Below are 285,936 nucleotides of genomic sequence, written 5' to 3'. Positions count from 1 at the left end.
CCTAAAACCAACTAAATTTCTGTTGGTTTTAAAGTTATAGCAACTAAGAAAGAATTTATAAAATTCTTTTATAATGATAATTTTGAAAACATTTAACTGTTTCTAGGTACTATAAAATGTTTTTCTTAATTTATTAACTGCTGTACAGTTACTAGAAATTTGTTGCTATTTCCTTAGTTGACTTGTTTAATTTGTGTTTAGAAGCCACAGAAGAAGTTTCTTTGGACAGCCCAGAAAGGGAGCCTATCCTCTCCTCTGAGCCTTCTCCTGCAGTCACACCTGTCACGCCTACTGCACTCATTGCTCCTAGAATTGAATCAAAGAGTATGTCTGCTCCTGTGATCTTTGATAGATCCAGGGAGGAGGTATGGAAACGTGTCTATATTCTAAGTTAATAAATAAATAAGATAGTTTTTGTTCCCCAACCAATCTTACAATTTAGCAAGACTATTTTAAAAAAAGGCTTGGGTATAGAATGCCTTTGGGTTCAGTACCCTATACCAAAAAAAACCCCACCCATAATTAAGTAACAATTACACACAAAGATATGAGTAATCTCACAAACATAATGTTAAGGAAAATGAATATTTACTGCATGAGTCCATGATATAAACTTTAAAAACAGGTAAAACTAATGAAGCGTTCGAGGTTAGAGTCGTGGTTGTGTTGGCAGGGTGAAGGTTCAGTTTTGACTGAAGTGGAATAGGAGGGTCTTCTGGGCTGTACTTGTGTTTGTTTCTCATCTTGGTTTTGGTTATACATATGTGTTCACTTTGTGAAAGTTCACTGAGCTGTACACTTATAATTTATATGCCTTTATGTTACGATTCAAAAACAGGTTTACTTTAAAAATCTGTAAGAAGGGAACCTTTATAAAAATAATTATGGCTAGAAAAACCTTTTTATTGTCACTTGCCTTGAAATTTTGTAAAGTATAATTTGAGTATCAAAGTATAATCTTTGAGTTTTCTTCCTGAAAATAACAAAGCTTTTCTGCAGAACTGCTATTTGAATTGCTTGTTTTTTTGTTTTTGTTTTTTTGTGGGTCTGAGGATGGAACCCAAGGGTATTCAACCTCCAAGATATACCCCCTGTCCTATTTTTTATTATTTTGAAACAGGGTCTCACTAAGTTGCGGACAGTCTCGCTGGGTTACAAGTGTGTGCCACCACGCCCGTCTTGAATTGCTTGTTTTTAATGGCATTCAAAGGGCCTTTCTGTAATCTTCTAAGAATATTATTTTTCCCACATACTGCTCTTTTAAATTGAACTTTTTATAGTGTTTTTATTGGCTCCAAGAATATGTGTTTACTAGGTATTTAAAGAAATCATGATGCAAATGTTGCTTTTTTTTTTTTTTTTTTTTTTTTTTTGAGGGTCTGGGGATGGAACCCAGGGGCATTCAACCTCTGAGCTACACCCCCTGCCCTATTTTTTATTCTTTATTTTGAAACTGGGTCTCACTGAGTTGCAAAGGGCCTCACTAAGTAGCTGAGGCTGTCTGCGAACCGGGATCCTTCAGTCTCAGCCTCCCGAATGCTAGGATTACAAGCGTGCACCACCACGCCCGGCTTAATGTTGCTTTTTGGTATAATAATTTCTGTAAGTATGTAAGATTATACTGGTGAAAAGTAATGTCTACTTCCTGGTTATTCAAGAACATACACCCAACTTTTAAAAATGTTAATATTAAAAATAAAGAGATTCAGTATATAGAACAAAAAAAGTTCACAATATTCATACAGAAAGCTAAAACCTAAAACTTTTTTCTATATCCGAGAAATTGTGAGAATACACAATATTCTATCCTCCAAATAATCCTTATCCTATTAATTTTGTGTTTTGTTCACATGGTCAAGAAATGTGACCATTTTTTATTGTTTTTTAGAACTGTAGTGCCGAGTGGCTTTTTAAGTTTTTTTTTTTTTTTGTATGTGTGTGTGTGTGACAGCAACCTTAGTAGAGCATAGATGATAAAAATAGTTATTAGTTTTATAAGAATAATTTAAGTAGGAATCTTTTTAACATGAAAAATAATGCCATTCTAGATTGAAGAAGAAGCAAATGGAGATATTTTTGATATAGAAATTGGTGTATCAGATCCAGAGAAAGTTGGTGAGTAAATATTTATTATGTTTTAGACTTATTTTTTATTTGGTTGTCATGCCTCTTTTTCACTAAATACATCATTACAGTAATGGTACTTTTAGGCAAATGATTTTTAATATTTGACTTTTCTTGTAGGTGATGGCATGAATGCTTACATGGCATATAGAGTAACAACAAAGGTGAGCCTTTTGCCTTTAATAAAATTTTGACACTTCACTGTGTAGTAGAGGAGATTAAGATGATTAAGTCAAAAGTGAATCCTGTCTTTATAAAGATTACTATCTCATGAAGATTGCTATGAAGTTGTTACAGTGAGTTGTAAGTGACTTAATAGAGCATTCTGTGAGAGTACTCAGGGAGGGAATTAATCTGGATTTGCGGATCAGGGAAGGCTTCTGGGGAAAGTATTGTCTAACCCAAGACAAAGGTGAGGAAAGTGATGGGGAAGAAGGAAAAAACAAGAGGTTGTTTGTTGCAGGCAAAAGAGTTTGCTCCTGTAAAAGCCAAAAGTCAGTGAAGCATTGTGTGTTCTAGGATCTGTAATTCTAGGATGATGATTAAAATTGTTTGGCCATAAGCCTCCATGTATTATGCAAAGCCACATTAAGGAGATTAGACTTCATCTGAAGTATAATGGATAGCCATTAAAGTGGTTCAAACAAGGGTGTAACACTGTTAGATTTTGTTTGTTTTAGACATATCTCTCCAGCCGCAATGTGAATTTGGAGGGTCATGGTAGTGGAGAGGATTTCAAGAGGCCGCTTTTAGGCTGGGTGTGGTGGTGATGCCTGTATCCTACTACTGAGGAATATGAGACAGAAGGATTGAAGGTTCAAGGCCAGTGCCTGATAACAGCAAAAAGAGGGCTTGGAGTGTGGTTCAGCAGTAGAATGACCCTGGGTTCAATCCCCAGTACCAAAAATAAATTAAATAAATAAATAAATGAGGCCACTACAATTACTAAAAGATTGTAGGCCTTCAAATCTTTAAAAGAGAGAGTATTTTGTAGCAGTCCTAGCTATAAGAAGTAGTATTTGATCCTAAGGAATATGGTTTTAGAAGTAAAACAAATCACTGCTATTACTTACGTAGAAGGAAGAATTAATAAGAATTGGGTATAAGTGAGGAAGAAGCAGGATGCCTAAGTTGCTAAATAGAGGAACTTTGTAGTTGTGGACATGATCTCTGTAGAAGGACAAGATGTGTTATGGGCGTTGTGGTGGCATACCTTAATTCTAGTTCTTGGGAGGCTGAGATGGGAGGACTGTAGGTTCTAGAGCATCCTCACCAACTTACTGAGACCCTAAGCAACATAGTAAGGCCCTGTTTCAAAACAAAAATAAAATAGGGCTGGAAATGTAGCTGGATGCAGGTTGACTCTGGATTCAATCTATAGTAGCCCCCCCCCCCAAAAAAAAAAGGCAAGATGTGGAAGAACACAGTATGGAGTGAGATTTGTTAATTTATTAAACAGTATTCATTAAATACATACCTTGATGCCAGGCTTTCTCTTGCAAAGAATAGAGCATAGTAGTATGAACAGTAAAGACAAATTATTAAATTATGAATCTTAAATTCATTTGCATATAATTTAAGATACATTCATTTAAGGTACATAAAGATTCATTTAGGAAGATACATAAAAATTTAAGATTCATTAGTATAGCTGGGTGTGGTGACACATGCCTATAATCTCAGTACTTGGGAGGTAGATATGGAGAAGCTCCATTCCAGGCCTACCTCTGTCTACAATTTAGCAAAAGACCCTATTCCAAATTAAAAATAGGTTAGGGATATGAAGGTAGAATGCCCTTGGATTCAATCCCCAAAGTACCCCTTCCCTTTCAAAGAAAAAATTCATTAGTATAGGCATGGTACAAGAGAAAGATGGATTAGGGATAGAATAAAGCAAATATTTTCTCTAAAGTTTCTTTTTTTAAGAACTATCATTTAAGGTTTTAAAAAATTGTTAGAAACCTATGTGACATATTAGGTACTCTGTATTCTTTTGCAAAATTGAGCCATGTGTGTATATATTTACAATTATAGCAATAACTTCTAAATATTTACTATTAAAAACTTGTGACACCTCTTCTTCATCTGTAGACATCACTTTCCATGTTCAGCAAGAGTGAATTTTCAGTTAAAAGAAGATTCAGTGACTTTTTGGGTTTGCACAGCAAACTAGCGAGCAAGTATTTACATGTGGGATATATTGTGCCACCAGCTCCAGAAAAGAGTATAGTAGGTAAGCATGAATAAAAAAATGATAATAATTTTTGTTACTGTTGCAAGTTCAATTTCAGCCTATATATTTGTGGATTTCAGAGTCATTCACTATCAACATCTTAAAATGCCTGGAGGTACAGAATTTGTGGTAATCATGTATCTGTTGAAGAATGTATAGCTAATAATTTTATTTCTAACCCCTGAGGGTTTAGGTGTTGGATATCATATTAAAATTTACCAAGTTGAAAGCAGTTGGAAACCGTACCCTTTTTGGCTAATTAAAATAGAGTTTTCTGAGTCAAACCCGTAGGATACTTATTGGTATTAATGTATTAACACTTAGAGGTATTTAGCCCTTAGCTTAAAGTTATCCAAAAAGAAGATTTGATCTAACCTTGCTCATATAAGAACTACTTGAACTTAGTTTATTTTATACTTCAGTTTAAATGTTTAAAAACTTTTCTACTTACCACGCATGGTGGTGCACATGTATAATCCCAGTACTTGGGAGACTGAGACAGGAGTATTTTAGGTTCAAGGACAGTTTCAGCAACTTAGTGAGACCATAAGGTTAATGGTGTAACTCAGAGGTAGACTGCTTCTAGGTTCAATCTGAAGTACCACACAAAAACAAAGTTAATAAAAAGCATTCTACTTATGACAGCAATAAAGGCTTAGTTAAGAAAGTGCAGAAAATTACAAAAGAAGAAGTAAACCTCCAGTATCTAATCATTAAAAGACATACCATCTCTGCCTGGTGTGGTGGCGCACACTTGTAATCCCTGCGCTTGGGAGGAGGAGACAGGAGGATCGCGCAGGTTCAAAGCCAGCCGTGCTGGCTTAAGAGACCCTGTTTCCAAATAAAAATATAAAAAATAGGTGTCTGGGAGTGAGTGTAGACCGGAGGTAGAAGGGTTTCCAGGAACCCAGTACCACCACCAATAATAATAATAATAACAACAACAACAATAATAATAATAATAATAATAATAATGAATAAAAAACAGGACAAGGGATGTAGCTCAGAGGTCAAATGCCCCTGGGTTCCATTCCCAGACCCACAAAATAAAAGTTTGTGCAAAAAGTTTGTAAGACAAAAACATTTAATGATTTTTTTTTTACATACTCTTAGTTTCTGGCTTAATAGAAGATAGCTGTATTTGTATATCTCTTTCTGCATTCAATTCATTGTGATATATCAGTGCCAGGTGTAGTGGGGCACACCTTTAATCCAAACACTTTCAAGGTTGAGACAAGAGGATTATAGGTTTGAGGCCATTTAGTGGGATACTCGGCAACTTACTAAGAACTTGTTTCAAAGTAAAAAGGAAGCTGGGCCTGGTAGCGTACACTTGTAATTCGTACACTTGTAATCCTAGTACTCGCTTGTAATCCCAGTACTCCGGAGGCTGAGACAGGAGAATCACATGTTCTCAGCCAGCCTCAGCTATTATTTAGTGAGGCCTTCTGCAACTTAGGCCTTGTTTCAAAATAAAGAATAAAAATAGGACTAAGGTAAGCCTGGCATGGTGGCGCAGGCTTGTAATTCCAGCATCTGGGAGGCTGAGACAGGAGGATTGTGGTTCGTGGACAGCCTCAGCTACTTAGGACCTCCGCAACTTAGTGAGACCCATTTTCCAAATAAAGAATGAAAAATCGGGCCTAGGGGTCTAGCTCGGAGGTAGAATGCCCTAGGGTTCAATCCCCAGCACCACTCACACACACAAAAAAGGACTAAGGATGTAGCTCAGAAATAAAATGCCCCAAGGTTCAATCCCCAGTACTGCCAATAAGTAGATAAAAAATAAAAATGGCTTGGGATATAGCTCAGCAGTAGAATGACCCTGGGTCCATTCCCCCAGTACTAAAAAAAAAACTTAATACTGCTATTAAAAAGAGACTTTGTCATTTCCCTTAAAAGGGTATTTGAAATTCTTCAGATATTTTGAGCTATAATTTAAAAACTGCTAGTATACATAGTTATCTTACTTCTATCTTTAGTTATCATGTTTTCTGTGTAGGTTAAAATATTTTATCATAAATTATTTATTAGTAATATCTTTACTTTTTGCTTAAAGTCATGCAACTATACATGACAAAGAGGTAAACAGCACGTTGGTGGCTAGATGTGCTAGGCTAATCTTCACACATTAATTTAAAAACTTAGAAACTAAATTCGCATGCCTAAGTTTATTGTTTTTAACTAATTTTTTTTAATTTAATAACTTTAGCATTCCGTGAATTATTGCAATGTAATGAATAGCACTTGTAAATTCAAAAAGTACAAGTCTGAATCTTAAGATCCCTTTCTGTTACTGATTCTGACAGCTTTCAGACAGTAATCAAAGACATTGACATTGTTATGCTTATATTATCTATTTTGTGTTCCTATATACACGACTAGACTAGCCCATTAAACTGTGTCACTATCAATTCATAGGAATAACTAACATTTTCTGATAATTTTCTGGTATACTATGCTAAGTACTTTATATACCTTATCTCATTCAGTCCTCACAGCCGTGTTATTAGGTTGACTTATCATTGTCTTTATTTATTTTTTTGTGAATAGAACCCAGGGCCTTCTACTTCCAGGCTACCCCTCCAAACCTATTTTATATTTTATTTGGAAACAGAGTCTCACTAAGTTGCTGAGAGCCTCTCTAAGTGCTGAGGCTGGCTTCGAACCTGCAATCCTCCTATTTCATCCTCCCAAGTACTGGGATTACAAGTATGCATCACCATGCCTGGCTCTCATTGTCTTTATTTAATGGATAACTTTTTTTTTTTTTTTTTTTTTTGCCGTACTGGGGATGGAACCAAAGGGCATTCTACCTCTGAGCTACACCCCCAGCCCTATTTTTTATTCTTTATTTTGAAACAGGGTCTCACTGAGTTGCAAAGGGGCTCACTAAGTAGCTGAGGCTGTCCACAAACCACGATTCTCTGGTGTCTGCCTCCTGAATGCTGGGATTACAAGCATGTGCCACCATGCTGGCTAATGGACAACTTTTCATAAAGTTAAATTGAGGTTATGTGGTACATGCCCCAAGTTATCCTGCATGGCAGAGCACAGCTTTACACGTAAGCTCTGTTGTCCTACAGCTTGTGCTCTTAGCCACAGTTCTGTTGTGCCTCCTATTTTTTTTATTACTTTCATACCATCATGTTTTGCTTGTTTTCTGCTCTTTTTTTTTTTTTTTAATCTAAAGTAGAAAACTTTGTTTTGTTTTCAGCCCAGGGCCTAACACATACTAGAAATACACTGTACTACTGAACTATATCTCTAGCCCCAACTTTCTGTTTTTGAAAAAAATACTTAATATTGTAGAATTGTATAAAATACACTTAGAATTGATTAAATTGCTTAAAAATACACCTCATTCAAAAAGATTTGAGGGGAACTATATCAATAAAGAAATGAGCAGCAAAGAAAGTCACATAGTATAAGATGACTTCAAATAAAACAGTATCCTCCAAAAGTCTTGAGCAATTATTAAAATCGGTGACAAATGAATCTTTGGATTTTCTGGTAGCCAGCCAAGCAGTCATTTATAAATTTCATATTATTCAAAAACTTTTAAGTAAAGGAAATATTGTTTAATAAAAATTAAAAGCATGAAAGATTCTTTTAATTATATATCTGGTGGCTTTCAAGTAATGGACACCTAAAGTGGGCCAGTGGACTAAGAGTGGTGACTTTATGCTGAGAAGCTATAACTGCCACTGAAGGAAGAGTATTCTTTATTAGCACACAATTTTTACCACTCAGTAGAACCTCAGTCGACAGAAAAACACTTTTATGTAGAAACTGTTAGGAAAGAAAAATGAGTTGAAAAATTTGAGAGTTCACTGGTTAAGGTAAGTTGTTTTGTCTCCATCATAATGTACTATAATGATTACCTCTAGGAATTAGCATGAATCATGAGATTCCCCTCTCTCCAGGGAAATAAAATATGTACAATAACTAACATGCCACATCCAGTAAACAGGCTAGGTAATTTTAGGTGTCTAAATTTTCCTATTCAAACCTTTATGTTTTAATGGTATTTTGATAAAGTATTAATCATGATATATATAGTTATTATAAACAAGAACATGCTTTTATCTGTGCCAAGGAAAGCATATAGCAAATTTATCATATATGTGTGTGTGTGTGTGTGTGTAATATATATATATATGTATGTATGTATGTATGTATGTATGTATGTATGTATTTGTGTGTCTTTGTGTGTGTGGTACTGGGGATGGAACCCAGGGGCCTTCTACCTATAGGCTACACTCCCAGAAATATTTTTATGTTTTATTTGGAAACAGGGTCTCACTAAATTGCTGAGCGCCTCACTAAGTAGCTGAAGCTGGATTTAAACCTTTGCAGTCCTCCTATCTCAGCCTCCCAAGTACTGGGATTACAAGCGTGTGCCACCACGCCCGACTATGAATTATATGTATTTTTTTAAATTTATTTTTATTTTTTTTATTTTTGGTGGTACTGGGGTTCCTGGAAGCCTTTCTACCTCCGGGCTACACTCCCAGACCTATTTTATATTTTTGAAACAGGGTCTCTTACGCCAGCAAGGCTGGCTTCGAACCTGCGCGATCCTCCTGTCTCTGCCTCCCAAGTGCGGGGATTACAAGCGTGCGCCACCACGCCCGGCCATGAGTTATATATATATATATATATATATATATATATATATATATATATATATATATATATATATATATATATATTTAGTACTGGGGATTTAACCTAGAGGCATTCTACCTCAGAGCTAAACCCCTACCCCTTTTTATTTTTGTTTTGAAACAAGGTTTCACTAGGTTGCTAAGAGTCTTGCAGTGTTACTGAGGCTGTCCTTGAACCTGAAATCCTCATTGAACTGCAGGTTTCTCAAGTACTAGGATAAGGATGTGCCACCATGCCCAGCTCATTTATCTTTATTTTTTTCATCTGAGATGTAAAGAACCCTTAATAATTGTGTATAAGAAATGGTAATGTTAGCTGAGTTTCAGGTTTCTGATTTAAAATTTTATTATACATATTAAAATGTGAAAACATTTGAACTTACCAGGAGTATAAAATATTACAGATAAGGAAAAATTTTGACAAACCTTTATGTAAAAAGATAATTTGGGTCAAAAAACTATAGACACAACATCTGCTTTATCTGTTCTTTTATGTCTTATTTATTTCTCAAATAGAGATATTAATATATATGAGATTTAATTCCTCAAAATATTGAAATACTGTTCTTTAATTAAGATAGCAGTCAATCTTAGAAGCTTTTTTGTCAAGTTAAAATTTAAAGTATATTTTAAATAATGAAATGATTATAAAATATTGCTTCACAAAAATGTAAAATTATGAATCTCATTCAACTTTTTCAAAGGTATGACAAAGGTCAAAGTAGGTAAAGAAGATTCTTCATCCACCGAGTTTGTAGAAAAACGAAGAGCAGCTCTTGAAAGGTAATTTGGGATAGCAATACTTTATTACTCTCATATTTTTACCTCAGTAATATAAATATAATTGCATTAATGACAGAATTATGTTTTAATATATAATTTTTAAAGTACCATTTGATGGCTCTTAGAGTAAAATTTTTACTTATAAAACTTCTTTTAAGCTGGGCATGGTAGTGCACGCTTGCAATCCCAGTACTCGGGAGGCTGAGACAGGAGGATTGTAGGTTCAAAGCCAGTGAGGCTCTCAGAAACCTGGTGAGAGCCTGTTTTCAAGTAAAGAAATAAAATCAAGCTGGGGGTATAGCTTGGAGTTAGAAAGCTTCAGGGTTTAATCCCCAGTATCAAAAGTTAAATAAATAAACAACTACTTTTAGCAACATAATTACTATATTGTTTTTATTAATCATCATTAGTTGTGTGTGTGTGTGTGTGTGTGTGTGTGTGTGTGTGTGTGTGTGTGTGTGTTGCTGGGGATTGAGCCCAGTGGCATTCTACCTCCTGGCTATACCCCTAGCCCTATTTTTATTTTTATTTTTTTTCTAAACAGGGTGAACCTAAGTTGTGGAGGGCCTCACAAGTTCCTGAGGCTGGCCGGGAACCTGTGATCCTTCTGTCTCACCCACCCAAGTACTGGCATTACAAGCATGTGCCACCATGCCTGGCCTCGTTAGTAGTTTAATAAAATAATACCTGTTGTTTTTGTTCCATATGTTATACACAGAAATATAAAGTCACGAGTTAAGTAAAATATAGTATCATAGATATAGACACCAAGAGCACTAAGAAACTGTTAGGCTTGTAAAAGGAACACATGGAAGTTGTGATTGGGGGAAAAGGGTTGATAAAAGTGTTTGGAGAGGTCTGGAGATGTAGCTCAGTGGTAGAGCATTTGCCTAGCATGGTTGAGGCCCCAATTTTAGTTCCCAGCACCACACACAAAAAGGCTTGGATAAAAATAATCCCACTTTGGTGTCCTTTTAGGTTCTTATGAAATTATACTATTTTCATATACTGATTAAATAGTTTAACTTACTATAGTTTTTTCTAAATTAATCTTTATTATTTGGTAAAAAGATTACTAAAACCAGTGGAAAATGCAGTATGTTTTCTTCACTTTTGTGTACTTGATATTGACTTGAATGTGTCATCAATAGTATTTATTCTTGTTTGGGTTGACTGTATACTTAGAATCTTGCTTTAGAGCACATGATTGCACATTTCCTATAGCTTTGAAGACTTGTCTTCATTTTAGCAGACTAAAGGATGGGAGAAATCCCACTTCCAGAATCTTAACATATATTCCTTTCTTGCTATGCTGAAAATGTGAGAAAACAAATTTCGAAGTATTGTAAAGCCAAACTTTCATTACTTAGGCTTGAGGCATTTATTTATGGCCATAGGTATTTTGTTTCTTTCTTCTTATTAAATTTTCCCATTTGACTTGAAATAATTGGTTGAGGTAGGTAGGACAGGTTTTGGGAGTGGTGTGTATATATATATGTACACATACACACATTACGCACATATTCATATATACATATAAACACATAAATATATTGAGGGTACAGTTATTTTTCTTTTCTTTCTTTTTTTTTTTTTTTTTTTTGGTACCGGGGATGGAACCCAGGGGCATTCTACCTTCGAGCTATACCTCTAACCCTATTATTTTATTTATTATTTTAAAACAGGGTCTCACTGAGTTGCAAAGGGCCTCACTAAGTAGCTGAGGCTGGCTGCAAACCTGGATCTTCTTGTCTCAGCCTCCCAGTTGCTGGGATTACAAGTGTGTACCACCATGCCTGGCTCTACAAGTTATTTTTTAAAAATATTTTCAAGGCATTTTATATCTCGTGTTTAGTAGTAAATCATTGACATTTTAAGCAAGTGCTACAGGTAATGTCAAGTTGAAAAATATGTAAAAAGAAAGGCTAAAGAATGTTCAGTTTAAAAATTTTATGTTTGCGAAAACCAAAAGGGGAGATTATATTTTAGGATGATTAGCATTTACTCAGAAAAAGAGTTTCAGTTGAATCAAGAGAAGTTTAGATTAGACATTAGGGGCCGGGATGTAGCTCAGTGGCAAGGCGCCTGCTTTGCAGGTGTGGTGCTCTGGGTTCAATCCCCGGTTCCAAAAAAGACAAAAAAAAAAAAGAACCCCTTTAGATTAGACATTAGAATTGATGTTGTTGTGAGAATTATGGAATTGATTTTTTAGGAATAAAGGCACATGATGTTCTGCCTTGATTTTACTTCATCCTCCTCAAAAGGATGGCCACAATCCTGTTAAAAAGAAAAAAGAAAAAAAGCTGGGCATGCTGTTGCACTACTTTAATCCCTGTATTTGGGAGGCCATGTAGACAGGAAGATCACGGGTTCATGGAAGCCTCAACATGTGGTGAGACTCATCAACCTAGTGAGACCCTGTGTCCAAATAAGAAATAAAACTGGGCTGGGGATATAGCTCAAAGGTAGAATGCCTCTGGGTTTAATCCTCAGTACTACATACACACACAAAAGATTTAGAATCTTTTTTTATTTGAGGTCTGCGCTAATTGCACTGTGGGGCCTTAGGAACGTTACTTAAATTTAGCCTTACCTCTAACTTGTAAGTGAATCAGGATTGTGTTCATTTCAGACCCTAGGAACCCAATTGGGAGGGCCTACATAGTTAATATAAATTAATCTGGAATGCAACTATTTCCCATCAGTCCAGTTACTACTAGTCCAAAGACCTTCATTAACTGCAATGGTCTCCTCATTGGTCTCCCTTCTTTCATTCTTGGCATTTTCACCCTTTTTTAATTTGGCAGTTAGAGAAAAATCCTTTCAAAACATAAATTGGATTACAGTAATCTCTAATTTTACTCAGTAAAAGCCAAAGTCCTTATAATGGGGATTTCAAGTCTCCCCATGATTGCACTGCTCAGTCTGTTTTTGATCTCCTGTCCTCCTTGACCACTTACCCTACTCTGGGTCACACTGGCATTTTTGCACCCCAGGCATTCCATCTTAGTCTTTTATTATCATTTTCTAGAATATTGTTTTCTAAAACTGATTCCTCAGAAAACTAGTATGTGGAAGGATGGAAAAAGGAATCTATAGTCAACTGAGTTTTGTTAGCATAGAGTTTTACAAGTTAAATCAGCTTTATTTGCTATAGGAATTCTCAAAACACTAATATAATGGAATATGTATGTAATATATTTTATACTTTTTTGATTATGGAATCACTTTTCCATGGAGTACTGACACAGAACTAGTAATCTTTAAGAGCAACAGTGGAAACATACTTTACAATATAAGTAATAGTAGGTATTTTCATTTTTGTTTGAAATATTGCTATATTTCTTAAAGATTGAATTCTACATGCTTTGTCTTTTTTTTTTTTTTTTTGCTCGCTCATTTTACAAATATACGAGTGTATGCTATTTGCCAGTAACAAAATGAACAACTTATGCAAACTGCCTTTATTGGTAATTTATGTAGTACACAGCCTAAACAACTAAGTAACTTACCTAATAGTATTGGGGGAATTTTACTGTTAAAATTTTAAGTAAAAACAGGGCATGGTGGCATACCCTTGTAATCCTGGTACTTGGGAGGCTGAGACAGGAAGATCACAGGTTCATGGCCAGCCTCACCTATTTAATAGGCCCTCCGCAACTTAGGGGGACCCTGTTTCAAAATAAATAATAAAATGTAGGGCTGGGGGATGTGGCTTAGGCTCAGAGGTAGAATGTCCCTGAGTTCAGTCCCCATAAGAAAACACACACACACACACACACACACACACACACACACACACACACACACACACTAAAATTCCAGTTGGAAAATACCAACATTTCTTAAATTTACAGGATTAGTGTTCTTAGTGTATCTCTCTTTTGGCTCCATAATACAGACAGCATATATTTTTTTAGACCGCAGTGTACATTGTATTGGACAAATCTGTTAAATGTTCTGTTTCTATTATAACTTATGTGGACTACTAACGTAAAATGAAGCTTAATATGGTCTGTGCTTTTATTTAAATATATAAAAGTAGAAATTAACATTTAAACATCAGTAAAATGATCATTATAATTATGGTGTAGAATTTGTTCCTTCTAGAAGTATACCATTTTTTCAAAAACAATTTTAGGCATATTTTATTACCTTACTAAAATGTAGAAAATTGCTTAGTATATTCAGAATTTATAAATTATATACAGAATATTGACTTATAGAGAAACAATAAAGGTATCTTAACTGTGAGGTAATTATTTTACTTGAAATATTACTGCATGTGGTCATTGATCTAGGGAAAGAGCAGTCCTTGAAAAATGGGATTAGATGAGTTAATTGAGAATCATCGATAGTTGAACTGTTTCCTTTTTATGAAATCATGATTGCAAATTCATTTTCACTGGCAAGCAAATTTGAGTCTAGTAAAAAATGGCTGAAGTTGAGCTGATAGTGAATTCAACAGTAATATTTTTTTACTTTGCCTTTATGTAGACTATTTATAAAAATGTCAAAACTAAAAAAAAAAGTAGAGAAGGAAATTTAGTGCTTATCAAATAAGGACCAAGGCTAATTGCAATAATTTAAATCTGTTGACAAGCAAAAGACAAAAACTTGGTAGACATTTTCCATTTTGGTGGTAATAGCAATTATAGTTAGGTGGAATAGATAGATATTAGGACTTAAAATTATAATAGGTAACATAATATCTCTATCCAAAGATATAATTATTAATTCTAATACTTTATAGCAAAAAGTTTGGTAAATTGTTTAATCTCTCCGACTTTTATCCTCACCCCTGCCATTTCTCTATAAAAAATATGTCAATTTTCAAAAGATAAAAGCTTTTTAATTATTGAATTGCTGTAAGATTCTGAATTATAGTGAGAGTAGACTAACAGGCATACTGAAGACCTAGGGTTTTTTTTTAATCTTTATTCTTTTGTTAAAATATGATTTAAACTTAAAAGCTACTAATAGACCGGTATGGTGGCACCTGCCAGTAATACAGTACTTAGGAGGCAGAGCCAGCCTCAGCAACTTAGCAAGACCCTGTTAGCAAAATAAAAAGTAAAATAGGGCTGGTGTTAGAGCTTGAAATAAAATACCTTTAGTTTCAACCCCCAAGCATCATGAATGAGTCAATGAATGAATGAACGCACGCATACATGCATGCCAATAAAGGAGCAATTTTACCCTTAAATCTAGGTATCTTCAAAGAACAGTAAAACATCCGACTTTACTACAGGATCCTGATTTAAGGCAGTTCTTGGAGAGTTCAGAGGTATTATTTCTACTTTATTGTATGTAATAGTTCTCATTTACATTTGTCATTATAGTTTATATAAGAATATTCTGCAAATAATTAAGATGGAGAAAATAGTGGTTTTGTTATATATATATATATATTATTTTATTTTTTTTTTATTTTTATTTTTTTGTAGTATGGGGGGGTAGAACCCAGGGGCTTTCTGCCTTCAGGCTGTACTCCGAGACCTATTTTATATTTTATTTGGAAACAGGGTCTCACTAAGTTGCTGAGAGCCTCACTAAGTAGCTGAGGCTGGCTTTGAACCTATGTGATCCTCCTGTCTCAGACTACCAAGTGCGGGGATTACAAGCATGCACTACCACTCTCAGCTGGTTTTATTTTTTAATACATTAAGTACTTGACTAAATTACTAGCAGGATATCTCTTTAAATTGATAAGAGATATTCTTCTATTTTGTCCCTTATTTTGAAAATATAAAACCAGATTTTAAAGAATGATTTATAGTCTAACTCTTAATGTCCCAATTACTGTAGATATTATTATGGACCACAGTGTACATTGTACTATACAAATCTGTTAAATATTTGTTTCTATTATAATAACTTGTTGAAATGAGTTTATTTTGACTGAATTTTAGAGAGAGTTGACTGTCCAATTATGGGTCTACATTCTAATATCCTTATATTAGAATTCTAACTAATAATTCTTTTATGAGGTCTTGAAATGCCAAATCTGATTTGAAAATAGCCTAAATTATAGCCATGTTTCTTTTATATTCATATGATTTAAAAGACATTCTGGGCTTTTAAAAATAATTGAGAGTTCCAATTGTTACTGTTTAAGTTTTTTTTTAATTTACTCATCCTTTTTTTAAAACTAAAAAACACACAATTCTAACTGAGCAGAATGATCATTTTCTTAAGACTTTCCTTCTTTCGCCTTTTATAAACCTTGCATTTCTGTTAGCAAACAGGTGGCCAGTGTTTTGGTACTTGGCAATTTCTTAATCTGTTTTGACAAACGGTGTTTGTTTCATCTAAATGTAAACGTGCAGAAGAAAAGCAAATGGAAAGTCTATTTTTTACGTTTTCCTTTGAGAATGTACAAGTAGTGCATTTGAGAAATTAGATCTCACTGTTGAAATGTATGAGAGTGAAGAAAATGCAACCTTTTTTTTCTCTTTTCTTTTCTTTTCCTTTTTTTCTTTTGGGCAGGGGGGGTTCCCTTTTGTGCCCAGTTAAATCTCTAGGCTTTTAACCAGTTTGTTTGCCCTTATTTGTCATTCAATTCCAGCTGCCTAGAGCAGTTAATACACAGGCTCTGAGTGGAGCAGGAATATTGAGGATGGTGAACAAGGCTGCCGACGCTGTCAACAAAATGACAATCAAGATGAATGAATCGGATGCAGTAAGAGCTGATTTTTCGACTTGAATAATGAGATGAATTAATGAGCCCAACAATTGCATTTTAAAGCTGTACAAGTAGAAAATAGGATATTAATTTCCTTATTGAGTTTAGTTCTCAGCCACATCAGTTGACCACCATGGTTATACATGGTTAATTTGTTGCTTTAAAACAAGGAATGTAGCTTGCTATAGGTAACCTAATTTATAGTGGTTTGTTCTTCCTAAATTAGCCCATTTTTCATTTTTTTTCTTAGTGGTTTGAAGAAAAGCAGTTACAATTTGAGAATCTCGACCAGCAACTTAGGAAACTTCATGCTAGTGTTGAAGCCTTGGTCTGTCATAGGAAAGGTTTGTTTGCCTTGCTATTTGTGTTTAGCACCATAGAGCTAATTTAAATCTTTTATTTAAATTTTACTAATAAAGTGATTATTCTGAAATTATAGAAGAGGGAGAGTAATAATTTGAAAGGATATTCTATTTCAGTGTCATTATTAAATGTTTTATTCTATTTTAATCTAACTTCTAGTTTCAGAGTAGAAGCTTATAAAAGTATGTTTGAATTTTGGGTAAAAGTTATTCATTTGATTAGTTCTTTGTAGATGTATTTACTGTTTAACAGATGAAGATGTCTTACTCTAGTGACTTTAATTTTAATTTAAAAAACTCATGAGAGTAAAATACTAGAAAATTTTCTTGAAAGTATTTGTGCTTATTTACTGGGAAACCCTTTGAAGTGTTTTTAGCATTTTTAAATCACAGTATTTAAAATTCTAGGTTTTTAGCTGGTTTTGGTGGTACATGCTTATAATTTCAGTACTTAGAAGGCCGGGCATGGTGGCGCACGCTTGTAATCCCCGCGCTTGGGAGGCGGAGACAGGAGGATCGCGCAGGTTCAAAGCCAGGATCGCGCAGGTTCAAAGCCAGCCTCGCTGGCTTAAGAGACCATGTTTCCAAATAAAAAAAATATATAAAATAGGTCCGGGAGCGTAGCCCAGAGGTGGTAAAAGGGTTTCCAGGAACCCCAGTACCACACACAAAAAAAAATAATAATAATTTCAGTACTTAGAAGGATGAGACAGGAAGATCATAGGTTCATGACCAGCCACACAACCTAGTGAGGACTTCCTCAACTTAGTGAGATGCTGTGTCAAAATAAAAGAAAAATAGGGCTGAGGATGTAGCTTGGAGGTAGAGTGCCCTTGGGTTCCATCCCCAGTACCATAAAAAAATTTCTAGATTTTTTTCTTGTAAAAATTGATTGTAATTTTTTAATCCTAGTGAGATTTTTTTTTTTTTTTTTTTTTTTGGTGTTACTGGGGTTCCTGGAAGCCCTTCTACCTCCAGGCTACACTCCCAGACCTATTTTATACTTTTTTATTTTTGGAAACAGGGTCTCTTAAGCCAGCGCGGCTGGCTTCCTCCTGTCTCCACCTCCCAAGTGCGGGGATTACACCACGCCCGGCTTGTTTTATTTTTTAAAGAGTCCAAGGCTCTTAATATCAGTTTTCCCAAATATTTAATAAGTAATTTTACTTATGACATTGTCAGTTACACATTTCCTTTAGATAATTAGCAGAACCTACTTATACATTTATTATTGGAAGTAGTTTGTTACAGCTTTGCCATTTGTATTACATATCTCTGAGACTGGCCTCTATTTCTTTTGAGAATTTTGTACAGTGGAGAGTAGTTTACCAGCAATGCAATTGTTAAGTCATCCAACCTGTAAAATGTCAGTTTTTCTTTTTGAAATATCTGAAATGGTCATGTGAAAAGGTATTTTTAGAAATTCTAATTTCTACAGAACACTGTTTTACAGGAAAAACAAAAAGACTAAGACTGACATGAATTGTATATACAGCTTTACCTTGCTTCTCTTAGTGGCTAAATAATATTCTCATTAAAAATTACAGACTTTATTTTCAGTGAAAGTGTTTGAAGGCCAAAGAATGTAGTATAAACCAACTCTAATGCTTCTCATATTAAAAATGTATTGTGTACATGTTATCTACCAGTACCAATCTCAAAAGATATTTACTGGGTAGGGGATGAAGGGGGGATCCAGAGGAGAATGCTTCATGAATTGTATACATGTGTATATCCCTATCACTCTGTATATCATTTTATGTAAATTTAGAGTGTACCAATAAGAAGACATGGAAAGAGAAACCATGAGCACTCTTGGAAGGCAAATTATAATCAGTTTTAAGCATAGTTTATCCCTTGATTTCTCTTTCTTTCTCCTTTTTTTTTTTTTTTTTTTTTTTTTTTTTGGTGTGAGTGTGATGCTGAGGATCAAAACAAGCACCAGATGCATGCTGTAGGCAGTCACATTCTACCACTGAGCTACATCCCTGACCAGCAGTGATTCTTCTTAATTTTCAGTAGTCAGTGGGCACTTGACATTTATGACCAAGACATTTTAGTAACTAATTGTTTCATGTTAATTAATTTAAAATATTATTCAAGTAGTTCATCAATAGATAAAATTTAAAATGTAGAAAATCAGTGCAATAATTTAAAATTTTATAAGCAAACACTAAAAATGAATACTTCTTTATTTCAGAACTTTCAGCAAACACAGCTGCCTTTGCTAAAAGTGCTGCCATGTTAGGTAATTCTGAGGATCATACTGCTTTATCTAGAGCTTTGTCCCAACTTGCAGAGGTTGAGGAGAAGATAGACCAGTTACATCAGGAACAAGCTTTTGCTGACTTTTATATGTTTTCAGAACTACTTAGCGACTACATTCGTCTTATTGCTGCAGTGAAAGTAAGTCCTGTTCTGCAATCTTTTTTGCATTCTTTTCACTTCATTGTTTGCTTAAAAAAGGAGTTTAGTTTCCTAGTAGGCATGTATGTAAATTCCATATCATACTAGTACATCTAAAATGGCTTTAAGATGAGTATTTTATAATTTAATGTTTTTTTTTTTTCCCCGTTGGAGGGCTGGTGCTGGGAACAAATCCTGTGGATACCAAGGGACAGTTATAATTTGATTTCTAATACTATCACACATTTTAAAATATGAAGCCAGACGCAGTGGTGTACACCTGTAATCCCAGTACTTGGGAGACTGAGACAGGAGGCTCGCAGTTTCAAGGACAATCTCAACAGCTTAGCAAGACCCTTCTTCAAAATAAAAAAGGGCTGGGTGTGTAGCTAGGAGGTAGACTGCTCCTGGATTCAATCCCCATTATGTATGTGTGTTCCCTATATATTTTATAATTATGTGAAAGCTATCTAATTATGGGTTTTCTTATATTACCAAGTTAATAAATATCCTCTGTACTTATAGTAGAAATCTAGAGTTAATCAATTGAATTTGTATGCATGTTACTTAGAAATGTGACACCGTAGCCGGGCATGGTGGCGCACACTTGTAATCCCTGCGCTTGGGAGGCTGAGACAGCTACTTAGTGAGGCCCTGTTTCCAAATAAAATATAAAATATAAAATAGGTCTGGGAGTATAGCCCACAAGTAGAAAGCCGCTGGGTTCCACCCCCCAGTACCACCAAAAAATAAGAAAGAAATGTGACACTGTAGTATCTACTAATTTGGGGGAAGGGCACAGGGCATTATTGTACCTCCAGGCCACATCCTTAGCCATTTTATTATTATTATTATTTTATTTTTTTATTTTTATTTTTGGTGGTACTGGGGTTTCTGGAAGCCCTTCTATCTCCGGGCTATACTCCCAGACCTATTTTATATTTTTATTTGGAAACAGGGCCTCACTAAGTGGCTGAGGCTGGCTTCGAACCTGCGCGATCTTCCTGTCTCAGCCTCCCAAGCGCAGGGCTTACAAGCGTGCGCCACCACGCCTGGCTAGCCCTTTTTACTTTCAAACAGGGTCTTGTAAGTTGCTGAGGGTCTCCCTTAATTGTTGAGATTGGCTTTGAGCCTTTGATCCTCCCAAATACTGGGATTACCCGCCTGTGCCACCACTCCCAGCTATGCTGTATTTACTAATTATTATATAATCACTAGGTTAAGTAACTGGGCTGTGTATTTCTTTTATTTTTTAGTGTTTTGTGATACTGGAGATTGAACCCAGGGATATTCTGGCTTTAGGCTATATCCCCAGCCACCCCCCTCTTATTTTTTGAAATGGATTCTTGCTAATTTACTGTGTACGGGCCTTGAACCTGTGACCCTCTTTCCTATGGTAGGATTACAGGCATCTGCCACCTCACCTGGTTTCTCATGTTATTTTAAATTCACAAATATGAACATCATTTATCTTTTTTTAAGTTTTGGAAAACTATGAGTTGCAGACAAAATTTACTCAAGTTCATACATTGACATGACAAAAGTAATATTAGAACTGAAGTTGGTTTGTTTCAAAGTCTACTGTTCTGTGGTGCTGGGGATTCAACCCAGGACAGCATGCATTCTGGATAAACAGTACCCCTGAGCTATGCCCCCATACCTTAAGCCTACAGTTTTTTAATACACTGCATGTTTTTCTCTTGAGCAGGTCCCTATATGAACATGTATTTATTTATTGGTTCTTGATTCAAAAAGCTTTTTAATTGGGAGTAAAATAAAATAACTGGGTTCTTTTGTTCGTTCATTCGTTTGTTCTTTGCTATGCTAGGGATCAGACCCGGGCCTTGCATATGCTAGGCAAGGACTCTGCCACTGAGCTACCTCTGCAGCCTCTCCTTCAGTTTCTCACGAGGCTTGTGATTGCTGTTGTATTTCTCTTCTTGGTTGACTTGTTCTATTAGAGTTTCCTTGTGGATTCTTCTTTTAGTTCTGTGTACTAGGTGTATATGGATATTCTTTTGCCCTTTTTTCATAGGTCCCCCCATTGTGTTGAAAATATATTTTTAATTACATTGCCTCTTATTTGCATTTGTACAAGTTTCTTCTATCACAAGTTGAAGTTACTTCCCATTACCTGAGATTTTCTCATTTTTTCAATTTCTGAATTGTTTCCAACATTTAAATTTGTTTTTAATATTATTTAGTAGGAAAATGTCAGCTAAGAATAAGATACCAGCATTTTCCTATTAAAGACATATTTTCCTAAGTCACAAAACTCAGAATTACTATAAACCACATTTAAAACCCTAAAGGCACTGGGTGGGTTATTGCACACATATTGTAATACCAGTGCTTGGGAGGCCAAGATTGGAGAATCACAGGTTTGAGGCCAGCATATAGTAACTTAGTGAGTCCCTGTTTCTGAATGAAACATTAATGACTAGTGAAATGAATTTTGTGTTTTGCTTTTTATTTCTGAGTTCTTATTTTTCATCCAGTGACAGAATTTTTTTAAGTAAATAAATATGGGAGATTGATTATTTGATATCAACATGCTAGTTTTTGCTAAACCAATATATTAGGATAGCATTTAAGTATTTGGTTTTATTTTCATTTTATAGTACTTCTATTGTAATGAAAGTATTTTACAGTGTTACTTAATATGATTATGTCATTCCCTTTTAGGGTGTGTTTGACCATCGAATGAAGTGCTGGCAAAAATGGGAAGATGCTCAGATTACTTTGCTTAAAAAACGTGAAACTGAGGCAAAAATGATGGTCGCTAACAAACCAGATAAAATACAACAAGCAAAAAATGAAATAAGAGAGGTGATTGCTAAATGCTTTATTTTTTAACTGAGATTTTTCATGTCATTCATATATACATAATTTTTCATAAATTTTTTTCGGAACCATTCAACATTTAGCTATTTCTCCATATTTTTATGAACTATGTTAGAATTACTTTAACATTTTAATCATTATTAAAAACTTATAGTGCCCTTTTGTTATCCCATGTGATTATGGAATGAATAAAGCATACAAGAAACTAAAATTAATCTTTACATTAATAATTATATATTTCTTTTTAGATGATTAGTTTGATTTCAGATGATTATTTTGTATCTAAAAATGGTTTCAGAGATAGATCTAGCTCATATTTAGCCATCCAGGCAACATTATCCCCCATATATATGTATTATATATGGTATTTTAATAAATTTGTATAAGTTTATTATAATTTATACACTTTTTTTGCCATGCTTCAATAAGGAAATTGAAGAGGTAGGACAACCTTTATATTATTAAAAATAAATGTACCTGCTCTTTGAAGAGTATGTACCAGTGTTTTGGTTACATAGTGGGAAACTGATCATTTCATTGCTTAAATCTTTAGTTATTTTATTTCAGCTCTTCCATTGGTCACTAATCACAACATTCTATTGTTTATGTACTGAATTTAATGTTTAATGATGGGTGTTCAGTAGACCATAATTCCATTTTTTAATTTTAATCTGGTCATTGTACCATTACTAACTTTTTCAAGAGTTTGTCATGATTTTTAAAGTATTTCCATGGCATACAAACTGTGATAGATATACATTCTTGAAGTTAATATTTTCTATATATTGTGAAATACTTGATATAAGAAATGAGAAAATCATACTGTAACACTGCTAATTTATTTGGCAATTATTATTATTATTATTTTTTTTTTTTTTTTTTTTTTTGGTGGTACTGGGGGTGGAACCCAGGGGCTTTCTACCTCCAGGCTATACTCCCAGACCTATTTTATATTTTATTTGGAAACAGGGTCTCATTAAGTTGCTGAGAGCCTCACTAAGTAGCTGAGGCTGGCTTCGAACCTGTGCGATCCTTCTGTCTCAGCCTCCCAAGCACAGGGATTACAAGCGTGCGCCACCACGCCCGGCTTGGTAATTAATTTCTTACCAAAAAATTGTCCTCAAAGTCATATCTAAGTTGTAGACATTGTAGTTCATCAAGTATTATAATATTCTAGTATTAAGTAAATCTAGCAGTCAAATAGTAATGATAGTTAAGCAGACATACATTTCTACCTCTACAAATTGAGATACAAAAATTTTTTTTTTTTTTTTTTTTTTGGTGGTACTGGGGGTGGAACCCAGAGGCTTTCTACCTCCGGGCTATACTCCCAGACCTAATTTATATTTTATTTGGAAACAGGGTCTCACTAAGTTGCTGAGGCTGGCTTCGAACCTGTGCAATCCTCCTGTCTCAGCCTCCCACGCCTGGCTTATGAGATACAATTTTGAATGATGCTAAATTGGTTTTTTTTTTGCCAATATTAAGTTTTTTCATTCTTTTTAGTTATTATGTTTAAGTTAAAGTGAGTAATCATGACATCATAACATTTTTTCCCAGACAGAAATGAAATATTTGTTCTTTTATTTATTTTTATTAGTGGGAAGCAAAAGTACAGCAAGGAGAAAGAGATTTTGAGCAGATCTCTAAAACAATTCGAAAGGAAGTGGGAAGATTTGAGGTATGTATAATGGTTTTGTACTTTTTTAATGCAATTTTACCATAAAATTAAAGATCTTTTCCTACTGATGGGTTTTTTTTTTATATATGTTATACTTTAACAGAAAGAGCGAGTGAAGGATTTTAAAACTGTTATCATCAAGTACTTAGAGTCCTTAGTACAAACACAGCAACAGGTAAGCTAATAATAACTTAATTTCTAGAATTTGTTTTTGGTGTGCATTTTCATCTTTAAGAAAATTAATGAAATAAGCTTCTAAAATCTTAAGGAACAATAAGAAATAAAATAGAGAAAGCCAGTGATAATGAAGGAAAAATGATAAAGTAATGGAAACTATCTCAGGGCACTATTTGCTTCTACTGAACAAAAGGTACAAATATGCTTTTCTCAATATTAATAGGTCATATGAAACCTCAAGAACAACTTTTCTCTTTATAGTTTTATTTATTTATAAGACATGTTTTCAGTAAAGGCTCATAGCAAGTTATTCTCTTCTATAACAGAAACTCAAATACTAATTTAAGCTTTTTTTCAGTTTGTACTCGTTTGCTTTTTGTTTTGTTTGAGTTATTTGGTGGTTGAATGCTGCAAGTAACATTTGGCTATTTCACTGAAAAAGACGTTTTTTTTTTGTACTTTTATTGGTGCAATATTAGTCTCACATCATCATGTAAATCCTGCTGACAATGACATACATGCACAGGCTCTCTCTTGGTACCCAAGACTTAATGATATATTAATTAAAAGCTTATTAAAAGGTAATAAGACAATAGCAAAGGGTTTTTTTTATGTATTTTAATGTAAATTTGTGTAAATGAGCAAACAATTCAGTGTCTCCAATAGAAGAATTTCCTTGCCTGTAATCCTAGTACTGAAACAGAATAACCACAGGTTTGAAGACAGCCTTAGCAGTGTAGCAAGACTCTCAGCCACCAAGGGAGACCTTGTTTCAGAAACAATAAAAAGGACTGGGGGTATAACTTGGAGATAAAATACCCTAGGTTCAGTCCCCAGTACCATAAAAAAAAATATGTAGATCTAGAAATGTGTCCATATGAATAAAATATAATAAATTATGAGTTTTAATTCAGTAGTAGTATGCCTTCAAATTACCTGCAGTTTTTATTTAAATAGTTCATAAAGTCAGATATTTTGAGATATAAAAGTATCGTAGCTTGTTTTTAAGTAATTTTATTTTTTTTAATTTTTTATTATTTATTTATTTATTTATTTATTGGTGGTACTGGGGTTCCTGGAAACCCTTCTACATCTGGGCTACACTCCCAGACCTATTTTATATTTTTATTTGGGAACAGGGTCTCTTAAGCCAGTGCGGCTGGCTTGAACCTGCGCGATCCTCCTGTCTCCACCTCCCAAGTGTGGGAATTACAAGCGTGCGCCACCTCACCTGGCATTAAAGTAATTAGTTTAAACACAACCAATTTATACTTTAGTCTGATAACTGGATGATCCAGAAACTGGCAGCTATTTTTTTCTAGTTTTTTTTTTTTCTTCAGTATTTCTTCTTCCTTTTACCTAATTTCTCTTAGCTAGCAATAAAATTATATGTTAATATCCTATTAATTAGAAGATGTTACCACTTTATATCAGTAAAGATCATACTTGTATTATTTAAGGTAATTGTTTTAAATATTTGGTAACAATGTTTGTGTATATAATTTTGCATAAGTCAGAAAACTGTAAGGTTTTAGTTTAAAAAATTGTATTGTCTACATCAAAAATTGAAATTAATGAGAAGTTATTGCTTTAAATAATTTACGTATGAATTGTATTGGACTTCAGGCAAAGAAGTTTATTATGTCTTTTAAGAGCCAGGCATTTCTTTTTCCTTTTTTGTTTTTTTGTTTTGTTTTGTTTTGTTTTGTTTTCAGTTACTGGGAATTAAACCTAGGGCCTTGTGCATGCTAGGCAGATGCTCTAACACTGAATTTATACCACTCTTCCAAATATATGTGATTATTATGTTAATTAAAAATCATTCATTAGTACATATTAATAATTGTTAACTATACAGATTTGTTTTAATGTTATACATTTATATGCATAAAAGTAATATAAAACTAATGAGAATATATCTTATTTTTATTATCCACAGCTGATAAAATACTGGGAGGCATTCCTACCTGAAGCCAAAGCCATTGCCTAGCAATAAGATGATGTTTATTATGAAGATATTGGATATTTGTTCGAGTTATGCTGAATTCCACAGTGAAATCATTTAAAACCATCTAAATAAACCACTATATATTTTATGAATTACATGTGGTTTTTTACATGTATAGACATATATGTGTGTGAGGATATATGTGTATAACAGATATGCAGATATCTGCTATAACTGTATCCGTCCACACACACACATATATATCTACATACTCTGACATTTTATTAAAAGCTGCATGTCCTGACTCTCAATTACGTGGACTGTGGCATGACATTCTGCAGTACTTTGCTGAATTGAACACTATTGTGTCTTAAATACTTGCACTAAAAAGTGCACTGCAAGACCAGAAAATTTTACAGTACTTTTCTTTATATGTTCTGTAGTATATTTACCCTCTTTATGAATTTAATTATCAATGCATTGATTAATGTTCACTTATACATTCCTGTACAGAAATTATGATTTTGTGATTACAGTAATAAAATGATATTCCTTGTGAAATATTAGTAACATTCTTTGGTTACATAAACATGTTAGGGATATTTTGAGTAAGAAGAAACATTTTCTTCTGAATGAATATAGTTGATGCTGTGATTCTTTAAAATTTTAATTAACAGAAAAAAGCTGAACCCTAAATCATTAAATGATTTAATGAGGCTTATAAGCTTTCTTATGACATCATCATAAATCAAAGAATATTTGTCTCTTTTTAGTTATCTTAGGTAAAGAAATTACTTGTCTTTGATTATTTATATTCATCTATTTTAAATGTCAAGTTTAAGAATATGGAAAATATGCGTTTAGGTGCATTCTGTTTAAATCCCATGGATTTTGCTCATCTTCTGTTGTTAACTTCAAAATTCAAGACCTTGCATATATTTTATTTCTTGCCTTTTATTTATTTTTATTTTTCTTTGTGTTTGGCACTGGGTATTGAACCCAGGGGCATGCTACCTCTCAACTCTACCTCTGTCTCTGTTTTTCATATTTTATTTTGAAACAGGGTCTCACTAAATTGCAGAGGGCCTGACTGAGTAGCTCAGGCTGGTCATGAACCTACGATCCTCGTGTCTCAGCCTCCCAAGTACTGGGATTACAAGAGTGCACCAACATGCCAGGCCTTGGCCAATTTTTAACGCTGATGAAAATTTAAGTTATGAATCACTAGTTATTTTTGCTTTTTTTGCGGCACTTGGGATTTAAACCAGGGGAGTTCTATCTCTGAACTATACCCCCAGCCCTATTTTTTTCTTTATTTTGAAACAGGGTCTCTCTAAATCGCGAAGAGCCTCACTAAGTAGCTGAGTCCTCGAACCTGCGATCCTCCTTTCTCAGTCTCCCAAGTACTGGGATTACAAATGTGCCACCATGTCCAGCTTATTTTTGGTTTTTGAAAAGTATTTCTTTTCTTCAGCTCAGTGACCACATTTCCTTTCAAAGGAATAAGATACAGTTTTTGTGACTAAAAATTCTCTCTAGTAGTACTTGAAACAATGAATCTTGTGTTCTTGGTGTTTTAGTTGAAATAGTAAGACCGCAGTGTTATTCACATATGTACTTTTAGAACCTAGAAAAGTACCTGACACACAGTTCATTATAAAGCCTTGAACAGGAGGGAAAAATCCCAGAAGATGCAAAATAATGTTTCTCTTTAAGAAACTGAAGCAGAAATAGTACAATCTTCTATTGTTGGTTCTACTGGAAAAAACTTAGTTTTGAGAAATCAGTAATTCATAGAATACATAACAAGCTATCTTGTTGCTCCATCAATACCGAGTAGAAAACAGGTTTCCTAGGACTAGAACATGGCAGTATACACATGGTTATATTACTTTCAAAGGCTTATGTTACCCATGATAGAATAACTTAGTTATTCAAGCTTAAATCCTCCACTCAGTGGTGGTACATTCACTAGAGTATTCGCTACCTCCAAATAGAATAGGAAGTATTTTCAGTCTTAATGAAGCTGAAGAAAGTAAATGGTCCCAGACTCCATTCCTCTGACCCACATTTATTAAAAGATAAAGAGTGCTGGGGATTTTCAGTAAATTGTATGAGCCTCTGATACTAGCAACATTTTAACAATTTATCTTAACATTCTACCCATCACCCTTTTTAATTGTATAGATTTGGGGTTTTGTTTTATTTTTTTTCCAGGCATGGTGGCATACAGCTGTGATCCCCTCAGGAGCTTGCAGCAGGAAGTAGCAAGTTTGAGGCCAGCCCGTGCAATTTAGCAAGGCCCTATCTCAGCATAAAAAATGAAAAGGACTAGGGATGTAATCTGTGGCAAAGTATCCCCTGGGTTAAATCCCCAGTATCCAGAAATTTTTCTCTTTTCTTCCCTCTTCTCCTTCCCTCCCTTTTCCTCTCTCCCTCCCTCCTCCCTTCCTTTTTTTATATCAAGGAAAATTAAAAGACTACAGCAGCATAATAGAACAAACTGAAGAGGGGGTCAACATATACTCAGTCGTCTATCTTCTCTCAGTAGCTGTATGACTTGGCATATTTTTTTGTCGGGGCGGTACTAGAAATTGAGCCCAGGAACATTCTACCTCTGAGCTATACCAGCCCTATTTTTTATTCTTAATTTTGAAAGTGTCTCACTAAGTTGTGGAGGGCCTCTAGCTGTGGCTGGTGGTGCTGAGCCTGCAGTCCTCCTGTCCCAGCCTCCAAGTGCTGGGATTACAAATGTATACCACCATGCTCGGCTGTTGGCATAGCATTTAAGTCTATAAAACTCTTCATCTCTGAAGTCCCTTTCTATTCTAAGTATTTTGTTTAAAATATCAAAATATGGGCTGGGGATGTAGCTCAGAGATGTAGTGCTTGTCCACCGTGCACAATCCCCGTTACTACCAAAAATATAATAAAAATATAAAATTTCAATATAAATACTATTCCAGTAGAAAACAAAATTCTAACCAAAGACCACTTTCTATTAATAAGGTAAATCAAGACTATAGCAAAATAAATGTATGTGAAAATATGATTTTTTTTTAAAGTTTAAAAATTCTTATTGAGATGTAATCCACATACCATAACATTCATCATTTTCTTTCCTTCATTTATTCATTTTCAGGACCAAGGATTGAACCCAGCACCTTGCACATATGGGGCAAGTGCTCTGTTGTTAACTCTCCAACCTAAAGAGTATGTTAATTTTATTTTTTAAACTATTTTTAGCTATTCAGCTTTTTAAAATACGTATTTATATGAAAGTACTCTTGTTTCATTACCACCACTCCTTAAATATTTTTCCTTATTACCCAGACATAGTAAAGTTTTCCAAGTTTTGTGTATAAAGTGTTTCATAAGTGGTTTATAAATACAAAGTAAGACCTCTAATATAAGCCTTCTTTAAAGAAAGTCAGGTGAGTAGAGAAGAAAAATTATATTTCTTTAAAAACTTTTGAATCCTGAGATCTAAAGAAATTAGAAAGACTTTCATATCACTGTCTTGAATAAGGACTGTAGGACTGAGCCAAATGGCAGCTTCACTTTTTCTGCCTTGAATCCTATCGTAGACAGTCATGTAATAACAGGAGAGCAGACACTTGGTTATAATAACTATTATAAGGCTGAGCATTATTCTCTTTAAAGGAAGAGCAGGTTACTGGTGAGAACGGAAAGTAACACCTGAGAAAGGAAGAATACAGTCACTGGCTTAAAAACTTTGGAGAAGTTTTCACTTTCCACTCTTATGAAATATGTATGAAATGTATGTATATAACAGTCTTTGTTTCAAAGTATTGGGAACACACTGAATAGGATCACCATCCCTCTATCTAAAATTCCTAATAAAAATATGATATTCCCTTATGTGAAAGATGGTTTCAAGTAATGAAGATGGTGGGTAATTGGCCAGGCATGGAAAATATAAAAGGGAATTAACAAAGAGAAATGTGAGTAATTGTTAATAAACTTGCCTTTGTAATGGGGCCAGGAAAGGTCATGGTATGCTGTGGCTGAGGTCCTTTAGAACTTAGACCAGTAGGAATACAACATGAGCAACACATAATTTTTATATTTTCCATAGCCAGATTTTTAAAATAAAAGGGAATAGGTAAAATTTTAGTATTTAATCCTGTACTTTCTTAACATGTAATTCAGCACAGTAAGTTTTATTGAAATATTCTGTTCTAGTGTTGTACTAAGCGTTTGGTATATGGTGTATAGCTTATGCCATTATACCATGTCTCCATTCAGACTAGCCACATTTTGAGTGATAAATTATCAGATGTGTCTGTTGGCTTTAATATTGGACAGCATAAAGTTATACAGTGCCTGTAGAAATAAAACTGGAGAGAAAGTCCAACAGGTAGTTTATTTACCATCCTGAATCCAGTAAAGAAATTGAGCTGAAAAGGGATTCAGAGATACTGCTTTCAAATGAGGTACAACTTAGGTGCAAGATTTTAAAGCGTAGTTTTTGGCAAATAGTACCAGTATCTACTATGAATAAATTATAGCACTGTATTCACAGAAGGGAACTTACATATGGACAGCCTCCTTATTTTAATAAGCAAATAGATCTATGGTTTAAATCATGAATGAAATTATCTTTTTCCTTACAAGTCTGTGTTAACCATGTGTGAACATTCTTTCTTGATGTACGATAAGCTTTTTATATTCATATCCTAATCTTTAATATGTAGAATTTTAGGAAGTCCTTTGGGACACAGAGACTATTGCTTCAGAAGCTGCTAAGAATAGAAGAAAACAGGGAAGTTGTGGGTTGCTGTCTAATTTTTTAATGCATATGCACAAATTAAAAATGATAATTTTCTTCTCATCACATACTTTTAAAATATTCTAAAGACTGAATACTTTTTAATATTTTTTTAACTGGGTGAAATGGAAAGTATGTAAAAAGTTAAGCTACCCACTTGTTAATACACAGAATTTTTTTTTTTATTAAGGTCACCATTCTAAGGCAGTACTTTGAAGGGGGGAAAATTCTATTTTAAATTTATATATGTAATTGTTTAATAAAAATAAATTCAGACAAAATTTAACAACTATTTGAACAATAAATTGCCTTCTTGTTTCCTTAGTTAAGTCTCAAGTTATCTTGATTTTAACCTAAATCTTATTTTCTAGATCTTTATTTTGAATATTCTCACTGTAAAAACAGTGTATGTTCATGTGTGTACTTATGTTTGTCTGTACGACAGTAGGCTTTTTTATTTAAATGGAAGTGGGGATTGGACCCAGCAACTCTGCTTTACTTTTATTTAGGAACAGGGTCTCATTAAGTTGCTGAGGGTCTCACTAAGTTGCCATGCTGGCCTCCAGACTATAGTCCCCCTGTTATCAGTCTTCCAAGTACTGGGGTATTAGGCATGCCATGCCCAGTTTAGGAAATATTTTTAACTGAAATATAGAATTTAAGCTTGGTATAACAGCCTGTGTACCTCTGTCTACAACTTAGCAAGACCTTGTCTGAAATTAAACAAAACCCCCCATTTTTCTTTTTGTGTGTGCGGGTCTGGGGATGGAACCCAGGGGCATTCAACCTCGGAGCTACATCCCCTGCCCTATTTTTTTATTCTTTAATTTGAAACAGGGTCTCCCTAAATTGCAGAGGGCCTCACTGAGTAGCTGAGGCTGTGCACGAACTGTGATCCTCTGGTCTCAGCCTCCCGAATGCTGGGACTACAAGCGTGCATCACCACACCTGGTGACCCAATTTTTTTTTTTTTTTTTAAAGGCTGGATATGTAGGTTGGAGGAAGAATGTCTTGGGTTCAATTGCCAGTACTCCCCCCACAAAGTTTTCTAATCTTCCCATAACTGAGACATAAAGCCAAATGCTTGTGTTCTCTGAATTATGTGAGGACCCTGCTAAACCCATTCCTAGTTCACTGTTTTTTCCTGGAGTTATTAGGTACTGTGTCTTTAAAACAATTATTTAAGTTTTACCCATCCTTTAAACTTCAAAAGTTTACTTCTTAAATATGTCCTTTTAAGCCCCAAGAGGAGAGGAGGGAGAAAGGGAGAAGCTCTTCATCCCTAAATAGGACTATACTTCACTCCTTTTAGTTTGGGCTTATTGAAGTCTGTCTTGCATGTTGGTTGTGTGGCCCGACTTCCTTGACTACGCTGAATATTTTTTGAGGAATGATTCTGCCTTTATTTATTGTAGAACCAAGAGTGTTTGCAGCCAAGACAGTGTTATAGGGTGGTTAAGATTGCAGCCATACACCTAGAAATCATTTGGATTTTGGCTTATAAACCTACAAATACTGGCTTTAAGCAAATTTTCTGTAAAACTAATTTTCTTGTCTTATTTTCCTTTTATAGACAAGGAAATTAAGTTTTACATATTTTACACAGAAAGTGCTCCTTATCTGCTGGGCATGGTGGTGCGCACTTGTAATCCTCGTACTTGGGAGGCCAGGACAGGAGGATTGGGTGCAAAGCCAGCGTCAGCTGCTTAGTGAGGCGCTCAGCAACTTGGTGAAACCCTGTTTCCAGATAAAATATAAAAAATAGGTCTGGGAGCATAGCCCAGAGGTAGAAAGCTTCTGAGTTCCATCCCCAGTATCACACACACACACAAAAAGAAAGTACTCTTTATCTGATAGGAATTTCTTAGCAGTAGAAAGTTCTTAATATTACATATCCAGCAATTATGTATCTAATAACACAATTGTGTGTTACATATCTGATAATTAGCTATTGAGCACTAAAACATAGTCTGAATAATGCACACCTATATTTTGATTATTTCTCCAATCTTTGGGGTTTCTTAAAAAAAAAACAAAACAACAATCTGGTTAATGCTGGACTAGAATCTGAATGGGCTTACCAAAAAGGTACTTTCCAAGAACAGTCTGCTCTAGGAGATTGCTCTGGGACCCCTGGCACTGAGGACCCAGGGGTGCAGGGGAAGAATGCTTGGGGTCCAATCATTTTTATATTCAGACAACAAAAGTTTAGAACTATCCCTATTAGAGGGATAACCCTATGCTGGTTAAAGGAATGTTGTCTGCAAAGCTGATGACACAATTTAGCAATGTAACTGGATATAAAAGTAACGTAGAAAAATCAATATCCTTTCTGTGCACCAACCACGAATCTATTGAAAAAGAAAAATCTGGAAAATAATTCCATTTGCAATAGCCTAAAAAAAAACTTACGAGTAAATCTAACCAAGGAAGGAAAAGACCTCTGTAATAGAAATTATAGGACACTGAAGAAAGAAATTGAAAACCTTAGAAGACAGAAAGACCTCCCATGTTCTTGGATAGGCAGAATAAATATTGTTAAAATGGCCATACTAACAAGAGTGATCTACACATTTAATGCAATTTCTATCAAAATACCAATGCCATTCGTGAAGCTAGAAAAAAACCAGTCCTGAGATTCCAGTGAAAAAACAAAATGCCAAGAATAGCCAAAGCAATCGTGAGCAGTAAGAACCATCACAAATACCCGATTTCAAATTATACAGCAGAACTGTAGTGACAAAAGCAGCATGGTATTTGCATAAAAACACATAGACCAATAGAATAGAAGGTCCAGAGGCAAACCCTCACGCTTATTGCCAGTTGAGTTTTGTGACAAAACTAATAAAAACATGCTGGAGAAAAGCGCCTTTTCAACAAGTGTGGTGGGGAAACTGGTATATGCTGAAGAATGGAATCAGACCTTTGAAGAAGCATGGGGCAGGGATAGTGTGATGACTGTTCAGAGGAAGCAAAACTTCCACACAAGAATGAAAAAAACCGTGAACATATGACCAAGGAAAGTAGTTATGAAAGTAAATGACATTCTTCCAGCCACGTGATGGTGAAGGTCTGGACCACAGCATTAGAAGTAGGAGATTACGGAAATTGAAGTAAAAATGAGCAAGGTTCATTCACTCATTTAGTCATTTTGAGATTTGTGTGCTTGCTTGGTAAATTTAATGTATAAGGGAAGACCAGAGAAGTAGATAGAAAAAGCCTAAAAAAGAAATGGTTTGGCCAAATGTGGTGGCACATGCCTGTAATCCCAATACTAGTGAGGATTGCAGGTTCCAGGCCAGCTTCAGAAATTTAATGAGAACTTCAGAAACTTAAACCCTGTTTCCAAATAAAAAGGGGGTGAGGGTGTAGCTTGGAAGTAGAATATCCCTGGCTCTGATCCCCAGAACAAAAAAAAATAAGTGGTTTCTTTGAACAAAAGGATAGGGAAATAGAGATGAATATAAAGCTATAGAAAGTTAAGGCTGTTCATGTTGCTACTGGTGAGATAAGAAATTAAGTCATTTTAAGGGATGTCAGCAGGAAGGACAAAAAAATTGGAGATAAAAAAGAATGGCACAGCCGGGCGCGGTGGCGCACGCTTGTAATCCCCGCACTTGGGAGGCGGGGACAGGAGGATCGCGCAGGTTCAAAGCCAGCCAGGCTGGCTTAAGAGACCCTGTTTCCAAAAATAAAATAGGTCTGGGAGTGTAGCCCGAAGGTAGATGGGCTTCCAGGAACCCCAGTACCACCAAAAAAAAAAAAAAAAAAAAAGGCACATGTTTAGAAAAATGTAGACAACTACTGAAAATACTGATTTTCAAATGAGTTTAGAAATCATAAACTGACAATGAATCCAACTTAAGAATGTACCCTTTTTGTCTCCGCCACCAGAAAACAAAAGGGTGGGTTAAGTATTTAGGACTGTTGGTGGGTGTGAGAGAACTTCAAAGGGAAGAAACCTCAGCCACGCTTGGTTGTCCACACCTGTAACCCTAATACTTGGGAGGATAAGACAGGAGGGTCACAGGTTCAAAGCCAATCTCAACAACTTAGTGAGGCTTTCAGCAACTTACACCTTGTTTCCAAATAAAAAATAAAAAGAATGGGGGTGTGGCTTGAAGGTGGAAAACCCCTGGATTCAACCCCCAATACCTCCAAAAAGAAAATTGTTTTTCCTAGACCTCTGTCCTGAGATCTTCTCTCCTCTAGGTTGGTGCTGTCTGGGCCTGCTATAGTATTACTCTTGGACTAACCTTGCTCTCAAATTTGGAATTGTTTCCCCACACACACTCTTTCTCCTGGGATATTTCTCCTGTATCTTGGGTCTCATACCTCCCTCCTTGGTTTATTTTTATTATTTATTTATTTACATATTTTTGTGGTACTGGGGATGGAACCCAGGGGCATTCTTCCTCTGAGCTATATCCACAGCCCTATTTTTTAGACTATGGGGGGTGCCAGGTTGCACGTTCTCCTATGGTGTGATATCTCTGCCACCGTCACTCCCCCACTGGGTCAAGTCCCAGGGAGTACAGTACTGGGATTTCTCCTCTGTGGCCCGCAATTTGACTCACTGTTCTTGAGTACGCAGATGTAGCTGTACTGGACTCAGTGAATTCGCTGCTGCTGCCACCGGTGGCAATATGGCGCCGCTGCTACGCCCTCGGCCATGAGGCTGGCGTATTTTTTGTTGGTTTTGATTTCCACTCTGAATCCCTGCAGCGTGTGCTGAGCTCAGCCACTGGGAGCTTTAGATGCTCCCTGCGCCGAGAAATCCCGCCTGGCTGTTCCGCAGCGGCTCACCTCGGCTTGCTGTAGCCGTCCGGTGAATTTGCCGCTGCCGCCGGCAGTATGGCGCTGCTGCTGCGTCCTCGGGTGTGAGGCCGGTGTATCTCCTCTGTGGCTCTGAGCTCTGTTCTCAGTCTGCTTTCTCTCTGGAGCCTGGTGATTTTTTTGTTTCTCTGGTGATGGTGTTTTCTGGCTATGAAAGGCGCTGATTTTGTGGTAATGGAGATTGGTTGTTAGCGGGGCTCTTAAGCCCCGCTTTTCTGGGTCGCCATCTTCCTTTTTTATTCTTTATTTTGAAACACGGTCTCACTGAGTTGCAAAGGGCCTCACTAAGTAGCTAAGGCTGTCCATGAACCTGGATCCTCCTGTCTCAGCCTCCCAAATGCTGGGATTACAAGCTTGTGCCACCACACCTGGCTCTCTATTGGTTCTTTAACTTAAAGAGCAGGTGTAGTTGGGTGCAGTGCTACATGCCTGAAACCTTAGTACTTGGGAGACTTGAGACAGAAGGATTACAAATTCGAGGCCAGCCTCTGCAACTTAGACCCTGTTTTAAAATAATTAAAAGTGTCTGATGATGTAACTCAGAGATAGAATGCCCTTGGAGTCAATTTTAAGTACCACAAATAAAGCAGGTGTGGTATAAAGCATTGTGAAAACAGCCTTCAAAATGCCTGCCTCAAATCATGTTGCTCTAGTAGACTGATTAACCTTTTTATATCTTGCTATATAGTTAGTCATGATATTGAAGGTTCCCTGGATTGTATCTTTTGCTTTCTATGCCCCCACATGATTTGCTCTTTCTTGGTTTGTTTCCTCATTTTGGTGGCTATACAGAGTTTCTGAGAAAGGACAGGTATAAATAACTTTTTGTTTTGTTTTTGTTTTTTGAGATGGGGGGGGGGTTTCGAGCACTTCTCCTGCCTCAGCCTCCTAAGTAGCTGGGACTACATGTGTTTGCTACCATGCCTGGCTAAAAAGTATATATATTTTTAAGACATTGCTTCGTTGTCTTTTAGCTTCCAGTGTTGGTGCCGACAGTTCCAAAACCATTCTGATTCCTGTCTTGTCTTTTGTATACAAGCTGATTTTGCACTTTCTTTGAAGACGATTTTCTTTTATCTTCAGTGTTCAGAAATCTCATAGAGATTGTTACAGTGTGTCTGCTTTCACCCTATGTGAAGCCTTTCAATCTGGGAACATGACATTTATTTCTAGAAATTCTCTTGGCTTAGTTCACTAATGATTTCTTTATGTAATATTTGTCTTCTTTGGGGGAAGTTTTATTATTGGATACCGGGTGTCCTGGACTTACTTTTCGCCTCCATCAATTTACTCTACCTTCTGGGAGTTACTTTGCTGTTGTACTCTAATAGCCTCCTGTTCTTGTTTAGTAAATGCAGTGTCTTCCTATCTGAGAATACCTGTAATAGTTCACTTTTTAAGGTTTTTAGTTTTCTCTACTATGTTTCTGTTTCCTACAAACTATCTTTCTATTTTGCTGTTCTCTTCCATGTTAAATGCTTTCCTTAGACACCAGTGAGTCGTTGGATATGTCCTCATGATAAACAGTGAAACTTGAAAGCTGATGGGGAAACTCGAGTGCAGTAATGGGGCTGGCCAAATTTCAGCAGCACTGAAGAGTGATCTCATTGGACCATTTCTAGGAAACTCCCAATTTTGGTCGCTCAAGTTTTCTTGCTTTGGCCCTCCTGCTTAGGAGGTAAAGATGCTAATGCCCTTCCTTCCTTTGTTCCTTCCTTCCTCCCATTCTGGCTATTGAACTCAGGGCCTTCCACATGCTATATAAACATTCTACTACTGAGCTACATTTCCAGTCCTTTTAATTTTAAGATAAGAGTCTCGCTAAGTTGCTGATTGTAGCCTCGAACTTGCCACCCTCCTGTCTCAGCCTCCTGAGTGGCTGAGATTTCACACATGCACTTGCCTGTTGCTAGGCTTTATAAGAGTTTCTGTATTCATTATTCAGGATGGTAACTCACCCTAAGAGCCCAATTTTTTTTTTTTTTTTTTTTTGGTAAAAGTATTCTTACATGTTCTGGGATAGTCAACTTGTAATGAAAAGACTGTCTCTTTTTACCCTTTCTGCAGAAATCCTTCCCCAAATTCTCAAGTAGAGGAAGAATTACAGTGTCATTCTAATTCTCAGCTTTCATTCAGTACTCATTTAGCAACCTTCCTCCCATTCTAGGAGAAACTTATTTTCTGTTGAGAAGACTTTTGAGTATGGTGTGGTATATATGGAGTTGGTTTTCAGCTCTCCTTTTTCTGGTTTAAAATTTGGATTTTAGCTGGGAAGTGGTGCATACTTGTAATCCCAGTACTTGAAAGCCTGAGAGGATCGGATCACAGGTGCAAGGCCAGTGCACTGGCTAACTTAGGGAAACACTGTTTCAAAATTTAAAAAAAACATTTTAAAAATGGGCCAGGCTTGGTGGCACCCGCTTGTGAGGCTGAGACAGGAGGATCACACAGGTTCGAAGCCACCCTCAGCTACTTAGTGAGGCTGTCAGCAACTTAGTGAGATCCTGTTTCCAAATAAAGTATAAAATAGGTCTTGGAATATAGCCCAGAGGTAGAAAAGCCCCTGGGTTCCACCCCCAATACCATAAAAAGTTTTGTTTTTTTTTTTAAAGAAACTGGTTGGGGTACAGCTCAGAGATAGAATGCCCCTGAATCCAAACCCCAGTGTACGTACATGCATGTGCGTGCACTGGGATTTATAATGGTTTTATAAAATTCACTTGGGAGCCGGACCTGGTGGCGCACGCTTGTAATCCCTGCACTTGGGAGGCAGAGACAGGAGGATCGCGCAGGTTCAAAGCCACCCTCAGCTACTTAGTAAAGTTCTCAGCAACTTAGTGTGACCCTGTTTCCAAATAAAGTATAAAATAGGTCTGGGAGTGTAGCCCGGAGATAGAGGGATTCCAGGAACCCCAGTACCACACACACACAAAAAAATAAATAAAAATAAATAAAAATAAATTCACTTGGGAAACCATCTGGTTCTGGGCGTTTAAATTTTTTTATTTTTATATGTTTTTTTGATGGTAGGCTTTTTAATTGTTGCTTCAGTCTCTTTAATTGCTACTTGTTGGTTTAAATTTTCTATATCTTGACTCAGTTTAGGAAGCTTGTATGTATCTAGAAATTTGTCAATTTCTTCTAGACTTTCCATTTTGTTGGAGTATAGTTTTTCTAAGTAGTTTCTGGTAATCCCTCTGGATTTTCAGGCTGTTGGTAGTAATATCCTTTTGTTTCATACTTGTGTAATTTTAATTGATTCTCTCGTTCTTTTGGTTAGGTTGGCTAGTCGTTTATCTATCTTGTTTATTTTTTCAGGAAACCAGCTTTTGGTTTCATTGAATTTCTGTATTTTTTTTCTCCACTTCATTTGGTTTCTGCTCTGATTTTAATAATTTCCTGTCTCCTACTGGCTTTGTGGTTACACTGCTCCTGTTTCTCAAGGATTTTGAGGTATGTCATTAGGTTATTTGATTATTTTCTGTTCTTACTGAGCACTCAGTGCTATGAATTTTCCTCTGAATACTTCCTTCAAAGTGTCCCAAAGGTTTTGATATGTTGTGTCTCTGTTTTCATTTGTTTATAGGAATTTCTTAATTTCACCTCTTAACTTCTTTTATGACCCATTCTCCTTTGGTGGTGTGGTGTTCAGTTTTCATGTGCTTATGTGGTTACTCTAGATCCTCTTATTGTTGATTTCTAGTTTCATTTCGTTGTTGTCTGAAAAGACACAGGGGATAATGTCACATTTTTTGAATTTGCTAGTGTTCGCTTTGTGGCCCAGAATGTGGCCTATTTTTTAGAAGTTTCCAGGAGCAGCTGAGAAAAATGTTAATTCAGCTATAGTTGGGTGGATTATTCTGTATGTGTGTAATGGGTCCATTTGATTTACGGTGTTTAGGTCTGAGGCATCTTTACTAATCTTTTGTCTAGAAGATTGGTCTAGGTATGTGAGAGGAGTGTTGAAGTCTTCCAATATTATTGTATTGAGATCTATGTGTGACTTAATGTCACAAGAGTTTGTTTTATTAAAGTGGCTGCACCTATGTTTGAGGAATAAATGTTAATTATTGTTATTTCCTCTTGCTGTACTTTTTCTTTTACCAGTCAAAAAATAACCTACTTTTTCTCTTCTGATAGGCTTACGCTTGAAGTCTAATATGCCTGATATCATAGTTGCTTTTCCTGCCTGTCTTTGAGTTCATTGGCATGAATTACCTTGAGCTAGCCCTTCACCTTTAGTTTGTGGGCCCTTCATCTTTACTTATAAGATGTGTTTTTTTGCAGGCAGCATACAAATGGATTCTAGTTTTTAATCCACTTTGCCACTTATGTCTTTTTATTGGGGAATTCAGGACATGTCAAACTATTGGAAGGCTTTTGTAGAAGGCTAGTATAGGAAGCAATATGAAAAACTTAAGCTGGTGCAGTGGCAGAGTTTGTGGTTCTAGCGACTCGGGAGGGTGAAGAGGAGGGCTGCTTGAGCCCAGGAGTATGAAGTCAGCCTACATAATACTAAGAGACGCTGTGAAAACAGAAAAAGAAGAAAGTTTGATCAGTCCCTGTGGCTCTAGGATTTTATGACTACATAGTCCTGGATTATATTATCTGTTTTAATCAATCTTAAATTGTTTAGGAGGGGGATGTCTTATGTCAATGTCAGCTATTATTATTCTGAAGGAAAAAAGAAAAAACCAGAAACGCTGTTTCCTAGCCCTTGAAAGTCCTTTTGCATTCTATATAACATTTCCTCAGAATTAAAATATGTGATAGCAGTTAACATAGTACCTGCCACATTCCACTGGTTTTGTAAAGATAAACATTTAAATGTTTACATAGCCAGGCGTGGTGGCCGGCACGCTTGTAATCCCCGCGCTTGGGAAGCGAAGACAGGAGGATCACGCAGGTTCGAAGCCAGCCACGCTGGCGTAAGAGACCCTGTTTCCAAAAGATAAAATAGTTCTGGGAGTGTAACCCGGAGGTAGAAGGGTTTCCAGGAACCCCAGTACCACCACCAAAAAAAAAAAAAAAAAAAAAAAAAATGTTTACATAAAGCTTTTGAGAAAAATATGCTGGATTTACAAGTTTTGTTTTTGTTTTTGTTTTTTTGTTTTTTGTGGTACTGGGGTGGAACCCAGAGGCTTTCTACCTCTGGGCTATACTCCCAGCCCTATTTTCTATATTTTATTTGGAAGTGGGGTCTCATTAAGTTGCTGAGAGCCTCACTGAGTAGCTGAGGCTGGCTTTGAACCTGCACAATCCTCCTGTCTCAGTCTCCCAAGCATGGGGATTACAAGTGTGGGCCACCACGCCCAGCTTTTTTTTTTTTTTTTTTTTTTTTTTTTTAAGGCACTGGCCATACTGGGCATGGTGTTGCATGCCTGTAATCCTAGTACTTGGGAGGCTGAGTTTGGAGGGTCACAGGTTTGATGCCAGCCTCAGCAACTTAATGAAACTCTCAGTAACTTAGGAGATCCTGGTTCAAAAAAAAAAAAATAGAGAAAGGATGGCAGTGTAGCTTGGAGGTAGTTATCCCTGAGTTCAACCTCCAGTACTAATTAAATAAATAAGTAAATAAATAGATAAAGTATTTGTCCCCATATTAGTGGGTAAGGCAGATAAATCACACGATACAGCATGATAGTCACCAGGGTTTTCGGTGGTCTGCAACCTGGGCTCTGAACTGAAACCTCAAAGAGTCCACAAAGCTGGTCAGTTCCATTGGGTGGTGCTGGCCAATAGAAGAAAAGCAGAAAGGCAGCCTCGTCTCAATACATAGCTAAAGCATGCTTTTTGTTTGTTTTGCAGAACTGAGAATTTAACTTAAGGGCATTCATTCTACCTCCAAGCCTCACTCCCAGCTCTATTTTTTATAAATATATTTTTGTGTGTGTGGGTCTGGGGATGAAACCCAGGGGCATTCGACCTACGAGCTATACAACCTACCCTATTTTTTAATCTTTATTTTGATTCGGAGTTTCAATAAGTTGCAGAGGGCCTCACTAAGGAGCTAAGGCTGTCAGAGAACCTGGGTCCTCCTGTCTCAGCCTCCCAAATACCGGGATTACAAAGCGTGAGCTCCACGTCCGGCCAAGCGTGCAGTTTTCAGGGCAGGCCAGTCTTGAGTGGCAAGTGTGAAGATCTGGGCTAGGAAAATGGATCTTCAGGTGAAGCTAACCTGGGCTTTGCCAGGTTTACATCAGGCACGATCTTGGAAGCAAGAAGCCGAGTATCCTCTAGTCCATGACTTGGGATCCTGCCTTTAACTCAAAGCTTGCCCATTTGAAGCGAACTTGTCTTGAAGGTACACTAATTGAGTGTAGCTGTTTGCCTGAAGCTCATAAAGTTCAAGGGCCAGTCAGTTTGTCCAAACCCGCCCGAGGGGCTTTTTGAGACCCCTTCTTTGTAACTCACCATCCAACTCCAAGTTAATGTTTGGGGCAGCGCTTTAATCTAAGCATTTCCTAGAATAACTTGATAATAAAGGTTCTCGACTGGGCTCCTTGACCTCTTAGGTATTTACCTACTAGGCCTCGGTTGGAGCGAGGGCACCTCTGGTCCCTACCTTTCCTCTTTCCTCTTGTTCTCTCTCATGCTGGAAGCCCCTTGCGGTGGCTTCGAAGGCCAGCACTTTGGAGCTGGAGGTAGAGGCGGAGCGTCGTCAGTGACAGGCGAGGTCTGACTCCAGCAGACGTGGCGGGGGCCAGCTCGGGCCCCTGGGCGCGGGGCGGGTCGCAGGGGCGGGAACGGGGGGGGGGGGTCCTGGCCACCTCGGAAAGCTCGCTGCGGTGGACGCCAGCCCAGAGTGAAGACAAAACCCGGCCACCCCAGGCTACATTGAATCCTTTCTGTCATTTTCTCCCGGTCGCAGCCTTTCCCGGTGCCGGGGGCTGCGCGTTGCGAGCTGCAGGGCGCGATCCCGCCCCCGGACCCGCGGGTCCCGCGGACGCCGCAGCTCGGCTCGGCTCGGCCCGGCTCGGCTCGGCTCGGCTCCGGGGCGGGCGGCCGGGCGGGGCGTGGGCGCCGCGGCGCAGGCCCGCCCCTCGCCGGCGCGGCCATGGAGGTCTGCATCCCGTCCTTTCGCTACGAGGAGAGCGACCTGGAGCGGGGATACACGGTAGGCGCGGGCGCGGCCCCCCGCTTCCCGGCCCGGCCCCCCGCCCGGCGGCCCCCACCCGGCCTCCCCGGCCCCCGCCGCCCGCGGTGGCCGGAGCCTGCCCCTCCCGCCCCTCGCCGGAGCCGACCCCGGCCGCAGGCTCCTGCTGGCTTCCAAGTCCCGTCGGATTGGTGTGCTGGGGGGAAACATGCTACTTTTGAACAGGCACCATTTGTAGGTGTTGGTTAGCCAGAGTAAACACATGCTTTGATTTTAGATGGTTTCCAAAGTTTCTTTCTTTCTTTAGTTCTGCAGTGGGATGAAATAGCAAAATCAAGGGCTTACTGGGCACCTGTTTTATACTTAGGACCATGATCACTAAGAAGTCGAAACAGGGTGCCTGCTCCCAAGGAGTGGACAGCAGAGCAGAGGCCGGGCCTGGGCCCTTTCAGTAACAAGTTTAGTGAGTGAACTGCTGATTGGTTTCCAGTGAACTTAAACTGCTGTGACTAGACAGTCACTGCTAAGATTAGAGCGAGAACGCTTCAGGCTGGGTAGACCTTCGAAAAGTTTATTTCCAGTTCAAGAACAAGAAGCCCCGATTTGTCCCCGTCAACTATTAGTAAACTTAGTTTTTCTTTTCTTTCATATTTCTTTTATCTGTTCAACTGCATTGGCTAAGACCTTCTGCAAAATGTTAGACAAGACTTGTGATAAAATAGTAGACTTCTTCATATGATACTGAATAGGATATTTGTCGTGGGGTGATGGCTGTCTTTTTCAAATTAAAGACGTGTCTTGACATTTCTAGCTCAAGAATTAATAGAAATAAGTGTGTTGTTTTATAAGGTTCTTGTCAGGATTTGTTGAGATCTATTGGTGATATTTTGGCCTGGAGAAGGATTGCAGAGAGCAGCCTGAAAGGGTGATAGTTATGTCTACTCAGCGAATCCACACACTTGCTAAGCACGAGTTATATTAATTTTGTAAAATGTTTTAATCCTTCTTCCGTTCTCAAAATATTATTGGTATTTGGTGAATAAAAATATGGTCTATGGAAGCCCTTGCTTTTCATAGCAAAAACTGAATCACCCTCACAAAAGATGGTTTTAGAATTAAAAGCAGTGTTGGGGGGGGGGTCCAGATTATATGTGGTTTGTAAAATTAAGGAAACTTCTGGGTCCAAGTTTTCCAAAACATGTACTCATTCAAAGTGATTCCTTGGAGTTGAGGCTGCAGTGTGCAGAGCAGCGTTCCCAGTCATCCATTATGTTCAGAAATCCTGTCCAGTGTGTTCGCAGCCTTTGAACCGTCTGTATCTTCTAGAATGCATCAGAGCGTTTCCTTGAAGGTTTTGTCCAAGTTTCACTTAAGAGCAACACCTTGGTTGTCTTTCATTTGTTCAGATGTCTCACCTCTTCATCAACAGTGGTCTGCAGAGCTTACCATCTGGGGGATTTCTGTTAGGATTTGAAGATTAAGAGGCTACTGATCAGAAAAAGTTGGTTTTAGTAGTCCAAGTTAAAAGCTAATTACCAGCTAGGAGTGGTGGCACACGCTTGTAATCCCAGTACTTGGGAGCTGAGACAGGAGGATTGCAAGTTTGAGGCCTGCCTCAGCAACTTAGGCCTTCTGCAACTTAATAAGACACATTTTCAAAATAAAGAATAAATAGGACCCTGATGTAGCTCAGAGGTAGAATACTTCTGAATTCATTCTCTAGCTTCGAAACAAACAAACAATAAACAAGCAAATAAAATAGGGATGGGGTGTATCTCAAAGATAGAATGCCCCTTGTTTCTATCCCCAGTAACACAAACACACACACACACACACACACACACACACACACAAATTACCTGCAAAAACAAGCATTTTTTTTTTCTTTTTTGGTGGTACGGGGGATGGAATCCAGGGGCCTTCTACCTCCGGGCTACACGCCCAGACCTATTTTATATTTTATTTAGAAACAGGGTCTCTTAAGCCAGCTGAGGCTGGCTTCGAACCTGCATGATCCTCCTGTCTCAGCCTCCCAAGTGCGGGATTACAAGCGTGCGCCACCATGCCCAGCGCTAAAAAACAAGCATTTTTAAGTGAACAGAATCACGGCTCATTGCCCATTAATGATTTTTTCTTCATAGAGGATCTATGTCCACTCCCAAAAGTTATATATATTTATATATATAATTTTTTAACATAATGATTCTGGCTGTATTTTAACATTAAAATCATTGCATTAAGTTCTGACAAATTCAGTGATAGGAACTTTAGAGTAGAAGCCGAGTGCCACGCCCCCAGCAATAGCGTCTGAGGTACTCTTAGAGATCTTTTCCCAATATTATGAAAACATACTTCTATGTATAACCAGCTGTGTTCCAGACTCCAGTTTGTGAATTAAACTGATTTGGAAAAAGCCTCTTTTTGGGTAAACTTGGTAGAGTTTGAGATTGCTTAAAGGATGAGTTTTTTGTTGTTGTTGTTTTTGTTTTTTTGTTTTGGGGGTGTTACTGGGGTTCCTGGAAGCCCTTCTACCTCTGGGTTACACTCCCAGACCTATTTTTATACTTTTTAATTTGGAAACAGGGTTTCTTAAGCCAGCGCTGCTGGCTTCGAACCTGCACGATGCTCCTGTATCTGCCTCCCAAGCGCAGGGATTACAAGCGTGCACCACTACGTCTGGCAAAGGATGAGTTTTTATGTTATTTATTTATTATTTTGCTACAGGGGATTGAACTCAGGGGTACTGTACCTCCAAGCTATACTCAAAGCCCTGTTTTTTTTCTTTTAATTTGGAAACAGGGTCTCCCTAAATTGCTGAGGCTGAAAGGAACCTGTGATCCTCTTGTCTCAGTCCCCCAAATTCTGAGATAACAGGTAGGCACCACTATGTGTGGCTTGTGTGCTTTTTAAAAGTCTACTTAAAGATAAATTTAACTCATTTAGATTGTGAGCCAAAGTCTAAGGACATTTTTCATTACTTCTTTTCCTGTGTGACTATTACGGTTTTTGAGAGAAAATGTTACGGTTTGGGGGAAACTGTCCCCAGATCTTTGTTAGGCTCCTGGGAATAATTTCCTAATAAAACCACAAAAACAGAAAAAGATAAAAAGCGTGGGTTTTTGTCCTGTGCTAAGGATAAATAGGCAATAGCCCAGACTCTTGCTGAAGATTTAAAGAAGTTTATTAAAAAGATAGAAATACAGAAGGTAGTTACAGCCTCATGTAACCATGAGGGGGTGGTTTGAACAAATTCACCGAAATACAAAGTATGGGACAGACTTTTTATACACATGACCTCCATCTTGTTCACATAATTCTGACATAGTAAAAACCTTGTAAGGTTCCTCCCCCACCAAGGTGTCTCCTTTCAAGAAGGTTTAAAGTTGACCCCCTCCTCCCATCCTAGCTAGATTATCCAGTTATGTAAACCTGTCTTTAGAATGAGGATGAGGAAGTCCTAGTTCCTCTCTCCTATAGACTTGCTAATTACCTTTAGCTAGGTTAATTTACATTGGAATAGTTGCCTGCTTTTTTTTGGCAGAAACCAAGTCCTTTCACCAATTTTTGAAATACATTAATAATCAGAGCTTTCTCAAATCTTCCTAGGTCATTCCCAATCCTGGTACATGAGTTTGTGAAACAGCTGAACAACTGATAGTTCTTTGTTGGGTACTGGGGATTAAACCCAGGGCCGTTCTACCTCCAAACTACATCCCCAGCCCAAATTTATTTTTTATTTATTTATTTATTTATTTATTTATTTATTTATTTATTTATTTATTTATTGTGTGTACTGGTGATAGAACCCAGGGGCTTTCTACCTCCGGGCTATACTCCCAGACCTATTTTATACTTTATTTGGAAACAGGGTCTCACTAAGTTGCTGAGAACCTCACTAAGTAGCTGAGGCTGGCTTCAAACCTGCGCGATCCTCCTGTCTCAGCCTCCCAGTACTGGGATTACAAGTGTGTGCCACCACGCCTGGCTAACATTTCTTAAATTTTAGCAACTATATCTAGTGTTAAACTAAAACATCTTTATGTATGCTTTTTATGCCCACTACTAGAATTTCTGTAAAACATTAACCAAAAGTGGTACTTCCAGGCCCTTAAAGTTTTATAGCTCTTACTTAGTTGTTATTCACAAAGTGTATACAAGTTTGTGCTCCAAGTGCAAGGTAATTTACCTTTAAAGAATAAAATTTGCCGGGCATGGTGGCCCATGCTTGTAATCTCTGGGTTTAGGAGGCGGAGACAGGAGGATTGTGCAGGTTCAAAGCCAGCCACGCTGGCTTAAGATACCTTGTTTCTAAATAAAAAAGTATAAAATAGGTCTGGGAGTGTAGCCAGGAGGTAGAAGGGCTTCCAGGAACCCCAGTACCACCAAAAAAATAAAAAATAAAATTTGCCCTTACTTAAATATTTACTGTGTGCCTGCACAGTGCTGGGTGGGGAATTAAAAGCTGGAAGGGGATTGTTCCTGCCCTTGGTGTATCCTAGCAAACCTGAAGTGGCTGAGCGCTAGGGAGGGAAGGGATAGGGGACCAGGCTGTCTGTGGGTGCCCATAGCTGGGCCTGAGGGAGAGAGCCTGCAGCCTTGCTTTGCAGAGTGGAGTTGCTTGGGATGGGGGTAGGGTGCTTAGGAAGCTGACTTTGAAATGTGATTGTGTTTTGCTAGATCATGAATTTTAGAAAGAGGAAATGCAGGTCAAAAATCTTATTTTAGGAAAAGGCATTTTAAACTCCCAAATACGCCTAAGTAAATAAATATAATTTAAAATCCACTTCTAAATCAGTTTCTTTTACAAAGAAGTAGGAGAGGATACTGTAACAAAATGCAGATAAATGTTACTTTCCTTGGAGATAATCTCTCCTGCTTCCCCTCTACCTAGTAATTAGCTTGTTTACTGTCTGTTTCCTTGCTAGACTGTAAATGCCCTGACAGTCACTGGGACTGTGTCCTTTCCACTGCTGTACACAAGTACAGGGCCTGTCATGTAGTAAGGATTCAGTACATTCCTGGGGATTGAGTCCTCCAATAGGAGGAGGAAGTCAGAGGTGATCCTGAGGCTTGAAGCAGCTCAGTGGAGGAGGTCTGGGTCAGGTGCAGAATGGAATTTCAAGTAAGTAGCCTGGATTGTGTAATTCAGAATGCGGTTCCAAACTAGGTGGGGAGAGAGCTCTGGTTTAAGGGAGAATGGACTTTAACCTCAGGAGCGGTAGTCAGGAAGAGTTTTAAGGGAGGAAGCAACATGATTAGATTTCCTAGTCAGTTTGGGCTGCTGTGACAAAATAGCACACACTGGGTAGTTTATAAATATCAGAAACCTACTCCCCACAGTTCTGGAGGCTGGGGGCCCAGGATCAAGGTGCTGGCTGATGGGGTGTCTGCTGAGGATTCATTCTGTGCTTCATAGATGGTGCCTGCTTATCTGCATCCTCACATGCTGAAAGGTCAAAGAGCTCCCATGGGCCTACTTTAAAGGGGCACTAATTCCATTTATGAGGCCTCCGTCCACCCTCATGACAGTGAAACGGGGGTTTCTTGAGAGAAAACCCAGCGAGTTCTTGTCTACGGTGAGCGAAGAATGACACCCGCAGACCTCAGGAAGGGGAGTAAAAGGTTTATTGGAAGCAGCAGGGAATGGGGCAAGGGTGGTTGAACACCCCCAAAGGGGCTGGAACTCTGGGTCCAGCAGCTGCCTTCAGGACAATACTTGAGAGTAGCCCAAGCCGAATTGCCTTCAGGTGCAGGCTGCTTTCTTCCGGAGTCCACGGGATCTGCCAGAAGGGAATAGAGAAAAGTGGCCGAACACCCCATAGGGGCGGTCGGGACTCCGGGGTCCAGTAGCTGCCTTCAGGGTCACTACCTGAGTGTCGCCCGAGCCAAGTGCCCATCAGTTGCAAACTACTTTCTCCCAGAGTCCATGCAATCTGCCAGAAAAGAGGTGCAGGTCACCCCTAGGGGCCTGGCCAGCCATGATGTCCAGCGGAGGCCTTCAGGTCACTACTCGAGAGTCGCCCGAGCCATGTGCCCTCAGATGCACTCTGCCTTCTCTCAGGGCCAACATGACCTGAGAGAGAGAGAGAGAGAGAGAGAGAGAGAGAGAGAGAGAGAGAGAGAGAGAAGAACAGCTCCCCAAAAGGGGAGGCGGTCCCGAGCGGGAAAGCCCACCCCCCTTTGCCATCCAACTGGCCTTGCCTGACCCCTTGCAAGTTCGCTTTTGGTTAGGGTGACTTTTGGGATTCCAAGGAGAATTTGCATAGGGCATTTGCAAGTCCTTTGAAGGGTCTCCTTTCAGGAATGCCAGACTTGCTCTGGTGGGTTTGTTGATTAGGAAACTCAGGATGGCTTTGTGAAGCTCTGATCCTTCTTATCTCTGAGCCTTTGGAATTTCAGGCATTTGTCTCCCCTCAGGAAACTCAGGAAATTAACTTTTTTCTACCAAGGCCTTTTCCCTATCTGCCTATTTCCTTTCTATCTCCTCAACAGGACCACCAATCAAACTCCCTACCTTCTATTACTATCTCCTTGGAGTTAAGATTTCAGCATGGAAGTTGGGGGAGACACAAACATTCAGGCCATAATAATGACCCTGAAGCCCTTCTCATTTAAGAAACTCTTGCAGATAACCAGGAGGCAGAGGATGAAGAAGTAGATTTAAAACGTGGGAAGGAAGAGATGACCACAAGTCTCCAGTGCCTGGACCAGGCAGATGAGACAGCAGAGTGCCTCTGGTGGATCCGGATCCAATAACCAAATAAGAGCAGAAACAGGGGTATTTCACCTGCTGGGTCTTTGTTGCTAGGTGCCTTTTGGTTTAACAGTTCAGTGTAGATAAGGATGGGATTGGGCCGCAAGCTGGAGAAACACAGTCCTGAATGAAGTGGTACTTAATGGTGAAATCTTAAAGGATTAAAGGATTAAACCCCTGAAGTATAAAATAAATTCTGAAAAAATCAAATTTTGAAAATATGGTTCTGGAAAAAATGTCAATTTCTTTCTTTTTTTTTTTTTTGTGATACTGGGGTTCCTGGAAAGCCTTCTACCTCTGGGCTACACTCCCAGACTGATTTTATATATTTTTTGAAAACAGGGTCTCTTAAACCACTGAGGCTGGCTTCAAACCAGCTGGATCCTCCTGTCTCCGCCTCCCAAGCACAGGAATTACAAACCTGCACCACCACTGCACCACCACACCCAGCTTCAATTTCTTTTAAAGGCATTTATTTGCATCAAAAGGGATTTGTTTAAATCAAGGTGTGGTGGTTTAAGAATATAATCTCAGTGTTTGGGAGACTGAGGCAGGAGAATCACAGGTTGGAGGGTAGACTGACATCTTAGCAAGACCGTTTCAAATTAAAAGTAAAGTAGGGCTGGGAATGTAGAGATAGAAAACCCTTGGGTTCAATCCCTAGTAACACACACACACACACACACACACACACACACACACACACACAAAACACCATGGGGATTTGAGAAACAAATACATCAGAGAATACTTTTGTGGACCACTTTATGCAATAAAATATTTTTGCAAGCCTAAGTACTTAGATATATAAATGACATTTGCACAGTTATAACAGTTATCAGCAGATGACCATATTCATAAAAAACTGGGTCAAAAGAAATTTATAAGTGTGTATCACTATGATTGGTAACTGTATGCACCCATCTTTTTTTTTTTTTTTTTTTTTTGTGTGTGTGTGTGTGTGTGTGTGTGTACCGGGGTTCCTGGAAACCCTTCTACTTCCGGGCTACACTCCCAGACCTATTTTTATACTTTTATTTGGAAACAGGGTCTCTTGAGCAAGCACGGCTGGCTTCGAACCTGTGCGATCCTCCTGTCTTCGCCTCCCAAGCGAGGCGTGGGGATTACAAGTGTGCGCCACCACGCCCGGCTATGCACGCACCTTTTTAACTGGTCACATGAAATATAGAGACCGACAACACAAGTTTTTTGACAAGATCAATAAAATGCCAAGATGGGTTGCTACTGCATATGCAGCTGTTCAAAGAGTGAGATCCTGAGAAATTTTATCTTTCACAAATCACTTTATCTCTGGGCTTGGTGGTACACAACTGTAATCCCACTACTTAAGAGTCTGAGACAGGAGGATGGCAGATTTGAGGCCGCCCTCAGTAATACCCTATTTTAAAATTTAAAAAAGGACTAAGGATATATAATCCCCAGAACCACCAAAAGAAAAAAAAAATGAAGTTTATCTTTCACTAATACCTTCTGGAAACCTACAGAATATGAACCTTAAAATAACGCATTATCAGTTTTCTAGGTGTTGATTACACATAACGTGATGCAGCTGTCCTGTCCACCACTGCAAATGTACTCATGCCTTTCCCAGAATTTGCTTTTACTTCTCTTCCATACCCTCTTGTCCTTTCTTTTCCCAGTTAGAACTGTGGCTTGGGATTTGGGCTTTAAGGATTTCAGTGTTTGGATTTTACTCTTCTCTGTTTGTGATTTGAGGATTTGGGGATCTAGTAGTTTTGATACTTTGAGATTTCAATATTTAAAATTGTGGCATTCAGGATTATGATTAGCACTAGTTGTACGTATACAATACATTTTTTCTCAGGATCTGGAATTTATCAGTTACTTGGTATACACTAAGAAACATATCCTGCCCTTCACATATAAGGCAGCTTTGTGCATGCATGATTGTGGTATTGTGATGCATGCGGGGATAATTATTGTTTTAAAGTCTTTGTGGTTAAAATGTAAAAATTGAACAATATAGTGAGCCATCATTTTACCCATAACTCACCTTCATTATTTTACAGTTATTTCATTCAGTTCCCGTCATTCATGAGTGCTTTGTTTCTTTTTAAATTTTAAAGTTGTTTTGAAAAAGCGAGTACAAGGTGTAATTTTACCCATAAATATTTCAATCTGAATATTTAACAGGTGACAGACATTTTAAAACATAACCAAAATTTAAATAGTACTGTAAAATTAGCAAGACTTTAATATCACTCACTCCCCGGTTGTTTTTACATGACCGCAATGTAACCTTGCCTGTGAACCAAGAGTATTTTCTGTTTTATTGTTATCTCCATTTTGTAATGTTGAGAATGAGGCTGAGGTAGAGTGAGGCAGCCTGGAGGCCTGAGAGAGGCCTCCTATCTCTGATAGTTTTTATCCTCAGAGTCACTTCTACCTGGAGGTAAAATAGTAATCAAAGCAGCAGAGCTTTTAGCTTTTGTAAAGTACAACATGCAGAGAAAGAGAGGGCATTTTCTAACTGTGAGGGCACTTTATTCTTAGAAGCCCTTACAGAGCAAATAAATTTCCCTTCCTATCTCTTTACCAATCCTTTTGCCAGGGAAATTCTGTGTGCTGATTGGTGGAGGTGAAGGTTACCTAAACCAATTGCTCTGGAAAGGAGGATAGGTTACCCAGAGGGAGTTAAAAGCTGGGAGTGGAGTCAGTGCACTCCTGCCACCCAACCTCATGAGCACTTCATGAGAAAGGGCAGAAGGATGGATGTCCGTGAGACCACAACAATATCTTTCAATCATACATTATAAGCATATATGATAAAGGAGACCTTTGTGTAACAAGGACACAGGTGGCACCGTGCCTCATTCCCAGTAAGCTCACAGCAAAAGCACACAGTATTTGTTAAATGATTAAAATCAGACATGTATAAGCCATGTTCCTTACTCTTGAAGACAAAAAAAAAAAAAAAAAAAAAAATGCAGTTGGGAGTAATTAAATAGAAAATTTGGAATGATTGCATTATTCATCTAAAAATCAAAATAGGGTTAGCAGTGTAGTTCAGTGATAGAATAGTTGCCTAGCATGCAGGCCATGTGTTCTATCTCTAGCATAACAATAAGTGATAATAATGTTAACTAAAATAATCAAAATAGGTTAAAGGGACTTGAATTTTGGAAATACAGACTAGAAATTTGGAGACCTAAGTTTATTTTTATTGAACTAGAAATTCATTTTGATCTTTCAATTATTTTGTTTACCCTCTTAAGTAAACTTTTAATTTTGAAATAACTTTTGCTGAAAACTTGAAAAGTTTGTACAAGAAGTTCCTTTATTTCTTCCCCCAGCTTCCCCCATTACTAGCATACTGCACTACCACAATACATCTATCAAAGGAAGGAAACTACGTAGGTTCATTACTATTAACTAAGCTTCAGACTTTATTTGGGTGTCACCAATTTTCCTATTAATGTTCTTTTTCTGTTCCAGGATCCAATCCAGAATACCACATTGAATTTAGTTTATTCTGCTTTAATCATATCCGTACTCAGTTAATGTTCTAAAGTGTAGCACGAAGTCTCAGTCCTGAGCTTGCATGTATGAGAGAGGAACCTATACAGATCAAATGGAGTTTTGTTATTTTACCTACTTCCTGGGCGCTTTTTGTCATCGGGCAAGAGCTTATTTCTTTTCTTTTTTCTTTTCTTTCTTTCTTTCTTTCTTTCTTTCTTTCTTTCTTTTTTTCTTTCTTTCTTTCTTTTTTTTTTTTTTTTGCGGTACTGGGGCTGGAACCCAGGGGCATTCTACCTCCAAGTGACTCCACTAGCCCTACTTTTTTTTTTTTTTTTTTGGGGGGGGGGTACTGGGAGTGGAACCCAGAGGCTTTCTACCTCCGGGCTATACTCCCAGACCTATTTTATATATTTATTTATTTTTTTTTTGGTGGTACTGGGGTTCCTGGAAGCCCTGCTACCTCTGGGCTACACTCCCAGACCTATTTTTACATTTTTATTTGGAAACAGGGTCTCTTAAGCCAGTGCGCGCAGCTGGCTTCGAACCTGCGCGATCCTCCTGTCTCTGCCTCCCAAGCGCGGGGATTACAAGCGTGCGCCACCACGCCCGGCGACCTATTTTATATTTTATATTTTATATTTTATTTGGAAACAGGGTCTCACTAAGTTGCTGAGAGCCTCACTAAGTAGCTGAGGCTGGCTTTGAACCTGTGCGATCTTCCTGTTTCAGCCTCCCAAGCGTGGGGATTACAAGCATGCGCCACCACGCCCGGCTCCTAGCCCTACTTTTTATTCTTGATTTTGAAACAGGGTCTCACTGAATTGCAAAGGGCCTCACTAAGACAGGAGTCCTCCTGTCTCGGCCTCCCAATGCTAGGATGAGAAGCGTGTGCCGCCACGCCCGGCTAAGAGCTTGTTTCTAATACTCTGGCAGTTTGTGATGGGAGTTGGTAGAGACCTGTGGTGAGAGGTGCAGGCTGGACTCATGCTGTCTGCACTCAGATCTTGCCTCCAGCATTAGCCCAAAGTCTGACTTTGTCAATATGCTCAATCTCTCATTATTTCCCTCATTTGTGAAAGAGCATAGTTCTGGTAGTATATACTCTACTGGACTGGTCTAAGGATTAGATGGGACATTTATTGCAAAGTGCCAGGTCTCTAGCTATGTTTGTGGCTTATTTCTATTGTTTTAAGTAGGGACTGCCTTGAAGTTTACTTATATATATATAAGTAAAGTATATATTTTATATATATATAATATATAAGTATACTTATATATTTATAAGTATATAAGTATATTATATATAATATATATAAGTAATATATATAAGTATATAAGTATATTATATATAATATATAAGTATATAAGTATATTATATTTATATATAAATATATAAGTATACTTATATATTTAAAAGTATATAATATATATAAGTATATAAATATATAAATATATAAGTATATAAATATATAAGTATACTTATATATTTACTTATATATATATAAGTAAAGTATATACTTATATATAAGTAAGTGGTACTGGGGTTCCTGGAAACCCTTCTACCTCCAGGCTACACTCCCAGACCTATTTTATTATTTATTTATTTTTTTATTTGGAAATAGGGTCTCCTAAGCCAGCAAGGCTGGCTTTGAACCTGCGTGATCCTCCTGTCTCCACCTCCCAAGCGCCGAGATTACAGGCGTGCGCCACCACACCCAGCAAGTTTACTTATATTTTTAAAGCTCTCTAATGTCAATTAATAATGCAAACGGAATTCCAAAAGAAATATTTATGTTACAAAACAAACAAACAAAAAAACTTGCAAGAACTTTGAAGTATTTGCAAAGAACTTCAGGAGAAATATTTCTGTATTTTTTAAAAGTCTTTGCAAAGCCAAGCGTGGTGGCGCACGCTTGTAATCCCAGCATTTGGGAGGCTGAGACCAGAGTTTTGCGGTTCGCAGACAGCCTCAGCTATTTAGCCGGGCCCTCCGCAACTCAGTGGGACCCTGTTTCAAAATAAAGAATTAAAAAAAAATTGGGCAGGGTGTGTAGCTCGGAGGTCAAATGCCTCTGGGTTCATCCCCAGACCTGCAAAAAAAAAAAAAAAAAAAAGTCTTTGCAAATACAATTACATATAAACAAGTGGTATTCTTAATTCAACTTTCAAACTATGTCTATTAAAGTTTGGCTTTGTAGTCTAATTTGCTACATTTGCCTTTTTCGTGATCATAAAGGTTAGCATATTTACGTAAATGATGGGATGTCTTACAGAGGTCACTGAGACACCTACTTCTCCGTTTTCCCATCCTCTTCAGTCCTTCTCTATCTCCTCAGGACCATGAAGCTGCCTAGAGGCATAGCTTGCATTCCTGTACTGGTTCTGCAGGACTCCTTTTTGATGGAATTCCTGTTATCTTGCTTTGTGTATACCTTTACTTTGTTGCTTCTTATTGTTGCCTTGCCCCTTCTCCTTTAAAAGTAACTATTATAGAAAATTTCAGCATTTATAGCAGTAGAGAAAATAATGACCCTTTTACTCAGATTTCAAAATTATAATTCAGTTTCATTCCCTACTCTTTCCCGCTATTCCTTGCACAGCTTCCCTCATTTATATGTTTAAAAAACAAAGATTTCCCCCTTTATTTATTTATTTTTTTTGGTGGTACTGGGGTTCCTGGAAACCCTTCTCCCTCTGGGCTACACTCCCGGACCTATTTTTTTTTTTAATATTTTTATTTGGAAACAGGGTCTCCTAAACCAGGGAGGCTGGCTTCGAACCGGTGCGATCCTCCTGTCTCTGCCTCCCAAGCGCAGGGATTACAAGCGTGCGCCACCACGCCGGGCGATTTCCCCCTTTAAATGTAGCCATGATGTCATTATCACAGTCACTTAAAAATGAGCAGTAAAGCCAGCTATGGTGGCACACACTTGAAATCCCAGTACTTCGAAGGCTGAGAAAGCAAGATGACAGCTTAGAAGCTAGTCTCAGCAACTTACTGATATCCTGTTTCTCCCCCGCCATATATCTATATATGTAGATATAAATATAGAGAGAGAGTGAGAGTGAGAGTGTTGCTCTCTATACATACAGGGTGTAGCTCGGAGGTAAAATGCACTGAGTTCCATCCCCAGTACCACCAAAAAAAAAAAAAAAAAAATGCAGACAGTATGCTGTAAGGCCGGGGTCAGCACTCCACTGATATTAGGGAATTACTTTTTTCTTCTATGTATAGAAGGACTTACTGTCAGCAGATTTATGGAATCAAAAGATGGAATATAAAAATAATAACAAGTGGAGTCGGGAGTGGTGGCACACGCTTGTAATCCCAGCATTTGGGAGGCTGAGACAGGAAGATCGCAGTGCACGGATAGCCTCAGCTACTAAGTGAGGTCCTTTGCAACTCAGTGAGACCCTGTTTCAAAATAAAGAATAAAAAATAGGGCTGGGGTATAGCAAGCTCCTGGGTTCCATCCTCAGTAGTAAAAAAAAAAAAAAACAAACAACTAGTGTTTCCTATGTAAAAAAAAAAAAAAAGTAATGGTTCATCCATCCACTGAAAACATATATGAACAAGTACTTCAAGTACTTCTATAATCATGTCCCTACTCTTTTCCTTAAATAGTAGTATATTATAACATTTCCTTCCATTTTGCATTTTTTTTCTTTTTGTTGATGCACTTAAGAATGTGTCCTGTAAACTAGGCATGGTGGCTCACACCTGTCCTCCCAATACTTGGGAGGCTGAGACAGGAGGATCACAGGTTGGAGGTTAGCCTTAGCAGCTTAGAGAGACCCTGCTTCAAAATAAAAAGTAAAAAGAGCTATAGTATAGCTCAAAGGCCCCTAAGTTCAATACCCAGTAACACCAAGAAAAAAAAATAGACTATGCCCTGTAGATCACTATACAGGGAATATACATGGAGACATATCATCACATCAGCCTTTTCTGTAGCTGTATCATCTTCAGTGTTGACTGCAATCAACAACAGCTTACACAAGTCTTTTTGTATTTTGTCAGTATATCTTTAGATTTCAAGCAGTAGGTTATGGGATCAAAAGTAAATGCATGTTTAATTTTGCCAGATGCTGTCTATCAGTTCGTGTCTCCTGGGCAGTGCTGTTTGCTTCCCATGGGGTTTATGAGAGCGCATGCTCCCTCACCAGCTTGCCAGCTGAGTGTGTTACCATGCTTCGGAAATTTTGCCAGCATGATAGGGGAACAGTCACATTTCAGCAATAGTTTTTAATGTCATCCATAACTTCTTGAATTATGAATGATTTTGAACATCTTTATATGGTTAAAATCCACTTGCATTTCTCTTTCTATGAATAAGATAGTTTTGAGAAATATTATTTTAACCCAGGTACGCTCGTGCTCTACTGTAATCCCAGTGACTCAGGAGGCCAAGGCAAGAAGGATTACAAGTTCAAGGTCAGCCTGAGCAACTTAGCTGTTTCTCAAAATAAAAAATGAAAAAGGCTGGGGAATGTGGTTTAGTGTTAGAGTTTCCCTGAGTTCAGTCTGTAGTAATTGGAAAAAAATTATTGTAAACGTTTCACTATTTCAGAATATCTTTTGACCATTTAGTTACAATTACTCGGGTTTATTAAGCCAGTATACCATAATAAGTCACAGTGAATCAAAACATCCTATTGTCAGAAATAATTGTCTATGGTGTTGTAAGAAAGGACACATATTTGAAAGCAGTTTGGTAAGGTTGAGTTTTACTTTTTGCAAAAAACATCCTGCCACCAGTAAGTCAGGCATGCAGGAGCAGCTTGACAGAAAACTGTGGGGCATTTTATTTTCCAGTGCAGAGCTCTGTGCTGTGCCCCAATTGGTGGGAAGACAGCTCACAGTCTTTATGCCATTGGCTGAAGGGGATGCTGGGGGAGGAGTTGGCACCTAAAATTTCCAGGAACTGCTATCTTTACAGATACAAGCACACATAAGGTTACCCAGTGGCAGTCTTACAGGATGGAGCCTAAGTCAATCTATTCTTTTGATATAAAAGATCTAGTTATATTCTTACACTATTAAAAGAGAAGCAGTCACTTCTTCCACCAACCACTCACACTGAAAATAATTTCACCCTCATGTATTTTTATGTGGAGGGTAGCTCCATAAAGAAGGACATTTGAAATAAAATGCCCCCCCAAATATGTTTCATATAGCCGGGTGTGGTGGTGCACACTTGTCATCCCAGCATTTGGGAGGCTGAGACAGGAGGATTATGGTTCAAGGACAGCCTCAGCTACTTGGTGAGGCCCTCTGCAACTCAGTGAGACCCTGTTTCAAAATGAAGAATAAAAAATAGGGCTGGGAAGCCGGGCGTGGTGGCGCACACTTGTAATCCCTGAGTTTGGGAGGCGGAGACAGGAGGATCGCACAGGTTTGAAGCCAGCCTCTCTGGTTTAAGAGACCCTGTTTCCAAATAAAAAATATAAAATAGGTCTAGGAGTGTAGCCTGGAGGTAGAAGGGTTCCATCCCCAGGACCACCAAAAAATTAAAAATAGGGCTGGGGATGTAGCCCGGAGGCAAAATGCCCCTGGGTTCTATCCCCAGTACTGCATAAATAAATAAATAAATAAATAATATAGATTCATATAGATATAGGCTGGCCACAAAAACACATTTCATATTTTTTTTTTTTTTTTTTTTTTTTTTGGTGGTGGTACTGGGGTTCCTGGAAGCCCTTCTACCTCCGGGCTACACTCCCAGACCTATTTTTGCATTTTTATTTGGAAACAGGGTCTCCTAAGCCAGCGCGCGGGGCTAGCTTCGAACCTGCGCGATCCTCCTGTCTCTGCCTCCCAAGCGCGGGGATTACAAGCGCGCGCCACCACGCCCGGCCACATTTCATATTTTGTACCTAGAAAATTTATTTGTATGCCGGCGTGGTGGCGCGCGCTTGTAATCCCCGCGCTTGGGAAGCAGACAGGAGGATCGCGCAGGTTTGAAGCCAGCCGCGCGCGCTGGCTTAGGAGACCCTGTTTCCAAATAAAAATGTAAAAAAATAGGTCTGGAAGTGTAGCCCGGAGGTAGAAGGGCTTCCAGTACCACCAAAAAAAAAAAAAAAAAAAAAAAAAAAGAAAGAAAATTTATTTGTAAACTGGATTGGTAGGAAGAATGCATTTCAAAAGCAAGATTCCACCATGAAGACTCCTGAATCTGAATCCAGCCTTCATTGTTGTTTCTGAGAGAAAAGGTAAAACACAATTAGCCATGGGGCCAAGAACTTATTAGTGAAGCTTCCCAAGAATTCCAGTCACCTGTGAGGTCTGAGGTGTTCTAAGCGGGGCCCCTCATGTCTACAGGGGTGGCCTCTTACTCACATGCTGAGTCTACGGTATGGCACAAAACCTCAGAAAGCTGAAGGTAGACCCAGAGATGAAAGGTTCTCATCAGTGTACTAAACAGACAAGTATCATTCTAACCCTGAAGGCTACCTGAGGATTTGGGAGGTGTCCACTTTGGGATGGTATTTGTACATGAAATATGAATACTAATTACATGTGAACTGTATAAGGCAGTAAAACCTGTAAGATGCAGAGACTCTTTTCAGAGAGTCACTGAATTTTTCAAAATGTTTCTTGATTGATTGCTCTGTCTTCTAGGGAAACATAAGAACATAAAGGAAATAAAGTAATAACACTTCATCTGGAAAAAATGAAGACCAATAATTTACTCTGAAAAACAAGCAAATAGGGACAGAGAGATGTCTACCTTGAATATATTTGTGAACTGTGCTTTGAAAGTATGCAATGAGGTAATGGATAAATAAATGTTAGTCATTGTAAGCTCCCTGAGGATAAAGAGCATGCCTGCTCTTTGTTTTGATTTTGCAATTTTGGGATCTAATTTAGCACCCTGCACATGCTAGGCAAGTGTTTGTCCTTGAGCTACACCCCAATCTTCATGTCTGTCTTAAGGCCAAAGATGTCTGGGTATCTTTCATGGATATAGTAATTATTTGTACATGAATAAAAGAATGAATGAGACAGCTGTTTGTTAGTGAGATTTCTTTTTTTTTTTTTTTCTGTGTTCAGGCCTACTCATTAAGTACCCTTTGCAAGACTCCATCTTTTTTTTTTTTTAATTTTTCATTGGTGCACTGTATTCATACATCATAGTGGGATACAAAAAACTTTTGTAGACATACATGCACACATTGCCCAGTCAGCCCCCACCCGATCCCCACCCCATTCCCTCCCCATCCCTCCTTCCCATGCTTGGCTTAGTGGTTGACATCTAGTATTATAGCAATTTATCCAAAATTAAAAATGATAATCTCACATAACAGTTTCATTTGTCTGATACCAAGCTTTTGATAACTTTAAGATAACATTTTAATATTTCTTTTTGCTTTCTTTCTTACCAGCGAATATTTTTTTCTTTTTTTTTTTTTTTAGGTGAAACTATCATATATTTATATATTTATTTTTCAGGAAAAAAATCTATCCTAGTATGTAATATGGAATCTAGATACCCAAAACGATCTCAAAAAAAGAACAAAGCTAGAAGATATATATTTTCTAATTTCAAACCATATAAAGCTACAATAATTGAAACAGTGTAGTACTGTTCTAAAGGCAGATATATAAAACATTGGAGTTAAATAAAAGCCTAGAGATACATTCTTCCATATATTGTCAAGTTATTTTTGACAAGGTTTCCACGAACATTTGGTGGAGGAAATAATAATCTTTTAACTAAATATTGTTGAAAAATAATAATTACATGAAAAAGCATAAAATTGGACCCTTACCTAATCCCATATACAAATATTAACTCAAAATAGATAAAAGACCTAAATATAAATCTTAATACTATAAACTTTTAGAAGAAAATCTGGGTCATAAAACCTCACAACATTGAAATTGGCAGTGATTTCTTGGATATGATTTCAATGGCACAGGCAACAAAAGGGTATACAAACTCCCTAAAAAATAAAATATTGTATATCCAAAGACAATGTAAACAGAGTTAAAAGTTACTGATAGAATGGGATAAAATATTTCCAAATGCTATATCTGAAGGTATATTAATATTCCAACTAGAAATCCTAAAAATTAACAATAAAAGCAAACAATACAATTTAGAGATAGGTAAAAGAGTAACATAAATAATGAATCTCCACAGATAACTAATTTTAGTTGTCTGTTGGATGGAAAATCTTGTTTCTCTGGTTCTGGTGTGTGTTACCTCTTTCTTCTTTGTAGAAAGTTTTGCTGGGTAGGAGATTTTTGGCTGGAAGTTGTTTTCTTTTAGAGTTTGGAATATGTTACTCCAAGCCCTTCTGGCTCGCATGACTTGGTTGGGAAGTCTGGAGTGATTCTAATTGGTTTGCCTCTGAATGTCACTTGGCCCTTTGTTTTTGTTGCCTTTAAGATTCTCTGCTTGGCTTCCACAGTGGTCATTTTGACAATTATGTGGCATGAGGATCCTCTTCTCTGATCCTGTCTAAAGGGGGTTCTATAAGTTTCCTGGACCTGTGTATCAACCTCTTGCTCTATGTTTGCAAAATTTTCTGCTATATTACTTTCTTGAAGAGATTGTTGATTCCTTTGGTTTCACCTTCTTTTCCCTCCTCTATTCCAATTATTCTTAGGTTAGCTCTCTTAAAATGGGCCCATATTTCTTCAATGTCATATTCCTGCTGTCGGCTATTTTTTTCTAGATTAGAAACTATGCGTTCATTTTTGGATTGCTCATCTTCTAAGAGCGAGATTCTATTTTCCATGTGGTCTAATCAGTTGTTTGTACTTTGAATTGAGGCCTTTACTTCATTAATTGCATCCTTTATCTCTTTTGGGCTCTCTCTGAATTCTTTTCGAAACACCTCTATTATTTCTGCAGTTATTTTCCTGATTTGATCTTCTAGAAATCTCTGAATTTCTGTTTTATCGGGTTCTGATGTTGTGGGGTTGTGGGCATTCATTGCTCCATTGTTATTCCTCTTTCCCATTATTTCGGAAGTTTGTGCCTTCTCTGGGTTCTTCCCTTGAGTCACTACGACTTCACTTAAGGTGCTCTGGATCTCGAGTGTGTGGTATCTCAGTCACCACTACTCCTTTACTTGGTTGTATTGCAAAGTCTCAGACCCAGGGAGTCAATAGAGGCTGCTTTAGACTATGGGGGGGTGCCAGGTTGGGCGTTCTCCTATGGTGTGATATCTCTGCCACCGCCACTCCCCCACTGGGTCAAGTCCCTGGGAGTCAGTACTGGGATTTCTCCTCTGGGGCCCACAATTTGACTCACTGTTGTTGAATATGCAAATGGAACTGTAGTGGACTCGGTGAATTCACTGCTGCTGCCGCTGCCACTGGTGGCAATATGGCGCCGCTGCCACGCCCTCGTCCATGAGGCTGGCGTATTTCTTCTCTGTTTTTGAACTTTGCTCTGAGTCCCTGCAGTGTGTGCTGAGCCCAGCCACTGGGAGCTTTAGATGCTCCTTGCGCCAAAAAATCTGCCGAATCCTGCCGGGTTCTTCCGCAGCAGCTCACCTCGGCTCACTGTCCGGGCTCTTCCGCAGCGGCTCACCTCGGCTCGCTGCCCGCCGCTCCTCTCTGGAGCCTGGTGGGTTGTTGAGTGCATTGGTCTGTAACCATAGCCGTCCGGTAAGCTTGCTGCTGCCTCCGGCAGTAAGGCGCTGTTGCTGCGTCCTCGGCCGTGTGGCCGGCGTATCTCCTCTGTGGCTCTGAGCTCTCCTCCTCTCTGGGGCTGGTGATTTTTTTGTTTCTCTGGTGATGGTGTTTTCTGGCTATGAAAGGTGCTGATTTTGTGGTAATAGAGATTGGTTGTTAGCGGGGCTCTTAAGCCCGCTTTTCTCGGTCGCCATCTTCCCGGAAGTCCGAGATTTCTAGAAGAGAAGGGAAACATATTCTTACCATCATGTACTTCATGGATATAAGTCCCCTGAAGCATTTCGTCCCCCAAGGCTGTACTCTGTCCTCAGTTCCCTCTAAACATTGAAGAAGTCTTACTGTGCTCTTCCTTTTGGAGAGCCAGATTAGCCTGGTAGGAGATAGAAGGACATTATTAACAGTGAGAAGTGCATGGTACGTTTATAACAATTTGTAAAGACGAGACAGAGGACAAGTTTAAAAGGTGAATTATCTGTCAGATAGGAAAATATCATTTCAGACCAACTGGAAGTTAGTTTAGTTGGGTGGATTCTTTTTATTACTTCTGTTTATGTTCCCAATCTGATAAGTAAATACAATTATTGATTTAGGAGAAAGCCAAGGAAATTTTTACTATTATTATTATTTTTTTTACCTACTAGGAAACTTGAGAAGGAGCAGGTACCCTTCCATGAATTAAAAAAGCTTTTAGATCCCGCATAATTTGCCAGTGAATTACTAGATTGAGTGTGTTTGAAACATACTAGTGTCCTTTTGTAGTTACTTGTTTTATTTTTAATTTTTTTTCAGAAGGTGAATGGGTATTTTTAAATATGTTTATGTCTTGTTAATGATGTTTATCAAAAATCTTGATTACTCAGGTTTTCATTTTACAATTCTAATTCTAAGCAAGAACCAATATATTAGTTGAGTTCCACCCTAATTCTTTGAATTCTGAACTCTAGAGATTGTTTTAGAAATGTAAGCTTCTCACTTTTTTCTACCATCACCCTTTCTCCACCATGCTAATGGAAATTCATTTTATTGTCAAGATTGCATAAGGCAGGTGGAGTGAAAATCCACTGCTGTGTTTATTTTGTGCCTGCCTATCTCGGGCATGTGTAGGGGTTGTGGTGCAGGGGTGACTTAGGTGGAAACTGGTTCTAGAGAGGTCAGTGAAATTTTGCCAGCGTGAGAAAAGAAAGTGATCGTTTCTGGTTGAAGAAAGGGCATGGGGAAGGGTAAGAAATAAGAATAGTAGAATAAGGAGGGACAAGATGAAGGGTGGTACAGGAGGAAAAAGTGCCACTCCTTCTGTGATGGAAATGGTTCGGTGTAATCAAGCTGCCACTAGTTGCTGGCTGTTCAACTGGAGCGTGAAGCCACATCAGGAGCTTGGTATTGACTGGGTTGGCTTGGTGAATATAAGTCCATGCATAACCCCCATCTGTGCCACCATGACTACTTTGTTCATGAGTTTATTGGGCATAGACAGATATGACTAGGGTAAGAGGGTCATCCTGTCTACCTAGTAATTAAAATCCTCCTTTGTGAGCATTCACATAAAACACAAATGTCTTCATGACCTTTACCTAAACAAAAAAGTCTTCATATACTTCCTCCCCGGTTTCTCTTGTCACCACTTTTCCAATTGTGTTTCTTCGGAATCCCTGATCATCCAGCTAAACCATTAGCCTCAGCTCCTTAACTAATAAACAGCCACATATCTTATCATATCTCCTTCCAAAGAAAGTGCACAACCAGGTACCCTCTCTGAAGTTCTGCCCACTGGGAAGATTGCCTTGTATCCTCTGCCCATTGAGAACACTTTCAGATGTCCCAGGGGGAGGTTCTGCAGTGCTTTGGCTGTTCACTTCAGTTGGTAAAACAGGCCCAAGTCTTTCCTTCTTTTGTCACCTGATTGTAGGGAACTCCCCACGAGGCTGGGAGTGCAGGCCGGGAGAGAGAAGGCACTGTAGCAGGTGGGAACCTTGAATGTTTGAACCACTTCTTCATATAACTTGTGTTTCCAAGGGCCTGTTTGGGATGTCTCAAATGTCATATATATTTGCATTGATGATGGAGTGCTGCTGTGCTGGGCATGTCCAACTTTATGGTTTAATGGATCAGGTCACATTTGTCCATAATGGCCAGCTCTGGTCACATGGTAACTTACCAGCCCATAGTTTAAGCATTCAGTCTCCACTAAGGTCCAGTAGTGGGCTAAAATCTGTTACTCAAAAAGAGAGTAGTTATCCACAGAGCTGCAGTTCACTTCCGGCAATCTGCTGAGGCTCCAGATAGCGTCCTTGCCTGCCACTGATGCTTCTGGTGCCATTGTATGTGCTGGCTCCAGGACCCAGGCAGCAGAGCATCTTGAATGGCAGCCTGGACCCTGGTGCAGAGCCATCCCTTATTCTGGACCCCACTCAAAACTAGCAGCTGTTCAGGCCACTCGGTAAATGGCCTGTAGTAGCACACCTAAACAGGAGACATGTTGCTTCTGAAATGTAAAGAGGCTCATCGACATTATGGAGGGTGCTCTGCCTTAGTCTACAGATTTAAATGGAAATCTCATCCAAACACACTCTCAGAGAAACACCCAGAATGGTTTATGTGAATATCTGGGTACCCTAAAGCCCGGTCAAGTTGACACATAAATTAACCATCAGAATCCCTTCTTTTTTTTTTTTTTTTTTTTTTTTTTGTGGTACTGGGAGTGGAACCCAGAGGTTTTCTACCTCTGGGCTATACTCCCAGACCTATTTTTATATTTTATTTGGAAACAGGGTCTCACTAAGTTGCTGAGAGCCTCACTAAGTAGCTGAGGCTGGCTTCGAACCTGTGTGATCCTCCTGTCTCGGCCTCCCAAGCGTGGGGATTACAAGCGTGCGCCACCACGCCCGGCCAGAATCCCTTCTAAAAGTAAAATACTCTTCATTCATAAATAAATAAATGTTGTAGTATTTATCTCCCATTTGTTTTAGTTAAAATGAATATGACATGAAAAAAGTTTTTATACTTTGTTATCTGATATTTATTTATTTAACAAGGTGCTAGGGATTGCTCCACAGGCATTCTACCTCTCAGCTACACCCCCAGCCCTATTTCATTTTTTACCTGGAAACAGGGTCTTGCTAGATTGCTGAGCCTTGCTATGTTGCTGAGGCTGGCTTTGAACCTGGAATCTTTTTATCTCAGCCTTCCAAGTGCTGGGATTATAGGCATGTGATTCCACACCCAGCTCTGATATTTATTTTAAACTATGTCCCGTCCTTGCAGTCAGAAAGTTTTTCATCAGATGAAAACCTGTGGAAAGTTTGCATGCCAGGTTTTAAAATGTGATCCTAGTACAGGGAATAAAAGTTTAAGAAAAGATGTTTTTTTTTTTTCATGTTTAGTATCAGTGAACAATTAGATCTTATTGTCAGTAAAAATGGATGACTGCAGCTTCCAAACTATTGAGCCTGTGCTAATAAATGCAACAGTTGTTCATAATTTGGTGGTAAATGACCTTTAAATGCAACCATTTATGGAAGTTCTCCTTGGGGAACAATTTAACTTCCAAATGACACCCATGAGTACTTGTTATCATTTAAATATGCTTCCTTTTGTCAATAATAGAATAACAAATACTGGTTAGATTTCTGCTGTTGATTCAGATGCCAGGAAACGTGCTGAATAAATTAGTGTACATTTGATTTATATTGACCAACATTTTTTTACATTGCTGTGTTACAGGTCAAGGTGACATGCATTTAAATGCACTGTAAAGCAGAGGTCATGCTTGACTGACATGAATGCTTACACTGTTTTTAATTAACTTTTTAAGTATTATCTTAAATTTCTTCTCAAGTACCAATTATTAAAAATAGGATTGAAATTACCTTAGGTCATTAGTGGAGACCTTATTTTGAAAGCCAATAATCTTGATCTTTTCCATAAAAAATATTGGAGTATATTGTTCTTTATTTTATCTCATGGTTTGTATGGAAATCAGATCTGCTTTTTCCACCAGGACTCTGAACTCATTGTCTATAGCTTTTCTGTTGATTGTTCTACAGAAATAACTGCGATTGCATTATAAAAGGCCAAGTCATGGCCAAAGTCCTACCAATACAGGAAGCACTTTATTAAGTAAATGCAGTTCTTAGTTTATTAAGTAAATGCAGTTTCTTAGTTCTCTGAGTCTTTTCATTGATGTTGTGTGTATGTGGAAGGAGGACTGTTTGCCAAGTGAAGATGTGGATTAATTTTGTCAGCCATTCATTAGCAGTCTAAAGTGGTATGTGTTTTAGGGAACCTTTAATCAACACCTAATTTGCCCTTTGAGAGAATATCTTCACACTGAATACTGCTGCTTCTGCATCTGAATGTGGCTGAATAAAAAACATTCTGTTTTTATTGTGGAATACTTTTCATCTATGCCTCATGAAAAATGGTAACATAATTCAAAAGAATGAGAATGGACAATGGTCCTTATTTTTTCCAACCAGAAGTATCTTTGTTGTGAACCAAAAAGTATGCTTTGGAAATTCAGGATGGCTTGAAGCTTTGTGTCTTGAGGAGCTGCGTGCAGAAGGCAGCACAGAGCTCCTCTACTTCAGAGATTCTCATTCGAACATTAACACAGCTACCTTCTAGAGCAACAAGGACAACTCTGCCTACCCCAGTGAAGGGCAGCAGTTCTGCAAAGCCCTTTAGTGGCGGCCACACCATTGGTCCTTAGCCTGTAACTTTGTGCCGGGGTTGAATCCTGCCAGAACAACATGAACCCCATATTGTCCATGAAGGCAAAAGCGATGGCACTGAAAATGCCAACAAGAGAGAAAAGGAAGTGGAGAGAATAAAATCGAAAGTGGCAGGAGAATGCCAAGCAGTGCAGCGCACACGGGGTGAGTCATTCGGTGGGGTGAGTCGCGCGGCATTTCTCTTCTGTAGATGTGCATCTGTGCAAGAGTTGGGAGAAATGGCTGAAACATGTAGAGACTTTTGGGTGCGAGCACCACCTCTGGTGCCTGGCACTAAGGGAGAAGGCAGGAAGTTTGAGGAAAAGAACCATTGCCAGTGTGACCGAGCTGCTGACGGATGGATGGCAAGCTGGAATGCTGCCACCGGAGGCGAGGGCTTGGTGCACACAGGCTCACCTGGAGAACTTGAAAGACAGCTTATGCCTGGGCTCTGCCGCAGAACAGCTGAAGGTTCTGCGGTGTGGACTTCACGTCAGCTCCAGCTCCCTGCCCCCTTTTTTATTTTTCTGTGCTGGGGGTTCAACCCAGGGCCTCAAGCCCTATCTGGCACACCAGACTTTTTAAACGGCCCCTAGTAAGCATGGGTGAGAAAGGTGAGAACTGCTGCCCTGATGTCTTATACTTTTTTTAATACCTGATTCTTTATACCTGATTTTTTATACCTGATGTTTTATACTTTTTTTGGAAAACAGGGTCTCACTAAGTTGTTGAGAGCCTCACTAAATAGCTGAGGCTGGCTTCGAACTTGTGCGATCCTCCTGTCTCAGCCTCCTAAGTGCTGGGATTACAAGTGTGTGCCACCACGCCCTGGCATCATTCTTTATTTTGAAACAGGGTCTCACTGAGTTGCAAAGGGCCTCACTAAGTAGTTGAGGCTGGCTTTGAACCCCTGATCCTCCTCTCTCAGCCTCCCAGGAACTGGGATTACAAGTGTGCACCACCATGCCTGGCTTCTGATGCATCTTAAGATAGATTAGTGGTGCTTAGGAAATGTGAAAACATGTGGATTTTTAGGCTTTGTCCTCGGAGATTCTCATATAACCGGGGACCAGGCTGTGATAGTGTTTAAAAGTTCTCCAGGTTAAGCCGGGCGTGGTGGCGCACGCTTGTAATCCCCGTGCTTGGGAGGCAGAGACAGGAGGATCGCGCAGGTTCGAAGCCAGCCGTGCTGGCGTAAGAGACCCTGTTTCAAAAATATAAAATAGGTCTGGGAGTGTAGCCCGGAGGAAGAAGGGCTTCCAGGAACCCCAGTACCACCAAAAAAAAAAAAAAAAGTTCTCCAGGTTATTTTAATTTCTAGCTAAATCTGCACACTCTGAGGCTGGTGGCTTCTCCTGTTCTGAAAAAGGATGTCTATTTTGTGTCTATTTAACATGAAGGAGAAACATCAGCTTTCCTTTAAAGCTTTAAAGGACTGGTCACATTCTGATTTGGCCTAAGTGCATCTGGGACCGGCTTAGAAACAGATGAACTTAAGAAAAGCTTTGAGATAGCACGCCAGACCCCTGGAGAAACCAGGCCAAGTAAGACGCTGGGTTCTGGGCTGGGGTCGCGGGCTGGGCACGCCAGATGGGGCCCGGGTCGCGGGACTCTGGGCCCCAGGCAGAACTGCGAGTAGCATGCCAGATCCCTGGAGAAACCAGGCCCAGTAAGACGCTGGGTTCTGGGCAGGGGTCGCGCGCGGCGCACAAAAGCCGGGGCCTGGGTCGCGGGACCCTGGGCCCCGGGCCGAACTGCGCGTAGCACGCCAGACCCCTGGAGAAACCAGGCCCAGTAAGACGCTGGGTTCTGGGCGGGGGTCGCGGGCGGGGCACGCCTAATGGGGCCCGGGTCGCGGGACTCTGGGCCCCTGCCGAACTGCGCGTAGCATGCCAGACCCCTGGAGAAACCGGACCCACTAAGACGCTGGGTTCTGGGCGGGGGTCGCGGGCTGGGCACGCCAGATGGGGCCCGGGTCGCGGGACTCTGGGCCCCTGCCGAACTGCGCGTAGCACGCCAGACCCCTGGAGAAACCAGACCCAGTAAGACGCTGGGTTCTGGGCAGGGGTCGCGGGCTGGGCACGCCAGATGGGGCCCGGGTCGCGGGACTCTGGGCCCCAGGCAGAACTGCGAGTAGCACGCCAGACCCCTGGAGAAACAAGGCCCAGTAAGACGCTGGGTTCTGGGCGGGGGTCGAGCACAGGGCACAACAGCTGGAGCCCGGATCGCGGGACTCTGGGTCCCGGCCGAACTGCGAGTAGCACGCCAGACCCCTGGAGAAACCGGGCCCAGAACAGAAAAAGATAAAGAAAAATATCGGAGAGGTGGTAAGAAAGCCGTTATGGATGCCAGGACACTGGAGATGCAGACAAAACTTATCTAAATGCACTGGAACTTATGGAAAAATTCGCCGTGAAAGAGGACTGCTATTTCTCTATATTGTTAAGAATCTCAGACATCACATATAAGGAGAGAGTTTAGCGGAGACCAAGGAGAAATGCGGTGTTGAAAGAGTTCTTCGCGATGGTGGTAGAGACTAGTATTCAGGAGAAGCAGAAACCGGATTTTACCAACTTTATTTTTTTGGAGAAATTACACCAAATGTCGAATGCTACCATCACGCATGCTTAGGAACACTGGACAACATTCAGAGTGGAAAAAGAGCCTGGGAAGGATTTGAAACGGTGGAGGCAGTGGCAATGCCAGTGGCCAATATTCGGGGGAGGCAGAGATCTGATACATTACAACTGGAACCTTTGAAATACTAACCACAGAGACTGTGATCGGAACCTGCTGAGGGGTTAGGCGGGCGCCGGGGCCAGTGGCCGACATCGGAGCTTGCTGTGAGGCAGGGCCACTACTGAGGCCTCTGTGGCCGGGATTGGAACCTGCAGAGGGGTTAGACCGATGCTGGGGCCAGCGAGGCCGGCATTGGAGCCTGCCATGATGCAAGGCTTGTGCTAGGGCCTCCGAGGTCGGGTCCGGAACTTGCTGAGGGGTTAGGCCGGTGCTGGGGTCAGCGAGGCCGGCATCGGAGCCTGCCGTGAGGCAAGGCCAGTGTTGGGGCCCCCGAGGATGGGACCGGAGCCTGCTGAGGGGTTAGGCCGGTGCTGGGGCCAGCGAGGCTGGCATCAGAGCCTGCCATGAGGCAAGGCCGGTACTTGGGCCTCCGAGGCCAGGATAAGAGCCTGCCGAGGGCTTAGGCCAGTGCTGGGGCCTCCAGGGCAGAATAAGAGCCTGCTGAGGGGTTAGGCCGGTGCTGGGGCCAGCGAGGCCGGCACCGGAGCCTGCCTTGAGGCAAGGCCGGTACTGGGGCCTCCGAGGCCAGGACAAGAGCCTGCCGAGGGGTTAGGCCGGTGCTGGGGCCAGCGAGGCCACCATCGGAGCCTGCCTTGAGGCATGACCAGTGCTGGGGCCTCCGAGGCCGGGATCGGAGCCTGCCGAGGGGTTAGGCCGCTGCTGGGGCCAGCGAGGCCGGCATCGGAGCCTGCCTTGAGGCAAGGCCGGTACTGGGGCCTCTGAGGCCGGGATCGGAGCCTGCCGAGAGGTTAGGCCGCTGCTGGGGCCAGTGAGGCCGGCATCGGAGCCTGCCGTGAGGCAAGGCCGGTACTGGGGCCTCCGAGGCCAGGATAAGAGCCTGCTGAGGGGTTAGGCCGGTGCTGGGGCCAGCGAGGCCGGCATCGGAGCCTGCCTTGAGGCAAGGCCGGTACTGGGGCCTCGAGGCCAGGATAAGAGCCTGCCGAGGGGTTAGGCCGGTGCTGGGGCCAGCGAGGCCGGCATCGGAGCCTGCCGTGAGGCAAGGCCGGTACTGGGGCCTCCGAGGCCAGGATAAGAGCTTGCCGAGGGGTTAGGCCGGTGCTGGGGCCAACGAGGCCGGCAGCGGAGCCTGCCATGAGGCATGACCAGTGCTGGGGCCTCCGAGGCCGGGATCGGAGCATGCCGAGGGGTTAGGCCGGTGCTGGGGCCAGCGAGGCCGGCATCGGAGCCTGCCGTGAGGCAAGGCCGGTACTGGGGCCTCCGAGTCCAGGATAAGAGCCTGCCAAGGGGCTAGGCCGGTGCTGGGGCCAGCGAGGCCGGCATCGGAGCCTGCCTTGAGGCATGACCAGTGCTGGGGCCTCCGAGGCCGGGATCGGAGCCTGCCGAGGGGTTAGGCCGGTGCTGGGGCCAGCGAGGCCGGCATCGGAGCCTGCCGTGAGGCAAGGCCGGTACTGGGGCCTCTGAGGCCGGGATCGGAGCATGCCGAGGGGTTAGGCCGCTGCTGGGGCCAGTGAGGCCGGCATCAGAGCCTGCCGTGAGGCAAGGCCGGTACTGGGGCCTCCGAGGCCAGGATAAGAGCTTGCCGAGGGGTTAGGCCGGTGCTGGGGCCAACGAGGCCGGCAGCGGAGCCTGCCGTGAGGCATGACCAGTGCTGGGGCCTCCGAGGCCGGGATCGGAGCATGCCGAGGGGTTAGGCCGGTGCTGGGGCCAGCGAGGCCGGCATCGGAGCCTGCCGTGAGGCAAGGCCGGTACTGGGGCCTCCGAGGCCAGGATAAGAGCCTGCCAAGGGGCTAGGCCGGTGCGGGGGCCAGCGAGGCCGGCATCGGAGCCTGCCTTGAGGCATGACCAGTGCTGGGGCCTCCGAGGCTGGGATCGGAGCCTGCCGAGGGGTTAGGCCGCTGCTGGGGCCAGCGAGGCCGGCATCGGAGCCTGCCGTGAGGCAAGGCCGGTACTGGGGCCTCCGAGGCCAGGATAAGAGCCTGCCGAGGGGTTAGGCCAGTGCTGGGGCCAGTGAGGCTGGCATCGGAGCCTGCCTTGAGGCAAGGCCGGTACTGGGGCCTCTAGGCCAGGATAAGAGCCTGCCGAGGGGTTAGGCCGGTGCTGGGGACAGCGAGGCCGGCAGCGGAGCCTGCCGTGAGGCAAGGCCAGTACTGGGGCCTCCGAGGCCAGGATAAGAGCCTGCCAAGGGGTTAGGCCGGTGCTGGGGCCAGCGAGGCCGCCATCGGAGCCTGCCTTGAGGCATGACCAGTGCTGGGGCCTCCGAGGCCGGGATCGGAGCCTGCCGAGGGGTTAGGCCGGTGCTGGGGCCAGCGAGGCCGGCATCGGAGCCTGCCGTGAGGCAAGGCCGGTACTGGGGCCTCTGAGGCCGGGATCGGAGCCTGCCGAGGGGTTAGGCCGCTGCTGGGGCCAGTGAGGCCGGCATCGGAGCCTGCCGTGAGGCAAGGCCGGTACTGGGGCCTCCGAGGCCAGGATAAGAGCTTGCCGAGGGGTTAGGCCGGTGCTGGGGCCAACGAGGCCGGCAGCGGAGCCTGCCGTGAGGCATGACCAGTGCTGGGGCCTCCGAGGCCGGGATCGGAGCATGCCGAGGGGTTAGTCCGGTGCTGGGGCCAGCGAGGCCGGCATTGGAGCCTGCCGTGAGGCAAGGCCGGTACTGGGGCCTCCGAAGCCAGGATAAGAGCCTGCCAAGGGGCTAGGCCGGTGCTGGGGCCAGCGAGGCCGGCATCGGAGCCTGCCTTGAGGCATGACCAGTGCTGGGGCCTCCGAGGCTGGGATCAGAGCCTGCCGAGGGGTTAGGCCGCTGCTGGGGCCAGCGAGGCCGGCATCGGAGCCTGCAGTGAGGCAAGGCCGGTACTGGGGCCTCCGAGGCCAGGATAAGAGCTTGCCGAGGGGTTAGGCCGGTGCTGGGGCCAACGAGGCCGGCAGCGGAGCCTGCCGTGAGGCATGACCAGTGCTGGGGCCTCCGAGGCCAGGATAAGAGCCTGCCAAGGGGTTAGGCCGGTGCTGGAGCCAGCGAGGCCGGCATCGGAGCCTGCCTCGAGGCATGACCAGTGCTGGGGCCTCCGAGGCCGGGATCGGAGCCTGCCGAGGGGTTAGGCCGGTGCTGGGGCCAGCGAGGCCGGCATCGGAGCCTGCCGTGAGGCAAGGCCGGTACTGGGGCCTCCGAGGCCAGGACAAGAGCCTGCCGAGGGGTTAGGCCGGTGCTGGGGCCAGCGAGGCCGGCATCGGAGCCTGCAGTGAGGCAAGGCCGATACTGGGGCCTCCGAGGCCAGGATAAGAGCTTGCCGAGGGGTTAGGCCGGTGCTGGGGCCAACGAGGCCGGCAGCGGAGCCTGCCGTGAGGCATGACCAGTGCTGGGGCCTCCGAGGCCGGGATCGGAGCATGCCGAGGGGTTAGGCCGGTGCTGGGGCCAGCGAGGCCGGCATCGGAGCCTGCCGTGAGGCAAGGCCGGTACTGGGGCCTCCGAGGCCAGGATAAGAGCTTGCCGAGGGGTTAGGCCGGTGCTGGGGCCAACGAGGCCGGCAGCGGAGCCTGCCGTGAGGCATGACCAGTGCTGGGGCCTCCGAGGCCGGGATCGGAGCATGCCGAGGGGTTAGGCCGGTGCTGGGGCCAGCGAGGCCGGCATCGGAGCCTGCCGTGAGGCAAGGCCAGTACTGGGGCCTCCGAGGCCAGGATAAGAGCCTGCCAAGGGGTTAGGCCGGTGCTGGGGCCAGCGAGGCCGGTTTCGGAGCCTGCCTTGAGGCAAGGCCGGTACTGGGGCCTCTGAGGCTGGGATCGGAGCCTGCCGAGGGGTTAGGCCGCTGCTGGGGCCAGTGAGGCCGGCATCGGAGCCTGCCGTGAGGCAAGGCCGGTACTGGGGCCTCCGAGGCCAGGATAAGAGCTTGCCGAGAGGTTAGGCCGGTTCTGGGGCCAACGAGGCCGGCAGCGGAGCCTGCCGTGAGGCATGACCAGTCCTGGGGCCTCCGAGGCCGGGATCGGAGCATGCCGAGGGGTTAGGCCGGTGCTGGGGCCAGCGAGGCCGGCATCGGAGCCTGCCTTGAGGCAAGGCCGGTACTGGGGCCTCCGAGGCCAGGATAAGAGCCTGCCAAGGGGCTAGGCCGGTGCTGGGGCCAGCGAGGCCGGCATCGGAGCCTGCCTTGAGGCATGACCAGTGCTGGGGCCTCCGAGGCCGGGATCGGAGCCTGCCGAGGGGTTAGGCCGCTGCTGGGGCCAGCGAGGCCGGCATCGGAGCCTGCCGTGAGGCAAGGCCGGTACTGGGGCCTCTGAGGCCATGATAAGAGCCTGTCAAGGGGTTAGGCCGGTGCTGGGGCCAGTGAGGCCGGCATTGGAGCCTGCCGTGAGGCATTACCAGTGTTGGGGCCTCCGAGGCCGGGATTGGAATCCTGCCAAGGGGTTAGACCGGTGCAGGGGCCAATGGCCAGCATCGGAGCCTGGCGTGAGGCAAGTTCACTCCTGCGGCCTGCAAGGTCGGGACCAAAGCCAGCTTAGGGGTTTGACCGGTTCAGGGGCCAGCGAGACCAGAACTGGGTCCTCCCATGAGGCAAGGCCGCTGCGTGAGCCAGCGAGGTCTGCATCAGTCCACTGAGTAGCCAGGCCACTACTGGGACCATCAAGAGTGGGATTGGTACTTGCAACGCAGCATGCACAGAGAAATATCGCAGAAAATATAAATCAGACGCTTCTCTTAATCAGCAATAACTAGGAGGAAAAGGGCAACAGGAAGAGGTTGAGCTATAGAAAGGGCCCTATAGTGAAGCAACTAATGTGATCAATCAGAGGGTATGTAATACTGGAGGACGGAGCCTCTTTAAAATGCAGGAGGTACATAAACAAATGTATCAAAGTAAATCACCAAAGAAGTGTGGGATGGAGGGAGGGGGAGGGAATGGGACGGGGGCTGGAGGAGGGCTAATTGGATGATGTGTGCTTGTATATCCTCTCAAGTCTTGTACTCCAATGTGATTGATATATGACTACAATGCACCAATTTAAAAAATAAATTAATTAAAAAAATAAATTTATTCATGAGAAAAAAAAAAAAGAAAAAAAAAAAAAAAGAAAAGCTTTGAGACCTTAGCTTGTTTGTAGAACTTCACAGAGAGTCTTTATTAAGCTTTGGAGACAGATGGACCTGGTTCCACATCCAGCTTGGTGATTGGCCAGGGAACTTGTACAAGTCACTTGACCTTCCTGAGTTTTGTTTCCTGATAACACCTATCATAGTTTCTCACAAGTACCAAGTCTAAGTACTGTGCACATAGTAAGCACTTGCTGTGTATGGCAGCAGTCATTATGTGTAATACTTTCAATTAAATTTTTGTCACTTCGGGTAAAAGAGCTTATGTTTTAACTCCCTTTCATCTTGTTTGAGAATTTTCTTTTTTCCCTCACCTTTGAATAATTCCGTATTTAATTCACCATTTAAATAAAAAATTTAGAAGCAATATCACAAGATCCTTTCAGTGCTCATGAATTAGAGAATGACATCTTAAGTGTCCCAGTCACTTCATGTTTGAGGATAAAGGAAGAACAGGATTCTATGCTTGAACAACAAATTGCTGGCAAAAGCTATGTATTGATTATAAAATATTTCAGTGAAATTCCAGCTACTTTTCTTAATGTTAGGATCGTAACCGTATTCTCAGGTACACCCTCCATGCACTGGTTTCCTACTCTGTTTAGTTTTAGTAAGGTCTTTTTAGAAGAGGCCAGAGTCCAGACAGCCAGTCCTAAATGTGAAATATCTAAGTATATGTGTCCCCAAACCCAAACCCACTTCTGTGTGCTCTGCTCTGAGCAGAACTAGAACTTTGACTCCTGACTCATCAATGTTTAGGTTCAGCCAGGTTCAGATGAGGCCAGTTTTAATGAATGCCATTTTTAACCTGGAATTTTGAAGTTTTTTGTTTTTTTGTTTGTTTGTTATTTTTGTTTTTGTTTTTTTGCAGTCAGGGTTTGCTCCTCAGTGAGTTCTGCAGCTCAGAAAATCCTAAATACCCAGGTAGGGAGGCTGGCAGTTGTTTACTTGGAAGTTTAGTTCTGAGTTTAGATAATTTGTTGTGTGTTTGCACATTGGATGCTTGGGAAGGCTTTGGAGAGGGGCTGATATGGTGAGCCAGGCAGAAGCTGTAAGCGTTGGCCATGGCTAAGGGCTGGGGAAGGCACGGAGATGGGAGTGTTAGGCACAGTCTTATCAGCTCCAGTGTTTACTTAGATTCATTTTCCCAACAGTGGTTCTTGAAGGACTGCAGTATACCAGGGTATTGGGAATGCTATCATGTTTTGTGGTTTTCTTTTTAAGACCCTCAATACCAGAACTCTTTCTTAAGGGGTTTTCCCATTTGTGAAATAGCATATACCAAAGATATATTTAATCAACTAGACCCTTGTTGCTCCATGGAGAGCTCAACATATAAATATAGTTATCTTAACATGCTTAAACATGAGCAAACTGTTAACCACAGTTTCTTTATCTTTAAAAAAGAGCTAATAATAGCCTGTGGGGTCATTGCCAAAAGTAAATGAAGCAGTGCATGTGAAATGCCTGCCATGATGAGGCCTGTCTCTGCCTTCAAGGCCTGGGCTCAGTCCCCTCCCTGAAGGCCAGGCCTTAGAATACTCAACAAAGCTGTGTGGAAGGCAGAAGGCAACTGGGCAAGCAGAGTAGGGGAGCTCCGTGGAGGAGAGAGGGAACCTTGTGTGGGGCCTCCCTGCTGCAGGCATGCAGTGTGTTTTAGGTGCTCTGGCACTTGACTGCACAGCATGAGAGCCAGGGCTTTGAATGAGAAAGAAATGAGGGTTGTGTTTATTCTGTTAACTTGGTTTTGGGGGAGGAGATTCTCTAAGAAGGGAAGTAGCAATGGGGTTGAAGAGCTTTGGTGTGGAGGAGACCTGTGGCAGGGGCTCCTGCCCTAGTGCTTCCTCACCTGTGCTGAATGGCGCCACTTGCCTAAGCTTAAGAGTTGGGCTCCATTTTATGTGCTGAATGGCAGCCACTTCTCAATGGCTCTGAGCCTGGGCTCCGTGAAATGGAGATAATAGTGACTGCTTCATAACGAAGAGGTTGTTTTAATCAAATCAAATAAGAACAAATCCCTTAACACAATGGGCTCTATAGTAGTGAGTGTTAGACTTTGTTTCTAAGAGTTAAAATCTTGGTATTGGATTTCTTTAGAAATTTCTCTGTTAGACTTGTATGGGATTTCTGATCTTAGTGCAGTTAATCCCATAAAATCTTCTATTTCTTCACTTTGCCTCCAAAGCTGAACAGCAACAAAAAAATAATGCTTTTTAAGTAAGCTTTTGGTAGTAATTCCAGCAGGGCAAAGGGATTTTGTTTTGTTTTGATTTTGTTACTGGGTATTGAACTCAGGGTCATTATAACTATGAGCTACACCCCCACTCTATTTTATTTTTTTATTTTAAAACAGGGTCTTCAGAAGTTGTTGAGCTGGCTGCCAACCTGCAATCCTCCTATCTCAGACACTCAAGTGCTGGGATTACAGGCATGCATCACCACTCCCAACTTGGCAGAGGGGTTTTTAGATACATAAAGTTGAAGTAGATTTTGACCTGTGTTGAATTTATCCATAAACTCTTTAGAATGGTTTCTTGTATCTAGTAGAGACACTGTTAAAAACGATTAATAACATAGCTTCAACAAATGAGTAAGATGATGCCGTGAAGAAAGATGACTTAGAATTCCACAGAGCTTGAGAAATAAGACTTTATTTTTATGGGGAAAAATATGTAAGTCTTGTGAATCATCCGTGTATGTGGGGGGGTGGTTTGGGGGGTACTGGGGACTGAACTCAGGGATACTCTACCTCTGAGCTATACCTCCAATCCTTTTTATTATTATTTTTTAAATTTTGAAACCAAAACAGGGTTTCTCTAAGTCACATGATTCTGGCCTGTGAGGAGTTTGTAGTTTAGCTCTTCACAAAGTCACACAGTACCCATGAAAAAACAATGAGTGCTGTGTGGTGATAAATTATGTTGAATGGAAATTCTGAGAATGAGATCATTGAGGAGTGGAGGACCTCCAAGAGATGGTGCTTGGCTGCATTTGGAAGGTTGGGTAGGATTTAGACAAGTGGATGGTAGAGATCAGTCGTGATGACACAATGAACCCTTGGTAAAGGTACAAAGAAGTTATTGGTACACAACTATAATCCAGCTACATGGGAGGCTGAAGCAGAAGGATCCCAAGTTTGAGGCCAGCCTTGGCAATTTAGCTCGACTCTATCAGAATGAAATATAAAAAGGGATGGGGTTTAGCTCAGTAGTACAATGTATGTCTAATATGCACAAGGTCCTGGATTCAGTACCCAGTATTGCATTATATATATATATATATATATATATATATATATATATATATATACACACACACACACACACACACACACACACACACATATACATACATACACACATATACATACATACACACATATACATACATACACACACACACACACATTGTATCTTGGAGGATGGGGAATAAAGAGCTGTTTTGTGGGTACAGGAGATTAGTGGTAGGTAGAAGATAGAAATATTTTGGACACATGGTGCAGGGCCATATTCCGAGGTCTCTGAGGAGGACGCCTTTGTTGGGTGGCTACTGGAGTATGGGTGGTGGTCAGTATTGAAGGTATCACTGTTGGTGGAGATGGAAAGAAAGGGGCACATTCTAGCGGGCAGAACACACGAGTTGCTCTGGGGGAAGTGGGGAGGAGAGAACACCCCACCATGGGCACTAACTGAGCGATATCGGTTGTATTCCTGGGGTGTTGCTGGGACCTGAGCAGCAGGTAAGTGTGAAACCAGAAACCTGGAAATCCAAACACTTTGTGGAGAAAGAATCAGGGCTGCCTGCAGCGTTTCTATACCGGTGACGTGGGGGCAAGGGGATCCCCTGCTGCGTGGGAGCTCGGTGAGAGAAGACACCGTTGCTGGCCCTGTGGGACAGTCTGGGCTGGGACAGTGGGAGGGGATGGACTTGAGAGATTCCAAAGAGAATGTCTGCGGGCCTTAGAAACTGCCTGGAATTGGTAGCTAAAAGAAAAAGATAAATGAAAAGAATGTCCTCTCTCCTGCCTCTACTTACTGCTCCGCTCAGCACTTCTGGCCTGCCCACTGCTCGCACACCATGCCTCGTGATCCACCGCACACAGGAAGGCTGGCCTCCCTGCCCCATGCTGGTTAACTTGTGTTTTCCCTTTCCAGACAGTTCTCGTTTCACTTCCTCCTCACAGCCAGTATTGAGATTGTGCTTTTTCCTCAGACTTCACATCTTGCTTGACCGTGGTTTCCAGCCTTTAAGGCTGGCCCCTCTCCTGGTGGCCTGGTGTCAGACACCATGCTCTGAAGGTTGGCTGCTCTCTGTGCCTGGATGTCTACCCTGCTCTGATGATGCTGGGCACTCAGCCGATGCCCTTCCTGAGAAGGAAAGGCAGGGTGGAGAGGACCACAGAACAGTGATGGCTGGCCCAGGGGCTTCATGCACAGCACAGCTGCCTTGGGCTAGATTCCTAGGGAGCGAGAGAGCAGGCTCTTTGGGTACCAGGGCGGGGAGAATGGTGTGGGGAGGTTGGTGCCACTTCGCCTCCTTTTTGTCCACAGAACTATGGATTTTTTCCTCCCTCCCAAGTGTCTATCTGGTGTTCAGTTCTCCTGAGACCCACTGTTTTTCTGGGGTCCCAACAGCCATAAAGAGGGCAGAGAGGCCAGGAGAAGAGGCCGCAAAGGGGCCCGTGGGGGATGGAAGTCAGATTGTAGAGGACTGAGGAGGCTGGGGAGAGAGTCAGGATGCCAGATGCTTTGAGTGTGCAAATGGGAAAAGTCGTGGCAGCGTGAAGGGAAAGCAGGTCTGGAGAGCAGAGGTGAGTACATCAGGCCCAGGGGAGGACGCAGTGGCAGTGGCAGGAAGGCTGTCTGAAGAGGGCTGGTGTGTTAGTGGGAGGGAAGTCAAAGTTGGAGGGGTGTTGGGATGGGAACTGCGCTTTGCTTCTGGAGTTGCTTTTCTTCTCAGGGTTGCAGATTTTTTTCTCATGATTCAGCCATACAATACTCATGACAAAAGGATATATTTAGGTCAGTATTGTCCAATCGAAATATAATGTGAATGGCTGGGCGTGGTGCATGCTTGTAATCCCAGTATTTAGGAGGCAGAAACTGGAGGATCACGGTTTGTGAACAGCCTCAGCTACTTAGCAAGGCCCTTCGCAACTCAGTGAGATCTTGTTTCAAAAATAAAAAGACTAAAACCATAGGGCTGAAGGTGAAGCTCGGAGGTACAATGCCTCTATCCCCAGTACCACCAATAAATAAATAAATAAATAAATAAAATTTTAAAAAAAGGAAGGAAGGACAGAAAAGAAAGAAAGAAAGAAAGAAAGAAGGAAAGGTGAGCCATATAGGAATTTTTTAGTAATCATATTTAAAAAGTAAAAAGAACTGGTGAAATGAATTACACTCAATAAATCTAAGATATGATTTTTAACATGTAATTAATAAAACATTATTAAGATTGCTTACATTATTTGTAATATAATATATTGCTTATATTATTTGTAGTAAGTCTTTAAAATGTGCTGTTTTTTCTTTTTTTTTTTTACACTTATGGGACTTCTCCATTTGGACTAGTCGTGTTTCAAATGCTCAACAGTAACACATGGCAAAAGCTTCTATAGTGACAAGACAGAGTAAGATATTACAGCAAGATAAGTAGTGAGGCAAGAATAAAGTACCCAGTTTCTGGAGCTGAAAACTCAATTTTTAGCTTCTCTAGCTCCTGTTGAGACACTAATCTCACTCTTGTCTACATAGTTGTCTACAATCTCCTGACTTCAACTCAGGTGGGGTGTTTGATGCTTACGGTCACCCTGACCTTAAGTAACTGGAGCTGTGGAACTACAAAGCAGGATTGAAAGGATTTCTAGACTTGGAATTGCTAGCCGTGAGACGCTGATCAGGGAACTCTACCTCCAAGCCTCAGTGTCCTTGTCTCTGAAGTGGGGCCTGTAATAACCAATTTAATCAAATCAGCTATGCCTATGTTATACGGTTATTGTAAAACTTAAATGTAGAGGCTTGGAAAGAGCCAATATCTTGACCCATGGGCAGGGCTTAACAAATAAATCTCAAAAGAAAGTTGAACTTTCTTTTTTTTTGTTTGTTTCTTTTCTTTTCTTTTTATTGGTGCACTGTATTCATACATCATAGTGGGATACAAACTTTTGTAGACATACATGCACACATCGCCCAGTCAGCCCCCACCCGATCCCCACCCCATTCTCTCCCCATCCCTCCCTCCCATGCTTGGCTTAGTGGTTGACATCTAGTATTATAGCAATTTATCCAAAATTAAAAATGATAATCTCACATAATAGTTTCATTTGTCTGATACCAAGCTTTCGATGACTTAAAGATAACATTTCAATATTTCTTTTTACTTTCTTTCTTACCAGAGAATATTTTTTTTCTATTTTTTTTAGATGAAACTATCATATATTTATATATTTATTTTTCAGAAAAAAAATCTATCCTAATATGGAATATGGACTCTAGATACCCAAAATGATCTTGAAAAAGAACAAAGCTAGAAGATATATATTTTCTGATTTCAGACCATATAAAGCTACAATAATTGAAACAGTGTAGTACTATTCTAAAGACAGATATATAAAACATTGGAGTTAAATAAAAGCCTAGAGCTAAATTCTTCCCTATATTGTCAAGTTATTTTGACAAGGTTTCCACGAACATTTGGTGGTGGAAATAATAATCTTTTAACTAAATATTGTTGAAACATAATAATTACATGGAAAAGAATAAAGTTGGACCCTTACCTAATCCCATATACAAATATTAACTCAAAATAGATAAAAGACCTAAATATAAATCTTAAGACTATAAACTTTTAGGAGAAAATCTGGGTCATAAAACCTCACAACATTGAAATTGGCAGTGATTTCTTGGATATGATTTCAATTGCACAGGCAACAGAAGAGTATACAAACTCCCTAAAAAATAAAAAAAGATATTGTATATCCAAAGACAATGTAAACAGAGTTAACAGTTACTGATAGAATGGGATAAAATATTTCCAAATGCTATATCTGAAGGTATATTAATATTCCAACTAGAAATCCTAAAAATTAACAACAATAAAGGCAAACAATACCCTTTAGAGATAGGTAAAAGACTAACATAAGTAATGAATCTCCACAGATAACCAATCTTAATTGTCTGTTGAATGGAAACTCTTGTTTCTCTGGTTCTGGTGTGTGTTACCTATTTCTTCTTTGTAGTTAATCTCTTTGAGTATTTTCTCTAGCGCTGATTTTGAAGACATAAATTCCTTCAGTTTCTGTTTGTCATGGAAGCTTCTTATTTCCCCATCTAATTTGATAGAAAGTTTTGCTGGGTAGGAAATTTTTGGCTGGAAGTTGTTTTCTTTCAGAGTTTGGAATATGTTACTCCAAGTCCTTCTGGCTCTCATAACTTGGTTTGGGAAGTCTGGAGTGATTCTAATTGGTTTGCCTCTGAATGTCACTTGGCCCTTTGCTTTTGTTGCCTTTAAGATTCTCTGCTTGGCTTCCACATTGGTCATTTTGACAATTATGTGGCGTGGGGATCCTCTTCTCCGATCCTGTCTAAAGGGAGTTCTATACGTTTCCTGGACCTGTGTATCGACCTCTTGCTGTATGTCTGGAAAATTTTCTGCTATTACTTCCTTGAAGAGATTGTTGATCCCTTTGGTTTCACTTTCTTTTCCCTCCTCTATTCCAATTATTCTTAGGTTAGCTGTCTTAAAATGGGCCCATATTTCTTCAATATCAGATTCCTGCTGTCGGATATTTTTTCCTAGATTAGAAACTATGCGTTCATTTTTGGAATGATCATCTTCTAAGAGCGAGATTCTGTTCTCCATGTGGTCTAATTGGTTGTTTGTGCTTTGAATTGAGGCCTTTACTTCAGTAATTGCATCCTTTATCTCTTTTGGGCTCTCTCTGAGTTCTTTTCGAAGCACCTCTATTATTTTTACAGTTATTTTCCTGATTTGATCTTCTAGAAATCTCTGAATTTCTGTTTTATCGGGTTCTGATGTTGTGGGGTTGTGGGCATTCATTGCTCCAGTATTATTCCTCTTTCCCATGATTTTGGAAGTTTGTGCCTTCTCTGGGTTCTTCCCTTGGGTCACTATGACTTCACTTCTGGATCTCGAGTCAGTAGTATCTCAGACCCCACTACTCCTTTATTGGGTTGTATCACAGAGTCTCCGACCCAGAGAGTCGATAGAGGCTGCTTTAGACTGTGGGGGGTGCCAGGTTGCACATTCTCCTATGGTGTGATATCTCTGCCACCGCCCCTCCCCCACCGGGTCAAGTCCCAGGGAGTACAGTACTGGAATTTCTCCTCTGTGGCCCGCAATTTGACTCACTGTTCTTGAGTACGCAGATGTATCTGTACTGGATTCGGTGAATTCTCTGCTGCTGCCGCCAGTGGCAATATGGCGCTGCTGCTACGCCCTCGGCCGTGAGGCTGGTGTATTTCTTGTTGGTTTTGATTTCCACTCTGAATCCCTGCAGCGTGTGCTGAGCTCAGCCACTGGGAGCTTTAGATGCTCCCTGCGCCGAGAAATCCCGCCTGGCTGTTCCGCAGCGGCTCACCTCGGCTTGCTGGAGCCGTCCGGTGAAGTCACCGCTGCCAACGGCAGTATGGCGCTGCTGCCGCGGCCTCGGGCATGAGGCCGGTGTATCTCCTCTGTGGCTCTGAGCTCTGTTCTCAGTCTGCTTTCTCTCTGGAGCCTGGTGATTTTTTTGTTTCTCTGGTGATGGTGTTTTCTGGCTATGAAAGGCGCTGATTTTGTGGTAATGGAGATTGGTTGTTAGCGGGGCTCTTAAGCCCCGCTTTTCTCGGTCCTCTTTTTTATTTTCTTTGAATCAATATTAACTGTATTGTAGAATTTTTAAGAAACATTTTTAGGGCCTAGAACTTTATTGAAAGTTAAAGACAGAGTTTAGATAGAAAATTGCCTACTTCACTCTTGTATTTACTTTAGGAAAGTATCACAATATAAATGAAACTGTTTATCAAGTGAAAACATATACAGCACTAAACAGTGTTTAGGAAATTCCTTCCAGTGGGAGGTAGACTCTAAAATCTTTCACAGAGCAGGAAGCTTAAAACCCTGAGTGCCGGCCTGTCTGAGAAGTGCCATAGATATAGCTCTGTTGTAATCGCATCCCAGTTTGCAAAACTTTTTCATTAAGAACATATGGATGAGCCGGGCGTGGTGGTGCACGCTTGTAATCCCAGCTTTTGGGAGGCTGAAACTGGAGGATCCCGGTTCATGGACAGCCTCAGCTACGTAGTGAGGCTTTATGCAACTCAGTGAGACCTTGTTTCAAATTAAAGAATGAAAACAGGACAGAGGGTATAGCTCGGAGGTTGAATGCCCCTGGCTTCCATCCTCAGACCCACCAAAAAAAAAAAAAAAAAGAAAAATAACAAACATGGATGAGCCAGCATAGTGGCACTATAAGCCCAGTACTTGGAAAACTGAGAAAAGAGGATCATAGGTTGGAGACTTAGTGAGACCCTATTAAAAATAAAATATAAGCTGGGAGTCATGGTGTATGCTTGTAATCCCAGTACTTGTGAGGCTGAGACAGGAGGATCACAGGTTCAAAGCCAGACCTGGCAATTTAGCAAGGCTCTCAGCAAGCCTAGTGAGACCTTGTTTCCAAATAAGGAATAAAATCTGGCTGGGGGTCTAACTTGTGGGTAGAATGTCTCTGGGTTCATTCCCCAGTACTCCCCCCACCCCAAAGAAAAATGAAGTAAAATTAAAAATAGGGCCTGGTTGTAGCTTGGAGGTAGAATGCTCTTGGGTTCCACCTCCAGTATCCTCCCACAAAGAGCATCTGGATGTAGAGGCTATTAGAATAGAGCTGGGGTCAGAGGATAAGGAAATAGACACCCTGTGAACTCTACTGCCCATCCGCTATTTATCTGCTAGTCAATGCCCCATTTTTCAAATGAGCTTTTACAAAAACCAGATAGTTGGATCACATCAGTAACAGAGGATGCATACACCTGCCTGACAGTTTATATCCAGCTCAACCCTTCTAATGGAGCCCAAAGTTGATTTTTGCCTATGAAAAAAGTGGAAAATAAACCTGATAAAAATGTTTACTCTGCAAGACCTCGTTTTATTTGTCATATCAAAAAAGAACAATGCGGTGTTGTGGTCAAAATAGAAGCCAACCTTGCTTGTTCACCAAAGCTCAAATTCTAGAGATAAGGGGGGCAAAAATAATAGAGTACAATGGAAAGAGTAGAGTGTAATTATTTGTAGCTTGTCAAGTGAAGCCCTTTCAAGCCCCAAGTGATTCAAATCTGGGAACTCTGCACAATTCTGTAAACTAACCACAACCTGCATCAGAGAAATCTCCCCTGGACGCAGACATTGCTGAAATTGCATCAGTTTGTCATGCACTGGGCATGCCAGCCTCACACAATATCATTTGGTTGCAAATAGGCCTGGCCCCTAAGCCCTGAAACACATTCTGTGGTATCTGACTCTTGGCCTGCGATTTGTCATGTCCGTGCTGCTATCAGTGTACAGTAATTTTAATAGATTCTGATGGTTTTCTTGTAGGAACACAGGATGCATCTGGTTTGGACATAGGACATAAGAGAGACTCTTCTGGCCAAAGACAGCAGGAGAGTATGTGCAGAAAAATTGGATATTCGTTTTATTTCATTAAAAATTCCTTTTAGAAAAAAAAAAAGACAAACATAGTTTTAGGGTGTAGGGTTGTGTTTGTGTTTTCTAATGAAAAAAAAAAGCTTGCTTCACAGTTTAATACCTATAAAATTTATTGGTTTTATTAGTTGCCTCTAGAAATGTATTTTTGTCAACAGATTTGACTTTTCGAAGCCACACTATTTCGAAAAATAGTGTCAGTCTAATGTAATGGCTTATTTAGCTTCTTGCTACTCAAAAGGAGGCCCGTGGATGAGCAGCATTGGTACAAGTGTGTTAGAAATGCAGCTTCTCGGGTCCCACACTACACCCGAGAATCTGTCTGTATTCTCAATACATCCCCAGGGTATTCACATGCACACTCAAGTTTTTGTTTTTATTATTTTGTTTTATTTATTTTATTTTTTTAATTCTTGGTGGTACTGTGGTTCCTGGAAGCCCTTCTACCTCCGGGCTACACTCCCAGACCTATTTTATATTTTTTTATTTGGAAACGGGGTCTCTTAAGCCAGCGAGGCTGGCTCTGAACCAGCGCGATCCTCCTGTCTCCGCCTCCCAAGCGCGGGGATTACAAGCATGCGCCACAACGCCCGGCTTGTTTTATTTAATTAATTTATTTTTTGCGGGTCTGGGGATGGAACCCAGGGGCGTTCGACCTCCAAGCTATACCCCCTGCCCTATTTTATATTCGTTTTTTTGAAACAGGGTCTCATTAAGTTGTGGAGGGCATCACTAAGTAGCTGAAGCTGTCTGCGAACCTCAGGTTCAGGTTCTGTCCTCAGGTCTCAGCCTCCTGAATGCTGGGATTACAAGCGTGCACCACCATGCCCAGCCTCTATTGTTTTGTTTTAATACTGGGGATAGAACTCAGGGACTGGGCATTCTACCTTCCAGCTATACCCTTATCCCTTTTCATTTTTTCTTTTGAAGCAGTGTCTCACTAGGTTGCTGAGAATCTCACTAAGTTGTTGAGAATGTTCTCCATCCTGCTACTCCTGTCTCAGCCTCTCAAGGATTACAGACGTGTGCCACCATGCCCAGCTGCATATTCAGGTTTGAGAAGCTGAGCATCCAGGGCTTAGAGCATAGGCTTTGAGTCTGAGATCTGCGTTGACTTAATCTGTTTGAGTTCAGATAGTTTGGTTGTGCTAAACTTTAGATTTCTTATTTACAGAATGGGGATCATGATGACTATATCATATGGTGATGTTGAGGATTAAATTGTGTCTGCCCCTCTCTGTATGTATTACGGTGCCTGCCAGAGAGATCACACAGTAAATGAAAGATTGTGAAGCAGCAACTACATGGACTTTGCCTTATGAGCCTGAAAGTTTGTCTAATTGTGAGATAATTCACCTGCATATAATTTTCATGATATGAGAATTGTGAAATATTTCTTTTGTGGTGGTGGGGACTGAACCCCTGGGGGTGCTACTTCTGAGCTTCACTCTAGCGTTTTTTTTTATTTTGAAACAGGTTCTTGCTAAGTTACATCAAGTTGGCCTTGAACTTGTTACTCGTTACTCTCCTATCTCAGACTCACAAGTTCTAGGATTATAGGTATGTGTCACTGAGCTCTGCTAAGGATTGTGATTTTTGTGATTCTTTTTTTTTTTTTTGGACTTGGGATTAAACCCAGTGGCATTCTACCTTTGAGCTACACTCTCAGCCCTATTTTATTTTTTATTTTGAAACAAGGTCTCGCTAAGTTGCTGAGGCTGCCCTCTAGCCTATGATCATTCTATCTCAGGCTCCCAAGTATTGGGATTACAGGCGTGTACCACCATGCCCAGCTAGGATTGTGAATTTTATGCATGAAATTTAACCAGTTGTGGCTGGGTTTAAGGTTAGGATGCCTCTACCTCCTCCCACATAACCCACATAGCTTGTTAATGTTCTACATCTCTGCTCTGTCATATTTCAGACTTTGTTACTGAGCCACGGACAGTGCTGGCTACCTAGAGAGGTGTGTAAAGTCCACCCCTGGCTTGAAGCTGGTGCATGTTAGCATCGGCTAGTTCTGTATTCAGAGCCTCTGAGCTTCCTGAGCCAGCTTGTGTAGAACTCCTGCCCTTGTCTCTGGGCCGGGTGCTCTGGATCCAGTATGGTTACTTAAAACGTCTGTGTCCCTGAAGCCTCCTGATCATCACAAGCAGAAATGTAGGACATATAGAGAAAAAAAGAGACAAAAATTAAGGGCCTAAGTGTGAGGTTGAATAGGAGCAATAACTTCTGATGTTCTGAACACAGTGGAGTAACAGTTGTTGACAAGAAGCAGTTGAATACTTTGGAAGTTAGTAGAGGAAATTTTGAATGTTCCGAAGACCAAGAAAAAACCAATGTCTGAGTTGATAGTATGCCAGTTACTCAGATGTGATCATCACTCGTTGTATACACATATTAAAGGTATTGAAATGTCACAGTGTATCCCACAAATATGTATAATTATGGTAGGTAATTTAAAATAAAATTAAAAAAAAATATATATATATATGGTGGTACTGGGGTTCCTGGAAGCCTTTCTACCTCCAGGCTACACTTCCAGACCTATTTTTACATTTTTTAAATTTGGAAACAGGGTCTCCTAAGCCAGCGCGCGCGGCTGGCTTCGAACCTGCGCAGTCCTCCTGTTTCTGCCTCCCAAGCGCGGGGATTACAAGCGTGCACCACCACGCCTGGCTAAAAATATATTTTTAAGAAATTAAGGACCAATGAGAGTAGAATGGCAAGGAGAGCAGTGTGAGAGGCTGGGAGAACAGTATGGGAGAGGGAGGGAGGAGGAAGGCAGAGCATCGGTACTGTTATAATTTGGAGTAAGAAGTTCTGGTGTGCTCCAATAGGGAGACAATGGATGATAATGTACTGTACATTTCAAAAACCTAGAAGAAAGGCTTTGGAAAGTTTTTACCACAAAGAATTACACCACAAAGAATTTACCTCAAATGATTAGTATTTGAGGAGACAGATATGTTTAACCTAACTTAAGCATTATACAAGTTGTATATATGTGTGTATGTTTATGTAAATATTTGTGTGTGAGTATATAGCCATGTTAGCCTTAAAATGTGTTCTTTTTATATATCAGTTAAAATATGGAATAGATCAAATATGTGTATGTATGAATATATCACTATGAATCTCAATGTCACGTACAACTACTACTAGCAAATTTTAAAAATAAATTTAAATTTAAAAAGTTTAGAAGCCGGGTGTAGTGGCGCACGCTTGTAGTCCCCACGCTTGGGAGGCAGAGACAGGAGGATCACGCAGGTTCGAAGCCAGCCTCGCTGGCTCAAGAGACCCTGTTTCCAAATAAGAAATATATATATAAATAGGGCTGGGAGTGTAGCCTGGAGGTAGAAGGGTTTCCAGGAACCCCAGTACCACACACACAAAAAAAATTTAGAGCCAGCTATAAAAACAGCTAATTTTCTTCCTTTGAAAATGCTATTTTCCATCCTTTTCTTTATTTTTTCTTCACAGTCTCTTAATCTGCTAGTTAAAGAAGTTTTCCGCTTACTGACTTTTCTTTTCTTTTTTTTTTTTTTTTTTTTTTTTTTTTTTTTTTTTTGCAGTACTGGGGATAGAACCGAGGGGCATGGGGCATTCTACCTCAGAGCTACACCCCCAGCCCTATTTTTTTTTTTTTTTTTTGGCGGGTCTAGGGATGGAATCCAGGGGCATTTGACCTCCAAGCTACACCCCCTGCCCTATTTTTTCTTTATTTTGAAACTGGGTCTCACTGAGTTGCAGAGGCCTCACTAAGTAGCTGAGGCTGTCCACGAACCGTGATCCTCCAGGTCTCAGCCTCTCAAATGCTGGGATTATAAGCATGCGCCACCACGCCCGGCTCCCAGCCCTATTTTTTATTCTTTATTTTGAAACAAGGTCTCACTGAGTTGCACAGAGCCTCACTATGTAGCTGTGGCTGTCCATGAACTGCGATCCTCCTGTCTCAGCCTCCCAAATGCTGGGATTACAAGCATGAGCCACCATGTTCGGCTTAGGCTTTTCAAATTATTAGTAAAAATTCAAGCACAGCGGCACATGTTTGTAATTCCAGTATTCTAGAGACTAAGACCAAAGGGGTTCAAATTTAAGGCCAGCACACTGTAACTTAGCAAGGCCCTGTCTCAAAATAAAAAATAAAAAGGACTAGAAATATAGCTCAGGGGTCAAGCACCCCTTCTTTCTACTCCCAGTACCACTCACAAAATTATGAATAATAATATTAAAATTAGGTCAGCTGGGCATGGTGGCGCATGCTTGTAGCTTGCAATCCTATTATTTGGGAGGCTGAGAAAAGAGGATTGCAGGTGCACAGCCAGCCTCAGCTATTTAGTGGAGGTCCTCCACAACTTAGTGAGACCCTGTTTCAAAATAAAGAATAAAAACGCCGGGCGTGGTGGCGCACGCTTGTAATCCCTGTGCTTGGGAGGCTGAGACAGGAGGATCGCGCAGGTCCAAAGCCAGCCGCTCTGGCTTAAGAGACCTTGTTTACAAATAAGAAAAAGTATAAAATAGGTCTGGGAGTGTAGCCTGGTGGTAGAAGGGCTTCCAGGAACCACCCCCCCAAAAAAAATAATAAAAGAATAAAAAATAGGAAGCCTGGCATAGTGGCCCATGCTTGTAATCCCAGCATTCTGGAGGATCGAGGTTTGGGGACAGCCTCAGCTATTTAGTGAAGCCCTCTGCAACTCAGTGAGACCCGGTTTCAAAATAAAGAATAAAAAAATAGGACAAGAGGTGTAGCTCGGAGGTTGAATGCTCCTGGGTTCCATCCCCACCCCACCCCCCCAAAATAGGGCTGGGGGTGTAACTTGGAGTTGATGTCCCTGGGTGCAATCCCCAGTACCAGAAAAAAAATTAATTAGGTCAATTAAACTTGCAATTTATTCCCATATCTAGACCAGTCTAGAAAATGGGAGTTGAATGGCCTTCAGGGAGAAATGGAGATGGTGATGGTTAGGAATTTGAAAATGCTAGGCAAAGAGCCAGGGAAGAAGGCAGAGGAATGACTGAAGCAGATTAAAGGGGAGAGGGACAGAGAAGCCCAGGGGTCAGCCATGAGGAAGTGTGGCGACCCCCAGGAGGCCGCAGCTCGGCTCCAAAGGTGAGTTTGCTCAGTGTTGTCTAACTAGACTGTCACTGTTTCAGAGGGAGTGGGGTGACTGTTTGCAACATGGGTTCCTAATCCTGAAATTGCATGCACAGTCTTGCATTAGCATGTGTAGTGTATGTACCTTCCACATTTTCAGATGCACGACCCCAAGAAAAATTGAGAATCACTCCAAATCACTACTTCAACTGAAATTCCCAGAAATCAAGGCTGAAGCCGCCCTTCTGCTTGTTTAAGGATGGCCCTCTTTGTTAATCACTGTTTTTGACAGTAGCAGCGTTATTCTGTTTGTTCATATGAAGCTACGTGTGGTGACATCTCTTGATGTGCCTCAAATGTACTAACGCCATCTCTTCTCACCTATTACCATTACATTTTCTTTTCCTTCCAAATCTCAAGCTTTCTTGTTTTAGTGATGGCTAACATATGCCATAACTCTGTGAACTTCTGTTGATGTGTTTATTGCTCTAGGGGATTAATATAACCAGTAAGCTTTCACAACTCTAAGAGATTTATTACTGAGGATTGTCACCTGGTTCATTCTTAACATTAGAACTTCAGGTGGATTGATAAATGTTTCCTGTAACACTCTCACTGATTCCATAAGAGAAGCAGATTTAATGAACACTGATTCATTCAGCTGAATATTTAAGTGTCCATCTTAACGTCTGAATTTAGAACTTGGAAGTGACATCTAACTTCTCCTGCGGTGTCTGTGTGAGTCAGTCTGACTTGAATTTGGGTCTCTTCTCCTCTTACTGCTTTTCGAGTCCCTCTCACTTGTTTCCCTGTCTAACAAGACATAACTCATATACCAGTGTCTCTCAGTAGAGTCCACCCTCAGCCCGGGCTGCAGTTGACTCACCTTCGACTTGGATAATAGAGAATAAGCAACAGAAGGGAAAGTGCAGCCGGTGAGGATCCCAAGGAGAGCTCTGGAGCTGGCGTGTGGGAGGCATGGGGTGCCATGTGGCTGGGTGGAGAGCACCTCTGTGGAGTGGTTTCTGTTCCAGTGGAAAGTCAGCGGTCCCTCTGAAGTGCAGAGCTAAGGATGCTCAAAAAAATACATTCACTTGCAGAAAAAAAGTACCCATGTGCAACCACTTCTTCTTTTGACTCATACCAGGCTGGTGCATATATTCTTTGAGACCCATTGGCCATTTTTGAGGCATGTTATTGTGGAAAAGGACATATATAAAATGAGAATGGGTTAAACAGTTTAGAAATAAGCACACTAAGCAGTTTTACACACACACACACACACACACACACACACACACGTCTTGAATAAGGAGTGGGGTCCTATTCTCTGAAAATGAGAGAAAGAAAAAATGGGGTTGAGACTGGTTATAGGCAGGGTGTAGGTATCTGAGTAGCCAGATTTTTTTTTAATTTAATTTTTATAAGTGGAACATATTGAGAGTGGTGTACATTTACATTGTGCTTCATGCCCTTCCCCCCTCCCCCCCCCCAATAGAGAGTGTCCAGGTTAATCATGTTGTATTTATGCTTTTACACATATTCGTATGTAGCTCCACCATTGAACAACCTCAGCTTTCTTCCTCTCCTATCCTTCTTTTCAATCTGCTGAGATTTCCCTTCCGTCATCTGGAATCCCTCTGATATTACCATTACTACCTAGCTTGAACATATTAGAGAAAACATATGTAAATAATAATAATGGCTACGTAGGGAAGTTGCTGTTTTGTGGAAGATAAAAGGGGGAATTTTTTATTGTTGTTATACTGGGGATTGAATCCAAGGGCCTTCTTCCCCTGAACTACACCTGTAGCCCTTTTTTGTTTTGAACCAGGATCTTTCTAAGTTGCTGAAGGTCTCCTTAAGTTGCTGAGGCTGCAATCTTCCTGTCTCAGTTTCCCAAGTACTGGAATTATATGTGTGCATCACCATGCTCAATTAAAGTGGGGGAATCTTTAGTTTTCTAATTTTTTTTTTGTTTTGCTAGGCTTCGTGCATTCTCTCACTGAGCTACCCCCATCCCAAAGAGGAGGATACAATATAATACAATATAATTTTTAAAGATATACTAGCCTGATATGGTGGCGCGGGCTTGTAATCCCAGCATTCAGGAGGCTGAGACCAGAGGATCACAGTTCGTGGACAGCCTCAGCTATAGTGAGGCCCTCTGCAACTCAGTGAGACCCTGTTTCAAAATAAAGAATAAAAAGCAGGGCAGGCGCTGTAGCTCGGAGGTCAAATGCCCCTGGATTCCATCCCCAAGCCCACACACACAAAAGTATGTGATACTGCCTTACACACGGTTGTCTCTTCCCACACTTATTCATAGTCCAGCAGTAATGCAGACTGCCAAAGAAGCCCTCTCCCTATTCTGGTGACGTATAACTGACTCTTCAAGTTTTATTAAAATTAAATTAATTCTGGACTGACTTATTTATGAGTAGATTAATCTTTTTCAAACCCTAATTGTTATATTCATCTATATCGTTCTTTGAATAGGCATTAGGGGCTGGCCAGGAAAATTAATGTTTCTGTGAAGAATGTGAGTAGTAGATACTGACATATAAACAGACATAGAGGAATAAAAAGCTTGTGTGTAAGCTGGATACTGTCTAGTGACCAAGACAGTGCTTCTTCCAGGGAAATAAGAATGTAAGAATATGTGAGTGTTGTGGGGTCCAGGGTATAAGACTAACATAGTAAGGACCTTCAAGCTATGGGGGAGTTTAAATATCCTTGCCAGAAGACTTCTTTCTTTTCATTTTCCCTACCATCAGTGCATTTTTTTCTGAATCATCTTTATTTGATTCAATTCATAAATACAAGAGAATTTTTGTGAAACCACTGACAATATAATAAACTTTATTTATTTCAACCCCACTCATTTATTATATTTCTTGGAATGGGAATATATGCAGTATTCACCAATACATGCTTAAGGGTTTAAATTTATACTTAACTCTATTTGCAGAAACTTGAAAATTACCCCAAATAAATGAAGAAAAATGTACAAAATTATTTTGTTCTTACAATTCAAAATATACTCAAAAGAATATTTTAAACCAAAAATCCAGACCTATAGTCCTGTAAGTGTAACAAAATGGCCACATGTAATTGTCTTGATTATTAAAACAAAAAAAGATATGGTGGCTCCTAAAACAATGTAAGATTAGCAACTAGGAGAATTTTCCAAAGTTGTCAAACCTTTATCCTAGATTATTTTTATTTCATCCTTTCAAAAACAATTGCTCTAACTTGAAAAAAAATTGTACGGACTTTTGACATTGGAAATTGGTGATGCATGCTAAGATTTAAGAACTCCAACAATGAGAATCAGAAGATAATTGCCAATTAAAATAAAATTATCTAGAAACAGTACTTTTTTTTTTGCAGTACTTGGGATGGAACCCTGGGCATTCTACCGCTGAGCTACACCCCCAGCCCTATATTTTATTCTTTATTTTGAAACAGGGTCTCACTGAATTGCAGAGGGCCTCATTAAGTAGCTGAGGCTGTCTGAGAACCCAGATCCTCCTGTCTCAGCCTCCCGAATACTGGGATTGCAAGCGTGCACCATCATGCCTGGTTGAAACAGTGCATTTAAAAAAATTTAAATCTAAAGGAACATTGGAAGCATAGTGCAAGGCACACATATTTCGTCAGATTTGTCAGTTAACTTCTGCCGTCTTCTTTCTTCTTTTAGAGTGCTCTCGTTCTCTAGATACACATACTCCTCCACTCCAATTTTATTTATTTATATTTTTGCCGGAAGTTTTGAATGTAAATTATGCTCTTCCAGCCCTAAATTACATTTTGCCTTTTTGACCCAGTGGTTAACTAAAGTAATGATCTTTACGTGAATAAGTTACTGTTTTGATAATTACCACATGGTGATGATTTTCCAATTCTGTCCTTTTGTCTGTGTGTATTAGTTAGCTCTGTGTGTGTGTGTGTGTGTGTGTGTGTGTGTGTGTGTGTGTGTGTGTAGAGAAGTTCCTCTGCTTCCTGCTTCCTTCTTCCTCCCTGGTATCTCTGTAGATTCATGGCTTGAAAAAATTAAAAGTGAGCCAGTCGTGCTGGTACATGCTTGTAATTCCAGTGCTTGGGAGGCTGAGACAGGAGGATCACATGTTTGAAACCAGTCTCAACAACTTAGCAAGATCCTGTTTCAAAGTAAAAGTAAATAAGTAAAAAGGACTGGGGGTGTATCTTAGAGGTAGAATGCCCCTGTGTTCAATCCCCAATACCACAGAGAAAAATAAGTTGAAAGTACATTGTTCTTTTTTCGGTGGTACTGGGGTTCCTGGAAACCCTTCTACCTCCGGGCTACACTCCCAGACTTATTTTATATTTTTATTTGGGAACAGGGTCTCTTAAGCCAGCGCGGCTGGCTTTGAACCTGCGAGATCCTCCTGTCTCCGCCTCCCAAGCGCGGGGATTACAAGCGTGCGCCACCACGCCCGGCTTGTTCTTTTTAATGCCTCGATTGTTCCATATTTGTCCCTCTGGATCTCCTTCAAGTTGACTCCTTAAATCTGTTTGACATGGCCCTGTGTGGGTTTTTTTTTTTGTTTGTTTTAAATTTTGTTTTGTTTTTTTGGTACTGAAATTGAACCCAGGAGTACACTACTTTTGAGCTACAACCCCAGCCTTATTTTATTTTGAAACAGGGTCTTTCTTTCTACATTGCTAAAGCTGGCTTCAAACCGAGGGTTCTCCTGTCTCAACCTTCTAGTACCTAGATTACAAGTGGCACCGCCACACTCAGCTCCCCGCCTTTCTTTGATTCCATTTCTTGTTTTCTAGCCAACATATTATGGAAGTTCACCTTGTACTTCCCAGTTTTAGATTTTAACTAGAATCTTCCTTAGTGGGGAATGATGTAGAAACAGTTCTGGATGGTAGCGTTATGGCTTGTCAGTGCTTCTGGACCCTTTCAGTAGATAGAACTGAGGAATATACTCTGTGTGTGTGTGTGTGTGTGTGTGTGTGAGAGAGAGAGAGAGAGAGAGAGAGAGAGAGAGAGAGAGAGAGAGAGAGAGAGAGACAGAGACAGAGAGACAGACAGAGAGGGAGGGAGAGATGTGCAGGTTGAGTATTCATTATTTGAATTGCTTGGGACCAGAATTGTTTTGAATTTTTTATTTTTTCAGACTTTAAAATATTTGCATATACATATTGAGATATTATGGGAATGGGACACAAGTAGGAACACTCAATCAATCATTTATAGTTCATGTAATTGTATACATATATCCTATAGGAAAAGGGTTTTTCCCCCCTCGTTACAGGCAATTTTAAACAGTGTTTGTAGTGCACCTGCATGTTGACTGGGACCTGTCACTTGAGGTCAGGTGTGGAATTCCCTGCTGTGGCATCATGTTGGTGTTCAGAAAGCTTTGGATTTTAGAACATTTCAGATTTTTAAGTTAGATGTGCTAAACCTGTAGATACATAATTATGTATTACATATATGTATAAAACTACAAGTAATTATGCGTATCAACTATATACAGTATATATTTTTAAAGTATAAATATTTAAAATTTTGACATTAATAATTTCAGTTTTTCAAAACCAAAACTATTCTAACAGTTAATATACTAAATAAAAAAAATGTGAGCTTTTTTTTTTTTTTTTTTTTTAGTGGTACTGGGGTTCCTGGAAACCCTTCTACCTCTGGGCTACACTCTCAGACCTATTTTATGTTTTTTTTTTTTTTTTTTTAATTTGGAAACAGGGTCTCTTAAGCCAGCACGGCTGGCTTCAAACCTGCGCGATCCTCCTGTCTCTGCCTCCCAAATGCGGGGATTACAAGCGTTCGCCACCCCGCCCAGCAAAATGTGAGCTTTTAAACAGTTCTTCTTGTCTTAGCATATATCCCACTAGGTTTCTACAGAGTAAACAAGTTACTTGAAATAATTATTTGCTCTCCTTTGTTATCAATTGAATATACAGCTAGGATTTTTTCTGTTTATATTCCATTTGTGTGGTTTTCCCCTGGAGACTGGAGATGTGGCTCAGCAGTAGAACATAAGCTTAGTATGAGTATGGTCCTGGATTTAATCTTGAGCCTATAAAAATTAGAAATTTAAATTTATGAATATGTAGAACATTTGTTCTATTCCCAAGCTAAAACTGTATAAAATGTAGTTTGGGAAAAGTCTTGCTGTACTTCCGTCCTTCGTACATGTCTAGAGATGACCATAGATAACCATTTTTATTAGGTTCTTGTTTATCATTCTGTGCTTCTCCTATGTGTACACACACACACATACACACACACACATACACACACATACACACACATACACACACATACACACATACACACATACACACACACATACACACATACACACATACACACACATACACATACACACATGCACACACACACACACACACACACACACACACACACACACCCTCATGTATCCCCATCTCTTGACACCTCCATTCCTCATTTTTCCTTTCATAAGTAAATAATACCACACTACATAGAATCATTTTTCCCTCTGGGTATTTTTTTCAGTCAAAGAGAAAACACTAGAATCATAAGAATCTTTATTTTCCTAGTGGCTACTCTGTGCCTCATTTGTGACCATCGTTCATCCACTAGCCTCCTCGGATGGGCCTGTGGGTTAGTTTCAGCATTTTTTCTTTTAAAAATAATATTCTTGCAGTCAATATTTTGTGAACATACACTGTAGGAAAGGCGTCGTCTTAGTACTGTTTGGTTATTGAATGTGTAAGATACGCGTTTTGCCCTCAAATGCTGACAGTCCAATGGTGGGGAAATTTTAGAAGGAATTAGAATAGAAAGAGAAGTGGTCCGGTACCTAGTGGTTTTTTTTCTTTGTTTGTTTATTTGTTTGATTGGTTTGTTTTTGGTGCTGGAAATCAAACCCAGAGCCTTGTGTATTCTATACCTAGTGGTCTCAAATATAATTTGGGTATCTATAATAATTCTGTTTTGACTGAAGATTTTCATAGGAGGATTAGATTAGTAAGTGGTAAGTAACTATTATGCTACAATCTAGCTTCTAAGTAAAAATACAAAGAAAACTTTTAAGTTAAATGAGGGTTCTACTCTGAGTCACATGCCCAGACATTCTTATGTATTTATTTTTATTTTAGAACAGGATCTTGCTAAATTACTGAGTCTGGCCTCAAACCTGAGATCCTCTTCTCTCAGCCTCCCAAGTACCGTAATTATAGGTGAGTGCCACTGTGCCTGGCTTATTAATACATTTATGGATCTGTAAGGGCTAAGTTTCAGTAAATCACTTTATTTTAGCTCAACAGTACTTTTTTTTTTTTTTTTTTTTTTTGGTGGTACTGGGGTTCCTGAAAGCCCTTTTACCTCCAGGCCACACTTCCAGACCTATTTTTTATTTTTGGAAACAGGGTCTCTCAAGCCAGCGCGGCTGGCTTCGAACCTGCGCGATCCTCCTGTCTCTACCTCCCAAGCGCGGGGATTACAAGCGTGTGCCACCACGCCCGGCTTCAACAGTACTTTCTAAAACAAAAGTATAGAGATGTGTTTCTCTTACTAGTATTATTCAGCCAGAATAATATGTTTTTAATTTTATCCTCCCTTTTTAAACTTCATATTAATTTTACACTCCTACAATATAAAAGTAAATATGGCTGCACAGCTCATTCATGGTTTTGGGTGACTGGCTGCCTTCATTTTCAGGGAATTTATTTGGTTTAGAAATACTCTATTAAAGCCAGTCGTAGGGGCACAGGCTTGTAATCCCAGCATTCGGGAGGCTGAGACAGGAGGATCATGGATTCGTGGCCAGCCTCAGCTACTTAGTGAGGACTCTGCAACTCAGTGAGACCCTGTTTCAAAATAAAGAATAAAAAATAGAGCTGGGGGGTGTAGCTCAGAGGTAGGATGCCCCTGGGTTCCGTCTCCAGTGGTGCAAAAAAGTAAAAAAACGAAGAAAGAAATATTCTATTTAGGGTCACATGGTAGATGTGTAGTTCATTAAAATTTCCTTTAGTTCCATGAGATTTTTGCATAGTACTACAGAATACTTCTTTATCTTTTCCTTTTCCCTTTCTTTTTTTTTTTTCTTTTTCTTTTTGTGGTACTTGGGATTGAACCCAGGGGTGTTCTACCTCTGAGCTATACCCCCAGCCCTATTTTAATATATATATATATATATATATTTGTTGTTAGTGATGCTTTTTTGTTTTTTGTGTTTATTTTTTGCAGAATTGGGGCTTGAACTCAGGGGCATTCTACCTCTGAGCTATACCCCCAGCCCTATTTTTTATTCTTTATTTTGAAACAGGGTCTTAATAAGTTGCTGAGGCTGGCTTCAAACCCGCAATCCTCCTTTCTCTGCCTCCCAAGTACTGGGATTACAGGTGTGCACCACCATGCCTGGCTTACAGAATATTTCATGGATCTGTAGCAGCCTATTCTGAATGTATTAGCCTTACTACATCCATTGGGGATTATTGAATATATTATCCTCACATGATGATTACTATTTTGGTTTTCAGTTTATGGTTACACCTAAACTTTATTTATTGGTTCAAAGGATTTCTAAGTAAAGCACATGGACTCCTTGGTTCCCGAGTTGGAGCTGACTTGGAGCAGATTTGGCCTTCCCCTCCCGAGTCCCCCGGGCCCACTGTGAAGGTTGGCCCTCTTCTTGCAGCTCCGTTCATTGCCCAGTCCCACCTACACATTCATTCTGCAATGGAGAACCCCACCCCCTAACCTACAGAACTCATTTTCAGAGAAAGTTTCAAGTAAATACTGCCTATAGCCAAAGGAAAGTTTTGTAAATCTTGTTAACATGTTTCAAGGATAGTTTACATTTTAGTTTTTTTTTTTTTTTTTTTTTTTTTAGTACTGGGGATGGAACCCAGGGACATTCTACCTCTGAGCTACACCCCTAACCCTATTTTTTATTCTTTACTTTGAAACAGGGTCTCACTAAGTTGCAGAGGCCTCACTAAGTAACAGAGGCTGTCTGCGAACCATGATCCTCCTATCTCAGCCTCCCATGTATTGGGATTATAAACGCATGCCACCACACCTGGCTGATCGTTTACATTTTATATTAAGTAGGCCTAAAAAGCACAACTTATGAGAAGCTTGAAAATTATACAATTTTAAATACTTGTGCACAAGAAATTTTACCCTGAATGGCTTTCTAACAGTTTTTTCGTGTTAGTACCTGCCTTTACAGAGCTTCCTTGTTAATTACTTATGTCATTGTGTACACCCTAGTATACTACTTAGTTTTCCATACATACTATTTCACAATAATGTAAATACTATTTATTATTTCTTTAGTTTTTAGAGGCGATTTGTGGACAATAAGTGAACACTTGGTAGTGAGGTAAAAAATTAAATTCTAGGATTTTTGTTTGTTTGTGTTTTGTTCAGTGCCGGGCATCAAAGTGAGGTCTTCCTGCATGCTAGATAAGTGCTCTATCCCTGAGCTATGACTTCACCCAGGATTTTTTTGTTTTTTAATGTGGTACTGGGGATTGAACCCATGGGCATTTTACCTCTAAGCTACATACCCCAGCCCCCCCTTTTTTGGTATTTATTTATTTATTTATTTTTTAATTGGTGCATTGTAGTCATTTATCAATCACATTGGAGTACAAGAATTGAGAGGATATACAAGCACATATCATCCAATTAGCCCTCACTCAGCCCCCATCCCATTCCCTTCCCCTCCCTCGATCCCATGCTTGTTTGGTGATTAACTTTGATACATTTGTTTATGTACCTCCTGCTTTTTAAAAAGGCTCCATCCTCCCCTATTCCATACCCCCTGATTGGTCACCTTAATTGCTTCACTATAGGGCCCTTTCTATAGCTCGACCTCTTCCTGTTGCCCCTTTCCTCCTAATTTTTGCTGCTTAGGGGAAGCATCTGATTTTTATTTTCTGTGATATTTCTCTGTGCATGCCGCGTTGCAAGTACCGATCCCACTCTTGACGGCCCCAGTAGTGGCCTGGCTACCCGGTGGACAGCATCGGAGCCTGACAGGAGGCAAGGCCGCTACTGGGGCCTCTGAGGCTGGGATCGGAGCCTGCCGAGGGGTTAGGCCAGTGCTGGGGCCAGCAAGGCCGGGATCGGAGCCTGCCGTGAGGCTAGGCCGGTGCTGGGGCCTCCGAGCCTGGGATCGGAGCCTGCCAAGGGGTTAGGCCGGTGCTGGGGTCAATGGCCAGCATCGGAGCCTGCTGTGAGGCAAGGCCACTACTGGGGCCTCCGACCCCAGCCCCTTTTTAAAATATATTTTTTCATTTGGGTCTTACTAAATGACCACGGCTTGTCTTAAACCTAGGATCCTTTCATACCATCCTTCCAAGTACTAGGTTCCGTGCCACCATGTCCAGCTCTCAGCTCAGGAATTTTTAATGGTATAAAAGTAAAGTGAAGCTGGGCGTGGTGCACATGCTTGTAATCCAGTACTTGGGAGGCTCAGACCAGAGGATCGTGGTTTGAGGACAGCCTCAGCTACTTAGTGAGGCCCTCTGCAACATAGTGAGACCCTGTTTCAAAATAAAAAGAATAAAAAATAGGACTGAGGGTGTAGCTTGGAGGTAGAATGCCCCTGGATTCCATCCCTAGTACTTAAAAAAAAAAAGAAAAGAGCCGGGTGTGGTGGCGCACGCTTGTAATCCCTGCGCTTGGGAGGCAGAGACAGGAGGATCGCACAGGTTCGAAGCCAGCCTCGCCTGCGTAAGAGACCCTGTTTCCAAATAAAAACAAAATAAAATAGTTCTGGGAGTGTATCCGGAGGTAGAAGGGTTTCCAGAACCCCAATGTCACAAAAAAAAAAAAGAAAAAAAGAAAAAGTAAATAAAATAGAGGCTGTTTGGTCTGGCTGGACTGAGGCAGATTTAGCGGCTGCTGGCTGACACCTTCACTGTCACATTCACTGGGGGCAGCTATTATTCTTGTCACCTTGGGAACCTCCTGTCTCATCTAGCCCCAGACCTCTATTTTATTTTACTTTATTTATTTATTTTTTGTAGTACTGGGGATGGAACCCAGAGACATTCTACTTCTGAGTTACACCTCAAGCCCTATTTTTTTTTTTTATTCTTTATTTTGAAATAGGGTCTCACTGAGTTGCAAACGGCCTCACTAAGTAGCGGATGATGGCCATGAACCAGAACCCTCCTTGTCTCAGCCTCCCAAATGTTGGGTTTACAAGCATGTGCTACCATGTCCAGCATAGACCTCTATTTTATTTTATTTTTATTTATTTATTTATTTATTTATTTATTTATTTATTTATTTATTTTTGCCTTACTGGGGATGGAATCCACGGCATTATACCTCCGAGCTACAACCCAGTTCTGTTTTTTAGTCCTCTTTTTATTTTTGAAATAAGATCTCACTGAATTGAGAAGTGTCTCACTAAGTAGCTGAGGCTGTCTGCCAACAGTGATCCACTAGTCTCCACCTCCCTCCTCCTGAATGCTGGGATTACAAGCATGCGCCACCACACCTGGCCGGACTTCTATTTTAAAGTCAGATTACCTGGTGTATATTCTACCTACTTACCCATATTCTTTCCGGCTGCTTCATCTTGAATTTATTCCTTTTCCTCTGGAAAAACTGAACAATACCTTGTGGATAGTCAGAAAAAGAGGTTTTAAGCCTTGCCTCATTTCTGTAATAGACCACAGTTTATTTATAATAGGCCACAATTTGTTTATAAAGCAGGAAACTCCTCCCCGCTACTATTTTCTTGGTTTATATGATTTTTAAAAATTATCGCATTATATGACATCCTTCAACCAAGAATATTAATCTTAGTGAGGTCTGAGGTTTAACTCTAACCACCAAACACAAATGCTTATGATTCTGGAAACCGAGCTGAACTCTGCAGTAAAGGCTCCACATGTATGTATCGGTCCCACAGTGACAGTAATGTAAAACCGAAAACTGGACTCATGGGTGTTCCCCTCAGCTCTTTCAAGGATAGATTGATTCCGTGTTCTAGAATATCGTGCGTAATTGAACGTCACTTCACGGAGCCTGTGCAGTGTCTGTGTGCGGCCCCGTCTGTGCATGGATTTTCTCATCTGTCCTCATCGCTCATCAGTATGCCAGTAGGTGTCACTGTGTGCATTACATGGGAATCAAAGATGTCATTAAAGGAACTCCCCAAATTGAGTTTCAGGACAGATTTTTAAAAAACGGTCCCCCAGCAAGAATAATTATACCTATTCCTTTTTTTATCCTTAAAATTATATTCTTAGGCTATTTTAAGAAACCATGGCCTTGTTCCTTCTGCCCCAGTCCTGCTATCTTACTACTTTATCCGAGCTCTCATGGCATGTGATAATATTTATTTTGGGGGCGTTTGTAAGAGTCAGAAGACAGTGTATGGATTAACTTAAGTTGAGGGATGGATCACTTTTCCCGCGTGTGTATCACTCTTTCAGTGTAGGGCCTGATTTTTGGAAGCCTTTTATTTGGGAGGGTTAGCTTTCTTCACTCCTGATGTTTATTAGTGGCAATACAAGATTATTTTTTAACATTGACTAACATGCAGTGAATACATGTGTATATGTGTATGTATGTGCAGGCCAGGCATGTTTATCAAAACAAGTATTTTGGGGACTGTACCTATTCATTAGGCTGCTGCTCAGAATTTTAGCTTTTCTGTAATAGAAACTATTCTGTTATACACGTTTCTGAAGTTAGATGAAATAATTTTATTTATTTTTTGCCATGTTTCACAATTCTAACTGACCATGCTCTCTGCTGTATTAGTAGAACTTAATTGTTTAGGCGTCTGGGTCTTTTTTCTTTGGGTTCACTGTCCTCTTGGCTCCTACACAGAAGTTAAGAGTACTAGACTTTCTGTCTTCTGTCCAGGGGGTGGGGCGAATTGTAAGATGCTCACTGACAAGGTTTTCTATTAAGATCAGTAGCATTGTAGAATACTATTTTTAGTTTATTAATACCAATCAGTAATGCCAGTGTTCTGTAAAGCCATGTTTGCATGTAGGGAGGAGGGAAGAGTTGTGACTGTGATTTGTGTTCTGAAATACTTCTGCAATTTTCTGTTCAGAAGAGAGTTGCTGTTTCTTTCATAAAGAGCGACAGGGGATTCTTGGGGACCGAGTGTAGCTGTGGGCACAGGCGCACTCCTGCAGAGTCGGTGCTAAATCACCTTCGACCCTATTTTCCCTGATATATGTAATTTATTTATTTATTTATTTATTTATTTATTTATTTATTTATTTTGGTGGTACCGGGGTTCCTGGAAGCTCTTCTGCCTCCGGGCTACACTCCCAGACCTATTTTATACTTTTTTTAATTTTTGGAAATGGTCTCCTAAGCTAGCATGGCTGGCTTCGAACCTGCGCGATCCTCTTGTCTCTGCCTCCCAAACACGGGGATTACAAGCGTGCACCACCACACCTGGCTGATATATGTAATTTAAATGGAGATGAATTCTTATAGTAAGATGAAAATGGTTGCAAGACATATACAGATGTATACATATACAGCAATTAAAATACAGAGTGGCTTAATCAAAGTTCCTTTTCATTTATAACTTTCAAAATTAATAATATTCAAAAACCCTTCCCTAAAATTCAAGTCCCTGCAGAATATGTGGCTCTGCGCAGTAAACCACATGCCTTTGGGTCAAATGGTTGAGGGTTTGGGCTCTAGTGCTACAACCAGCTGAGTTGCATATTTATGGGCAGAGCTAATACTGTCTCCAGTTTTGAGTTCCTTGGTCTGGGAAAGAGGCACAAGTGTTTTAAAGGTTAAATATAGGGCTTAGTTGAATCATAAAATTTTGTTTCTTAAAAGAAAAAGTAAAATAAAAGTATGTAAACATGTAAACACCTGTTAAATCTTGATGATGAATAGGTGTTTCGGTTGGATCTGGAGCATCCCCCGATGCCCTGTGTTGACGGGTAGCTCCCAATGCAGCAGTGTTCAGAGGTGCGGCTTTGGGGAAGGACTCAAATCATGACGTCTCTGACTCATCAATGGAGTAATCAATCCATTAAGTGGAATAATAATATTTGAATGGACTACGGGAAGAAGGTAGCAGCTATAGGTAGGCGAGACATGGTTAAGGAAGGCAGTAACTGGGGGCATGACCTTGGGGACTTTATTTTTTCCTCACCCACTGCTTCCCGGCTATCATAGGCTGAGCAGTTTTTTTCTACCACATCCTTTGGCCATCATGTTCTGCCTCATATCACACCCAAAGCACTGGAGCCACCTGACCATGTGCTGGAACCTCTGAAACTGTGAGCCAAAATAAGCCTTCCTTCTCCAAGTTTGTTTGTGTCAGATATTTCAGTCACAATGGCATAAAGCTGCCTAACACAGTTGATGTGTTTGTACCATTTTCTACCCAGAGACTCTAATCTAATTGGTCTGGTTGAAGGCCAGGACAGTGATATGTTCAAAATGTTCCACAGGTAACTGATGTGCAATCAGTACTGAGAATTATTGATCTACCATGTGTAGTGGGTGTGCAATAATGGTTGGTAGACAAGATTGCAAACCAGAGCCCAGGAATTGGAGCCAAAGGACCTTGTTAAGTGCTCCCATCACTTGGTGTGCATGGAGGGTGGCTAGCTTATTGTATGTAGACATTATTGGTGGAGGGCTGTCCTGACCATATTGAACAGCTTCTTTTCTTTGCTGTTCCTGTTGGAATAACTTTCCTCCCGTGCTGCCAGCTTCCAGCATGTCTGTGTTTTACTCCTGTGTCTTCAGTGCATTCCTGTCTGGGAGGCTGGGCTTTGGAGCTGGAGTTGTGAACCCCTTGCTGTTGGTAGGATTGTGGCTCCAGACGTTGTAAGGAGAGAGTTGGTGCTAGTGGTGACAAAAAGTAGCTTGAGCAAATGTATTTTTATAGCTATCATGTAATCAATGGATATTTACCATTAGTACTAGGGGAAAAAGTTTAACATATAATCAGTCTATCAGTAATGGGTCCCTTGAAGCATATAGATTTCTTCCAACACTTATTTGAGTATTGCCTTTGCCTGGTGCTAATCCTACAATGAGATAATTCGGTGGGCTCCTCATGTTCAAAAACAGGGTATGCGCTTGTGGGGCTAAGTCCAAAGAGGAGAAGGGGAACCTTTTTCTTATTAAGAATGGTTAACTGACAAGTGGAAAAACCAAGGGTCTTCGTAGAAGCAATTTTTTAATCTTGATCTTCTCCCTTTTGTCTGACTTTACTGAGGTATGAATGACAAAAATTGCATATGTTTCAGGTATATAATGTGATTCTTTGGATATGCAGGTTGTGAACTGATTACTACAACCAAAGTGATTAGCATGCTTGTCACCTCACGGAGTTACCTCTGTGTGTGTGTGTGTGTGTGTGTGAGCAACTTTGTAAATGTGAAATATAAAACCAGCTTTAAAAAATTAGGAGCAAGGAACATGCAAGTCTGTGCATTAGAAAATATGCTCAAATTTCAGTTCTGTATGGCCATATGGAAATGGGTCTGGAGCAGTATACAAAATTCAACTGGGGAAGGATAAAATCTTGTTAAAAGCCTGAAGGCCAAAGTCTAATTTTTTGCCAGTATAAGTAATTCTTCTTTTTGAGAACAATGATTATTTATTTATTTATTTTTTATTTAATGTCTGTGATACTGCGAATTGAACTCAGGGGCATTATACCTCTGAGCTACCCCTAGCCTTTTTTATTTTTATTTTGAAACCGGGTCTAACTAAGTTGCTGAGGCTAGTCTCGAGCTATGATCTTCCTACCTTGGTCTCTCAAATACTGGGATTATAGATATGCACCACCACACCCAGATGATTTATTTTTTTTAAAAAGACAAAATATTACTTACATTTATGATGAATAACTGTTGCATCCTACCTAACTTTTGGATTTCTTGAAATATATCTTTTTCTCTCTCTCCCCTTTTTTTTTTTTTTTTTTTTTTGATAGTACTAGGGATTGAACCCAGGAACATTCTACCTCTTAGCTACATCCTTGAAACAGGGTCCCATTTAGTTGCCATGTGCTGGCTTCCTGTTTCAGCCTCCCAGGAACTGGGATTGCAATTTTGCACCAGGATAGCTTTTTTTTTTTTTTTTCATTTAGCAAATGTTTATTGTGTTCTACCCTATGTCTTGTACTTTGTGGGATAACAAGATAGAAGATTTATAAAGTAGTTTTTCCTGCAGGAATTTTCACTGATGTTCTTGTCCTTTCTGAACTTGGCCTCTGAGGGTAAACAAAATGCCCAGTAGATGCCTGATCATGGGACCCTTCTCCATAGTGGCTCTAGGAAAACCACTCTGCCCTGTGTTTACTGACTGTCTAACTGGACATCCTGTACACACCTGAAATCTGGATGTCCAAACCTAAATTTGCTGTCTCCTTTCCATTTTTCTCACTTTCAATAAATAGTTTTATTTATTTACTTATTGCAGTATTGAGAATGGAACTCAGGGGCATTCTACCTCCAAGCTACACCCCAGCCCTATTTTTCATTCTTTATTTTGAAACAGGGTCTTACTGAGTTTCAGATGGCCTCATTAAGTAGCTGATGCTGGCCACAAAGTGATCCTCCTGTCTCAGTCTCCCAAATGCTGGGATTACAAGCATGCGCCACCACGTTCAGCTAATAAATACTGTTTTTGTCCTTTGTATCTTTATAGGTTTGAACCTGAGCCTCACAACTGTGTTAGTCACTATTGCTATGACAAAATACCAGAGGAAAACAACTTAAAGTAGGAAAGATTTCTTTTGGCTCATGGTTTCAGTCATGCTTAGCTGGCTCCACTGCGTTGGGTTGAGGCAGGGCAGAATGTCATGGTGGAAGGGTGTGGTGGAGCAGAGCTGGCCTCCTCATGGTGCTCTACCAGGAGAGAAACAGGCAGTGAGACAGACTAGGGACAAGACTCTACGAACCCACTCCCTACAGCTGGGTCCCATCTCTTAGAGTTTCCACCACTGTCTAATAAAGCCATCAAATTATGAATTTATCAGTGGACTGATGCCCTGGTCAGGTTGAAGCCTATAAACCAATCACCCTCCTGAAGGCCCCGCCTCTGACACTGCTGCCCTGGTGACCAAGCCTTCAACACATGATCCTTTGGGGACACACAAGATCCAAACTATAGCCCTTACAGTCTCTCGGTCACTTGAGCAGTCCATGCTTTACCAGGACTCTTTGCCCTGGCCCTGTCCAGCTCTTTCCTGGCCTCTCACTTCCCCGGTGTGCAAGTGGTACAGTGCTACCTCGTAATTCTGTAGTCAGCTTCACCCTGCTGTGTCTCTCCACATCACTTTTAGGTTTGCCTTTGTAATATTCCTGCTGCTGCTTGGCTGTCTATAGTACCAATATAAGGCTTATAGACACAACTATAAAAAGTCCCTTCTCCACCCTGTTTCAGCCTGTGCCTCTCACCTCCTCTTAACCAGTTCTCCTTTTGACTACAGTTCCTCTCCCTGCCCAATGCACCCAAGCTTCAGCTCTTGCCTGTTTCTCAGTGTTGCACAGAGGTGTCATCACAGTGCTGCGTCCGAGTCTTCCTCCTCACTGTTCCCTAGGTCTGAGGTATCCCCGGCCTCCTTAGTCTCATATTCACCCTATAAACACAGAACCCAGTCTGCAGCTCAGAAACGTAGAAACGTGCTCCTCTGTGAGTTAACTGCCCCATGAAGAATCAATCACTTCACCCTCTACATTTTTAGTATTGCCTATTTTTGTCCTTTTTTTTTTTAACCTACGTCTGTGCTGTGTTATGCCAGCCAGCGGTCTCTCCCTCCATGGTCATCAACTCTGACCTGCAGATCATGTTTAATGCATCCAGGTACATTCTGTGCACTGGCAACCACAGACAGAACACCTGTGTTTATCTTTGTCTATGAATGAAGCGCCACTTGAATTGAATTAGAAAACCTGGGAAGATCTTGGCTGTGTGTTTAACATTAAATTTTGTTTCTTAATTATTTTGGTTTAGTATAGTGTGTCTGCCCTCATACTCCTATAATTTAAAGCACAATCACATGCAATTCTGTTTGAGATATGTTGCTAACTTTTCCCTACTGTTGATAAGCTTCTGCTCTGCTGCCTTTATAATGGCCTTCTGTAATGCTTTACTGTGTCTTATTTAAACAGGTCACTTACTATACAGATAGGTTATAAATTATTGTTTTTACACATACAGAATTTTCCAGTAATCACATAAAAGATGTATAGGTATAATGCATATTAAAATTAACAACATAAATTTATGAACATTGTATCTAATAGGCCGTAAAGTTAAATGGCACACCAGGAATAAGACACTTTATGTTAGTTTTCTTTATAGTCCTTATAAATTTTTGTGGTATGTGGGTTAAATTTAAGATTTCCTTAAGTTCAAAAATGTTTTAAATTGAAACATAATACTTATATATATTTATGGGATTCCTTTAATGTTTAATTCAGGTATATTTTGTGTAGTATTCAAGTCAGAATACATATAATCTCTCCAAATATCATCTCTCTGTGGTAAGAACACTTAGAAGCCTTCTTGATTTTTAGAAATATACATTATTGTTATTTGTACTATGCATTAGCACAGCAGAACTTCTTCCTCTTACAAAGTATAGCTTAGTACCCATTGACCAACCTTTCCCCATCTCTCCCTTTCTGCTACCCTCAGCACCTGGTTGATCGTGTGCGTGCGTGCATGCGTGCGTGTGTGTGTGTGTGTATGTGTGTTGCTAGGGATTGAACCCAGGGCCTCACACATGCTGGACAGCCCCCCACACACACACACACTGAGCCACATCTCCTTTCCTTTCCTGGGTTCAACTTTTTTAGATTCCACATATAAACGAAGTGATTGGTGGTTGTCTTGTGCCTGGCTTATTTCACTTAATATAATGGTCCAGTTTTATCTATGTTGTTGCAGATAATAAGATTTCTTTAAGGCTGAATATTATTTCATTATATATGTGCCACATTTTTTATTCATTGGTTGATGGACATTGAGATTGTTTTTATAACAGAGTTTTAAGAGCAAGAGAAGCTAAGTTGAAGGAAAACAGACACCCAAAGAAATATATACTCTTTTAAGTTCATTAAATGAGTAAAAATTTTTCTACAGATCCGTAATTACATGATTCTAGGATTTAAAGCTTATCTTGTAATTATAGCTTTCCTCTGTATTTTATAGTCTTAGTAGTAGTTTACATAGTCATCAGGTATTTGGCTTAGTATGCGTAATCTTGATCAGTATGCTTTTTAAGGTTAACTCTGTGATCAACAGGGCATGTCAACTGGCAAAGCCTAAAGTTTTTTATGGATAATAAGTTCAGGATTAATTTTTCTCTTGGCTTCGGTTTAAACTCCATGGAGCTGAACTGGAGAAAAAAAAAAAAAGCCAGTGTTCTTGGTCAGGCCACATGAGGAAGAAAGGCAGGCTGGCACTCTGCCCACCTTGGACACCCACACTGACTCTCCCCACTGCCTGCTGGGGTTGTTGTCCCCAGAAGTCATTTTATGTAAGCATGTAACAATAAATGTTTCAGCTCAGAGAAGATCTTTCTAGTGTTTGTTTGTTTGTTTGTTTTTTCTCCTTTCCTGCTGGGGATGGAACCCAGGGGTGTTTTACCTCTAAACTATATCCCCAGACCTTTTTATTTTGAAACAGGGTCTTACTAAGTTGCTCAGGCTGGCCTTGAACCCGTGATCCTCAGTCCTCAGCCTCCACAGTACTGGAACTACAGGTGTGAGCCACTACACTGGCATTTCCTCTTAGTTCTTAATGTCCTCAGTGAACGTGTATGTTAGAACACACTGTGTATAGAGCCCACACTTAAGTGTATTTGACTTTGAAGGTTTTTTTGGGGAGGGAAGATGTTTGAGAGTGTGAGGTTTTTTTTGTTTATTTTTTGTAAGTAAGGGTCCTGATTTTATCCTAAAGTGATAGTAGCAGGCAGGGAGTGGGGACTGAGAGGTAGGAAGGGGTATGCTAGGGGTACGTGCTGGCGCTTGGCTGCATTTTGTCAGCAATGAGAAGTCCTGCCCCTGTTGGAAGGAGCCCATGACTCTGCACCTTCATGGTGTGGACTGGGATGGTTGCCACAGCCACCCATTCAAGAGGCCCAATCTATACAGATATTCCTGCTTAGCTGAATCCTAACATGGTTAGAATAAAGCCAGCTTGCCTTGGAACGCCTGGCTGGAGATTTTTTTCTTTTTCTTCTTTTTTTTTTTTTTTTTTTTTTTTTTTGCGCTATTGGGGATGGAACCCAGTGGCATTGTACCTCCAGCTATACCCCAGCCCTATTTTTTAGTGTTTTTTAAATTTTTGAAGCAGGGTCTCACTGAGTTGTGAAGGGTCTCTCTAAGTAGCTCATGCTGTGCATGAACCTTGATCCTCTGATCTCCGCCTCCCGAATGCTGGGATTACAAGCATGCGCCATCAAGCCTGGCTCTGGCTGGAGATTTGCCCAAAATTTTTTTTTATCACTGCTTTAAGGTCCTTCTAACATTCCAACTCAGGTATTAACTCCTGTCCATAAGATCATTTTTGTAACTACAATTTTCATATTTGGGGACATTGCTTAGGAACTTGAAGCTAAATGAATTTTATTTGACCATTTCACTACCTTCCCTGGTTAAACTCAGTCCTTCAGGTCAACTCTAGTCCATTGAACTGTGGCTGTCTCAGGATTAATCAACTGCAGTTAACTTGCTGCTCTCTGGAAAGGTCTTAATTAGGCACTGGAAACAGGATTAGCATAAAACCCCAAGAGTCAGATAAAGAGTATGTATATAAAAATAAACACATGGGAAACAATGAGCCCAAGCCTATCGGGCGTAAACAAACAGCTCTGAGACTAACGGGACCTCAGAGTGGAGTGCTCCTCTGCAGTTCGGGTGAAGAAAGCCTGTCCTTATCCAGACGGACATGCTTTTTGAAAGTAAGGGTGGCATTGGTAACTGTGGCAGGATGAGAGCAATAGACTTGGGTTGTCTAGGAACAGCAGAGTCCAGTCTCCTCCGCCCACCCCACACTTGGCTTACCGTGTACAGCCATTCTGCTCTACTGAGTTACACCCCAAGCCCTTTTTATTTTATTTTATTTTTTATTTTTTTTCTGAACCATGTACTTTTATTACAAAGAATAGAAAATGAATTAATATTTTTCTATTTTTTAATTTTATTTATTTATTTATTTTAACAAATTTTTTTATTGAACATAAATAGTATACATTTAAACTATATTTGGTGCCCTCTTCCCCCCGCCCCTGTTTTCCCTTCCCCCCTCCCACCAATGGTTGTCCAGGTTAAACATGTCTTATTCATAATTTTACACATGTTCAGGTATAGACCCTCATTAATCAAGATCGGCCTTCCTCCTCTCCTATCTTACCATTCAAACTTAGCTAGTATTTCCCTTCCAATATCTGGAGTCCCACTGGTATCCTTTGTGTTTCCTAGTTTGGGCATATTAGAGGAAACATATGTATCTTCTCCTTCTGTGCTTGGCTGATCTCACTTAACATAATGTTCTCCAGGGCTTTCCATCTTCTTGCAAATGATATAATTTCAGCCATAAAGAAGAACAAAATTATATCATTTATTTTTTATTTTGAAACAAGATCTTGCTAAGTTGCTGAGAGACCTTGCTGAACTGCTGAGGCTGGCCTTGAACCTATGATTCTCCGGTCTCAGCCTCCCAAGTACTGAGATTACAGACATGAGCCGCCACACCAAGCTTCCATCCTTTTTTTTTTTTTTTTTAACTGAGGCCTATAAAAGTAAATGAGAAGAAATGAATGATAATAGCTAACACTTACTAAACATTTTCTTATTACTATGCTAAGGACTTTACATGCATAATCTAATTTGCTTCTGAAAGCAATTCTCTAGGATTCCTGTGCTGTTAGTAGCTTCCTTTTAGAGATGGAAGTGAGGCCTGCACAGGTTAAGTAACTTGCAGGATCATACAGTGAGTGGGAGGGGCAGTAGTCTAATGCCAGCTCCTGCTCCTCTGTGTAGGGCACTGGGGTCCTGGCTGCCAGTGCTTCAGGAAATGATTTAAGTGGTGCCTAGACATTGAGTAATATGGATTCACAAGGGAGAAGCTACTCTTTGCACTTGTCTCTTAATCCTGTATCATTTCCCATACTTCCCTAAAAGAGCCCCCAAAAGCTTTAACTTAAATTTGCTAATCTCTTTTTCTAAAGAAGGGAGAGAAGAGAGAGAGAGAGAGAGAGAGAGAGAGAGAGAGAGAGAGAGAGACTGACTGACTTTTTAGGCTCAGCTTTCAGCAAGAAATGTCTGTAATTTTAAAATGAGTATTTATTTTTATACTCACCTTCTATTTATGGCAAGTGATTCTTATATCTGGTTGTGACATCAAGTTTTCTTTAAAGCCTATTGAAGTAAGAAGCCTGTGTAACAAATATTAAATCTAGATAGGATGCAGATGTGACCAAGTTGCGAAAGTAGTGTGGGAATTTGTAATTTGGGGAAATACTCTCTCTCGAGGGAGGAATTAAGAAGTAAAGATAAAAGCCAGACAACCCTCAGGGTAGGGCTTTAGCATTCTTTCACCCAGGAGTCAGAGGGCTGCCTTTCCCTTTCCTGAAGTTGGAGGAGTGGAGTCTTATGGCTGAATCTGAAGTCTGCCTGATTTAATGATCCCTGTTTCAGACAGGTACTGATTTATAACTGTATGGCCATCTTTCTGCATTGGCACAGGGAGTGAGAAATGGTTGATGTTGTTATCTTTAAAACTGAAAGGAGCAGTTTGCATGCAGAGGTTCTGAATCAGGTATCTTAGTTCTTAATAAGAACTAAACTTTCCCATTTTTAGTAAATTTTAACTATCATAAGTTATCAATTTTTTAGTTTGATTTTCTGACAGTGCCACAAAATCAAAGAAATATCCATTTAAACTTTTTTATGCAGTAGTATAAAAGTTTTCAAGTGAGCAGTTATAGCTCACTAAGTGGTAATTCTTTTTTTTTTTAAAGGACAGCACAATTATATTTTGGCAAGATTGAAATTTCAGTGTCTCTTGGTACATTTCTCAGGACAGATTCACAAGTAGTTTGCAAGTGTTCATGAACAAATCAGGTTAGCCATACACCGATACCCGCACAAAGAGATTGTCCTCATCAGCACATAGACAAACAGTCAAGAGACAGGCTTGGTGCTGTAAGCGCAAGTGGCATGATATAATGAAGTTGTATTCCATTAAGCTCTCCTATGCGGGGAGCAGAATGTCACCACCTGAACGTGGCTGCATTTCTGTGATACAACCTCATCTGTTCCGTCAACTAGTTTTGCTCTGATCAATAAGCAGTTTTCTGTGGCCTTTCACTGCTGTCAGATGTCATTGAGTGATGTAAATGCACGTCAGAAACTAGAAACTTGACAGCTCACCCAGAGTGGGAAGGGAGAGAGGTGAGGGAAATCGCTGCAGTAGACATGGTTGACAGCTGACATCTCCTTGGGGTGACTGATTGGATACTGTAGCAGCCGGCACTTTTCCCATATAAACATGAAGGAAAATGATCCTGCTATGGGTAAAAGACAGAGCAGATGTTTTAAAATAATTTAAGAGAAACATTACTCTTGCAAGTTGTAGCACAGACGTTGTGTAGACTATTTGTGTAAAATATTCCCCAAATGGTTGATGTTGGTTTTCGACAAAGAACAATTAAGGCAAATGAAAATATTATATTTCTGCCTATTTTCTTCATCAACCATGGCCAGAACTATAATTTTAAAAGTTTGTTAGTCCAGAAATAAGTGTAGCCAAAGCTATACTTACTATAACAGTATCAGTACAGTAAAATGTTATATAGGAAGAAAAGGGAAGCCTTTGTGTCCAGATGTTGAAGGAGCATCAGGGTCACAGCTGAGTGGGGAAGCTAGAGGCGGAGCAGGCACTGTGCTTCCTGCAAGGACAGGAGCCTGGCTCACCGATGCTCCCGCCCCGCCTGAGAGGATCTCACCTGTGAGCACCTGGAGGAGAAGTGTAGGAGGAGCATCGCATGGGACCTAGTCAAAGAGCAGTCCTCCTACCGGGTACTTAGGGTTATGTCTGGCTTTTCAAACCACATGACTATATCTCCTCTTTTAAATATTAAGTTATAAAAAGATATTTTTTCTCTATATGAGATTGTCTTAGATACTTGAAAAGAAATACAGTATTTATGATATTACCAAGGGACACACATGCCCAGAGCACTCTGGTTAGCTTCTCCATTACCAAAGCTGGAAAAGTCATTCAGAGGGATCAGAATGAGGGCTTACAAAACCACACTAATGCTACTTTAAATGATTTTACTGTCATTGACTAAAATTCAGGGACACTGGATTGTGAAATAGAGTGCTGGTTACTTACGGAATGCTTACCATATGCAGGATACCACACTCACTGCTTATAAATATTAACATTTAAATTTATTGTCTCTTACAGGTGAAACACCTGATGGTCAGAAAGCTTAAATAACTTACTGTAGGTCATAAGGCCAGGAGGTGAGAAGCTAGATTGGATCCCAGGGTTTGGTCTCTAGAACTAGGTGTAGTGTGAGTCACAGCGTGGAAAGCCTGTGGCCAGGCAAGGCTCCCGAGCGTGGATGCCCACGGGACATGACTCGACCTGGCCGTGCCCTGTGTGAAGTCTCTGGTGGCCCTATTGCCAGGCTTCCCCATTACCATGACTGTTTGGCACCATCAGCATCTCCTTCCAGCTCCCATCTCAGTCATAATAACTTTATTGAGATTAATCTCTCTTTCTAAGCTCCGTGGGAGAGAGACCATATCCCTTTGCTTCTCACTGTCTCCTCGTGCCCCTTACCCCAGCCCAGGGAAGGTACTTAATAAATATTTGGCATGGAAAGGACTCCAATACTCCAGGCAGATCCTGTACCAGTGGCGAGATTACATTACACCAGTTCTTCTTTCACAAACTTCCTAATAGAATAATTCTCTCCAGTGTGAGCTTTCACCCACAAGTGCGGGGTTTAGACAGAGGACTGAGCCTGTAGGTTCAAGGCAGCAAGACAACAGTTTATTCTATAAATAGTGAACCATCACTTTTCTATTAGGAGTAAGCTGAAAAGAGAGATCGCCAGAGGTCACGTTTTCTCTAAGAATAAGAAACGTAATTGAAACAATCCAAAGAAACAAAGTTACTTGTGGTTTTTAGGGGTCCAGGTCCTCTGGCCTTGTGTCAGTGTGTCTAGGGATTGCGGCCTCCCCTGTTCACAACCGCTCCCATCTCCATGGTCTTATTTTCACCTTTTCTTTTAAGATTCTTTTCTGTTCATTTCAGAACTGAGATGATTAGTACATGGGAGGAGTTGAAAATCAGGGCTGTCCCAGCAGCTCCTCCAAGGCCCCTTGTGGGGGAAGACAGGCTCTGATGACTTGAAGGAGTGAGTGAGTGGGGAGAAGTTGAGGTCGGGCGTACAGATGGAGGCTCCAGAAAGGATGCTCCTCACCACCTGCCCTTTGCCAGGTTGAGATGGAGGGGGAAGGGCATGCCGCTCATAGACGCAGAGAGAGCTGTGCTCTGGATATCACTATTCAGTCTCTAAAGCTGGCTTAACGAGCTTTCTCTGTGCTCACATGCACCTCTGGACGCTTCCTACATGGCACAAACAGGCTGCAGATTCATGTGTCCCTTCATACCATCTCACCTCCCAGTCGAGTTCTGGGTAGGAAACTAATTAATATCTGGCTGGTATTTCCTTCTTATACTTTCAAAATCATGCCACCAGCCTAATCATTACCTTGTTTTACTAGAACCTAAAGTTGATCATTGGAACAAGTTATCCCAGTCATAAAGAGAATATACCATTTCATCTCTAGGAGCTTTAACCTGGATATTGTCATCCTTGACCTGTATTTATATGGATACCTGTCCTCATGACACTTCGCTTCCGTGGTTCATTCTGGGACCTCACAGACCTCTCCTGCACCATTCTCCTTCACAGAAAAACTCACATTATTCAACTTTCAAAACTCATTTTCCCTCAGTGGTCTTTATTGCCTTAGCAGAGATTCAGGTGCCCTGTATGATCTTATTTTGTTTTCTTTTCCATTTGTTGAGAACAGGCTGCTGACATCACTCCTGATCTGGCACTGGTGGAGCCCTGTGGATGTCCTCTGCTTTGCAGCTCTCTCCCTCAGCCAGCCTGTTTAGTATCCCCCTGCCCCACCCATCCCACTTTTCTTTGTTTTCTCTGGGAATATCTGCTGGTAACTGGATTTGTGCTGCCTTTTCTGCCCTAGAGGAGATCTGGCTCACACCTGCAAGCCAGGGCAGGGACCGGTCCCCTCCCTCCTCTGCTCAGGGACCTGCTATGGTTTCTCCTTCACCTCAGCCACAGAGCAGCCTTCTCTGGGTCTTGCATGGGTGGGGAAGGGAGAAAAGCCTTTGATGAGAAGGTTCTTAAAAGGTCCTAGTGATTTTGTTTTTCAAACACCAGCCGAACGACTTTCTTTTTGAACATTTAAAGGCCTACCTTTCTCATAGTTATGTGACCAAGTTCACTTTCTAGTTGATGTAGCGAAATTTAAAAATGCCTAAGTGAAACATTAGAAGCAAAAAGCTTTGAGGCGGAAGGGAGTTTGGGAGAAGACTTTGAGGGTTCATTTTAGTCTTCTGCCACAGTTCCCTCCCCTTCAGCCCACTGTGCATCTGGCTTTGAAGCTCCAGGCAGGAGCCATCTGCCCCTGCTGCTCTCAGCCACCCCACGGGCCTCAGCACCCAGCCTGCTGACCTTCCCTTCCAGTCATCTTCATCCTGTCTCCCTGGGCCCTGCCCCTTCTCTCTCTGTCTCTGTGTCTGTCTGTCTGTCTGTCTGTCTGTCTGTCTGTCTGTCTCTCTCTCTCTCTCTCTCTCTCTGGAGTGCTGTAGTAACCTCCCCCTCTCCTCAAGCTCTCTAGAAGCAATTATTTGTAATTATTTTCAGGATGTTTTTTCATATTGCACCTCTGATCGAGTCAGTTCTTGCCTACGGTCACTGCTGTGTGACTTCTCACTGCTCCTGCAGGCGAGGCCAGCCGAGTGCGGCTCTGGGTCCCTGCCTGGCCGTCTGCTCCTGCCCTCAGCACCAGCCTGCAGTCTCTGCCTTGCCCTGGCCTCCGCCCTCAACTCCCCTGTGGGCCTCAGGCCTCCGCAGAGCTTCGCCTGAGGAGCCTGTCCCTGCTCCTGTCCTCAGTGATGGCCCCTCCCGTGTCCTCATGCCCTGAGGCTATTGTTCTCATCATCCAGCATATGTTTTCAAGTAGAAATGATTGATACATTTTTACTAAACAGATTAAGAAAAAGTTAACTACAACCAGAAGTTAGAGTAAGGAATTTATCTGAGATGGTGTGGCCACTTAATATCAGACTTGGGGCAAAACCCACAGTACTTTCCACTGTGTCTGGCTTTTGTCTCTTTATTAGCGTCTGGGTCCACACATGTGACTTGTTCATTCTGACTGTAGGAGGAGAATGTGCCTGACTCTGTTTCCAGGGAGACCAGGCCCTCTGCTCTTGCTGGCGGGCCTTGGGGAGATGGCTCCTGGGCACGTTTTCTACCTCGTCTTGGGGTCCGTCACCAGGGCCTGTTTTGCTCTTTTCACATCATAGTGCTAGCAGTTGAATGTTTCTCCAGTTTATTAATTGCTGAATGTGACTATTTTAGATTTGTGTTTGATTTATCCCATGCTATTGTGTTTTAGGAGATTTTTTTTCTGAGTCTTGATCTTACTGTTGAATAGTCAGTCTGGAAACTTGATCTTTAAATTCGATGTCAGTTATTTCTGTGGCTTAATAACAGCCCACCCTTAGTAACCTGCTTTAAAGAGTGGAACTGTTTACCTAGCAGTGGCATGCATCTATTTTCCCACGGTACAGCCTCTGACCAGAGCCTGCTCTGAGTGCTGATCCTGCCTCGTGTGCCTGGAAGCCGTCAGGTCAGCCTTATCTGTGGGTGACTTGGATGTAGGCTTGTTATGCTTGCATAGCTTACTCTGTCATGATCTTTTTTTTTTTTTTTTTCTCTAGATTGTACAGAAAATTTACTAGCTGGCCATAATTCTGTTATTGGGATCTATAAAACTTAAGTATAATTCCTCCATTCATTTTTTAAAAAGTATTTGAAGACTACTCCCTCAGTATAAACTACTCTTCAAATGCCGTAGGCGGAGAATCCTGGTCCTACGGTGGCTTCTCCATGGAAAAGACTGTCTCACTTGACAGTGACCTTAAATCGTGGCATCCAGAGCAGAGCATCGTAGATCGCTGGGAAGCCACTGGGTGTGGGCCTAATGTCCAGGCTTTTAACTGCTTTGTGCAGTTCAAGGAGTAAGCACATGTCCTTTGCTTCCTTGATTTGGTTCCCTTCTCTTCTCTTGGCCTCCAGTTGGCTGACAGACATTTAAGAAGGAGGATTTGAAGAAAATCTTTGTGTGGTTTTACATGTACAGATCTGTCTTCACACTGTGGTGGTGGTGCTATGCCATAGGCTTTGGTATAAGGAACCTGCCCCCAATCCATTAGCACAGAATCTAGAAATCATGAAGCTGTGTTCTTCCCATATCAGCTCAATAAATGTAAGACCAAGTGCTTGTTATAACTACACGATGTTCAAGGCGAGCAATAGGTACTACGTTGCTGCTGACAAACCAAGAGACATCGTTAGGACAGTGAGGATTTTTCTGGGGAGAGAAAAGGTCACAGGGATTAAAGGCTCCTATATTCTTATTCAGTACATTTTAAGGACTAGGAGTAGAGCTCAGTGGTAGATCGCTTTCCCAGCATACATGAGGTCCTGGGTTCTATCCCTAACCCCACAATATAAAATAAAATAAAAATTTTTGAAAGAGAAAATAAAAGAAAATTTCTTTTGAAGAAGGATGGTCATGTAGCTATGATTATATTCTGGAAGACAGGCCACTCACCCACTGAGAGGCTCTTAAAAACACATTTAACTTTCAGATCCTCTTTTGATTTTCTCATTTATAAAACGACAATAGACTATTCCCTATGCCTCACACGGGCTATTAAATAATATAATATTGAGATAGGATGATTAAGTGACTGTTACATGACTATTAAACGTTTCAGAGGCATCTTGGTTTGGGGACTGAACTAGTAAGCTCAGTTCATACCATAGAGTAGGTGGAAGTTCACGACCCAGGTGTCCTTGGGTTGGTTCCCGGGGAAGCCTCTTTTCTGAGCCTGTAGATGGCTACTTTCTCTCTGTGTCTTCACATTACTTTACTGTTTGTACTCAGAAAAAGCCAGATCTGTGGTCTCTCTTCATCTTGCATAGACACCTGTCAAACTAGCTGTCTCCCCATTAACTTTTTAACCTTATTTACCTACCTTCTTAATACCTTATCTGTAAATACAGTCACAGAATTAGGCCTTAAACACATGAATGGAAGGGATGAGGGGTCCATAACTGAGTACCTAACAGGAGCAGTGGCTTCATTCAGTATTTTTGCCAGAGGCTAGTATTAAGTGACCTATAATGAATACTCTGTTATTTGCTTAAATCATTTAAAATACCAATTGTATTATTTGAATGACTGACAAAGAAGTTGCACCCCCCCCCATTTACATGTATAGCTATTTCTTAGAACTTTTTGGAAATATAATTTGGTTTATATCATTAGGATAGCTCTTTTGTATATTTTTTAATGATCAATTACATTTATTTATTTTTATTACTTTTTAAGCCTCTCAAAACTATGGATTAGAATTGGTAAAACACCTTACTGTGCCCAGTGTTTAGTAAAAAACCATAGCATAGATGTGGAATTTCCTTAATATTTCATAGAGTTTTATTTTATTTATTTATTATTTTTTTTTTTTTGGTGGTACTGGGGTTCCTGGAAGCCCTTCTACCTCCGGGCTACACTCCCAGACCTATTTTTGCATTTTTATTTGGAAACAGGGTCTCCTAAGCCAGCGCGCGGGGCTAGCTTCGAACCTGCGCGATCCTCCTGTCTCTGCCTCCCAAGCGCGGGGATTACAAGCGTGCGCCACCATGCCTGGCTCATAGAGTTTTAAAGATGAAGAGTTTCTGTGATGACCCTATGGTTCGACATTCTCACATACTCATAGATAGAAGGAAAAGGGACATACAGAGTAGTCAAGTGTTTGCCAAAGTCACAGAGTCCTGGAGAAAGAATAGAATATGGTCTTTCTCAATGTAGTTTTCTATTCTGTGCAACATACTGCACTGCATCTAAATAAAGTTTAAGTGAGGTTAAAACTTGTGATTTAAAAGGGGATGTTTTATATACTCTTTTAAATATGTCTGCCCATATACAAATTCAAGGATGTATGTCTAATCTACAGAAAAATTTATTTTATACCCCTGCTGCAATTACAACTTTTTGCCACTTATTAAGACTTCAGAGATACAAACCAGTAGCTCAGTAATTGCTTTCTTGAATCTGCCTTTAATAATTACATTTAGTAAAGCTGTATTGAAAATTAGAAAGGCAGAGACTAATGGAAAACTAGATTTTTCACTGAATTAGAAAGCAAGACAATCCATATATTGACAACACTTCAAGTTGAAACAGATCAGGAAAACTGTTTTGGACTGTTTGTGCAAAGAGGCAAACCTGGGCCTGATGGGCAGTGGCATCCGCATTTTATGGAAGCAGAGAAACTCTAAGAGATCTCATGTAAATCGGCATGTTGAGAGAAGAGAGACCAGATCTGATTTAGATACAAGTCATTTGAATCTTTTAAAGCCTGGAATTTCTCCTTGGCACTAACAAAGAAGTAAAACATACAGAATTGTCTTAATGAAGTAGGAATATCTTTGAATAAGAAAAAGCACAAAACTCATTTGGGGGTCATATCTTCAAATCAGAAAAAAACCTGAGCAGGAAAATTAGAGGCCCTCAGTGGACCTGCTTCTGTGGTGTTTGGTGTAGTACCTTTTTGTGATTAGATGACTCATTTCAGAAAAATTCATCATCTTTTACTGTATTTCAGAAAGTGTACTAAAGTAGTCTCAATCTAGATTAATTCAAGGTTGTTTAGGTATTAGGAAAAAAATGATGTAATAATTGTAATTGAAAACAACAACAGCAGCAACAGCAATGATACATCTTTACCTGCCAGAGGAAGTGTGATTTTGCTAAATAGCCAAGAGACTGGCCAAGTGTCTTGTCAGTGCACCAAGCTTCCCTCCAAAATCAGACCCTGGCTATGAAGTTTACATGCACCAGAGCCCAACAAATCCTTCCCATCAACAATTTTGTAACACAAGGTTATAACAACTTTAGAAAAAATGCCTTCAAAAGGACCTCATTTTATGTCACATCACCATGGACATCCTAGTTGAATTTTTTGAGTAGTTTGACCTGTTGGCTAAGTTTATCCTTTCTTGCAAATGAGTCCAAGTGTTTGCTTGCTTACTCCTTTGGCAGTGAGATTTTTTGTGTGTGTGTCTCCAAGGCAAGAGGAAATGTCTAGAGACTAAAGAAGTCGGGTAGATTGTCCTACACAGAATCTATTGCATTTCCTTTTAAGCCAAAGAAGAGAGAGAAGTGAAGATTTTAGAGAAGAAGCCAGTGTGATGGGAAGGAAGCAGAGAAGAGGTGGCCGAGCCTCTTGGAGAAACTCTTTGTCAACACGATTTACATTATGATGTGAGACTATAATGTGCTGATAAAAGCATATTAAAAATATTCATGGCAAAGCAATATACAGTTGCTATATGTAGGTGTAATATTAAGTTGTGAAAAAGTTTCTGGTCAACACCCTCATGCTAGAGATGATGAAAACACATAGAGGTAAAAGGTCATTTTTTGTCTTCATAGCTAATAAGTGTCAGAGAGAGACTTAGGACTCAGGATTTCTGGTTCATAGCTATTTTTTTTTATTATTATAGACCATTTTTACTCAAAATTTCAAAAAATGAAATAAGCCGTCTGTACTGAATGCAATAAAACAACAACAAAAAAAAAGTTTTGCAAAAAAGGAAAAAAATTGTAAGCCTTCCTGAATATTTTGACCTTTTTTCTCCTAGCTTTTTTCTGGTAAAGATTATGTGTGTGTGCATGTATACAAATGTTATTATATATTTACTAAGTAAAACAAAATAGCTCACTCTTTCAGTATCCTACTTTAATTTTATTTCTATATTTGTTTTTTGGTGGGGAAGGTATGAGGGAGCTGATACAGGTCCATGCACCTACTAGACAGGAGCACTACTACTGAGCTACATCCCCAGCCCCGTTTTTATTTTTAAAGATTTATCAAGATTAACAATATCATTTCATGTTAATAAATCCAAGATACAATATGACTGTGCCATCATTTATTAATCCTTTATTAAATATTAGGTTGTTCATGATAATTTTTATAATTTAAAATATACTTTTCAAATTTTCATACAATTGTAAGTGTACTTTTTTACTTGTAAAAGCCATATTCCAGTATTTCAATTTTGGTTGGGTACTGTTATTAAATATTTCTTATCAGTTGAGAAATAATCAGCCCTGTGCATTTTTTGTTCCATTTCTAGACTTCATGTGTATTTTCAGATCAACTTGTTCTTGTAATGTATCCCATTAAAGCTATATAATAATACCAGTATAGCTTCTTTTCTTTCTCACTTCATTTAAATTCGATATGCTATTTATTCCTGAGAACCAAGCAGCTACCCTATTTGGAATTTTTTTTTTTTTCTTTTCAGTACTGGGGATTGAACCCAGTGGCATTCTACACCCCCAGCCTGTTTTTTTTTTTTTTTTTTTTAATTCTTTATTTTGAAACAAGTTCTCACTAAGCTGTGGAGGGCCTCACTATGTAGCTAAAGCTGGCCTCAAACCTGTGATCCTCCTGTCTCAGTCTTCCAAGTACTGGGATTACAAGTGTGTGCCACCACACATGACTGGAAATATTTTTAAGTGTCTTTATTCGACTGATGTTATGAATTTTAATCTGAAAAAGGATGGTCTTGCCAAAGCCATAATGAAGGGTAATGAAGGAATTAATCATGGTGGAAGTATGAGTTTTCTAGCCTGCAAACTATTTTTGCCAGGAAAGAACTTCATCAAAAAGTTTCCTTTGGCCGGGCGTGGTGGTGCACGCTTGTAATCCCCGCGCTTGGGAGGCGGAGACAGGAGTATCGCGCAGGTTCGAAGCCAGCCGCGCGCGCTGGCTTAAGAGACCCTGTTTCCAAATAAAAAAGTATAAAAAATAGGTCTGGGAGTGTAGCCCTGAGGTAGAAGGGCTTCCAGGAACCCCAGTACCACCAAAAAAAAAAAAAGTTTCCTTTGGCCGGGCGTGGTGGCGCACGCTTTTAATCCCCGCGCTTGGGAGGCAGAAACAGGAGGATCGCGCAGGTTCTAAGCCAGCCGCGCGTGTTGGCTTAGGAGACCCTGTTTCCAAATAAAAATGTAAAAATAGGTCTGGGAGTGTAGCCCGGAGGTAGAAGGGCTTCCAGGAACCCCAGTACCACCAAAAAAAAAAAAAAAAGTTTCCTTTGAATCTACATGTACTGCCTGTGGAGAAATGCTTGGCAGGAGAATCTCAGTTGTACTGTCTCTGTTTCTACAGAAACACCATGGGGAGAAAGAAAAAAAATCACATCCCAGTGATACAAGTAATTTAATTGTGAATGTCTAATACTTTAAGCCGAGGATTAATGTTTAGGGGGAAAAGGGGTTTATCATCCCTGCACTCAGAGCAATGGAAGATTTCTCAGATATTAGTTGCTTTATATTTATACAGGTTCCTGGGACTGGCATGAATTAGAGGTTTGCATTTTCAGTTTCTCTGTAGAGACCACACATGTCATATTAAGAAAAAACAACCCATTGAAACAACAAGAATAAAAACCCTGCAAAATGATTATATTTTTGCAAGTCAACAGCTTTTCTTAAATCCATTGTTCTTTCTTTAAAGCAGTCAGACAAATTAAGTGATTATGATATATCATGTAACTAGGAGAATCTCTTTGTTTGGGGTAAAAGAAATCAATACCCGAAGCTCTTGGAATGGCCTTTTTCTCTCACTCAGTAGCAGCTCCTTATATGTGGGTTTAGAATCGCTGATTCTACATGAGGAATGACAGTGATTCATGCTGAGGCCCAACCTGCTTAGACTCCTCACTTCTTTCAGAGAGTCGTTGACACTAATGTTGGTTATACAGATCTAGAAGAGGTAGTAATTGGTTTAAAACAGGAAATGGGTTCACTTAAATTTAAAACAAACAATAAAAAGTATTCCTATGTTAAATTCTGTGATCTCCCTTTATACTCTGTAGTTTTATCTTGTCAATGCTATTTACTCTCACCATTTTATTGAAAATTTCCCCCTTCTTCTGAGCAACCCTAATGTCTTTTGCTTGGTTTCATTCCCATTCCCCCCATGCCAGGAAACTGCTTTCTAAAACTTACTGTATAGTTTACTTATTTTTGTATTCACTATTGGCTTCCTGCCTCCTATACTAAAATGTCAATTTTATGTGGACAGCACTCTACTACTTTGCCCCAATGAGAGACTTCAAAAGCCTGGAATGGGCTGTGTGTGGGGTGCACTGCTGTAATCCCAGCAACTTTGGGAGGCTGTGGCAGGAGGATTGAAATTTAGAAACCAGTCTGGACAGAAATTAAGATCCTATCCCAAAATAAAAAGGGCTGGGGAACATCACGTTTGGGGTAGAGGTTGGAGGGAGCAGAAAGGTTTATTTTGGCTCACAGACAGGGAGGTTTGGGTCCGCACTTGGGTGACCCGTTGCTTTTGGGCCTGGGAAAGGCAGCGTACCATGGCAAAGAGCACAGATTGAAGCAAAGCGTTCACCTCATGGTGGCCAAGAGGCAAAGAAAGAGGAAGAGCGGCGACCAGGCCCTGGTGCGCTCTTTGAGGGCACGCTCCCAGTAACCAGAAGACGCCCCCACTCGGCCCCACCTGGCAAAGTTCCCACCACCTCCCACCAGTGCCAAGTTGGGGGCTAAATCTTCTATTACCTAGGAAATGGGGGACATTTAAAATCCAAACTGTGGCACCTTTTACACTCCAACCATAGTACCTTTTAAGATCCTAACTATGGCACACTTCCTCTCTTTTTATTTTATGGATTCTACCTGCCTGGTTACCAGGTTATTTGAGACATTGGTAATATAATATTTAACAGGCTACTCGTTTTCATTTTTATTGGTGCATTATAATTACACATAACAAACAGTTGGATTCACTGCAACATATTCGAACATTCACTTAACGTATTTTAGTCAATTTTATTCCCTGTATCTTCCCTTCCCTTCTCCTCCTCCCTACTCCTGGTCCCATTCCTCTCTTCTGGTCTCCTTTCTGTTTTCATAAGATTTCACACACACACACACACGCACACGCACACGCACACACACACACACACACACACACACCCTTCAGGCTTTTTCCACTTTTTTTTTTTTTGCCACTTTACATATATGAGATAAAAACACACCACTCTGGCCTGAGTCTGTTATAACATAATGCTCTCAAGTTCCATCCGTTTTCCTGCAAATGGCATAATTTAATTTTTCTTTATGGCTAAATAAAACCCCGTTGTGTATATATTTAACATTTTATTTATCAGTTCATCTTTTCATAGACACTAGGCTGATCCCATAACTTGGCTATTGTTAACTGAGCTGCTGTACACATGGCTATGATATGTACCTACAGTGTGCTTAGAATTCTTTTGGATTCGTGGCTAGGAGTGGTACAGCCGGGTTCTATGATGTCTCCATTCATCTTTTGAGAAAACTCTAGACTGATTTCCATAGCAGTCTTACTAATCTACAATCCCACTAACGTTATGTAATTTTCCCCTTTCTTCCACATCCTCGTCGGCATTTATTATTGTGGAATAATAGATGAAATCTCAGTGTAGTTGTGCTTTGTTCCAGGCTGTTTGCTAAAGAAGTTGAACATTTTTCATATATTGTTGCTTGTATTTCTTTTGAAAAGTGTTTTGAGTTTATTTGCCCATTTATTGATTATTTGTTTTTATCATTATTGTTACTGATAAAGGTTTTTGAGATATTATTCCTTCATTGGAGGAGTAGCCAACAAAGATTTTCTCCCAGTATGCAGGTTCTCTCTTTATGCTCTTGTTTTCTTTGCTGTGCAGAAGCTTTTCATTTTGATGCCATCTCATTTTATAATTCTTGGCATTATTTCTTGAGCTTTCATAGTCCTGCTGACGAAGTCATTCCCAGCACCTGTATGTTGGAGTGATGAACCTATGTTTTTTTTTTTCCTAGCAATTTCAAAGTTTATGGTCTAATTCCTAGGTCTTTGGTCCATTTGGAGTTGACATTTGGGCAGAGTAGTAGAGATCTAATCTTCTTCTTAGACATATGGGCATCCAATTTTCCAAGCACTATTTGTTTAAAAGTCTGTTTTATCTCCAGTGCATGTTTAGGTGCCTTTCCAAGGATCAGATGACTGTACCTTTGTGGGGTTTTCTGTGTCTTCTATTCCATTGGACTACAGATTCTGTTTTTTATGTATTTATTTATTTATTTTTGTGGTACTGGGGTTCCTGGAAACCCTTCTACCTCCGGGCTACACTCCCAGACCTATTTTTATACTTTTTTAAAATTTGGAAACAGGGTCTCTTAAGCCAGCGTGCCTGGCTTAGAACCTGCGCAATCCTCCTGTCTCCGCCTCCCAAGCGCCGGGATTACAAGCATGTGACACCACGCCCAGCCCTATGAGTCTGTTTTTATGCCAGTACTGTGCTGTTTTTGTTACTGTAACTCTGCAGTATAATTTACAATTAAGTATTATATTGCCTCGTCCAGCACTGCTCTTTTGGCTTAGAATTACTTTGGCACTCTCAGATCTTTTATTTTTCCATATGAATATTAGGACTGTTGTTTTCTAATTCTGTGAATAATGTTATTATAGTTTTTGTTTTTGTTTGTTTATTTTGTTTTGTTTTGGTGGTACTGGGGTTCCTGGAAACCCTTCTACCTCCGGGCTACACTCCCAGACCTATTTTTATACTTTTTTATTTGGAAACAGGGTCTCTTAAGCCAACGCACGCAGGTGGCTTCGAATCTGTGTGATCCTCCTGTCTCCGCCTCCCAAGCGCTGTGATTACAAGTGTGCACTACCACGCCCGGCCCTGTCATTGGTATTTTAATTGGGATTACAATGAATCTGTAGATTGCTTTTGGTAATATGGACATTTTAACAGTATCAATTCTGCCTACCCGTAAGCTTGGGATCTTCTAGTGTATTTTTCAGTTTCTTTTTCCTGTATTCTATAATTTCTGTAATAGAGGTCTTTTGCTTCCTTGATTACATTTCTTTCTTTCTTTCTTTTTTTTTTTTTTTTTTGTGTGGTACTAGGAGTGGAACCCAGGGGCTTTCTACCTCTGGGCTATTCTCCCAGACCTATTTTTATATTTTATTTGGAAACAGGGTCTCACTAAGTTGCTGAGAGCCTCACTAAGTAGCTGAGGCTGGCTTTGAACCTGTGCGATCCTCCTGTCTCAGCCTCCCAAGTGCGGGGATTACAAGCGTGCGCCACCACACCCAGCTGATCACATTTATTTCTAATTTTTTTGAGGCAATTACGAATGGAATTATTCTCCTGATTTCATTTTCAGTGAACTAATTATTGGTGTATAGAAACGCAATTAACTCTTGTGTGATGATTATTTTATATCATAACAGGTGATTCTTAAAGCCTGGCCTCAGGTCTGAAAATCACTTGTTCAGGAATCTTAGAGGTTTCAAGGGCATCATGGGCCAAGAATAAGATATAGTTTCCAACAACACTTAGGAAAATGTGTTGCCGATACAGAATCTTAAGCTAAAATCAAGGGAGGTCAGAATACTGCTGGACTCTGTGCCGGTTGGACTTCATCAGGAGACCAGGACTTTGAAGGGGCATTGACAGGCAAATGCAGAGTCCAGCAGTGTACAGCAGCCCCAGTGAGGGGAGAGAAGTGCCTGGACTCCACAGGGGTGAGTGAGTGTGGCCAGTAAGTTACTCTCACACAGGTCCTCTTCCTCCCCATCCCCGCCCCCCCAAGAAACAATTGTAACAACCATTAGAAACTAATAATGGTATGAATAGCTAACATTGCCTGGGGGCTTTGCTAAAAGCCAGACAATGTAAAAAATGGTTTACATCAATAACCACATTTGTCCTTACAGTAAACCTGTGATGGGCACTGTGTTAAGTAAGTTCCATGTTAATAAGAGAGGAAACAGAACTGTGAAGATTAACTAAATTGCCCCAAGTTATGGTATGTTAACAGCTTCAAGCCCAGGCAGTCTGATTAAAGAGCTAGAACTTTACCACTGTAAATCTCATGGGGGAAATAATATTAGTATTATAATGTGTGCATATTTGGGGTTAACTAGGCTATCTTCTAGGCCATTATTAAACCCAACTATCATTTATATTAATTCTATGGGAAAATTTGGCGATCCTGTTATTCAGTAATCAGGGAATGCCAGTATTTCATCAAATACTGATTTCAGCATTTTAGAGAGAATTTTGACAAACTGTATGTTATCTAGAAGGTGGTCAGTGGTGCAGGATCTGAAATCCAACTCATAAAAAGGACAGCTTTGGGAACTAGAGAAGTTTAATGTGGGAGAGGAGGGAATGTAAAATGATGCAAAGGCCCTCATTGCTGAAATGGAAGACTTATAAACCTAATGCAATCCAAAGATCCTTAAGAGAACTGCTGGGTGATCAGATCCAGTCTTCTGGCTTTAAATTACATTTACACTCTGGTGACTCCCCGATTGATATCTGTGCTAAGACCACCCACATAGCCCCCAGACTAACAAATTCAGCCCAACTCAACATTTTCACTGGATGTCTAATACAAATCTCAAACATAACCTGTCTGACATTGAGCTGCTGTTTGCCCTGCAAACTGACCAGTGTGCTGTTCCCCAGCTCAGTTAAGGGCACCTCCATCCTTCCAGTCGCTCACACCCAAATCCTCACCACTCCAGTTGATCCCCCTGCTTTTATTTTTCATGAGCTCATATCCAGCCATCAGCTTGTCTAGTCGGTTCTACTTGCCCACACTCAGATGGTGTCTCTGAGTGTTCTTGCCAGAGACCACTGTAGGCACATACACAAGGCAAGCATCGTCTCTTCCATCCGCCTGCCCAGCCCGGCCCCAGGCATGCCCTCACCCTGATTTCCAGAAGCCCAGAGCATGTCACCTTACTGGCAGAAGAGACTTTGTAAATGTGATTAACATTGAGGGCCTTGAGATAAGGAAGGTTATCCTGGATTAGCCTTTGAAGATGAAGGCACAGAGTAGGTTAGAGAAATGTGGCAGGAGAAGGACTTGAGTTACTCTTGCTGCTTTGGAGATGGAGAAGGAAGTTGTGAGCCGAGGAATGCAGGCAGCCTGTAGGAGCTGCAAATAGCCAGCCAACAAGAGAACAAGGGCGGCAGTCTTAACTCTGCAAGGACACAGAACCCTGTTCTCTTCAGAAAGCTCCAGGAGGGAGCACAATCCTGCAAACACTTTAATTCTAGCTCAGTAAGAAAGCAGAGAAAGCAGCAAACCTACTGGAATTCTGGCCCATACTCCTGTGAGATAATGAATGGGTGTTGCAGGAAAAGAGAACTATCTCAGACCTCTGTTCCAATATCACTTTCTCAGCAAGACTTTCCCTGACCACCTCATATAATAGCCACACGCCCTCTCTTCCAGTCCCTCTTTATCCCCATAACTCTGCTTTCTTCACTCAGTGGCACCGATCATCTGCCGGTATGTATTAATTTGTGATTGTCTCTGCCCTTCCTCCTCCACTAAAGTAGAAGTAAGCTCTGTTGCAGGTGTTTGTCTGTGTTTGCTATTGTGTCTCCTTGGGACAGAGCTGAGCCTGGCACAGGCAAGGGGTCAGTCCTTGTTGAGCACTGAAATGGAACTAGCCTTTGACTCCCGGGAGTCTCTAGCCTCCTAAGGAGCTGCTCTCCTTGGCTGGCTGAATCACACTCAGCTTCTTCCATCATCTGCTGCTTCAGGGCCTTTGCACAGGCTCTGCCTGTCCTCATCGCCTGTCCTTCCTATAAGTCTACTCTGAACCATCAGCTATTAAGAGAAAATTCCCCTGAGCCTGAGTATAAAATTTTCATTTGTAATTTTTTTATAATTATTCTTTGATTTTTTGATAATTATTTTTGATATTCAGATAGTTTTCTGAAAAGAAGTATATACTGAGTGCAGCTCAGTTTTTTATACTTCTCCTTAGAGTGTCCTTTATAAAAAACCTATAGTCTCAGCCTTCATGGTGCTTACAGACTAGAAATTAAGAGATTCTGAAAATATTATCAAAGCAATTTATAAAGTGTTGTTTTTGTTATTAATACAGCGTTTAGCAAAGTACCTGTAACATATCTCAATAAATATCTGGAGCTGGGCATGGTGGGGCACACTTGTAATCCCCACACTTGGGAGGCAGAGACAGGATCACGCAGGTTCGAAGCCAGCCGCGCTGGCTTAAGAGACCCTGTTTCCAAATAAAAAAGTGTAAAAATAGGTCTGGGAGTGAAGCCCGGAGGTAGAAGGGTTTCCAGGAACCCCAGTACCACAAAAATAAATAAATAAATAAATAAACAAACAAACAAACAAACAAATAAATATCTGGAAATACCTCGCTCCATCTCATAATAAATTGATAGTTGTACTTAAAATGAATAATTGGGCTTTGGATCAAGATGGCGGTGGTGGCAGTGGACAGTATCCAATCCAATCTACCTTAAATTTTTAAAAATAAATCACCCAGAAAGTAGACTGCTCCTGCCGCATGTGCTCAGGAGTTCTGGACAACATACTATATAAGAAAAATGTTCAGGGCACATTGGAAGGAGCTCCGCATGGCCAGCCCGGGCTCGCCATGCTGCACATCCCAGGGGCCTTGGTGCTCATGGCCACTGGGCTCCTCTATGCCGTGCTCGGAGCAACAGATCCCGCTCTCCATGGTGAAGCTGTGGGCCTCCGCTCTCGGTGAGGAGATAAAATCCATTGCTGCTAGGTATCCGGGCTCCCAGCTTCTGTTTTCTTTCATTTAAAAAAAAAATTGAAAAAAAAATGAAGAAAAAATGGGAACCTCTGTAGATGTCCTGCCCACAGTGAAAGGAACGGAGGCCTGCTCCACAACAAGGCTGGAACTGGAGCCAGGGAGGCTGGAACCGGGGCCTGCTCCACAGCTAAGGGCCAGCGCGTCCCTTTAACCATGTGGTCAGGAAGCACTTGAAGCTACCACTGCTTCACCTCATTTCAGCAGATTCCCAGATCCAAGTGACCTCTATTGAAAAATATTGGTTGTGAGTGGATCATCTCATCAAGGTTACTCACCTTCTGGCTTTCATGATTTCAGTAAGTGGGAATCAGTGTGGAAAATAAAAAAAAGGACTTCCAAGGGAGATAAAGTGTAATTGATCGGATGCAGAGTAGTAGAAACTTTAATATATTATTGGTGGGATTGCAAATTAGTGCAACCACTTTGGAAAACAGTATGGAAGATACTCATAAAAATGAAAACAAACTTACCATATGATCCAGCAATACCACTTTTGGGTATCTATACAAAGAAAGGAAACCAAACTACCAAACTAATGCATGCATATCTATGCTCATAGCTACACAATTCACCATTGCCAAACTATGGGAACCAGCCAAGATGTCCACCGACAGATGAGTGGATTACAAAACTATGGGATATGTATACAATGGAATTTTACCCAGCCATAGAGGAGAACAAAATTATGGCATTTTAAGGGTAATGTCACAAAAAAATAAGAAATTGGATGCTTTTCCTAATATGCAACAGCTAGGGAGAAATGGGTAACAGGAGGAACTCTAGATGAAGAAGGAGATCCTATAGAGGAGCAATTAAGGTGACCTATCTGAGGGGATGGAAGGGGGGAAGAGGGAAATACTTTAAAGCACATGATGCACTTTATAAATAAACATATCAAAGTCAATCACTAAACCAAGCATGGGAAGGATGGAGGTGGAGGGAATGGGATGGGTATTGGGTATGGGATAATTAGGTGATGTGTGCATATATATCTCCACAAGTTTCTTATCCCATTAAGATGTATGACTACAATGCACCAATAATTTATTTAAAAAATGAATAATTATGAGCTGGGCGTGGTGGCACACACTTGTAATTCCTGTTCTTGGGAGGCTGAGACAGGAGGATCGCATGGGTTCAAAGCCAGCCCAGCTACTTGGTGAGGTTCTCAGCAATTTAGTGAGACCCTGTTTCCAAATAAAAAGTTTAAAATAGGTCTGGTAGTATAACCTGAAGGTAGAAAAGCCCCTGGGTTCCACCTCCAGTATCACAAAAAAAAAAGATAATAATTATAATTTTTTACCTTTACTCTAAAAATTCAAAAAGGAGAAATTTGATTAATTTTCCCTGATTATAAGAATAATATATACTATGCTACAAAACTGAGATTGTAGAGAAAATTATAATTAGCAATCATATCACTCAAGCATCACTTTGTCCTATTTTCTTCATTATCTTTTTATGTAGTTAATAGCATATTATAAATAAAATATTCCATCTTGATTTTTTTACTGAATTTTTAATAATGTGCTCTTATTGGTGTCATCCTGCTTTTTCAATCAGTGTTATATAATATATTCTTTCTCAAAACACCATTATAGGCTCCTATTTATTATTTTCCTAAACAATTTTTTAAAAATTATTTGGGACGTATGGTACCTATTTATATGAAGTAGTCAATAAGAATACATTTGGTAATACCCCAAATTATAAATTGTGAGTATGATTTAAAGATTATGATTGTGCCATTTCTGTGCTCCTGTTTAAAGAGGATATGGAAGACAGTGGTGCCTGCAGTTCCAAAAGGCTATGGAACGGAGGTAGAATTTCACTTGTTTGCTGACAGTGGGATAGGAGGTCAGCCTTGGATCCTAGAGTATCGCCCCCGAGCAGAGTTGCTGAAGTAGATGAGTCAGGGCTGCACAGGTGGTGGCCAGGGGCAGAGAAATCAAGGAGTTGGCTCTGGTTACACGCCAAGACTGGGTGGTTGGGTTGGTGCAAGGGATTTTGGAAGAAGGTGGAAAATGGGTGTTTTTACAGAAGCTGTAAGTTTGTGTTAAGGAGGTGCTAAAGAGTTTGTGAGGGGAAAAAATAAATTCTTTTGTTTCTGTGACAAGCTATTTCAGCCCATGACCGTGTCCTCAAGTGTCCATGAAAACCATTCTGTTTCCTACAGAAGAACTAACCAACTTTTCATAATTGGCATAAAGTGTTTTCTTCCATTTCAAAGCATCTTACAAAGCATCAAGGCATTCATTAGCCCACAGACTGGTTCGGAAGACATTGTTCTGCCATTTTATTTTATTGATGAAGATCATGTGGCTCAAAGATAATTAGAGATTTGCTCAAATTAGTAAGTAGTGGAGGTAACATTTACCATTTTTTCAAATCCGCCTGTAAAGAAGAATAATAAAGCTCATGTCGCAGCTGTCTTCTAGAACATTTCATTATTTAACGTGAAATTTATTATCACAACAACTTAGGTAAGCAAAGAACTAGCAGTATTCACATTTTATTGAATGTCGAAGTCAAAATTATATAATATCGAAACTAATGAAAAATTGTGTAGCCTATCAGCATATGTGAACTGATATATTTGAATGCATTTTTCCCCTCACATTGAATTGATTGATTGGTTTTGTGTCATATTGATGCAGCCTAAGAAGAGAAGAAAAATGAAGACTTTTATAATCAAATAGTCCAGAGACTGCAGATATATAGTCAGTACTAAGGTTTAAACTGAGAATCTGGAAATGTATAACTGTGTGTAATCCTTTAATCATACAGATATTCATACGCTCAAGAAAATCTTTCCTTGTGAGCTTTCCAGAAAGTTCAAAATGTTTAACAGAGATTACATTATTGTTAGAATTTCTGAAAGTGCTATGTGTGTGTGAAAACATTCCAACACTACTTAAACATGTAAAGAGAAAAAAAGATATGCCCAGAGCTTTCCAGAACGAGGAGTTAGTTGAAAAGCAGTTGTTTTCTTTAAAGCACCATGATTCTAAACGTCTATATCTCCATTTCTTAATGTCTGAATCTTTCTTTCTTTCTTTCTTTCTTTCTTTCTTTCTTTCTTTCTTTCTTTCTCTCTCTCTCTTTCTCTCTTTCTCTCTTTCTTTATTTTTTAATTTTTTGGTGGTACTAGGGTTCCTGGAAGCCCTTCTACCTCCAGGCTACACTCCCAGACCTATTTTTACATTTTTATTTGGAAACAGGGTCTCCTAAACCAGCATGCGCACCTGCGTGATCCTCCTGTCTCTGCCTCCCAAGTGCGGGGATTACAAGCGTGCGCCACCACGCCCGGCAATGTCTGAATCTTTAAAAATCTCCCTTGTCCCTGTACTTTGAAAAATAAATTTACAGCTCACCATGCAGTGCCCTCCCCGCCATACTCAGTTTGCATTATATGTATGATTTTAATTTCATCTTTTTAAAATTAACATTATCTTTCTTCTTATTGGCTGCTTTGGAACTTGAACATATTTCTGTATCCACCAATTTTTAGCATTATCCTTTGACCTCGAATACGTCAACTGAGACCCCTGTTAATTTTTCTCACCCAGTCTCTCCCAGATTAATTGCCTCTTCTGCTGCATATACCTTAGTTTTTTACTAACAAGATTTTAAAATGTTTATAATCCATTTTATAAAAATAATTATCTTCCTAGATCGATTCTATAAAGTAAGTGTAATGTTTCCAGGATTACACATTATACATATGTGTATGCATATTTTATTTTTCACTGTACAATCAAGAAGTGTATTTGTACAAGCCCCTTATTTCAGCAACATGGGCAGCTGAGGCAGGAGGATTTCAAGTTCAAGGCCAGTCTCAGCAATCTAGTAAGAGCTTATCTCAAATTAAAAAAAAAAAAAAAATTAGCCGGGCGTCGTGGCGCATGCTTGTAATCCCCGCGCTTGGGAGGCAGAGACAGGAGGATCGCGCAGGTTCGAAGCCAGCTGCGCGCTGGCTTATGAGACCCTGTTTCCAAATAAAAATGTAAACATAGGTCTAGGAGTGTAGCCCGGAGGTAGAAGGGCTTCCAGGAACCCCAGTACCACCAAAAAAAAAAAAAAAAAAAAAAAAAAAAAAAAAAATTAAAGAAAGAAACGAAAAAGACTAGGGATGTAGCTCGGTGGCAGAGTGCTTTCTTACCATGTGTAAGCCTCTGGGTCCCACTCTCATGTATATGTATAAAAGTGTTTGGAACTGTAGAGAAGGAAATAAATTGTTCCACACAAACCATTTCAAGCATTATGTCAAATAGACATGTATTATTTGTTAACTGTACCAAATCGTGTTACATTTAGTTTGCTTTTTATCTGAACTTAAATTGTATAGTTTTCTTTTTCTTGAATATTTTTTTTCTGAAATTTTAAGCATTTTTTTCTTTTCTCTTTTTCTTTCTTCTTTTCTTTTCGGTTTGCAGCACTGGGGATGGAAGCCAAGAGCATTCTACCCCCAAGCTGCACCCCCAGCCCTATTTTTTTATTTTTTATTTTTTATTTTTTTTGCGGGTTTGGGAATGGAACCCATGGGCACTCTACCTCCGAGCTACATACCCTGCCCTATTTTTTTATTCTTTATTTTGAAACAAGGTCTCATTAAGTTGCAGAGGGTCTCTAAGTAGCTGAGGCTGTCCGCGAACCTCAATCCTTTGGTCTCAGCCTCCCAAATGCTGGATTACAAGCGTGCACCACCACGCCAAAAGTATCTTTTTTTTCTTGACATAGAAAGGCACATGTTTTGACATTATCTTATACATTGCTATTGGCATTAATTCTCCATGAAGTCATTCTTCCTGGGGCCCTCTAGCCTCTTATTCTGTTGTGAATGCTTTTAGGCCCCAAAGCTATCATTATGGGACACTGTATTTCTAGGTTAGATCTTCAGTCTTGGCTTATTTTTTTTTTTTTTTTTTTTTGGTGGTGGTACTGGGGTTCCTGGAAGCCCTTCTACCCCCGGGCTACACTCCCAGACCTATTTTATACTTTTTTGTTTTTGGAAACATGGTCTCTTAAGCCAGCGCGGCTGACTTTGAACCTGTGCGATCCTCCTGTCTCAGCCTCCCAAGCACGGGGATTACAAGCGTGTGCCACCACTCCCGGCTTTTTAATTGCATTTTTAAATTTAAATCTTCAAAAGAAGATTTAAAGTATTCATAATAAATAAACTTTCTGCTAAATGTGGTTGCACATGACTAAAATTCCACTGTTTGGGAGACCAAGACAGAAAGATAGCAGATTTGAGGCCAGCCTCAGCAACTTAGCAAGACCTGTGTGCATGGATGCCATTGTCAACATAATTTACATTATGATGTGATACTATAATGTACCAATAAAAGCACATTAAAAATAAATAAAATAAAAAATAATAGGACTGGGGTATATCTCAGAGGTAGAGTGCCCTGGGTTCAACCCCTAGTACCATAATAAATGAATGAATGAATAAATAAATAAAACGTTTTATACTCATGCATGTCTTAAAATAGCACTTTACCTTACACAGAATTGAAGATTTGGCAAGATACAGAACTCTAGGTTAAAGATAATTCGCATCTGGGCATGGTGGTACATGCCTATAATCTTAGTACTTGGGAGGCTGAGACAAGAGAATCACAGGTTTGAGACTAGCCTCGGCAACATAGTGAGACCGTGTTTCAAAATGAAATAAAAGCTGGCGTGGTGGCACATACTTGTACTTCCAATACTTGGCAGGCTGAGAAAGGAGGATTGCAGGTTCACGGCCAGCCTCAACAACTTGAGACCCTCTGCAACTTGGTGAGACCTTGTTTCAAAGTAAAGAATAAAATAGGGCTGGGAGGTATGGTCCAGAGGTAGACTGCTGCTGGGTTCAATCCCCAGTAATAAATAAATAAATAAATAAATAAATAAATAAATAAATAAATAAAACAAACAGGGCTGGGGTTATCCTCAGTATAAGAAAAAAAGGAAAAAGAAAAGAGAAAACAGCCTTCACTATCAATTTATCAATTTTGAAAAGTATTTCAAAACAGCCTTCACTATCAATTTTGGAAAGCATTTCTTTTTTTTTTTTTTTTTTTTTTTTTTTGCGGGTCTGGGGATGGAACTCAGGGGCATTTGACCTCCGAGCTACAGCCCCTGCCCTATTTTGTATTCTTTATTTTGAAACCGGGTCTCACTGAGTTGCAGAGGGCCTCACTAAGTAGCTGAGGCTCTCCGCGAACCGCGATCCTCCAGGTCTCAGCCTCCCGAATGCTGGGATTGCAAGTGTGCGCCACCACGCCTGGCTTAGAATTTAGCATTTCTGTAGATGTGGGCTTTGACATTTTGTGTGGCAAATACAAAGTTTAGGTTCATCCTGATTTTTGTTCCTGCCTTTTTCCATCTATTAGCAATATTTATTTTATTTTAAAAAAAGCAAAATAGGTAGGTGTGGATGTCCTTGTCTTATTTTCCCTAGGACATGGCAAACCCTTCGCCCCCTCAGAAAAACTATGTATTATGAATTAAGACTTTGTCAAGAACTTGGCTCACAATAGATGCACAGTAAATGATGTATGTGTGTATGAAAATATATAAATGCAAGAAAGGTCATATTCTAAGTGGATAGTTGTCCTTCCTGAATTTTTCAAATTCCCAGTGTAACATTGGGCTGACCTAAACTATTTGGAGCATTGAAATAAAACTATGTGCTTATAGAACCCAGGGGCATTCTACCTCTGAGTTACACACCCATCCCCATTTTTTGAAAATATTTAAAAAAATTTGTTTGTATGTGTTAATGTGTGTGTGTTACTGAGAATTGAACCCAGGGAATTCTACCTTTGAGCTACATCCTAGCCCTATTTTATTTTTATTTTGAAACAGGGTCTTGCTAGTATGATGAGTCTTACTACTTTCTGAGACTGTCCTTGAACCTGTGATTCTCCTGTCTCAGCCTCCCCAGCACTGGGATTACAATCATGCACCAACATACCCAGCTAGATTTTTTAAATATTTTAAACAGGGTCTCCCTAAATTACAGAGGCTGGCCTTGAGCCTGCAACACTCCTGTCTCAGTCTCCAAGTAGTGGGATTACAGGCATGCACCACCACGTCCAGATTATTATTATTTGTTTCTTTCTATGAAACATCTTTTTATTTCTCTGCCACATTTCAGATTTACTCTTTATTAGTGGTTTAAAATAATTTTGTTATGAAGTGGCTCGGATTTTTTTCTCCAAGTTTCTTATGTGTGGGTCCATTGATCTTGGGTCAGTAGATTTATCACTTTTATCAAATTGGGTAAATTTCTGCCCATGACTTCTTTACATTTACTGGTCTTTCTCCTTAGTCTTTATCCCCACACCTTATTTTCTCTTCTCTTTTGGGAATTCCATTTGCACATGTTTTGCTATTTAAATTTGTCTCATAGTTAACTGATGCCATGTTTATCTACTTTTTAAGGCTTTCCCCCCCTTCTGTTTTATTTTAGATAATTTCTATTGCTAGGTCTCTATCACTAATCTTTTCTCCTGCAAGATCTAATTTGCTATTAATTCCACCCAGTGTATCTTCTATCACAAACATGGGTAATAATTTTATCAACTGTTCCCAGATCTGTTTGAGTCTTTTTTATATATATATAGCTTCCACAACTCCACTGAACATAGTCAACTTTTCTTCTGGGTTCTTGGACTAAAGATATTTCCAGTAACAACAGATTTAACGTCTTTGTCTTCTAATTGTGTCTTATCATTTGTGTGTGTGTGTGTGTGTGTGTGTGTGTGTGTGTGTGTGTGTGTTTTGTTGGGCATTCTACCTCTGAGCTCCACCCCCAGGCCAAGTTTTTTATTCTTTATTTTTGAAACAGGGTCTCTAAGTTGCGGAGGGCCTCACTAAGTAGCTAAGGCTGACCACAAACCCAGATCTTTCTGTCTCAGCCTCCCAAGTACTGGGATTACAAGTGTGCGCCACCACGCCAGGCTATCATATGCCAATTCTAAATCAGTTTTAATTGACTAGTTTTTCTTCATGAATCTTATTTTTCTGCTTCTTTTTGATTGGATGCCAGACTCTGTGATTTTTATCTTATTGGATGCTGAATGTTTTTATATTCCAAAAATATTAACTTTTTTTTTTTTGGTGGTACTGGAGGTGGAACCCAGAGGCTTTCTACCTCTGGGTTATACTCCCAGACCCATTTTATATTTGGAAACAGGGTCTCACTAAGTTGCCAAGAGCCTCACTAAGTAGCTGAGGCTGGCTTCGAACTTGCATGATCCTCCTGTCTCAGCCTCCCAGGTGCGGGGATTACAGGCATGCGCCACCACGCCCGGCTCAAAAATATTAACTTTTGCACATCCTTTTTTTGGTACTGACCTCCAGGTTTTGTCTCTCTGTGCCTCTGAGCCCTCCCACCCCTTCTGAATGGCACATCTCAGCCTCGGTCTCTTACCCTGCTGTGTTGCTCCTCATAATTGTTCACGTGTGTGTAGTCAGCCCTCCTATGTGAAGGACATGAGCCTGTGTAAGGCTTGGCTCTTGCTTTTGCCCACTGCTGAATCCCGGAGCCTAGAACAACTCCCAGGCATGTTGTCAGTTCTCAGGGAATATCTTTTGAATAAATGACTGCCAGATGCTGTGCTGGGTGCCACTGAAGCACTGTCCTGTGCCACCACAGCTTTATGAGGCTGATAACACTAGGAGTTGGCCAGGAGAGCAAAGCGAGAAGAGGGTTTTGTATGAAGCATAGATGACAGATGTCAGGATATCAGAACAAATAAGAAAGAAAGGTTTGGCACAGTATTCAGGAAAATAGAATTTATGAAACTGACTCTATTACTTGCCTCTCTTTGCTATGGAAGTCCTGGTTAGCCAACTTTCTTTCAAAAATGTTTTCCCAGAAGTTGTACAAAAAAAGTCTTAATAGCATGAGGTATAGAATGTGATTTTTTTTTTTACCCAATGGCAACATAATAGAATATAGTTAAAGTTTATCACAAACTTTGCTTTGAGTCTGTGTACATCTTCTAACCTCTGTCTCCCATTGTGAATTGAGTGCGTGGGAGGTCTGTGATGGAGCCCTCTTTTCAGGAGGAAGGGTGGCTGAAAGATTGAAAATAGATTTATGGAGTTTAGGAGGGAGGTAAAAACACCAACCGGATTATCAGAGACTGCTGCTTTATTTGGACCTGGCACCCTCTGTGGAGTCAGCCAGCCATGGGGGAAGGGACCGACTGGCCAGGCCACGCATCTAGAGAGTTGCACATAGTCCTGATCGGCTGGCTGAGTCACGTGGTGGATCGGAAGCACCAATGTTTTATAGGCATGCCAATTCTCTCGTGACATCTGTAGTCTCGCGATATTTGGAGTCTCAAGGCACCTGGATTCTCGCAATATCTCCGCTTCTGGCTTCCGGGGTTCTGCCTCCTGTTCCCACTGGGAGATCATGTGGGGAAGGGGAGGGACCCGACTTATCAGTGGCCTTCCTGGGGCAGCCATTGAGAAATGTCTTTTCCTTGACCTTCAAGAAAGGGCGCTTGGAGGACTGACCCAGAGGGTTGAGCCTTACTGAGTCTTCAGCCTTCTCCCTGTGCTTTGGATTCTGTGGCAAAAGTGCCAATTAAAGTGGTAGCTTTTCTGATGTAGCTTCAAGTAACTAGACGCAGAACATATCTTCATTTATGTCATACAGCTCAGCAGAGGGAAACTGCTCTCATTGCTATCACAGTGTCCTGATTTAAATCAGGCACCTGACACACAAAAAAGGAGCTTTGTAGCTGATTAACCATGCCCCAAATTAAAACCATGTTGTTCTGGTTTGTGTTTCTTGGGAGTTTTCATGATTCTATTACTGGCAGAGTCTTTAAAGAAGAATTTTCTTTGTTGAGTTAGTAAATGGATTTTTTTCCTAAAAAATAGTTGATGCACATCTGAGAGTTTGAAGTATATGCATATGTTTTAGAAGAAAACATTTTCATTTATTCACCAAAGAAAAAAATACTTACTTAGATAGCATTCTTGAAAAAATAAACTGTTAGTAAATAATATTGATTAAATTGTTAAATTCTTCTCATTTATTTAAAAACAGGTTACTTAGTCTGAATTGTGTAATAGATTTTGTGCTTCTAATTCCAAGCATAAAAATATGAACTTTTTTGATGCCATAATTTCTGACTTTCTAAATAGTTACATTTACATATAAGGCAAAAATAGAACCATAGGGATCTATTTTCATAATGAAAGTATGTGATCTTGTATGATGTATGTTAAATTTAAATAGTTCTGATTTTTAGGCTTAAGGTAAATGTGCTTTTAGTAGTACTCTTTAGTGTCATGTGACTTAAACTTCAGTTTAGATTTTTTTCCAAAGGGGCAATTAAAACAAGAAATTAGACTTAATAAGTAACTGTACAGTATTCTTTCATCTTGGTGTTAAAATTCTCACTTCGCAAAACAAGAGTCATATGCAAACTCTTAGAATAACAGAGCACCTGCTCTTTAATTCTGCCAAGCCTCCCTTCCCACTCAACCCAAACATTGTATTTTCATGAGCATTTCACAATATTTCTCATCCCTGTTTCCAGTCTTGACCCACTGACCCAAGAATCAAGAAAATGTCATGTTAGTGCCTACTAATTAGTGCACCCAGAGAGCTTTTCAGCTGGACTTTCAACCTCCTGGAGGTAGGAGCACAAGCTGTCACTTGCATCATGCAGGGAAAATGAGCCTTTACTACATTTTCCCTGTTTTGCAAATAGCCGAGTAAGCCCAGCTGAGACTAGGGATGAATATGCAGGTTAGGAAGAAATTAACCTAAAATGCACGACTGTTTGCATGATTGTCTTAGAGATGACACTGGGCTGTCTTCATTGAAATGCCCATAATGGACTGCCGCGGGCCTGAGATTTTTACCAGAGGGTTGCTGTGGCCTCGCACTTTCAGTATCGTCAGACTCATTTGTGAAATCATTTTAACAGAGGAACATTCTCTAGTTAAAAAATTAAGTAGCATTTCGGTGCACTTAAATTTCCCTTGTATGTAGACATGTTTTTGGAGAATGCTGTAGTTAGGGAGCATTTGTTTTGCGTGCTCATTAATCAGTGCTGTTGAGCCAGGGTCTCCTGAGCCTTCTGGGTTTTGGGGGATTCAGCTACTGTAATTAAAGGGATGAAATATATCATGGTCACAAACTTACCACATCACACCATTGAGCGTCTTATACGAGTAGAATTAATCTCTTTAATTTTTTCCTTAGGTATTTAAGATAGAAGTGCTAATGAATGGAAGAAAACATTTTGTTGAAAAAAGGTACAGCGAATTTCATGCCTTGCACAAAAAGGTAATCCTTGGTTTTTGTTCTTTTCCTCCCTTTTCTCTATACAGAGATGATATGATGTTAAAACTCCTTTCTGTGGCTTTAAGAGTTTTAATATTACTTGTGAATATATGCTTATGATGTAAATTTTATTTTGAAATAGATTATTTAGCTTCAAAAATGTGCTTTCTGAGAAAGTGGGTTTTTTGTTAAGATCATTTATGTATGCACACCTAAGACTACAAACTGTTTACAGTATATTGGATTGGATAGAACAGATTCAAAAAGAATGAGACCAGATCCTGTTATTTCCATTAAATATACTTAGTGTTCTTTACAAAAAGAAAAACTAAAGGAAATAATTATTTTATAGGAAGAAAGTTGTTAAACTCAACTTATACCTACTGGTACCTGGAAAAGATAATGTACATGTACACTAGTATTCTAGGACTGGAGAACACAGGTAAAAGAGGCTCATAGCCTTCTTTTGAGTTGTAAAAGGCCACTTTATATTTATTTATTTATTTATTTATTTATTTATTTATTTTTGCGGTACTGGGAATGGAACCCAGGCTCATTGTACCTTTGAGCTACACCCCTAGCCCTATATTTTAGTCATTTTTATTTTTGAAACAAGATCTCACTGAGTTGCAAAGGGCCTCTCTAAGAGTATCTGAGGCTGTCTGCGAACTGTGATCCTCTGGTCTCAGCCTCCAGAAAGCAGCTGGGATTACAAGTATGTGCTACCATGTCCAGCTGAAAGGCCTCTTGAAAAGACTGATGTTTCTGTGCTAGGATCCATTCCATTAAAAGTCTTGGATAAAAAAAAAAAAAACACAGAAGTGGTAACTTGAGTTTCATGGTGAAGTGGCTGGTGAATATGAAAAAGTGAATACTTTTTATTTTTTACCCAGATTTAATTTCTATGGGTTACAAATTATTATTAGGTGCTGAAATTATGTTAATAACTAGAAATGCCTTATAAAATTGCCCAGAAAATTCAGCATTTTCTGCACCCGTACACTTTGACCATTTTTCTTTCATATGTATACCCATATGAAATGTATATGTGGATTATGTACCCACATGTCAATATATGACATAATTCAGTTTCTTCATTTGCTCTGTTAGTAAAAATGATTAGATACTAAGTTTGGGTGTGAAGTATTTTTAAAAAGACAGTCTTTTAATTTCTTTAACCACCTCTTAATTATCAGAGAACTATCAGTGCATAAATAATGTAACAGTGTGCTAATTCTGTATTAAAAGTTCTTTAGCATTTTTTTCAAATTCATTTTTCTCACTTTGTTCAATCAAGAGACTAGAAAGCGGTATAAATGTTAACAGAATATTATTAAGAGATTAGTGAGCCTGTTTCTTTGTCTTTGAAGGGGAGCTCTAAGTTATTTGTATACTTTTCTGGTAGGACAGCAAGGGATTATTCATATTTAATTCTCCAATTAGTATTTTGTCAAGTGCAGGTTTAACTCCCAAAGAATCAATACAGGTGAATGCAGATTTAGGCCAGGTGTTGCCCGCAGACCTTACAAAAAGCACCAACCGCAGGGACTTCAGAGAGAAACAACCCTGGAGTCTAGGCCTTACTTCCTCCTCATGGAATTCTGGGTTGGGAAGAAAGAAGCTCTAGAGAGAATTCTGCTTGGTTCCACATGAGCTAAGTCTTCACAAGGAGATTAAGACCAGATCCTACACATAGGGCTCCGCTTCTACCAACCAGTCTGGCCCGGGCAGCCTGTCATATGTGGGCCCCTCCTCACCCCCCGGGTCAGCACCCAGCGCTTCCTGACCTGACACAGCCCAGCTGTTCTCTCCAGACACTGGGGGAGCGGCTCACAGGAGGCTCAGCTGGGTGACTGTCAATTAGGCCTGCGGGGTCCCGAGTGCGGGCTCACTTGCGCTCTTCTCTAACACGGTCCTCTCTCTTCTGCAGCACAGAACCCTTTCCCCAGTGATCTTGGGCAATTCTTAGATACACAGCCAGGAAAAAAATGTCTGGATTTTCCAAGACTTGCTCTTCTCTCAATTTCTGCAGTTTTATTAATAATTTTAGGCAGTCTTATGATTATATAATGGACCCTGCATTCCTTTCCTCCCCTCAAGTTGCTTTTAGATTATAAAATCTTGTAGGATATTTAATTTACCTAAACATTTTTTGTGTGTGTGTGTGGTACTGGAGTTCTAAACCCTTTTACCTCCGGGCTATGCTCCAGACCTATTTTATATTTTTTTATTTGGAAACAGGGTCTCTTAAGCCAGTGAGGCTGGCTTCGAAACTGAGCCATCCTCCAGTCTCTGCCTCCCAAAAGTGGGGAATACAAGCGTGCGCCACCACGCACTGCTACCTAAACAATTTAATACAACTCTACTACCTTAATGCAATTTCTATTTTCCTTTCATTTGTTTTCTTGGAGTGTGTGTGTGTGTGTGTGTGTGTGTCCGTGTGTCCGTGTCTGTGTGTGTATTACTTGGGATTGAACCCAGGGAAATTCTGCCTCCAAGCTACATCTTCCAGGCTACATTTATTTTTTTGTACTGAATCAGGATCTCACTAGTTTGCTGAGAGTCTCATTACATTGTTGGGGCTGTCCTCAAACTTGCGATCTTCCTGTCACAGCCTTCCAGGTATTATTGAGATTACAGGCGTGCACCACTGCACCCAGCTTAAATTTGTGAGATAAAAAAAATTCCACTGTGCTAGCCATATTTGCAAGTGGTGGTAGCTAGGATGTAGAAGTTAAGTGCACAGGCTCAAGAAGTAGAAAGAGCCTGAGTCTGCTTCACCTCTTTCTGGCTCTAAGTTCTTAGAGTAAGTTACAAGATTTTTCTGCACCTTGAGTCAGTATAAGAATACATGAACTTAGTGAGGCCCTTTGCAACTCAGTGAGAACCGGTTTCAAAATAAAGAATAAAAAATAGGGCAGGGGGTGTAGCTCAGAGGTCAAATACTCCTGGGTTCCATCCCCAGACCTGCAAAAAAAAAAAGGATACATGAACTTCATATTTTATGAGCTAAATGAGATTGCATGCATCATGTGGTAAACTTTTACTAATAAATATCCTATATTATATACATATATAATATACATATATATGTTTTAAATATATATATATATTTTTTTTTCATGTTCAAGACTGCTTTTATAAGCTATATTACAAAAAGAAACATTTCTCTACCAAAGGGGATGAATATCTTTGGATCTTCTGAGATATGTTACTAAATTACTTTCCAAAATGGTTATAGAAGATTTATAATGCAGTTAGCAAATATGAAATTATGAAACTGTAAGGTTCAAATCTCATCAACTTTGAATATTATCCTTTAAAAACATATTTGTTTATTTAGACAACGTATGTGTTGCCTTGCTATTTTAAGTGACATTTTAAAAGTTTATTTAGCCAGGCATGGCGGTGCACACCGAGCACTTGGGAGGCTGAGACAGGAGGATCACACAGGTTTGAAGCTAGCCTCAGCTACTTAGTGAGGCTGCCAGCAACTTAGTGAGACCCTGTTTACAAATAAAAGTATAAAAAATAGGTCTGGGAGTATAGCCCAGAGGTCGAAAAGCCCCTGGGTTCTACCCCTAGTACCACAATAAACAAACAAACAAATAAATAAATAAATAAATAAATAAATATTTATTTAAAAGCCATAATATCTCTCTCTCTCTCTCTCTCTCTCTCTCTCTCTCTCTCTCTCTCTCTCTCTCTCTCTGTGGTACTGGGAATGAAACCCAGGGCCTTTCTACCTCTGGGCTATACACCCAGAGCTATTTTATATTTTATTTGAAAACAGGGTCTCACTAAGTTGCTGAGAGCCTCACTAAGTAGCTGAGGCTGGCTTCGAATCTGTGTGATTCTCCTGTCTCAGCCTCCCAAATACTGGGATTACAAGGGTGTGCCATCACACCTGGCTTATAATCTCTTTTTTGAATTGTCTATTCATATGCTTTCTCATTTATCTAATGGAATCCCAGTTGTTTTTGCTTATTAGTTTGTTTTGCCTATTAAAATGTTAGCCATTTCCTAGAAGTATTTTTCACCAAGAGCCTTTTATTTATTTTGGTACTGGGGATTGAATCCAGGGGCAGTCTACTTCTGAGCTATACCCTCAGCCCTTTTTGTGTGCGCTTGTGTGTGGTGTTGAGGATGGAGCCCAGTGACATTATACCTCTGAGCTATACCCCTGGCCCTATTTTTATTTGGAAACAAGGTCTCGTAGGCTGATAAGGGTCTCACTACTTGCTGAGGCTTTCCTCGAACCTTCAATCCTCCTGTCTCAGCTTCTCAAGTAAAGTACTGGAATTATAAGCGTGTGCCAAGATGCCCGGCTCCCAACCTTTTCCAACCGTGTGTGTGTGTGTGTGTGTGTGTGTGTGTGTGTGTGTGTGTGTGAGAGAGAGAGAGAGAGAGAGAGAGAGAGAGAGAGAGAGAGAGATAGATAGATACTGGGATTTCTGGAAGCTTTTCTACCTCCAGGCTACACTCCCAGACCTATTTTATATTATTTTTATTTGGAAACAGGAACCTGCGCGATTCTCCTGTCTCCACCTCCCAAGCGCAGGGATTACAAGTATGTGCCACCACGGTCGGCAACCTTTTTTAATTTTTGGTTTGAAACAGCATTTTACTAGGTCTCTGAGTCTTGCTACCTTGTTGAGGCTGTCCTTAAATCTATGATCTTCCTGTCTCAGCCTAGAAATATAGGTGTGTACCACCATGCTCAGCTGACCAAGAGCCTTTTTAAATTTTGTTTATGCTGGGTATGGTGGTGCACACTTGTAATACCAGTACTTGGGAGGCTGAAACAGGAGGATCACAGGTTCTCAACCAGTCTCAGCTATTTAGTGAGGCCCTCTGCAACTTAGTGACACCCTATTTCAAAATAAAGAATAAAAAATAGGACTGGGGCTGTAGCTTGGAGTTTAGAAGACAGATTTGTACTTAAACATTAAAAGCATCTAAGACATATTTAAAACTTAGTTATCCCTAAATTTTGTCTACTTAGAAGATACTTTTAAAAATGATCAAGTTTTATCTTCTGTATGTTTCACACTGTTGGAGTGCTGGACACACTTTAGGCATTAAGTATTTGGGAAATGGCATTTAGGTAGCATCGTGCATGCTCCATTGTGGAAGCCGATGTTCACCTTAAATTCGACCCCATGTCCTACTGCTCTGGTTTCTTTGTAGTTCCTCCTCTGTTAGCACCAACACCACAGCCACACTGGAACAAAGCAAGGCCCCTCTTATTCCTCTTTGTAATTGGGAGCTGTCTTTATATCTTGGGTGCAGGCTCTTATGAGCCCTTAAGCCTACCAGTGCCTTTCCTGTACACCCTGCCCATGCCCTATTTATTATAGCCAAGCAATTTACCATTTTTAACATTGGTGCTTGAAAGGAACTTTACCTTTATAGACCCCAGATCTCATGTGTGGGTAGGAAAACCTTGCCCGCACTGCAAACTGCCAAGCATATTTTATTTTTCATGCCTTCCCAGCTGTTTTCTGTCAGTTCCAGCCCACCCTCTTCTTCACAGAGTTTTCACTGAAAGATGGTGCTGGTTCATTTTTAAATTAACTGTCCTCATTTTTGTTATTGCCTACTTTGGGTTTGAATCAAATATTGCATTCTCTTCTACTTAATTTAATGAAGTACACATTTTAGAAGAACCAGAAAACTGCTGTATGGGATCAAACCAAGATCCCTCATCCCAGGCACTGTCTCTAAAGGGAATCCTGAGAGAATGGGGGTAACAGTATGGAAAGTAGACTGGATTTTCTTCCCAAATATCCCTGCTGATTTATGCTTTATTTTCTTCTTTATTCTTTTTATTCATGTGCTTGGTAGCAGTATTCCTCATCCTTTATGTGGAAAATGGTAGATTTTCTAACCAATATCAATACTGGCATGACCGTATGGAGTACGTTCTGTGTAGATTCTCACAGTATATGAAGGAAAAGGGAGTGCCACACAGGGTAAAGGGGATTGTGTTTGTGGCATCTTCGAATCTGATTCTTATCTGCGTGGATCAGAAAGGCCATTTGCCTGGACACAGCACAGCCAGGCCAGTTAATCATCGAGGAAGTGGCAGAGGAGTATTTATCTTGTAAGCAGCTGAGCGCTGCTGGAAACATATTGTCTCGGGTTTGTCTCTCATCTAAGGCAATCCATTACTCACCCAGCGGTGTCACAGACCCAGCAGCTGTGAGGATCAGCCTCCTCAGGACTGCTCCTGTAAATAAAAAGTAAAAATATTTTCAATGCTGCATCTTCAGAACTTCTTCATTTTTTAAGAACAGAGAGGAGGCAGATCATAGAATTGATTTTCTGAAGTATCAGACACCTGTGATTCAACAGTTTTGAAGGAAGAATCTTTCTGTTTGAATTGAAACTGAATAAGCTTATTACCACAGAATAACTGGGTATTTTGACCTTGTTCTTGTTGGGAAATACCCCAGATGATATTATAGATATGAGGTGTACATCTATTCCCGTATAGGCAGTCTCCCTGCTCCTTCTCCTGTATTATCAGCATCCCACTAAACACTGAATCTGTCTCATCAATAAGTGAACATGTTACAGTAGTTCTCATTTAACAGAATAAAGCCTGCCCCAGCCACATGCTCCACCGTATGCCTTCTCTTAGAACTTCTTGAGGGAGGAGCCTGCGTGCCCCTACCCATTCTCTCTGAACCCCACGATTGCCCATCATCATTTGGTGCAGTTTGGTTGTGTTCTCCTTCCTGAAACACCTTTCTGGAAGAACCTGCTTCTCACCTTCTCTGCACGCATCACCCTGCCCCTAGAGTTGGCCCTCATGTTAGTTTGCCATTGCAGTACAATAAGTTATCACAGCCACACATTTATATGCTTAAAATAACACAAACTTGAGCCGGGCATGGTGGCACACCCCTGTTATCCCAGTACTTGAGAGGCTGAGACAGGAGGATCATGGTTTGTGGCTAGCGTCAGCTACTTAGTGGGGCTCTCTGCAACTCAGTGAGACCTAGTTTCAAAATAAAGAATAAAAAATATGGCTGGGGGTATAGCTCAGAGGTAGAATGACCCTGGGTTCCACCCCAGTTCCCTCCCAAAATAAAGTAAACTTACCATCTCAGGGTCTCCATGGGTCAGGTTTTCCTTATTTCTCAGAGTCTCACCTGGCTAAAATCAGGTGTTGGTCAAGGCTGTGATGTCCTAAGAGGCTCAGGCCTTCTCGCTAGTTCATCTGGTAGACTTGAAGTTCCCTTTCCCTTTTTTATTGGCTGTGAGCAGAGGCAGCTTTCAGCTCCTATAGGCCACCCCCAGGTCCTAGCCATGTGGCCCTTTTGCAGCAGGGTGGCTTACTTCCTGAATTTATCCCCATTGTATTTTTATCCTTTTATTGACCTTATTTCTTACTTTGTTCTACATTTCTGCTTATGGAGGGTTGGGGTAAGGGGTCCACTGATACAAGAGATGGTACAGGAATCTCTTCTTGGTCCCTCCTTCTCTTATTCCAGACTCGAGCACAAAGCTGCTTGAGTTCTGCTGAGAAAACTGGTTTCCAAAACCTGTGCCCCCTTCCTCAGGGCCGCTGCTGGAGCTGCCTCAGCTTTGTTCTCTTTGCCAATGTACAACATGCTCCAGCTTCTCTCCTCCTTCCTTTAGTAGCTCTTCCTTCCTCCTCCTTTTCTGTCTTACCTCATCATTGTTTCCTGTCCTGTTCTCTCTTGTATTTTTGTTTTTATTTTTAACTGTCTATCAAGATTAAATCCAGTTATATAAAAATGTACAAATATTAGTTATCTTTTTTTCTAAGTGTATGGTGGGTATTATTTTCTTTCCTCAATAATCAAGCCTGGAGTGGGTAGCTCCATGAGGCTCCAGCATCCTCATCCTTTCTGATGAGGTCATTTGGAACACCTGCTTTCCATCCTCAGCATTTCCTCATGGAAGCAAATGGTTGCAGCGGCTCTGGTCATTATGGTCACATTTTAGGCAGGAAGTAGGTGAAAGGGGGTGAGGAATTAAGACAGAAAACACAAGCCATTGAGTCGGCCTCACTGAATCAGTGGCCAAGCATAGTGGCACATGCCTGTTATAATAACACTTGGGAGGCTGAAACAGGAGGATTGCAGGTTTGTGGCCAGCCTCAGCAGTATAATGAGACTCTCCTACTTTAAACATAGAAAATAAAAATGGTGGGGGATGTATCTTGGCAGTAGAATGCACCTAGGTTCAATTCCAAGTACCACACACACACACACACACACACACACACACACAGTTTTTTTTAATGGAAAGCTTATTATTATTATAAAGCCTTACTATTAGTAGTTAATAATGTTCTTTCATAAATGAATACATTACTGTATATTTATATGTAAATATATTACATATATATGAATATACCTAATTAATAATTCACTTTATTACACACACATACACATATATCTAAAACTGTTGCTCAGAACCACCATTCAGTTTTTATGAGCAGAATTTGACACTAATTAGGAATTTTTAAAAACTAGCTTCTATTATATCATAGAATTTTCAGGTATCTTTCCAAATGATATGATCTAGTTTATGTGGTATTTCTAGGGACAATGCTTATATACAATTACATTTGGTTTTGCTTTCTTATGTGAAAACTATGTAGAAAGACTTTTTATCAGGAAAGTACCTTAAAATTTTTTTATATCAGTTTTATAAGATTTTTGAAACTGAAGGTTTTAAATTTTCTTTTTACCTTACTTAATGCACTATTAATTTTTCAGCAAAAATTAATTTAATCTGAAATAACAGTAGTTAGCTACTACCAAAACATCAAACTCTTGTCCTGAAACTCGAATATTTGAAATGCCTAAATGAGCCGGAGGCCGAGACAGGATCGTGCAGGTTTGAAGTCTGTTTCCAAATAAAAAGTATAAAGTAGGCCTGGGAGTGTAGCCTGGAGGTAGAAGGGCTTCCAGGAACCCCAGTACCACACACACACACACACACAAAAGAAATGTCTACATGAGAAAATCTTGATGAAATTTCAGTAAAATTATATTTTTCTATTTTTTTTATTGGAGATAGCAGTTATTTACTTTCTTTTATTTGCTCCTCCAAATAATGTCATTATATTTAACAAACATTTCTTTTTTATTTTTTATAGCTTAAGAAGTGTATAAAAACTCCAGAAATTCCTTCTAAACACGTCAGGAACTGGGTCCCAAAAGTACTGGAGCAACGGCGGCAGGGTTTGGAAACATATTTACAGGTAAGGTAACATTTAGGTCATCCTCAGTGAATAGAACGTAGCTTAAATATTCACATGTCTTATTATTTTTTCTCAAGATACGTAAATGTGATAGAAAAATACATTGAGAAGCCAAAGATTCTCAGTTAAAATAAAGAAAGTTTAAAAATTATAGATATGTTGGTTGGTCTATGTAGCTTTTGTTGCGGGGGTGAAATGCGTGGTGTGTGTGTGTGGAGAGGTAATTCCCCCCCCCACCACCACACAAACAAACAGAAAAACCGTGGATTCTTGTCCTAAGCTAAGAATAAGTATTCATCGCCTGGACCGTTGCTGAAGATTTAAAGGAGTTTATTAGAAAGATAGAAATACAGAAAATAGAAATACAGCCCCATGCCGAGATGGCATGAGGGGATGACTCGAATGAGTACACCCAAGGAATTACACGTGGCCTCAGCCTTTTTTATACCCATGACCTCCATCTTGTTTGCGTGACTCTGACATAGTGAACGTCCCTGTAAGGTGCCTCCCCTTAACCCTGTAAGGTACCTCCCCTAGCAAGGTGTGGTGAGGTGTCTCCTTTCATGGAGGGCAAGGTCAAACCCTGCTGCATCCTCCCTAGATCATCATGTAGATCTGTCTTTAGAAAGAGGAAGCCCTAGCTCTCCTCTGTTGACTTGTTAATTACTTTGAGCTGGGTTGATTTACACTGGAATAGCTGTCTGTTTTAGGCAGAAACCAAGTCCTTTCTTTACCCATGTCTGCTGCCATTCTTACACAACTATTTTGAAATATACCAATTATTTTCTTTTGAAATATATTAATAATCAGAGCTTTCCCAAATCTTCCTAGGTCATTCCCAATACTGGCACAGCTTTTGGCCAGGTTCTATTTAAAATTGGCTCATGCACTAAAGAAGTGAAATTTGAATAAAAAAGGAAGAACTGATGTAAAAAGTGTCCATTTTTACATTCAGCTCTACAGAGTACTTGGTTTTTGGTTTTTGGTTTTTCTCCAGGGTTTGTGGCTTCCTCCTAGCAATCCCAACCTTTATCTGTTGGGTGTTTAAGCCTGATTGGGTAGTAAGCAAAGCAAATGGCTGGTGGGCCTGGCTGCCACACCTGTGGACTCCCACTGAGGACTCATGTTTAAAAGTTGCCTATGATGAAGTGTTAGCTTGTTTGAAACTTAGAATATATGTTATGAGGAATGTGTCTGGAGGTTTTTCTGCAGCTGAGAGAAGCAGAATTACTTAAGTGAGATGAGACAAAGGCACTCTCTCCACCAAGTGACAGAAAAAGCAAAAGGGGAAAAGTGAAACACTCTCAGCTTCTCTGAATTTTTTAAAACAAAAAGCCTAAGAGAGCCCAGGTGACTGTTCAGTGAAGTCCTCACCAAGTGCACAGGGCAGAGGCGGGGATGGTCTGCCCCGTAGTCGCAGGTGCACCCCACCTGAGCCTGCGTGGGAAGTGGGGCATGAGGGGGACAGCACAGCGATGGGCTCACACCTTTCAAAGAAGAGCTGGACTTCACCTAGGAGTTATGAGTCCATGGCTGATCCTTCTAAGGATGTGGTAGAGAAAGCCGCAGCCACAACTTTGTTTTTCTTTGAATGTCTCAGGGAGGGCGCCACTGTGCTTTTCCTCTACCCGGCTTCTGTGGATGGTTGTGCCTGAATCCTGGTAAGTAGATGTGGAGGAGAGGCTGTCTCCACAGGCTTGGGAGACTTCAGAAGGGTCTCAGTAGTGACAGCTAGAAGGCTGTTCCTGGCCTCCTGCAGTTGCCTGGTCCTTTCTTTATTCAAGGAGGAACTCTGAGGCGCTGGAGGCTGCTGAGGTTATCTAAGGAGGGCTTTATCAACTGTTTTCTTCTTGTCTGCTTTTGGGCTTGAAGAAAGATTCTTCACTGTCTCTCCCTGGGGGTAAAAGCTTGAAGGAAACTGGAATCACCAGTGACAGGAATACAAGAATGTGTGTGGCCATGTCCTTGAGACTCTACATGGAGCCATGAGACTTCCATAGCTTCAGGCAGCACTTCAGAGCAAAAAACACCCCCCCCCCAAGAGACTTCAGATACTGTATGCAAAGGGTAAAAATGCATGTCCTCTATAATTAAATAGAATAGGTAAACAACACGTTTGCATTTGCAAGCCAGATTTTCCACAGATATTGTATATCTTTAAGCTTTAGTTCTGAAGCAAGCTTTATTCTTTTTCCCTATTGTATTTGACACATGACTTCTATTACTCCTTAGTGTAAACATTTTAAGTTGTTTGTACTTTGGATATAAATATGTGGATAAAGTCATCTGGCACAAAGGAGTTTATAGTGACACTTAAATTGAGCTTAGAATTTTCTATTCTCAGAAATAGGGCTTGAAAGAGGTGGTTGAAGGGCTGAGAGGACTTGCTTCCTGAGGTGCATTTAATGTAAAATTTGTTGTCACTTAATTCCCTGTGGAGGTCAAGGGTGCTCTTCTCCCTTTCCCACCTCATGCTATCTGTAGGTTGGCTTTAAACACATGGACATCCTGTCTCAGCCTCCCGAGTACTGGGATTACAAGTATGAGCCATCACACTCAGATTAATAATCTTTTGGTTTTTTTGTGTGGTACTGGGGATTGAACTCAGAGGCATTCTACCTTTAAGCTACACCCCCAGCCCAGTTTTTTATTTTGTATTTGGAAACAGGGTCTCACTAGGTTAATGAGTCTCACTACTTGCTGAGGCTGTCCTCAAACCTGCGATCTTCCTGTGGCAGCTTCCCAAGTACTGAGATTACAAGTGTGTGCCTGCCTGGCTTCAGATTAGTATTGATAAGAGAAAGTATTATTGTTTCTTCTGACTGCCTATATAGCTCCAGTGTTTAAGTAAGAGACTAGTGAAATGGGGTTTCTTGAGAAGAAACATGTTGTTTCCTTAAGATGAAATGGGGTTTCTTAAGAAACACAGTTTTTCTTACTGGATTCTTGTTTGCGGTGAGCGAAGAATGACACCGCAGATGGCAGGAAGGGGAGCAAGAAGTTTATTGGAAACACCAGGGAATAGGGAAAAGTGGCAGAACACCCCTAAGGGCTGTCAGGACTCTGGTGCCCAGCAGCTGCCTTCAGGACAATACTTGAGGGTAGCCCAAGCCAAATGCCTTCAGTTGCAAGCTGCTTTCTCCCAAAGTCCATGTGATCTGCCAGAAAAGAAGTGCAGGTCACCCCTAGGGTCCCTGGTCAGCCTTGATGTCCAGCGGAGACCTTCAGGTCACTACCGAGTGTAGTCCGGGCCAAGTGCCTTCAATTGCACCCCACCTTCTCTCAAAGCCAACACGACCTGCGAGAGAGAGAAAAGCTCCCCAACGGGGAGGGGTTCCCAGAGTGGGTAACCATCCTGGTGACTGGTCTAGGGGTTTATATATCGCTGTAAGTCCTCTGTTACTTGGAGTCTGGGAGGCAGTTCTTAAAATTTGCATAGGGTATTTGCATGTCCTTTGAGGGGTCTCCTTTCAGTAGAGGTGTCAGGCTTGCTCCAGGGATGTCTCCTGGGTTTGTTGATTAGTAAACAGATGGTTTTGTGAAGCTTTGGTCATTCTTATTTCTGAATCTTGGAAGGGCTGGTCTCTTTTTAGGAGCCTTGGAAGTTAATTAATATTTGTTGCCCCTCAGGAAATTAAGCTTTTCTACCGAGGCCTCTTCCCTACCCGCCTACTTCTTTTCTACCTCCTCACTAGTTTAAAAGCAAGAAACATCAAATAACCCATTTTAAGATTAATTCTGTCCTCTTTCAAACTTTAAACAAAAGAAGCACAATCTATGTTACCTGAGTCTGTCACTCTAAGCCCCAGGGAATAAGTGCCACCAGCCTTTCTCTGCAGGCACCATTCTGTCACTAATTTATTTAGGCATGAGCTGCATGGCCATGACCCTGATCTGGTACAAGAACCAGAGAAAGTACTAAGCCCTCCGAGCCGTGGCCTCATAGGCCTACAAAGAACATAGACGTCATATCGACGTCTTGCCTCCCAGCTTGCTTCCTTCCCATTGGGCATGTTCACAATTACCACTCTGGTGCACATAAAGTAGGCAGATCAGTCATGTGAGGGTCAAAGAAAACAGCTCTTCCCCTTACCAAGAAGGTGACTAAGACATTCTGTGCCCCGGGTGAGTGCAAGCCCACAGATCTCCTAAGGCAGCCCACACTGCCCTTTCATGTTAGAGATGAAGAAACTCAGTTTTGTGCACTAAGAAACTTGGTTTACCAACTGGGGATGATGATGCATGCCTGTATTCCCAGTACTTGGAAGGCTAAGACAGAAAAATTGTGGGTTCAAGGACAGCCTAAGCAACATAGTGAGAATCTCAGCAACCTAGTGAGACCCTGTTTAAAAAAAAATATGTATATGTATATGTGTATGTATTATGTATTATGTATACATATATACATAGCTAGGGGTGTAGTTTGGAGGTAGAATGCCCCTGGGTTCAGTCCACAGTACTTCCTGCAAAACATGCGCACAAAGAAATTTGATTTACTTAGTGTGGTATGTTAAAGGGCTGGGACTGGAATTTCAGTTTCCTAATGCCCAGTTTAAGCTCTTTTCAGTGTATGCTGTTGATTTTCTAAGACAGGAAAATATTTTCGGCCTTGTCTTATAGCTTTACTTAAGGACATAATATCAGGTAAAAGACCTCATAACCATATACTGTTTTATTTTAATTGACTAATATCCCCAGTTCCCTTGATAGATGATTTTTTTTTTTTTACAGTACTAGGGATAGAGCCCAAAGGGCATTCTACCTTCAAGCCATACCCCCAGCCCTATTTTTTAATTCTTTATTTTGAAACAAGGTCTTATTAAGTTGCAGAAGGCCTCACTAGCTGAGGCTGTCCACACACTGTGATCCCCCTGTCTCAGCCTCCCAAGAACTGGGATTGCAAAGCGTGTGCTACCATGCCTGGCTTGATAGATGATTTTTTAAATCTCTAATTGAATATTTGAGATCCTATGAAAAGCCAAATATGCTTATATTTTCTATGTTAAGTTATCTGACAAAGAAGGTTTTTACTTTGTTTGTTGTGATTTGTGAAAGGATCTCGCTATGTTATCCAGGCTGACCTTGAACTTGTAGGCCCAGGCAATCATGCTTAGGCTTCCCAAGTAGTTAGTATTATAGCACCTGCCACTGGACCCAGTATAGAGAGGAACATGTCTGGATCCTCTGAGTATTATATTTAAGTAAGAGACTAATTTAAAAGCAAGAAAGATCAAATAACTTATTTTCAAGATTAATTCTGTCCTCTTTGAGATTTTAAACAGAAGAAGCACAACCTATGTTACCTGTGTAGTTTTTTTTTCTTTCTTTTTTTTTTTTTTGGCGGGTCTGGGGATGGAACCCAGGGGCATTTGACCTCCGAGCTACACCTTCTGCCCTATTTTTTCTTTATTTTGAAACCGGGTCTCACTGAGTTGCAGAAGACCTCACTAAGTAGCTGAGGCTGTCCGCGAACCGCGATCCTCCAGGTCTCAGCCTCCCAAATGCTGGGATTACAAGCATGCGCCACCATGCCCGGCTACCTATGTAGTTTTTATATTCTATTTCATTTCTCTGCTGGTCACCTGAAGTTTGAAAATAAGAGAAAGAAAACTCACACCATTTATTTGAATATTTTTCAGTTTAATGATAAACACCGCATATTAGTCTTCAAGGTATAATTTATTTATTTTTATTTTATTTTATTGGTACACTATAGTCTCACGTCGTAATGTGGATTATATTGAAAATGGCATACATGCACACAGTACTTGGTGCCCTCCCCCAACCCCACTTCTCCCCCAACACTGAGTGTCCAGGTTGACCATGCTACATTCACACTTATACACATATTCTAATATAGCTCCTCCATTAATCAACCTCATCCTTCTTCCTCCCCTACCCTTCCTTTCTGGCTTTGCTGAGATGTCCCCTCCATCCCCTGGAGTCCCTCTGATATCACTAATACTCCCTAGCTTGAGCATATTAGAGAAAACATATGTCCCTTTTCTTTCTTGACTGGTCTCACTTAACATAATGTTCTCCAGGTCTTTCCAGCTTCTTGAAAATGACATGAATCTGTTCTTTTTTATTGCTGGGTAGAATTCAATTGTGTGCATTTCCCATAATTTTGCAATTCATTCATCTGTTGATGGAGACCTAGGTTGGTTCCATATTTTGGCTATTACAAATTGTGCTATGAACATGGATATGCATATGTTACGGTAATTCTCTTATTTCAACCCCTTTGGAAAGATACCCAGGAGTGGTATAGTTGGATTATATCGTAGATTCATTCTCAGTTTTCTAAGGAATCTCCACACTGATCTCCATAGCCGCTGAACTAGTTTGCACTCCCACCAACAGTGTAAAAGAGTTTCTGTTTCCTCATATCCTCGCCAGCATTTGTTATTTGATTTCTTTATGCTTGCCACTCTGCAAGGTATAATTTATAAATAAATATCTCCTCCCTTTCAATGTCATTTAATTTAAATAATTTTAGTTTTTAAAAAATTATTTTGGCAGAGAATTGGGATTTAGAAACTTTTTCTAGTGTATGCTTTTGATTATAGATTTACTAGAATATTTTACATTGTATTTCAAAAAGCCACATTTCCCTCGTCATGCATAAGTGGATATTGTACCAGCTACTCAGAAAGCTGAAAGTGAAGGATCACTTAATCTGGAAGCTGAGGGCCAGCTTGGAAAATGTAGCAAAATGCCACCTTTTTCTTAAATAGAAATTTCTCTTCATTTCACACTTTCATCGGGAAAAAGCAAGCATATCCAAATAAAGTGGTAACACAGTTGCCACAGTACAAATAAAAGCTTTGCAGCATGAGATAGGTGAATGACTGAATGAGCGTATGTGTCCCCCAGTCGCATCGAGACACGCGGAGAATCCATAGCAGATATTATGAATGCCTTTATTCGTGGGAGATCGGCCTCCAGCCCCCGCGTGGCCGCGGGGGCTGGTGGCGGGGGAGAGCGTGCGTCCCTCCCTCTCGGGCTCCTCTCTGAACTCTGCACTCTCTTCTTCTGGACCCGGGAGGCCTGGTTCCCTCCCAGAATCACAGAGCTCCACCTCCTAGCTTCCGGCCCTGCCCCCTGCGGACTCAAACCTTACAATAGGTTCTAATCAGTGAAATTTAACTTCAAAATTTTCTGCAAGCTTAGAAAATGGCTATTTTCACATATTCTAACTCTACATGTATGTGTAGACGTGTGTGCATACACATATATATGCAAGGTAGCTAGTACAAGTCAGTATTAAATGATACTACAAATATTACATTATTAAAAACAATAATGTATGCTTTATAAGTGAGTATTTTTACATATATTTTTAAACCATCACCACTTTCCTACTTAAATTTTAAATAATTTGGTTAGAAAAACTCTAAAACTAGTATTAAATATCTAAGCATATATAGTGTCTTAAAATCAAAACTATAATTAGCCAAGGAGAAGTTACAATTTATAGTAGATATCTAAGTTACTTGAAATATGGCAGTCTACATGATGAACAATGAAGCTTATTTTTATTTTCTAGAATCACTTTCCATATAGTGAATAGGAAATCTAGCAGCTCTTGTCATTTTTTCCTGTCTCTTACAAGAAAAAAAAAAAAAAACTCTCTGAGGTTTAACAAATGAGGATTGATCCACTGTAAAAATAGAATTAAGCAAATCAAGATCTTTCTACATGAATGAAAAAAAAAACGAATTGGTTTTCATCCCAACAAAAACAAAAATTTGTGCCAAATAAGGATTTTATTAAGTAACAAATATATTTTTCAAATGCTTATATACAGATGTGCCTGATTTTTGATGGTTTCATAGCCTGGTAAACCCATCATATGTTGAAAATATCATGTCATCAAATACACCTAATCTACCAGGCATCACACCTTAGCAAAACATCGCACTGGTTGTAAGTACTCATGATCACATGGCTGGCTGGGAGCTGCTGCTGCTGGCCAGTGTCACGTCACATCACATCAGGACATGTCACTCCAGAGCACTATACCAAATATCACTGACCTGGGGAAGAAAGCAAAATTTGAGGTACAGTTTCTACAGAATACATATTACTTTTGCCCCATGATGAAGTTGAAAATAATAAGTTGAACCATTGTAATCAAGGTACATTTGAACCAGAACTACTTCTACTTTTGGAATGTTTTAACCTGATGATAAAACCAAGTTAATATTTTAATTTTTTAAATTTTTTATTGGTGCATTATATTCCTGCATCATAATGGGGTAAAAAAACTTGTGTGAAAATACATGTACATATTGCCCATTTAGCCCTTACCCAATTCCCACCCGATTCCCTCCCTATCTCTCCTTCCCATGCTTGGCTTAGTGGTTGACTTTGATATGTTTAAGTACATTGTGTGTTTTAGAGAATTATCTTCTTCTCCCTTCCTATCCCCTCATTTAGGTTGTCCTGTTTGCTCCTCCATAGGATTTCCTTTATTATCTAGAGTTGCTCTTATGACCCACTTCTCCTTAGCTTTCACATATTATGGAAAGCATCCAATTTCTTATTTTTTTGTGACTCACTAATCTACTTAGCATAATGTCCTCCAGTTCCATCCATTTCCCTGAAAATGATATAATTGTGTTTTTTTTATGGCTGAGTAAAATTCCATTGTGTACATATCCCAGTTTTGTAATCCATTCATCTGTTGATGGACATCTTGACTGGTTCCATAGTTTGGCAATGGTGAATTGTGCAGCTATGAACATAAATACACATACATTAGTTTGGTAGTTTAGTTTCCTTTCTTTTGGGTAGATACCCAGAAGTGGTATGCTGGGTCAAATGGTAGATTTGTTCCCATTCTTCTGAGGATTCTTCATACGCTTTTCCAAAGTGGTTGCACTAATTAGCAATCCCACCAACATTGTCTTAGAGTTTCCACTTCTCCACATCCTCACCAGCATTTGTTGTTGTTTGTGTTTTGAATGATTGCCATTCTAGTTGGAGTTAGATGAAATCTCAGGGTAGTTTTTATTTGCATCTCTCTGATTGCCAATGATGTTGAGCATTTTTTCATGCATTTATTGACCATTTGAATTTCTTCTTTCATGAAGTGCCTGTTTAGTTCACTTGCCCATATTTTTATTGGATTATTTGTTTTTTAATGTTAAGTTTCTTGAGTTCTCTGTATATTCTAGATATTAGTCCCTTATCAGAGGTAATAGGTGGCAAAAAATCTTCTGCCATTCTGTTGGCTTTCGATTGAGGTTCTTGACAGTTTCCTTTGCTGAACAGAAGCTCTTCAGTCTCATGCAATATCATGTATTGATTTGCCTTTTAGTTTGTTGTGCCTTTGGAGTCTTGTTGAGAAAGTGTTTCTCAACAAGACTATGTGTTACAGTGTTGGACCTATGCCCTCTTCAAGGAGCCTCAAGGTTTCTAGTTTAATTTCCAAGTCTTTGATCCATCTTGAATTGACTCTTGTACAGGGTGAGAAAGTGGGATTAATTTCCAGTTTTCTGCATATGCTTAACCATTTTTGCCAACACTATTTGTTGAAGAGTCTATCTTTTTTCCAGTGTATGTTTTTGGCCCCTTGTTCCAGCCCTTTGCCTTAAGTTTGTTCCTACCTTTACTTGTAAGGTGTGTTTCTTGTAAGCAACAGATGGATGGATTCTGGTTTTTAATCCATTTTGCCATTTTATGTCTTTTTATTGAGGAATTGCGGCCATTTACATTCAGCGTGATAATTGAGAGATAATTTTTCATTCCTCACAGTGCAGATTTTATTTCTGTTTGAAATACTGTTTATTCTTCTTTACTTAGTTGTCTGGTGGGTGGAAAATCTTGTTTCTCTGGTTCTGGCATCTATTACCTATTTCTTCTTTATAGTTAATCTCTGAGTATTTTCTCTAGCGCTGGTTTTAAAGACATAAATTCCTTCAGTTTCTGTTTATCATGGAAGCTTCTTATTTCCCCATCTAATTTGGTACATAGTTTTTCTGGGTAGGACATTTTTGGCTGGAAGTTGTTTTCTTTCAGAGTTTGGAATATGTTACTCCAAGCCCTTCTGGCTCTCATGACTTGGTTTGGGAAGTCTAGAGTGATTTCTTATTGGTTTGCCTCTGAATGTCACTTGGCCTTTTGTTTTTGTTGCCTTTAAGATTCTCTCCTTGGCTTCTACAATGGTCATTTTGACAATTATGTGGCATGGGGAACATTTTCTCTGATATTGTCTAAAGGGAATTCTTTAAGTTTCCTGGACCTGTGTATCAATCTCTTGTTCTGTTTGGAAATTTTCTGCTATTATTTCTTTGAAGAGATTATTGATCCCTTTGGTTTCACCTTCTTTTCCCTCTTCTATTCCAATTATTCTTAGGTTAGCTCTCTTAAAATGGGCCCATATTTCTTCAATGTCAAATTCCTGCTCTTGGATCTTGTTTCTAAGTTATAAACTATGTGTTCATTTTTGGAGTGATCATCTTCTAGGAGTGAGATTCTATTCTCCATGTGGTCTGACCGATTGTTTATTGTTTGAATTGATGCCTTTATTTCAATGATTGCATCCTTTATTTCTTTTAGACTTTCTCTAAATTCTTTTAGAAGGTCCTGTATTATTTCTATAGTTATATTCCTGATTTTATCTTCTGGAGATCTCTGAATTTCTGTGTTATCAGATTCTGATTTTGTGGGGTTGTAAGAGCTTATTGCTTTATTGTTTTTCCTCTTTCTCATGATTTCAGAAGTTTGTGCCTTCTCTGGGTTCTTCTCTGGGTCACCACGACTTCACTTATGGTGCTCTGGATCTCTGGAGTTTGTGATAATCTCAGCCCCCAGTACTCCTTTACTGGATTGTATCACAAAGTCTCAGACCCAGGGAGTTAATCGAGGCTGCGTGAGACCATGGGGGTGCCAGGCTGGATGTTTTCCCACTGGGAGCTGGGACTAGGGTGTGGTATTTCTGCTACTGCTACTCCTTCACTGGGTTGGACTGCAAAATCTCGGGCCCAGGGAGATCATCAAAGCTTTGCAAGTTCCTGGGGGTGCACTACTGGGATTTTTCCTTTAGGGGGTCTCAATTTCACTTATGGTTGTTGTGCATGCTGATCTAGAGCTGTCGTATGCATGATGAATTTGCCGCTGCTGCTAGCAATATGGCGCCGCTCCCATGCCCTCATCCATAGAGCTGTCCTATTTCTTTTCTGGTTTTGAGCTCCATTCTGAATCCCTGGAGGGCATGATGAGCTTGGCCACTGTATGTTTTAGAGATTCTTTGTGCTGAAAGAACTGATGAATTACAACCGAATGATCCGCAACTGCTCAGTTCAGCTCTTTGTTTACCTTTCCTCTCTAGAGCCTAGTGCTGTGAGGCAAGATGGCGCCGGCACGGCGTCCACCTCTGCAATGCGGGCTGGTTTCTTTTCTGGTCTCTGGTTGTTCTTTTAGTCTTCTTTTTCTCTGTTGCTTATATTTACAGTTTTTATTTCTCTGCTGATAGTGTTTTCTGGCTATGTAAAGTGCTGATTTTGTAGCAATAAAAATCGAGTGTTAGCAGGACTCATAAACGCTGCTTTTCTTGGTCACCATCTTCCCTGAAGTACCAAGTTAATATTTTATATTAACTTACCAATGAATGTCATATACGTGCACACAGTTCTGCTTAATAATAGATATTCACCAAGCCCTTGTGGTGTTTGAGCCAGAAGGATGGATCTGACTCAGGGAAACCTTGAATCCAAGCCCACACTAAATAACTAAGTCATTTAATCCATGTCTCTTTACTTTTCATGGTGCAGGCCTCACCTGGGTCCCCCTAGTGGTATCAAAGAGCTATACCAATCCCAACCTCACCTACTCTTTTTTTAATAATCTTTTTAATGATTTACATCTTTTATATAAATTTTTACACCTTTTTGTCATCACCATAAAATTAAAGATACAGTCTTACTTAAAAATTTTATAGCTTGTCACAGTATACCAGAACTTTTAAATTACAAATGCTGATTGAAACACTTCTATCCTTGATGTTTCTTCTGCACTTTGAAAATGTTGCCTCTTAAGGAAACTAGTTAAAATGCATATGTTTTTTGTTGAAATTCTATTAAAATGCAATGTCAAGCAAAACTGTGATCTTTCTTTCTAGGATTATTAGTTCCTTTTATTTCTATTGCCTTTTTATTTTTTTTAGTTTTTTTATTGGTGCATTGTAATCATATATCACATTGGAATACAAGACTTGAGAGGATATACAAGCACAAATCATCCAATTATCACCTACTCTTTTTTTAAAGGGGTTCTTTTTTTTGTCTTTTTGGGACTGGGGATTGAACCCAGAGCACCACACCTGCAAAGCAGGTGCTTTGCCACTGAGCTACATCCCAGCCCCAATCTCACCTACTCTTACAGCTTACACCAGAGCCTATAGAAGAGTCTCATTTCTTCCTGTAGACAGAAAGAGGAAGCATTTTTCCCTAGAAGCTTTCCATATCTTTGTATACATGCCCACCTCTGATCTCATTGTGGCCAGTCAAAACCTACTTCTGAAATTAGGGGTGTTGATGGGGTAATTTCCCTGAGGAACAACCAGGGTGTTCTTGATAAAGGAAAGGAGTCTTCTGAGTATGACTCGGGATGCAGAGAGCAGATGCCCACTACAGAAAGCATGATGCTTAGAAGCTCTGTAAATTTCCCTGGGTCATGAAGAAATAGGCACATTCTTGAGACTGGAACCCAAGGCACTTTCCTAGGTAAAATTTCTAGAGAATTAAGTTACAGATACTATGAATATTGAGTGTTAAAAGACATTCCTTTCTTTCATTCTTGTTTTCAAATATAAAATAATAATTTTCCATTAGCCTATATAATTTACTTTTACATAAACTTTTTTTTTTTTTTTTTTTTGGCGGGTCTGGGGATGGAACCCAGGAGCATTTGACCTCCGAGCTACACCCCCTGCCCTATTTTTTATTCTTTATTTGAAACAGGGTCTCACTAAGTTGCGAAGGGCCTCACTAAGTAGCTGAGGCTGTCCACAAACCATGATCCTTTGGTCTCAGCCTTCCAAATTCTGGGATTATAAGGGTGCACCATCACATCCAGCCTTAAATTAACTTTTTTTTTAAACCAGTGAAGTTTGGAGCTTGACTATTAATGCATTTAGTATCTTATGCTATTTACTAGTTCTGAGAAGAAGAAAAATCTTAAGTAAATTAATTGTTGTTTCCCAAACTAATCTGACCATTTAAATATAGGTTATATGATAATTTTGCCTCTTGATATAACTTCCCATCTTTCCTGAGGCTCCACTGAAATAAAACTGTAGAAACTTAAGAAAAAATAAACTCCAACAGTTAAGTAGCTAGTGGACAAAAAGAAAAAAGGAAATCATCAAAGGAAGAAAATTTTAACAGCTTTCTGGAAGAAATGAGAGGAGCACATGAGAGGATTTACAACGGAGCAGCAGCCCAGAGCCGGCCCTGGGAGCGAGGTGGAGGTGGGAGGCAGCCTGCTCACACAGTGCTCAATAGCTTTGTGTCCATTCAAGGTGTATGCGAGGAACAGGTGCCCAGGCCACTTATTCTGTACAAACTAAAAAACAAAGCAACCCCAAAACACAAAACTCCAAAATTTTCTTAAAAAAAAAAAAACAACAGTGCAGCAGCAACATCAAAGCATAATGGCAAAGAGCTAAGCCCTCTAGATGTGGATATCAGGGCCATAGTACAATGCTGTATTAAAAGGAATCGTCTGAAAACATATAAAAGTTCCTAGAATCAAATGTGTTATTAACTCAAAAACATTCAGTTGATAGAGCCCTTCCCACCCACTTACCCCAGGAAAAAGCCTGCCTGACTGTGTGCTCCACCCATGATGTCTTCCCACTCAGGAAACAGGCCTATGTGAGCATCTTCCTGGCATACCCATAGAGGAAGCCTACCTCAGCCTTCTCTCTGAGTATGATCTAATAACCAGGTACATGGAGAATAAGGAAACAAATATTGAGTCTTTAGGAAAGAAATTAGTCAGGACATGAATCAAATCTTAAAAATTGACTTCCTAGCCGGGCGTGGTGGTGCACACTTGTAATCCCAGCATTCAGGAGGCTGAGACCTGGAGGACCGCGGTTCGCGGACAGCCTCAGCTACTTAGTGAGGCCCTCTGCAACTCAGTGAGACCCGGTTTCAAAAAAATAAAGAATAAAAAAATAAGGCAGGGGGTGTAGCTCAGAGGTCAAATGCCCCTGAGTTCCATCCCCAGACCCGCAAAAAAAAAAAAAAAATTTGACTTCCTAAATTCAGAGCTTCACAAAGGTGTACATGCTGTAGGATGCTGTGTTAAAAGGAATTGTGTGAAAACATAAAAGTTCTTAGAATTAAATGTGCTATTCACTCAAAAACATTCAATAGAAGTTCTCTCTAGTTGGGGAACTGTTCTGTAAAGTAAATATACAAAAACTTTCAAATAGAAGGCAAAAGATGTGAAGCACCAATCCAGGTGCAATGTCCTACTTATTTCTATAGTCCTATGAGGAAAGGAGAGACCAAAATATACAAGTAAGAAATGGAAGCTGAGGAGCCGGAGGTGTAGCTCAGCAGAAGAGCATGTGCTTAGCATGTGCTTGCCCCTGACTTCAGTCTCCAATCCTTCAAAGAAGAAGAAGCAGAGAAGAAAGAAGAGGTTGGAAGAAGAAAAGAGGAGGAAGAGAGAGAGAATAATTAAAGGGAAAATGGTTGGCAGTTTCCTGTTTCCCCCATCTGGAGAATCTAAGCCTTCACATAGAAAAAGTGCTCCAAGGGCAGAGAACAAAGAATGCCATAAGCTTTGTAATAACTAGAGCTACCGAGTGAATTTAGTACATTAGAAATGAAATTTAGCCAGGCGTGGTGGCGCATGCTTGTAATCCCAGCATTTGGGTGGCTGAGACCAGAGGATCGTGGTTTGCGGACAGCCTCAGCTACTTAGTGAGGCCCTTTGCAACTCAGTGAGACCCGGTTTCAAAATAAAGAATAAGAAATAGGGCAGGGGGTGTAGCTTGGAGGTCAAATGCCCCTGGGTTCCATCCCCAGACCCGCAAAAAAAAAGAAAAAAAAGAAAAAAAAAGAAATAAAATTTATTATATTCCTGGAAAAAAATTCATTCAGTTTGGCTTCATTTTTTTCCTTTCATTTGTTTCCTTTTGGGCTGGTTTAATGGAAACTCCCTCCATTCTTCAGGAATAGCATTAAATTACAAACTGGCATGCTTTTAAACAAGGGTTTTTCATGAAAATTTGCACATTATTCATCCTATTCACTGCAGTAATGTAAAACTTGTCTTGAAACAGGGTCTCACTAAGTTGCTGAGAGCCTCACTAAGCAGCTGAGGCTGGCTTCGAACCTGCATGATCCTCCTGTCTCCGCCTCCCAAGCGCTGGGATTACAAGCGTGCGCCACCACGCCCGGCTAAAACTTGTCTTTCTGAGAATGATAGCCACATCTTACATCACTTACTTGAGGATGGCAGTTTTTGTTTATATTTTCATCTTTTTCATAAAGAGGGAGCAAGAATTAAAAATATAGTGAATACTGTAAGCTAAATAGAAATTGGTCATGAAAATTGGGACTAAGGATAATCTAAGATAATAATGTAAATCTTTCTTTTTAAAGTTATTTTGAAGAGAACAATTCTAGAGCATGATTAGTGTCTTTCAGAGGACCCTACCACCTCACTAACCAGCCCTTCATTCATTCCTTAGATTATACAGTACATTATGCTCATTAAGTCAATAATTCCCAATAGTTCAGAGTAGTGTACTTTAAAAATTCCAGTAGTACATTAAACATTTACTAAAATTGACTATGTGTATTTGAAAATGTGTATTCTCTGAATCTTGAGTGCAGTGAACTATGTGTAATCAGATCAAGCTTATTAGACTTACTTTTAATCTCATATCTTAACTTGGCTACTTAACCTATAACAAGAAAGGTGTGTGAAAATTTCCCACTGTTTGTTTGTTTTTTGTTTATTTGTTTGTTTTTGTAATAGTGGGAATGGAACCCAGGGGCATTCTACTTCTGAGCTACACTCCCAGAGCCTCACTAAGTAGCTGAGGCTGGCCACGAACCTATGAACCTTCTATCTCAGCCTCCCAAGTACTGGGATTACAAGTGTGAGCCACCACGCCTGGCTAAAATTTCTCACTTTAAATGTATTATTATAGAGGGGCTAAGGATATGGCTCAGTGGTGGAGCTCTTGTCTATCGTGTAAAAGGCCCTGGGCTCAGTCTTCAGCAGCAAAAGAAAAAGAAAACTATCGTATTGATATAAGTGGGCTTACTTCAACCATCTTTACTCTGGGCTCTTTCAGTCCTTTTCTATTTCTTTTATTTGCCTTATTTTGATTGGTGAGATAATTTTTAACCCCTTTTCTCTATTTCCCACCCCCATTGTTAGTTTATATCTGCTCTTTTAGTAGTTGCTGTTTTCTTACTTTTTTCCTGAATTTTAAATCCGATCACCCTGGATATAAGCCTCTGGGTTGGTTGTTCTTTCCTTATAGTACATGGACAGTATTGTTCCCACTTCCCTCTGGCCTCTCTGGTTTCTGATTTTAAAAAATATCTACTGTTAGCCGGGCGTGGTGGCACACGCTTGTAATCCCCGCGCTTGGGAGGCTGAGACAGGAGGATCGCACAGGTTCAAAGCCAGCCTCAGCTGGCTTAAGAGACCTTGTTTCCAAATAAAAATATAAAATAGTTCTGGGACTGTAGCCCGGAGGTGGTAGAAGGCCCCTGGGTTCCATCCCCAGTACCACTTAAACAAAAAACAAACAAAAAAACAAAAACAAAAACAACCCCCCCCCGAAAAAAAAACCCTACTGTCACATTAGTTGTTTCTTTCAAAAAAAAAAATAAATAAAATAGGTTTGAGAGTATAGCCTGGAGGTAGAAAGCCTCTGGGTTCCACCCCCAGTACCACCAAAATATAAAATAAAATAAAATAAAATAAAATAAAATAAAATAAAATAAAATAAAATAAAGGACATGTATCTTCTCCCTTTCTCCCTCTTACAGTGCTAAGCTCAGGACTGTACTTCATAGTGCATTTATTTCTCATTTTCCTTTGCCCTTGGGGATGTGTACTTTCCTTTTTTCAGTACTGGTGATTGAATCCAGGGAAATTCTACTTCTGAGCTACACCCTCAACCCTGTTTTTTGTTCTTTATTTTGAAACAGGTTCTCACTAAGTTGCGGAGAGCCTAAGTAGCAGAGGCTGGCCACAAACCTGTGATCCTCCTGTCTTAGCTTCCTTAGTACTGGAATTACAAGCATGCATCACCATGCCCAGCAGGAATGTATCCTTTTGAGGCACTGGTTTTACGTGAAGATTGCCTTTAGATCTGCACCTACCTACCTCAAGCAAACATTAGGCATTGTATATATTCCCTACTCCAGGCAGCCCCACAGGAGGCCAGCTTTGGTGCTTGCTTTGAAAGTGCTGCAGAAGCTGAGCATGGTGGTGCAGATTGTAATCCCACTACTCAGGAGGATGGTACAGGAAGATCAGAGGTTCAGGGACACCCTCAGCAATTTAAGGATGCCTTCTGCAACTTAGACTCTATTTCCAAATTAAAAAATAAAATAGGGCTGCGGGTGTAGCTCAGAAGCAGAATGCCCCCCCCCCCCCCAGGTTCAATCCCTAACACCAAAAAAAGTCCTGCAGATTCCTTAGTTTTATTTACCAGTTCAGTAATGCATTTTTTTTCTTTCCTCTTTTCTTAATATATCCACCTTTTTTATTGAGGAAAATGATTCCTTTTCAGGAAAACTTGAGCAGTAGTGAGCATTCAGGTGCTAAGTCTCTACATGATTAGTCAAATATTACCACAACCTATATAGGAGACTTCTAAGAACAATTACACGCATAAATGTGTATAAATACATGTTTTGGAAAACAAATTTAGATATTTTGTTGACTTTCAGGTTTTATTTGACAATGTTTGCTTCACAAGTCAAAATTCCAGGAGCTTCTTTGTCCCACCACATGAAATTGATTGGATACCCTATTCATTCTGAAATGGGGATACTGGAGGCAGGATGATTACGCAGAAACCTCTCTGGGCTGTACAACTGTGGTAGCAAGTGTCTGATCATAGAGACAGTGCATTTCAACTCAGGCCAAATGGATCATGCACCTACTAAATACTGCCTGTTATACTCACACATGTGGCATAGCCTAGACGTCCAGCATTCCCAGCAAGCAGTCCCAACACAGGTGGCATCATGACCTAAACTTCTCATTTTGTCTTTCATTCAATTTGTTTGTGGACTTCATGTCATGTCATGGGGCTCATAAATAACAAAGTCTCTGTGTCTGCCTTTCACCCCATTCAAGCACTCCCAGTGCTTAAGAAGGCATGCCTGCAATCCCAATACTTGGGAGGCTGAGACAGGAGGATACAAATTCAACAACAGCCTCAGTAACCTAAGTGAGGCTCTCAGTAGCTTAGCAAGACCTTGTTTCCAAATAAAAAATAAAATAGAAATGGGGATATAGCTCGGATACAGAAGAATGCTGGACTCAATACGCACACACAGACACACACACACACACACACACACACACACACACACACACACAGATTTTCTTCCAAAGTAGGCTGCCTTCTCCTCCACTGGGCCTATTTCCCACCTGTTGACTTTTGCTTCCCTGAGCTCTTCATTATCCTAAAGGAAAAATGCTGCTGCAACTTGTTCTCTTTTCTCATTATGCAGTAAGAACTGCTTCTAAAATGCTTGAAGCGGTGTTTTATTTTGAACATTGGCCAGTGAGTGACTGCCCTGCTGCAGTTATCACGAGTTACTTCATGACAGTGCTGGAACATGGCCTGGTCATCTGGCCCCAGAGGCTGTGGGTGCCAGAGGCAGGCAGGGTGTGTCTGTGCCTCGCTGCCATCTTCTCTGAGGTTCTTCACACTTGAGCAGTCTCTGTACTCGTAGGTAGGTTCCCTTAAGCTATTTCGTGAACCACATTTTCTTCCACATCACAGTGTATTTGTGAACTTGCTTTTCCTAAACCACGTATAAATTTGACATTTGATTCTTGAATTATCTCCAATATTTATTTTATGGTAAAGAGCCATTTTTGGTGTATATTTTCACTTTTTCTTCATTTTTAAAATAGTACTAGCAATTAGCCTTTTTATCCAAGTCCTGTGCAACTCTCTAAGTTGTGTTGTTGATGTTTGTTTAAAACACTTGATAAAAATTGTAGAGTAGGCACTGTTGAGCTGAAAACTACAGAATGAACTGAACTGAGATTCAGATCTTTATTGTTTTAACGACTTACTTACTAGAGAAGGGACTCCTACTGGCTCATTTCAGAAAAACGACAAATCTCTGCATACCATAAACTGTGAGGATTTTCAATAGTCAAAACTTCAAGCCAGGTATGGTGGTGTATGTTTATAATCTCAGTACTTGGAAGGCTGAGTCAGGAGAAACGTAGGTTCAAGGCCAGCTCGGTAACTTAGCAAGTCCCTGTTTCAAAAAAGAATAGGACTGGGAGTGTAATTCAATAATCCTCTGAGTTCAGTCTCCAGAAGAAGGAGGAAGAGGAGCTTTAGAAGCTAATTTTAGAAAATGTTTCTAATTCATATCTTAGAATTATGGCTATTTCTTTTTTTTCTTTCTGGTCTGGGGATGGAAGCCAGAGGTATTTGACCTCTGAGCTATACCCCCCTGCCCAATTTTTTATTCTTTATTTTGAAACAGGGTCTCACTGAGTTGTGGAGCACCTCACCAAGTAGCCGAGGCTGTCTGCGAACCGTGATCCTCCGGTCTCAGTCTCCCAAATGCTGGGATTACAAGTGTGCGCCACCATGCCCAGCATGGCTATTTCTAAGTTGGTTTTAATCAGGAATGCTTTGCCACTGAGCTACACCCTTAGCCCTTTTTATTTTTGGGGAGAGGGTCTCCCTGAGTTTCCAAGCTGGACTTGAACTTGCAAAACTCCTGCTATGGCCTCCTAAATACTGATCTATGCCACCACACCTGGCTGGTGTGTGTGTGTGTGTGTGTGTGTGTGTGTGTGTGTGTGTGTGTTGTGTGTGTGTATTTTTCCCCCTGCGGTACTGAAGATGGAACCTAGGGCATTCTGCCTCCGACTAACACCCCAGCCCTATTGTCTATTAATTATTTTGAAACAAGGTCTCACTGAGTTGCAAAGGGCTTCACTAAGTAGTAGCCGAGGCTGTCCTCAAACAATGACCCTCCTGTCTCAGCCTCCCAATGGCTGGGATTACAAGCATGCGCCACCATGCCCGGCTTGGTTTAATTTTTTAGACATTTTCTCATGATTAATATTAATCATAAATCATAGATAGGTAAAAGCATCCTTATGAGAAACATTTTTGTCCTTTCTCCCTTTTTCTTCATCTTCCATTTTTGTAGCTTTAAGTCAAGCACATGCATATCTGTTCCTGGCCATCCAACTCTGACTGTGGATTAATTCAAAGTTGTTCTTGTAATTCATATCCAACAAGAGTAAAGTGTGAATGTAGCAAGGAGGTCCTGATTCTGTCCCTGTGACCACCCTAACCCTTATAGCTCATGTTCTTAGAATTTTGAGTTTAATTGATAGATTAAGCAGTGATTTGTAACGGCAGCTTTAATTCTGACCAAGATCTCCTTTACACTGTAACAGAAGTAAAGACTAAGACTATGTATTGAGGGAAAGGGAGCTCTTGGTACAAGAGGGAAGTTTAGTTTGAATTTCAGAAAACCACCATAAAAACCTGTGGAAATAACAGAGTCTATGCAGGTTCTGCTTATAACATGAGACAAACTGTTCTTTGTCCTTGTTAAAGATTGTGAACAGTGTGTTAAATAATATTAATGGCTGGAATTGTCAGTACTTAACAGTACCTTCTTTGTACAAGTGATTTTATTGATCGATACAGACTCAACATAACGGGGGCAGATTATTTTTACTGATTTTATCGAAACCTTAACCAAGTTTGTTAGTGTACCACATATCTTTAAATAGATCTAGATGATGATGTAGATTAAGAAAAGCAAACCACCATCCATCTCTTTTTGATCTGTTAATAACTTAAATCCATCATGAAAGCAAGTGTTTTCAGAGTCTGTTGTGTATACATGTTTCTGTTGTGCCTGGTTAGAAATCTTATAACCTTGTTTCAGTGGTTGGTTTTTTTTATACAGGAAAACCCTAACCACTAATCTAAGATTTGGCAGACAAGTACGTCAGCATAATTGGTGAAATAAATTGACAAAATACAAAAAAAAAATACTTTAGAAGTCTTTGTTTCCCTAAATTTAGTTTTGGTAGGCAGTGACCTATAAATTTGTATGTTTTAGCTGTGGAGAATTGTGTTGTTTAATTTCAAATACATTTTATTTTTTCCAGTGATTTGCATGTTTTCCATTTGACTCAAAATGGTATATATTTCATTTAAAATAATTTTTGTTGCAGATCAGTTTTTTTTAATTTCTTTTATCAGCCATATGTTATTTTTTAAAGAAAAACAATACACATTCCTTTCAAGTGAACAAACCAGTATTTTAATAATTCAGATAGTGCTTTCTTGCCCCCCTTGTGTGGATATGGCTGCTGGCAACCCAGCCTGCAGAGCTGTGGGGGTAATGAACCTTGAGCTGTGCTACAGCACAGGGTAGGTGGCTACAGTAATGGCTATTTGAAAGCCTTTAAAAATCTCCAAAATGTTTATGATTTCATGGAAAGGAATTTATGTGGGAGTAGAACATGTAAAAGAAGTATGAACTCCAATAAATTGTAGCTTTGATTGGGTTTAAAACTTTGGGACTTTTGCACCCATGAAATAACAATGGTTGATCACCTGGTTTGGCAATGTGTACTGGCTATACATATGTATATTATATATATTATATGTATGTATGTATATACGTATCAATGGTCCTAAAGCCTGTGCTACTAAGACAAGTATGCTGGCTCGTATTTTACAGAGCTAGCTGTGCTCTTAATGTGCTTACCACAGCTTGTTGTCTCTAGAAAGAAGCTTGGTAGAAAGTGTGGTCATAGGACACAGGCCTGTGTCATGGTGGGAAAGCCAGCCCAAAGCCCCTTCTTTAAATAGGTAGTTGATGATGCCATTTCATACGTGGGCAAAAAAGACCATACAATGCTTTTCCTTTACATTCAAACTAATGTTAGTTAGAAAGTGGTTTTGTCTAATAAAAGCTTAACTCCCTGAGCTGACCTTATATTTCTGTGAATATCAGTTCCTTTAAGGTGGGTATAGTGGTATTAATCTCTCTGCAGTACAGCAATTTTTTATCCAGGAAAAATTTTAGGAAGCCAGACATTATTCCTGGGATATTTTGATTAATATTTTCTTTGATTTCTATGATGGAATCATGAGTTTTTAAAAAAAAACTAGATTTTATTTATTTTTATTATTTTTATTATTTTTATTTTTTATTGGTACACTGTATTCATACATCATAGTGGGATACAAACTTTTGTAGACATACATGTACACATCACCCAGTCAGCCCCCACCCAATCCCCACTCCATTCCCTCCCCATCCCTCCTTCCCATGCTTGGCTTAGTGGTTGACATCTAGTATTATAGCAATTTATCCAAAATTAAAAATGATAATCTCACATAACAGTTTCATTTGTCTGATACCAAGCTTTTGATGACTTAAAGATAACATTTCAATATTTCTTTTTGCTTTCTTTCTTACCAGAGAATATTTTTTTCTATTTTTTAGGTGAAACTATCATATATTTATATATTTATTTTTCAGAAAAAAATCTATCCTAATATGGAATATGGATTCTAGATACCCAAAACGATCTTGAAAAAGAACAAAGCTAGAAGACATATATTTTCTGATTTCAAACCATATAAAGCTACAATAATTGAAACAGTGTAGTACTGTTCTAAAGGCAGATATATAAACCATTGGAGTTAAATACAAGCCTAGAGCTAAATTCTTCCCTATATTGTCAACTTATTTTTGACAAGGTTTCCATGAACATTTGGTGGCAGAAATAATAATCTTTTAACTAAGTATTGTTGAAAAATAATAATTACATGGAAAAGAATAAAATTGGACCCTTACCTAATCCCATATACAAGTATTAACTCAAAATAGATAAAAGACCTAAATATAAATCTTAAGACTATAAACTTTTAGAAGAAAATCTGGGTCATGAAACCTCACAACATTGAAATTGGCAGTGATTTCTTGGATATGATTTCAATGGCACAGGCAACAGAAGAGTATACAAACTCCCTAAAAAATAAAAAAATATTGTATATCCAAAGACAATGTAAACAGAGTTAAAAGTTACTAATAGAATTGGATAAAATATTTCCAAATGCTATATCTGAAGGTATATTAATATTCCAACTAGAAATCCTAAAAATTAACAACAATAAAGGCAAACAATACAATTTAGAGATAGGTAAAAGACTAACATAAATAATGAATCTCCACAGATAACCAGTCTTAGTTGTCTGTTGGATGGAAAATCTTGTTTCTCTGGTTCTGGTGTGTGTTACCTATTTCTTCTTTGTAGTTAATCTCTTTGAGTGTTTTCTCTAGCGCTGATTTTGAAGACATAAATTCCTTCAGTTTCTGTTTGTCGTGCAAGTTTCTTATTTCCCCATCTAATTTGATAGAAAGTTTTCCTGGGTAGGAAGTTTTTGGCTGGAAGTTGTTTTCTTTCAGAGTTTGGAATATGTTACTCCAAGCCCTTCTGGCTCTCATGACTTGGTTTGGGAAGTCTGGAGTGATTCTAATTGGCTTGCCTCTGAATGTCACTTGGCCCTTTGTTTTTGTTGCCTTTAAGATTCTCTGCTTGGCTTCCACATTGGTTATTTTGACAATTATGTGGCGTGGGGATCCTCTTCTTCGATCCTGTCTAAAGGGAGTTCTATAAGTTTCCTGGATCTGTGTATTGACCTCTTGCTCTATGTTTGGAAAATTTTTTGCTATTACTTCCTTGAAGAGATTGTTGATCCCTTTGGTTTCACTTTCTTTTCCCTCCTCTATTCCAATTATTCTTAGGTTAGATCTCTTAAAATGGGCCCATATTTCTTCAATGTCAGATTCCTGCTCTTGGATATTTTTTTCTAGATTAGAAACTATGCGTTCATTTTTGAAATGATCATCTTCTAAGAGCGAGATTCTGTTCTCCATGTGGTCTAATCGGTTGTTCATGCTTTGAATTGAGGCCTTTACTTCATTAATTGCATCCTTTATCTCTTTTTGGCTCTCTCTGAGTTCTTTTCGAAGCACCTCTATTATTTCTACAGTTATTTTGCTGATTTGATCTTCTAGAAATCTCTGATTTTCTGTTTTATCGGGTTCTGATGTTGTGGGGTTGTGGGCATTCATTGCTCCAGTGTTATTCCTCTTTCCCATGATTTCGGAAGTTTGTGCCTTCTCTGGGTTCTTCCCTTTGGTCACTATGACTTCGCTTAAGGTGCTCTGGATCTCGAGTCAGTAGTATCTCAGACCCCACTACTCCTTTACTGGGTTGTATCACAGAGTCTCCGACCCAGGGAGTCGATAGAGGCTGCTTTAGACTATGGGGGGTGCCAGGTTGGGCGTTCTCCTATGGTGTGATATCTCTGTCACCGCCACTCTCCCACTGGGTCAAGTCCCAGGGAGTACAGTACTGGGATTTCTCCTCTGTGGCCCGCAATTTGACTCACTGTTCTTGAGTACGCAGATGTAGTTGTACTGGACTCGGTGAATTCACTGCTGCTGCCGCCGGTGGCAATATGGTGCCACTGGTATGCCCTCGGCCGTGAGGCTGGCATATTTTTTCTTCTCTGGTTTTGATTTCCACTCTGAGTCCCTGCAGCGTGTGCTGAGCTCAGCCACTGGGAGCTTTAGATGCCCCCTGCGCCGAAAGATCCCGCCTGGCTGTTCCGCAGCGGCTCACCTCGGCTTGCTGTAGGCGTCCGGTGAATTCGCCCCTGCCGCCGGCAGTATGGCACTGCTGCTGTGTCCTCGGGCGTGAGGCCGGTGTATCTCCTCTGTGGCTCTGAGCTCTGTTCTCAGTCCGCTTTCTCTCTGGAGCCTGGTGAACAAACTAGATTTTATAGTAAGTTTCATTTTTAGCTTGATGACTTCATTTTAACCAAAAAAAGACCACAGCATGTCTATTTCATAGTCATTTATTTTATTTTTTGTGGTACTGGGAATTGAACTTAAGGGCAATCCACCACTGAGTTATACCCCTAACCCTCTTTTTTATTCCTTATTTTGAAAAAGGGTCTCACTAAGTTGCAGAGGGCCTCACTAACTAGCTGAGGCTGGCCATGTGCCTCCTGTCTCAGCCTCCCAAGTACTGAGATTACAAGCATGTGATACCTCCCCTAGCTTAGTCATTTATTTTCTGATTTAAGTAGTTGATTTCTCACAGACATTACGAGCTCTTCATGAAGATAAATATATTTTTAATAACAGTGTGTTTTGTTATTGTTCTGATTTACACTCATATTCAACAACTTTAAAAAACAAAGAACAAAAATAATTTTTCCGTAGTTCATTGACTTATACCAATAGTTCTGATTAGGAGGAAGTTTTGTTTTCTAGGAGACATCTGGTGATTCTAGTGCCATTTTTGGTTGTAACAGCCAAGAGTGGGTGTTGCTGGCATCCAGCAGGTAGAGGCGAGCTGCCAACACCCTGCAGTGCGCAGCACAGCCTCCAGCAGCAGTTACTCATTTGCCCCAATGTCAGTTTAGCAAGATTAAGAAATCCTGGCTTAGACTCCTCAAAATTGTGTGCTTTTTTTGTCTTTATCTTGTACATATTTCTGATCATATACTTTAATGTCATAAACATTTATCATATGTTAAATATTCCTCTAAGACAAGGTTCTTAAGTCTTTTTCCTGATATTTATTCTAGAAATTTTCAATATATAAAAAGTATGAGCCAGGAGTGGTGGCGCACACTTGTAATCGCGCACTTGGGAGGCAGAGACAGGAAGGTCGCTCAGGTTTGAAGCCAGCCGCACTGGCTTAAGAGACCCTGTTTCTAAATAAAAAATATAAAATAGGTCTGGGAGTGTAGCCCAGAGGTAGAAGGGTTTTCAGGAACCCCAGTATCACCAAAATAAATAAATAAATAAATAAATAAATAAATAGTATGAAAATAATCTGCTTAAATCCCAAATTGCCATTATCCAGCCTCAACAATGTTCAACTCATTGGAAGTCTGTCACCTATTCCCATGCTTCTCACCCCCACAATATTTTGAAGAAACTTTTTGCTTTCATATTTCCATTCATGAATATTTCAGTATGTATTTTAATAAAACCATTTTAATAGAGATTCCACAATATTCTACCCTATGAAAGCATTATACTTTAAGTAAAAGCCTGATGTTCAATTTTGAGGTTGTCACCGATTTTTACCCTGGCATTTTTTGTCACCATGTGTTGGGGTTTTTCTGGTTTTGTTTATTGCAATCCTCCTCTGGCACATTCTCCTTGTTCTACAGGAGAAGTAGAAAGTGTGCAAGCTAAGCAAGGCAAGAATGAGCGTGAGATCCTTAATTTCATTAAACACTGTGTAACTGGTAAAGATTAATGTACATATCTCTTGCTAATTCTTTCCAATTACTTAGTTCATATAAATTCCCAAGCCTGGTTAATTATGCTGAAGTCAGGTAGTAATTTTGAACAGTGTTGCAACAACAAGGGAATTTTCCTGGTGTAGCCTTGCCCTCGCTTGCAGGCTCTCAGCAGATTAGGCCCTCAGCCTGGAGTCCATTCATTTTCTGCTCAGGCCTAATTGCTGCCGACTGGCTGCCACAGGTACCTGGATAGCCTGCGTTTAAAGAGGCAAGGACTTCTGAGAACAAATAAGGAAAGATTAATTGTTTGTTTTGTTCCCTCCCAAGAGAAATGAGGGTGCTTAATCAAGAAAAATAATTTCTTCTGTTGATTTGGCTTATTTGGAGAAAAGATAATTGTATAAAGGTAGGTGCAAAACAATGCCTTTTATAAGAGGTATTGCCATTTACCTACACAAGAGACAAGGATATGGAGAAATAAATGTAAGACACTGACGAAATGGATGGGGATGTTTCACATTTCTCATAGTAAGTAATCTGGCTGTTGGGCCTTTATTTGTACCAATAGTGCTAGCTAGTATTGTCATTTGTTTTGTCTGGATCTTTGGAAATCTAATCAAGGAGACAATAGTGTAAAAAAAATCAACAACACTTTTCCAAATTGTTCTTAATTGCTGGAATACAAAGTAAGCTAAATGCTGTGATGTTTCCAATTAAAGAACCTGTTTCCAACAAGCACTATTAAATCTATCTTTCCCAGTCTGATAAATAAGCTATCAAAGAGTGGAGCCAATTAATTGAGAGCAATTAGTTCCAAATTTCTTATAATAGTGAATATAAACCAACATTATTAATGAAAGGGGCAGATTTGGGCATGGTAACTATGCCACTCATGCCTTAAGCTAATAAAAAAGAAAACCAATTAAATATAACCATGTTGCTTCTGATTTTTAGTATATTCTGAATCAAATTTGACCCTTGAATTTTGAAAGGAGAAAGTGATTGAATTAAGAGAAGTGTATATTGCCCCTTTGACAAACAGGGGTAGACTTGGAAGAATGAGGATGTCTAGAGCAGGCAGGAGTCAGCAGACTGTGTCAAAGTCAGTTGGTAAATATTTTAGACCGTCCAAGTCACATACTGTCACAACTACTCCGCTTGTCCATTGTAATGTGACACTACCATGGGTGGTCTGTAAGCGAAAGAAGACTGCACCGCAATGAAACTTTATTTATAAAGACAGCAGCAGGCCAGACTTGGCTATGGGGCTGTAATTGGCCTTGAACTTGAGGCTGGCTGCAGATGGGTGGATGGGCAGCAGTGAAGGGCGGGGTGGAAGCCTGTGGTTTGGCATGAGGAGCAGTGAGCTCCTCCACTCTGTGGTTTAAGCTAGAATGGTCACTTGGCCTCTCTGAGAACTAGTCACCTTTTCTGAAAAGGGGAATGAGTTGTTAATGCTGACTGAAGGAGCCAACACACGTGCGGCATCACCTAGTTCCTGAAGTATGTTAGGCGTATGGTAAAGAGCAGCTGTGGTTCTTCCTTAGATCTGGGCCTTCTTTGGCATATATGTCTTGTCCATATTTTCCCCAAGTTCCAGAATATCCCTAGGACTCCAAGGAGTCTCAGGGATTAATGCCTAGTCTTAATTATTTAGCCATGAAAATTGAATTAGAAAATGTTCTTTTAGGAACCATCTCAGTAATTCAACTGAAACCATGACTAATTTAAAATGCTCTTTGGGACCAGACAAGGCAGAAATTTTAAATATGATACAGAATGTTGTGCCTAGAAAGTTCTGATGAATTTTTTTTACTTAGTCATTCACTTACTCACTAATTCACAGCTAAACATCTCTTAAGGCCGTGTTCTGGGCTTTACCTGTATTGTCTTGTGGTCCCCCCTGCCGCCTGGCTCCCTACTGCCTGCCTGAAGTCACTCTGCCTGCGTACAGATCATTTTGTTTAAGCCCATGTGCTAAACCTGTCTGTATGGTACCTTGGTTTTCCTCACTGAACAGCAGAGTAGCAACCAGCATACAAATCATTTTTTGACCTCTTTAATACCTTCATGGTCAAGGGAACATGTCTGAAGAGTGCCCGTGTGGGAGTCTTCTACCTGAGGGGCAGCAACCGTGTCTTTCCACCGGCCATTCTCCCAGGTAGAGCCTGCACCATGGTCCACAGCGGTGCAGGACGCAGCCAGCAATTCTTATTCATTTTTATGTACCAAAGAAGTAGACTTGACCTGTTAGTATTTCTGTGTATACGGACACTGGCACTTTTAGGAGTACAAACATCAGGCAGCCTGGGGCATCACCTATTATGGACATTCCTATAATGAGGGGCCTGACCCTCGGACCCTGACTTGTTTGTTATCGCCTGTGTGGGGCCTGACAGGGTGGGTTTAGGGCCCATATTTTCTGTGTTCCACTAAGCCGCACAGAACGCATACATGGCTCAACAACAGCTCTGCCATGAAACCACAGACTGATGATCAAAGGAGAGGGGAACAGCGTACGCGGGAACAGAGCCAGCATCCTGCAAGCTCCGTGCGGCACTGCTGCACCTGGCCCTGCAGAGTGAAGGCCCTCGGAATACCAGGTAGGACAGCGAGTGTCTTTGGAAAGAACATCTTGAACATGGATGTTTAAAACATTGCTGTCAGAGCCAAGCGTGGTGGCCCATGACTGTAATCCCAACATTTGGGAGGCTGAGACAGGAGGACCAAGGTTTGTGGACAGCCTCAGCTACTTTGTGAGGACCTTTGCGACTCAGTGAGACCCCATATAGGGCTGGGGGTGTCACTTGGAGGGAGAATGCCCCTGGGTTTCTCCCCTGTACCACCAAAAAAAAAAAAAAAAAAGTTGCTGTCATTATGGGATTTCATTGTCAAATGAATGTGTGTAACCTATAAGCTCTCTGCCTCCCTTAAAACTTAGAAGCAAGAGATTTTGAGCCTGTTCAGAAATCTTCCACAGGAAAAGTCTCAATTGGTCTTTTACCAAAAATTTATTAAATGCAGCATTTTCCAGTTGTTCTATAACTGAGTGACGTCAAGAAAGAAGAGAATAACTTGGCCAGATCTCATCAGAAAGTTTTTGCATTACTGGTGAATGCAACTGAAAAAATTAGTATCGTGATTTAGTAAATGCAGCTGTCTGTTCTACTTGTCTTTGTAGACATTGTTTTTAGCAATGGCAGTCATTAAAGCCAAGTCTTCATGAAATAGATGGAATTTTCAAGCGTTCTTGAGCACAAATGAAGAACAGTTGCTTTGTTCCAACCTAACAGAGCATATGTAGATACAGAGCTTATGCGTGGAAATATCACTGTTTGTCTTTTTAAATAAGAATGGCAAGGTTCTTTGTACTACTAGTAAATACAATAAGATAAAATGTGTTTAAAATATTATTTCACCTTCATATTATTTTAAAATATTTTATGAGGGTGCTTTATATGATACATAATTGACATAGTATTATTTCATATCAGATCTAAGTAAATAAATATGTATCTCTTAGGCAAAGGGCTCAGTCATTTTTCATTTGGTAATATGCTTTTTGGGTACATTTTAATTAAATATCATATTGAGATTCCGTGTGATAGAACATATATTACAAAGAACCTTTTTTCTTTTTGTGGCACTGAATATTGAACCCAGGGTGTTATATCTCTGAGCTAAACCCCCAGATCTATTTAATTTTTTTATTTTGAAAGAGTCTTGCTAAGTTGCTGTGATCTGCTGGCCTCAAATCTGCAATACTCCTGTTTTAGCCTCCTAAGTACTGGGATTATAGACTGGCGCCACCACCTGGTTTCAGCCCTTTTTTATTCAAGGGGTATGTAATGAAAATGTTTGGGAACACTGAGCTAAGATTACTGTCTTGAGTGAAACCCCTGCTACATTTACATCAATAGGTTTTTAGTAAGTAAAATAATGTAGTAGCAGATATTTAGAACTTTAAAATAACTATTGGCTGGGTATAGTGGCACATGCTTATCATCCTAGTACTTGGGAGGCTGAGACAGGAGGATTGCATATTTGCAGCCAGCCTTAGCAACTTAGTGAGGCTCTCCACAACTTAGACCCTGTTTCAAAATAATAATAAAAAAAAGAATAAAATAGGACTGGGAGTATAGCTTTGAGGTAGAATGTTCCTGGGTTCCGAACATGCCTAGTACCACACACACACACAAAGACATTCTTCCTTTGGTGCTTACAGTTTATTAAATAAGGTGCTCTCTTTCCCCAAATTTTATTTTTTTGTATGTGTGGTACTGGGGATGGAACCTAGCGGCTTTCTACCTCTGCGCTACATCCTCAGTCCTGTTTTTTATTCTTTATTTTTTGAAACAGGGTCTCACTCAGTTGCAAAGGGCCTCACTAAGTAGCTGAGGCTGTCTACGAACCCCAATCCTCCCGTCTCAGCCTCCCAAATGCTGGGATTACAAGTGTGCGCCACCATGCCTGGCTCAAATCTTTGTTTTAAAAGTCCTTTCCCACTTAGAATTTGGAGGACTCTTGCTTGTGGGGTGTCAGTGGTCAGCTATCTTTATGGAATGCAACCTTCACGTCTGCACACCTGAATCTGGAGTGAATTCCAGTTGTGGCAAGGCCTAAAAGTATAATAACATTTTCTAAACCATCCCTGCTTTTTCCTCTTCTACTTTCTCTTGCTCATTTATGGAGTGGGTATTGGTTTTGTAAAACTCCAGTGGCACTGTGACTTGTAGCCTGTTTACTCTACTCCCTGACCCTGGCAGTGATTCAGGGTGAGGTTCCGTTGTCTCTGTTCCTGGAGCACCTTCCGATACAGATAAACAAATAAACCAACTTTCCTCCTTGTATCCACCTGGGTGGGAGGATAGGACAACAGCACCAGAGCAGTGTGGATATGATGCTGGAGCTGCCAGAATTTGCCTCTCTTGTTACTTTAACCATTCAGCATGGGAGACTAACCCTGGATGTCTCAGGCTCCCCAGAGACCTTCCTTATGCTCAAACCCAGGTTCAGCATCCTCCCGCTCAGGCTGCTGCGCCTTGGGCTTGCTTATTTCAGCATCACTGTTCTTTGTCTCATTCTGCCCCTGCTGGATAGGCTTCTCTGTACTATTTTGGACAAATCTGGACCTTTGTTAGTTTCTTTAAGAAGATGCTGTCTTCCCTAAAATTCATCCCTTGGCTGTGCCCTGGAAGCTCTTTGTGTTTAGTTAGGAGTGCTCAGTTGCACGCCAGCCTGCTGTCTTCACCATTAAGTTCTGCTTTGTTCTTTCTGGCCAAGGTGGGATGGCTCTTGCGTGTTAGCCTTACCACTAACTTACTAACTGTCCCCAGGCCTCGGCCCCTCCTTTAACCTTACCCTGAACATGTATCATCCCCATTTCTCATCTCTGTTTACCAAAGTACCCCCTCAAGACTCATTTCCTTTCCTCCTTCTTTCAGGGGAACTTTCTCGGTTCTCCATGCCCAGATGTGATATTCTTTAACCCTAGCACACTTTAGTTGACTGATATCCCAACACATTGTACCCTCTGTTATAGCTCTTAGAGTATGGGTCTCACTTCTCCACACCAGAATCTCAGTTCTGCATGGCACCCATGTGGGGTCCCCTGCTGTCTCAGGGGACCTAACTTTAGCTTAGCCCATCCCCATCTACTGGGAATGAACTTATAAATTTGGTTATTCTTCAATAGCTTGAAAGATAGATTCAGATGAGTCATATCTATATGATTTCATTATGCAGTATTTCATTGTGTCATATTCTCTGAGTTGATAGGGATATTTTGCTATTACGTGATGTGGCAAAATTTGGCTACATAAGAATTTTTAAATTGTATACAGCCAGAAATGTCACCACCAATTCAAATCATAAAACAAATAGACTGAAAAATATGTGCCATGTGTAGAAAAGGTTCCTGTGACACAAATAACATTTACGAATCACTGAGGAGAAAACAGTTCAGTAAGAAAATTGACAATTCATTCATTCAAAAATAATTATAAGTGGTTCATAAAAATGAAAAAGACACTTCATTATTAATCAAAAAGAAGTTTGATTAATAAATTATTGAGATAATATACTTTAAATCTGCAGAAAATTAAAACAAAGTACATGACCCACCCATCATTGGTGAGGGTACAAAGAAATATGGAACTTGCAGTTCCATATACCTTTAAGGGAACTGCAAATTTTAACAACCTTTAGGGAAAGCAATTTGACAATTCCTAGTCTATAAACCTATGTTTTCCTATAATTATTCTTACATAATTTGGCCATTATGTTTACAAGGCATTTTATTGTAATATAATTTGTACAATTGTATAGTAAGAAGGGTGTTAGCTAAAAATATATTGGAATATCCAGACCTTGGAAAGATTTGCAAAATTCTTCATAGTTGTTCAAAAGATTGAAAATCTGTGTATTCTGACAGGAAAAAATATATAATACCTTTAAATTGATACAAAGGAAATACGAGAAGTTCTTCAAATATGAGATAAAAAACTAATTTGTCTCCTGACCAGTACCATTCACAATTTGGAGCTCTTTGAAGACCACAATGCAAGAAGACCTTATAATCAGTCATTCGTGGAAAATGGGCAAATAAAGATCTGATCTTTTATAGTTAGAGTTTTAAAAAAGCCTTCAATACAAGAAATGTGTAATATTCTTAAAACTACAACTTTCTGTTGTTATTTTTTATTGGTGAGACAAATCGCATGAGCTTAGTAATCCTGTTGTATTATCACCAGCCAAATAAGAGGATTTGCTGTAGAGGTACCAGGACGAAAGTCACTCTTCAGATTGATGCTATTTATTTTTCATTGGCACACACAAAAGGTTGCCGAGCATCCCCTGGTCAGGTTCCGTCAGCCCTTTACACCAGTAATTGCATTGTTCCATGTCTTTATAGAGGAATCCCTCGCCGGTGAGTTTTGGGGAGGGACAAGTGTCAAGAAGAGAAGCCACAATGAAGTACCCGCCACTGAGCAAAGATTACGCTGCTCAGGTCACTCTACAAAATCTTGTCAGTTTGCTGCCCAAATAAATGCCTAGGGTGCGTAAAACACAGAGCACAGTGACCCCAGGAAGAAAAATCAATTGCAATTCATATTTCATATGTCTGTAATTGCTTGTGAAAGCTCAGCAGCAGTTTGTTTGCAGGGCAGAATTTCCTCTCCTGTTGTTTCCTCTCTCTTCTCATTTCTAATGGTCATGCCTTTCACATGCCCTGATTTACAGTGAAGCAGAATGTGGACTTTTTGTCTCATCCACATTACCATTCTTATTACGGGTGCCCTGTACTGGGTTTGATCGGTGCACTGAACTGTAGACAGGCGCAAACCATGTCCCAGACATGGCTCTTTTTGCTTTGAGATTCTCGAAGGTTTGAGGCAGTGTACGCTGTTTTGCTCTGAAGTAAGGAAGGGAGTGTTTGGAAGAAATCATCTTCCATTAGGACAGTTATTCATTAAGGGTTTAAACATCGAATGTGGATTTTTATTTGAGGCTAGGATCTTAAATGCTGTCGCATCAAGACAAGGAACCCATGATACAACTAATTTTGAAAATCACTCCGTGCATTTGTCCTGTCAGTGATCTATTGCTCTAGTCATTCCTCTCCGTGTGCATGTGCACGTGTGGGTACACACGCACACGCACACACACAGGCACACGCACACGCTTTCCTGGATAAAGCTACTTTTAGATTCGTAGTCCTTCCGTGGACTGAGATGTCATAGGGATGGAGAAAATGCTGCTCACTTTATGGATTACTGTTAGGTCAACAAAACTTTGGCAGCATTGATTAACTTGACAGTGAGTACAGCAGTACATTTATCACTTATGGCTGTGCTGTAGAAAATCTAATAAGAGGCAAACAATTCCCTTTAGAGCAGTAACAGGTTCACTGTGGCTAACGGTGCATGCACTGGAAATTTCTGCCTTTAAATTATACCCTTGCCACTGGTTGGGTCATTGACTCAAAGCGACTGCACGTCTATAGTCATGCTATTGCTGTTAATTTCAGCACAATTATTTGAATTAAATAAATATTTAAATTGTTATTCATATGTAGCATTTTAAAATTCTGAGGAAATAAAAGATGTGAGTAGGTACAGTTCCAGAATGATGATTTTAAAATGATACCTAGACAGAAAATTCTATTGTTTGAGTTTTTAGGAAGCCACGAGTAGGACAAGGAAAATATTTCCACACAATTGGTGTTTTAAAGTTTAGTTTGTTTCATAATGGAGAATATTGAGGAAATTTTGGTCTTAGTTAAGTACTTTGTAAAAAATGTTATTTGTAGTAGTATTTAATGTGAAATGACATAAAACATGTATTGCTAGAAGTTTGGTGAGATTTTACATTGTTTATTTTTCATATTAAAAATATCCTGTTAAGATTTCTAATACTCACTTCTCTCTCCTGTATAATAAACAGCAATGCTCACTTCCCCCACATATCACTTAGCATTTTAATAGTGCATTTTGTTGTGCATGTGGAAAAAATAAGGCAAGATGTGTTTATTGAATAACAAATTATACCTACCATTTAGAGAAATGTATAAAAATGTGAGGAATTCAGTAGTTAGGCTAAAAGAATAAAATGACTAGGTTTTTAAACTGTGTTATAATTATCTGAAACACTGAAGATTATTTGACTAATAATTTGTCAGTTTTATAGAATACAAAAAAATCTGAAAATATATCAAAGAAAAGCCATCTTCCAGGGGACACTTTTTATTCACATACCAGTATTTTTATTATCAACTGCTTATTAGACTTTCTAGGAAGAAACCTCATTTATTTTATATTTTATTCTTGTGCTGCACTAAAGTTTAGAATTCAGCAGGAGAGATCGAGTTAAGATGGGAAACAGTCCAGCTTTTTCAGCACTTTGTATTGTGCTAGGGAACAGTCTTGTATTGAGGAATTTTACACAGTATCATCTGTGAGATGATATAGTTTTCTTTGTTGGGAGAAAAGTATTCTGCCTGCACCAATTGTCAAGAGGTTTAATATAATAAGGTAGCTTGTGGTATGACTAAGAGAAACACTGTACACGAGAAATTCCCAGAGCAGTTTGTTTTTAGAAGAAAAACTGAGTTCACCTGAAGCATGAATACATTGAACACCAAGACTTAATAAGGCCGAGCTTAGCACTGAAAGAGGCGCTGTCCAAAGGCCCATGTCAGTGATCTCATCCAGTATCTGTCTCTGAGGTTCTAAAAGGCATGTGAGCCCAAATTACTTTTTCTTGAGCTTTGGGAAGTACTGGCCTGAGTCTGTAACATTCAGGCCTGTTGGGGTGTGTGTTTTGATTTTATTCAGGGAGAATGTGTTCTTTTTAATCTACATGGTAAATGTAATGTCTTTCTCTTCTAAAACAGTCTTTTCAGAAGGAGCTGCGTCCACCACTGTGGGTTTCTCAGGTTACAATAGGAGTACCCCCACCACTCGCCCTTATGAACAGAGGCTGGGTATTGATTAACTATCACACTGGCATCAGAACTGCTCTTAGGATTCAATTTTTTGTTGTTTTGCATATTTTATTGATCAAAGTGGTAAATGAGCATCAAGCGTGCAAGAAGACGATGAATTGTTTACTTGCATAAAATAACCTTTCAATAAGGGAAGATGCATGGCTTACACTTTGGTTCTGTTCTGCGGCCCGAAGCAGATGGCATTCAGCTGCTATTGATCTGCTTCCATAGTTAAGGAGCAGCCTGCAACCCGGCATGCCCACTGCATTGTGAGAAGGGTGTAGATTTGGGAACCAGGATGGAAGCCAAGAAGGATTGACCAGCCTGCCCCAAAATCCCAAGGAAAAATATTTTCTTATTTGGAAACCATGCATATCTACCAAAATGAAAACATGAATTAATGTAATCTGATGTGATGGGGTCACTTTATGCACTCGTGCTTTTAACGAAAGAACATTTGTGGTCATCATTTATGCAGATGTCTCCAATGAATAACAAATAGAGTAATAGTTACAGAATACTAATTTTAAGCATGTGATATTTAAAGAAAACTAAACAAAACCTGTCCTCTTCCTTTGGAGCAAATTTAGGTAATCTTCATATATACTACACGGTGCCTACCATCGAGCCTCCTGGTTTAAGTAAAAATGAGCACACAGTTGTGCTGACAGCTCACCTCTTGCTTACCATTTGTGCCATCTCTGCTTATACAACTGTCCACCCGTGTCCTTTGTCAGCATTACATTTGGTTTTGAAATGTCTTTCCATAATAGGTAGTTACAGATGTTGAATTTATAAACATTTCCCTTGAAACTGTGTCCAGCAATGACTTTAGAGCTCAACAATGACTTATGTAAGGATATGCTAACCTACTGATTCTGAATTGTTTTCTAAATCCCTTTCAGACTCATTAAATACTGAAAAAATCTTGTCAAAAGCAATGTGAACAAATAGTAAATACATTTCCATAATAAAACATGTATTCATTATTTAATAATATACACATTAGTCATGCTTACCTGACTTAAATTTTTATTTGTAATTTTAAATGTAAGTCAAATATGCAACGATAAATTTGATAATGATTAAAGTTTACCCATAACTGCAGAACTTTGCAGATCTTCACTGGGCTCTTTCTCATAAACTGGTATAACTTACAAATGATTTTTCTGAAAGCATTTCAGTAACATTTATTCCTGATAATGGAAACACTTCATTATATAGTTTCCCTTGTTTGTGAGGTAGAGTTGAGGTCAATTTGCTTGGCCCCCCGAGCAATGCTAACTCTGTCTCTTTTCTACCTCAACTCTATCCTGGTAATAAAGGCTTTGCAGATGAAATTTAACTTGCTTATTTAACAAAAAGGAGTTGCACTTAATAATTCTTTGTCTTTTCTTCTAGTACTAGAAAACCCAACTAATTTCTAAAAGTTCTCACATAAGAGGACAAGCTTGGCGAGTGGGAGGGGTTGAATGTGAAGGGGCCGTATTCAAAGTGCTAATGTGTTGAATTAGGGTCTTTGGATAGCTGCTGTGATTTCTTTATTCTCTGTTTCTCCAATATCTAGTATGATGTATAGAATACCTACTTAGTGCTTTCCCTTGACTACAAACTCTCATGTCCAAGATAGGAAGACAAGAGTAATTAGTACCAGGTTTGTCAGACTCAAAAGGAAGTTGAAAAGAGAGAGATCCTTCTCTTCAACAGTTGCTGTAAATGGCTAGGAATGGGGCCTCTTATATTGATAATGCTCATGCCTTGTTTTAAACAAAAGCTGTGTCCATGAGGTCAAAGGCAAGCTAAAGGTACAGATGTTACTGTAGTGAAAATATCTGAATGCTTTAAAAGTAAGCCAGCACTCCATTTCTACCACTGTGTTGATTGTGAAGAAGTTAAAACAAAATTGTTAGAATTGATTTCTTCAGGTAGTTATGCATTAAGTTATTAAAATCTACTTTAAATTTCTCATTTGACATCCTAATTCAGGCAAAACTTATAGTATGTTTTTAGTAGAAAAGTAATATTTCTACCTTGCCCTACAGTTAGATGTACAAAAAGAGGTGTGCTTAGTTAATCTTTCAGCAAAAGAAAAAAAATTCTTCCTATTCTCGTGGCACACTGGACACCGAGCATCGGCTTTATTCAGTCTTTCATGACCCAAGAAATGACTGGTCAGCATCTGCTAGTATTTAGCTTAATCACCTGACAGTTAATTCTCAAATACTAGCTACAGGAGAATGAAAAGATGAAAAAATGCACTTTGTAAACAGCTTTAATGGTGTTTAATTAATATACCATATAATACACACAAAGTGTACAATTCAGACATTTTAAATAAATAAACAGTTGTGTGACCATTATAACAATCCAATTTTAGACTGTTTATCTTGGTCTCAAAATGGGTCTCATGCCCATATGATCTGCTTTTTTTGCCTGTATAGTTTGAACAATTCGTATTATAAACTGGACATTTTAAAAAATCAAATATCAAATACACGCTACCAATTGGTGAAATTGGTGATGCCTCCCTTTTCTTTTTTCTTTTTCTTTCTTTCTTTGTTGTTGGTTTTTTTTTTTTTTTTTTGTACTGGAAATTGAACCCAGGGACATTCTACCTCCGAGCTATACTCCCATCGCCTTTTGTTTTTTTTTTAATTTTGAAACAAGGTCTCACTAAGTTGCTGAGTCTGGCCTTGAACCTGTGATCCTCCTGTCTCAGCCTCCTGAGTACTGGGATTACAGGTGTGCACCACCACACCCAGCTCTCTCCATCAGTCTTTGATATTTCCAGTAATTCACTTCAGGTTTGGTAGATTGTGTCCCTGCAATATAGAGCACCTTGAAAGGTGATGGCTATTATTTTTTGTTTTGTTTTGTTTTTTGGTCCTGGGAATAGAACCCAGGAGCATTCTAACCCTGAGCCCTATTTTTTATTCTTTATTTTGAAACAGGGTCTCACTGAGTTGCAAAGGGCCTCACAAAGTAGCTGAGGCTGTACTCGAACCTCTCAGCCTCCCAAATGCTAGTAGTGTGCACAAGTGAGCACCACTACGCCCTCTTTGATGGCCATATTTTAAATGTAGCTCTTGGAAGCTACACTCCCAGAGGCAAGAGAAAGAGAATGAAGGCAAGGATCTGAGAAAAGGTAGGAAGAAAGTCATTAACTTTCATTCTGTTTGTGCCTTAGTCATTTCCTTTCGCAAACATATTTGTTTCCCAAGGAATAATCATTTTTATTTATTTATTTGTGTGTGTGGTGCTGGGGATGGAACCCAGGGGCTTTTCTACCTCTGGGCTATTCTCCCTGACCTATTTTATACTTTATTTGGAAACGGTCTCACTAGCTGAGGCTGGCTTCAAACTTGTGAGATTCTCCTGTCTCAGCCTCCCAAGCTCTGGGATTACAAGTGTGCACCACCACGACCAGCTTTAGAAGCATTTTTAGTGTTAATTTTGTCCCTGGCTCTCCAATAGTAGAAAATGATAGGCAGATGAATCTGTTGATCACCTGCCCTGCTTCAGGACTTGCCAGGGCTTCCTGTGGTAGTGGAATTAAACTGAAGGCCTGTCTTGCCACAATCCACTGTGCTTATTCACTTTTTGTTTTAACACATGTTTAATCATATTTCATTTAGCAAGTAAAATGTAGTATGTTGTGGCAAATTAAATTACTCATGCAACTTAACTACTTATGTTCCTGGGAAAGGGGGAAAGCATTTACCATGCTTTCCCCCTTTTTGAATTTTTTGAATTTTCCCCCCTTTTTGAATGAATTTTGTAGGTATCCTAATATACAGATAGTATGCCATCCACTAAGTATGAGAAATGTTAGTGATATTCAGTGGGAACCTACTTAGAAATCCATGAGAGCTGTTTAGGAAGGAGCAAATCATTAACATAATCCTTGATTTGATGAATGGAGTGGCTTTTCATATAGCTAAACACATTGCTAAAGTGTAATACGTATTGCTATATCAAACTCTAGGACCCCAGGGTGACAGAGACCACCACCACACACAATAATGCAAACAACAAGAAGGGGTTTATTGGGGAGCTAGCTCGAGCTAGGGTCCAAGTCCCTCCAATGCAGTCGAGTCTTGACAAGGACCCCAAGTCTTTGTTCCAAGGCAGTTTTATACATTTCAGTCACTCTGGCTGTGATTTACAAAGGAGTTTTCTTTAAATTCAGAGTGATAAAAGTATACATGCATAATACAAGGTATCAGTAGTTATTAATCTACTTCAAATAAAATTTTGAATATTTACTTTCAAACCTTACCTGTTTTCTTCAAAAAGGGATTGAGAAAGTCAGACAAAAGCTTTATTTTCAGCAAGTAATATTTTCTTCTCAATATTTAAAACAATAATCATAAAATTAGTCCCAAAGACAAAAGTGTATGAGACTCAAGCTCAAGTGAGCTTTTCTGACATTTTTACAAGGGCATCAATTTAGGTTGTATTTTGATTATTCTTTCACTTCCTTTCCTTTATTTTTTTCTCTTAAATGATATTTAAGTTTTACCTATTTTGTTGACTTTTGCATAAAAGTTTTCTTTTACAGTTTCTTCTCTCTGTGCTTTTCTGCCTATGACAGTTAAAACTTGTGTTTTTAAAACATTTTTTTTTAATATCTAGCCATACTCTACACCTTCTACCTGCAATGTAAATCACCTGAGCTGTGTGCATCTTAGATTCAAGTCTACTGGAATCACTGATGAGGGCTTTTAGGACAAGACCAGTAGTTAGTTTGTCATAGTAGAAAGGCCGGAGACTCAGACTTCATCAAGATCCTATGTATGTAAGAGACAAAATGATCAACAGCTATTTTAAACTATGATTTGGCTGGGCATGGTGGTGCACACTTGTAATCCTTGCACTTGGAAGGCGGAGTCAGGAGGATCGCGCAGGTTCAAAGCCAGCCACGCTGACTTAAGACACCCTGTTTCCAAATAAAAAAGTATAAAAGTAGGTCTGGGAGTGTAGCCCGGAGGGTTTCCAGGAACCCCAGTACCACCAAAAAATAAAAATAAAAATAAATAAAATAAATAAACTATGGTTTGTTTCTGTTCATATTTAGAATGAAGTTGTTATATTTGAAAAAATGTGCTTTGGTTTTTTTTAAAATGTTCATATTAATTGTAGTGATTTGTCACATTAATAATCGAAGGCCACTGAAAAATCATGGTGATCATTGGTTTGATAAGGTGTCAGCATCAGTGTTATCCCATCCACAGTTATCTCTTTTTGTGTTAATCAGTAAAGAAATGCTGCTTCTATCAAAACTGGGTTTAGAAAGTGCAGGTGTAGATCTTGGGGTGGAGCGCCGGCCTAGCAAGCCCAAGGCCCTGGGTTAGATTCTGAGCACTGCAAAAAGCTTTGGGTTTATTGGTAGAGCATGCAGACAGACAGGATCCTTCCCCTCTCCCTGTAGCCTGTTTCCCACTTGTGCTTTGTATGATCATCACTACAATCTGTTGAAAGCTCTAACTTGAACAGCAGTTTTTATTCCCTAAAATTGTGATTATCCAATTCACTATCAAGCACTCAAACATTTCAATGTATTCTTTTAGCAGATTCCATACTCGAAAACATGTATTTTATAATTTTTTATTTCGATTTATCACATTGATCTTTCTTTTATCTCTATACAAATGACAGTTATTGGAACAAGGGATATCTAAGCTTAAAGAAGTTCTTAAAAATGAGAGCATTAACCCCAAGTACATTGAATTCCCTGAACATCTCACATTCTCCTTCACATTTGAAGTGGGCACCTGCTGTTTAATGTAATTAGTTTCGAAGGTAACGTCACATCAGTCAGTCCTCCAGTTTACTCTGACCCAAAAACCCTCATAAGGAAATATCAGTGAGACAAAACAAGAAAAGTTATCACAGTTGGGAAGCTTCCTCTCACTGCATTTTTCTGGGGAGGTGTTTGTTTTAAGAGTCCAATTTGCTGCCCAATTCAGTTACTTTTCTAGTTGCCAAAGTGTATTCAAGACAGACTGCTCTAGCAAGTTGCTATTTTCTTCTTCCAGAAATGAAAACATGGTTGACTGCATTAAAAATATTAGCAAATGTTTTAAGTTTAACTTAGCCTTTATTATGATAATAAGATTTAAAATTAAAGAAAAATTAGGCTAGTTGATTTTCAGTATGCATTTTTCTGTGTGCATTAAAATTTGTACTTGCAAAAGGCTGTTTTCAATTTCCCTTTTCATCCTGAAATTCTAATTTTAATGATCTGTTATTAAGTGGTCAAACAGGGACTTCTTTGGATAGCAAGGGTTAGTCTGATGCCAGATGAAACCGCCATGTTCTGTTTGGTTTCTTTCCCCCAAGATTTAGATGAGCAATGGCTTATTTTCTTAGGACTTCATAAGCTACAGCATGGAGTCTCCTGACCCTCCTGTTTACTTCCTTTTGTCATCCTCCTTGGTTGACATTTGCTTTTATGGTCAGCCACAGCTTACCTGAGCTCCAGAGCTTAAGAAAAGGCTGTGAGTTCATCTCTGGGGTAACACATGACCCCAAAGAACTAGAGGTGGAGAGAGAAGGACCCTCAGAGCACTTGAGGGAGAGAGTCTCAGTCTCCTGCCCAGAGGCAGACACTGTCCACCTTGGAGCCCTTGGATGTCACCTATTAAGAACAAGAGTCACTTAAACATCTCAGAGTCTATTTGCTCCTCCATACAGTGCTCTCGAGATCTTCTACCTCAATGGTGATCTTGAGTATTAAGTGACCCAGTATCTCTGAGGCCACATAACAAGTTAGAAAACATTCTGCAGATACTAAATGTTTTTATTTTTTCTTAGCAAGCCTCTTGCTTAATTTTCTAACCCTCCCTTCAGCTCTCCTGTGAACTCAGCGTGCATTTGTTTTTGATCAAATGCTTGCTTCAGGGGTACTGGTTATCTTCCAAAACAGAACATTTCATCAGAAGACTTAAGTTAGAAGGCTTATCTTTATAAAGAAAGCCTAGTTATCCTTCTCAGTATTTACATTTGTTGGCCCTGACTCAGCATCTGGAAGAGCCCCCAGGCATGCACCAGGAGTGGTGGTGAGGAGACACACTTATCCTGCCTTCTTGGAGCTGAAAGCCAATATGGAAAACCAAGTTTCATATAATGAAATAATTGCAAGTACTATAAAGGAAACAGATAAAGAAGTGAGACAAAGGTTATCAGAAATTGAGAATGAGCGCTTGATCGGGTAGTCAGGCTGAGACCTAGAAATGGGGAGCAGCAACCCTGTCGAGCATGGGAAGAAGGCCATGACAACAGCATGCAGCTGGAAGGAGCTGGGCACAGTGGTGGCTCCAAAGACTGAAGACCTTGTGGCTGCAGCTTCCTGAGCAATCTGTGTTGGCTGGGTGGGCGGCCCTGCCACTGCTGAGCTGAGGAAGGCGGTAGGCAGTGGAGTGGCAGTGTTTTCCGTTGTTTAAGGAAATGCCTCTTTATGGTTCAGACATTTAAATGGAAGATATATGCAAGGAATTCAGGTGAAGATGGCAAATATTTATTTCTCTGATTCTGAAATCTAGGTGAGGAGTCCAGCCTAGCGATGTGAATTTGCATTAAGGTTTTAAAATCTATGGCCATTGGCTCACTTAGTTAGAAAGTATGGACAGAAGAGGGACTCAACTCTTATCTTTAAAAATCCAAATGGGAGGACTTCTGGGAAGATGGCGATGGAGAAAAGCGGGGCTTACGAGCCCCACTAACAACCAGTCTCTATTACCACAAAATCAGTGCCTTTCATAGCCAGAAAACACCATCAGCAGAGAAACAAAAAATGTAATTACAAGGGACAGAGAAAAAGAGGGCTGGAAAAATGAGACACCAGAAAGAAACCAGACCACAGTGCTGCGGCTGGAGCCGCGGCGCGGGTGCCATCTTCCCTTGCAGCACCAGGCCCCAGAGAAGAGGCGGACTCAGAATGGAGCTCAGAGCCACAGAGGAGATACGCCAGCCTCATGCCCAAGGATGTGGCAGCAGCACCTTACTGCCGGCAGCAGCGGCAAGTTCACCGGACGGCTCCAGACCAAAGCACTCAACAGCCCACCAGGCTACAGAGAGGAGCGGTGGACAGCGAGCCGAGGTGAGCAGCTGCAGAACAGCCAGGCAGAATTCGGCAGATTTCTCAGCACAGGGAGCATCTAAAGCTCCCAGGGGCTGGGCTCAGGACACCCTGCAGGGACTCAGAGCGGAGCTCAAAAACAGAGAAGAAATATGCCAGCCTCACGGCCGAGGGCATGACAGCAGTGCCATATTGCCACCAGCGGCAGCAGCAGTGAATTCACCGAGTCCACTACAACTCCATCAGCGCACTCAACAACAGTGAGCCAAATTGTGGCCCCTAGAGAGAAATCCCAGTACTGCACTCCCAGAGACTTGACCCAGTGGGGGAGTGGTGGTGGCAGAGATATCACACCACAGGAGAATGCCCAACCTGGCACCCCCCATGGTCTAAAGCAGCCTCGATTGACTCCCTGGGTCTGAAACTCTGCGATACAACCCAATAAAGGAGTAGTGTGGACTGAGAAACCACAGACTCGAGATCCAGAGCACCTTAAGTGAAGTTGTAGTGACCCAAGGGAAGAACCCAGAGAAGGCACAAACTTCCGAAATCATGGGAAAGAGGAATAACAATGGAGCAATGAATGCCCACAACCCCACAACTTCAGAAACTGATAAAACAGAAATTCAGAGATTTCTAGAAGATCAAATCAGGAAAATAAGTGTAGAAATAATAGAGGTGTTTCAGAAAGAATTCAGAGAGAGCCAAAAAGAGATAAAGGATGCAATCAATGAAGTAAAGGTCTCAATTCAAAGTACAAACAACCGATTAGACCACATAGAGAATAGAATCTCGCTCTTAGAAGATGATCACTCCAAAAATGAACGCATACTTTCTAATTTAGAAAAAAAAATCCAACAGCAGGAATCTGACATTGAAGAAATATGGGCCCATTTTAAGAGAGCTAACCTAAGAATAATTGGAATAGAGGAGGGAAAAGAAGGTGAAACCAAAGGGATCAACAATCTCTTCAAGGAAGTAATAGCAAAAAATTTTCCAAACATAGAGCAAGAGGTCAATACACAGGTCCAGGAAACTTATAGAACTCCCTTTAGGCAGGATTGAAGAAGTGGATCCCCACGCCACATAATTGTCAAAATGACCAATGTGGAAGCCAAGCAGAGAATCTTAAAGGCAACAAAAACAAAGGGCCAAGTGACATTCAGAGGCAAACCAATTAGAGTCACTCCAGACTTCCCAAACCAAGTCATGAGAGCCAGAAGGGCTTGGAGTAACATATTCCAAACTCTGAAAGAAAACAACTTCCAGCCAAAAACTTCCTACCCAGCAAAACTTTCTATCAAATTAGATGGGGTAATAAGAAGCTTCCATGACAAACAGAAACTGAAGGAATTTATGTCTTCAAAACCAGCGCTAGAGAAAATACTCAAAGAGATTAACTACAAAGAAGAAATAGGTAACACACACCAGAACCAGAGAAACAAGATTTTCCATCCAACAGACAACTAAGATTGGTTATCTGTGGAGATTCATTATTTATGTTAGTCTTTTACCTATGTCTAAATTGTATTGTTTGCCTTTATTGTTGCTAATTTTTAGGATTTCTAGTTGGGATATTAATATACCTTCAGATATAGCATTTGGAAATATTTTATCCCATTCTATCAGTAACTTTTAACTCTGTTTGCATTGTCTTTGGATATACAACTTTTTTTTTAGGGAGTTTGTTTACCCTTCTGTTGCCTGTGCCATTGAAATCATATCCAAGAAATCACTGCCAATTTCAGTGTTGTAAGGTTTTATGACCCAGATTTTCTTCTAAAAGTTTATAGTCTTAAGATTTATATTTAGGTCTTTTATCTATTTTGAGTTAATATTTGTATATGTTGTTAGGTAAGGGTCTAATTTTATCCTTTTTAATGTAATTATTATTTTCAACAATATTTAGTTAAAAGATTATTATTTCCTCCACCAAATGTTCGTGGAAACCTTGTCAAAAATAAGTTGACAATATATGGAAGAATTTATCTCTAGGCCTTTATTTAACTCCAATGGTTTATATATCTGCCTTTATAACAGTACTACACTGTTTCAATTATTGTAGCTTTATATGGTTTGAAATCAGAAAATATACATCTTCTAGCTTTGTTCTTTTTTGAGATCGTTTTGGGTATCTAGGGTCCATATTCCATATTAGGATAGATTTTTTTCTGAAAAATAAATAAATAAATGTATGATAATTTCACCTAAAAAAAGAAAAAAATATTCTCTGGTAAGAAAGAAAGCAAAAAGAAATATTGAAATGTTATCTTTAAGTCATCAAAAGCTTGGTATCAGACAAATGAAACTGTTATGTGAGATTATCATTGTTAATTTTGCTATAATACTAGATGTCAACCACTAAGCCAAGCATGGGAAGGAGGGATGGGGAGGGAACGGGGTGGGGATCAGGTAGGTGCTAACTGGGCGATGTGTGCATGTATGTCTACAAAAGTATTTTTTTATCCCATTATGATGTATGAATACAGTGCACCAATAAAAAAAAAAAAACAGGAAAAATATCCAAATGTTGGCTGGGCATGGTGTTGCACATTTGTAATCCCCGCACTTGGGAGGCGGAGACAGGAGGATCGCACAGGTTCAAAGCCAGCCTCACTGGCTTAAGTGACCCTGTTTCCAAATAAGAAAGTATATATAAAAAAATAGGTCTGGGAGTATAACCTGAGGCAGAAAGGTTTCCAAGAACCCCAATACCACTAAAAAAAAAAAAAAAAAAAATCCAAATGTTATGGAGTCAGGTGGAAAAGAAAGAGGCAAAAAAGGAAAATGAATGTGTGATACGTCAGAAGCCAAAAGAGTCAAAGAGAAACAGAAAGAATTTCAGGACTTTGGGAAGTGGTTGGTTGAGTGGTGACTGCTCAGGGGTTGAATAAAGCGAGGGCAGAAGCGGCCACTGAACTTAGCAACGTGGACAAGGTCTGTGACCTTGACAAGCTGAGAGGGGGGAAGCCCACCTGCAGAGGATGGCGTGAACCAGAGATCAGAGAGGGAAATGGCACCTGTGGAACGCTCTGAGAACTTTTCCATGAAAAGCAGAGAAGCCGGACATGGTGGCATACACCTGTAATCCCACTACTTAGGAAACTGAGACATGAGAATCACAGGTCGAGAACAGCCTCAGCAAATAGTGAGACTCTCATCAACCTAGTGAGACTCTGTTTCAAAATAAGAATAAAATAGGACTGGGTGTATAGCATGGAGGTAGAATGATGCCTCTGAGAAAGATGGATGGATGGATGGATGGATGGATGGATGGATGGATGGATGGATGGATGCATGAGGATGGATAGAGTTAGATAGTAAGTAGGCAGAAACAAGAAAGCAGTGGCTAAAGAAATAACTATTTGAGAGCATCCAGGGATGGGCTGAGTGAGAGTCAGAGCAAATCTATAGAAGCTGACTTCTGGTAGGAGGAGGGGCGCTTCCTATAGTCTGGCAAAGGAAGGAGGGGAAGGTTAATGAAATGTTGGGGAGGTAAAGCTGGGGGTGGGAATGAGACAGATCCAGTAGGTGGCTTCTGTATACTCACTGAAGTGTGAAGAGTTGTTATCAGCTGAGCCGGAAGGTAGAGAACAGGATGCAGAGATAAAAGAAGAGGAGAAAGGATAAAAATGGGTGAAAGCGGATTCTTCAACAGCAGTGAAATTTCAAAGTGTGGTTCCTGGTCCAGTATCACCTGGATACTAGGGAACCTCTTTTGAAATGCAAGTAGCTAGACCCAATCAAAGACCAGATAGGTCAGAAACCATCAAGATAGGACTCAGAAAATGCGTAGTGACACACACTTGTAATCCCATCATTCAGGAGGCTGCAACTGGAGGATCACGTTCGTGGCCAGCCTCAGCTACTTAGCAAGGCCCCTCACAACTCATTGAGACCCTGTTTAAAAAATAAAAAGACTAAGCCGGGTGTGGTGGCGCACGCTTGTAATCCCAACTCTTGGGAGGCTGAGACAGGAGGATCGCACAGGTTCGAAGCCAGCCTCAGCTACTTAGTGAGGCTCTCAGCAACTTAGTGAGACCCTGTTTCCAAATAAAATAAAAAATAGGTCTGGGAGTGTAGCCCAAAGGTAAAAAGCCTCTGGGTTCCACCCCCAGTACCACCAAAAAATAAAAAATAAAATAAAAATAAAAAGACTAAAAAAATAGGGCTGGCGGTATTGCTTGGAGGTGGAATGCCCCTAGGTTTCATCCCCAGTACCAGAAAAAAAAAAAAATGGCTTTAACAAGCCCTCTACATGACCAAGATGCTGGCTAAGGCTTGAGAACCACAGTCCTTAAGGAAAAGTATTAAGATTGCCAGACAGCATTGTGAGGATAAGAGCTCGAAGCTAAAGTGAAAGGTGGTAAGGGGCACATTTGGTTCTGCCCTCTGGAGCTAGAATTGAGTGGATAAAAACCAGATAACACAGAGGAAAGTAATCACAAGTGTGTTTGTATTGTGAAGTTTTCTCACTGAGTTTAGCACCTGGGCTTGAGGTATGAAGAATAGGCTGCTGGGATTCAGCCTGATGGCATGGGGGTGGGGCAGGGGGACAAGGAGGGGTTCAGGGGATCAGCTGATGATAGATCAGTAGATTATTAATCTTAAACTGGACAAGGTGGGAAAAAAAAAAGAGGGAGCTAGTAGAAAGAAGAAATAGCTGGTTGGTGGGTTGGAGGTTTCTCTGATAGAAGAGGGGCAACACCAGTGCACAGAAGGGCTTTGTAAAGCAGAGCTGGGTCATGGCTCAGCCTACAGGTCCATGAGATTGTGCCTTAAAGATCTGGCTAAATGAGTTCTGTGTAAAAATGTCTGTAGAACAAATGCTTGCTTTGACCTGTTCCAGGAAGGAGCCAGGAAGTTAAAGCATAATTGGATTACATACAAAACTCAAGTGTTTTTCAAGAAAAGTTAGGAGTGATATAAGTAAAACCATTAAGAAAGTGTTTTCTTTCTTTAAAGTAGCTATTCCAATTATTCAGCCTCTCTAGTAGATTGTTTTTGTTCATCTACTAATGGTAATGGTAGTTTATATTATTGTGCCAAGTGTTTATTAATTTTCATTTTTGCTTTTAATAATGATCTATATTTACTAGATTACCATGTATCAGGCACCCTAGCAAGTTTGCAGACATGAATCTTGTTTCATCCTGACTACAACCTCTGAGCCTATTTACAGATGAAGAAGTTGAAGTATAGAGGGCCTAAAAACTAGCCAAAAATTAATAACAACTACATACAGTTTGCACAATTCTTATAAACCAAAACTCCCTCCCTATATTTTCTAATTGACTATGAAATAATAAATGTCATTTTCATTTGATCATTGGCTGCCCTAAGTTCATCACACCCAGCTGAACCTTTGCATAGAGAGATGTGTTGGCAGGAAATAGCTGCATGCCTACCAGGCACTGCCAGGTACTTCCCTTGACTCCCTCTTTGGACAGTTGGGACAGGCTGGGTATGAAGGTGGCTGAGTAGATACTGAGATGGTGTGCCTGCCCAACTATAATAGTCTGTGGGTTGTCAGGTGCTGATCTCTGTGTGGCTTTTGGTGTTCCCTTTGTGTGCTTCTGAACCTTCATCCAGCCCCATGCCTAATCTCTTAGTACCTCTTCCCAGAAACACCCATGGGCAGGGATGAGAAAGAATCCAAAAATTTCTCTTGACACACCAGCGGCATGTCTTATGGCTGCTGCTTCCTCTTTCTTTTTAAAACATAAGTGTTTGTTTCTCTCTCAAATTTACCTAAGATCTTCAGGATGTAAAACTTCTACTTGAAGATTTTTATATATAGATAGATATATAGTCATTTTGACCTGCTAGAATATTAGTGTAGTCCTTGCTATCTCTCTTTAATTGTTCTTAATAGAAAGCTATTAAAAGATCATAAAATTTGTGATTAAAAAGACCTATTAAAGTAAAATTGTATCTTCTTCTACCAGCTAATGCTAAACTATTCCCTGTGGCCCATTCCACTGTGATTTGGACAATCCTTTGTAAAAATAAGTTTAATGAAACACTCCATTTCCATAGGGATACTATCTATGATTTGCTTAAAAGACTCAATTTGGGAGGAGATTTTTCTAGATAACCAGCTTACATTTTTCTTTGTTTAGTCTCATCTCATTAACTGTGTGCTTGATTTCTTTACTGTCTCATAATGTGTGTTCATGGTACCTGCTGAGTTAGGCATGCAAGTTTTTCATGTATTGGTCTTTTCCTTACTTTTTATAGACCATGCAATGTATTTGTGAACCTAATTGCTTTTTCATTTTTCATGATGTTATTTATATCATAGACCTTCCTAATGTAATAAATTAAAAATAGAATATCAAAATTGTTTTTCTTTTTTCCCGTTTTACAAATATTCTAACTAGTACTAAGTAAATTAAAAATAGAATATTAGAATTGGGGGATTTTCTAGGTAGATAAGTAAGTACATAGTTATAATTTAATTTTACTTTATGTATTTTACCCAGTACTCTGCTCCATGGGTCATGAATAAGACTTTATGATCTACAGAAGAAGTTGCCTATATCTGTAGGAGTTTGTGATTTATCACAGATAACCCAATAAGATGACTTAACTAGCCACACGTGGTGGCACATGCTTCTAATCCCCGTGCTTGGGAGGCTAAGACAGGAGGATTGCACGGGTTCGAAGCCAGCCTCAGCCACTTAGTGAGGCTCTCAGCAACTTAGTGAGACCCTATTTCCAAGTAAAATATAAAAATAGGTCGGAGAGTATAGCCCAGAAGTAGAAAGCCCCTGGGTTCCACTACCAGTACCACCAAAAAAAAAAAAAAAAAAAGATGTCTTAATTAAAATTGTGTCTCTCAAGTATTGAGAAGTACAGTGGTAAGTAATTGGGATTTCGCATTGGCTCAAGATTATCAAGAATTGGAAAGTTTTTATTCTTTTGCCCTACAGCTAATTTCCAAGATTATGCAAGAAAAGGGAGGAAGGGCTTGAAGAAATAAGCAAAACCTGAGGACTGATGGAGCCTGGCCAGTAGCTTTAAGGAAGCCTCTTTCTCAGTGAGAGACTTCCACTGGCCTCTTACTGGCCAGACCCTTGTCACACGCCAAGGGAGCTAGGAAGTATTGGGAGGGCTTATGTTATTTTCATTGGCTTTTCTTATGCCTGTTTGCTTGTTTTAGCTTGACAACTTGCCACACAGTCTGACAAAAATTGATGTTCCGTTAATAAGAAAAAAGGGGAAAATGGATGGCGGGTAGACACTGTGTCAGGCCTCCGGCAGTGGACAATATTCAGAGAATGCCGATGTTCCACACAGTCCCACTGGCTACTTCCTGCTGGTACCTGGTGCCCATCAGGAAAAGACTGCTGTGATCTAGAAAACTCCCAGAAAAGGGTCCATGCTCATTGTTGAGGACCCTTAATATATATCTGTAATTTAACTCCAAGTTATGGAGGATTTACTTAAGTTCTAGATTTGGGATAAGGGTTAGAAAGTATTTTTATTTCCATGGATTTAGAAAACAGGTTCCGAGTTGGACCAACAGTACAGTTATTGGCAGCCATGACCATGAAGCCAGTCCCATCTTTATTGCTACTGTGCTCTCTCTCTCTTGGTGGCATCCTTTGGGGCTGTTGACCATTCCTGTGTGTTGTATATGAATAATTCCTCCTTGACTATATTTTTTGTTGCAGTGAAGAAGCCAAACGTCTCCTCCCACTTTTCTTTATTATTTTGCTATATAGATTTGTTTTTAACTATAGACTTATGAGTCATCTCCACAACGGTTCCTTTTCATTTTTTGTGTTGTTTCTCTAAGAACTTTCTATGTATCTTGTCACATTCTCTAGCCATTTCCCACTGGATTTTCACTAAGAACTGATCATGAGCTTGACTCATCAGGGGTTCCTAAAATTCCTTATTTCTTTCTCCCTCCATTCTTTTTTTCTTCCTTCCTTCCTTCCTTTCTTTTCTTTTCTTTTCTTTTCTTTCCTTCTTTCTTTGTGGTACTGGGGATGGAACCCAGGGGCATTATACCTCTGAGCTATACCCCCAGTCCTATTTTTATTCTTTATTTTGAAACAGGGTCTCACTGAGTTGCAAAGGACCTCACTAAGTAGTAGCTGAGGCTGGCCACAAACCAGGATCCTCCTGTCTCAGTCTCCCAAATGCTGAGATTACATGCATGTGCCACCACCACACCCAGCTCCTAAATTTATTTAAAATATTGATTGCATCACTGTAGCACCTAAGTAATCTGATGTACTGTTTACAACTGGAAAAATATGAAATCATGTCGGAGTTATTTATTTTAAAAAACGATATTAGTCCCATACATGGTGTCTTAATTCCAGAGCAGATAGTATTATGTATACTTAGGAAGGCTAATCCATTTAAATTATACAACTTGAAATCCAGCTATACTGGAGCTTGGTCAAAGTATACAATATATAGAGAATGCTAAATAAACCAGAGAAATAAACTAGGCAGTTGGAGGAATGTGTAAGGGACTAGAGAGACCAAATTATTTTCAAGCACTTTAAAACCATCAATGCACCAACACTCATGGCTATGTTAATTGTAAATCTTTCATTAAAATCCTGTCTCCTGAGGCTACCAGCAAGCCAACATCTTATAAGCCTAGTTGTGATTACCATTTATTCTTAAATAAAATAGCACTTCCATATTCTATCATTTGTATTATAAATTATAAATATAATTTGTATGATAAATCAGTGCTTCACTACTAATTTGAATTAGTAAATCAGTTTTGGTTTTCTTGGCAACATAAGTCAGAGATTAGTACCTTATCTTTGACTTACAGATAAGTAGATAGTTTAAACCTACTTTTAGAATTTTTTTTTCCTATTGAGTTACCAAGAAAGTGTTTTATAAATTCTGCTGTTATCTTCGGTGCATAGTTGAGGCATATTTTTATTTAGAACATATATACATCTCGCAGATTGTATAGTATGACTGTATTTTATTGCATTGTAGTGTTGGTTGTTGATCCCAGGCCTTGAACACACTAGGCAAGTGCTCTACTGCAGATCTCCATTCCAGCCATAATATATGACTTTGAAGTGATTTTATCCAGTCATTTGCTAAAAAAAATTGATCTGATCATTAGTTGTCAGGCAGGTTTTAAAATATTAAGAGACCAGATCCTTTTGTTTTTCTTTTCCTTTCTTTTCAGTTTTTGTTTTTGTTTTTGTTTTATGTAAAAGAAGGATTAATAGAATTTATTGCCTTACTTCTGAAAGTTCTTGTATAATTGTAAGAATTAGTTGAGATGTTAAGAAAAATTTAAAATCTAAGAAAAATTGAGAATATATGTTAAATCCATCAATTTCAATGGCTTTCTTAAATTTATCTGTGACATAAATTGGTTTATAAATACCAAAATGTCATAAATTATTGGAAAGATTAAAAAAAAACTCTAACAAAACTCAATAAGAAACTAAACTATGTAGCATGGCACTGTTGTACATGCATTAATGTCAATAAATATCTGGAGAATGAATGAATGAATCAGTGGATACATGCATCATTTTGAATAGTAGTTCAGAACTGAGAGGCATGGGTTCTAAAAGCAACTGTCTCATCACCTTCTGAGAAACTGCACATGTAATTCAGCCTCTTTGGGCCCCAAATTCCTCACTTGTAGAATTTAGATAATGGTAATGTCTCATAGTATTGTGAGAGTTAAATATGGTTAAGAACCTGACATAGAGTAGACATTGAATAAATATTGTCCTTATTATAAGCCACATGAAAATTGCCCTATTTGGTAGGTTAAAATCGTTGAAAGTTAATAGGATTCAACCCAGCATTAATTGTCACATCACATAAAAATGATTCTATAATTAAAAACCTGAGGGTTGGGGAACATTTGCCAAGGGAGCTAACACATGAGCTGAGACTCGAAGAATAACTTGGAGCTGGTGGTTTGAAAAGAGGTAGGAAAGCATTTCCAGGAATAGAGCTGCACCTTCACCTGGTCTGCGCAAGGCTGAACGAGGATAGGATAGACTGTTGCAGGTGGTGTGAGCTGGACAGATGGGGCTTGCTAGCTCTTAGAAACTCTACCATTCTCTAATGAGAGGTATGATCAACTGGCCTAGGACAATATATCATTAGTATAACATTCCAGCTTATGTGTATTTCATAATAAATGTCACATATGTACTACTATAAAATCACACATTAAACATTAGAAAAGACAAATTTTTGTTCTTTTTTGTAATTTAAAATAAGTAGAGGATGTGAGGGCAATCTGGTTGCAACCTCTATCACCCCATTGATGGCCAGAGTTAATTCGGCTGATCTGACTGGCTAGGTGGGTGTCCCCTTCCTCCCTCACCGCTCCATGTGCACCCCCCAAAGCTGCACACTCAGTTGAAGAGAATGACCTTCCCCGAATAGAGGAGGACTGGTCTTTGGTCAAGGGTTATGAGTAACTGCACTCCCCTGCTAGAACCTATAAACAAGCTCTTAAGGTCCATTTGTAGGAGAATGTAGGGTAGTCAAGCTTCCAAGACTCGAGACACATCCATATGAGGCGCTGCACATGGCAGTCTGCCTTTCTTAAAAAAATAAGTAGAAATATAAGTTGTGATATTTTTTTCCTCAGTCACAATTAATGATGGGGCTTAACTTTCCATATGTCCAAGGCCACTTTTGAGACCACTGACCTATAAAAAGTCCACTGACCATGGACAAAGGTTTTCTCATGCTTCTTTACAATGTTTTCTGAGAGTATAGAGCTTCTATGTTCAGTACCTGAATAGTCTCAAAACCCCAATTTAGAAAATTATTGTAATCATTGGCTCAAAGCTGAATGTATCCCTAGGATCAGAGATTTGCTTCCTTCCTTGGAGCACAAGCGGTATCAAGGAAGGACAACCTTGAACTTGTCCTGCAGTGGATCCACAGATAAAGTCCTGTTCATGCTCAGTGGACTTTTCATAGGTCAGTGGCGTCCCGAGTGGGTGTGGACGTGTGAAGAGCTAAGCCCCATCAGCAATTGTGACGTGGAAGCCCCACCCAACCTCTCCAGCTTATTCTCCCATTTTATTGGCCAGCTTCATTATTTTCTCTGGCCACCTTCCAGTTTCTCTGTTATCATGCTTATACCTTCCACAGCCTTGGAACAAGCTATGCTTTGTGTTTGGGATACCCCATTCCCTTTACCCTTGCTGCCTCACTCAACTCAGCTCAGGGGTCACCTCTCCAGGGAAGTTGTTCTTCACCCTGAGAGATAATTAGGGTTCTCTGTTACTAATGATCAAGGAGACTAGCTACTTCCTTTCAAGGTGCTAACTCAGTTTGCAGTTTCACGCTCATTTATTATAATTCTTTGAACGCCATCCATCTTCCCCACCAGATGGTAAGCCCTAGGAGGGCAAGACCATGTTTATTGGCTAAACATTGTGTCCTCAGCACTGTCTTTGTGCTTATTAGAGAATAACATTTTATATGAAAAAATAATCCAGAAACACATAGAGCATAAGTTTTGATACTAAAATAGCCTAAAAAGAAAGTGGATATCTCTTTAGCCACTATAAAAAATGATATTCTTTTTTTTCTTTTTAAATCTTCTTAAGGCAAATTACATTATTTCTTTACACAGATTCTTTGCTCCTTAAATAGGCCCGTTTGAGCACTCAGCATTTAGTGCAGGTCCTCAGATTTCTTGCAACATAGACTGTAAAGCCCTTTGAAACCCTAGCAAATGTCTGCTCAAATTCTCTGAGTAGAGCAGCTTTTACCAAGGCACAGGGTCGACACACCTTGGAAATGGTGTCATGCATACAAAGGATGCATGTGCCATGGGTCCTCTGGAAGCACATCTGGTTTTTGTTTTTCAGATGGTCATTATCCTTCCTGCGTCTGTTTACTGGCTGGCTTTGCTCACCTTGCTGTGGCTCGTTTTGTGAAATGTGTGCAAGTGCTGAGGGGTGTGTGGGTGTGAGCCCGAGAACTGCAGCACCTCCTTGGTAGTGCTGGGGTCCCTGTGGGCAGTGTCATGCAGCCCACTTGCTGCAGTGAGGAGGTATTGATTTTCTTCCCTCCCTGCTCTTAGCAGCACCTCTGAAGTGGGTATGGAGCATCTTTTGTGGTGAAGAAAGGAAAAACTGTCGCAGTGAACTTTGTCGCCCCCAAATCAGACATTTCAAACCAAACTAGATGGAATAGGAAAGGGGTTTAAAGGACTCCTCTAAGCCTTCTGACTTGGTTCAGTGCCCTGGCTTTTGTGACAGGAAAGTTCCCCGCAGTTTATAGCAACCTTGATGGACAACGGGAAAAGCATGTGAGTGTGCATTTAATGTTTTGAACGAATAAAAGGATCAAATCAGTGAAAACAATGCAGCCTTGTACGGTGATTGTGGAAGGTTAGCAAAGTGGTCTTGTCCAAGTTTTCAACAAGATGTTCTGTTCCTGTTATAATTGGCTGCTGGGTAGGTTTGGACCTAACTAGAATGCCAGCGTTCGATTTCACCGTGTCCTCAGTGGAGATGTGTCACCGTTTATGCTCGCCTTAGTGACAATTTTCTAAAATGGAAACTCGTGGGAAATCATTACAGTGTTTATATGTCTCCCTTGTCGGACAGCGTTACCCTGTGATATTTTACCAGTGTTTTCTGCTGCATGATGGCATCTCGCGGAGGTTAAGGCAGAACAAGTCCCTTTGTAATTTTGTGACTACATTTTACGTGCTGAAGAAGAAAAGATAACTGACAATTAAGTATTTAGGATGTCACAGAAAGAACATGTGCAACTAATCAATGGCATCCTTTGGGAACATGATTTTATAAAGCTGATAAGGGAGAAAAATCGGGATTTTGTGATTTGTGTTACATGATGATAATTGCACCTTTTCAATAAAAAAAGATATTTCTCCTGGAGTAAACACTGAGCTTGCAGGTGCTGCTTAGAGCAATGATGTTTTTCTGCCCATTCTGGCTATGATTTCGTTAATGCTTTTGTAGATCATGAGTGTTTTTTTCCCATTTATCTTTTAAAATTATATTTCTAAAAGAGTATCTGTTCTACTCCTTATAATGAAAGTTATTTATTCTTATGAAATTGAGTAGCATTGTATAAAGAACATAAATTTTCTTTTCTTTTGCTTCTCACAAGGTATATTTAATTGTCCAATTTTATTATTGAGTTGGATGTAATAATATCAAAGTGTGTTACACAGTATATCACATATAACTTAATTCCATTTCTTGTGTAATTTAATAATAATTTTTAGTCTATATATATTCCTAAGTGATTAATTGCATGTAAAACTTTTTCTTGCATTTTCTGGTAATCTATAGCCTCTCTCCCATCTGCACATGTGTCAGAGGAACCTAAGGTGTCTGGAGCCTACTCTTCCTGATGGTTTTATTATACAAAGTTCGATTGGAGAGAGACTTCTTCACTTGGTTGGAACATACATTCCTTTTGTTCTAGTAGCTTTGAACATGTTGGATAGCCAGGGGCTACTCTCCTTCACTGAATGGTTAGCTAACTTCAAGATCATTTTCCTCTGGGCCCTCCACTGTCTCATTCCATGCTTGTGACCCACTATTGAATGACCTTGCCAAATTTGAATTTCTTTTCAAGTTTATTCTTCTCTCTCTTTCTTTGGGGGTTTTATCATATTGCACTAAATTGGAATGTAGGGATTATTCAATTCATTTGATGCCTGTGGAACCAACACTTCTTGCCTACCTACACTTGAGAGCCACAGCACTTGCACATATGTAGCCATGCTCTCTCACCCCTGGGTAACTGGTTCTGCGTAGGTTAGTTGCCAGGCCACACATGCCAGCTTCCTCTCCCCGACACACACACAGGAATGGGGTGAGCAACATCAGAACTCGCCACCAGAGTCACTAGGCCGTCAGTTAGATAGCCTGGATGCAGGCCCACAATCTTGACAGGTGAGGTAGACTAATGCACATCAGCTGTACTCTGGTCCAGCAATAAAAGAGTTGAAAATCATATTTTCTATAAGATTCTGTCAAGTTTAGGCACCCTCCCCAATGTTGGCTTTTCATTTTTTCATATCTGTAGATGACACAGAAATCATGAACATGAGCCACTTTCTAAAAGTAGTGAAGTAGCAAATGTTAGTCTATCAGAAAGAATCCTTTTCCATACAGCCTCACTGCCAGACAAATATTTCCAACTGTATTCCAGAGCTGAAAACATTAATGAATTCTCATAGCAAGGCGGCACACTCTCCAGCAGGGTTCTAATTGACAAAGTAGAAAACTAAGACAGGAAGGTCAGCCTGCCCCTTGGGGAGTGGACTTTTAGCACAAGCCCACTTGGGTGTCATGTTCCTGGCCAAATAATTGTGCCCAGCACTGTGATGCCATCTGAGAGCCTACAGCCTCAGCACAATTAGATATGTATGAATATTTTTTTCTGCAAACAGGATGATCAGCTTTTATCACGTTTCAAATGGGTCTATGAATCGTAGAGGACGAAGAAGAGCTGTTCACTAGATGGACAATAATTCAGACTTCCAAAATGGGCAGAATAAGTCGTCAATGATTGATAGGACAAAAATACCCAAAGGGAAAAGAAATAACAGTTTTTGAATGCCAGTTGTGTACCAGAAACTCTTAGACATATTTCACTCCCTTTGAGGTAGAGAAAGAATTTGAACACAAGACTTGCAAAACCCACATACTCCGAATCCCACACTGCCTCTCTAAAGAACAAAGATGACTAGCCATTGGAGACTAACAAAAGACAAAGGTAAGCAATCTAAAACAATGCAGAAATAGGTTGGAGCTTCAGAAATGTGATTTTCTAAAAAATAGCTTCGATGTGAAATAAAGATAGGTGATTTAATTTGGTGGAGGGTCCCAAACGTGTAGGATGAGCCAGTGTACCGCTTTGAAAAGGTGGTTCCGCCGGGCGTGGTGGCGCACGCTTGTAATCCCCACGCTTGGGAGGCAGAGACAGGAGGATCGCGCAGGTTCAAAACCAGCCACGCACGCTGACTTAGGAGACCCTGTTTCCAAATAAAAATGTAAAAATAGGTCTGGGAGTGTAGCCCGGAGGAAGGGCTTCCAGGAACCCCAGTACCACCAAATAAAAAAAAAAGAAAGAAAGAAAAGGGTGGTTCCTCCAGAGCAATAATCTTTCAAGAAATAAAGAATATGTTTGTAGAGCAGTTGTGAGGCCCACACCCCTGCTCAGTCTCTCCTGAGTGAGGTCATGTGTTTATGAACTAAAAGATTTGGTTCTACTGATTTAAATCTTCTTTTGAATCTCTGTGCTTATTAATGACGGTCGTTTCACTTGTACATATTATATTAAATTAGGTGAATTCTCTCTATTACCCTTTATCTCTGTTTGGACTTAAGCATTAATTTCTTTCATACAAGCTTTCTTAACAGAGTTTGGGAAATATTCCCGCCCCCCAAAACTGAATACTTAACTAACAGCACCCCCTCCCAGTACTGCCTTCTTTATAACTGTAAATAATGAGAAATAATTCAGTCATTGTTTTCTGGAAAATATTCATCAACAATTTTCAGGGAAAAAGTAAATACAAGATTTTGGCGTTCCCTGTGTTCCCTTTTGCCAGTATATCTTACCTGGAACAATATGTCCATCTATTTGAAGAACGCCAGGAGGCTGAGCAGTATCAATTCCTGTCCCTGTGTTGCAGTGTAAACAGCTTTTTGCCTGTCTTTTGTCATTAATGATCATGCTGTAGATGTAGCCAGTGCATTGTAAGCCGATCTGTCAAGGCAAATAAACAATTCACCTTGTTAAAATTCCCTAAATCTTGCATTAATAAAACCAAAGTAACCCCCTGAACACTCAAGAGATGTCTTCCTCCATACTGCAGTGATGGATGACATGTCTAAAGATCTTGGAAATTAAGTAGTTCAGGTCATTAAAAGTGTCCCACACTTGTTATTGATTTAATTTATTTTAAAAAGGTGGGGGTGGAGATAAGGATGTTGTACCCTCCCCCACTTTTTTAGATCTGAAAGTTACCACTTGTACAGATAATGAAAACTATTGCCCCGTTGAACATCTTCATATTTGTTAAAACATTAAGCTTTATTATTCAAATAGGTATTGTATTATCCTCTTAAACTGGTATCAGAAACAACCTGATAACCATTAAAACTTGTGTCCTGGCAGGATACAAGTGGAGGTTTGTATGTGTGATAATTTCTAAGTCTTCTAAGTACCAGACACTGAAATAATGACATCTGGGCACCCAAAACATCCTCTTGGATAGATAAAAATGTAGGTGAACACCAAATAAATTGAAGGAAATTAGCTGAAATTATGACTCTGGGCAGGCTTTTTAAAATTTTTTTCTGAGCTTTTTATTTTTCTATTTTTATAATCAGGGAGAGATTAAATATTATATACATGGATAAATGCATAGAAAGTATTTAAGTATTTTGATTCTATATCACTGTCCTCTAAGTATACATAGTGTGTGTGCACATATGTGTATGTGTGCATGTATGTGTACATACGTGTGTGTGCGTGCGTGTTTATCGCTAGGCTTCTCTACTGGCTCCCACTCCACTGGACCCATATCCCAGTGCCTTATATAACAAATGCCCGGTAGGTATTTATTTAATGAATAAAGTAGCATTCCCAGTCACCTTTGTTTTATTCTCTCATGGCACAGTGGGCTCTGCCAGCCCCAGACAGCACTGGCTCTCCAGGGACTGGTAGCAGGAGGGATGGGTGCTAAGGAGCTCAGCGTGGCAGGACTGGCAATTGCTCACTGCTTTTGTATATCCTGAAAGGGGTAACAGGATTCCAAACCCTTGTGAGGAATGGGGCAATTCAATGTGTACATTACAGCTACACCAAGATATTATAGATCTGTGGGCTTACAAGTTGTGGAGAATTTGACCTGACTGTCTTTTGCTGTGTAGCTTGAGTATCACCTCACATAGCTGTCACTAATCAGCTGTGTAGATGGATTCTCTTCCATCAGTTTCTCTCTCTTTCTTTCCTTCTTTCTTTCTTTCTTTCTTTCTCTTCTTCTTCTTCTTCTTCTTCTTCTTCTTCTTCTTCTTCTTCTTCTTCTCCTTCTCCTTCTCCTTCTCCTTCTCCTTCTCCTTCTCCTTCTTCTTCTTCTTCTTCTTCTTCTTCTTCTTCTTCTTTTCTCTCTCTCTCTCTCTCTCTCTCTCTCTCTCTCTCTCTCTCTCTCTCTCTCTTTGGTACTGAGGATTGAGCCCAGGGGCATTCCATCTCCTACGTCCTCAGCCTTGTTCTGAATCAGTCTCACTAGGTTGCTGGGAGTCTTGCAATGTTGTTGAGGCTATCCTAGAACTTGCAACCCTCCTGTCCCAGTCTCCCAAGTACTGGCATATACCATTATTGTTGTTTAAACAAAATGTTCTTATTGGGGGGAAACTTACCCATATATGATAAATTAGAAAAAGAACTCTTAGCCGGGCATGGTGGCGCACACTAATCATCCCAGCATTCGGGAGGCTGAGACAGGAAGATCTCAGTTCGCAGACAACCTCAGCTACTTGGTGAGGCCCTTTGCAACTCAGTGAGACCCTGTTTCAAAATAAAAAATAAAAATTAGGGCTGGGGGTATAGCTCAAAGGTAGAATGCCCCTGGGTTGCATCCTCAGTCTCCCACACACAAAAATAATAATAAAAAGGACTCTTTAGAATGGTTTTATTAATTCCAGAGACTATTATCTCTGCTGCATTTCTCCCATAATCTTTAGGAGAGAAAAACACGAGGAGGTATAAAATAGGCAGTCAGTGTTCATTCTCTGTCAGGATCTTTTAAAAATGCACAGATATGAGATGCACTGTGTAGTTCACCCATCAGACTTCTTGAGACTGCATAATTTGGATCTCTGAGTACTTACAAAGTTATGCCATTATGTCAGATATTTAGCAGAGCTCCTTAAATGAAAGAACTCTATAAATTTTTTCAGTATATACACTGATTTATACTTAGTGGTAAAGTTGTTACTGACCCTTTAAGTGGAACTGCCCACATAGCAATAATTGTCAGTTGATCCTAATGCCGACACAGGTGATTACTAAGGTTCAACTAAATCTTTCAGTTAAACAGAAAACTATGTAGAGCATTTCCTATATAGTAGTGGTCTCTAATGGAAATGTGTGCGTGTATATATTTGTATCTCACACCTCTTTATCACTCTGTAAGGAAATTTAATTTGTAGTATCAGCAGTATTATTGATATGCTCAGGTTTTGAATTATTCACGCCAGATTGGAATCTCTGTGAAGACAGGGACCATATGCACCTGGTTCCCCACTGCCTTGTCCCTCAGTCTCTGTAAACACCAGCTAGATGAATGGAGAAAGTGCGACAGCATGTATGTCCATGTGAGTTCTTGGTGGGCAAAATGGGGACCACTCCTCATACTGATCATGAGGAAGGTTGCTGGGAAGAACTTTGATGGACAGTTGTGACTTTTTGATATAGTTCCTTTGATTGATTGCCTGGCAAAATTCAGTTTTTAAATTCTGTTTTCTGCTCCTATAGGCTGTCATTTTAGAAAATGAAGAACTTCCCAAGCTCTTTCTTGATTTCCTCAATGTGAGACACTTGCCTTCTCTACCAAAAGCAGAAAGTTGTGGGTAAGAACTGTTGTTTACATATTAGGAATATCATTTAAGTTACTCTTTAATAACTGCCCTAACATATATCCCAGAGTGGTGCCCCAAGGGCCAGGCAGACCACACCCAGTGTCTCATTGGGACAGCACTCGCTTGCCCCCTGCTTGTGGTCAGAGGAATTCTTCCCAGGTTGTCATTCCCATCTTGCTGCCAAATGGCCATAGCCCAGTAACTCCTGTTTAGATGTGAAAAACCGACCTTTTAAATTGTGCTGTTGCATAGAGAGAGTTTACATAATGGGAATTATGAAATCTATCCCGTTTATGAACAATATGTTTATTTGTGGTACTTGAGCCACATATCCCCTTGGTGTACATCTTCATGTGATTTGAAAACTGCAAATGACCTTAGAGATGTTCTGTTCCATCTTCCCTCATTTTATAGTTGTGCAAACACAGGCATCGAAATTGCCTTTCCTGAGCTCTTTTGCCTGGTACTGGCAGAACCCAAGCTTTCCAATGTGATCTCTCTTTCCCCACTGTTCTTTCTTCATTACTGCTTATCCCTCAGGAAATTCCAATGGTTGGGCTGCAGACCCCAATCACTGTCTGCCAAGAAACCAGAGATTCAATATTACCACAGTTGAAAAATACTCTTCTGCAGAATTAACTCTGAAACAAGCCACACTTGTCCAGCTATGGGCACATGACTTGGGCCGAGCTAGCCTTAGAAGGCAGTTGCAGCTGGATGTGGTGCTGCGTGCCTGTAATCTCAGTACTCGGGAGGCTGAGACAGGAGGATTGCAAGTCCAAGGCCAGCTTTAGCTAAGTTGCCGAAGAGAGGTCCTCAGAACATTAGTGTTTCAAAATAAAAAGAGAGCTGGGCTGTAGCTCGGAGGTAGAACGCCCCTGGGTTCTATCCCCAGTACCAAAATATTTAAGGGAAAAAAGGAAGTTATCAACATCCTGAAGAGCAAATGCATTTACAGAGAAAGAAGCTGACACAGATCCCAGCATGGAGAGGCTTTTATCCATTTTCTCACTGCCACCAGACTTGCCTGAATAAGCTACACTAACTATGAGATGATTGAGCCATTCACACTCAAAGTCACATTCAACTCCTCACAGACTGCTCACTTAGGAACATGTGCCACTCGCCCCAGCCAAAATTATATCCACTTACCAAATAATCTGTCCTCAGTGTGTTCAGTTCCAACCTGTGTGTGTATATTTGCTGGAAGTTAGATTTATATATGTTGTTGTATCTTGAATAGTGTCATTAGCAGCGACAGTGAATGGAATCCGCTCTCTAGTGTACAAGCTCAAAAATAGTAATGAAACCTTGGGCTTTATAGGTGATCATCAGGACAATAGAAATCCAAGATTCTTCCATTCTTAAACTTCTCAGATTGATTTATCAGCCATGCTGAGGCTCAGTACAAATCACAACATTTTTTAAATGTGTTCTAATTTAGTGCTCTAAGAATACTGCCTTTGTTGATGTAAGCATTAACCCAGCGTATTCTTTTTCTTTTCCTTTTCTTTTACAAACACTTTAGATCTTTTGATGAGACAGAATCTGAAGAATCAAGGTAAGAACTAATACTGGTTAATCAGGAGTTACACAGACCAAGAGGACTGTGGTTGTGTTAAATGTCTAATTACTTGCGGTATAAGGCTTTAAAGATACATTTTTCTTGAAGACCTTTGTCGTAAATTGGTTTTAAGATTATATTTGATAGGGAGTTGGAGGAGTGGCCAGCTATAATAAGGAGTGAAAAATTCAGAGCTCTGCATTGTTCCATATATGTAATCAGAGTACAGTTTTATCTGTGATCATATTACCAGATTTTTAAGAAAGCACTTTTCAGTAATGATTTATTGTACAGACTGTGTATCTGCTTCCAATTCCACAAGGAAATGTTTAGAAGATGAGTGCAGTGCCATCCATTCTGTGTTTCTATTATTTACCCCACCATAAGATACATAAACCTTGAGCCAGCCCCACAAAGCAGTTTGATCCCCTCAAAGCTAGTTTGTAGTGTTTTCTGTTTACCGTTGTCCCCTGATGCTGACATGCCTCTTCTCGACCTTTCCAGCAAACTGTCCCACCAGCCGGTGCTGCTGTTCCTCAGGGATCCATACGTCTTGCCTGCAGCCAGCGGTAATCAAACCTGTCATCTGCTAACAGCTCTTTACTGATCTGACCCTGCACCACATAAACCACGTTTTTAATACAGGTCTAACAGAGTGACATTGGTCCAGGGCTTAATAATCTGCCAATAAACCAGTGCTCTTGGTGTAAGAGACATTTAGAATTTTAATTGGGGCCAGCCTTTCGAGAAGAAATGTAATTTTTCTTTCTCTCTTACCAGGCTGTTTTGAATTAGAGTAAGAAGAGAGCGAGGGGGAAGGATACTCATCATCTTTAATTTTTTCAATAGTGTTATTTGAGCCTCTGCTTGTTTTTACCCAATTGCAAGCATTTGAATTCAAGGCTCTATTCCTTTTTTAAAAGTGCTTCTTCCCCAAAGCTGTGCATAGACATGGCAGGTGTATCTCCAATTCCATTTAGATTGTAGCATCTTTGATAGTCAAATATATGTTCTATATTTTTAAAGTTGTATATTTTAGACACAGTTAATTGATTTAACTGTAACTGTAATCAATATTTTAGCCTAAGTGCTTTTTCTGTGCTATGAAATTCAAATTCCCCAGAGTCCCTTAAAAATTAGTGTTCTCTTGTGTAGTTCTCTCTACTGTCTCTTACACATTATCTCATTTAACTTTTTTTTAACAACCTTTATGAAATAAACAAGGCAGGTATTATCATACCTTTGTTTCTGAGAGTTACTAAATAGCATACCAACTAGAGAGTGATAGATAAATGATCCACTGAAAGCATTCCTTGTTTCTGACAATAAAACCTTATCATTAGCGAGAGAAAAAGGGCTGTTGTCTTCAGCAAGGGTGCTCTGATCGCCCACTTAGCTGTCAGCTGAGAGAAAGGTGGCAAGGACACTGCCCTGTTCTGTCTAGCGACCCTGCCTCTGTGTGTGTGTGTGTGTGTGTGTGTGTGTGTGTGTGTGTGTGTGTAGCTCTCTGATTTTCTGATTTTTTTTGTACTGAGAATTGAACCCAGGCGTGTTCTACCTCTGAGCTATACCCCTAGCCCTTTCAAGTTAAAATAGGTGCTTTTCTTACAGAATCTTTTCAGTAAAGAATAATTTCATCTCTTAAGTACTTGCTTTCCATGATTAACAAATATGCATGTTTTAGTCATTGATGATATGTTTAAATGTTATACTTAACCTATGTTAAATAAAATAGGCAGTGTTTTGTAAAGTATTCTTACTATCTTAAAAAAATAACTCAGCCAGGCGTAGTGGCGCACGCTTGTAACCCCTGTGCTTGGGAGGTTGAGACAGGAGGATCACACAGGTTCAAAGCCAGTCTCAGCTATTTAGTGAGACCCTGTTTCCAAATAAAATATAAAATAGGTCTAGGAGTATAGCCCAGAGGTAGAAAGCCTCTGGGTTTCACCTTCAGTACCACCAAAATAAAAAAAAATTAAAAAAAAAACAAGAAAAACTCCATACGTACTTTTTCTAGGTATTATGTTTAGATATTTCATGCACATAACTCAAACCCCTTCAGAAATGTAGAGAGTGGACAAGAATAGCCAAGTTACTTAATGGAAAAGGGAAGATACTTTATGACCCTTCAATCTGATTCATCTTATTAAGCAGCACCTACCATTTGCTGCACACCTGCCTTCACCATCAAGAACAAGAGGAGCCTTTGTGGAAGAAACGGCAAGGGAGACATGTGAACCTAGAAAGATCAATAAGTGGGCATTGTTGGTCATGTGGATGAAGACTTCAAAAAAATGGAATTCCTCTTTGAGAGTAAATGGATATACCCGAATTTTTAATAGATGGAACTTGGCATAGGAAGGCCAGTCCATCTATATATATATATATATATATATTTTTTTTTTTTAGTTTTGACTCAGTTTCATAAATTAAATTCCTGTTATCTTAGAAGTATTATACAAAAGGTCTATTCTTGTACATCCTTAACACTTAAAGAGAAACTTGACTTGCATTACAGTCTTGTATAATGAGACCTCTTAGCAAGATATTATTCCAGGTATATTGAATATGAAACTATATTTGCAGATACTCATCCCCCAAATACACACACATACAATGTCAGAGGTATGCCTGTCTTTAAGGTTCTTACACCTAAAACGTTCTCTCATAAAATACTAATAATCAACTATTATTTTCTTCTCTCTGGGCATTAGAAGTCAAGAGAGTGCCCTCTTAACAGATTGAAAACCATGTACTTTTTGTTCTTCATTTTTATGTTTTCCGAAAATTCAGAACAACTCTTTCTGTAGTCCCCCCATGAGCTCAGTGTGGCTACACCCTATGGCATCTCTTCATTCTTCATCCTGCTCTGCTTCTCATTAGTTTTAGGTGTTCACCGCGTCCCCCTCGTTCACATGATGTCTCCCTGGATTTCCACTCTCCTTCCAGTCTCTGGCGTCTCACCTGAAGGCTCTTCTCACTACACTATATTTTAAATAAACTCCTCCTTGCTCAATGGTCTTCACTACCCAGTATGCAGCTGAGGCACAATACCGTATTTCCATCGAAAATAGACTCCCATTGAGGTTTGCCAGGTGCCTGTGGTCTGCCTCATTCACCAGGACCTCCTCATAAGCTCTGTCCCCACCGTCCTGGAATTCTTTCTGGGCCTCATATGTGCAAGTTTTCCCCACTAGGTTCCTTCTGCCTTTCCTCCCTTCATTTTCAGGTTTGTACATGGTTGATCTCTTATCTCCTGGGCCTTAGGCTGAGTATCACAGTTCCTAAGCCTTTGCCAGTGTTCTCTCCAAAGGAGCTTCTTCTTCACCCAGTCAATTTTTGTTGTTGTTGTTGTTGTTGTTGTTGTTGTTCACAATATTTTTTTTTCCTCTTGAGACTTGTGATTGAACTCAGGGACATTACACCCCTGGACCCATTTACTTTTTATTTTAAAACAGGGTCTTGCCAAATTGCTGAGGCTGGCCTTGTACCTGTTATCCTTCTGTCTCGGCCTCCCAAGTACTATGATTACAGACATGAACCACCATGTCTGTCTATAATAAATTGTCACTAAATAAATGAAAACCAATAAAAATCACAGCAACCCTTACCCCAAATCATATTCCTTCTCATTACCTCTCAATGGGAAACAAGGGCAAGGAGAGTTTTATAAGTAATGGAAGTTTTTTGAGTAATCCATGCAGAAATGGACATTGTATTAAAATGGTGAATGAAACAAACCTCACATAACCAAGAATGGTACACAATAAGTACAGATATTAATACATCCTGTGTCCTCAAAACTGAAATAAAAGTTAATAACGGGCCCTGCCCATGCCTGGAACTCACAGCTAGTTGGAGAGGCCAGAAAATCAGCAGACATTTCATCCAGGCTACAGTGAGGCCAACATCAAAGTTTGAAATGAAATAAATGAGAAAGAAAGGGAGAGAGGTAAAAGCCCATTTACATTATCATTGGTCTCTGGTTGGTAGGCCTTGTTCTAAAATCCCTTCATCCTTTTCACTTTTTATCTGAATATCTATTTGCTTCCTCCAGATTAGTGGTCCCAAACAACGCCCACCACCATCACGTGCACCCTGGAGTCCCCGGCTTCTGGTACACACTCTGCTCTGGATGGACAGGCAGCGCTTCCATTCCCACCACTTGGATGCCTGCCTCGTGGGCCTCCCACTGGCCCCTGGGTCACAGCCTTTCCTCCAGGGTCCTTCCGCTGGCTCTCTCCCCTTCCCATCCCGCCCTGTCTAGCTCGTGCGCTGCTTTGTTTTTCCTCTTTGCCTTCAAAACACTACCAACATATCAGCAGCTCTGCGGAATGATTCATAGTTATTTTATTTGCTGATCTTAGTTGAATCTATTTAAGCTAAATGTGTGTAAGATATAATTTCACTAACCTTCAAATAGAGTTTCAGATTTTGAATGGCAAAGGATAAAAGAATATGTGCCATTTGCATGGAATGTATCCCATTTGGGCATTTTGTTGAAAATCAGTAGCTCTGTTTATTGTTATTAGTATCATTACTATGCTAAATATAATACTTAATATTTTAGAGATTATTTATTGATTCATTTATAAAACTGGGGATTGAACCCAGGGGCATTCTACCTTCAATCTACACCCCCAGCCCTATGTTTTATTCTTTATTTTATTTTTGGTGGTACTGGGGTTCCTGGAAGCCCTTCTACCTCTGGGCTACACTCCCAGACCTATTTTTACATTTTCATTTGGAAACAGGGTCTCCTGAGCCAGCGCGCGCGGCTGGCTTGGAACCTGCGCGATCCTCCTGTCTCTGCCTCCCAAGCGCGGGGATTACAAGCGTGCGCCACCACGCCCAGCTTATTCTTTATTTTGAAACAGGGTCTCACTGAGTTGTAGAGGGCCTCACTTAAGTAGCTGAGGCTTGCCAGGAACCTGCGATCCCCCTTTCTCAGCCAAGTACTGGGATTACAGACAGGCGCCACCACGCCCAGCTCTAGAGATATTTTTAAACATATTTTCTTTATTCATTTGCTTGCCTCCCCAATTGCACTTGAGCCCCAGGCATAGACAGGGCCTGCTATTGCCGTCTACTCCAGTAGCAAGAGGAGGACATGGCTCGTGACACGTTGTGCAGTAATAACCACACTTACCGTGCTCCAGGCTCGGCTCTGTGCACTCACCAGTTTTCCAACAACCTATGAGGCAGGCGCTGTTATGGAATTTAGTCAGCTATTAAAAAGGACCCTGAGAGGCTAGCCAACTCACCTGTGGTCACATGGCTGCTCAGTGTCCATCCAGGACACAGAGGCTTCTCAATCATTTGTTGAGTGAACTTGTTACTCCATCCAACTACTTGCTTAACTTCCCCTTGGTGTCTCAAGGGTTCTCACATTCAGCAAGTCCCAAACTGAATTAATCACCTCTTTTACCCTCGCCCTGGGTCTTCTCCCTCCACCTTCCAGTTATGCAAGCCAGAAACCCAAGAGTTACCTGACTTCTCCCCTTCCCTCACTCGTCACATCTAATCCATCGTTGAGGCATGTCCCCACTTGCTAGCGCCCATCTGCTTTTCCGCACCCTGCACCAGGGTCTCTCTCTTGAACTGCTCTGCTGATTGAACTGACCGCCTTGCTCCCAGTTGCCATTTCAAACTTCCCTTCTCCAAATGGCAGCTATTTGGTCCTGCTCGCTTAGCTCAAGTAGCTTCTCATTTCATTTCAGGTAGAGGCACAATTCGTGTCTTCTGTCATCTGCCCTCCTCATGCCCTCCTCCCTTGCTGCCAGCCTCGACGTGGGTTTCTGAGCCCTCCAGCCTCCCTTTTGCTATGGCCTGCCCCTTAACTCCCTCTTCCTTGTCCTTGAGAGAGTCTTCCCTCATTCTCTGATGAAGCCCAAGCCCTTTGTATATGGTTTTACATCGTAGGTACCCTGGAGATGATGGATTAACTATATACTTATTTAAAGTGTTCCGCTTTAATGTAGCTCCTGGATACATCTATGTACAGATTAAAGTTTAGAACCTAAGGAGCATCTAAGCCATCAGACAGATTGGCTCCCAGTCAAGCTATCTATTCATATTTTACCTGCAGTGATAACTGGAATATGGTACAGTATAACACACCTCTGAGTCTTCTCTGAATCACCTACAAAAATGTGGCTGATTTTTCAAATTTGACAGGACGGCTTTAGTGGGATATTTGCACTTTTAAGTTAGAAAGATAGTACCCCTGTCACCCCATCTTTCTGTAGTGTAATAGAACAAGTATGCTCAAGATAGCTTGGACTAAATGTTGCTGTAAACCACAATGGAAAAACTGCAGTGAAGTATTCCCAGTAGAAATCTTGGAATTCCTTCAAGTATATTGAGATTTTGTTAGAAATTGAATTGCCAGTGTAATCCATCTTCCTTGTGAGAAAACATTCAGATAAAGAGCTGGGCCCTAGCAGCATTAACCATTAGAACATCTCTGAAATCAATAAGCTACAAATCTGGCCGCACATTCCTGCAGCCTGGTGGTACACGAGAATGGCGCGGGGCTGAGCAGCGTGAGTGACGCGCAGCTCGAACCGGGACAAAGTGCACCCGCTGCAGATTCCTAAGCTGTGATGGGCCTGGCCTTGTTAGAGTCTACAAGATGCAGTTCTCTTTTATTGATGCATGTAACAAAAGCCATTTTCTTTTGTTTTTCAGATTTTCCAAATGTGGTTATTGAAGGAGTTCTCCACGGGATATTTTACCCTCATCTGCAGCCCAGGTAGAAATCCTACATGGCTCAAGGAGGCCGAATCAAGTTTTAGAGTTGTAGACAAGAAAATCGATATCTACCAAATTAACCTAAACTCTATGATATAACAGCTCTAGCTAGTGGTGAAATTCACAGTCCCAGCTTAATTCAGGGCAGGGACGTTTTCATTAGAATGGTGCTTTTAAAAATAGAAACTGAACTAGGGCCTTGGTCAGGTTAAGGCCAAGTGTTTAAGAAGTAGAAGTAGCTGCCAACTTAGAAACATGTGAAGAAGACTGTGTGGATTCCTGGGAGCACTGAGTGTCACAGAGGAGGGTCACTCTCTGCTTCAATCGCACCATTTACTAATTGAAAACCACATCCTGGATCATCCCAAGACTGGTCGGCTCCGGCGAGTCCTTGTTCAGATCTCAGCAACGATGCACTCGTCTTTGTGTCCTGGATTTTCCCATCCAATGATAGTATATTCTGAAGTGTTGGCACCGGAAGAGTATCACAGAAACACACTGTGCTAAACCCATAGGAAGCAGAACTGGAAATTAAATGACACTGACAACGTGACAGTAGTTAAAAACTGCGCGTGGCATTTTAATTTGCATTGCAGTACAGTGGTGTCCCACCCAGGGGGCAGCTTCTCAAGTCAGTGCCTAAGATGGAGTGGCCTATAGGGAAGCCCTTAGAAAGGTGTCATGTTGGAAGGGTGTCCACCACAGCTAGTCCTTCCTCTGGTGTTGCAAAGGAGGAGTGTTTCTTTCAAGACCAGATTATGTTGCGATGGTTCTGTAGGGGCCATTTTCTATAGAAGGCACATACTTTTTGACACTAGCATCACACTGAGCCCCACTGCATGCTTGCCTGGTTAGAGGTGGACATGAACCGCAGCAAACAAGAGCAGGTGGACGGCGCCGCCTGGGCATACTCGAGGGCCTGCGCCCTGAGTGGGAGGCGCCCACAGGGCTTCCTGCTGTTTCCCTTATGGGGTCCTCTTCACTGATCTCCTGTATTATGTAAGTTAAATGTGTTTATGATAGAACTCTACTGTGTGTTGTACATTCATATTTTGAGTAGTAAGGATAAAATCATATATACTATCTGTATGTATGTGCTATGTGTGGGAATTTCATTGAAAACTAATTAATAGCTAGATTATTTATGGTCATTAGTTTCATAAGTTTCTGTGTGGGAGAAAATTATTTAAAATTGAAACTAATAACTACATCATTTTTTAAATTAGGATTGAAATTTATAGGTTTAAAGCCTAATGCAAACTTTTAAAGATATGTTTTGTGGTAGATTATGTTATTACACTTTAGAAATAAGCAAGAACTAAGTAATCAAATGTCATCAGCCAAAAAAAAAAAAATAACTGAATAGCCAATATTGACATGTTTTAAGTGTTTGATGTTACTAGCTATTTTGAATGAATAAAAACAAAGAACAAGAAACATTTGAATTTACCTTCTGCTTCTAGAACTTTATTGGAAACACAGACTATGTCTGTCTCTATACCCTTGCACACAAATATGAAACCTTTCACCTATTCATACATTTTATTTCTAATTTGATAGGGTGTTAAATTACCTCATCTATTACTAAGCCAGTAGGCACTCACTAAATACTTGATGATTATATAATAAGAATAGTATACAGATTATATAGTAAGAATTATATACTTATAGATGGTAAAAGATTTTTATAAATTGCTACTAGTAAAAGATTTTAAAAATTACTACCAAGGTTATAGTGCACTGCTCAATAAATATTTTTTGAGGGTTTTTTTTTTTTTTTTTTTTTTTTGCAGTACTGGGGATTGAACCTCTGAGCTATACCTCCAGCCTACTCTTTTTTATTCTTTATTTTGAAACAGGGTCTCACTAAGTTGCAGAAGGCCTCACTCGGTAGCTGAGGCCGGCTGTGAACCCATGATCCTTCTGTCTCAGCCTCCTAAGTACTGGGATTACAAGTGTGTGCCACCAGCTTAAGAATTTTTTTTTCAGTGATCATGTTTATATTCGTTTACATTTTTAACATACATAAACTTTTACCAGTCAGGGCCCTTGCAGGTACTAGAAACCACAGTAGTTCTTTTATTTTTTATTTTTATTTTATTTATTTATGTGTGTGTGTGTGTGTGTGTGTGTGTGTGTGTGTGTGTGTGGTACTGGGGTTCCTGGAAACCCTTTTACCTCCGGGCTACACTCCCAGATACCTATTTTTTATATTTTCTTATTTGGAAACAGGGTCTCTGAAGCCAGCGAGGCTGGCTTCGAACCTATGCGATCCTCCTGTCTCCGCCTCCCCAGCGTGGGGATTACAAGCGTGTGCCACCACGCCTGGCCCCACAGTAGTTCTTTTAAACAGACAGGGAAGTATACGGGAAACTGAATGCTTGCAGAGTCTTTTGGATTGAGGAGAGGCGTGAACTGTGCACCCCTGATGGATCTCCAAGAGTGCTTTCCAGAAAGTCCCTGCAACCTCTAGCACCGACCTGCCAGGGTAGCCATGACCTGACCCTCATGCAGGCGCTCAGGAGTCGAGAGGCCTCTGTGGGGGCTGTTGAGGTGCTTGGCAGTACTGTGGCTGCAGTCCAGGGTTCAGTGTGTCTCATGGGGAGGTGAGTGTCGTCACTGTAACTACTCACAGCAGACTGAAACAAAGGGTCCAGCCGCCACACCTGCAGGCAGTCACCTCTCAACACCCACGGCCCCACTGACTAGCTCACTTTGAAAAGTATAGAGATCTCATAACACAGTTTAGAGAAATAATCACACTTCAGAAATAATAAATGGATTTCATCTCTTGTTAAGTGTGATCAGTTTATACTGACTGCTTACACTTGATCTTAGGCAAAAGGCTGAGAAGTGATGTACTGACTGCTTAAATTGCTATGCTAAGGCTTTTGGAATACTCCTGAGGATGGCTACTACCAAAAAGCAGAAGATAGCAAATGTTGGCAAACATGCAGAGAAATTAGAGCCTGTGTGCATGCATCTGTGAGAAATAATATGTCGATTCTTCAAAATATGAAACAGTTACCATTTGATCCAGCAATTTCACTTCCGGATAGGTATCCAGAACTGGACACAGGAGCTCAGACATTTGCACCTGTATGTCCATAGCAGCTCTATTCACAAGAGCCAAAAGGTGGCAACCATGAAAATGTCCATCGTCAGGAGAATGGATGTGACAGAAGCAAGCTCTGCTACATGCTGCGCAGTGAACCTTGAAAACATGATAAGCTTTGTAAGAGTCACAAAGGCAAAGCACTATCAGATTTCACTTACATGAGTTACCTAGAGTCCTCAGTTCTTAGAGACAGAAAGCAGAGTGGTGGCTGCCAGGGACTGGAGGGGGGAGAGGTGGGGATCAGTGTTGGATAGGCATCAGCTGGAGGAGACAAGAGTTCAGCCCGTGGACCATAGTGGTGGTTGCATAGCAGTGTGACTACTTCATGCCATGGTGCACTAAAAAATGATAGGTTTAGATCATGTGTGTTTTACCTCAATAAAAAGAAGAGTGATTTTGATTGAGTATAGCCTTAGAGCATAAGGTGGAGTAATCAGTGCTTTCTGCAGTGAGTGCAGAGGGGCCAGCAGCACTCAGATGAGGTTTGACTCTCATATCCCTCATGGCTTCTGAGATCCCAAACAAGAGCTCTAAGCCACAACTATGCATCGGGATCACTTAGGATTCTGAACCAATAAGTCTGGGCTGAGACCCGTCCTTAGGTGGTTAGAAACCCTGCTCAACTGATTCTGATAACAGCTGTGTCGCCAGTGTTTGAGGGAGATGGTTTATGAACTACCCATTAACATCTTCTAGAGCTTTTTTCTTTTTTTTCTCTCTTCTTTCATTTCTTCCTTTTGCAGTAGGATCTCACTGTGATACCCAGGCTGGTCTTGAACTCCTGGGCTCAAGCAATGTTCAGCCTCCCAAGTCTGAGGTACAGGCAGTGCCACAGAGTTTAGTTTTTTTGTTTGGGATTTGTTGTTGTTGTCTGACACAGAGTCTCACTTTGTTGCCCCAGCTGGTCTCCAACTCGGGGCTCAAGTGAACCTGCTGCCCCCACCTCCCAAGTAGCTGGCATTGCAGGTGCACCTCAGCATACCTGGATCCTGGATGGTTTCTGTATCAACTATCATAATTCCTTCAGAATCCACTACCAAATACATCTATTCAGCTCTCAGAGTCTTGCACATGGTCATAGAAGAGACTCTGAAAAAGTCTCAACTGACAGATTTGAGGAATAGTCTCAACACACTCCCCACAGTGGGAAAGTTCTATATTCATTTATTCACACATTCATTCATTGAAATGCATTTGAGTTTCTCCATTGGATTAAGGCACTGTAGTAGTCATCTAAAGATTAGAGACATAGTCCTTGTTTTGTGGGATTTTCAGCCATTTATTAGGGAGCTTCTGCATTTCACTGAATTGGATATAAAGTTCGGTTCAAGTTGGTTGTGTTGGCACTTGCCTGTAATCCTAGAGCTTGGGAGGCTGAGACAGGAGGACAGCAGATGTGTGGCCACCCACAACAACTTAGCGAGGCCCTCAGCAACCTAATGAGACCCTGTTTGGTCATAAAAATAAAACAAGGCTGGGGATATAACTCAGAAGTAGATTTCCTCTGGGTTCAATCCCCAGCACCACACACAAAAAAAGTTCAGTTCAATCCAATCTGTGTGCTCTCTTTGAAATTCATCAATCATCTTGGCTTTGATTTCATCCTTGATGATCATTATAGATTTTGATTCAGTAGCAGAATCCCAGGGAAGCAGCACCACCAAGTCCAGACTGAAGTCCCTGCAACATGTGCCAGTGCATATAGGTAGACTCGATTCTGAAGAAGGTGAAGGGACAGTTCTCTTTGTGTGAAGGGAGGACACAGTAACCATGTTAAGCAATTGGAATATATATATTATTCACTAAAGAAAACACTTGCAGCTGGACATGGTGGCACATGCCTGCAATTCCAGTACTTGGGAGGCTGAGACAGGAGGATCATGCAGGTTTGAGGTTTGAGGTCAGCTTCAACAATTTAGTGACTTCAGTAACATAGTGAGACCCTTTTTCAAAATGAAAAATAAAATATGGCAGGGAATATAGCTCAGGAGTAGAACACTACTGGGTTCATTTCAATTCTGCAAAAAAAGAAGAAAAAGGCCAGCATAATGGCGCACACTTGTAATCTCCGCACTTGGGAGGTGGAGACAGGAGGATCATGCAGGTTTGAAGACAGCTGCACTGGCTTAAGAGACCCTGTTTCAAAAAAAAAAAAAAAGTGTAAAATAGGTCTGGGAGTGTAGCCCGGAAGTAGAAGGGTTTCCAGGAACCCTAGTACCACCCAAAAAAAAAAAAAAAAAAAAAAAAGAAGGAAGAGAGCCGGGCGTGGTGGCGCACGCTTGTAATCCCATACTTGGGAGGCTGAGACAGGAGGATTGCACAGGTTCAAAGCCAGCCTCAGCTACTTAGTGAGGCTCTCAGCAACTTAGTGAGACCCTGTTTCCAAATAAATTATAAAATATGGCTGGGAGTATAGCCCAGAGGTAGAAAGTTTCTGGATTCTACCCCCAGTACCACCTAAATAAATAAATAAATAAGAAAAGAAGGAAGAGGAAAAGGGGGAGGAGGAGGAGGAGAAGGAGGAGGAAGAAGAGACATTTGCTGGGTGTGGTGCCATATGTCTGTAATTCCAGTATTTTGGAGGTGGAGACAGAAGGATCGCAGGCTTGAGGCCAGCCTCAACAACTTGGTGAGACCCTAATTCAAAATAAAAAGTAAAAAGGACTAGGGGTGTAGCTCAGAGAATGCCGTTGAGTTCAGTTCCTAGCACACCAAAACATACATATTACACGTGCACACACACGTGCACACATGTACACACAATAAAGCACCTTTGTCAAAGTGCATCACATGGCTACCTGAGTTTACAGGTGGTGAGTGGGTGATTGTACAATTTCCTTGTGGAGCCCAGGAGGGCCACAGTAATAATGCAACAAGCATGCATTTGAACACAGAAGTTTTCAGAGTGCGCCCTGCTCCCAGGGTACCTAGGACTCCAGGAGGAGTGATTTCTTGTCATCTCTCAGGTCAAATATGAGCTACTCAGCTCAGGGCTGGCCACCACCATCTGTCATCTGCCAGAACCACTATAGCCCTGCTACTCCCGGCCCTCCGTACCAGGCCCACTCTCCTCCTGCCTGCCACCCCTCACTTCTGCCAGGCTGCTCGGAAGATAAGAAAATGTTCATTTTTAAAAAAAGATAACAGTCTTTGAAAAACAATTAAAAGATAAATGCCAGTATTTGCAATCTTTTTGGTTTTGAGAGATGATAAAGAACCTCATAGTAAAAATGAAGGCATATTCTTTCTGCTCACTGATTCCAAACATATTGATTGGTAGATCAGTTAAGTATAAAACACCACACAGGAGTAGATTAGGAATAAAAACTACTCCTTGACCTAGAGCAGCTTCCAGTCCAAGGAGGAGACTGGGGAGCCTCAGGGGAGGGCAGGCCATGCTGTTGGTTGAGGAGCTTCTAGGGTTGGCTTCTTGGGGAACCACACAGTGAGCTCCAAAGTCACCAGGCAGGTTCTCAGAGAGCAGTTTGTCCAGGCTTGAAGCCATTCAGAAGTTCTGAAGTCTTTTTAAGGGAGCTGTACAGGGTTAAGTTGAGCTTCTCTGCTCCAGCCAGACCCGTTCTCTCCTCCGACAGTTGGTCATGGTGCAACACCTAAACCAGAAACAGGCAGAAAGAAAAGGTTCCAGTTTCCAAAGAGAGATTCTACCCAGAAAACAGGACATCTAGGACACCATGTGGGACAGATGGGGACCACAGTTGTAAAGTGTCCTGTGTACTACACAAAGAAAGTCCTTCACACTCTGAAAAGTTAGAGCTTGGGGAAACTTACAGTACTCCTGATAAAACAGCAAAAATGGGTAATAGAAAGGGTTTGGGAATATTGAATCCTCCAAAATTATAACCTCCTTATATTCTGTTTTTGTTTTGTTGTGGTGGTGGTGGTGGTGATGGTAGTGTGTGTGTGTGTGTGTGTGTGTGTGTGTGTGTGTGTGTGTGTGTGAATAGCTGAGGATTAAACCCAGAAGCATTCTACCCCTGAGCTATACCCCCAGCCATATTTTATTTTTTATTTCAAAACACTGAGTCATAGAGGGCCTTGCTAAGTTCCTGAGGTTGGCTTCAAACTCGTGATCATCCTGTCTCAGCCTCCCAAGTACTGGTATTACGAATATGTACCACCACATACAGCTGACTCCCTAATATTCTGATTTAACTAGTGGTAGGATAAAAGTTCCATTAATGGGTTTTGAGATGAATTTTGTTTTGTCTCTTCATCATTGTTTCACAGACCTTTTGTTCTGAAGTGACTGCTGTTTTGACTTTTTGCTGGATTTCTGCATTAATGCCAGCTGTTTTCCACTTCTTTAGCATATTAATAACACCAGCAAGTCTCAGAGTAGGTTATGTTATATCACACCTAAAATTCTTGGCTAAAATCTTAAATCTGCAAGATGAGTTACAGAGTTAAGTAATGGCCATTATGTACTTATGGCACCACAGTTTTCCATTACAAATACTGTTTTTACTCTTCCTTAAATTAAAAGGAAAAAAAACTTACTTGAAGGGTCTTTGAATTTCCAAGCCTTTTAGATCAAAGATCTCTTTGGCCCTCTGAATTATAAGAATGTTGGAAAACAAAAACAAGTCCCTTTCCTGCTACAAAATCTTTGCCATGTTTTTGTCTTTATGTAACTCAAAACGGCTGAAATGAGAAATTAGGCTGATGAGTTGTGCACAAAATCTAAAAATTCATCAGAAATGAAGTCATTGATAATTCCAAAAGTGCCATTCTAACTAATCTGATTCAAGAATAAATTTTACTGGATTCTTATTTGGTGATCCAGAAAATTGCTAAACAGCTCTTGTAAGAAAATATAAAATATATTACGACTAAAGAGGCCAAAATATTTTAAATTGTTTTTTAAAATTAGTCAAAACTAAACTGTAGTAACTTGGGCTTGGTGGTAGTATCCAGTGTAATTGTTTTCTTTGACTTCACACCCACCTACAGCGACATATGTGTCCTTTTAGTAAAGTGATTGGTAGTGAGCTGTTTATTTCAAAAGGTTTTGCAGAGAGCATTAGACATTAAGAAATCAACAGTTTCTACTTCCATAGTCATCAGATTGCTAGTGTTTAAGTATAAGGCTTGACCCTCAGCACACAAGAATCAACACCTCCCAGCCGGCATGGAGGGAAGTCCATTTACTTACTGGTCACCAGGCCTATAGCGTGAAAATGTACCACCTGTGCACTGGTGACTCAGGAGCTCAGCTCTTCCAAACAAATTGCTTTTTGCTTTGTCACTGGAGAGATATCACTTACGCTCATACTAATAAAAACAAACTGGGCATGGTGGCACGCACTTGCAATCCCAGTTTTTAGGAAGTGGAAACAGGAGGATCACAGGTTTGCGGCCAGCCTTAGAAACAGTGAAGTCCTCAGCAACTTAGTGAGACCCTGTTTCAAAAGAAAAAATAAAATAAAATAGCGTAGGGGGTATAGCTCAGAAATGTAATGTCCTTGGGCTCAATCTTCATTACCCTCTGACATACACACAACTGTAGGTGGAAAATCTGAATAAGGCGCATGTCTCTATGCATGAGGGACCACAGAAGCTTATGTGCTTTCTATCATTGAGATGAAACGCTTTTGCGTGTATAAGAGGTTATTTGTTCCCAATTCCTTCAAAGTTAGCTTTATTTAAAATAAAACTTAAGTTTTCATTGTCTAATTATTAAGATAAAATGCACCATACAGAAAAATTAAAAGACAAAAAAACTATAAAGTAAAAAATAAGGATAAAACCTAGTGTGGCGGTGTATACCTGTAATACCAGTACTTAGGTGGCTGAGACAGGAGGATCACAGATTCGAGGCCAGCCTTAGCAACTCAGCAAGATCCTCTGTAACTTGTTGAGACCCTGTTTCAAAATAAAAAATAGGGCTGAGAGCGGACTTCCGGGAAGATGGCGACGGAGGAAAGCGGGGCTTACGAGTCCCGCTAACAACCAATCTCTATTACCACAAAATCAGCACCTTTCATAGCCAGAAAACACCATCAGCAGAGAAACAAAAAATGTAATTACAAGGGACAGAGAAAAAAAGGGCTGGAAAAACAAGACACCAGAAACCAGACCGCAGTGCTGCAGCGGGATCCGCAGCGTGGAACAGTGCAGGCGCCATCTTTTCTTGCAGCACTAGGCCCCAGAGAAGAGGGGAACTCAGAATAGAGCCCAGAGCCACAGAGGAGATACGCCAGCCTCACGGTTGAGGACACAGCAGCAGCGCCTTACTGCCAACGGCAGTGGCGAGCTCACCGGACGGCACCAGACCAACGCACTCAACAGCCCACCAGGCTCCAGAGAGGAGCGGCGGGCAGCGAGCCGAGGTGAGCCGCTGCGGATCAGCCGGGAGGAATTCGGCAGATTTCTCAGCGCAGGGAGCATCTAAAGCTCCCAGGGGCTGGGCTCAGCACACCTTGCAGGGACTCAGAGCGGAGTTCAAAAACAGAAGAAATACGCCAGCCTCACAGCCAAGGGCGTGGCAGCGGTGCTATATTGCCACCGGCGGCAGCAGCAGCAAATTCACCGAGTCCATTACAGCTCCATCTGCGTACTCAAAAACAGTGAGTCAAATTGCGGGCCCTGGAGGAGAAATCTCAGTACTGTACTACCAGGGACTTGACCCAGTGGGGGAGTGGTCGTGGAAGAGATATCACACCATAGGAGAACGCCATGGCACCCCCAATGGTCTAAAGCAGCCTCGATTGACTCCCTGGGTCTGAGACTCTGCGATACAACCCAGTAAAGGAGTAGTGGGGACCGAGATACCACAGACTCAAGATCCAGAGCACCTTAAGTGAAGTTGTAGTGACCCAAGGGAAGAACCCAGAGAAGGCACAAACTTCCAAAATCATGGGAAAGAGGAATAACAATGGAGCAATGAATGCCCACAACCCCACAACATCAGAACCCGATAAAACAGAAAATCAGAGATTTCTAGAAGATCAAATCAGAAAAATAACTGTAGAAATAATAGAGGTGTTTCAAAAAGAATTCAGAGAGAGCCAAAAAGAGATAAAGGATGCAATTAATGAAGTAAAGGCCTCAATTCAAAGTACAAACAAACGACTAGACCACATAGAGAATAGAATCTTGATCTTAGAAGATGATCATTCAAAAAATGAACGCATAGTTTCTAATTTAGAAAAAAAAAAATCCAACAGCACGAATCTGACATTGAAGAAATATGGGCCCATTTTAAGAGAGCTAACCTAAGAATAATTGGAATAGAAGAGGGAAAAGAAGGTGAAACCAAAGGGATAAGTAATATCTTCAAAGAAATAATAGCAGAAAATTTTCCAAACATAGAGCAAGAGGTTGATACACAGGTTCAGGAAACTTATAGAACTCCCTTTAGACAGGATCGGAGAAGAGGATCCCCACGCCACATAATTGTCAAAATGACCACTGTGGAAGCCAAGCAGAGAATCTTAAAGGCAACAAAAACAAAGGGCCAAGTGACATTCAGAGGCAAATCAATTAGAATCACTCCAGACTTCCCAAACCAAGTTATGAGAGCCAGAAGGGCTTGGAGTAACATATTCCAAACTCTGAAAGAAAACAACTTCCAGCCCAAAATGTCCTACCCAGCAAAACTTTCTATCAAATTAGATGGGGAAATAAGAAACTTCCACGACAAACAGAAACTGAAGGAATTTATGTCTTCAAAATCAGCGCTAGAGAAAACACTCAAAGAGATTAACTACAAAGAAGAAATAGGTAACACACACCAGAACCAGAGAAACAAGATTTTCTATCCAACAGACAACTAAGATTGGTTATCTGTGGAGATTCATTATTTATGTTAGTCTTTTACCTATGTCTAAATTGTATTGTTTGCTTTTATTGTTGCTATTTTTTGGATTTCTAGTTGGAATACTAATATACCTTCAGATATAGCATTTGGAAATATTTTATCCCATTCTATCAGTAACTTTTAACTCTGTTTACATTCTCTTTGGATATACAATATGTTTTTATTTTTTAGGGAGTTTGTTTACCCTTTTGTTGCCTGTGCCATTGAAATCATATCCAAGAAATCACTACCAATTTTAATGTTGTGAGGTTTTATGACCCAGATTTTCTTCTAAAAGTTTATAGTCTTAAGATTTATATTTAGGTCTTTTATATATTTTGAGTTAATATTTGTATATGGTGTTAAGTAAGGGTCCAATTTTATTCTTTTTCATGTAATTATTATTTTTCAACAATATTAAGTTAAAAGACAATTATTTTCTCCACCAAATGTTCGTAGAAACCTTCTCAAAAATAACTTGACCATATATGGAAGAATTTATTTCTAGGATTTTTATTTTACTCCACTAATTTATATATCTGCCTTTATAGCAGTACTACACTGTTTCAATTATTGTAGCTTTATATGGTTTGAAATCAGAAAATATACATCTTCTAGCTTTGTTCTTTTTCGAGATCGTTTTGGGTATCTAGAGTCCATATTCCATATTAGGATAGATTTTTTGTGAAAAATAAATAAATAAATATATGATAGTTTCACCTTAAAAAAGAAAAAGAAAGAAATATTCTCTGGTAAGAAAGAAAGCAAAAAGAAACATTGAAATCTTATCTTTAAGTCATCAAAAGCTTGGTATCAAACAAATGAAACTGTTACATGAGATTATCAATGTTAATATTGGATAAATTGCTATAATACTAGATGTCAACCACTAAGCCAAGAATTGGAAGGAGGGATGGGGAGGGAACGGCGTGGGGATTGGGTAGGGGCTAACTGGGTGTTGTGTGCATGTATGTCTACAAAAGTATTATTTTTATCCCATTATGATGTATGAATACAGTGCACCAATAAAAAACTTTAAAAAAATAGGGTTGAGAGTGTAGCTCAGAGATAGAATGCCCTTGGATTCAATCTCCATTACCACACACACACATACACACATACATGAATAAATAGAATAAAAAATAAATAGAATAAGTAGCATTTGCATTTACTTTATGTAAATTTGCATTTTGTTGGATTTCTTTTGTGAATATTTGCCTCAATGAAATCATGCTGCAATACAGAATTTCTCCCTTCTTTAAAATAAGTTTTCTCCTGTCCCTTTAAGTTTTCTAACATCACTTAATAAATGTATACTATTATTAGATATCCTCTTTTAACTATTTCAGGATTCAAATTGTGCCCAGTATTTTGCTATCATGATTCTACATCCTTATACACAAAAATTCTTCAGTATTGCTGCATTAGGCAAACACTTTAGGTTGCAAGTCAAAAGAAATCAATTTGCTCTGGTTTAAGCAGAAGAGGAGCTGTTGGCTTGTGTGGTGAAAAGCTAGGAGTGAATCAGCTGCACACACAGCTAGACATGGAGGCTGAGATGTCTTCAGGAATCCATCTTTCTGTCCTCTGGACCAGCTTCCTTCTTTGATTTCACTTAGTCTTTGTGTGTGTGGTACTGGGGATGAACTCAGGGACATTCTACCTCTAAGCTACACCTTGAGTCCTACTTTATTACTTGAAAACAGGGTGTCCCTAAGTTGCCAGGGGCCTTGATAAGTTGTTGAGGCTGGCTTTCAACTGCAATCCTCCTGTTTTAGCCTCCCAGGTACTGGGATTATAGGTATGCACCACCCTGCTCAGCCTTTTACACTCTCTTGTAGAAGCAGAACTGCTCTTCCCAGTCATTCCGGAAGCCCACAACTGAGGCTCATTAGCAGGACGAAGGTTTAACCCAGGCCTAAGCCAGTGTCTGCACAGGGTGAGGGAATGTTGGGTGGGTTTATGAACCATGAGTCAGCCAGGCTCACTCACCCACCCACCACGAGGTACACCTGGCCTATTCGCTGTTCATGAAACTTCCTGAATCTTCCACCTGCCTTCATGGGATGCCCCTGCTCTTACCCTCTCCAAAATGGCCTCCACACTTTCCTCACGGTTTTTCCTGAGTCCCCATATATGACTGCCTCTTCATCCCCCCAGTCCTTCCTCAGAGGCCATTCCTGACCGCCCCTCCCCAGCTCTCCCTGCTCTGTCCCTCTTCGTGACTACCTGGCATTGTATATTTGCACATGAGATACTTGAGTGATTTGTCTGCTTCATGGAAAGCATGGGGCTGGCAGTTTATAGTTGCATCCTACACTCAATAAAATGCCAAGTGAGTTAAAGAACTTTGCCAGGCCAGGTGGACACCCAGCTATAAGGTCAGCCCACCCTAAGAAGTAGTTGAGAGAATGGTGTGATTCCACAAAGGAAAAAAAGGAGAAATAGGAAGAAAAGGAAGAGAGAAGAGAAAGAAAAGGAGGAGGAGCAGGTGGAAAGAAACTTGGCAGCCATCACCGGAATGAGCTCTGTTCTTTCCCATCAAGTTTAAATCCCCCGCCCAAATCTTAACCCCACTCTGTGGGTGACTAAGATTCCTTTTGTTTGCAACTGGACTCAAGGGAACTTTCTACAGTTACTAAGTAAAAATGAATGAATACCTGTTTATGTACATGGGATGTATATGAGCATCATTTCTGAGTCTTCCCATGCCAAATTATCCAGTTGTCTTGGTATTGTGATTTATAGAACTCTGATGTGTTCACTGTTGCCAATAGATAGTACATGTAGCTTTTCTTTTGTACATGTATTTTCAAAAGAATTTTAAATTAAAAAAACTCACAACGAGCTGATCCATCATATAAAAAGTATTTATTATAGAGAACACCAAAGCATCTTTTATCAGGCAAAACTCCCTTTGGCATATATCAGATTATGTTCATCAAATTTCTCATTATCTGAAAAGAATTATTTGAATATATAAAAAGAAACTTCATGTCCTTGTGTTCTTTTTCATATAAATTTTTAGCACCACCCAACATGGAAATAACAATAAATTTAGCAAAACACACAAATGACTGTGTTCTTAAAAATAAATAGCCAGTACAAAATTTTCTAATATAAAAATAGCACCATTGAAGGAAGGGGATGCATCTTCTCAGTTTGGAGTCCCTAAGTGAGTGATTTACCCAAATTCATACACACTAAACTTTGAGTGGCTGCTTTTGAAATCTTTCCTAGGATCTGGAGTGGGAAATTACAATAACGTAAAAAGCAAAGCAAAACAGTAACTGAAAAATGGAAAGACAGATGGGTCGGCGGGTGCACATGCTCACACCCCCTGCCGGCGCTGTCACCAGTCAGGGACCTCAACCACAAAGGGTGTCTTCACATCTATCTTGCCGCTGTTGACGATGGTGCAGTTGGTGAGCGGGTGGTCATGCTGGTCAGTTGCCTGGAGCTCTATGGAGTGCACCACTGTCTGGTGAGAGAAAGCAGCCATGGCTCAGTTCCAACAGGCCGTGATGGCAGTCCAACTCCAAAAGCCCAAGTGGGGCAAAGTTATGTCATTCCAAAAACTGTGCAAGCTAAGTGTAGAGTACTCAGAATATTCAGAAAATGAAATATACATACGATAAATACATATAAAGCATGTGTTGTCATGGTATAAAATTCAATCCCCCCCTTGTTTCTCAGAGAATATATTGGTATATTTCTTCACTCCTTTCTTAGTAAGCATTTTATATTCTTTATAAATTAGACATTTTTATGCTGAGTATGATGGCACACACTTGTAATCCCATTATTTGGGAGGCTGAGACTGGAGGATCGCAGTTCTCTGACAGCCTCAGCTACTTAGTGAGGCCATCTGCAACTTAGTGAGACCCTGTTTCAAAATAAAGAATAAAAAATAGGGCAGGGGCTTTAGCTAGGAAGTCAAATGCCCCTGGGTTCCATCCCCAGACCCGCAAAAAATAAAAAAATAAAATAAAAATTAGACATTTTTATAAGCACCTAGATTAAAAGGTATTTCTAATCACATGGTATTACCCAGTGAGAGGTTAGCATGGAATTTATCAGTTTCAGCTCCACCATATACTAGGTCTGGGCATAATAAAAGTAGATTAAATGTGGACCAAGTTTTGGGTCTGCCTGTTTTAAAGGTGACCTAACACTGCTAATCCTGAGTCCAACACTAACATAACACCACTGCCACAGCGGTGTAAGGTCCCCTTTCTCTGCCCGGGAAGGCTTCATAAGCACTTATGCCATTTATGTTTCCTACTGAAGAAGTGAGGATGTCAAGCAGCAGGCATTTGATGGGTCTTCCAAACAAAATGAGTCTTAGCTCAGCCCCTAGACCTTGGTTGAGTAGTTAGAACAGCAGATAGAAGATGTGGAAGAATTTCAATGAGAGAGATTCATTTGTTTATATTTGGAAGAGAGAGGAAGGGGTCAAGGTCAGTCTGGGTTGGGTCGGGTAGAATTTGCTGTGGCTGGTTTAAAAGCTGGCAGAATTATTCTAGGCAGATGCTACGGAGAAGTGCTAGAGAGTGAGAGATTGAGGACTGCAACAAGTGCTCCTGTGGGTTAGGAGCCCTTTGCTCTTCTTTGAGGAATAACCACATAAATTTGAATTCTCTTAGTTACTGTTGGTTGCTGTACTCTGTGTCTTTGAATGTGACTTGGTGTCTAGACTGAAACATACAAGTTATGGGTCTTTAAGATATTTTAATTGTGGTAAGAAGCACACAATAAAGAATTTTCCATCACTCACTTTTTTTTTTTTTTTTTTTTTTGGTGGTACTGGGGTTCTTGGAAGCCCGTCTACCTCCGAGCTACACTCCCAGACCTATTTTATTTTTATTTGGAAACTGGGTCTCCTAAGCCAGCTCGGCTGGCTCGAACCTGCGCGATCCTCCTGTCTCCGCCTCCCAAACGCCCATCACTCGCTTTTAAGTGCATAGGTTGGTAGTGCTTAAGTGTAGTCACACCGTTGAGCAGTCAATCTCTAGAACATTTTCCATCTTGTCAAACTTAAACACTACCTATTAAAAACCTAGTTGCCTCCCAGTGTCTGGCAACTGCCCTCCCACTCTGTCTCTATGCAATTTACTTCTTAAGATGCTTATATAAGTGGACTCACAGTATGTGCTTTTTGACTGGCTTACTTCATCTAGTTTAAGGCCCTCATGGTTTATCCAGGTGATAGCATGTGTCAGAATGTCTTTCCTTTTTTTTTTTTTTTTTTTTTGGTGGTACTGGGGTTCCTGGAAGCCCTTCTTCCTCCGGGCTACACTCCCAGTCCTATTTTATATTTTTGAAACAGGGTCTCTTACGCCAGCACGGCTGGCTTCGAACCTGCGCGATCCTCCTGTCTCCGCCTCCCAAGCGCGGGGATTACAAGCGTGCGCCACCACGCCCGGCTTATGTCTTTCCTTTTTGATACTGAATAAGATTGTATTGCATGGATATATGGGGCCCTAGTTTTATTTGGTTACATTAGAAAGGGCTTTCCATTTATAGCCACTAATATAATAAATAAGCTTAAGTACTTTTTATTTATTTATTTTTTGCCAGTCTGGGGATGGAACGCAGGGTTATTTGACCTCTGAGCTACACCCCTATTCTATTTTTTATTCTTTAATTTGAAACAGGGTCTCACAAAGTTGCAGAGGGCCTCACTAAGTAGCTGAGGCTGTCCACGAACTGTGATCCTCTGGTCTCAGCCTCCCAAATGCTGGGATTGCAAGTGTGCCCCACCACGCCTGGCTAAGTACTTAGTTTATCCATGTAGAGTCTTTGGCTTCTACTCTAACCCCCCTAGCAGAATATTACACCATTCACAATTTATTCATCTTTGAAGAGGCCAGTCGACATATAATAAAGATTCTCTAACAATGCCTTTTAAGATTAAAATGAAAAACTGAAGGTTCTCATAAAAATAAAGCTTTGAAAGAGAAAACTAATGCATCAAGTTACCATCCCATCCAGGACTTTTCCAAATACTACGTGTTTACCATCCAACCAGGTGGGCTTGGTCAAGGTGATAAAGAACTGGGAGCCATTGGTGTCGGGCCCAGCGTTGGCCATGCTGACCCACCCGATGCCATAGTGTTTCAGCTTGAAGTTCTCATCGGGAAATGTCTCACCATAAATGCTCACACCTGGGGCAGACAAAACAAGGACAGTCAACAAATGTCAAGCCAAAGTAAGCTCTTCAAAGGAAACATAAGGCTTCAGTGTGCTCAGTTAACAGAACCCTACAGGGGAAGGGGTCAAAATGAGGAACAGGTAGGTGGTCAAAATTAAAGAGATGTGAAGGAGGGGATAAAATCGACTCCTGAAGGAAGCAGGGTATCAGGGCCCGGTAGCAACAATCAAAAGCCTTCGATACGACACAAGATGGCAGGATTCCCTCTGGCCTCAAGCCAGATCATACAAAGCAATGATTTTACTCAGAAAGGAAGGAACTGAAGGGCAGGATGGTGTCCCCAGAGCGGAGGGAAGGTGGGCGAGCCATGCTAGTGGCTCTTCCTCTGTCCTGCTTTCAGGTTACCTGTCCTAGGTCATTCTTTCCTCCGCACTCAAACAGGCAAGCATGCACTCTCAGCCTATCTACCCTGTACTGACCCTGTAGGATTGGCATTCTCAGTCCCATTTTACAATGGGAAACAGTTACAAAACTTGAAAAGAGCAGAGCAGAATGTGAATGTGTAGCTTTCCGATTCTAAAGTTCACATGTTTTCTTGCTCAGCACCAAAAGTAGAAAGTCATGAGGCATGATGACCACAGGGCCCGTGGGGGCATAGAAGGTGACAGCTGGGAGCACCCAGGGGCCGGCCTCACAGAGACCCAACCACGGCATGTGCTCTGAAATTCTACAATGCAGCCAGAACAGAAGCCTTCTTCTCACAACAGTGTGGACCACACAAAGCATCTGCCCCATTCTCCAACACCTCACAGGCCTCTCATCTACCTCCTCTTCTGCCAGCCCCTCATCTAGCAGCTGCTAATCTCAAATCCTAGCTCAGGTAGGACCAGAGTGGATGTCAAGTCAAGCAACTTATAGTGGATTGGTCAGGGACCTAGGAGGTGGCCTGCAGAAGAGCTCTGCTCACAGAGGATCTAGCTAAATTCAAGTGGTCCAAAATTTCCTCTGTCTGAAACTCAGAGATACACACATATCATAGGAAGGAAAGAAAGAATAAAAGTAAAAATAGAAAAGGGCAAAGTAAAGCTCAGTAATTATTCCTGCAAAAATCATTCTAGAAAGGTGGCTGCTGGTACCCCTAAGACAGGCACAACAGATGGGGCTGCTTCCATGAGCATGCTCAGCAAAGCCTGAAGGAATCTGAACCAGTGTCTCTGCTCTAATTGACATCTTCATATTCTGCAGTATTTTTGCAAGAACTAAAAATAACCTTCACATAGTGCCTGGCAAGTCGAAGCACCTCATGGTAGCCATTTCGTTACAAATAAACCATTGCAATAAACGTAAAATTAGAAAGAATGCTCTAAAATGGCCTATGTTCCTTAAAAAGTTAGCAACTAATATGCACCATACCCAGCATTTGCTGAGTTTAAAATCTTTTCTTTTCTTTTTTTTTTTTTTTTTTTGGTAGTACTAGGGATGGAACCCAGGGGCATTCTACCTCCGAGTTACACCCCCAGCCCTATTTTTTTACTCTTTGGTTTTTTGAAACAGGGTCTCACTAAGTTGCAAAGGGCCTAAGTAGATGAAGCTGGTCTCAAACTTGCGATCCTCCTGTCTCAGCCTCCCAAGTACCAGGATTACAAGTGTGTGCAACCACGCCTGGCTTCTGAATTTAAAATCTTAAGCTTGATGTGAATTTAAATTTTGTGCAGTTACACATAGAGTATGTTCAGGAAAAGAAATCTCAGTACACTTCAAGGGGAAAGTAGCCCATAGTACTGGGTAACTGTGATCTCTAATGAGATATAATAGGCTAAGGGTATCTGAAACTATAAGTTTAAGTATTTGCTGTTTATTGAGCTTTAACTTTTTAATTCAGCTATGACTGTGTATGTGTGTGCATGTGTGTGTGTGTGTGTGTGTGTGTGTGTGTGTAGTATTGGGTATGGAACCCAGGGGCATTCTACCTCTGAGCTACACCCCTAGCCCTATTTTACCTTAATTTTTATTTTGAAAAAGGGTCCCACTAAGTTGCAGAGGGCCTCAACCAAGTTGCTGAGGCTGGCCATGAACCTGCGATCCTTCTGTCCCAGCCTCCCAAGTACTGGGATTATAAGCATGTGCCACCATGCCCAGCTGACTTACATTTTTATTATTGAAAAAGCTGATAATAAAGGTAACATTTTTCAAAGATGGGGAAAAATTCAACATGGTTCTGCCATCTAAGTGCCAGTCCTGTCCAGCATAATACACCATCCTCCTCTACCACACCCATGTCAGCAGCTAACGGCCGCCTAGTGGGTGTCCACCTGCCACTGGCCGCATGCACCGCTGCCATCCCAGTGCATGTGTCAGAATGTGTCCCATGTGTCAGAATGTCTTCCTTTTTGATACTGAGTAAGATTCTATTGCATAAATATAGGAGCCCTAGTTTTATACTTCACCTTTCACTTCCTATGGCAGACATTGTTCTGTACTGCTGCATGCCAGCAGTCTAGCATTTTTAATAACTGCAAAATATTCTGCCAAACACCTATACTATGCAAAAACAGTGAACTCCAAAACAATCCTGTTTAAAATCAGGAAGAGTCCCTCCTTCACACCAACTAAGATTCTGTTAGAGGAGACCCCCAAAACTCTATCCCTCTGAAAGAGACACGTCTTGATGGCTTTGCTCCTCAGAGCTGGGGTTCACATGCACTGGGCTCCTGACTGGCTTCATCGTGGTGGGAAAGCAGAAAGGTGAAGGAGGGCGTACCACCAGTGCCGTCTCCAGCGGTGAAGTCGCCTCCTTGAATCATGAAATCCTTGATGACCCGATGGAAATTGCTTCCTTTATATCCATAGCCTTTCTAAAGAGAGGATTTCAATTGAATGCACAAGTAGAAATAACCCATACTGAAAGAGAAACCCGTGTTTATTCGAAAATGAGAAAATTAAATAAGATAGCTGCTGAACTTGTTTAGGTCCCAGCAATGATTTACTGAAAGAAATGTACCACTAGCTACTAGCTAGCCAAGAAAACAAACTATGAGTGCAGTATTAAAATGAATAAGAGAACAATCTGTATTACCTTTGATTGTTTTAATTTCTAGAAGCCAAAGAACACCGAATATCTGAATAATAAAGATTTGTATAGGAAAATAAAGTAAAATATGAAAAGATGCCTCAGGTTCGTCTGACATATTAATTCAACGCTTATTTTTATAGAAGACATCTTTATATTTGAGACTTAAAGGAAAGAAGATCCAATTTTGTGCAGAGTTAAAGGTATTAAATCTGAGCCAGACCTCTCCTGTTGCCAGAGCGATAAAATTCTCCACGGTCTTGGGCACAACTTTTCCAAAGAGGCCGATCACAATTCTGCCCACATCTTTGTCTCCAATCCGTACATCAAAGAAGACCTGTGTACAATTGAAACACAGAATGGAAGGGTATAACACGGGAAAGACAAATACACAAGCTGAGTCAAAATTAAAATCTGAGAACTGATCTACATTAGGGAAGCCTGCCCATCAGTATTTTATAAGGGAGTTGAAAAGCAGCATATCAGTTAAGTTGCTTTAAAAGCCAGGTACGGTGGTACATGCCAGTATTCCCAGTACTTGGAAGGCTGAGACAAGAGAACTGCAGGTCAGCCTCAACAAAGTAGTGAGACTCTCAGCAACCTAGCAAGACCTTGTTTGGAAACAAAAAATAAAATGGGCTAGTGTAGGGCCTGGAGATAGAATGACCCTGGGTTTAATCCACAGTACCACAAAAATAAATAAAATAAAAAATAAATTTACCTCTCTGCTTGGCATTTCCAAGCAGAGACGTAAATGCACCACAGGCAGTACAGAAGAGAACCAGGGAAGTAATCTACTGTGCAGGTACAATTTATTCAAAAATATTAATTCAACAAACACGTATTAAGTATGCCTTATGGGCCAGGCACTTTACTAGATATTGAGTTTAACATCTGATTCAACACTGAGAATTCTACTCCCCCTTCACATCCCAGAGAAATACCATAGCTACTTCCTGTTTCCTGGCTTTGTAGATGAAGATCAGAGTGCAATGTGTTGTTCTTTTAAGAGGTAATGCTCTTTAATCTTGGCAGGAGGAGAAAAAATGGTGAGGAGAGAAAGAGGCTAACCATTCAGATTTTTTTTCCTCTGTCATTTCAAACACTGCCAAACTCCCAATGAGTTCTCAATTGATGTCTGCTGTCAAGAGGACCACGAAAGACGATTAAAACACACAGCAGGCCTTCAAAAGGCCTGCCATTCATGTCCAAGCACAGGAAGCCACCAGGTTCCCATCCTCGTCCAAAGGACAGCGACCACTACACTCAGGTCCTGACAAAGCCATTTAGCCTATAAACTTAGACACTGCATTCAGTTGCCATGCTCCCAAAGTCACCCAGGTAGAATTTGTTCCTTCTCTGTCACATCTTAGGACAAAAGAAAACACATCCAGAAGTGACTAAGTCCCTTTGTTACACATTAAATCTTAAAAGTTCTTTTAGACTTTTTTTAACTGTTTAATCTAACGCAAAATTATACACATTTTGCTTCACAAATCACTGTGTTCAGATGATTCTGAGACAGAAAACTTGAAAAGGCCATGGAGTTTAGATTATATGAACCAATTTACTGTTTGAATGGGTTAAAAAAAAAGACATTCAAGAGATGGCTTTTAAAAAATATAAGAAGGCTGTCAAAGTAAAAAGACATCTTGCAGTTTAGAAAAATCACTAAGTAAAGACTGTCAAGCCTTAGTGCAAGATAAGGGCTTCTGCAAACGTATCAGGACATCTGTTACAGGGTGATGTGATATTTAACATTCCATGTGGTATTTTACAATTTTTATATGGCCAAAAGAGCAAAAGTTTTATTAGTATTTATATAGAAAGAGAGTACAAACTTCTCTGGAGAAGAGGCAGTGTGGAAGCTGAGAGCACCCAGCATGGCTGGGGACAGGAAGCCACCTCGACATACAGAAGCCTGGTGGGAACAGAGAGAAGTGCTTTCTCCAGGGAATTTCCAAACAGAGAGGTAAATGCACCGCAGGCAGTACAGAAGCGAACCAGAGAAGTAATCTTAAGGGTTCCATAAGACACTAGAAGGCCTTCCAGGCTTGCAAAATAATGAAGAAAAATACTTCTGTGGATATTTAGAAAGCAAAAAGACAAAATGTGGGGCCAGGCATGGCAGTGCATACCTGTAACCCAGCTACTCAGGAGGGTCTCAAGTTTGAGGCCAGCTTGAGCCATTTAGTAAGACTCTGTCTCAAAATAAAAAATAAAAGGGGTTGAGGATTGTAGCTCAGTGCTCAATCCCCAGCATTGCAAAAACTAAAATAAAAACCTCGAAGAGGGAAATTCTCTAATGTTCATGATGTACATTAACAAACATATCAAAGTCAATCACTAAGCCAAACATGAGGAGGAGGAAGGGAGAGGGAATGGGGCGGGAATTGGGGAAGGGCTAATTGGGTGATGTGTGCATGTGTGCCTCCACCATCTTGTACTCCATTAAGAAGTATGACTACAATGCACCAATAAAGTTAAAAATAAAAAACTTTAAAAAATATAACACATGAGATGAAGAAAAAGTGTCACAATGCAAAATACTCCAATAAAAATACTTTTTACACACACTTAATTTTATCAACTATCAATATGATTTTTCCACCAAACTGCAGTGTCCTACGGCTTTATGAAAGAGTTTAAGAAAATATAGCAGTTTTTTCAACTCTGATGGAAGTGAGAAAATCAAATCTCATTCAGTCAACAAGTATTTATTAAAGACTGATGCACAGAACATTCCTACCCTAGGACAGCATAAAAGAGACAGGAAAAGTAAAGAAAAATGCAGCGTGTGGTAAATGCCCCAAGAACACTGCACACCTGCCTGGCAGGCTAAGGGAGGGAGAGGGCACCCTGGGGGAGGCAGGCCGGAGGGAGGCCTGGAGGAGGGCCGCAGTCTCCAGGAACAAGGAGGGCACCAGCCTCACCTGGCAGTTCTTCCTGGACCCAAAGCACCCAAGCAGTTGGCGTGGGCTTTCTGCACGGAAGTCATGTGGTCCTGTGGCCATAGCTGGAGTGGGGGCTGGGAAGAGAGCTGACCATGGGTTCCGGAAGGCAGAAGAGAGATGCCGGCTGCAGAGTTCAAGTTATAGTAGGTAACAGAGAGAAAGGAGAGACCAGGCCCAAAGGAGGCTTTAGGGACAGCACTCAAATGGAGAAAAGGATGTAGAGGTTCATGACCCATTCGAGAGTCATACTGGGCAACACTGGGGACTGAATAGGGAATATAAGGATGTGGAACAGGGGAGAGGATTTAAATAAAGAGGAACTGGGGCAGGGGAGGAAGAGGGAAGGTGACACAGCAGTGAAGCTGTCCTCACCATATCCTGGGGTGGGGAGCTAGAACTACTATCACCAATCTACAAATGAGTAAGTGATTTACCAAGGCTTCCCAACTCCCAGTGTGAGGGCCAGAATCTGACTCAAGCCATCCCTAGTTAAACCGTGACTTATTGATACAGCTCTCCCAGGCGAGGCAGGGAACCCCTAAAGGATAAAGTGTCTTTAGTGTCCCAGATCCCAGCAAAAGGTTGGCATAAGCCGACAATCAATATGTGTAATCTGAAATGAGGACCAGGGGACACATGCCCAGACAGGTGGGTTTTCCAGGCAAACCTTCTTATGGTACAATTCATCTCTGACTTTGCTGAGGGCCTTTGGGAACAAGGCCCGGTGCTGGGTAGGGGTGCCTACAAAGCTCCTACTCCCCTGGAGCCTACAGTCCAACATAAAAGGAACACAAACATATACACATTCTGTAATATAATGGGAAACAGTTTTGTGTGTGTGTGTGGTACTGGGGTTCCTAGAAACCCTTCTACCTCCAGGCTACACTCCCAGACACCTATTTTTTATAATTTTTATTTGGAAACAGGGTCTCTTAAGCCAGTGCGGGTGACTTCGAATCTGCGCGATCCTCCTGTCTCCGCCTCCCAAGCACGGGGATTACAAGCGTTGGCCACCATGCCCGGCTGGCATCCTGAATTTTACCTAGCAATCATACTTCTCCTTCCCAACCCCATGTCTAAACTGTCAGCAACTCATGCTAGTTATACTTCCCGTATCTATTTCAAGTTCCCCCCTTGCTACACATTCTCAAGATTTCCACCGTAGTCTAACCCACTATCTGGACTCTGTTGTGGAGCCCTGAATGACTTCCTAGTTCACTCTCCATTGAGTGACCATAGCCGTTTCTTAAAAGCACATATAGAGCTGGGCATGGTCATGCATGCCTGTAATTGTAGCACTTAGGATGCTGAGACAGGATGGTCACAGGTTCAAGGAAAGCTGCAGCAACTTAGTGAAACCCTGTTTCAAAATAAAAAATAGAAACTGGTCCTGGTGGCACATGCTTGTACTCTCAGTATTTGGGAAGCTGAGGCAGGAGGATCGCAGCCAGCCTCAGCTACTTAAAGAGGCCCTCTACAACTTAGCGAAACCCTGTTTCAAAATAAAGAATAAAAAATAGGGCTGGCGGTATAGCTCAGAGGTAGAATGCCCCTGGGTTCCATCCCTAGTACTGCAAAAAAGAAAAATAAATAAATAAATAAATAAATAAATAAATAAATAGAAAAAGAAAGAAAGAATAGGACTGGGGGTGTATCTCAGTGGTAGAATACCCTTGAGTATCAATTCCCAGTAACTAACACACACACACACACACACACACACACACACACACACACACACACACACAATTATGTCATCCCATGTGTAAAACCCTTCAGCACCTCTAAATGCACTTAAAGACCTCAAACAAAGTATAAGTTCTTTAACGCCAGCACTCCTACCACTCCTAACACCCAAGATCTTGCTGTATATAACCCTCCAACCTCACCGAGGGCCACTCTGCCCTCAGTCCTGCTCCAAGGCCACACTGTCCTCTGGCTGGAGACCTCTGCACTCCCAGAGCCCTTTGCCATCTAAGCCTTTGCCAAGCTGGTTTTTCTCATTCATTGGATGTTTTTAAATGCACCCAATCTATGTTATGTTCATTTCTTTTGACATGTCATAGTTGTATAAATTTTCTATGACTTTATCCCAAGAGACCTTAATAGTACCTGCAGACTGGAAGAATACTTTTCAGCTCTGTGGCTTTCCACAAACCAGCTCCCAAAACTAGATATGCCTCGAAGATCAAGAGGCTGTGAGGAGAAATCTGCTTCTCAAAATAATTAGCTGGAAGCCGGGACAGGAGGAAAGCAGGTTTGAAACCAGTCTCAGCAACTTAGCAAGGGAGGCCATCAGCAACTTAGCAAGACCCTGTTTCAAAGTAAAAAAAAAAAAAAAAAAAAAAGTAGGGCCCCTGTTCAATCCCCAGTACCAAAAATAAAAATAAAATAAAATAAAATAACAACAACAAGAAAACCAAAGCTGGGTTGATCAACTCGCCCTGCAGCCTGGCATGGCCTTTTGTACCCTTCCTACAACTTAAGTATGGCCTTTCTGTACACTCCCTATATCCAAAGTTGGGCAGAACCTGCCTCTCCCACCCCAGTAGCCCTCCTGGCTCCATTGGGTGGAGTCCGGAATAGGCGATTTAAACATTTGCCTAGTTCAAAGTTATCATTACCACTGGCAATCCTCGCCTGATGGTTATGATCACTTTAGGACGCCCACACCCCGCCCTGCAGATCCCAAGACTTTTTCCTGCCAGGGGGTCTTCTAGAGGTAGCGATCACGAGCCTGGCTCCCTCCCGTTCTGCACCTAACCATTATCTTCTAACCTTGTCTAAAATAGGCTAAAAATAGGAACTGAAGCGCAGTTCCCAGCAGATCTCCCAAACCTGTCCCAAAGACAGATGAAAAGTTTGATCCCAGTCATAATACTGCAGCCTTTGCAGCGCCCCGCACCACCTAAACCCAGGCAGGCCCCAAGTTAAAAGGGCGACGCGGACGCGGGCTCCGGCGGGGCGGCGGGGTGCGGGCGCCTGCCCCGAGGCCTGGGCTGCCGGCCAGGCGTGGGCTGCCCGGGCTGCCGACCCCCAGAGAGCCGTCCCCTCCCGCCCCCCTTCCGGCGCGTCCCCGTCCCGCCACGCAGAAGGAAGTGCTGGGGCGGCCCCTCCCCAGACGCGGGCCGCCGCCCCAGCCGCCCAGCCCCGCGGACAGCGAGGAGGGACCGCGCGGGAGGCGCCGCCAGCCCGGCCCGAGCAGCCCCCGCCCGCCCCGGGACCCCACGACCCGCGGGACCCCACGACCCCCCACCCACCCGGCCCCGGGACCCCACGACCCCCGCCCGCCCGGACCCGGACCCCACGACCCCCTACCCACCCGGCCCCGGGACCCCACGACCGCCGCCCGCCCGGCCTACGCCCCCACGACCCCCGCCCGCCCGGACCCGGACCCCACGACCCCCCACCCACCCGGCCCCGGGACCCCACGACCCTCACGACCCTCTACCCGCCTGGTTCCTGGACCCCACGACCCTCGCCCACCCGGGCCCGGGACCCCCAAGACCCCCTACGCCCGCATCCCTTCTCCCGCCCGGCTCCGGGATCCCACGACCCCCGCCCTCCCGGCCCCGGCCCTCGGACCCCACGACCCCCGCCCGCCCGGCCCCCGCCGCGCCGTCACCTTGGCCGTCACCGAGGGGCCTCGCTTGCGGACGCCCGAGGACCCCGAGGCGGACGCGAGCGCGCCGAGCCCCAGGCAGAGCGCGAGCGGCAGCAGCAGCCGACGCCCCGGGCCCATGGCGAGCAGAGCGGCGGGCACTGCGCGGCCCCGCGCCTGCGCGCTCCCGCGGCGGGGTTCTGGGCCGGGCGGGGCGGGGCCGAGCTCGGCCTGAGCGCGTCCACCCGGCCCCACCCGGAGGGCTTGGCCGCCGCTGCCCGCGGAGCAGAACCCTGGCCCGCGCCTCTGCCTCCCAACTTTGTGATCTCTGTTCCACAGGATGAATAGCTCCACGAGGAGAGACGCACGTTTAGAGAAAATTGGAAATTGCTGGATTCACAGTCCGTTTGCCCTGGAAAACCGTTTAACTAGGCTTAAGTATCTCATTTGGGAGATGAGGATCCTGATCCTGTCTACCACAGAGCAGCTCTTACCTGCTTATAAGGACAGGCCCGGAACCCTACTTGAATTCTTGTCTGTGAAAAAGTAGTTAACCTGACTTTTTAGGCATATTTGTAGGATGAAATTTTTACAAACGTAAATTTAATAAAACAGAGAAACTTCCATTATACTTTTATATGAGAAAACACAGGTTGCAAAAACGCATAGAAATTCAGATTTTAACTGTGAAAGTAAAGGCATTTTAAATCTTGAAAGAGTTGCATCGAAATATTTACAGTAGCCTCAATTGATAAAATCATGAAGTTCTGTTTTCTTTGGAATTTCCCCATTTCTCAGATGTTCTACAATGAGCATATAAATATTTTACAACCTGGAAAAGGAGATTTTAAAACTCGTTGTGGTTGAACCCAGGAGCATTCTTCTTCTGAACTACACCCCCAGCCCTATTTTTTTTTTTTTTTTTTTGAAACAGGGCCTCACTAAGTTGCTGAGGCTATGGGCTAACCTGTGATCCTCCTGTCTTAGCCTCCCAAGTACTGGGATAACACGCACATGGCACCACATCTGGCTTTAAAAGGAACTTTTTTAGAGTAACATGTCTAAAATAAAGTAAAATGTTTATAGTAAACTGGACGTGGTGGCACATACCTATGTGATCCCAGTACTTGGGAGGCTGAGACAGAAGGATAGAAGGTTTTAGGACAGCCTCAGCAACAGTAGCAAGACCCTGTTTCAAAAACCAAAAATAACAAGAGCTGAGAATGTACTAGGAGGTAAAATGCCCCTGGGTTCTACCCCCCCAAAACCACCAAAAAACAATAAACCAGGTGTGGTTTACAGGAGCATGCCTGTTATCCCGGTACTTGGTAGGCTGAGAGGAGAGGGTCAAACGTTCCATATCAGCCTCAGTCATTTTATCGAGGCCCCCAGCAATTTAGAGAGACCCTGTTTCCAAGTAAAAATAAAATAGGGCTGGGAGTGTAGTTCAGAGGCAGAATGTCCTGGGTTCAATCCTACTACTACGCAAAAACAAAATACAAGAAAACCCTCTTGGTTTTAAGGGGCTGGTACTGTGATTTTCAAGCCATGACTTTTCTTGAATAAGCAGATAGGATTCCTAAGAGTATATCTAAACTATCATTGGAACCATGGAGTAGCCATAAAAAAAAGTAACCACTACTTTTTAAGGATGGCCAGAATACATCTGAACTACTTTTATGATTGATTCAGCCCAGTGAGGAACGAATGGTTTTCCTCCTCATCGCCAATCCTAATGAAGATTTCTTGTGTAACAAGCTAAGAGTATCTCTCCGAGCACCTACCCTGCTGGCAATGGTGTGTATTAATCGTGCTCATCACTGTAATCGCTTTTGTCTGTCTCTGCTCTCAGAGGTAAGCAACACCACCGCAGAGAGCAAGCCTGTTTTTATCCCATTTGATGACCGACCCAGATCTAGAACAAGTCCTTGTATACAGTGATAAACACTTGTAGAGTGAATCAGTCTCATTAGTTTTTATACCATCACCAGGAAAAGAAATGAAATGTTCATCAGCTCTCTAGAAACTCCTCTTATACCCCCTCCCAGTTACTAAGACTTTTTTCTTCTCGAATTAACTGTAGTTCTGATTTTTCACTTTCTTTTGTTTAACATTTGTACAAAAGGAATCTTATAGTATATTTTTTCTGTATAGTTTTGTTTATAAAATTCATTCATGTTTTTGTGTGCAGCTATTTTGGTGCATAGCATAAGGTGGGAGAAAATTCTTTTTTTTTTTTTTTCCTTCTTCTATATGAGTATTTACTTGTCCCAGGACAATTCATTGGAGAGTCGCTCCATTATTCTCAGATCAGTAGAGCTGCGTTTTTTTCCCCTTCCTTCTTTCCTTCCATATGGCTGGTGGGTATAGCTAAGAGATAGAATGCCCCTGAGTTGAATCTCCAGCACCACATAAAAAAGATAAAGAAGAAAGAAAAAGAAAGAAAGAAAGAAAGAAAGAAAGAAAGAAAGAAAGAAAGAAAGAAAGAAAATTTTTTTCTATCTGTCCATCTCTGTACCAGCACCACACTGTCTTAATTAGAATAGCTTTATAATAAATCTTATGTTCCGTAGTACAGGTCCCTGCAACTTTGGTCCATAAATCATTGTTTATTCTTGACCTTTCCCATGTCCACATAAGCTTGAACATTAGCTTGGAATTTTCTTTGAGATTACATTGAATCTCTATATCACTTAATAGAACCTGGTAAATTTATAATATTGAGTCTTCCAATTCATGAACATAACATATTTAAGCCTTAATTTTTTAATAAGTTTTATGGCTTCCTGCCCAAAGGTTTTATACCTACTTTACTGGATTGATCTCCAAGTATCTGGTTTTTAATGTTATTGTCAACTGTACTTTTAAAAACATTTTTCCTGTTTGTTATTATATTAAAATAAAATTAATTTAATATATTTACCTTGTATATACTAAACTTGTTAAATGTACTTATTCTAATATAATATATCTGAATTATGTAGGATTTTCTTCAGAGACCATTATATCATCCATGAAAAAATGAGTTATTACTTCCTTTCTAATCTTTATATCTTTTTTTGTTTTTACCTTATTGCGCTGGCTAAGATCCGTAGTACAAAAAGAAGCAGCACCAGTGGGAGTCCTTCTGTTATGGGTTAAGTTGTCCCCCAGAAGGTATAATGTGGTCATATTTGGAAATAGAGTCTATTCAGATGTAACCAAGATAAGATGAAGTGGGATGTACCTCCTCTCACATGCTGGGTGTCCTTAGGAAGAGAGAGTGGACACAGATACACAGAGAACACACTCGAAGATGGAGACAGAGACTGCAGTGAGGGTTGATAAGCCAAAGGATGCCAAAGATTTTTGGCAACTACCAGGAGCTCGGAAGAGGCCAGAATCCTGTCCTAGAGCCCTGGAAGAGAGCAACACCTTGATTTCAGAATGCTGACTTCTAGAAATGGGAAGCAGTACATTTCTGTTGTTAAAACAACAGTCACTTAAAAGTGACCCCTTGGGCTCATTTTTTTTTTTAACAGCAGCTCTAGGAAACTTACAGCTTTGTCTTGGTCCCGATCCATTCAGTGTCTCACCAGTAAGGATGGTGTTTCCTGAGGATTCCTCTGGGATATATCTCTTTTCATATTAAGGAAATTTCTTTCTAGTCCTAGTGTGCCAAGAGTTTATATCATATCATAAATTTGATTTGAATTTTATCAGCATCATCTGTTAAAATCAACTGAAGTAATCATATGATTTTTTCCTTAGCCTGTAAATGTAATGAATTGTATTAATTTCCAAAACTTAACCCAAACTTGCATTTCGGAACACATCTAACATGTATTGGCCTTTTTATATATTACTAGATGTTATTTACTAAGGTATTATTATTATTATTATTATTATTATTCTCAAACTTACCAAAAACTGAAGAAAAAAAGGCATTTCTCCTAAAGTCTAGGAAAAATGGTAAAGTGAGGCTGGCTGCAGTTCAGAGCAAGTTGTCCCCCCATGCCATTTTGATGTTAATGGGTAAATGTGCTAATCTTATTTTTAGTTTATTTGCATCTAAGTTCATGAATCAAACTGGACTGAAAATTTACTCTCTTGGAATTTCCTATCAGTTTTTGTAAGAGGGTTATTCTGGCCCATGAGCTGGCAATGGTAGCTGTGGTTCATGTGCTTTTAAAGCATCTGTGAAAGATTCCCATTTCTCCCTGAAGCCATCTGGGCCTACAATTTTTTGTATTGTAAAGTTTTAAATTACATATTAAATTTTAAACTGTTGAAGGATTATTCAAATTTTCTACTCTCTGTCAGTTTTTACATGTAGTACTTTTTAAGGAATATATCCATTACATTTGTATTTAAATTTTTATTTATATAAAGTTGTACACTATATCTTTTTATGACATTGTTTGTTTAATCTTGCTTTTCTTGAATGGCTGCAACAAAGAAGCTGTTGAATACAATATGTATATATTGTATTTTTACAATATAATATTTTACAATATATATGTATTTTTGTTTGTGGTACTGGGGATTGAACCCGCAGGCATTCTGCCTTCAAATTACACCCCCAGCCCTTTTTTTGCCCCTCTTTACCCTTTTTTATTATTATTTTGAAACAGGGTTTCTTTTGGTTGCTGAGACTCTATTTACATTGCTGATACCGTCCTTGAATGAGATCCTTTTGTCTCAGCCTCCTAAGTATTGGGATTACAGATGTGTGCCACCATACCTCACTTGATTTAATATATTTAATTTATATTATCAACTTTGTCATAAATTTCCTCCTACTTTCCTAGAGTTTAATTTACTGTTATGTTTTTATCTTCTTAAGGTAGACTTTAAACTCTTTTATTTTCAACTTTTTAAAAACAATATTCTGTATGTACTTAAAATGATAAAGTTTCCCTAATACACAAAGCTTTAGCTGTTTCTACAAGTTTTGATATGTAGCATTTTCATTATCATTCAGTTAAAAATATTTCCTAACTTAAATTTTATTTTCCTTTTGGCCCATGTGTTATATAGAAGTATAACTTTTTATTAGTTTCAAAATACAACTTAAAATATATCACTGAGTGCCAGACACACTCGTAATCTCAGAACTTGGAATGCTGAAACTGGAGAATCACAGCTTTGTGACTAGCCTCAGCAACTTAGTAATACCCTATTTCAAAAAACAAATTTTTCAAAGTGGGGCTGGAGGTATATAGTTTAGAGATAGAATGCCCCTGGGTTCAGTACCACCCAAAAATCATTTTTTTAGTAATTGTTAGTTTAGCAGTTGTCAGAAAACATACTCTTCATTATTTGATTCTTCTAAAATATGTAGAGACTAGCTTTATCACATGAGATTTGAATAACTTTTTGTTTCTGGGTCCAGTGTTCTTTCTGTATATGCAGTAAATCAAGTTTATCATCTCTGCATTCATACCCCTATCTTTACTGACTTTTTAACCTGCTTGTTATAAGAGTTACTGAAAGAAGTATGTTAAAAAAAAATCTCATTACGAAAGCCAGGCGTGGTGGCTCATGTTTGTAATCCCAGCATTTGGGAGGCTGAGACAGGAGGATCACAGTTCGAAGACAGCCTCAGCTACTTAGTGAGGCCCTTTGCGCCTCAGTGAGAACCTGTTTCAAAATAAAGAATGAAAAAAATAGGGCTGTTGGTGTAGCTCAGAGGTAGAATGCTCCTGGGTTCCTTTCCCAGTATCACCAAAATTTTTTTTTCATTATGATTATAAATTGTCCATTTATCCTTATGGATCTGTACATTTTTGAGGCAACTTTGAGTACAGACAAATCTAGACTTACGTTTTAATGCATTACACTGTTGTCATTGTGAAATATTATTTCCAGTAGTCCTTCTTAAAAGCACAGTCTGAATGTATGCCATTTTCAATATGATCCATATAAAATATTTTAAAAAGCCTTAAAGTCTGATATTAATAAACTCACCCTCTTTCTTTTGGTCACTGAATGAGTGGTTATCTTTTATTTTTAACAATTCCACTTTTATTCTTTCATTCTCAATGTATTAATTTTCTCTTGTAAGTAGCATGAATTGAGTCTTTTCATTTGCCTGACTGACTTTTATTTTCACTGGTTTTGTTTTTGTTGTGCTGGGGTTGAACCCAGGGCTCTGCTCATGCTGGACAAGCTCGACCACTGACCTACATCCTCAGCTCCATAAATTGTTTTTTTTAAAATAATATTTCATAATACTTTTTTATTTTTATAAGTTGCTTTTACGTGAAGTTTGATCACCTTTATCTTAAATTGAACATGCAGCCTATTTACATTTAATGTATTCACTTAAACGTTTTGGGTTAAATCCAACATCTGAGCATTTTCTTTCTAAACAGGGACCTTGTTTTATGTTTCCTTTTCTCTTTTCTTATGTCATACTATGTCTGACCCTACTGGATTGAAAGTTCTGCATTGTTTCATTATTCTTTCATTAGTGGTGCTAGAGATTAGAGCCTGTCTTCTTGATTTTTCAAAGCTTAAAGTTACTTGTTACTTTTTACTCTCTTTCTGGGTAATAAAGAACTGCAGGACACTTTACCTCCATTTGCCCTCTGAAATTCTATGCAATTATTGGCATGTATTTTACTTTACCCCATGACACATAATCATTATTCTCCAATAAAATTATATGCACTGAGATTTATCCACATATTTACATCATCATTGCTCTTCATTACTTTCTGTATTTCTAACTTTACATGTGATCATTCTCCTTCTGCCTGAAAACTTCATCTGGTATTTCCTTAAGCACTCATTTTCTGGTAAAAATTATTTTATTTTTGTTTGTGTGAAAATGTCTATTTGACCTTCATTCCTGAAGGATACATTCACCTACTATAAAATTATTTTTTTCAGTAGTATAAATATGTAATTTTTTTTATTTATCACTTTCATTGTTTCTGTTAAGAAATCTGCCATTAGAGCTGAGTGTTTGTATACACCTGTAATCCCAGTACTTGGGAGTCTGATATGGGAGTAACACAGGTTCCATACCAGTGCACAATAATTTAGTGAGACCTGGTTTCAAAACAAAAAGGCTGTGGACAACTTGGAGGTAGAAACTTCCTGAGTTCAATCCCCAGTACCACAAAAAAACAAAACAAAACAAAACAAAACTGCTACCAGCCTAATTACTGTTACTTGGAAGAGAGTCATTATTATTTGAATGATTTTAATATTTTTCTCTATACATTTTATCTTTTAGAGGGTTTTAATAGAATTTCCTTAAGTGTATATTTCTTTTTATTTATTCTGCTTGGGATTTGTAAGCTTTCTGACTCTATGATTTGATGTCTTTTACAAGTTTTGAAAAAATTCTCAATTATTAACTTCTCATAAATCACTTATAATCAATCTCACTCCCCTAATACAATTACTTTAATATATATGCATTTATGGAAATACTCTTCACATGCAGAAAATATTTGAAGTGATATAAACATAGTGTAAAATTATATAAATGAAAGTACAGATAAATATAAAAACAAATATGAAATGAAACCCAAATCTATCATGTATTAATTATAAATAAGATCAGCTAATCTGTTGGTAGTGATCTGTAATATCAAGATAGACAGTGTCTGGAAGATACAGACAGAAAAATCACAGGTACAAGGCCAGCCTCAGCTACTTAGGCCCTCTGCAACTTAGTAAGACCCTTTTCAAAATAAATAATAAAAAATAGGGCTGAGAGTGTGGCTTGGAGGTAGAATGTCCCTGGGTTCCATCCCCAGTACCAAAAAAATGAATAAATGAATAAACAAACAAACAAACAAACAAACAAACAAACAATGGCACCATGTTTTCATAGCTAACCTCATTTCTTGTTGCAGTTTCCATTTATAAAAGACACCTCATATTTTATTAATCACATATCAGTACCAAAATAAAATTTTATTATATTTGGTGGGGGATTTTCCCTAGCAGTCAGGAACAAGTGTTGGATTTCTGCTACTTACAAAATTCAGTGTGGCTCTCAAAGATACATTTCAGCCTTTGAAAAACCTTATTTATTTTTGTCCACTGTATAACCTCTTTCCCTCATTTATGTAAATAGCATCTTAATTAATTCAAATATTACCTTCCCCTCAAACTATAATGGAACTGACACAGATATATTTGTTAAATTAAACTTACTTTTAGCAAATAAGTGCCTGAGGCCTTTGACAATTACTAGCTATTTGTTTTATTTTGTTTTGTTTTAATTTTTATTGGTGCATTGTAGTCATACATTTTATTGGGATAAAAGGTAGTGGAGACATACAAGCACACATCACCCAGTTAGCCCTTACCCAATTCCCACTCCATTTCTTTCCATGCTTGGCTTAGTGATTGACACTGATATATTTGTTTAAGTACATCATGTGCTTTAGAGAGTTTCCCTCTTCCCCCCTCCCATCCCCTCAGGTCACCTTATTTGTTATTCTATAGAATCTCCTTAATCTAGAATGGCACCTGTTACACATTTCTCCCTAGCTTTGGAATATTAGGGAAAGCACCCAATTTCTTAATTTTTGTGACTGACTAATCTCACTTAGCATAATGTCCTCCAGTTCCATCCATTTCCCTGTAAATGATGTAACTATGTTTTTCTTTATGGCTGAGTAAAATTCCATTGTGTACATATACCACAGTTTTGTAATCCATTCATCTCTTGATGGACATCTTGGCTGGTTGCATAGTTTGGCAATGGTGAATTGTGCAGCTATGAACATAGATATGCATGCATTAGATTGGTTGTTTGGTTTTCTTTCTTTTGGGTAGATACCCAGAAGTGGTATTGCTGGATCAAATGGTAAGTTAATTCCCATTCTTTGGAGGATCCTCCATATTATTTTCCGAAGTGGTTGCACTAATTTGCAATCCCACCAACAATGTCTTAGAGTTCCCACTTCTCCACATCCTCGCCAGCATTTGTTGTTGCTTGTGTTTTGAATGATTGCCATTCTAGTTGTAGTTAGGTGAAATCTCAGGGTAGTTTTGATTTGCATCTTTCTGATTGCTAATTATGTTGAGCATTTTTTCATGCATTTATTGGCCATTTGAATTTCTTCCTTCATGAAGTGTCTAATTCTCTTGCCCATTTTTTTTTTTCTGGTGAGACTGGGGTTCCTGGAAGCCCTTCTACCTCCGGGCTACACTCCCAGACCTATTTTATACTTTTTATTTGGAAACAAGGGTCTCTTAAACTAGCACAGCTGGCTTCTAACATGCACGATCCTCCTGTCTCCACCTCCTAAGCATGGGGATTACAAGCGTGCACCACCACATCCAGCTTGCCCATTTTTTGATTGGGTTATTTATTTTCTTAGTGCTGAGTTTCTTGAGTTCTCTGTATTATCCTAGATATTAGTCCTCTATCAGAGGAGTAGGTGGCAAAAATCTCCCATTCTTTTGGCTCTTGGTTGAGGTTCTTGACAGTTTCCTTTGCTGAACAGAAGCTCTTCAGTTTTGTGCAATCCGACCTATTGATTTGCCTCCTAGTTTTTTGTGCCTTTGAATCCTTATTGAGAAAGTTTATTTGTGCCTATGTGTTGCAGTGTTGGACCTATGCCCTCTTCAAGGAGCCTTAAGGTCTCTGGTCTAATTTGTAAGGCTTTGATCCATCTTGAATTGACTCTAGTGCAGAGTGAGGAAGTGGTATTAATTTTTATTGTTCTGCATATGGTTAACCTGTTATTAAAACACCATTTGTTGAACAGGCTATCTTTTTTCCAGTGTATGTTTTTGGCTCCTTTGTCAAAAATCAATTGGCTGAAAGTGTGTGAACTTGTTTCTGGGTCTTCTATTCTGCTCCATTGGTCTATGTATCAGTTTCTGTGCCAGTACTATGCTGTTTTTATTACAATGGCTTTGTAGTATAGTTTAAAGTCAGGTACTGTGATTCGTCCTGCATGGTTTTTGTTGCTGAGAACTACTTTGGCTGTTCTGGTTTTTTTGTTGTTCCAAATTAAGGACTGATTTTTCTATGTCTATGAGTAGTTTAATAGACATTGCAATGAATCTGTAGATAACTTTTAGAAGTATGGCCATTTCGATGGTATTTTATCTGCCTATCCATGAACATGGAAGATCTTTCAATCTTCTAATATCTTATTCAATTTCTTTTTTGAGTGTTTTATTTTCTTTGTAGAGGTCTTTTACATCCTTGGTTAAGTTTATTCATAAGTATTTTATTTTTTTGTGGGAAATCCTGAGTGGAAGCATTTTCTGGATTTCTTTTTCAGTGGATTTATGGTTGGTGTACATAAAAGCTTCTGATTTTTTTAAGATTGATTTTGTATCCAGACAATTTGCTGAATTTGTTCATCAGTTCTATATATGCCTTTTGGTTGAGTTTGTTGGGTATTCTAAGTATAGTATCATGTCATCTGCAAATAGTGAAAGTTTTAGTTTTTCTTTTCCTATTTGTACTCCTTTGATTTCCTTTTCTTGCCTTATTGCTCTGGCTAGAGTGTCAAGTACTATATTGAAGAGAAGTGGTGATAATGGGCATCCTCGTCTTGTTCCTGTTTTTAGGGGGAAGTCTCGAAAATTTTTCCCATTTAGTATAATGTTGGCTGTGTGTTTATTGTAGATTGTCTTTATGATATTGAGGTATGTTCCTTCTATTCCGATTCTCTGCAGTGCTTTTATCATAAATGGATGTTGGATTTTAATCAAATGCTTTTTTAGTGTCTATTGAAATGATCATGTTATTTTTGTCTTTGGTTATGTTTATATGATGAATAATGTGGATTGATTTTTGTATGTTGAACCAGCCTTGCATCCCTGGGATGAACCCTACCTGGCATGGTATATGATTTTCTTGATGTGGTTTTGAGTGCATGTTTGCATCCAACTTCATCAGAGATATAGCCTGTAGTTTTCCTTCCTTGAACTGTCTTTATTTGGTTTTGGTATTAATGTGATGTTGGCTTCATAGAATGTAATTGGAAGAGTCCCGTTTTTTTCTATTTCACAAAATAGATTGAGGGGTATCGGGATTAGCTCTTCTATAAAGGTTTTATAAAATTCACATGGGAAATCATCTGGTCCTGGACTTTTCTTTAATCTCTTTGATTGCTATTGGTTGGTTTAAATCTATATCTTACTGATTCAGTTTAGGCAGGTTGTATTCATCCAGAAAGTGGTTAGTTTCCTCCAGATTTTTTATTTTGTTGGAGTATAGTTTTTCAAAGTAGTTTCTGATAATCCTATGGATTTCTACCCTGTCAGTAGTGATATATCCTTTTTCATCTCTTATCTTCATAATTTGAGTTTACTCTCTCTCTCTCTCTCTCTCTCTCTCTCTCTCTCTCTCTCTTTCTCTCTCTCTCTCTTATTTTGGTTAGGTTGGCTAGTGGTTTCCTATCTTGTTAATTTTTTCAAACAACCAGCTTTTGGTTTTGTTGCCTTTCTGTATTTTTTATTTATTTTTTATTGGTGCACTGTACTCATACATCATAATGGGATATAAAAAACTTGTGTAGACATATGTGCACACATCACTCAGTTAGCCCCTACCCTACACCATTACCTTCCCCTCCCTCCTTCCCATGCTTGGCTTAGTGGTTGACATCTAATATTATAGCAATTTATCCAAAATTAACAATGATAATCTCACATAACAGATTCATTTATCTGATATCAAACTTTTGATCACTTAGAGATAACTTTTCAATATTTCTTCTTGCTTTCTTTCTTACCAGAGAATATTTTTAAGGCAAAACTATCATACATTTTTTTCCAGAAAAAATCTATCCTAACATGAAATATGAACTCTAAATACCCAAAATAATCTCAAAAAAGAACAAACCTAGAAGATGTTCATTTTCTGATTTCAAACCTTATAAAGCTACATTAATTGAAATAGTGTAGTACTGCTATAAAGGCAGATATAGAAACCAGTGGAGTAAAATAAAAAGCCTAGAAATAAATTATTCCATATATGGTCAAGTTATTTTTTACAAGGTTTCCAAGAACATTTGGTGAAGGAAATAATGATCCTTTCACTAAATATTGTTGAAAAATAATAATTACATGAAAAAGAATAAAGTTGGACCCTTACCTAACACCATATACAAATATTAACTCAAAATAGATAAAAGACCTAAATGTAAATCTTAAGATTATAAACTTTTAGAAGAAAACCTGGGTCATAACACTTCACAACACCGAAATTGGCAGTGATTTCTTGGATATGATTTCAAAGGCACAGGCAACAAAAGAATAAACAAACAAACTTCCTAAAACTAAGAAAATATTGTACATCCAAAGACAATGTAAACAGAGTTAAAAGTTACTGATAGAATGGGGTAAAATATTTCCAAATGCTATATCTGAAGGTATATTAATATTTAAAATAGAAATCCTAAAGATTAGGATAAAAACAAATAATACAATTTAGAAATAGGAAAAAGACTAAAATAAATAATGAATCTCCAAAGATTTTAACCAATAAACACATGAATATATTCTTTGCTTAGTTGTCTGCTGGATGGAAAATCTTGTTTCTCTGGTTCTGGTGTGTATTACCTATTTCTTCTTTGTAGTTAATCTCTTTTGAGTATTTTCTTTAGCGCTGGTTTTGAAGACATAAATTCCTTCAGATTCTGTTTGTCATGTAAGCTTCTTATTTCTCCATCTAATTTGATAGATAGTTGTACTGGGTAGGACATTTTTGGCTGGAAGTTGTTTTCTTTCAGAGTTTGGAATATGTTACTCCAAGCCCTTCTGACTTTCATGACTTGGTTTGGGAAGTCTGGAGTGATTCTAATTGGTTTGCCTCTGAATGTCACTTGACGTTTTGTTTTTGTTGCCTTTAAGATTCTCTCCTTGGCTTCTACATTGGTCATTTTGACAATTATGTGGCGTGGGGAACATCTTCTCTGATCCTGTCTAAAGGGAGTTCTATAAGCTTCCTGGACCTGTGTATCGATCTCTTGCTCTATGTTTGAAAAATTTTCTGCTATTATTTCTTTGAAAATATTATTGATCCCTTTGGTTTCACCTTCTTTTCCCTCCTCTGTTCCAATTATTCTTAGGTTAGCTCTCTTAAAATGGGCCCATATTTCTTCAATGTCAGATTCCTGCTGTCTGATTTTTTTTCTAAGTTATAAATTATGCATTCATTTTTGGAGTGATCCTCTTCTAGGAGTGAGATTCTATTCTCCATGTGGTCTAATTGATTATTTATACTTTGAATTGAGGCCTTTACCTCAATGATTGCATCCTTTATGTCTTTTAGACTCTCTCTAAATTCTTTTAGAAGGTCCTTTATTATCTCTACAGTTATATTCATGATTTGATCTTCTGGTGATCTCTGAATTTCTGTGTTATCAGGTTCTGATAATATGGGGTTGTGGGCATTCATTGCTCTATTGTTCCTCTTTTCCATGATTTCAGAAGTTTGTGCCTTCCCTGAATCACTACAACTTTACTTAGGGTGCACTGTATCTCGAGTCTGTAGTAATCTCAGCTGCCACTACTCCTTTACTAGGTTGTATTGCAAAGTCTCAGACCCAGGAAGTTAATTGAGGCTGTGCGAGACCGTAGGGGTGCCGGGCGGGGTGATTTTCCACGGGGAGCTGCGACTAAGGTGTGGTATCTCTGCCACCGCTACTCCTTCACTGGGTTGGACTGCAAATCTCAGACCCAGGGAGATTATCAAAGTCCCTGGGTGTGCAGTACAGGGATTTCTCCTTTAGGGGCCACAATTTCACTCATGGTTATTGTGCATGTTGATCAGGAGCTGTCGAGGGCACAGTGAAATCGCTGTCGCTGCTGGCAATACGGCACTGCTGCCATGCCCTCAGCTGTGAGGCTGGAGCTGCTGGCAATATGGCGCTGCTGCCACACCCTCGGCCATGAGGCTGGCGCTACTGGCAATATGGCACCACTGTCAAACCCTCGGCTGTGAGGCTGGCGTATTTCTTTTCTGGTTTTGAGCTCTGTTCTGAGTCCCTGGATGGCATGATGAGCTTGACCACTGGGAGTTTTAGATGTTCTTTGCACTGAAAGAACTGCTGAATTACACCCGAATGATCTGCAGCTGCTCACTTTAGCTCCTTGTTTACCTTTCCTCTCTGGATCCTGGTGCTGTGAGAGAAGATTGTGCTGGTACGGCCCCACTGCTACATTGCAGGCTTGATTTCTGGTCTCTGGTTGTTCTTCTAGTCTTTTTTTCCTCTGTGCCTTGTGTTTACATTTTTTATTTCTCTGCTGATGGCATTCTCTGGCTATGAAATCACTGATTTTGTGGCAATTGAGATCGAGTTTTAGCAGGGCTTGTAAACGTTGCTTTTCTTGGTCGCCATCTTCCCAGAAGTCTTCTCTGTATTTTTTTAAATTCTCTACTTCATTGACTTCTGCTCTGATTTTAATAATTTCCTGTCTTCTACTGGCTTTGGGGTTAGATTGTTCCTGTTTTTAAGGGCTTTGAGGAGTGTCATGAGGTTATTACTTGATGATTTTCTGTTTTTCTTAGATGAGCACTCAGTGCTATGAATTTTCCTCTTAATACTGCCTTCAAAGTGCCCCAGAGATTTTGATATGTTGTATCTCTACTTTTGTTTGTTTCTAGAATTTTTTTGATTTTACCTCTTACTTCTTCTAAGACCCATTCTTCATTTAGCAGTGTGGTGTTCAGTCTCCACATGTTTATGTGGTTTCTCTGGGTCTTCTTATAGTTAATTTCTAGTTTCATTTCATTATGGTCTGAAAAGACACAGGGAAGTATGGCACATTTTTTGAATTTGCTAGTGGTCAGTTTGTGGCCCAGGATGTGATCTATTTTGGAGAAGGTTCCATTAACAGCTGAGAAATATGTGAACCCTGCTGTAGTTGGGTGGAATATTCTGTATGTGTCTAACAGGTCCATTTGATTAATGATGTTCTTTAGGTCTGAGGCATCTTTACTGACCTTTTGTCTAGAAGATTGGTCTAATGGTGTGAGAGGGGTATTGAAGATTCCCAGTATTATTGTATTATAATTTATGTGTGACTTAATATCACAAAAAATTTGTTTTATGAAAGTAGCTGCACATAAGTTTAGGGCATAAATGTTGACTATTATTATTTCCTTTTGCTGGATTGTTCCTTTTACCAGTAAAAATGACCTCTTTGTCTCTTCTAATAAGCTTAGGCTTGAAGTCTAGCTCATCTGATATCATAGTTACTACTCCTGCCTTGTCTTCAAGTTCCATTGGCATGGATTACCTTGCTCCAGCCCTTTACCTTAAGTTTGTTACTATCTTCACTTGTAAGGTGTATTTTTTTCAGGCAGCAAATAGATGAATTTTGTTTTTTAATCCATTTTGCCACTTTATGTCTTTTTATTTGGCAGTTGAAGCCATTTGCAGTCAGTGTAATTATTGAGAGATGATTTTTAATTCCTAACATGTAGAGATTTTACTTCTGTTGAAATACTATTTGTTCTTCTTTTTTAGTTATGCTGGATGAAAATTCTTGTTTCTCTGGTTCTGGCATGCATTACTTATTTCTTCTTTGAAGTTAATCTCTTTGAGTATTTTCTCTAGTGCTGGTTTTAAAGACATAAATCCCTTCAGCTTCTGTTTGTCGTGGAAGATTTTTATTTCCCCATCTAATTTGAGAGATAGTTTTGCTGGGTAGGAAATATTTGGCTCCAACTTATTTTCTCTCAGAGTCGGAAATACATTGCTCCAGGCCCTTCTGGGTTTCATTACTTGGTTTGAGAAGTCTGGAGTAATTTTAATTGATTTGCTTCTGGATGTCACCTGGTCTTTTGATTTTGTTGACTTTAAGATTCTCTCTCTGGCTTCTACATTGGTCAGTTTGACTATTATTATGTGGTGTGGGAACCTTTTCTCTGATCATGTCTAAAGGGGGTTCTATAAATTTCCTGTATCTGTGTATCAACCTCTTGCTCTATGTTTGGAAATTTTTCTGCTATTACTACTTTAAAAGATTGTTGATCCCTTGGCTTCAACTCTTTTCCCTCCTCTATGCCAGTTTTTCTTAGGTTAGCTCTTTTAAGATGGGCCCATATTTCTTCAATATCCAATATATGCTGTCAAATTATTTTTTCTAAGTTATATACTATATGTTCATTTTTGGGGTGATCCTCTTCTAGGAGCAAGCTTCTATTCTCTATGTGGTCTAATTGGTTGTTTAAAGTTTGAATTGATGACTTTACTTCAATGATTGCATCCTTTATTTCTTTCAGACTCTCTCTAAATTCTTTTCAGAAGTCCTGTATTATTTCTACAGTTATATTCCTGATTTGACCTTCTTGGGAATCCCTGCAATTCTGTGTTATCAGGTTCTGTTATTGTGGGGTTGTAGAAGTTCATTGCTTGTTATTCCTCCTTCTCATGATTTTGGAAGTTTGTATCTGTTGTTTTTGATAGATTTCTCTCAGTCTCCATGTGTCAGCTGGCATATCCAAGGGCTAGTTGTATTGTATTTAGCAGTGAAGGTTAGTGAGGACAGAAGTGAAGGTGCAAATGGAAGAATAAGTTAAAGCCTTAGATAGAGTCACATAGAATGAGAGTATGAGTTTGGTAAAGTAGTATATACTAGAGATTAGAGATAGTAAAAATGTAGTAGTATTCTAGTAACCAATGTAGAGTTTCTGGTATAGTGATATAAAGTGGATTTAATACAAGACAAGGGAGAGAGAAAAAGAATAGAAAAAAGAATAGAAAAGGGATAGAAAGAAGAGATTAGATTTGTACAAGGGAAGAAGCTTGGGAGAGGGTTTGGGAAGAGGGTAAAAAAAGAAAAGAAAAACAGGCATACATACTCACATACAAAAAAAAAAGACAAAAATAAACCAACCCCAACAACAAATTAATGCAACTCTACAAATAAATGACTATTTAGTGGACAGGGCCTCTGCCGTCTCTCTCTGTGCAGACACTGAGTGCCCTCAGCACCTTTCCTGCTTTGAGTCTGGTTCTCTGAGTCTTTCTCAGTCTATGCAAATGGTCGGTATCATTGGGGCTGGACTTAGTGTTAAGTACAGGTCACCCTCCACACTTTCCACAGATTTGGAGTCTCAGTCTCTTCCTGTTGGTGTATGCCTCTGAGACCAAACTTAATGTAGGAATCTCTGTTTTCCACAGCTAAGGCTCGGCTGGTCTGACTTCTCCCCATTCACCATGATTGGGAGGTCTGTGGTGATACCGGAGATCTTACTAGTTTGGTCTAGTGCTAAGCGAAGGTCTTCCCCCACACTTTCCACTGATCAGAGCCTGAGTCTGTCTGAGCCTCTGCTATGTCCAACAGCAGGCACCACTCCCACCTTCTCTGGGTTGAACCTCAATGTCTCAGACCCAGGGATTTTATCAGGGCTGTGCAAGTCCCTGGGGGTGCCAGGCTGGGTGTTTTCCCACGGGAACTGTGACTTCACTTATGTTACAGAGGGTGTAGTAATCTCAGCCACCACTACTCCTTTACTGGGATTAACTGCAAAATCTCAGACTCAGGGAGTTTATTGCTGCTCTACGAGTCCCTGGGGGCACAGTTCTGGGAGTTCTCCTGCGGGGACCACAGTTTTACTTACAATGTGGGTGCATGCTGGTCTGGATCTCTGGAGGGCGTGGTGAGCTTGGCCGTCGCTGGCAAGATAGTGACACCATGGTGCACTAGGCCGTGAGGCATGCAGGTTTCTTTTCTGTTGTTGAACTCTGGTCTGGATCCCTAGAGGGCGTGGTGAGCTTGGTTGCTGGAAATTTTAGCTGGTGTTTGCGCAGGAAGAACTAACAGTTTACAACCCTGTTGATCTGTAACTTTACTTTAAGTCTTTGTTTTCCTTTTTGTCTCTGTATTCCACTGCTGTGAGGCAAGATGGCGCTGCTGTGGCTCCTGCCTTACCAGGCAGTGGGTTTCTTTTCTGCTATCTGCTCAGTCTTCTAATTCTCTGTCCCTTGTATTTATCATTTTTATTTCTCTACTGATAGTATTTTCTGGCTTTGTAGAATGCTGTTTTTGAGGCAATGGAGATGGTGTCAGCAGGACTGGTAAGTGCTGCTTCCCTTCGTCGACATCTTTTCAGACTAGCTATTTGTTAAGCTTTTGCCTGGGAAAGTACAAATGTTAGAATGTGGGGAGCCTACAGTCAACTAACATCATCAGAAAGAAGCTAGGTCTACTGGCTTCTAGGGTCGTGACATTGTTGGGGCTCTTAGACTGTCCTTATCTTCCATGCATAGTCATTTACCCAAATGTTTTTTTCCTTCAAAAGCTGCTCATGTCAAACTTTCCATGACAAAATCTTCAAGAAATTAAATCTTGCTTTTTTTTTTTTTTTGCAGTATTGGGGATGGAACCCAGGGGCATTGTACCGACCTACACCTCCAGCCCTATTTTTTTTAGTCTTTTTAGCTTTGAAAAAGTGTCTCACTGCCTTGTGAAGGGCCTTGCTAAGTACCTGAGGCTGTCCATGAACTGTGATCCTCCTGTCTCAGCCTCCCAAATGCTGGTATTACAAACATGTGCCACCACATCTGGCTCCATTCTTGCTTTTATTTGACAGCCTGGACAAAAATGACCAATATTCTTGATATCAGGTACCCTAAGGTGAGCACCCTCCCTGATCTCAGCTCCATCAGCAACCAGCCAGAACAGGCACAGCAGTACTGACACTTTCTGCTGGAATCCCAGAGACCCAGAAGCCTGAGGCAGGAGAGTCACAAGTTCAAGGCCAACATGTCTCCACATAAAATACAAAGGGTCTGGGATATAACTCAATAGCAGACTACCCTGGATCTGATCCTCAGTACTACCAGTACTATAAATATAATATATATATATATATATATATATATATATATATATATATATATATATATATATATTATATCAAAGGAAGATACTTTCAGAGTTCCAAAGATAGGATGTATAGGTGCAAAAAGTTTAACACAATGTAAAGGAACATTTGTTGCATGCCAAGTGAACTATCCAAAGAGCATAAGGTATGAGACTTAACACATAGAAAAAGATTGCAAAAGGGAAAGCTTACCTTCCTGGAGTACCTACCGCATCCAATGCACCTTGCATGCAATAGCCCCTATAACTCTGAGAGGTACTGTTAGAAAACTGTAAAAATGAGGAAGAGAAGTTCTTCAGACACTTTCATATGCTTGCTTGTATGACATTCAAGTGTGATGGAGATTTGGCAAATATCTAACTTACAGAGTTTAGTGTTCAAAATAGTTAATTTAGGGAATTTGGAAGCACAACTGGATTTGAGAATGATAATTAGGAAGTGATGTGAAGCAGAGACCAGATTCTTCAACTGAAAATGAAGTAGGAAACTGATTAACATTGATTTTATTCCAAAAGTTAAGGGAAATTTATTTATGCAAGGAGGCTGAAGTCTAGTTCTAGAAACCTTGATCACTCCTACTTGGTGCTGCATTGATCCAAGTGCTGGATGTGTCTTCCTTGACACTTCAGGCAGCCCTGTTTTTAATTCTTTGGAGACAATCTGTTATTAAATTGATCCATGTATTTATGTTCTGTCCTATTCACTGTTATTTACTATTCGCCAAGGCTGCCAACTTTTAAACAGTCTTGGTATAAATGTTTGTTCCTAAACCTTTGCTGATAGATGTGTTTTATGTAACAGTTATAGAGTCCATTAACATGAAGCACTAAAACACAAGAAGAAACTGAGGAGATTTATAAGCATATGAAATGCCCTCACCAAAGACAGTTGAAATAATAAATCCAAAGTCAAAGGAACATTTGTGAAGTTACAATGTGCAGATTTATTTACTTCAAAACTTATTTTGTGGGACTGAAATATTTTATGTTTAAAAGATAAAATACAAATCAACTCTTATTGGTAATGACTTCTCTTTGTGTTAGAGAGAACCATACCATTGTAGAAAAGGGAAGAAATTCCACTCTAAACATGTCTGTCTTTCACATTCTTGTTAGCAGAAATTGCCTGAGTGCTTGTTTCTTTTCAAAGTTGGAGAGTTCAAATTATCAGTATTTTTAAGTGACATTAAAATGTTTTCAGCTTTATTGTTTCCCCCAAATACCAAATTCTGAGCTCAATAGCTGCTTGCAACAGTAATCTAGAGGACAATTATTTTACTGACTACAACTTTAGATATAATTAGCATCCTCAGAAACAAACACCCCCACCCCCAACTCCCAACTCCAAGAAAAAATGTTGGCAAAGCAAAATGGTGCCATCTATCTCCTCGTTAAAACATCAGATTGACAAAGTCCATGTACACCTCTGTTTCAAAAAGTTCCAGCTCTTTTAAACATTGACATTCTTATCATTTTGTGTGCTTTGTGCTGGCCACTGGTTAACAGTGTCTGTGTGTGTTTCTCTTTGAATTTCTTTTCTCCATCAACTGATAAGTGAGTCTCTCCTAGGGTTTCTGGTGGAGAGGCTACTTAAAGAAGAGCTGAGAGAACATATTTGAAATTGTTGCAGAAAATGTTTCTTCCCTTCTGGGTTTTTAAAAAATTATTGTGTGTTTGCTTGGATTTTTGTTTGTTTGTTTTTTTTCCTATTTGAAGACAAGTCTAAAGGCTACTACTGAGCCTCCAAGTTGAAAAGATATCCTAGATATTAGAATGTCAGGTCAATGTACTTTCCTTGGAGAAAATGGACATTAGATTGGTATTATAAATCTTCCTGTACTCATTATCATAGGGCTAATACATGGCCATAAAATGAGAGTCAAATATAAACTGCTGTTTTCACATCAATCTCTCTCTCTCTCTCTCTCTCTCTTTTTTTTTTTTTTTGTGCAGTACTAAGGATTGAACCTAGGGGCATTCTACATCCAAGCTATACCCCCAGCCCTATTTTTTATTTTTTATTTTGAAACAGGGTCTCCTTGAGTTGTGGAGGGCCTCACTATGTAGCTGAGGCTGGCCCTGAACCTATAATCCTCCTATCTCAGCCTCTCGAGTACTGGGATTACAGGCAAGTACTGGGATTACAGGCATGTGCCACCATGCCTGGCTTATATCAGTCTCTAAAAACATGTTGCTACATTATTTTTAGAAGTGAAAACAAAATTATAAATTGCTTATTAAATAAGTATCTCTAGGTATGGAACAATTTTGGTGGGGGGGGTGGATCTGGGGATGGAACCCAAGGGCATTTGACCTCCGAGCTACATACACTCTGTCTTTTTTTTTTTTTTTTTTTTTGGTGGTACTGCAGTTCCTAGAAACCCTTCTACCTCTGGGCTACACTCCCAGATCTATTTTATATTTTTTATTTGGAAACAGGGTCTCTTAAGCCAGCAAGGCTGGCTTCAAACCAGCACGATCCTCCTGTCTCCACCTCCCAAGTGCAGGGATTACAACCATGCGCCACCATGCCCGGCTTCTCTGTCCTATTTTTTTATTCTTTATTTTGAAACAGATTCTCACTAAGTTGCAGAGGACCTCACTAAGTAGTTGCAGCTGTCTGCAAACCGCTTTCCTCTGGTTTCAGCCTCCCAAATGCTGGGACTACAAATGTGTGCCACCATGCCTGGCTCTGGAACAATTTTAATAAATATTTTTGAACAAATTTATTTTATTGTATTTTTTAAAAAATTTAAAGTTACAATTCAAGAAGACAAAAGAAAAAATATTCTATGTCCTAGTCCCCCAAAATAAATACTATTAATGTTTTTGTGTTTTATTTCCAGTATTTCTGTTATTTTGCTCATCTAGCTTTATATTTTTTTCATTGAATTCAATTAATACCATATCCTGGGATATCTTTTGTGATAAAGTATAATTAGGATTTTAAAACATGTTTTTGGAAGATGTGAGATAATTCACAGAAATGAAAAAACATTGAACCACAGACTTGTTCAAAAGAAAAGACTCTCAAATCTCATAAATACCACACAGTAGTTTTCAGGCATAGAATTTAAAAATTGAACTAGATAAGGTAGCAAGGAAAGGCGAAAAGAACCCCAGCCTTTGTGGGGAAGGGCATGGAGCCTCACTCCTCCTGGGAGCACCAATGCCCCTGCCTGCTCCTGGGGACACCAGAGCATCTCCTAAGCCTCAGCCCACCTCTTCTGTGTGTGCTCAGGGGATGGATGTGGCAGGGATGCCCTCTTTCGAGAGTCTTACAATACCAGAGCAGAAAAGGCATCAGTCCAGTGCCTCTCGTTTGACAGATAAGAAAGCCGAGGCCCAGGGAGTTGACATAGCTCCATGCAGGGCTAGTTCTGTCACCAGGGCCACTTCATCTCTTCACAAGTGGCTCTGTTGCCTCCTGCTGCCTGCCTGAGGGCTGCCTGGGCTGGTGAGCCAAAGTCAGCTTGTGTTCATGTGTCGGCCTCACCTAAGGTGTTAAACAGAGAACGAGGATTTCATTTTTTTTTTCTTTTCATTTTTGCGGTACTGGGGATGGAACCCAGGGTTATTTTACCTCCAAGCTGCACCCCCAGCCCTATTTTTTTATTTGTTATTTTGAAACAGGGTCTCACTGAGTTGCAAAGGGCCTCACTAAGTACCTGAGTACTGTGATCCTCCTATCTCAGCTTCCCAAATGCTGGGATTACAAGCATGTGCCACCATACCCAGCAAGAAGGAGGATTTCTACCCCCCTTTCTACCAAGGACACATCACAATCCCACTGAATTATTCTAAAAGCCTTTAGGTTTTCTGTTCAATGAGAGAACCTGCCAGAGAAACTGAAAAACTATAAAGTTTTCAATAACAGGACTCAATAAAGTCCTGCTGTACCTTCAAGCTTGACATAAATCCTGAAATTCTAGAATCTGTAAGGCTTTATAAAGGTGGTATTTTCTTGCGGCTTATAGGCTACAGTTTAATGAAGAAAAGAAAAAAAAACTTAAGGAGGTTATTAATTCCACCAACAAGAGGATACTAAAAATTTCTGTCTTTACAGTTATTACAGAAATGGTTTTTCAATTTTTCTGAACTTAATTCCAAAATAAGTTATTAGTCAGTTATGATCATGTTTGTCTTGTTAAGAAGATAGATATGGAACATTAAATGTCTGTGTCATCACTGTCTTAGTTCATTCCTGCTACTATAACAAAACACCCAACACTGGATAATTCACAAATAACAGAAATTCCTTTCTCACAGCTCTGAAGCTGGGAAATCCGAGACCAGGATGCCAGCAGATTTGGTGTGTGGTGAGGGCCTGCACCTTCCTGTTGGGTCCTCACCTGGTAGAAAAGGTAGAAGAGATAGCAATCGCTTGTTCCTCTTTTATAAGGTCATTAACCTGCCTCATTCATGAAGGCCTTGCCCTCACATCTTAATCCTAAAGGCCCCGCTCTCAGTATAATCACACTGGTCCCTAAGATTCAACAAATAAATTTGGGGAACATAATCAGACCATAGCAATCAATAAATGTTTACTTAGTCCTATCTCTTCTGGATTTCCCCACATGGTAGATGTTTATGACCAACAATCCCACTCCCATTCACCCAATCCAAGGATACACTCCATTTAGTAATGTGACTTCGCTTTTTATCCCATCCAGAGGTAGATATTCGCTTCTCCACCCCCTTAATTTTGGCTGGATTTGTTTACTTGAACAAATAGAATGTGGTAGAAAGAAGTGGTTTGGGTTCCTGTGTCTGCCTCAGGTAGTCTGGAAACACTTCCTTCACATCTTGGAGCACAGATCTGAGAATGCTGAGCCGGGAAGCCGTTCCTTCCCTTTGGAGCCCGAGAGCCATAGGAAGGAGATGGGGCACCCCAGCCAGCACCACTGCCAGCGTGAGTGAGGCCAGCTCAGACTCCAGCTGTGTGCACCAGCCTGTGAGCAAAACTAGCAGAGAAACTACCCAGCCAGATGGTGGAAGGGTGAGAAATAATGAACAGGTATTGGAAGACACTATGTTGAGAGATGATTTTTTACCAGGTTCCCTCACAATCTTTCCATATGAAATTGCATTGTGGGAATTTATTTGCCTAAGAGAATCCTCAGACTCCTCTGCATTGTTCTATTGTTCCTGGTGCAAAGAGACTCTAATGAAAGGTGCTCACTTCCACCCTGAGTCACATACTGTTTTTCCTCTACCAACTAGGAGCACCCTCTGCCTAGGCTCTTAGTGTCTATGCCCAAAGAAGAGATTCTTCATCCCAGATGAGTAATGTGGGGCATTCCCTTTCCCTTTAAGAGTATGGCAAACTTTGTAAATGGCCTTCCTCAATACTCTCAATACCCTCTCTAATTTCCCTCAGTTGCCTTTCTTGTACCATGGAGACTAGCCTCCTTCAAATGCATTCCCCAAAGCACTTATAGCCAGTCTCCACATGAGGCCCAGCTGTCACATGAAGACAAGTTGCTGAACACTGAGCAGCCAAAATGCCAAGGGCAGCAAGCGGGTACCAGAGTCTCCTGGGATGGCTGTGCTGGGTTTTGGAGTCGAAAGCCCAGTTCCCTAGTCTTTCCATAAGCTCTATAAGACCTGGGCACAGTGTCACATACCTTTAACTCAAGCTAATTTGGAGACTGAAGCAGAAAGATCACCAAGTTTGAGATGATCCTTGGGAATTTATTTGAGAGCCTGTGTCAAAATAAAATGTGTTAAGGATAGAGTTCAGTGCTTAGCTAGTATGTGTCTAAGTTCCTAGGTTCAAGCCCACTAATAAAAGCTTTAAATAAAATAAAAATGAAGCTTTATGAGATCCCTAATACCTTTGAATAAACTCTTCTCTGCCTAAACTAGCTGACATGGGTTCTGCTGTCTGCAATAAATTGTCTGACCAATGCAGGTGGTACTGACCCTCCTACCACAGGAGTAATAAATAAAGGGCATTGGAACACTGTAGCCTGGCTTCCATATGAGTAGCTTCAAGATCATTTTCCTTGGATTCCAACTTCCACCTTCAGTCCTGAGTAAGAGTGGAAAAGCAGAGTGGAAAGAAGGGGAGTCCATAGGCTCAAGAGCAAATGGGTAGGCTGAGCTGTGTGAGACACAAAATCAGCCCACAGAGACCTCAGGCCTCAGCAGAAATGAGCAGAGAATCCACAGCTGGAGGTCAGGATCAAGCTGGAGAAGTATGGCCAGGACACCAGGTCCAAGTACAGGCTTGTGAATAGCATTTGGCCAAGCCTAAAACCCTTCATGAACACTAGCCCCCACCTCGGGATTGTAATTCCTAACGATGCCAGAGCAGTGTGTAGACATGCTGTGACGTTTACCTGGTGAGCTTTTTCTCCAGGTATTTGAGGAAATGAGGACATGGTATCCCCTAATCATATATCAAACATTTTTTGGAGATTACTTTTTGAGTCTCTCATCTTGAAAATAAAGTTACATTCACACTGAATAAGCTAATGTCATATCATGAAAAATTTGTTCTAAAAAATGAAGTGGAAAAAGCTGGAGGTTACAATGTCATGTGTCATCACAGTACCTGGGAGGCTGAGACAGGAGGATCACAGGTTTGAAGCCAACGTCAGCAATTTAGGAAGACTCTCAGCAATTTAGCCAGATGGTGTTTCAAAATAAAACATAAAGCCGGATATGGTGTCACACACTTGTGATCCCAGCATTTGGGAAGCTGAGACAGGAGGATTACAGTTCAAGGACAGCCTCAGCTACTTAGTGAGGCCCTTTGCAACTCAGTGGTACCCTGTTTCAAAATAAAAAATAAAAAAATTGGGCTAGGGGTGTAGTCAAAGGTAGAATGCCCTTGAGTTCCATCCCCAGTACAAAAGAAAAAAAAAAAAAACACCAGGGCTGGGGGTATAGCTCAGAGGTACAACACCCCCGGATTCAAATCCTAGTACCAAAGGGAATGAATGAATGAGAGAGAGAGAGAGAGAGAGAGAGAGAGAGAGAGAGAGAGAGAGAGAGAGAAGAGAGGGGAGAGGTGATATAGCATAAAAATATTATCACCTTAATATATCTTCTAAATAAAGTAAAATAGATCAATAGATCCCTGGTGTCTGATCCCGACTCTTTAGCAGATTTTCTTATGAAGGTTAGAGGAGGGGAGACCTAAGAGGGAAGACAGGGTGATATAGGACAGACAGGTTGTTTGGCGCTGTCCACATTTTAATTTCTTTTCAGTAAAGAGACACTGAAAAAGTCATTGCTTTAGTGATCTTTTTTGATTTGTCCACATGAGAAGGTGTATGTGCTAATTACATAACTGTTGATGAAAGAAGTATTCATATATCATATAGACTGCACATTTGTGTGTATAGAAAAATATTATAATAACATGGTATTTGGACGATTTACATAAAATATATGAGGACTGAGCAACATGTGTTTATACCCAATAATTAATAAAGTATCATTCATTATCCTCAACATTTATTACTAATATATACTATATCTGTTTTTTTGTTCTGTTGTTTTTCTGGACCTTTCTTTCTCTTTAATTGTCTCTCTTCCATTTAGGGAAAATTTTGTCTACATTTATCTTTTTTCCCCACTCACATTTTCTTCATAATAGCTGCTCTGTTTTTTTCTGTGGCATCATTCATTTACTTTTTTTTTTTTTAAACAGGGTCTTGCTAAGTTTCTGAAGCTGGCCTTCAATCCTCCTATCTTAGCCTCCCAAGTACTGGGATTACAGGCATATGCCACCACTCTTATCTATAAAATCTTCTTACTAATTGGACATCTTACATTTTTCTAAATGATTCTCTGAACATCAGTGGTGTACCTCAGATTTTGTCACCCTCAATAAAACAAAATTCCTGGGCAAGTATTCTCTGGGTGTCCTTCAATATTCAGAGTCTCTTATGGCTTTCAGAATTCTCTGTCCCCCTGTACAAGGGTAAGGCTCTCTTAGGTGGCATGGGACTGTTCACAGGACAGAGGAGACCCATGGTGGGCCCTCTTTCTTTCTCTTGACACTGTTTTTATCCTGTATATTCCACCTTGTCTCAGTAGAGCTGCTGGCAGACTCAGGTCTTCATCCTTAATGGGTTAATTGACCAATGGCTACATGGGCGACCTAAAGGGGAATTGGCCCTGTGCAGCTTGGACTGCAGTAGCCGTAGCAGCTTTCGGTCCATCCTGTTTAAATGAAAGCGCAGAACTTCGAGTCAGGGAGGCTATTCATTGCTGTCTGTTTAATTGTTACGTTGTTAGCATGAAATCCTTCTAAGAGGGTTTCTACAAGTATCACACACCAGTACCAAGAGACAGAAAATTGAGTGGTGTACATGGGTGCTCCACTTCTTTCTCAGCTGACCACTCACTTGGGAAGCTGTGCACACTCTTAGGACACCTGCAGTCCCTGCCACAACCACCCCTGGCTTCTTTGGCTTTGCAAGGGTGAACTCAGAGAAGCCTTCTGAGGACATCTTAACTGTGGTCTTTCCATCTTAGAAAAGAACCCAAATGAATGCAGAGAAGTCTTTTTGCTATTAAAATATTATCTAACCCCAGTCAGAGTGGCAAGCATAAAGAAATCAAATAACAACAAATGCTGGCGAGGATGTGGGGAAAGAGGAACTCTTTTACACTGTTGGTAGGAGTGCAAACTAGTTCAGCCACTATGGAGATCTGTGTGGAGATTCCTAAGAAAGCTAAGAATAGATCCACCATACGATCCAGCTCTACCACTCCTGGGTATTTTTCCAAAAAGGTTGAATCCAGAGAACTACAGCAACATATGCATACCTATGTTCATAGCAGCACAATTCGTAATAGCCAAAATATGGGACCAACCCAGGTCTCCATCAACAGATGCATGGATGGCAAAACTGTGGGAAATACACACAATGGAATTCCACTCAGCCATAAAGAAGAACAAAATAATATCATTTGCAAGAAGATGGAAAGTCCTGGAGAGCATTATGTTAAGTGAGATCAGCCAAGCACAGAAGGAGAAGGTACATATGTTCCCTCTAATATGCCCAAACTAGGGAATGTAGAGGATACCAGTGGTATTCCAGGTAATGGAGGGGAAATACCAGCAATGCTTGAATTGAAAGATAGGAGAGGAGGAAGGCTGAACTTGATTAATGAGGGTCTACATCCGAATATGTGTAAAATTATGAATATGGCTTGGTTACCCTGGACAATCATTGGTGGGAGGGAGGAAGGGAAAACAGGGGCGGCGGGGGAGAGGGCACCAAGTATAGTTTAAATGTATACCATTTATGTTCAATTAAAAAAAATGTTAACATTGGCTGAAATGTGTTAAATAAAAGTGTGTGTGGGTGTAGCAGTGTAAAATGTCCCATGCTTCGGTATTTAGAAAGATAGAAAAGGAAGGAAACCAAGCAATAGTGGAGATTTCAATTACTGGGGGTCAGTGTGTCCCTTGTTCAAAGGACAGCCGGAGAGTGTCCTGATTGTCAAAACACTTCGCAGGACAGCCGGAGAGCCATCAAACACCTCTCCCACTGCTCTTCACTGGCAGGGCCCATGCCAGATTCACCAATGCACCTTCAGCACCGAGTGCCCATGGCACAAAGTGGACACTCCATAAACGTTTGTGTACTAAGTAAATGAAAACACAATCTTAGGGGAGACTGTAGCAGTTGGAACTTTAAAGGAACTTTAACTGCAGAGGCTGGACAACAAATACTCTGTCAGATGGAATAGATCAGAATCCTCCTAACAGGACTCCCTGTAATTTGTCAGTAGGACTACACATTTCTTCTCCTAAATTCACTACCAAAGATTATGCCTCTTTCCCCTGGATTCTAACCCTCCACTGTATAACAGCTGAAGCTTTAAGCTTTCGTAAAATTCTGAAATGCGCTAAGATAATGAGGAGATACTGCAGGAGGATGGTTTGTGGGCACACAGAGCATTCGTTGCATCCAAACTGAATGAACCAAGATGTTACTTGGAACTGCCTACATACTTCTAAAGTCATTTTCTCTTTCCAGGTCATTCTGTTAATTCTTTTCCTAGTCCAGAAGTAACTTTCAAGGTTGTTTTGTTTGGGTTTGGTTTTTCCTTCTTTTGCCAGTTTTTTCTCTCATGTCTCACTTTCTCTTATATACTGAGGATTGAACCCAGGGTTATTCTACTTCTGAGCTACACCCCCAGCCCTATTTTTTTATTCTTTATTTTGAAACAGGGTCTCACTAACTAGCTGGGGCTGGTTATGAACCTTTGATCCTCCTATCTCAGCCCCCCAAGTACTGGGATTACAAGCATGCACCACCATGCCTGGATCTTTTCATCCTATTTTGAGCACTGAGAGCTCCATCTGGGGGCTTTGGATTCCTGAAGCCTTGTGTCTTCTTGGGCATTGGAATCCCTCAGCCTCCCACTCACAGGAGCCTTCCTAAACCACTTTCTTTTATTGGTACATCGGCTTTGTGGCTCTGAGCTGCTCTTTTCTTCCACAAAACATCTCAACTCCTGCTCCTAAGTCCTCTATCAGTGTCTCTGTATCTTAGACCACTTGCCTGCTTGGATATCAAACAGCTGCCCACCTGCGAATCAATAATAAGCATCCACAAGCCATTCTTACATTAGACAACTGTTTTATTCTACAGGTTAGTCAGAACTTATATCATTCAAAACAAATTAGCATTACTTTTCTTCCTTCCCTCTTTTTCAACCTTGTTATTATTTATTTATTTATTTATTTATTTATTTATTTATGTACTGGAAAATGAATCTAGGGATATCCTACACCTGAGGAGTAACAATCCCAGTTCTATTTTATTTTATATGCTTTTATTAGTGCATTATAGTCTCACATCATAATGTAAATCCTGTCGACAGTGACACATGCACACAGCACTTGGTGCCCTCTGCATCCTGCCCACTTACACCTTTCCCAATGCAAAGACTGCTATTAGTATATTCTCATGTGTACACATAGTTGACAGTAGTATTTCCATTAGTGAACCTCATTCTTCCCCCTCCCCTCCCCTTAGACCACTGCCCTGGTTCCACTGAGGTTTCTCCTCCAGTATGTAGAGTTCATCTGGTTTCCCAATTACTCCCTAGCTTGTGCATATTAGAGGGAAAATGACCTTCACCTTCTGTGACTGGTTAATCTCTCTTTACATAATGTTCTCCAGGTACTTCCATTTTCTTGCAAATGACATAATTTTGTTTTTAATGTTGATTAAAATTCTATTGTGTGTATTTCCCATAATTTTGCAATCCATTCATCTGTTGATGGACAGCTAGGTCAGTTTCATTATTTGGCTATTGTGAATTGTGCTGCTATGAACATGGATATGCATATATTACTATAGTTCTTTGATTTCAGCCCACTTTGGAAAGATACCCAGGAGTGGTATGGCCAGATCATATGGTGAATCTATTCCCAGTTTTCTGAGGAATCTCCACACTGTTCTCTATAGAAGCTGAACAGTTTCCCCATATCCTCACCAACATTTATTGTTTTCTGAATTCTTGATGATTACATTCTGATTGGGGTTAGATGGAATCTCGGTACTACGGTTTCAATTTGCATCTCCCTGATTGCTAATAATGTTGAACATTTTTCATGTATTATTTGGCCATTTGTATCTCTTCTTTTGTGAAATGTCTCTTCAATTCATTGGATTATTTGTTTTTCTAGTGTAAAGTCTTTTAAGTTTATTGCATATTCTAGATATTAGTTCTTTATCAGAGGAGTAGCTGGTAAAGATCATCTCCCATTCCATAGGCTTTCTCTTTAGACTCTCGATGGTTTCCTTTGATGTGCAGAAACTTTAGTTTAATGATATCCCACTTGTTTTAATTTCTTGAGCTTTGGAGGTCTTGTTGAGAAAGTTGCTACCTATGCCTATATGTTGGAGTGTCTGATCTATACCCTCCTCTAGTAGCTTTAAAGTATCTAGTCTAATTTCCAGGTCTTTGATCCATCTTGAGTTGACTCCTATACAGGGTGGGAGGTAAGGTTTAATTCTACTTTTTTCTCTCTCTTTTGTGGTACTGGGGATAGAACCCAGGGGCATTCTACCTCCTAGCTACACCCCAGCTCTATTTTTGTTCTTTCTTTTTCTTTTTCTTTTTTTTTTTCTTTTTCTTTTCCTTTTTCTTTTTTGCGGGTCTGGAGATGGAACCCAGGGGCATTTGACCTCTGAGCTATACCACCTGCCCTATTTTTTTTTTATTATTCTTTATTTTGAAACAGGGTCTCACTGGGTTGCAGAGGGCCTAAAGTAGCTGTGGCTGTCCATGAACCATAATCCTCCAGTCTCAGCCTCCTGAATGCTGGGATTACAAGCATGTACCACCATGCCCAGCTTATTCTTTTTTTTTGAAACAGGTTTCACTGAGCTGCAAAGGGCCTCACTAAGTAGCTGAGACTGTCTTTGAACTGCTATCCTCCTGTCTCAGCCTCCCAAATGCTGGGATTACATTTTTTGTGGTACTGGGGTTCCTGGAAGCCCTTCTACCTCCGGGCTACACTCCCAGACCTATTTTTACATTTTTATTTAGAAACAGGGTCTCCTAAGCCAGTGCGCGGCTGGCTTCGAACCTGCATGATCCTCCTGTCTCTGCCTCCCAAGCGTGGGGATTACAAGCGTGCGCCACCACCACGTCAGGCTTAATTCCACTTTTATAACTCAGAATTTCTGATTATTACTTTCTGGTTTTATCTGATATGGTTTTTTTAGTTGATCAAGGTGGTTATTTTTATCCACTTTTATCATATAATTTTGAATTATATACTTCATATAGTTAGCATAAATATTTTATAGTGTAGTTAAAGTACAGTAGAACTTCCTAGATAATATGATAGGTTGGAAAAATTTGTCTAATTTTACTCTTCTTGAAACCCTGTGAAAACTATAATAAAGAGATTTAAAATAAAAGGCAAATCCATCGGAGCTGGGTGCATGACAAGAGCCTAATCCCAGTACTTGGGAAGCTAAGACAAGAAGATTTCAGGTTTGAAACCAGCATCAGCAATTTAGCAAGACTTTCAGCAACATAGCAAGGCCCTGTTTCAAAATAAAAAGGGCTCAGAGATGAATGCTCTTGAGTTCAATCCCCAGGGCAGAGGAGGAAGAAGAAAAAGAAGAAAGGGAGGAGGGGGGGGGAGAGGAGGAGGAGGAGGGGGAGGAGGAGGAGGAGGAGGGGGAGGAGGAAAGTGAATCTATCAGGAAAGAGTGGACACAACAGGAGATAAGAACAATACTTTGTAAATTAAAAAGTGAATGGACAGGAGGCATTTTAGCAGAGGCAGAAAATCAAATTTTAAACCTACTGTGGAAAAGCTGAAAACCAGTCTGATTGGTGTTGCTGAAAGGGGCAGCATGGGGACATTGGAGGCAGGAGGAGTGTTAGGGGCAAAGAGCAAAGCAGGGAGGCACAGCTGAGCGCTGCCAGGGAAGTGAGCGCACCCCTCTGCTGGCTGCCCCTCCACCCTGGAATCGACCCCTGGCTTGAAGGTTCCTCTCTGCAGAGGGTGAGCTGAGGGTGTCTGGACTGTGGGGCACCAGGCAGGGTCTGTTCAACCACACACCAAGGGAATGCCTGTACATGACTGCTGAGTCCTCCCAGCTCACTCTGTCACTTAATTCTACACCGCAGGAAGCCAGGCTGCTTCTTCTAGTCAGGAGAGATGAGAGAGAGAGAGAGAGAGAGAGAGAGAGAGAGAGAGAGAGAGAGAAAATGGAGAGAGAAGAGAGAGAAGAGAGAGAAGAGAGAAGAGAGGGGTACTCCAGTGGGAATGAGGCTCTAGAGAATGACATGAAGATCCTGGGGCCGGAAGCTGCCCCAGGAAAAAACCCAGCCAGGACATTCAGCAGTGAAGTTCTACATGGGTAAACCCAAACCCGGCATTTCACAATGTTCAGCCAGCTTTCTTGTTCTGCATATTAAACATAAGCTGGCAGCCATGGATTGACAGGCATGGGAGTGAGATCGCTAGCCCAGAAGCCAGAGGCCCAAAGTAACCAACCAGGGATAAAGCACCTTGGAGAAACCAGAAGCGGTGTGAGAGAAGAAAACAAGAGAAACTAAAAAACATCCAGGGGGCAAAAAAGTAATTTCTAAAAATTATAGCATAGCAGCAGAAATGTTATTAGGATTAAAATTAGAAATGCTAGACTTCCGGGAAGATGGCGACCGAGAAAAGCGGGGCTTAAGAGTCCCGCTAACAACCAATCTCCATTACCACAAAAAGAGCGCCTTTCATAGCCAGAAAACACCATCACCAGAAAAACAAAAAAACCACCAGGCTCCAGAGAGAAAGCGGACTGAGAACAGAGCTCAGGGCCACAGAGGAGACACACACACCCGAGGACGCAGCAGCAGCGCCATACTGCCGGCGGCAGCGGCGAACTCAGCGGACGGCTACAGCAAGCCGAGGTGAGCCGATGCGGAACAGCCAGGCAGGATCTTTCGGCGCAGACAGCATTTACAGCTCCCAGTGGCTGAGCTCAGCACACGCTGCAGGGATTCAGAGTGGAAATCAAAACCAGAGAAGAAAAAATACGCCAGCCTCATGGCCGAGGGCGTGGCAGAGGCACCATATTGCCACCGGCGGCGGCAGCAGCAGTGAATTCACCGAGTCCAGTACAGCTACATCTACGTACTCAAGAACAGTGAGTCAAATTGCGGGCCACAGAGGAGAAATCCCAGTATTGTGCCTCCTGGGACTTGACCCAGTGAGAGAGTGGCAGAGATATCACACCATAGGAGAGCGTGCAACCTGGCACCCCCCATAGTTTAAAGCAGCCTCTATCAACTCCCTGGGTCGGAGACTCTGTGATACAACCCAGTAAAGGAGTAGTAGGGTCTGAGATAATACAGACTCGAGATCCAGAGCACCTTAAGTGAAGCCATAGTGACCCAAGGGAAGAACCCAGAGAAGGCACAAACCTCCGAAATCATGGGAAAGAGGAATAACACTGAAGTAATGAATGTGCACAACCCCACAACATCAGAACCTGATAAAACAGAAAATCAGAGATTTCTAGAAGATCAAATCAGGAAAATAACTGTAGAAATAATAGAGGTGCTTCGAAAAGAACTCAGAGAGAGCCAAAAAGAGATAAAGGATGCAATTAATGAAGTAAAGGCCTCAATTCAAAGCACAAACAACCGATTAGACCACATGGAGAACAGAATCTCGCTCTTAGAAGATGAGCAATCCAAAAATGAATGCATAGTTTCTAATCTAGAAAAAGATATCCAACAGCAGGAATCTGACATTGAAGAAATATGGGCCCATCTTAAGAGAGCTAACCTAAGAATAATTGGAATAGAGGAGGGAAAAGAAAGTGATACCAAAGGGATCAACAATCTCTTCAAGGAAGTAATAGCAGAAAATTTTCCAAATATAGAGCAAGAGGTTGATACACAGATCCAGGAAACTTATAGAACTCCCTTTAGACAGGATCGGAGAAGAGGATCCCCACGCCATATAATTGTCAAAATGACCAATGTGGAAGCCAAGCAGAGAATCTTAAAGGCAACAAAAACAAAGGGCCAAGTGACATTCAGAGGCAAACCAATTAGAATCACTCCAGACTTCCCAAACCAAGTCATGAGAGCCAGAAGGGCTTGGAGTAACATATTCCAAACTCTGAAAGAAAACAACTTCCAGCCAAAAATTTCCTACCCAGCAAAACTTTCTATCAAATTAGATGGAGAAATAAGAAGCTTCCATGACAAACAGAAACTGAAGGAATTTATATCTTCAAAACCAGCGCTAGAGAAAATACTCAAAGAGATTAACTACAAAGAAGAAATAGGTAACACTCACCAGAACCAGAGAAACAAGAGTTTCCATCCAACAGACAACTAAGACTGGTTATCTGTGGAGATTCATTATTTATGTTAGTCTTTTACCTATCTCTAAATTGTATTGTTTGCCTTTATTGTTGTTAATTTTTAGGATTTCTAGTTGGAATATTAATATACCTTCAGATATAGCATTTGGAAATATTTTATCCAATTCTATTAGTAACTTTTAACTCTGTTTACATTGTCTTTGGATATACAATATTTTCTTTTATTTTTTAGGGAGTTTGTATATTCTTCTGTTGCCTGTGCCATTGAAATCATATCCAAGAAATCACTGCCAATTTCAATGTTGTGAGGTTTTATGACCCATATTTTCTCCTAAAAGTTTATAGTCTTAAGATTTATATTTAGGTCTTTTATCTAGTTTGAGTTAATACTTGTATGTGGGATTAGGTAAGGGTCCAATTTTATTCTTTTCCATGTAATTATTATTTTTCAACAATATTTAGTTAAAAGATTATTATTTCCACCACCAAATCTTCGTGGAAACCTTGTCAAAAATAACTTGACAATATAGGGAAGAAGTTAGCTCTAGGCTTGTATTTAACTCCAATGGTCTATATATCTGCCTTTAGAACAGTACTACACTGTTTCAATTATTGTAGCTTTATATGGTTTGAAATCAGAAAATATACATCTTCTAGCTTTGTTTTTGCTTCGAGATTGTTTTGGGTATCTAGAGTCCATATTCCATATCAGGATAGATTTTTTTCTGAAAAATAAATATATGATAGTTTCACCTAAAAAAAAGAAAAAAATATTATCTGGTAAGAAAGAAAGCAAAAAGAAATATTGAAATGTTATCTTTAAGACATCAAAAGCTTGGTATCAGACAAATGAAACTGTTATGTGAGATTATCATTTTTAATTTTGGATAAATTGCTATAATACTAGATGTCAACCACTAAGCCAAGCATGGGAGGGAGGGATGGGGAGAGAATGGGGTGGGGATTGGGTGGGGGCT

General features: G+C 40.4%; 3 protein-coding genes across 3 annotated transcripts in view; 2 read left to right on the top strand and 1 right to left on the bottom strand.

Moving 5' to 3' along the window:
• SNX2 (sorting nexin 2) overlaps positions 1 to 25,955 on the top strand; it is a gene marked incomplete at both ends in the record, with an annotated part of 47,624 nt that extends 21,669 nt beyond the window's left edge. Inside the window, 13 exons of the mRNA XM_080698904.1 lie at positions 202 to 365; positions 2,049 to 2,115; positions 2,245 to 2,288; positions 4,216 to 4,357; positions 9,732 to 9,810; positions 15,022 to 15,097; positions 16,379 to 16,492; positions 16,746 to 16,839; positions 19,058 to 19,263; positions 21,949 to 22,092; positions 23,708 to 23,788; positions 23,892 to 23,963; positions 25,905 to 25,955. Of these exons, the coding sequence (XP_080555030.1) occupies positions 202 to 365; positions 2,049 to 2,115; positions 2,245 to 2,288; positions 4,216 to 4,357; positions 9,732 to 9,810; positions 15,022 to 15,097; positions 16,379 to 16,492; positions 16,746 to 16,839; positions 19,058 to 19,263; positions 21,949 to 22,092; positions 23,708 to 23,788; positions 23,892 to 23,963; positions 25,905 to 25,955 (1,334 nt within the window). The remainder of the gene's footprint in view (positions 1 to 201; positions 366 to 2,048; positions 2,116 to 2,244; positions 2,289 to 4,215; positions 4,358 to 9,731; positions 9,811 to 15,021; positions 15,098 to 16,378; positions 16,493 to 16,745; positions 16,840 to 19,057; positions 19,264 to 21,948; positions 22,093 to 23,707; positions 23,789 to 23,891; positions 23,964 to 25,904) is intronic.
• Positions 25,956 to 42,598: 16,643 nt separating this feature from the next.
• SNX24 (sorting nexin 24) lies at positions 42,599 to 223,596 on the top strand (the record flags this gene model as incomplete). Its single annotated transcript, XM_080699038.1, has 7 exons — positions 42,599 to 42,658; positions 143,185 to 143,268; positions 152,408 to 152,512; positions 215,171 to 215,265; positions 216,803 to 216,835; positions 217,343 to 217,407; positions 223,529 to 223,596. 7 exons carry the CDS (start codon positions 42,599 to 42,601, stop codon positions 223,594 to 223,596), a joined length of 510 nt encoding a protein of 169 aa, XP_080555164.1.
• A 14,284-nt stretch (positions 223,597 to 237,880) lies between these two features.
• PPIC (peptidylprolyl isomerase C) lies at positions 237,881 to 250,448 on the bottom strand (the record flags this gene model as incomplete). Its single annotated transcript, XM_080698215.1, has 5 exons — positions 237,881 to 238,009; positions 240,511 to 240,695; positions 243,444 to 243,537; positions 243,976 to 244,089; positions 250,332 to 250,448. 5 exons carry the CDS (start codon positions 250,446 to 250,448, stop codon positions 237,881 to 237,883), a joined length of 639 nt encoding a protein of 212 aa, XP_080554341.1.
• Between the last annotated feature and the right edge of the window lie 35,488 nt (positions 250,449 to 285,936).

This window comes from Muscardinus avellanarius (genome assembly GCF_963383645.1).
Source record: "Muscardinus avellanarius genome assembly, chromosome: 7".
Lineage (NCBI taxonomy): Eukaryota > Metazoa > Chordata > Mammalia > Rodentia > Gliridae > Muscardinus > Muscardinus avellanarius.
The sequence above is the reverse complement of the archived record's forward strand: the minus strand, read 5'-3'. Positions and strand labels throughout refer to the sequence as shown.